The 225,832-nt window shown below is 31.3% G+C and overlaps 17 protein-coding genes and 1 long non-coding RNA gene across 25 annotated transcripts; 9 read left to right on the top strand and 9 right to left on the bottom strand.

The window, feature by feature from the left end:
• The first annotated feature begins 231 nt into the window (after nt 1–231).
• Nucleotides 232–9,059, top strand: LOC129915651 (protein suppressor of hairy wing). The gene is made up of 10 exons (XM_055995299.1): nt 232–563; nt 4,458–4,872; nt 4,945–5,103; nt 5,165–5,595; nt 5,691–5,823; nt 7,475–7,665; nt 7,733–7,917; nt 7,979–8,084; nt 8,149–8,527; nt 8,595–9,059. Coding segments are annotated over exons 1-10 (2,217 nt in total). The 5' UTR covers nt 232–561; the 3' UTR covers nt 8,811–9,059.
• Nucleotides 9,060–10,665: 1,606 nt separating this feature from the next.
• Nucleotides 10,666–16,544, bottom strand: LOC129916365 (TRAF3-interacting protein 1). Its single transcript, XM_055996251.1, has 5 exons — nt 16,109–16,544; nt 13,093–13,210; nt 11,395–12,791; nt 11,124–11,335; nt 10,666–11,071 (listed from the first exon to the last, which is right to left on the bottom strand). The coding sequence occupies exons 1-5, from the start codon at nt 16,238–16,240 to the stop codon at nt 10,924–10,926; spliced, it is 2,007 nt and encodes a 668-aa protein (XP_055852226.1). The 5' UTR covers nt 16,241–16,544; the 3' UTR covers nt 10,666–10,923.
• A 2,053-nt stretch (nt 16,545–18,597) lies between these two features.
• On the bottom strand, nt 18,598–54,505 carry LOC129913536 (lysM and putative peptidoglycan-binding domain-containing protein 2). Its single transcript, XM_055992268.1, has 4 exons — nt 53,900–54,505; nt 33,275–33,466; nt 21,723–22,075; nt 18,598–19,315 (listed from the first exon to the last, which is right to left on the bottom strand). The coding sequence occupies exons 1-4, from the start codon at nt 53,945–53,947 to the stop codon at nt 19,072–19,074; spliced, it is 837 nt and encodes a 278-aa protein (XP_055848243.1). The 5' UTR covers nt 53,948–54,505; the 3' UTR covers nt 18,598–19,071.
• Nucleotides 54,506–61,839: 7,334 nt separating this feature from the next.
• Nucleotides 61,840–62,695, top strand: LOC129914617 (transcription initiation factor IIA subunit 2). The gene is made up of 2 exons (XM_055993951.1): nt 61,840–62,075; nt 62,182–62,695. Exons 1-2 carry the CDS (start codon nt 62,004–62,006, stop codon nt 62,428–62,430), a joined length of 321 nt encoding a protein of 106 aa, XP_055849926.1. The 5' UTR covers nt 61,840–62,003; the 3' UTR covers nt 62,431–62,695.
• Nucleotides 62,696–66,055: 3,360 nt separating this feature from the next.
• LOC129914074 (splicing factor U2af 38 kDa subunit) lies at nt 66,056–67,278 on the bottom strand. The gene is made up of 4 exons (XM_055993125.1): nt 67,070–67,278; nt 66,844–66,998; nt 66,408–66,762; nt 66,056–66,354 (listed from the first exon to the last, which is right to left on the bottom strand). Exons 1-4 carry the CDS (start codon nt 67,111–67,113, stop codon nt 66,210–66,212), a joined length of 699 nt encoding a protein of 232 aa, XP_055849100.1. The 5' UTR covers nt 67,114–67,278; the 3' UTR covers nt 66,056–66,209.
• A 3,051-nt stretch (nt 67,279–70,329) lies between these two features.
• On the top strand, nt 70,330–136,761 carry LOC129913015 (protein pellino). Of its 3 annotated transcripts, XM_055991338.1 has the most exons (10): nt 70,330–71,449; nt 106,802–106,831; nt 116,782–116,874; nt 126,496–126,727; nt 133,181–133,372; nt 134,034–134,222; nt 134,302–134,400; nt 134,506–134,659; nt 134,727–134,904; nt 136,574–136,761. In XM_055991338.1, exons 1-10 carry the CDS (start codon nt 71,439–71,441, stop codon nt 136,698–136,700), a joined length of 1,305 nt encoding a protein of 434 aa, XP_055847313.1. In that variant the 5' UTR covers nt 70,330–71,438; the 3' UTR covers nt 136,701–136,761. The 3 variants fall into 3 exon arrangements, with proteins under 3 accessions (XP_055847313.1, XP_055847314.1, XP_055847315.1); XM_055991339.1 differs by lacking the exon at nt 106,802–106,831; XM_055991340.1 differs by lacking the exons at nt 70,330–71,449; nt 106,802–106,831 and adding an exon at nt 116,234–116,485.
• Nucleotides 105,935–106,819, bottom strand: LOC129913016 (uncharacterized). The gene is made up of 3 exons (XR_008771962.1): nt 106,607–106,819; nt 106,428–106,505; nt 105,935–106,280 (listed from the first exon to the last, which is right to left on the bottom strand). It is a non-coding gene; the product is annotated as an uncharacterized LOC129913016 (long non-coding RNA).
• Nucleotides 136,762–139,288: 2,527 nt separating the features above from the next.
• LOC129915450 (DNA replication licensing factor Mcm5) lies at nt 139,289–143,179 on the bottom strand. Its single transcript, XM_055994993.1, has 4 exons — nt 142,884–143,179; nt 141,717–142,827; nt 139,547–140,362; nt 139,289–139,472 (listed from the first exon to the last, which is right to left on the bottom strand). Exons 1-4 carry the CDS (start codon nt 143,033–143,035, stop codon nt 139,356–139,358), a joined length of 2,196 nt encoding a protein of 731 aa, XP_055850968.1. The 5' UTR covers nt 143,036–143,179; the 3' UTR covers nt 139,289–139,355.
• Nucleotides 143,180–143,976: 797 nt separating this feature from the next.
• LOC129914827 (protein CTLA-2-beta-like) lies at nt 143,977–144,617 on the top strand. The gene is made up of 2 exons (XM_055994243.1): nt 143,977–144,203; nt 144,272–144,617. Exons 1-2 carry the CDS (start codon nt 144,165–144,167, stop codon nt 144,470–144,472), a joined length of 240 nt encoding a protein of 79 aa, XP_055850218.1. The 5' UTR covers nt 143,977–144,164; the 3' UTR covers nt 144,473–144,617.
• Nucleotides 144,618–146,725: 2,108 nt separating this feature from the next.
• On the bottom strand, nt 146,726–154,937 carry LOC129914547 (protein arginine N-methyltransferase 1-A). The gene is made up of 4 exons (XM_055993860.1): nt 154,640–154,937; nt 154,133–154,345; nt 153,828–154,057; nt 146,726–147,986 (listed from the first exon to the last, which is right to left on the bottom strand). Exons 1-4 carry the CDS (start codon nt 154,640–154,642, stop codon nt 147,365–147,367), a joined length of 1,068 nt encoding a protein of 355 aa, XP_055849835.1. The 5' UTR covers nt 154,643–154,937; the 3' UTR covers nt 146,726–147,364.
• A 2,289-nt stretch (nt 154,938–157,226) lies between these two features.
• On the top strand, nt 157,227–172,789 carry LOC129913820 (uncharacterized). 2 transcript variants are annotated; one of them, XM_055992696.1, is made up of 8 exons: nt 157,227–157,379; nt 160,352–160,437; nt 160,501–161,438; nt 163,642–170,683; nt 170,750–170,833; nt 171,960–172,126; nt 172,187–172,385; nt 172,456–172,789. In XM_055992696.1, the coding sequence occupies exons 1-8, from the start codon at nt 157,350–157,352 to the stop codon at nt 172,685–172,687; spliced, it is 8,778 nt and encodes a 2,925-aa protein (XP_055848671.1). In that variant the 5' UTR covers nt 157,227–157,349; the 3' UTR covers nt 172,688–172,789. The 2 variants fall into 2 exon arrangements, with proteins under 2 accessions (XP_055848671.1, XP_055848673.1); XM_055992698.1 differs by lacking the exons at nt 160,352–160,437; nt 160,501–161,438 and having other exon boundaries at nt 157,264–157,379.
• LOC129913822 (uncharacterized) lies at nt 172,737–175,027 on the bottom strand. 2 transcript variants are annotated; one of them, XM_055992700.1, is made up of 4 exons: nt 174,776–175,027; nt 174,227–174,361; nt 173,732–173,898; nt 172,737–173,673 (listed from the first exon to the last, which is right to left on the bottom strand). In XM_055992700.1, the coding sequence occupies exons 1-4, from the start codon at nt 174,874–174,876 to the stop codon at nt 172,862–172,864; spliced, it is 1,215 nt and encodes a 404-aa protein (XP_055848675.1). In that variant the 5' UTR covers nt 174,877–175,027; the 3' UTR covers nt 172,737–172,861. The 2 variants fall into 2 exon arrangements, with proteins under 2 accessions (XP_055848675.1, XP_055848676.1); XM_055992701.1 differs by having other exon boundaries at nt 174,461–174,887.
• A 181-nt stretch (nt 175,028–175,208) lies between these two features.
• LOC129913821 (uncharacterized) lies at nt 175,209–183,831 on the top strand. The gene is made up of 7 exons (XM_055992699.1): nt 175,209–175,544; nt 175,601–176,028; nt 181,563–181,665; nt 181,742–181,816; nt 181,874–182,006; nt 182,069–182,677; nt 182,736–183,831. Exons 1-7 carry the CDS (start codon nt 175,286–175,288, stop codon nt 183,760–183,762), a joined length of 2,634 nt encoding a protein of 877 aa, XP_055848674.1. The 5' UTR covers nt 175,209–175,285; the 3' UTR covers nt 183,763–183,831.
• Nucleotides 183,832–185,256: 1,425 nt separating this feature from the next.
• Nucleotides 185,257–188,295, bottom strand: LOC129916145 (uncharacterized). Of its 2 annotated transcripts, none has more exons than XM_055995942.1 (3): nt 188,028–188,295; nt 187,687–187,894; nt 185,257–186,032 (listed from the first exon to the last, which is right to left on the bottom strand). In XM_055995942.1, exons 1-3 carry the CDS (start codon nt 188,043–188,045, stop codon nt 185,344–185,346), a joined length of 915 nt encoding a protein of 304 aa, XP_055851917.1. In that variant the 5' UTR covers nt 188,046–188,295; the 3' UTR covers nt 185,257–185,343. The 2 variants fall into 2 exon arrangements, with proteins under 2 accessions (XP_055851917.1, XP_055851919.1); XM_055995944.1 differs by having other exon boundaries at nt 188,054–188,295.
• Nucleotides 188,296–191,110: 2,815 nt separating this feature from the next.
• LOC129916004 (39S ribosomal protein L37, mitochondrial) lies at nt 191,111–195,630 on the top strand. The gene is made up of 5 exons (XM_055995760.1): nt 191,111–191,380; nt 191,443–191,799; nt 194,774–195,054; nt 195,121–195,290; nt 195,345–195,630. The coding sequence occupies exons 1-5, from the start codon at nt 191,205–191,207 to the stop codon at nt 195,594–195,596; spliced, it is 1,236 nt and encodes a 411-aa protein (XP_055851735.1). The 5' UTR covers nt 191,111–191,204; the 3' UTR covers nt 195,597–195,630.
• Nucleotides 195,631–200,001: 4,371 nt separating this feature from the next.
• LOC129916528 (uncharacterized) lies at nt 200,002–208,606 on the top strand. Its single transcript, XM_055996529.1, has 4 exons — nt 200,002–200,692; nt 200,760–200,961; nt 208,104–208,275; nt 208,340–208,606. The coding sequence occupies exons 1-4, from the start codon at nt 200,354–200,356 to the stop codon at nt 208,524–208,526; spliced, it is 900 nt and encodes a 299-aa protein (XP_055852504.1). The 5' UTR covers nt 200,002–200,353; the 3' UTR covers nt 208,527–208,606.
• A 3,966-nt stretch (nt 208,607–212,572) lies between these two features.
• On the bottom strand, nt 212,573–220,755 carry LOC129915274 (uncharacterized). The gene is made up of 5 exons (XM_055994760.1): nt 220,546–220,755; nt 213,787–213,919; nt 213,569–213,719; nt 213,306–213,495; nt 212,573–212,885 (listed from the first exon to the last, which is right to left on the bottom strand). Exons 1-5 carry the CDS (start codon nt 220,632–220,634, stop codon nt 212,714–212,716), a joined length of 735 nt encoding a protein of 244 aa, XP_055850735.1. The 5' UTR covers nt 220,635–220,755; the 3' UTR covers nt 212,573–212,713.
• Nucleotides 220,756–221,733: 978 nt separating this feature from the next.
• On the top strand, nt 221,734–225,586 carry LOC129916395 (uncharacterized). 3 transcript variants are annotated; one of them, XM_055996298.1, is made up of 4 exons: nt 221,734–221,901; nt 221,969–222,189; nt 223,895–224,194; nt 225,568–225,586. In XM_055996298.1, exons 1-3 carry the CDS (start codon nt 221,864–221,866, stop codon nt 224,185–224,187), a joined length of 552 nt encoding a protein of 183 aa, XP_055852273.1. In that variant the 5' UTR covers nt 221,734–221,863; the 3' UTR covers nt 224,188–224,194; nt 225,568–225,586. The 3 variants fall into 3 exon arrangements, with proteins under 3 accessions (XP_055852273.1, XP_055852274.1, XP_055852272.1); XM_055996299.1 differs by lacking the exon at nt 225,568–225,586 and adding an exon at nt 224,614–224,740; XM_055996297.1 differs by lacking the exon at nt 225,568–225,586 and having other exon boundaries at nt 223,895–224,559.
• Nucleotides 225,587–225,832: the final 246 nt, after the last annotated feature.

Raw genomic sequence — 225,832 nt, 5'->3', positions numbered from 1 at the left:
AAATGTGCTACCTGCCCAACAAATTCCCAAAGCAACGAATAGGTCTAATGAAAACATACCCTAAATTTATAAACACAAATCTACTCCTTTTTTTGTTAGTTTTTGTTTTAAATATTCTACTACAAGTGTCAAAAACTTTTTTCATTTTTCTTTTTATTTTTCTATTTCTTGATTTCTTGATTTTTCCTTTTTTTTATGGAATTTAGGTTTTTCCGTCTGTCCGCTTTTATTTTTTTTTAGTGCATAGCGTTAGGTAAAATTCCAAAAAAAAAGTGCAATAATTACAAAATCAATTAAAAAAATTGTATAAAACTACAATTAATTAAAATTACTTTAAAACATAAATTTCTTTTTACCGAAAAAATTGCATTCGTGTCGTGATTCTTCATCTTTTGGTGGAAAGATTTTATTTTGTCAATAAACCAAGCCTATGTAGAACACTTTTAGGCATTCATCGAAAATCTCTAAAAATTATAAGTTTTTTTGAGAAGATTTTGGCGTATTTTTTTAATCACGAGTTTTTTTTTTAAGAAAACCAAAGGAAAACAAAATTTCAACAAAATGTAAGTAAAAATTGATAAATTTCCTATTATTTCGCTTGCTTCCACGTAATAATTTGCTTGCCCTTCTTTTTTATCTAATCATCCGGCCATCATTTTAGTCTCTCGTGTTTCATGAGACAAAGTCTAACTAACTTTCTCTAAAAATTGCAAATTCAACTAAAAAATATGTAAACTAATTTCATAAAATTATACATTAGCTTTGCAGGATGTGAAAAAATAAGCAACAAGTTTTTTATTTTGTTTGCTCACCAAAGGGCGTTAATTTGATGATGCTGCTGAATGCATACACTTGATCAAAAAATCATTCATAAAAGTGAAAAGTGAATTTCACCCCTGCTCGCCTTTATCTCTCACTTTTATTGCTTGCATTTAGGGACAAAAAGGAGAGAACAAACACATTCATACAAATAGACTCATTTTGTAGAATGTAATATCCAATTCCAATAAGATTATTGTACCTTTGTACAAAGATAGGTATTTTGTTGAATAAAAAGAACTACAAAAGAAGATGTAAAAAAGCTATCAAAACATGGGACAGAGCAAATTAGCTGTGTTTCTTGTTAATTAGATTTTTTTGGAAACAAGAACAACATGCAAAATTATATCTATGCTATTGAGAAAATACTCTTACATACATTTGAGCTCAAAAGTCCGCAACAGGTTTTTTGGGTTGTCTGAAAGGAAACTTGCAGTAGGCTAGTTGCGCCTCTGTTTGCATAAACCAGCAACGAGTAAAGTTATGAAGAAAAATTGTGTTGTTTCCTAAATGCTTTTCATTCTTTTCAGTTAGATTCCTTTTGTAGTTTATTTGTATTAAAGGTATATTTTTTTTATTTCTAAAATCTAAATTGCCGGAGTGGCAATGACGAAACCATCTCCCCCCAAAGGCAGATTGTACCATTTAACGTTCACGATGAAAGTCAACTTTTCCGTCTACCCCTCTGGACGAAGTGAAGGAAGTCATATTAAAACTTAATCCCAATAATTTATATTAATGTAATCACTACAGCATGCATGTCAAACTTGCGGCCCTCGACATTTTTTTTGAGCTTAAAGCCTGGTACACAGATCCGATAAATTTTAGTCCGGCTAAATTGTTTCGACAATTTGAATAGGAGCTAAAATGTATCTTATTATGAGTTTGTTTTGACCAATTAAAATTCGAAATATGCTAAAATTTATCTCGATTCTATTTTCTGTTCAACGCACATTCACCTTTTTTTTTTTAATGAACATATGTATAAATATGGAATGTACCTGAAAAATTAATTATAAATTTAAAAGATCTCGTGAATTAGGAAGCGAATGTTCTGATTTAACCCAACGGAACGTTAAATCATGAATGCCCTAGGTATGGCATTCTTTGTTTTCATAAAAATAGAATAAATGTCGATTTTTAGTTTGACTCCGAAGTAAGTTCCAAATTTTCTTTTTCAGTCAGATTTGGCACAATTTAAAATGTCATATACAATCTTTTGCAAATTTCACACAACCTGTCCGATGCGAGCAGATATTTTTATTATTAAGAGCCAATTTTTCAATCTTCTAATAAACAGTCAGTTAACTGTTCGACGAATAAAGTTATTAGGCTCATAAAGAATCAGATAAAAACATTGAATTTTTCAATCAAGAATAATTTATTCTCCAGAAAACAAAAAAAAATTGTCAATTTCAAAAATATTTAAAATCAAACGTCATTTTTATTCATGATTGTTTTTGTTTTCTTGTGTTCCACTGTATTTTTTTTCAAAATTCTTTCAAAACAGCTTTGACAACTGACACAATATTTTTATTGAGATTATTCCTTAGAATAATTCTTATTCGTCTCTGAAAGAAGCAGATAGTTTTATTCTTAGGAATAAGCTATATCTGCCTGTTGAAAAATTGATTTTCTCTCTATCCTTAGGAATAAGTACTAACTGACTGTTTAACTGACTATTGAAAAATTGGCCCTAAGAGAAATAAGATCCAGCCTAACTTACGGTATGGACTGGTGCAAAAAATGGTAGTAAAGAAGAGATTCAAGGTATCAGGAAGAAAACATTAATGTTTCAATTCTCCTCATTTTTATAAATTTGTTTTGAAAAAATTCTAGTTTTACTTTTTTTGCGGCCCATAAAAATTTAGATCTCGCTGTTTTGGTGGCCCCTACCGAATATGGTTGGAATGGGTCCTTAGAATTGTATGCCCGATCCTTACGACAGGAGAACCTCTGACCTAACTACAGAGTAATCAGTATCCCCAACATCGCCTTTACCCTATAAGAACCCCTCTCCCGTATTGTTATGTAAACGTCTGAAGCCATTTTTATACCAAAAAAGTACATATGAATTTTTGTCACATAACGACAAATCTTGGAAAAAACCCACGACCTATTAATCGATTGAAAAGACGAGTATGACAGTATCTACAAAGACGATCTGCCAAACTCTTCAGTGTGTACAGGATGTGGAAAGGGGATGTACGTTGCTTCGGCAAAGTCATTTTAGGCTCCATCTTTCAAAGTCCATCCAGGTGCTTGCATATTCTGAAGATATTGGCGTAATCGGAAGAACACAGCATGGTGTCGTTTTAGTAAGCATCGAATCAAAAGCGGCAAAAAAGGGTTTACGGTCAATAAGAGCAAAGTATTTGCTGTCCTCTAAAAAGGATATATACAACATCGACGTGTCAATGTGAAACAATTTTAGCTCCGCTAAATTTTGGAGAGAATTTTGTTTGCGATCTAAAATTTTGGTCGATCTGCATATTATGCACTATAATAAAGACCTGATATTTTAGAAAAGTTTTACTACAAAATACTTTGCATGGTGCCGCCAGTGCTTTTGCAGACCACAACTCTCCTAATTTCTCGAAGGGCCCAATGCCAAGACTACAGTGGAAACACTGCTAAAAGGCCATAATAAGAATTGATAAATCGACCCCTTACCGCCAAATAATCGTAAGCGCCAAATTAAATTTTGAATTATGGACAACATTTAAAGTTATTTTTTCAACACTAAACGAATATGATATAACTTTTTTTGTGTTAATGTAATCAACTAAGCGCCATGTCGGTTACGATAATTTGGCGGGAAGGGCTCGATATGTGTGTAGTTTTAGAGTGATAAAGGACATTCTAAAAGTTAAACTCGACTTCCGCCGCAGTTCTTCCCCTAACCTGATAGATTATTCATAGCCTCAAAACCATAACAATAATTTAAAGATAAAAGAAACATTTCTTTCACTGGCCACATATGAACCTTTCATTTGGCGTGTTTTATTGGTAACTTTTGCACTGTAAACAACAACAAATGATTGCTAAGAATATTATTTTTCTAAACCTATACATTTTGGACCCTTCAACAACAAAGAATTACTAATAATAAATAAGAGCAATCGTTTGTTGTTGTTCACAATACAAAATTTTTAGTAGACGGAGTACTGAGTTACCAATAAAACACGGTATGTATTATAATTTAAACAAAATATTTCACCGCAGTATAATTTAAGGATTTGAAAAAAAAAAAAAAATCGAATTCGAGATTAAAATCAGGGGTCGAATTACAGCATACGATTAGGATTATTCGTTAACGTTTTTACTATTTGTGTCTCTATTTATTTAGTAGAAACAGATAGGGACACATAGCAACCATACGTTAACGAACGTATGCCGTAATTCGACCCCAGACTATCATGTCTCGATGAGAAAAAAATTATATTAGCTGTGTTTTATTTTCCTCGTGGTCCGGATCAGATCATAGTTTTTATTAGCTTTACAACAAAAGCAGGATTTTGTTATGTTATTGTTTCGCAAATAAATAAATGATCTGATGCGGATCATGAGGAAAGTAAAACACATAAAAAAGTTTTAATATTCTTAGCAACTGTTCTTGACACTTTTTTACTTTCCAGGTCTACGAGGTCAACTCGAAGTAGTATTAATAAAATCTCCAAAGAACAACCATCTAAAACTCAAACATCAATAAAAAAATTTCTTCTAAATACCAAAAAACCAATTAGAACAGCCGAATTAGATGAAGAAGTAGAATTTGTAATTCGCTCAGAAGCAGAAGCACCAACTGAACATTATGTCTTGACTGAATTCAAAAATGACGAAGAAGAAGAAAACGAAATCAACTTTATACTATCTGATAATTTTAATAACGACCAACCAGTACCAGTGGCTCAATGCCGCGAAGAAATTCAAATTGAAGAAGAAGGAGACGACGATTTAGATGAAGAAGATGTAGATGCATTGGTTGTTAGAACTCAAGAAATTGTCGAACATGTATGTGGAAAATGTTTTAAAACATTTCGAACAGTAAAGGTTAATTTTTTGTTGGAAAGCAATAATTTTAAATAACTATAAACTGAACTTTTATGTTTCTTTTAATAACAGGCTCTTAAGAGACATATTTCATTTTGTGTCTTCAGCGCTGACTTGGTAGTTCGAAGAGATGAAATGCTCAAGAATATTGAGAAAATTGAAAAAGAGGCCTTGCATATGCATAAAAAGGATATCTGCTTTTGTTGTGGTGAAAGCTATGAGACGTGTCATGTAGGAATTATTTCTATTTAAAGTCTTTATTTATTAAAAATATATTATTACCTTTCTTCAGGGTGGTCACATCAATTGCGCAGATTGTCCAAAAACTTTCAAAACTCAATTAAGTCTTGAACGTCACATGTTTCTTATTCATTCGGAAAATGACGATTTTCCTTGTCAAATATGTAATGGCCGAATTCGAACGGCAGCTTTATTGGAACTTCATATTGACCAGCATATGACACGTGGCAAACCGTTTGCATGCAGAAAGTGTGGTAAAGATTTTACTCGGGCATATCATTTAAAAAGGCATATGAAATATTCGGCGTGCGGTGGGAAGGCAGCCGATACAATGGCCTGTAAAGTTTGTGGCAAAGATTTTGTCCGGATGGATAATTTACGTTCGCATTTGAAAACCCATTTGGGTCAAGGATCATCGGGAAAGAAATCAGATTATAGGTGTCCATTTTGTAAGAAATGTTTTTACAGTCTTTCGACATTGAAGTAAGTTATCAATGTGATTTTTATTATTATTTATCATTTTTTCTTTCATTTTTAAAAGGTTGGAAAGTATTAAATTATTTTAATTTTTTTTATAGCATTCACATTCGAACTCATACCGGAGAGAGGCCTTTTGATTGTGATCTTTGTGATAAAAATTTCCCATCATTAGTTGCTTTGAAGAAGCATAGGAGATTTCATACAGGCGAGAAACCTTACACTTGTTCGGTGGTGAGTAATCTATATAAATGAATCTTCTTTTTACTTGCGATATAGGTACTATATATCAAGTTATGCATTCGTACAAAAAAAAAAGTTGAGATAACATTTTTCCATGACATTACGATGGTAGACAATGCCAAAAAAGTGGGTCCCGGAAGTCCGTCTGTCTGTCTGTCTGTCTGTCAGTCTGTCTGTCTGTCTGTCTGTCTGTCTGTATAAGGAGCTACAGCCTCAACGGATGGACCGATTAATGTCAAACTTGGTATGTAGCGTTATTTGGCGACTCTCCAGAGGGGTTTTTGGAATTAATTTTTTTGGACCAAAAATAACGGTACTTGTCATATACCGACTTTAGTAAAATTGAAATATCTCAAAAACGGCTCCAACGATTTTCTTTAAAAAATTCAAATGTTAGTTTTGAGCTAAGGTCTATATTTCAATGAAAATTTTTTTTTCAAAAATCATTATTAACGGTACCTGCCATAGAACCGTTTTTTTTAAATTCGAATATCTCCGAAACTTCTTATTCGATTTCAACGAAACTTTTTGTGAAGAAGCATTTATATAATTTAAATATAAACCAAAAATAAAATTTCCAAAAAAATAATTTTTGGATTTTTAAAAAAATTTTGAAAATTTTTTTTTGAAAAATCAATTTTTCGAAAACGGGACATTGAATTTTTTTGAAATTTTGTTTTTAAATGTTGATTAGTGATTTCTACAAAATGGCATACCAATTTTATTTTAAAACTTTTTTTCCCAAAAATTATTTATAAAAAATTGTTTTTTTAAAAAACGGCTCTAACGATTTTGAAAATTTTATTTCTAAAAATGCACGTTAATATATCAATCAAAACTGCATACTTGTTTTGGAGGGCAATTCAATTTCAGATTTTATTTTATTTTTTTTTAAACGAATTTTATTTTTTTTTTCTAAATTTCTATATAAAAAGTCTTAAAAATTTAAGCAACTTTAACTCCAAGAGCAAGTTCGTGCGACCCAGTCGTGCATTTTATTTATTCTCTGTTATGATCTCGATGTCGAGAGGATCATAACTCTTTCACGTATCTGCTAATAGTGATCCACCTGTTGACCTCAGAAATCGGTGCCAAGGCTCCCGTTTTTGTATTATTCTATTTCTGAAGTTTTTGCATTTGCTTGTACCAGGAGGGTTCAGATCTACCTTTCTTCTTAAATAATGATTAAATACAGAAAAAAAGGAAAACTCAAACAGATAGAATTTTGAATAACAATTATAGTATAACTTAAATAGCCATTAATAAAAATGTAACTCTCATGAAACTTGGCAAAAAGTTTCCATAAAGATGAAGGATCAAAAGGGGAAAGGGTGTATGTGTTTTTTCGCGGAATCACAACCGATCACTGAATTAAAGAAAATGCCCTTCTTGTCTATAACCTGGATTATACTATGTATTTTATAACCAATTTATGCCCGAATACCAATTTACTTGAACCTCCCTACCTTCTTTATTTTAAGAATGAAAAATTGGCATACGATGTTCTAGGTTTGATCTCAGCGCTGCGTGGATTAACCGTAAACTTTGTTGTGTTAAAAACATCTAAACTCCTATTATAAACCATGAAGTTACTTGACGTCTTTTAAACAACACCTTGAATGTATTTATTTTTTGATTTTAGTGCAAAGCAAACTTTGCTGTGAAAGAAGTTCTTAACCGACATATGAAACGTCACACCGGAGAAAAGCCACATTCCTGTGATGAATGCGGTAAACGTTTCATACAAGCCACCCAATTAAGAAATCATCTTAAAACTCATTTAAGACCTTATGAATGTCCAGAGTGTCCTGAGAAATTTAAAACTGCAAAACAGTAAGTTTTCCAAAACAAAACAAAAAATCCTTTGATAGAACAAAAAGTAATTTAAAATCTTCTCTAGATTGGAAAAACATTCCAGAGAACATGTAATGAAAAAGAAGCGGAATGAATTTATCGCTGCCCAATCGATTGAATCGGATAAAACTAAAAGAAGAGTACCCAAACAATACAAATGCGAAGATTGTAATGTCACATTTCGGACAGTGGCGTCATTTTTGCGCCATGAGTCATCTGAGGAGCATATGGGTATTTTTTTTTTTTTTTTAATTTAAATTTTTGTACATCACTTATTTCGTATCAATTTTAGAAAACGCCAAAAAACATTGCCAAATATGCGGCTTGGAGTTCAAGAATACAAAGGCCCTTCAATTTCATGTACTCAAATATCATGAATCATCAATGGACAACAATTCGTGAGTTTGGATATACTACAGCAATTCTTTGAATATATTATTCAATTTTTGTTTAAAATTCTAGATCAACAAGTAATATTGATACAGTTAAGACAGAAAATGAAGATGTTATTATTCAAGAATATGTTCTTGAGGCACTTCCTGAACACCCAGAAGAAGAACTTCCAGATAAGCCAAAAGTACAGAGCTACACTATCCTTGCAAATAGCAATGAAGTTTCTCCAGAATGTATGAAACCTTTACAAGCTAAATCAAGACTTAGATCTGAACTAAGAAAATCTATGGCGGAATGTTTACGTGAAGCACCAAGTGCTAAGCCAATTGAGATAGCAGTGTCCGAGGAAGAGGTACAACTAACTGTTAACGTTGGCAAGTTGCTGGATATGTTGGTGGACACTGAGACACTTACTAAATTTGGCTGGCCTTCAGAATCTGTTGAAAAGGTAAAAATACTTTTCATTTTTGAAATTTTGATTTAATGCTCATTTTTCTCGATTTTTTCGATTAAAGGTCCTTTGTAAAGTAATTGAGAATTGTGGACATAATATGAGTCAAACAGTATTTACTGATGATTATTGTACAAGAATGAGGGAATATGTAAAATTACTCTTCACTGTTGTTATACAGAATGATACAATTAAGGAGCTTTTGAATAATTATCCAATCGATGAGGTTATTGAGTTTGTTTTGTCAAATGAGGACGAGAATGATGATGTTGATGATTAGATATTGAAAGATTGTTTAAATTTTATTTTACTTTAAGAAAAGGTGTTTTTTTTTTGTAAATATTTATAAACAAAAATATTGAAAAAGTGTGTTAAGTTTAAAAGAAATAAAATATGTACGAGTACTTGTATTTTACGGTTATGTTTAAGAATTATTTGATATATATACAGTTTTATAAATATTTTTATATACATACATGTGTAAGTTGAGGAAAATAAAGATATTTTATTCTATTCGATACAAAATGAATTTAGCTCTTTTTGATTCTGATGTTATGTTGTCAACTGGATATTTTAAGCTTCCTCTAGAGTCTAGACTAGGAGATATAATTGTTGTGCTATCCCCAATAAGTGCAATATCTGTACAGAGATGATTTAAAGCTTGCATATTTCACAATCTGCTTACAATTTGCGACTGAAATTTATGTCAAACAAAATTACTTGTGATGACATATGTATATGTAGATACCAAGTTAAGGATTCGTAATAAATCGAACTTGAAATAACAATAAGGCATTAGATTACGATTGTGGAGAGTGCCAAAAATAATGTTTTCGTTGATACGCTAGAGGGGAAAATAAAATTTTTTAGGATCAAAATTAACGGTACTTTTTATATGACCAAAATTAATTACTTTTAAAACAAAACAACATTTTTTGTACCATTATTAACGGTACATGCCCGTATAGTGGATTTTTGTCTTTCTGGTAAACAACATACATAATATAGAAATTAAATTTTTTCTAGTTTTTAATATGATATTACTTTTAAGCTTTTAAGTTATCTCAATTTGAAAACTAGAAAAAATAAAAAAAAACAAAACACTTGCCCAGATTAGTGGAGTTGATGAAACATACCGATATCGCCAATGGACTTTGTTCTAAAGCTGGCACACAAGGCAAAAAGAAATTGCAGCTGAATAGCAGAAAAATGGCAACAGAGTATGAATCAATTTTAAGTTTAAAACTAAAAAGAAGAAAACTCAACTTTTAACTACCATGTGCACAAAATCTTAACACTGGCGCTAGTTTTAAAATAATCAAATCCTTTATAGGACCTCAATTCGTTGTCGATTTCTTGCAACAGGTTCAAATTTGATTTTACTCTCTCAATCGATAATAATTGATTGATCTTCGCAGTAAGGGTATCTTCCTACATAATTGTAAAATATGAATTCGTTTGTAACTTAAGGCAATCCATTAATCTTAAACATTTTCTTTCTCAGATGTTTGTAACGATCTTTTTGAAAAATGTCACACTTATAAAAGACGATTTTGTCCAGCATATAGCTCGTTGGCTGAAAGTTACAAGGTCCAATGTAGTCCAGTCAAATAAGAATTCAACCTCAGAATGAATGCTATGAATGCTAATAAAAATGTTTTTAAATATTTTTATACGAGGTTTACATTTCGCGCTAAAATTGAAATGCAAACAGGCTGATAGATAGTTATAATCGCTATCGGTGTAAAGCAAGAAAAATGGAATCTACCACGAGCTTTTTCAACTTGAAAGTGATATCGATCTGATCAAAAAACGACCTAATCCAAGTTTGTTAACATAACTTGAAACAGCTTTTTGAGGACCTTACTGGATGGCAATGTTTTTTCGTTTAGAAATTAAACCCATGAAGTAAAGCAAATCTAGAATATCGTTATCAACTCCCTTTGATGATTGATTCCAAATATTTGTATAATTTATGTTGGAATTTTGGAGTTGCCCACAACTACCGGAAACAATTCAAAGTATCCTACAAACATTATTCCATTCATTATACATTGATTCATGTGATCCGCTTACCTTTGCACATTGATCAATTGCAAAACAAAACTTAAAAAACATCCAATATAACATGATCATTGGGTGAGATAAATAAACAACTTTATTAAATATAATTAACACGTGATTCATTTTTAATGAATAGAAAATGAGGTTCTCTTCCCAATTGACCCACAATGCTAACAAAGAAATTATTAAGAACACAAAAGTATTCCAAAACCCCTCATCATAAGGTAAGTGATAATTGTGTTAAATGGTTAAATAAATATTTAAAATTCAACAGAAGCCATATAACATTATGACGCATATGAATCAAAAATTATAAAAAATAATATTTCTCATTGAGTTGTTAATAGTCGTTGGATTTTGTCAGCGTTTTGTAATATTTTTGCTCGACAGCCATCAATCATGTCACGATATTCCTTAATATTGGCTTCAATCGTGACAAGTTGATTTTTCATTGGTTCTGTTACTGATTCAGTTAAACTGAAAAAATATTTGTAAGAATATTGTAAGAACAACAAAAAATAGTGTTTACCTTCTTTCTTTTTTTAACTCAATCGAAGATTGGTTATAGGTGTCCCTCCACATGGTCAATTCCAATTGCATTGCATCAATATCTTCTGGAATAAAATCCATTAGTTTACCCAATGGATTTACAGATTTTGTCAAATTTTGTATAACATCTCTCAAGCTGTTCATTTGACGAGCAGAACTTTGACGGGAATTCAGTTTTGAAATATCGTTTTCCTGTAAACGATTTGAAAATACAAAATTTTTCAAAAGTCAGTACCAGGTTACTTTATTACCTTATCTCTTTTCTGTTCGGTATCTGGAGAAGATGCTTGTACAAGTTCCTTTTGGGTCTCAAGAATCTGCTGAACCAAATGACCCTGATGAAGTGATTCATCTTCGACAGCATTATTATCCTTATTCATGATTCCCTGCAATTGATCCTCGGTATTGGGATTCTCTATTATCACCAAATTTTCTCCATCGTCTTCCAGCTCTGAATTAAAAGTCTCCAATCTGACACTGATCCCGGAGAGTTTTATTTGATCATTTGGTTGAAGGACTATTTCAATGTTTTTATCTCTTCGACGTGGAGCTCCCGGGCGGGCTGATGCCGGTCGAGCGCTTGGAGGCCTCAAAGAAGTCCGGGGTCGTGCAGGAATTTGAGTTGATTCTTTTGAATCTTCCCTTACAAATGTGGATTCTCTTTTTACTTCTGAATTTGTATTTGAAGTTGGTCTTGATTCTGGCTTTTGAAAAGGTTTAGGCACGATTTCTGTTGGAGGCTCTTCTGCAACTGTTTTGAGGGTGTCATTGAGGTCTGAAGGAATTTGGGTGTCGTCAGGTTTTGGTTTTCTAGACTTTTCACCACTTGATCTTCGACTTCTACCGGATGATCGTTTACTACCGGATGATCGTCGGCTTACATTCCCATCGTTATTATCTTCTGCTGCAGCCGTGAGTAGGATTTCTTCAGCACGTTTACTGGCACGATGTTCATCCCTTTTGAATTCTGTCGAAGGAGATGCTAGTGTTTCTGGTGGAGTAACGATTTTTTCTTCCTCTCTTGTGGTTACTGTCGGTAATTGTACTTGTTCCAAGTTTTCAGCTATTTTTGTTATTTCAACTTTATTGGGTGTATCGACTTTTTCAACTTTTTCTAGACTTTTCTTGATTTCTGTTTGAGATTCTGGTTTTGGTTTGAGGTCAAGTTTGGTGTCTGCTTTGATAGGACTTTCAATTGTCGCTTTTTTTGACGAAACCTTTTTCGATGGTTCTTTGGTCAAAAGTTTAGTTTTAAGTTTTTTCTCATCCTTCTTTTCAGTTTCGGTTACTTTTGATGATTTTCTTGAAGATTTTTCTTTAACATCTTTCGATTTGATCTTTTCTTTAACTTCTACTTTCGGTTTCTCTTTGATGGGGTCTGATTTTTTAGTTGCACCAACTTTTGGTGATCTATCTGTAGATTTCTTTTCTTTCGAATCTTTTTCTTTGTCCTTTTCTTTTTCTTTGGGTTTTTGTTTTTTACTCAAGGGACTTTCTACATCATTGATCTGTGCTATAGCTTGTTTCCAATCAAGTTTCTTATCTATAACAATTCCCATCATTTGTAATAGTTCGTTGGTTTTTTCTGGCTCATGACCAGCAACAATTTTTGAAGTTCTTACTGTTAGTTTTTCATTTGTAATGATTTCTTGAAGAAAATAAAGTAAATAGTTGAGCTTTACATCCATATTGCGACTTACAACTAACTATCAATCGATAGTTGATAAATACTGAAATTTGGGATTTTAAAACCTAATTTGTAGGAACCCGGTTAACTTTTTAATGGAATTTTCAATTAGATTTCTATTAATAACGGTTGGCACCAATCTCTGTTTTCAAAACTTTTGTTAATTAAGTATTAATATATCGAATTTAATTTTTATCAACTATCAATTGATAGTTGTAAATCGCAACAAGGGTGTTAATCTTATTTTATTTTGTGATCTTACTTATTGCATCGATCATTTTTTGTAAAAAATTCATCTTTGCATCACGATCACTAATGTTTTCGTAATTCAATTCGTCAGCAGTGTAAAGGCCATCAAAGTATCCAGTTTCTCTGATTACCTGCGAAGTAGAGTTTTTTAATTCCAGGTTGTTTCTGCAATAGGATTTTGTTAAAACGTTTTAAATTTACAAAAATGGACAAAACTTGAATCTGTCTTTTTAAAATCTAAAAGATCATATCAAAAACCAAGCAGATCTGGCCTAGGCTAGATCCAAAACGTTCAAAAAATTTGTTGTCTCTAAGCAGATTGCATATCAGCTCTGTAATAGGTGTCTTAACAGGACACTGTCTCATAGGTAGACACACCATAAGACTTGGCGTAATCTCTAACGACTTCTGTAGAAGTTGCCTTGATGAGGAAGAAGAAGAAACAATCCAACATCTTCTCTGCTCATGTCCTGCCCTTTCCAGTAGACGTAAAAAATACCTGGAAAAATATTTCTTAGAAGATACCAGTGAACTAATCAATACTGACATCTTCAACCTTCACCGCTTTATTAAAAGCTCCAACTGGTTTAATTAGTGAGGAATTTCCTCACAAAATCATGGTATCACAACGGACCAATAAATGGTCTAAGTGTGTCAGTTGTTTTCCTGACAGCCATTTCTACCTAACCTAACCTAACCTATCAAAAATCAATTCTTCTGAAGATCTTTGAACTAAAAGTTGGGTTGTTTTGATTGTTTTGATTTTATGATCATAAATTTTCTTAAATAATGAAAACAAGGGTTTTGTTGCCGAAACAAAAATATACTTTTCTGAAGGTTTTCGGTGTGCTGAACTCGAATCCGAAGTCAGAAGCAACTAATCAGCTCCCGTTTTTAAGTTCTTCGGACATTATTCTTTTGTATAAAGAAAATTGTTAGAGCATATTTAAGTAACGATTTCTATAAAAACTATTTTCCATCTTTCGATACCTGTTTAAATCTTTGCAATATCGTTTGTATTGCCCGAGATATATTTAAATGAAGTAAGTGGGTTTTTGGCTTCATATATCATAAAGGAGATAATGCCGTTATAAAATATGCCAAACAACTGAGGATATCTCGGGCAGTAAAAAATATATTGGAAAGATTTAAACAGAAGGTGGAAAATAGTTCTTATAAAAAATATGCTCAAACAATTTTCCTTATATAAAAGAATAAGGCCCAAAGTACTGCATTTTCTAATGGTAATATTTCAAACACGGGAGCTGATTAATTTTTTTTGACTTCGGATTCGAGTTCAGCACACCGAAAACCTTCAGAAAAGTAAGTTTTTGTGTCGGCAACAAAAACAAATTAATTTTGTTAACCAGTGTAATCAGTCCTATCGTGAGCTTCACGTGAACAAAATTCCACCTGGAAAAATTGTATTTCACTTGGGTCCTATGGTGAGTTCCGGGCGAAAAGTTGTTCACCTTCGGAAAACTCCCCGTATTTTGAACTTTTTTTTAGGTAATATGTTAGGTAGTCGACATCACTTTTCTCACTTAAATTTTTGTGGCGAACAGAAAACTAGTTTCAGGAAAATGTAAATTCCCTTCGGGTGAAAAACACTATAGCTTTTCAAATTCCGGGCGAATAAAAATATTTTAGACGGAAAAATTTCCGCGTGAAACTCAGGATATGGCTGAATAAGAGGGATTCTTCTCAACAAAAAATTCCCAGTCTACAAATGTATATTGTAAAATAACAGTGGACACAAAAGAGACCAGGAGCCTATTTCACCATCTTGCAAATTACAATTTACAAGTACTTTTTTTACAAAAAATGTAAGATAATTGACAAATTCTATTCCACCAATTTTTTAATACATACAAAAAGTTACAAATTTGTTAAAAAAAAGTACAAATACAAATTTGTGATTGTGAATTGTATTTGGTGAAATAGACCACAGGGGTCGAATGACGGCACACGGACACGATTACGATCATACGTTAATGTTTTGACTATGTCTGTCTCTATTTCAGTATTAGAAAAATTTTTGTTTTTGAACCTTTGAATTGTTGTGGACCTTGTATATAAAAAACAAGTACGAAAATTAGGGATTTTCAGAATATAAAAGGCGTTTTCAACGTTTTGGTAAAAAGCCATTTACTCACGACCTGTCAATTTCTATCAACGAACTCGAAAAGCCACAAAGCAGTATAACAAAATATACATAAATAAATTTACAACTTAATTTAAATGCTCAGAAAATGGTCAACAAAGATCGAGTGACTGCTTAAACAAAATTTAGAACAACAAAAAATATTCCACATACGCCACAGTGACCTTTTTTCAAACTACTACCTACTCACCCCAAGTTGCCGATCTGTTGTTATCTCATGGATCGATACGAGTTTATTTAAAAAAATTACCCACCTGACCATTCATTTTGATGGAGTTATGCAAACAATGGATTTTTTTTTAATTTCAAATAATCAACATTTTGAGGATCGTATTTTGATTTAAAATTTTCGAATCGATCATAAAGCAAAAAAAGACCCATCAGGTCGTCCTTGGTTGTTAATCTTTGGTTGGTGCCCTTGGAAAACAGACAACCGAAAGTTTCTTGGTTTTTAGAAACGAAGGGTCCAGGGCAAAAATCAGCACAAGTCTATTTCAACATATAAGTACTAAAAGCACTTCAGTTATTTATTTTCTTAGCAAGGCTTAAATATGTTTTCTAAAAGTAAGGATGCCACCAGACAGTGCTCAGTAAATACAACAAGACCTAACCATTACCGACAAAAATATCTCTCAAAATTCCCACAATCGATTTCCACAACATCAGAGCTTCAATGGACTAACTTTGTTTTGTAACCAGCTTAATTTCTATACGTCTCTTTATCCAAAATAACTTACAACTTTGCAAAAACATATATTTCAACTCTTTGTATGTTATTTTTGATAAAATTTGAGAAATAAAAATACTAAATAAATAAATAATATACATAAATAAATTGAAAAAAAAAAATGAATCAAATATTCACCGCATTGAAAACATCATGTAAAAAACGAAAAGGGGGTTTCTTTAACAATTTTTCACTCAGCACTGGTTTCTTCACATATTTTCCAAGCGTCTCTTGTGTTCTTTTAATATCAGCAGCATCAATCTCTGCCATGGTTAAATTATTCAACAAATAAATTTAAAAACATTGTTCAAAAAATAAATTGTTCAAATTGACAATTTTTTATTTATTCCCAAAAATAAAATAAAATTTTAATTTATTTGTTTGACGGATTTTACTGCATGGCAACGGATGATTCGGCGCATAAGAATCATTCCTGATTTACTTTTACCATAATTGTAAAGAAGAACCCACTTGTTGGTGTTGTCTTTTTGATGCCAAACAACACAGTCACGAATTTCGAATGTCAACATCGTAAAGTCTTGAAACTTGGTGAAATAGTAGACCTGATGATTTATACAAGGGAAAATTTTTAAAATTTTTAAATTCATACTCAGGAGGCGTAGTAACCGCCCATTTTAACTCAACTATTATTTCTGGTTATCGTACATTCTTTAAACTTGGTAGAATGGTAGAGTTGGTAGTTTGTTCAGAGGAACAATTTTGAAATTTGAGGTTTTCTTCTCAGGGGGCGTGGCAATTGACCATTTTATCCGATTTTATATAAAATATTATAGAGCACTTCTGATTTATCGTAGAGTCTTGAAACTTAATAGAATTACATATATCTCTGGTAGTTTATAGAAAGAAAAAATGTAAAAACTTATGAATATCAAATTCTGCAGCAAAGCCTTGCAAAAAAAATAGTGAAATCTTAACAAAACCATTATGTACTGTTAATATAGGAGCAAAGTTCTCTTATGTAGAAATTAAGTCTGACAAAAAAAGGACTGAGAAATAAAAGGACACCAAGCTCTTAAATTTGGTTAAAAATTTTATGAGCACTGAGCGCGTAAAATTAAAAAAAAGGTTCCACATACGCCGCAGTGAACGTTTTTTTTTATCACAACTCATTTCTTGATTTCATTTACTAAACAAAACAAATACTTATTTAATTTGTTTTATGTACGCGTTTAAAATTAAAAATGAGTAACTAATAAGTTGTAGAAAAAACACGGCTTTTATTATTATCAAAATTTAATCAGGCTATGTGCCGTTCCTTTTGAAATATGTATATAAAATAGCGTTCCTAAGTAAGTTTAAACAAAATCCTTTGTCAGCGGAAAACATTATTTTCTGACTAAAAAGGTTTTGATTAAGAACAATTTTGCCTTCCATCGATAAAATAGATTAGTTTTTTGTCTAAGGGGCCGGTAATAACGATTAGGAAATGCATCAGGGAGAAAGAAAAAGTATGAAGTTGAATATTCTTCAGATGATCGTTTAAAGCGATAAGGAAAACATACGTTAGTTGATGAACTAGAAAATCTACCTAAAATTTCCTGATCCCTATAACCAGCCCCTTAGGCTACGAGATTTAGCTTTAATTGGTTTAAAAATTCTGGATTCTTGGTCAAAGCATGCATTTATTCACGGATTATTTTTGGTATTTATTTTCACCATTTTTTTGGTGTTTCTTTACTACAGAAAAAGAAAATCATACTAAAACAAATATTTTAACTCTTATTAATGTTGCATCACTTCACAAAAAAAGAAGAAAATCCGAAGTATATTCTTCGTGGTCATATTAGTATACAGCTTAATACGTATATACCTATATTGTGTATCGCAATTCGCAAATAAAAATACAACCTGTTATCAGCCAATGACATATTTTTTTTTTTTTTTTTTTTTTTTTTTTTTGATTTATGTGCGAAAAATATTTGATAAGCTTTATTTCAAACTATATAAATATTAATATAACAAATAAAATTTTATTTTTATTATTAATTATTATACATACAGTAACATACATTATACCTTTTTCTTAAATGACCTAACAACGACTTAAAAGTGCTTGTGTTTTTGTTTTTTAAATCCAAAAATCATTAAACATTTCAATAAATTAATTTAAATTTATTTACACTTAAATAATTTACCTAATAATTTTAAAGCTGGCATTTTATATTTTCTGTAAATATATAATAATTGTTCTTTATTAACTAAGCAGTGAAATTTTTTTTATTTTCTGTTTTGCAAAACGCAACAACACGCACACAACATAAAACATAAGAATTTATCATTATTTTATTTATTGTACGTATAAATGTTAAATATTACAAAAAACTATCTTTTTAATATGAAACATGTTATACAACAAATTATTTTTTGTTTGTTTTAATTGTTATAGTTTAAGATAGATGAATGAGAGAAACAAATAATTTAAAAAGAAAAGCAACTCGAATAAAGAAGGAGAAAAAAAAAACAAAATAAAACAAATGATTAAATAAAACACAAATTAGCTTTCTTTTAAAATAAAATCAATTCTTTAATACTTCTTCTTATTTTTGCTATAAATTTTAAAGATGCTAGTTTTTTTTTTTTTTTTTCTTAAAAATAAAAATACATTTATAAACGTGTATAATATTTCCTATTTTATGTATTTTTTTTTTCTATAATACAACAAACTTAAGTAGAAAATATAATAAACAAAAAATAGATAACAGCCGAAAAATCATAGAATCATAGAAAATTGATAGTACAAAATTTCGTAGTTTCTCACACCGCACTTCGAACATTACGTATGTAATAAATTAATTTATAAATTTTAAATAAATTTTGTTAAAAAAGGGAACAAAAATTCAAACTTTAATAAATTTTTGCTTTAAGAATCGAGAAAAAATGTGTAATAGAATGTGAATATTTTTTTTTTTTTGTTAGTTTGGTTGTATATTTTGTATAGTTGCTTTGTTGTATTTTTTTTTTATTTATTTATTTTTTTTGTTTTGTATTTTTTTTATAACACAGTTTAGGAATTAATTGCAATTTAATTGTAAATAATTTGTAAAGTAATGGTAAGTTGATTTGATGTTATTTGCCTTATGCTACAATTCGAAGAATTCATCTTGTTGTTTTTCGAGGCGCTGCAGGGAGGTTTGCACTCGCCGACCTTGGGTTATATTGAGGAGCTGCGCTGTGTCGGAGGTGCTTCCTGAAGAACTGTGACGTGTATGACTTGTCTGGTTATTTTGCTGATAGTGTTGTTTGTATGAGCTGGAATTGGGGCTTATTGTTCGGCGTACTCCGCCGGTTGTAAATAGATCGTCATCACTTTGACTCGTTAACAGGCTAGAAGAAAAAAAAAATGTTTTAAATTAGTTTTAATTGTATAAAAATTAGGATTTTTTTAAAAAGTGCACAATACAAACAAACGTTTAGAAATACTTAACGTGGTCTATCCGGAGTAGATTCAGTGAATCGTAGCTTTGTGACTTGAAAGAATATATCAAGACAGACCACAACTGTTTCGACCGCGACAGTTTGAAATAAAAATACACATTATGCAGGGTATATCTAATGTAATGGTCCAAACGGAATATGCTGACAGACCAACTTAAATGCTTTCAGAATTTGGTTTATCTCAATTCTTTACGATTTTCTATTAAACGCAGTTGTGTGACATTTCTAGAAATTCGTTTTCTAAAACTCACTAAGCACATAAACATTCAGCAAACTTAGAGATTTTAACCTTTGAACAAGAGAAATGATTCACGATGGATGATTTTATTATTCAATGAACAAGAGAAACATTTTGTTTTACAAACAAAACAAAAAATATTATACATACGCCACAGTGACCATTTAAATAAAAAAATTATGAACTATATAGAGAATTGATAGAATTTTGAACCCATTGCGATTTTTTTTATTGTTCTTCGCTCTTTTAAATGATAGAATAAGGACTTTTGTAAGGAAAAACCTCAAAGCAATAACTGGAATTTCAAATTTGCTTTTCATTAAACCAAGATGAAAAAAGTGAGGTCTCGAACTGATAACTTTGGCACAAAAAAAAAATAATATTCAACTCTTAAACGACTATAGTAATCAATGAAACAGTGCTGTAACTCTAGCCATAAACACTTGGTAGTACCACCTTCAAGATGTTGTTGTTCTAAGATTATAATGACTATAGTAATATCTGTCCTATATGGCGTATCGAGTTTATAGAGAGCTGAAACTTATTGACTTACATTTTCAACCAATCATTTTCGCGGAATAAAAAGAATTTACAATTTTCTGCCAAATCTCAGTGGTACAAACCTTCATCCATTGCATTAAATACACTACATTAACTTTTTTTTGACTTAGTTACTAATTTTATTTTTCAAGCTAAGTTGTCACAGTGGGTCAAAATGACCCAAGACGAAATTTGATCTTGACTTATCGATTAAAGCGATAAGTTGATTATTATCAAATTGGTTGATTCGAATTTACTTCGTGAAGAAGCATAGAAAATGGTTAATTGAACACAACAACAACACATGCATACATTATACAAATTCTTGACGAGATACATTTAGATGGGTTTGAAAATCGTAGAATTAGTAGAAAATTTTAGAGGAGAGTTACCTTTAATATGTAACTTAACTTCGTGAACGATAGTTTGCTAGATAAATTTTATCAGAACCAAGTTGTTTTGGACGGAGGAAAAAAATGTTGTTACTACTGCAATTATTACAAACTGTACATTCCTTAGAATGATAAATTTACATCCCTAAAAACTATGGTCCGTAGGCGATTAATAGTCAAAAAACCAGGTAAAAAACAAGTTGACCTTATAACGAATGGACTTTGTGATGAGGCTAAGAATAAGATGACAATGAGCCCTATTGTGAGTTTCACAAGGAAATTTTTAAAACCGTAATATTTTTGTTAGCCCGGAATTTAAAAAGTTATTGAGAGTTTCACCAGAAGAGAATAAGCATTTTCCTCTTAACTGTTCTTAACCAATTTCGAATAAAAGATAACGATGTATTAACTTTGGGTAAACAGTACAGAAAATTGTTCTTAAATGTACTTCACGTACTACCCGATTGTAAAAGATCCTTAGGTCTATTTTCTTCACTCGGAGTTGAACAAAACTTGAGAATTTTTATATTAAAAATTCTCAAGTTATGTTCAACTCCGAGTGAAGAAAATGGACCTTAATCTACCACTAACTCTGTACAAATGTTACTTTTTTTTGGTCTCTACGATTTTTCTCTTAAGAAAAAAAGTTGCATTTTGAACGAGCTATGTCTTTCACTCTTTGGCTCTTTGACCGTCAAAAAATTCATACAAATTAATGTTTTTTGAAAAAAACAAAAATATATATTTTTTCTATCTTCTAGAAAGACACTTTACAATCTCTGTAAGAATTCAGAGCAAATAATCTTCAATAACCCACTATAGATTTAAAATTGTATAACAACTAGGTTATGGTTCAATTGACATTTTTTTTTTGTGATATCTTTTAGAACATTTAAGAAACAACTTTCAACGGAGACTTCGTACTGCATTAAATTCCAACAAATCTAAAACTTGTTAAAGCAAAGGTTCCATGAACTTTTCATAGTTCAAATTCATCATTAAAAAAAAAAAAAAAAATATCAAAGAACTCCACTCATCCACCTCATCAACTCCATACCACATAAAATTCAAATACATATAATACAAAATAGAAAATAAAAATAAACTAAGTATAATCAATACTCACTCTGTTCTGTTGCATTGTGACTTTTCTACATATTTCTTGGACTCGGCTATTGTCGAATCAATTTTGCCCAGAAATTCATCGATGCATTTTCTATTCTCTTCCTCCGGACTCATTGTAACCGAATCCATTGATTTGCTGCCATTTTTGCTTGTGTGATTTTGTTGTGGTGAAGATTGTTCTGTGCTAGCTAGCATTTCGCTACCCGCAATCGAATATGGTCTTGTGGGTAGTGTTTGAGGTCGATCATCTTTCGGATAATAGGGTGATGACTTATCGACGGGTATTAGTAAATATTGACGCAGAAATAAACTATCTGATGCAAATAGACGATTTGCACGACGTATTTGTTCTGTCTGAAAATTAAACAAAAAATATATGAATATAAATTTTAGTTTGAATGCATAACACTCTGCTGCTCAGGTAAATAGATACAATTTTTATTGTTTAATTTGATGATTTAGTTACTAAGCTGTGGAAAAAAAAATGTTGACCTGACCATTTTGTTTTATATTTGGTTTGCGGGCTGTAGGTCCGTATTAAGAAGTGTTTTCAAAAATGCAAGGTATGTATGGCGGGAAAATTGAAATGCTAGTGGAAGTTCGAAGGTATTGTGGAAATTAGTTAAGGTATGATTTTACTTCAACAGGGTACCTCAATCTTTTTAGGAAGTTTATTTACTTTTTATTTCGAACAATTGTACCTATTTAGTTGAAGTAGAGTGTATCAATTACGTATATCAACGTCGATTGACAGGAGATTGAAAATTGTTCTTATCGATGTAATAGTTGTAGTCGTATTAATTTTTTTTTACATTTTATTAGGAATCAATTTCATGAATTATTCAATGTGGCTTAATCTATTACAGCAAATGATTGATATAATATGGTCACGAATATAGCCAGGAAACAAACAAAAAACTAAAATTCACAATTCTGAGTCGCAGGTTCTTGCTTTCATAGTGATTACAGTTGCTCATAAGATTTGTGTCGAAAATGTTGTCATTCAATTATGTCAAACGAAAAAAACATTGGTAATTCTAAAATTTGCCGATAAAATTTTTTAGAATTTCTACATATATATGTATAAACATATTTTCTTTGGAAGGCCTCAGGTTAGATCCTTTACTTTAGCACTTTTGGGTGATTTATTAAAGATGCAAAATCCAAATGGGTTAGGCTATATTTGAAGCCAGAATCTCTTGGGCAGTGTCACTTGTGCTCTATTTACGAGTCTATTATTACTTTTTTTTTAGGATTAACTTAAATTTAATTTAGAAATTACTTTTGGGCCTCTACTAGCGATTTTATAAATACCCCATTTTTATACTTAAGAGACTGGCACATCCCGAAATTGAGAAGGTACTCATCAATACGCAACTTTTGATACCTGTTTATATAAAATATACGTAGAAGCAAAAGTGACAGAACACTCTTTCTTCCCGGAAACTTTTCGTTCACTGCTGCATTTCTGAAAAAATCACTCCCCAGAGAAAGTACTCTCTTCTAAGCAGGGGCAGGAAATCGGTTTTAAATGCATAGGGACAGTTCTATGGTAACTCACGTTACATTCACAAAAATTTCAAATACATTTGCTTGGGAAAATAAAATAAAAGGCTGTTGGTAACTCACGTTACAATAATCGGGCACGATTTTTAAGAGTCCGACAGTATGAAGTTTTTCTCTGAAAGATTTCATATATAAAAAATTACAAGCTTTTTAAATTAGTAACAAAACCAAACATTTGTTCAATATTTCGAGGAAAAATTTGAAAATATTTGAATAACTCACGTTATATTAATTTAGTAACTCATGTTACCTACCATTTACAGTTGCGAAAACAATAAAATGCACGACTGGGTCGCACGAACTTGCTCTTAGAGTTCAAGTTGCTTAAATATTTAAGACTTTTTATATAGAAACTTGGGAAATGTACAGCTGTGTTCAAAATAATAGTAGTGCCTGCATCAAAATAACATTTTTTATAATTACGGTGCTTCTACGGTTAAAAATTTAGTTTCTTTGATGTCAAAGTTTGTAACGGTCAATTACTAATAAATGTATCATAGTTTTAAAATGAAAAAGAAGGTTCCAAATAATTTTTCATTGACTTTTGGTTGTTCTTTCTAATTTGACCTGTTCAAAATAATAGTAGTTAAAGTTATTTTTGAAGAATTTAAAAGCGGTTTATAACATAGAATATTTATTTTTGGTTTAAAAGTAAGTACTCATATAATATGAACAATTTTTCAACAAAAAACGATTTGTTTCGGTTTTAATCTATTTAAAGTTCGAAGAGCAAAACACTGCAGTTCGGATAGCGGAAACTTTTACGAAAGCTGCTTGAAGAAGGGAAAACCTACTTGGAAATTCAAGGTTTTATGAGGATGCTCCCCTGCAATGGTAGCCAATGCAATAAACTCAACGAAAAACCCCAAACGCGCGGTAGAAAAAGAAAAAAGACCGTCGTAGATGACAGGCGTACTGTCCAGATGAGCAAAGTTGAGCCTTCAGCATCGTCGTTTCGAATCCAGAAGGCTTTAAGCCTGGATTGCAGTGCAGTGAACATTCGGAGGCGACTGTTAGAGATTAATTTGTACGCTTGAAGTCCACGAAAAGTTCTGTGAAACATGTTAAAAAGCGTATCCAGTTTGTAAAAGATTACATAAACTGGCCAGCGAAGTAATAGCGTAACATATTGTTTACTGATGCGAGCAAATTTGTCCTCTTTGGTGGTACTGGATCTCCAGAATACGTCCGATGTTCCAAAGTATACGACGGAAAAAGTTAAACATGGAGGGTCGAAAATTTTAGTATTTTAACATATTTCTTTGTTAACAACGGTACTTTATGTGAACTTCAAGCGTACAAATTAGTCTCTAACAGTCGCCTCCGAATGTTCACTGCACTGCAATCCAGGCTTAAAGCCTTCTGGATTTGAAACGACGATGCAGAAGGCTCAACTTTGCTCATCTGGACAATACGCCTGTCATCTACGACGTTCTTTTTTCTTTTTCTACCGCACGTTTCGGGTTTTTCGTTGAGTTTATTGCATTGGCTACCATTGTAGGGGAGCATCCTTATATAACCTTGAATTTCCAAGTAGGTTTTCCCTTCTTCAAGCAGCTTTCGTATAAGTTTCCGTTATCCGAACTGCAGTGTTTTGCTCTTCGAACTATAAATAGATTAAAACCGAAACAAATCGTTTTTTGTTGAAAAATTGTTCATATTATATGAGTACTTACTTTTAAACCAAAAATAAATATTCTATGTTATAAACCGCTTTTAAATTCTTCAGAAATAACTTTAACTACTATTATTTTGAACAGGTCAAATTAGAAAGAACAACCAAGAGTCAATGAAAAATTATTTGGAACCTTTTTTTTCATTTTGAAACTATGATACATTTATCAGTAATTGACCGTTACAAACTTTGACATCAAAGAAACTAAATTTTTAGCCGTAGAAGCACCGTAATTATAATAAATGTTTTTTTGATGCAGCCACTACTATTATTTTGAACACAACTGTAGGTATATAAAAACAAAAACAAAAAAAAAAAAAAAAAAAATTCATTTTTCAAAAAAATAAAACAATATCTGAAATCAAATCGCCCCACAAAACAAGTATGCAGTTTTATTTAATATATTAAGGTGCATTTTTAGAAAAAAAATTTTCAAAATCGTTAGAGCCGTTTTTTAAAAAACTAATTTTTTATAAATAATTTTTTGAAAAAAAAGTTTAAAAATAAAACTGGTATGCCATTTTGTAGAAATAACTAATCAACATCTAAAAACAAAATTTCAAAAAAATTCAATGTCCCGTTTTCGAAAATTTGATTTTTCAAAAAAAAATTTTCAAATTTTTTTTAAAAATCCAAAAATTATTTTTTTCAAAATTTTATTTTTGGCTTATATTTAAATTGTATAAATGCTTTTGTATAAAAAATTTCGTTGAAATACAATAAGTAGTTTTGCAGAAAATCCGATTTGAAAAAAGCGGTCCTATGGCAGGTACCGTTAATAATGATTTTCAAAAAAAAATTTTTTCTTCAAAAGATAGATCTTGTTTAAAAACTAACATTTGAATTTTTTTAACAAAATCGTTGGAGCCGTTTTCGTGAAATTAAACTTTTCCGAAATGTTTGTATGACAGGTACCGTTATTTTTGGTCCAAAAAAATTAATTCCAAAAACCCCTCTGGAGAGTCTCCAAAAACTGCTACATAGCAATTTTGAAGTCAATCGGTCCATCCGTTTAGGCTCTAGTTCCTTATACAGACAGACAGACAGACTGACAGACTGACAGACTGACAGACTGACAGACTGACAGACTGACAGACTGACAGACTGACAGACTGACAGACAGACGGACTTCCGGGACCCACTTTTTTCGCATTGTCTATCATCGTAATGTCATGGAAAAATGTTATCTCAACTTTTTTTTTTTTGTACGAATGCATAACTTGATATATAGTACCTATATCGCAAGTAAAAAATAGATGCATTTTCATTAAAGTAGTTTTAAAATCGAACACTGTGTCACTATTAGATGCATCTTGTGGGCTTGTTTTTCCATCACGTTGATGTGAAATTCTTCTGTAGTTGACAAGCTTATGCTTTAAAATTATTTATACAAATAATCTTTTCTAGCAACTTGCATAAAGAGTTGCAGTTTGTAAATAGTAATTTGCTATTGGAAAATAAAAAAAAGGCTGCATATTTTGTTCAAAATTCGTGTCCACTTTTTCATGCCTATAGATTCCTAAACGGATTAAATATATTCGGGGTGATTTAAATCTCTCGTAGAGCTATCGTCGGATAACTGAAACCTTTCTGATATTTTTCATAAGTTTTTTTGGACATTGCCCATAAGTTTGCAAAGAAATTTAAGGCCGAAATTTTTGCAGGTCATTTTATAATTTAAAAAATATTGATTTACGTGTCATTCTTATTGGAAAAGAACATTATGAGAGATAGCTCTCCACTGAATAAAGATATCCTCGAACGGTTTACTTAATAGCAAAATAAAGTTAAACAAGCTTCAGTCAAAGAGTAACGGAACATTAATTTTATTTCGTTACTTCTCCCCCTCTCATTTCTGCCATGAGTTGATAAACCTGTAGACAATATTATCGCTTATAAAAACATATTTGCACATCCAAATCTAATTGTTGATATTGATATCAAAGAATAAAAACTAAAATATAAATATTCCAACATAAAAGGAAATTTATACTGAAACCAATCAATTTATTTTCATATTTTAATCGTTATGCAAGCCACCAAAGACTACGTAAAGAAAAATATTTGTTTTAATAAATCAAAAAAACTTTTGTCACGCAACAAAGATTTTGACCTTGTGTGTGGTGTGTGAAGTCATGCAACCTAGTCATTTCCACTTAAAAAATAATAAAAAAAGAAGAAACAATTTTTGCAAGCAATCCCGAAATAGATTGTTCATACTATGAAAATTGTGCAATTTTTAACAATGACCAAATATAATGTGATTCACATTCGCATTTTCTTTTTAGATCAAAAGTGTGTCAATCTTAAAAGCTTTTCTTTCTTCAATTTATAACACATAAAAAAAAAACTAGCTATTTAGATAACAACTATACATCTCTATAGTTTCTTTGATATGTCCAAGTAAAGTGATTTTAATTACCTTACCTATATTCCATCAATAAGAATTATACTTTTCTTTAACATTCTTAGCCACTCAGTTTTTTTTTTTTTACTTCCAACATGTACGTAGGTACTACATAAAGGCAATTTAAGGATTCGTAAATAAATCGGACTCGTTATTACAATCAAACATGATATTCTCATGTGAATGTTTAAGTGTTCCATTCCTTTTCTCAAGCTACGATATTAAAATTGTTCTGCGTGATTTTAATGCCAAGCTAGGAAGAGAATTCATCGTTGGAATCATATTTGGAAAACAGTATGCACGACAGTACATCCGATAACGGACATGAAAATCTCCATATCGATCAACCGTCAACCAGATTGACCATATTGCAATCGACGCTAGACATTCCTCCAGTGTTATGGACGTCCGAACGTTTCCATTAGCCAACATTGATGCTGATTACTACCTGGTAGTGGCCAATGTACGAATGTTATTATTCTGACCATCAAGGAAATAATGTGAGGAGTTTTAACGTCGGAAGACTACAATCGCAAAAGAATGCCAGCTAATTTTTTGATCGCGTCTCGAATTACGCGTCTCAAGAAACCATCAGAGATTCAGCTTCCGAAGTGCTCTATTACACTAGGCAACCACAACGAAACCTCTGGTTGGTGATGAAATCGGCGCGCCGCGGCGCTGCAGAAAAGGACTTTGAGATCTACAAAGTAAAGAACGAAGGAGCATCCCTCCGACCTGTCCGAAGTGAAAAAAGTCATATCTAAGGTTGTCCAATAAAGATTCTAGAGCTGAAGGTATTGCTGCCGAGTTATTTAAAGCAGCAGGAGATGACCTGGATGGGAGTATGCACCAACTCATCTGCCGAATATCGTAGTCGTAGGAAACGGGATCTCAGCATTTTATGCCTGATCATCCGCTATAAGATCCTCTCTGCCGTAAGTATATGAACGTCTGAAACTTTTCGTCAACAATCTTATTGATCATTATTTATCAATGTGGCATTAGAACATCTACCAAAAATATTTACACTACGTCAGATCATGGAAAAACCCCATCATCAAATTGATACCCACCGCGTATAACAATATGTATTTATAGAGACAAGGACACTCAACATCGACGTCGTCTAAGGTGGCGCACACAAGTGCAATGGGACCTAAATCAATTTGCCGTGCCAAACTGGAAGCAGGTAGCTAACTACTAGCTTAGGATTGTTGGGTGAAGCTCGAATCCACAATTGATTGAAACGCCGCCTTAAGGCGCTATGGAGCATCCGCAAACAAGTTCGCTTTTGAGGGATTGCCATTCAAGAATCTCACTGTTCTAAAAAGTTCGTCCAGAATTGAGGTAAGACGATGTGCTATCATGAAATTTATTTTTATTGTTTTTGTTTATGCTAAGAACGTTTACATAATAATATGATATACATATGTATGTATATGCCATCACCGAGTATAGAAGTCGTCATCGACTCGAAAAAAACGTCATTATAGACACACATAGAAGACATTTAAGCAGTAAATTGAAGAAACAGAAAAGACTAACTCCCATCATCATTATTTTTTATGAAAAACTTTTAGTATATAAAACACCAAGTTATACAAATTTTTGGATACAGAAACAAAAGTAAATGAAAACAATCTCTCAATTGCTGTTTTATATCAGCATTATTTAAATTAGATGAACCTTCATCTGTATGTGTTTATGTACTTCCACAACACACATTCTAAAATTTATTTGTTTATGACTTCACATACACCCAACAGCGCCGCGATTAAAATAATTCTCATTGCGGCTTAAATTTATTAATTCTCCATCAACTTGATGTGATGAGAAATAAAAAAAATATACATAGTTTAGGTATAGAAAGAGTACCTTTGTGTTTGTTGATCAAACAAGTGTTTTTATCTCTTCATAGTGCATACCTCGTGACTTGCAGTCATTTACTTAAAAAAAAAAAAAACGAACTCCACCTACAGCTACAGCATCAGATAAAAAATCATTTCAACTCACAACACAAACACATTGGAATGGAATTCAGTTTCATTTAAACTTATATAAAAAAATTGTTTGCCTCTCGGAGTATTTACTTCATGAGTTGACCTCATTTTAATCGATAAAGTCGATCATTCCCCCCAAAAATTACAAAAAAAAAAAAGAATCGAAAAAACCAATTCGCAAACAAGATACCCAGTTCCTTGTCCCGAACAAGAGTAAGAGACGTCGACTTTTCAAGAAATGGGTACCTCAAACCTTCAGGTCCGCCGCCCAAAGGAAAGCCTGCCTCATTTTCATTTTTCATTAACTAATAACAGAATTTCTACTCGCAACAACACGAACTTCTTTCCTTGTGCCAGTGGCGTAGATACGGGAGAATCAGGGGGATATATGTATTCCCCCCATTGGAATCGATAATTGTTCAACATAAACAGTTATGAACCAAATAAGTTAAAGAAACGCACTCTGAAATTTCGTTTCTACATCTGTAGGGATCAACTAAAAATTAAATGGACAGAAGTCCTTGACATTGACATTAAACATAAGAGAATAGTGAAGCGACAAAAGAATCGTTCGAACCCTTCCGTTCAAAGTACCGAAAAGAATATTTTCGTGTTACTGTTTTCAATCCTTTTCTCGATTTCTATGTAATGGAGCTTGGAGAAAAATTTACAAACCATGAAAACATACTAAAAAGGTTTTCCGTTGTTTTCAAGGATTCTTCGAAAAAAGTCTATAAGAAAAAATTGAGTGGAAGGGTGTTTTTTTGTGGAAAAGAGAGAGGGGGTGAAGGTCAAATATATAGTGAAAAAAATTGTTTGTGGAATATCATATTATGACACATGTTTTAAAGGCATTTTTTGATGCTGAATCTAATGACATAAAAATAATATCCATACAATTGCTCTAAGAAAAATTATTGGCGATTAAAAACAAAGGTGCTTGTTTTCTGACTTCAACAGGTAAATATTATCCAAACCCATATGAAAAACAAAATTCATTGATGAAATTCGGGATGAAGGCTTTAGATAAAGCTGGGACAAGGGATTAATAAAATTTCTAAAAATATTTTTGGTAAAAGGTTTTTTTTTTATGGGTGAGAAAGTTATCGTAACAGCTGACATACTTTTTATTAATTTTTTAAAAGTGTTGAAAAAGTTTCGTTTCTTAGAAGAGCTAAGAATCTAAAAAAGTCTACAAAATTATCTTGAGTGAAAGGGTTTTTTTTTTTTAAAGAAAAGATGAAATTCTGAATTAATACCAAACACTGGGACAAAAATGTTACACCAACAAAAATTGGTACACATGTTTCATTTATAATAGAAATCAAGAATCTAACAAGTCTATACAAATATTTTAGGTGAAAGGGTGTTTTTTTTGGGAAGTAAGTAAAATCCGCGATAAGTCCTATAAAATCAATGGTATAAAAGTTACCCTTACGAAATTTATTAAAAATGTTGTCTTTCCCATGGGAATTACAAATAAAATAAGTTTATACATTTTTTCATGTGAAAGGGTGTTTTTTTTTTTTTTGAAATTAGGTTTAAATAAATCAAATATAACTTTATTTCTTGGTTCAGAAATCGATTTCTACAAAAAATGCTTTTATGCACATCCGAAACACTTAGGCCAGAAGTAATTTTTGCTTTTGTTTTTTTTTTTGTAATTTTTTTGATATATTACAGCCATAGCATACTGATTGAAAACACCCAAAAAATGCAGAATTATGTGTGTAAGACCACATTATTTATTCAGATTATTCGAAGAGCGTTCTCGGAAATGGCGTTTTGACCTTAATTTATTTTTATTTTTACTTGCGATATAGGTACTATAGGGCAAGTTTAGGATTCGTAAAAAAAATCGAACTCGAGATAACAATTTTACATGACATTACGATGATGGAGAATGCTTAAAAAGTGGGTCCGGCAATTCTGTCTGTCTGTCTGTGTGTCTGTCTCTATCTAGAGCTGCAGCCTAAACGAGTGAAGTGATTTTCTTCAAACTTGTTAGTTAGCAGTTTTTGGTGATTCCCTAGAGGGGAAATTGAAATTTTTTTTTTATGACCAAAACTAACGGTACTTGCCATATAACGGAAATAGAAATGTTAATTTTTTTCAAAAACGGCTCTAACGATTTTGATTTAAATTTTTGTGTGTAGTACTACACATAAGAGCCAACTTTTAAAATAAAAAAAATATTTTTTGTACCGTTATTAATGGTACCTGTCATAGAACGGTTTTTTTCGTTTCTGAATATCTCGTACAACATTAACCCGATTTAAATGAAAATTTTGATACAAACGTGTGTAAGTAAAGATAATATTAAGAATTTAGAAAATTTTCAAAAAACGCATTTTTGGATTTTTAAAAAATATTTCAAAATTTTTTTTTGAAAAATCAATTTTTTGAAACAGATCAATGAAAAATTTTGAAATTTAGTTTTTATGTGTAAATTAATTATTTCTTCAAAATGGCATACCAACTATTTTTTTGAAAAATGTTAAAAAATTATTTTTTTAAAAAACGGCTCCTACAATTTTCGAAAATTTTTTTCTAAAAATACCTTTTTATACAAGAAATAAAATGGCATATTTGTTTTTTTTTTTTTTAAGATAATTTAAAATGGAGTTTAATTAATTATAAAAACAGATTTAATTTTTTTATGCTACTTATGAAATTTCTTCAAAATATCAAATTTTAAATTTCTTGAATAAAAAGCTTTAACATTATAATTACTTTAAGCATAAGAGCAAGTACGTGCGACCCCAGTCGTGCAATTTATTTATGTCACAAAGTAAAACATTTTTTAGATTATATTGTAGTGGGCTCGTTTTTTGATCATATCAGCAAAAAAATAAAATTTTAATCTAAATTTCCCCCTAAACAAGCGTTCCCGTAATGACGGTTAATTGGTGTACGCTACTTTTAAATGAAACTAAAACTAACTTTTAACATACATTTAATATATTTATCTATAAAAATAGGTGTGGAATAATAAATCTACTTAATATAAACTTAAAAAACAGCTTGCAGTACGATTTGTACTTTAGATGATTAAAATATTGACGCTTTAAGAAAACTTTTATTAATGTATAAATAATAATAGAATTTAATTTTTTTGTTAGAGATGTACAAATTTTTTAAAGAATTTTGTGTATAAGTGTTGTGAAGGAAATAAATAAAATAATTGAATTTCAGTTTTTGAGTTATGGACATGTCCGGGAACGTTTTTTTTTTTGGGTATACTAGATTAAATAAAAAAAGAAATGGAAACATTTCTAACGGAAACATATATATTCATAGGTATGTGGCTTGTATTTGAATTGGTTAATAAGAAAAAAATTCCTTGACATTTAATTTTCCACCGCCATGATTTTGACCCATATTCAAATTAATGCGTTATATTATCTTTAAAAAATGTAATTTTTTTATGGCATACATAATAAATTCAATGAAATTTTGTTATTTTATTATTTTTTTTTTTTTTATTACTATTAAACTTTAAAAAAAAGTGAGCAAACTAAATCTATCTTCCCATAGCGAAAACCTATCTACGCCACTGCCTTGCTATGCTCGCTATTGCTCGATTCGCGTCAGCTTGAGCCATAAAAAGAGAAATAACAAATTGCTAAGCGGAACGGAGTATGTCTACGAGTCTAGGCAAAGGCATGAAGTAAAAAAATACAAAAAAAAAAAAAAAATGTGAAAACAAAATAAATCAATGGTCTCCATGCAAACACCTCGGCAGAGTTTGGGAGAGTTAGGAGGAAGAAGAAAAGTAATGTGGTTGATGATTGAATGGAATGGATGATGATGATGGTCAAGTCAACATTGTTTCAACTTTATCCATTTAATTATAACAAAAGCTTACAAATGCAACTAAAAAGAGTGATGAAATGGGAACTTACCGTGCATCCATATTTAAGGGCAATTCCTTGGAGTGTATCAGTTTTCTCGATGTCATGCTTAACCAATGTGTCGTTGTTTCTCATGTGATTACAGGTACTGCCGTATTTTTTCAGAGATCTCGCTGACTCACGAATTGATTGTTTTTCATTAAACATGTAGTCTTCGTCCATGTCTTGTACGATCTCTGTGAACTACAAATAAAACAAAAACACACAAAATAGAAATCAGTTTCACTCGTAATTCCAATGCAAAAAGTAGATAAAAAAAATAATATGTAAAAAAATGAATATTTTATTGTATACAGTTAGTTTTAGATATATTGCGTTTTTGTGTGTTTCTAGTAAAATTGATTTTATTTGTTTTTGTGATGTAAGATTTAAAATAGCTCTTACCTTCAATTCTTAAAGTAGAACAAGATGTGCAAGTTTGATTAATTAAGAAAAAAAAAACTCTAGTGCTAGTATAAATTGCGATGAAGACTATTATAAATTTGTTTGGCGTAATCAGAAGAATGAAAAAAATAAATTGTAGAAAGTGTATCACACCGCAACAACAACGAGAGAAGGAGGTTGACAGTTTAGTGACTGGTGCTAAAATCATCTATCTACTACTACCTGAAGCAAAAAAACGAAAGCAAAATAAAAATTTCCCTACTACTTTTTTCAGGCAGGTATGTCAACTGTCAAATGTGTGACAAATGTCAGATGTAGGGAAATTCATTTTGTATAGTTCATTTTTGTAGGATGAATTTTGTTGTGGGGCATTGTTTGATGGAGCACTGCCAGATGAAAGAGAAAATATTATTTTAATTGTTAAACAGAATGCAATTTTTAATGAAGTGTATATTCATGTAACATTGTAAGCTGTTAACAAATGCGGTAAAATAATGCGAGTCAAAATAACGAAACACTTAAGTATTACCAATGAAAAGTAAATACGTGGATAATATTGCGATACTTTTGATTTTGAATATTTATTTCAACAAATTTTGAACAATTTTGATCTTCATTATGGCTCTCATTGTAAAAAAAAACACATATTTCAAATGAATTTGTTTTCGAGGATTTTGGTATTTCATCGCTCGATGCAGTTAAGCATTAAACACAAATGCATATGGTGCTATAGAAAATATAAAAAAATGCTTCGTGACAACTTCACCCTCATTTGAAATGATAAGTTAATTTATCAGAAAAATTCACCAATGAATGTTATAATAGGGGTATTCATGAAACGGTTGTAAACTTAGTAAACCTGGTAAAGTGGTAAATGTGTCAAAATGTTATATGGGTTAGACCTAGGTGTTTGTATATCATATTTACCTTTTCATCAGGTTTACCAAGAGTTTACACCGTTGCATAAATACCCCCCCCCCCCCTATTATCTGTTGTTTTCACTAGAGCCCAAATGATACAAAAAATTAAAATTTCCAATGTCAAATGAAATAATTTCGTTGGTGCGAAAAATGCAACATAATAAAAATTTCGTTTAATAGTGATGCAAATATTAAGTCATTCAAAAACTACTTTAGCCCTGTTCCTTTGGGAGGTGTCAAAGTACTACTAGAAGTTTACTAGCGATTATCAATTAAACGCACTTCCAACCAATTTAATACAAATCGTATCTACTCGGAAAGAAGAGCATGAGTAGATGATATCTAGTACTAGATTAACCAAAACATCTATTAGTAGTAAACTACCACCTCCAATGGAACAGGGCTTTTAAAACAACTCCTAGGCTCAATTTATTCATTCCCCATTATATTTAAAGTCGCCATTAAAAGTTGTAAATCTGTCAAATCGCATTCGAATTTGAAAATTTTTCGATTTTTAATAGCGACTTTAATTTTAATGGAGATTCAATAAATTGGGGTATAGTGAATTTTAGAATGAAAGTCGACTCTTTTATAGTTTGAACCTATCTGGGGCGTACTTAAAAGGCACCACACCCAGGTAAAGAATGATAGGAATAATTTGGTAGTTTCACTACGCACCCTGTTTTGAGCTTAAAAACGAGAAATACGCTATCATCTTGTTATTATTTTATTATATATATTGGTGAACGAGTTAAGGAATTGGTAGCCCAACTAACAATTTTGCTTTTATAAAGTTTTATAGATGCTACCGTTGCTTCTATAAAGCTTTATAGAAGCAAAATTGTTTGTAGGGAGGTTCAGAATAAATTAAGGGATTAACTAACTTTTTAGTTCATTTTCGGGTGTCGAATGCCGTGAATGTGAGCAAACATTAAAATGACCTCTGGGTATATTAAAGATAAAAGTGTAACATTTTAAAAGATTTATGGCCGTAAGTCAAAAGCAGACTGATTTTTAACTTAGTAAATTACTAAAATGCCTTTAACATTTTACTAAATCGTTTAAAATTTTGCACCATACAGACTATATGCATACAGAGAATTGCCGATAGTTTATTCGAGTTGGACTGGTAGTTTTTAACACAACAAACGTTTTTTTTCCAACTTTTGATCGGCCTATATTGTGCGCACTTTCATACATTTTCATACTGATAAAGAGACCTTTCTCATGTCGCTATGGCTATAACTTTTTTCGGTTTCAATATCTGTGGCAACAAGGAAAAACAACATAAGTCAGTTTTTACAACTTTTCAGGAGAGCGTTTTGAAAGTTTGGCTTCCCATAAGAAGTCAATGCTAGAGTCATTTTTCTTTTACCTGTAATTCATAAACCGCTTAAGATAAAAATACGAAAAAAATATGGTAGATAGAATCGCTTATTGTGCATCAGATTTTGTGAAAATCTCAATTTCGACATAAGTTGACTTATGTTGTTATTCCTTGTTGCCACAGATATTTTATAGGGAATATACACATATGTACCTACATATTAATAATGTATTCGCGATTCTTAAAAAATATATTGTCACCATTATAATGATAATGTTTTGCGAGTCCCTTTTTTAATTTTAAAATTTTGTCCATCCAAAGGGTTAAGTATGACAATTCTTTACTTTAATTCAAAATAACTGATTACCCAGCAATTATGACACTAAAATCAAGAACACTCTGTTAGTACATTAAATCTTAATTTTAAAGTGATTGCGAATAAATTTGTTTCAATTCACAAACGGAAAGTGTCAAGATAATGAATGAAAAACTGACAAATTAAGCTTTCGAGATAAGTGGATAAGTGAAGTAGATAGATAGTTAGCTCTAGAACATGAAAGTGCAGATGTATTATCATTAAATATTATTAATATATTCGTTTATTCAAAAGAAATATCAAATAAGTTATTCAATAAAAGTTATAGCAAACTTAGCTACTTTTCAGAGTTTTTTTAATTCATCAGAAATGACGTAGAAAACAAAAAATAAACTGTGCATAGACAAATACAATACCGACCCAAACACACAGAAAATGATAAGAGGCCTCTTATCAATACAAAAAACCGCTTTGTTTTTATTTACCCTTGACTTGTTGTTTTAATAATCGGGCATATTTATTGCTTAATCTTCCTTTTTAATCTTACAATTTCTGGACTTTATTATAGGGCACTGTTATAAATCATCAAATTGTTTTAATTCTTTTTTTATTATTAGTATAAAGATTTTTAGGTATATACTTCTAACATCAATTTGTTTTAAACCCTATACATTACATATAGAAGTTGCAGTTTTTTTCCCCTAAATTGTGAATATCTGATTTCAAAAATGTAGTTTAATTCTTGTGTGGTAATATATGTAAGACTAAATTATTATTATTAAAAGTTCCATGTGGTGGGTTTAGTCATTTTAGAAGTTCCTTATCAAGGAAATGACATTTACAAATGACACTTGTTATCTACAAATAGATAGTTACGACATATTTACGATTACTTATGTTTTTTTTTTAATATAATTTTTTTTTAATAATATTTTCAATCACTACCGCAATTTATGAGTCTCTTCAAGTACTGTAATGTTATCAAATAAATCAATTTCTCTATTAATACATTTGCCCTTCGCAATAAATCACTTTAATAACTTTGTTTAAGTTTACAACCTTTTTTACTACTCTACATTACGAAAATGTAACTAATGAGCCTCTTTAACTATGAGCGTTTGTAGAATACCAGCCTAAGATTCTTAGGCTTCAGTTCATTAACATATACGATCTATATCATGTATTTCAGACATTTAGGCCCAATTTATTGACTCTCCATTAAACTTAAATCGCCATTAAGGCCCAATTTATTGAGCCTCCATTAAATTTTGAAATTTATCGCTTTAGTTAACGGCCTCGTTAAACTATTGTCGCCTTTAAGTATACATCATTAAAAATTCATTTAATTCACTCTTCTTTAGTTAAAGTCCTTACTTTTAATGGAAACTTTAAATTTAAAACTCTGTTAAAAATATCCTAGGGATTTTTTATTTTGTTTGAAAAATAATCTGTCAAAAGCTACAATTTTGTCAAATCAAATAGATTTGAATTGGAAGAAAAACCAAAAAACTATGACCCGTAAGTATTTTGCAGCTGAAAACGCCAGAAAATGCAAGAGATTAACGATATACCAGTGGTAACCAAAGAATGCTACAACCTACAATTGAAACCATGAGAAGAAGAAGGAGTTAAGTGAAATTTTTAATTTTTTCCATCGGTGTCAAATAACAACTTAAATTTAAGTGTTATCGGCATTCATCTCGTGTCATTGGTTTAGAAGTAAGCTTTATATCTCTTCTTCTCATGGCTTCAATTGCAATGTTATGTAGGGGAGAGTGGGGCAGTTTTGAACACTTTTTGCTTTCGCAACTGCTAGAAAGATATTTATTCGATTTATTGATCTGTTAAGTTTATTTATATGAAGCAGTGATATTGAACTTCGATTTTAAATTATATCTGGTTATTTTAGCATATTATTTATATTTAATTTTAATTTTTAACCAATATTAGATCTTATGTTCAAAAGTGCCCCATGTATGGGGCAGTTTTGAACATCAGTATTAATTTCTTTGTAATGAATAAATAATACTTAACTTTTTATTAGTTTTTTAATAAGAACATACAAAAACTCCAAATTGATTATTATATCATATTCAATTAACCAACAAATAATAAAAACTCAGAAAAAATAACATTAAAATTTAAACTATAGTTATCAGTTTATCACATTTATAAGTTCAAAAGAAAAACAAAAACCAAAAAAAATTCATTTAAAATATATCTTAGAAAAATGGTATTCATACCATTTATGCTTCTCAGAGTAAAATAGATTTATTTTCAATATACATGTATAGATATATTTCTAGACATTAAATCCAAATGTTAACAAAGCGGATGTTCTTCATGTACCAGGAGCATTAATTGGTGTAGGTAGCTTGACTTTAATTTCTATAACGCTTAAGCGGTATATAATCGAGTTCTCATCGAGAACAGTCTAGCAGAACTTGAAGAATTCAGGCATTTTTTTAAATCTTCAATTATGTTGTACATATTCCCATTTTTTCTTTAATTTTGCCCACAAATGCTAGTTTCATTATTTTTTTTTATAAGAACATAACGATTTATTAAATAAAACACATCAAGTGTCCTTAAAATGTCTGATACAAACTGCTCGGGGCGGTTTTGAACATGTTCAAAAGTGCCCCACCATACTTGTTCAAAACTGCCCCCACTGTGTCAACGACATAAAATGTTGAATAAATATTTAACATTAATATATTCATTCAAAAATTCACCGTCAATTAGTTTAAAATTCATTAACCATTAACAAAAACTGTATTGCGTTTTGAAATCACGTACCAATTTTTTTTTAAACTCTTACAACTAAAAAACTGAAATAATGCAAAACCACTATAAAAATCACCTTCCACCTATAAATCTGAAAGTCAGCCGAGATAACGATGGAAAGTCTATGACATTTATGGATATCGTGTTGACGTGTTCAAATATCGAAATACTTCTAAAAAAGATTGATATACTAAAATTGTATATGCAGTGTTCAAATGTGCCCCGTGTTCAAAACTGCCCCACTCTCCCCTATGTTATGTATGTATTATGCAGCATCTCAAAAATGATTAGTTTTGAAGTGGAGAATATAATCTAGTATTATCTGTGCGAAGTAGACAAGAAATGCATTAATTTCTTTGAAATTTGTTCTTTTTTATGGTACAAATGCATGTGTGTATACCTACAAAAAATTCTAGTCTGGACTTTTTTCATAATTGTGATGTTTTTTTAATAATTCTTTAGCTCATTTGACATTTTTCAAATAAAATAATAATTCAAATAAAAAATAAATGAAATGACATTTGACACTAATGGAGAGTGAATAAATAGAAATTCTGTTTAAAACCTCCATTAGCTCTAAAAATCCCTCTTAAAAGGTCGAATTTGGTGTTTTAACTAAAACTACTTTTAAATTTAATGCTCAATTAGTTAATGATGCCAAACTTCAAAAAAATCCTTAAAAGAGACTGAATTAAACGAAATTGGTTTTTAATTTTAAAATTCCCTTTTTTAGGCCCAATTTATTGACTCTCCATTAAACTTAAATCGCCATTAAAAAAGGGAATTTTAAAATTAAAAACCAATTTCGTTTAATTCAGTCTCTTTTAAGGATTTTTTTGAAGTTTGGCATCATTAACTAATTGAGCATTAAATTTAAAAGTAGTTTTAGTTAAAACACCAAATTCGACCTTTTAAGAGGGATTTTTAGAGCTAATGGAGGTTTTAAACAGAATTTCTATTTATTCACTCTCCATTAGTGTCAAATGTCATTTCATTTATTTTTTATTTGAATTATTATTTTATTTGAAAAATGTCAAATGAGCTAAAGAATTATTAAAAAAACATCACAATTATGAAAAAAGTCCAGACTAGAATTTTTTGTAGGTATACACACATGCATTTGTACCATAAAAAAGAACAAATTTCAAAGAAATTAATGCATTTCTTGTCTACTTCGCACAGATAATACTAGATTATATTCTCCACTTCAAAACTAATCATTTTTGAGATGCTGCATAATACATACATAACATAGGGGAGAGTGGGGCAGTTTTGAACACGGGGCACATTTGAACACTGCATATACAATTTTAGTATATCAATCTTTTTTAGAAGTATTTCGATATTTGAACACGTCAACACGATATCCATAAATGTCATAGACTTTCCATCGTTATCTCGGCTGACTTTCAGATTTATAGGTGGAAGGTGATTTTTATAGTGGTTTTGCATTATTTCAGTTTTTTAGTTGTAAGAGTTTAAAAAAAAATTGGTACGTGATTTCAAAACGCAATACAGTTTTTGTTAATGGTTAATGAATTTTAAACTAATTGACGGTGAATTTTTGAATGAATATATTAATGTTAAATATTTATTCAACATTTTATGTCGTTGACACAGTGGGGGCAGTTTTGAACAAGTATGGTGGGGCACTTTTGAACATGTTCAAAACCGCCCCGAGCAGTTTGTATCAGACATTTTAAGGACACTTGATGTGTTTTATTTAATAAATCGTTATGTTCTTATAAAAAAAAATAATGAAACTAGCATTTGTGGGCAAAATTAAAGAAAAAATGGGAATATGTACAACATAATTGAAGATTTAAAAAAATGCCTGAATTCTTCAAGTTCTGCTAGACTGTTCTCGATGAGAACTCGATTATATACCGCTTAAGCGTTATAGAAATTAAAGTCAAGCTACCTACACCAATTAATGCTCCTGGTACATGAAGAACATCCGCTTTGTTAACATTTGGATTTAATGTCTAGAAATATATCTATACATATACATGTATATTGAAAATAAATCTATTTTACTCTGAGAAGCATAAATGGTATGAATACCATTTTTCTAAGATATATTTTAAATGAATTTTTTTTGGTTTTTGTTTTTCTTTTGAACTTATAAATGTGATAAACTGATAACTATAGTTTAAATTTTAATGTTATTTTTTCTGAGTTTTTATTATTTGTTGGTTAATTGAATATGATATAATAATCAATTTGGAGTTTTTGTATGTTCTTATTAAAAAACTAATAAAAAGTTAAGTATTATTTATTCATTACAAAGAAATTAATACTGATGTTCAAAACTGCCCCTTTCATGTTCAAAACTGCCCCATACATGGGGCACTTTTGAACATAAGATCTAATATTGGTTAAAAATTAAAATTAAATATAAATAATATGCTAAAATAACCAGATATAATTTAAAATCGAAGTTCAATATCACTGCTTCATATAAATAAACTTAACAGATCAATAAATCGAATAAATATCTTTCTAGCAGTTGCGAAAGCAAAAAGTGTTCAAAACTGCCCCACTCTCCCCTACATAACATTGCAATTGAAGCCATGAGAAGAAGAGATATAAAGCTTACTTCTAAACCAATGACACGAGATGAATGCCGATAACACTTAAATTTAAGTTGTTATTTGACACCGATGGAAAAAATTAAAATTTCACTTAACTCCTTCTTCTTCTCATGGTTTCAATTGTAGGTTGTAGCATTCTTTGGTTACCACTGGTATATCGTTAATCTCTTGCATTTTCTGGCGTTTTCAGCTGCAAAATACTTACGGGTCATAGTTTTTTGGTTTTTCTTCCAATTCAAATCTATTTGATTTGACAAAATTGTAGCTTTTGACAGATTATTTTTCAAACAAAATAAAAAATCCCTAGGATATTTTTAACAGAGTTTTAAATTTAAAGTTTCCATTAAAAGTAAGGACTTTAACTAAAGAAGAGTGAATTAAATGAATTTTTAATGATGTATACTTAAAGGCGACAATAGTTTAACGAGGCCGTTAACTAAAGCGATAAATTTCAAAATTTAATGGAGGCTCAATAAATTGGGCCTTAATTACCTTTGATGTCTTTATAGGTAGGTACAGTTTATTTTTAGATTTCCAGTTTTTTTTTCGATTTTATTTTTACTCTTATAAATAAAACAACAAGTTTTTTTTAAGTTTTGGATTTGCATTGCTAAAGGTCAAAAAGTTCTTCAATTTCTGCATTATTATAATAAATTTTTCCTTAAAAACAAAATAAAACAATAGTTCTTTTTCTGTCACAACATAAATATTTGTGTATTTGAAGAATTTAATTTTAATTCAAGGTTATCTTCAAATGTATTCTTTTTTGAAAAACCCACAACATAGCGAAAGCTCCTACTTTGGTATTCGTAATAGAAACATGCCGTAGCTTTCAATAATGGTTTCTTTAGACTTCAAAGATCATTGAACCAAATTCATTTATATACACAACATGAAGGTACAAATCATGTGATGTGAGAAAAATAAAATAAAATGACTAATTGAGTCATCTCTTATGGTTTCTTTAAATTAAATCGAAGAAAACGTTTAATTTAATTTGTGAATTTTTTGTTAACAAATCAATTTCCGGCTTAAAAGTGCAAATTGAACCTGTTTCGAATCGAATAAATTAGACACGAGCTTCAGAAGTTATTAATTTATTTATCAAGAACAAGTAAAAGAATATAATTTTATTTGATACATCGTTATCCAAATATTATCATATGAGGCATATAATACAGGGTGTCTCACTATCACCAATGTAGATGAAAATCATAAGTTACTGAGGTGATTTTAAGACAAAAATCCTTTTTAAATAATTTTATCGTTTTCGATTTAAAACGATTTTTAAGCTTTTGGTTTCCGCTTCCTTTAAATAGCTCTTCCTTAGTAATAATACAACCGATTATAATAATTGTTAACTGTTTAAACTTGTCTGTATCTTTTTCGTCTCGGTATATGCATAGTCTTTTATCAAGATTTTGAATACTTTTTTTTTACAAATGAATGAGAGGGCAATAACCAAAAATTTACAAAAATTGAAACTCCATCTCCTTCTAATGAGGCTCCACCAAAATTTCTCTCTAATAAATCAAGCACTGACTGAAGTAGACATTTGTATCATCATTAAAACAGAAGGTTCCTTCAAGTGCATATCCATTAGGGGAGTCCTTATTTTAGTCTTTTGCGAAAATTAAGTGCATCGCCCCCTAGATTGGTTCCAAATCAGGAAAAAAAATACCCTATTTTTTTCCTAATTTTATCTCTAACCCTTCTTGGCCCTATTTTGATAACAAGTTACTAGAGCAGGGCCGATATTCTGTGTCCAGTGTTGGGCAAATGGCGGATGTTTGTTCATTTATACGTATAAACTTTTTAATGAAACAGGGCCAGGAAGGGCTAGGAATAGAAATTTGAAAAAAAAATAGGGCATTTCTTTTTCTGATTTGGAACCAATCTAGGGGGTGCTGGCGTTCCAATTTTTTTTTCCTAAGGACAACCCCAAATATCCATATATCAATTTAACTCCTATAAAGCTTTACAGAGATACTGTTGTTACTTTTGTAAAGCTTTTTAGAAAGAAAATTGTTGAGAGTTGAGAAATTAATATTATGATTACGTAAATATCGTTAAAGAGAACTTTACGATACGTTTAGGAGCGATGACGAATTTTTTTTCAAAATGAAAACTGCTAAATGAAAAACGTACAATTTGGCATTCGTTTTTAGAGAAAATGTTTCCTAATTAAAATACTATTTTCAAATGCCAGTATTTTCAAATAAGATTTATGTACGTTAGTTTTTATTAAGAATACCTGTACAAAATAAACTAACATTTTTTTTAAACAATTTTTTTCTACACAGCAATTAAAATTAGGTAAGTCTTTCTTGTTTCTCAAAATTAATTAAAATAAGTGTTGAAAAATAATTGGTTTTCTATAATTGATTATAATTTTTTTTTTTCATAAATTATGTATGAAAATAATTATTTGAGCAATTACTTTCGCAACTTATTAACCAAAAGAAACAAAAAAACAAAAATATTTTTGTGTTTAAAACAAAATAATAACTCATTTGGGACATGACGTGATTGTGAATGATTGGTAGTCACGTAGTAATCTCTTATTGAGTTGTTTTATACTTATAAACTTACAAAAATGCACATTTCTACAACCAAACCTTATTAAAAAGACAAATCATTTATATTTTTTTCGGTCACATGTCAAATAAATTGATATATCAACGATGAATTTAAAAGAAGACGCATCTTCAAATAACTTAACTATATTGACATTATAGATACGATACGAGTAGGTATGTATGAATAGAGATGACTTATCAATCAAAATTATTTTGACGACAACGATGACGGGACGTCAAATACTACTTAGAATTATCATATAATATTATAGATACACACTTGACATTAACAAGTTTAAATTGTTTAAACATCAATATATAATTTGACATTTGTAACATCGGGGTTATGTATGATACATTGTCCCAATAATAACCAAGGTTGTATAAGGCTTGTATAAACACATTGTTATAATCTGTTGAAAGAGACTTCAAAAAAGCTCTCTTTTGTTTTAAAGAAAAAAAGATCACATATTCTACAACGTAGACAATGTAACAATTGAATTGTTTATTTTTATTCAATAGCTACATATATGAGATTTCAGTAAATCTTTAAAAAAAATTTGCAATAAAATAATTTTATCTTAAAGTTGATATAGCTGCTTGCTTAAGCTTTCAGATTTCAAAATCTGAGTGTCTTTTTTTTTAACACACAATCGAGTAAAATATAATGTACATTATATTCAATTGATTGTTTTTTTTAAATTCTGAATAATTTGTTTTGTTATTTTGTTTTGATTTATCATCGACAAAACAACCGTGACTGGTTAAAGAATTTATCATTGTTTGTTATATTTTTACAAAGGTGCACCGCCAAAGTCTGTATATCTTAAGGTGATTGGTATTATAGATTCTTAAAAATGACAAAAATGTTAACATGTTGAGCTTTTAAAGACACTTCAAGGATAGACCAACATGTTTATATTGACTTCTTTGACAGTAAGTTTAAGCTTATTTATTGGGAACAGATAAGAATATTTTTATTTCGAAAATTTTTATCAAAATATACATAAATATATCAACAAATATAAAAATATCAACAATTTTAATCAATTTGAGAAAAAACAGTTATTAAAATATCAATTTGTAGTGATTTATTTGGTAAAATGCACAAATATTTGTATTTTGGTTAGTACTTCGTGGCGCAATGGAGTATGACGCCATATATGTCTGATTTTGTATCCCATGCCTTCACTACTTAAAAGCATTTTTTCAAGGATACTTTTTTTTCGAGGAATTGATAATGCCTCCAGTTGCCCAATTCCGCAAGAGTGAATTCCTTTGTGTATACAAAAAAAAACGTGTAAATTAAGGCAGAGAAAAACTCACTCTTGCGGAATTGGGCCCCAGGAGTATCATAGTCATGAAAAAGTGCATTTCTGCTAATCCATTCGGACTTGGCAATAAATTGTAGGTCCCTTTCATTCTTGCAAATTAATAACAAACACTTAAAAATGCTTGATAGTTGTTATTGTTAGTCACCTTGCTTCTTCATGGGATGTCTTGTCACAAAATATTATTGAAGACAATTGATGAGGCTATTCCTAAATCTAAGAAAAATGTACAATAATTATCTATAAGGTTCTTGAGCGTTATATTATTCTGCTATTTATGATAATTTCGTTGGACCTTATGTCCCTACACCTTGGTGTATGAGCTTCTCAAAAATCTTAAGAAAGTAAATCGTTCTCAAGTCACAACTTTCACGGATAAAGTTTAATGGCATGTTTTAAATCTGAATCCAAAGACTTGATTCGATTTTATAATAACACTGGTCAACAAGGTTTTTGCAACAAAAACAAAAAGTATATTTTTCTAGAGGTTTTTGATGTGCTGAACTGGAATCTGAAAATTTTAATTGGCCTCCGTTTTTGAAATATTTCCGTTAGAAAATGCAAAAAAAAACGTCATTTTGGCTATTTTCGAGGCTCTGGTTTTATGTGGGATAATTCATTATAAACAAAATTGTAACCGATATTCTTCTTTCAAAAACAGTTTAAAATTTCCCGATATCTCTTTTATTGCTCGAGATATCTTAAGTTTCAGTTAATAATCAAATAAAATTTCAAAATAATATGAACCATTGATTCATTCAACTCTTTTTAACTTTTCCATTTCTCGGGAATTCCATATTACTATAAAACGTAAAAAACTGAACAGAGTCACCTGTTTTTATTTCACGTTTATCCCCGTACCAGTCAACAGGTGATAATAAAAAGCATCATTTCCGCATAAATTTCATAATTTCCATCGTCGTTGTCGATGTCGTTGAAAATCCCCTAACTAAAAGTACAAAACTGGTTTTTATTGTGTTTCTGTTATTTTTTTATTTAACCAAACCAGCCACCAGTGCATTCGACGCCTTTCATAACGATGGTAGTTTCCTCATACAAAAAAAAAAATACCCACTCACCTATAAGTATAAACTTAATTCATCACGATCTTGACCCAAGCACGTTGTATTAATTTGCACACAAAACCTTAGAAACCTTGCATTTTTTCCATAACAAAAGAACAAGAAATAAAAATTGTATTTATCTAACTCTGCAGAAAATCCATTCTATTTATTAATCATTGTCTGCTAGTTTCAGGGTTTTTTTTTCAACAAGAAAGTCTTTGGAGCGTTACAATTAATATATTATAATGAGAACAACCAACATAGTTTTTTTTTTTGTAAGAAAACAAACCTACAATCATTCTCAAGACATTTTATTTTATTTCATTCTGTTTTAACAACTGCAGCACTCACTGTTTTGTTGTTGTTGTAAATGTTAATTCACGTACCTATCAAAATATAATTCCAAATGGAAAATTGTCACATCAACTTAAAAACTTAAATAAATAAAAATCATACCCACAGTATTTAGATACGAGAGACGATAAGTATGATGGTAGGTATAATTGCGATAATGGTAAATGTAACTATAATTATGTATGTTTTTTTTTTTTTTTGTTTATTTTTTTATTATTTGCACCTGCATTCGAATTCAAAATAATGATATGTTAATAAGTTCAAATACAAAAAGTCGAACGACAAACAAATGGACAGACGGTCGAACGTGTCGATGTGGTGACAATGATAGACGCCATCATCGTCGACGGCGGCGGCCGTGAATAGGTTATTTCAACAATTTGCACTGTTCCGATAGAGACTCTGCTAAGAGTAACTATAGGAATGGAATTCGTGCAATGCTTTGGGAGTTTGTTGTGTATGGTTTTATCTCTTGACTCGTATAAATAATAAATGAACAAATTGATATCAATGAACAATTTATATTACTTTCGATATTTGCAATGTTCATTTGCATTACAAACGTGTAAGTGAAAAATAAAACATATATTTTCTAAACGAGAAGTAGTATACAACTAATATTATAAGCAATAGAAAAGTTTAGCTTGTTGTTGTTATAGGAGATAGAAATCGGGTCAACTAGACACATGTTTGATGTGTATCAGTCCAATTTTATCAGTGAGTGAATTTTTTTTTTCAAATTTGTTTAATTTTTTTTAGGTATACCTACAAATATTGTTGAGAAAATAAACATTAATTTTTGTTATTTGATGTTATCAGTGAGAATCTATGAGTTTTGTTATCAAAATTTTATTCATAAATAGGTAAACAAAACATAATACATATTTCGGTAAGATACGAACACATTTTTGGCAGTGGTATTCACTTTTCGAGTCTTAGTTAAGTGTCAATCAAGATTTTATAACAGTATTATTGAATTGATATGAAAAAGGTATGTCAACCCTTTTTCAACCCGGTTTATATGATTGTAACTTCAGGACAACATGGTGTATGAGTATTATGTATTTATTTGTATGTGACGTTAATAGTTGTTTTTTTTTTTTCTTTATTTAATTTTCGGCCACAAAATTTGGTTTTTGTTTGTTTTAAATTAATATAAAATTAACTCTTTTCTTTTAAAGTAATTCGTAAGTAACCTATCCATCGCAAAACTGTTCTCACTAAATTTAAATTGAATTGGATTTCTATTGATATGATTTTTTGTAAGAAATAAAGGGATACAAAAATGTAATAAATTCGCACAGTTTCTACTCGCATATGTAGCTTGAAAATCAGTTCTTTTATTTTTTCCTTCAGACAGTAACAAAAAAAACTAATCTATTTTATCCATAGTTTAATAGTGATCTGCCATGTAAAACCAAATTATCTTGCTTATTGAGTAAGAACATCGAGTTCATTTTCAAAGCAGTCTTCACACCGAGAAAAAGGAATTTAAATAATCTTTTTTATCAAAAACAAAACCGACTTCCATGGATCAAAACAGGGTTTTATGATTTTTCTAATAGTTCCCATGGCTTAAACTGAACAAAATTAAAATGGGACCACACTGCAGCCACCAGCTTTCCAATACAACAAGAATTATCAAAATTGGTTCACTTAGTCCAAAGTTATGAGGTAACAAACATAAAAAAAAAAAACAAAAAAAAAAAAAACAAAAAAAAAAACAATAATCATTTTTAGAAAAAAACAAAACCGACTTCCATGGATCAAAACTGGGTTTTTTTGTTTTTAAAATAGTTCCTATGGCTAAAAGTGAACGAAATTGAAATGGGACCACACTGCAGCCACCAGCTTTCCAATACAAAAAGAATTATCAAAATTGATTCACTCAGCCCAAAGTTATGCGGTAACAAACATAAAAAAAAAAAAAAAATACAGACGAATTGAATACCTCCTCCTTTTTGGAAGTCGGTAAAAATACACACGAATTGAATACCTCCTCCTTTTTGGAAGTCGGTAAAAAAGAAAGATAATGTGTAACTAAAAAAATCATCATGTGCCACATGTAGCTTGGGACTACAGGGTGTATGAGTAATCTTTATTTTGAAGTAAAGTTTTATTCACGTGAATATATGTTTTCTATTGACATCATTCTATAGAATGTTGGAATGAAAAGTTACTTTTTTTCAAATCGGCATTGGTATTATTCAAATCAAAAACTGTGGTCGCTTCTGGAGATCGCTTTTGAAATTCGATCAATTATAGATCAAATCCACATTCATGAGTCAGAACAGAACCATTATTTTTACTCAAATTTATATGGCCAAGATTTCTGGGGGCAAAAACAGTTTTGCAATGACTTTTAATTTTTTTCAGCTTTTATTACTACTGATAACTTTTTTTTTACTTTAATGAAAGATAATACTTCTTTGATATGAATTCATATCATACATTTTACCACACTTCTTCTTCAAATTGGCTAGAAATGTCAAATTATTCACCATTTTTCAACACAATTATTAAAAAAGTACACTTTTACGTTGATAATAACTTAAAGTTGATCAAATGTGAAAAAGATCGTTATAGTAGAAATAACGTATATTATTAGCTAATCATGCAACTGCATTACATACCTATATATGTCACACGTATCCCAATGCCAATGTATGAATGGTAGGTTAGTTTGAAACTGTCGTTGCAAATTATACAAATTTTATTTAATTCTTATTTATTGATTTTCAATTCCCAGTCCAGAGTTTCAACAGACGATTTTCAGCTAGTTTTTATGTGTTTTAGTTAATACCTGCAAACAATCTTGTGGCGTACTCAAGGCCAAGATTGAAAGCATCATCTGCATAAATGTCATCAGTCAATTTAAAGAGAAAATATATGATTTTTTATATTTGTAATAAATTGAATAGTCAAGGAGTTAAACAAACGTCAACAAAATAATAAAATATTAATAGGTTTGCTTTAAGGCTTGACCACACCGGAAGGTATGCGGTAAAAGTACGGGTAACGGTACTCGTATGAAAAAAAATCCAAACTGACACATCAACGTTCAGATGTGGAATTTTTTTAATACAAGTACCGTTACAGCTACCCATACCGCTACCGCATACCACCTTTAAAGGCTTGGCCATACCGGAGGGTACGCGGTAGAGGTACAGGTAACGGTACGGGTATTTGTATGGAAAAAATTCCAAACTGACACATCAACGTTCGGGTGTGGAATTTTTTTAATACAAATATCGTTGCCGCTACCCGTACCGCTACCGCGTACCCTCCGGTGTGGCCAAGCCTTAAGGCTTGGCCACACTGGAGGGTATGCGGTAGCGGTACGGGTAGCGGTGAGGGTACTTGTATGAAAAAAATTCCAAACTGACACATCAACGTTCAGGTGTGGAATTTTTTTAGTACAAATATTGTTACCGCTATACCGCATACCCTCCGGTGTGGCCAAGCCTTAAAGGCTTGGCCACACCGGAGGGTATGCGGTAGCGGTATGGGTAGAGGTAACGGTACTTGTATGAACAAAATTTCAAACTGACATATCAACGTTCAGTTGTGGAATTTTTTTCATACAAATACCGTTACCGCTACCCGTACCGCTACAGCATACCCTCCGGTGTGGCCAAGCCTTTAAACTTTAAAACTAAGATTGACATTTTATGGAGTGTGGGGTAAAGTAGTCAAGATCTATGTCCATTGCATTGCTCAGACTTTTAGTTCTTAACGTCTCTGAACCTGCCAATTACTTTTAGAGCTGATCTTCAATCATATTTTAGACTATTAGACAAAGAATGAATAACTGGCTTTTGACAAATTGGTCGTTTATTCTTTTACAACAAAGTATCTAAAAAGGACAACATAATATCAATTTCATCAGAGTAAAATACAATTTTTTTATTCAAAACAAACAAACAAACAAAAATTAGTTTAACAAAATAACGTACAATGTACATTATTATACTTGTCTGACTTTGGTTTCATTGAACGTAAATTTAATAATAAATTTTCAATGAAAAACTTTCTCAAGGATTTCAACAGAAAAGAAGCTGATTTTATTAACTCTTAACTTTACTTAACAATGCTTAAAATTATGTTTATTACTACCAGGAACAACAATAATTATCTTTAACATTGTTTATTACCAATTTATTAATATCTTTATTTTGTTTTGCCACCACGGATATAAATAGAAATGACGATAAATAATGCAAGATCAAGATAAAAGTTAACCAGTTAAACTTGTTATTTGTTTTGAGTTGCATTCATTTCTTTTTGTTTACCTTTGATATTTGATTTTGTTTAAATATATTTTATTAAGTACTTTCTCTTAATTTATGCAAACAAACGTTGAAAATCCATAAATTATGGAGTTTTTACACTCGTAACAAAATCGAAAACATTTAGTAAAAAAGCTAATTGACGGGCAAACTAAGGTTGTTTTAGTTTAAATTAATCAAAACTTTGATTACAGACAAGTTGCAAAAAGTGTTTTTCTATCTTTTGGCGTTAATATGTTTCTCTTTTTAAGCCTAAAGATAAGATAAAGTTACTTTAAATTTGGCGCTAACGATTTTTTTTTTAAATTAATTCGTCATCGAAAAGAATTCGTTACAATCGACAATTATTATGATAAATCATATCTGTTTATGAGTTGATTCATGAGGAGCTGCACCGAACCTTAATGAACAAGAACATGCCAGGCCTGCGTTAAAATCTATGTAATAGCTTAAAAAAAACCTATACGAAAAAATTTATAGAGTAAGATATTGTGTCCATTTGACACAAATGGGCAATAATAGTAACTAAATATTAGAAAGATTTGATCCATTTTGTTGGCAAAATAATGAGTTTCCAAATTGCTATGAATGATGTGCAGTTTTTACTGCGAAATTCTGCTTCTAAAATCAGGTTAATTCGTACTATGACAACTCAGTAATAAGTTAATACTGAACTCAAAAATTGCCTCTCAGGTAACCCTGAGTTGTTTGATTTGACAAACTGGCCCTTAAGTCAAAAATATTAAGGCTGAACAATAACAAATTTGGTTGCAATTAGAGTGTCAAAAATTACAGGGAGATGTTGAAATTGAATTAAGAAAATCGAATATGTGGCTCTGGGACTACAGGGTGTATGAGTAACTTTTATTCTGAGGTAAAAATTTATTTGTATGAATGGGATAATCATTTTATAAAATTATAAAATGAAGTTACTTATTAAGAAAACGGCATTTATTATTCAAATCAAAAACTGTTCGGCAATGACTTTAATTTTTTGGATTCGGCTTTAATTAAACATTTTCAAAAATTAGGCTGAATTTGAGCTACTGCACGGTATTTGTTTCCTTGATGAAATCGATGATTTGTGGCTCTCCATTTTTTAATTTTAAGCCCCTTACAATGCATGTGGTTACCTGGGTATTTTGAATTTTAACTCATAAAACGCAAATCTACTTAATTTGTAAGAAAAGAAAATTAAACTTTTTCTTAGTTTTTCTGATCATCGATTTCCATTATAATCGAACTTCCTTATCATTAATTTCCTTATCTCTTTACAAATAAACAGAATACAAAAGTCATCTAATGTGTAACCACTTTCTACTATGCAGAGCTTCATTTCCCGTTTAGACTAATAAAAATGAATTTCCTCGACAAAAAAAAGGCACCTGTAACTTTTTTTCCAAAACATTTCTAATTCCTTTTATAAATATCAAATATTTTGTCCAACAAAGAAGAAATAAATAAACAAATCAAATCTAGATGATACTACAAGAACCCCCCCAAAAAGAATTTAGTACACGTGATTAAAGAAAAATGTATCAACTTCATTAGGAAGCCTTTTGTGTATAAGAAGAGAGAATTAAAGGCCTGGCGTCATATTTTCATACAGTATTATTTTTTATAATAGTTCCAATGATCGCATGATTGTCAAGTTTTTGTCTTTTATTTGTACAATAAATAAAAGATCCACCACCTGACTCAATAATAAACAACTCAAACATATCTACAATAATTCTACAAAAGAAGGCATAATAAATATATCGTAATGTTAATGATCATTTTTTTAGCATTATTCTCAGAGATGTCATTTTAATTTTTTTCTAAACAAAAACAATATAACCAATTCAATTGCATCAATAAAAAAATAAAAATATTTAAAAAAAAAATATATTTGATCATTAACAAAAAAAAAAAAAACGACAAAAAACAAACGAAATCACGTCATTCATTTATAACTTTTAATTTGCACTCACTGGGGCACTATCAATCAGGTATTCCCAGGCTACAAGTATAGCTTTTTTATATACATACAAGTTCCCTGCAGGGTGCCACATATTTATAAAAAACATAAGACGTGTTTTGTTTCTATTTCTACAGCCTGTAGAAATATATTGAAATGGATGCAAAAGTATTTCCACATAGTGACAGTTGACAGTCAATATTTAGTGAAATCTTTTAATTTAAGTCTATTGAGAGTATGACAAGATTAATGAGTATTTAAAATTTTACATTAAAATAAAATTTCTCTTCAGGACACAAACAGAACTGCTGTCAAAATTTAATGAATGGACCAATTTGTTTTAAACCTAAGGTTAACTGTCAAAGTTCAATACATAAACAAATTTAAGTAAAATTTAAACCCTACACACAATGGTCCATAATGACAACAACTATCATTCCATTTGACTATTCCAAGTATTTGAATGTTTATATTTATAGGCTAGGCCAGCATAGGCCATAGATTGTTCATTTCTTTTGTTTCTGTCAAAGACAAAGAATGGGTATAAATAGACATAAAGCTTGATTTCATTGGGCCTGTTTGAGCTACTTTTCAGTACTTCTGACTTAATTCCACTACTGTTTCTCTTAAGAAAAGAGGGCGTTGAATGACTTAAAAAGTACTTCACATTATACTAGACTACACGTTATAAATAATGACAAAATAGCTTACTTGTGAATGCAATTTCCAATCCTTGTAAGCTCTGACAATGTAATCCATGGTTATTGGGTATGTTTGATATGTTTCGTTTTTTATTTCACAATAAAAATAAATTAAAACAGATCACTTGCCACTCAGATTCTTAAGAGATCACACTATAAAAAGCACTTTAGATAGATTTCTTTCTTGGACAAATTTGGACAAAAATGCAGACAAACTTTGACACAATTAACAAAAAAGACACATGTGCTCTATCTGTGTATACTCTAATTCTTGTACACCTTTTAACCTTGTTTTTTTAATTCCACTTAACCGCGATAAGTTACCACCGCGACTATATCAAGTATATTAACTTCAAAGCGCGCTTGATTATGGTAAAATCAAAAAAACCGATAGTTAAGGGAAACAAAAAAAAAAAACGGAGACAAAAAAAGGGGCAAGATAGATAGCGAGAGAGAGGTAGGAAGTGAGACAGAGAGAGTGAACTTAAAAAGTAAAAATACAAAATCTTTCCTCTAGAGCCAGCAAGCAAGCAAAAAAACCCACAGACAACGACGACGACGAAGTCCAACTGGCTTCTAGCTATGATTAATGTCGACTGAGAGCGGTGTCGCTAGTTGGCGTTTGTAGAGTTCCATATTATATTTGACAGAATAAGTGGTACGTGCGTCTGAAGCTGACTGGCATACAACACAACTAAACTATAAAACAAGCACACTCTCACAATATTATAGCTCTGATGGCAGTGCTAGCAGAATGCCAGCCAAGCCAGCCAGTAAAGTTCAACAGCAGCGTCAGCGCCCTCGTCTGCCCGTCTTGTATCTATCTCTAAGCCCTACCCCACACGTAGAGCCCCCTCAATAAACTCGAGATTCAAACCAACATTCGTTCGTGATACAAAAACCAGATTGAGAGGAGACAAAGACGTTTGGCTGGCAATCTGGGCACTGATGATGGCATACGTAACAATTTAACTCATATACTAGTTACAGATATACGATACTTGTTTATTCTCTCTCTCTCCCTAACTTTAAGACTTAAAATTCTAAGTGAGAGATATAGCTTTGGTACAGCAACAGCCAGCCAGCCAGCAGCCGTTTGTCGACGTCGCGTCACCGCGTCAGCCGGCCAAGTTGTTTCGGAAGACAACAAAAAAAAAAAAAAAAACCTAATTCGCGCACACAGCTGTTCTGTAATTTATAAGCAAACCAAGCATTCGAATGTTTATGCAACGTTTGCGCATTTTCATCATGGATTGCGGCAGCGACAGCGAGCTAGGTCTTGAGATTGATACTGAAAAAAAAAAACACTCAAGTCTTTCGTTTGTATGTTTTTTTTTTGCTATAATTTGTAATTTATCAGTCATTTTATGGTATACCTACATATAAGCGAATACTTCTTCATTAATTGTTATGTAGGGGGAATAATTAATAATAAATAATTCCTTATCTGGTTGATTGGTTTTTCTATTATTAGGAAAGTTAATAGTGGGCACGCTTTTTTTTAAGTATTTGTGACAAAGATAAGAATTTTGCGATTCACTTTAAATATTTTTATTTAAAATTTTCTTTTAACCTACTTTTAATTTATCGCTTAAGCAAAGCTTTAACAAAGGAAGTCTCCAAATGTGGGTAACATTTCCTTTTTTATAGGAAAAGCCTTGACGAGGCGAAGAGGCCAAATGGTGACTATTTTTATCAATATTATAGTTATGCGATCGCAGAACTCACTTTCAGAGAAGGGTTGAAATGGAATAATTTCCTGCTATATCAACGAAATTGGTCATGTCGTTTCAAAAGTAAGGGAAAGACCTAAACATACATATCTCTTTAAAGCCACACGTCTAAAATCGGATATTATTATGTTTCGTAGTCGATTAGCTTTTATTGCAAGAGGCCGTCAGAACTTTTGTTATCAGCGAATCATTGAGTTGAAATTGCTATTTGCATATTTTGTTGAAAATGCTTTGGCCAGGGGTGATGTTCGAGAGATCTATAAAAAGCTAAAACTTTATGCCTACCTAAGCAAGAAAAGTCAAACAAAATTTTGGGGCTCTTTTTCTCTTAAATTTTCTATTTAAGAAAAATATGTACATGCATTTTTTTCACTTTCGTTTTGGTATTTGTTAAAGGTTGGAGTACCCAACTAAAAATTTTGCTTTCGATTTTTGAAGCCAAACTGCTATTGCTACATAAAAAGTTCCTATAAAACCTACTAACAGTGAGAAACCAGCGCAAATATAATTCTTCTTTGCGGGTGCAGTAAAAATATACTATGCGGGAGCGGGAGGAGATCCAAAAAGATTCTTACTCAATTAACAATTTTTTTTTCCATTAAGTTTTATTAATGCTAACAACTGTAGCTTTTTGTATAAAATAGTGTACAAAAATAAAATATCAAAAATGGTTGAATCTTGGTTATAGTAAAGCCAATTTTTACAACAAAAAAAAAACATCAAAAAAGGACCAAAAGGTTTCGCCGGATTTATTAAAATTGCATTACTTTTTCTCCTGCAGTTTTTAGGCATCTGCGTACACGCGATTTTGTTGCAGGTATTGGAATGTAAAAGAACTCCTTTAGGTCTTCAGTAAGTATTATTTATTCTCTGGTACAATTAAAATTGATAAGAATATTTATGTATCAAGTGTACTTCTTTTAAGTGCCATCCCTATAATAAATATACCTGTTTGTCTCAAAAAAAATTGTATTTATATTTTGGGGCCCCTGATTTTAAAAGCCCTCAAAAGATCGCTTGTACCTACTGTTTTGTAGTGCAGTTTTAAAACTAATTTATACTTCGCATTTAAACAATCCATTTAATTTTTCTGGAGCCCAACAATGCAATGAAATCAAACGTTACTACAAAACATTAATATTTTTTCCAATCAAATACCTTTTTAACTATGATATTTTTATAGACACTTAAATTCTTTCTTCCAATCTCAAATGTAACCTAATTCTAAATTTCAATAGGGTACCATTATTACTACTTAGATTTTGAAATTGACCCACATTTGTTCTACACCTCAAAATAAAACCCTTTTACATATTTTATTCGTAGTTCCCATGGCAAAAACAACATTTTTAATACCATTTCAAGGGTACTATACCATTGATTGAACGGACTTATCGCAGAATTCCTTTATTTCCCAAAAATACACTCTTAAATATTTTTATAGACTGCTTAGATTCAGTTTTTGCCGAAAATAAAACATTTCTACCAATTTTTATTGAAATGTCATTTTTGTCACAGTTTTTATGGTACAAATTCTGAGTTTCATCTTTTCTCTAAAAGAAAAATACCCTTTGACTGAAGATTTGTTTGTATACTTTTAAGATTTTTCAGTCTTATAACAAAAGAAACTTTTTCACCAAGTTTAAAAATAAACAAAAATTATGTCAGTTGTTATGGAGCCTTTCTCGCAAATAATTTAACCCCTCGAAGAAACTTAGACCAAAAATATGTTTAAGAATTTTATGCATTGCTGTCTGTTTCATCTTTGCCTATTTCACCTGTACATAAAGCAGGAATCTCATCCTTTAAAGCAGCTACCTAGGAACTTCAGGGAATTTTCCGTAGAGAACCAAACTACGAAAAATTTCACACGAAAAAATAGTAATCAAAAAAATCTGTGTAGTTTGTGATGTTTTTAATTGATAGATAATAATTTATGTACAAAACAACCTACTCGTGTCTGGCTGATATATTGACAAAAAATGAGGTGTGTTGCGATTTATCACTCAATTCTTTTGTTGGTTTCTTTGTAATAAAACAAATCAAGATTATTCAGAACACGGTGTGGTGGTAAAACTTATATTGTTTCTTTCATAACAATAAAAATCGTGTCACGTTAATCAGCACACACTCTCTTTTTTTGGTTGAACCAAAAAAAGTCAGAGATTTAAAATAGTTGAATCTGGGATCCACACTTTCTTTGGGTATTTATGCAATGACTCAATATAAGGGAAATTTGTATTTACCAAAACAATCATAAACAAAATAAAAGTAAAAAATGAAGTTCATTGTATATATTGTTACAGCGAGTTCAGGGCTTTGATTATAAGATTCACACAATCTCACAAACCTTTGGTAAATAGGTATCATCGGACTCAAAGCAGGTCAACTGTTTGCCGGCGTGAGTAATAATCAGGCGTTAACAAAGGAAATTATATACCATTAAGTTTAAGTACTTGAATGCTGCATTACGCTGGCTGCAAGGTAAGAAATAAGAAGGTGATGGTCGTAGAAGCTAATGAGTTTTATAAATGATTGATTAATATCGTTGAGAATTATGATTCATTTAACAGTTTAAGTCAAGCATAACTGAGACTATTATTAAAAAATCAGTACAAATCTGAAGTAAATTAAAGGATTGAAGGTTTTGATTTTGAATTGAATCGCATCCGAAAAAGTTCGACTAGCTTTAAATTTGTTAGTTAAGCTTGTTTTCAGTGAATCCCTAGAAGGAAAATTGAATTTTTTTTATGATCAGTATTAGCATTAGCAATATGGAAAACCATATGGAAAAGCTGACAAACTTAAAAACGGATCTAATTAAAAATGCAGTTTAGTTATAATTACTCATTACGCTACACTAAATTTAATCGAAATTGTTGCAATCTTCGAAAAAAATTTCAGTTTAGTTTCAGAAAGCGTTGTATTGGAGATATACATACTATATTAAAATTCAGATATTAAAACAAAACAAAAAAAGACAGCGAGTCTTAGAAATAACTCAAAAATTATCTGTACGACTTAACGATAACCACTTTTTTTCAATTTCATAATCGCAATTGTTTGTTGATTTTTATCAAAACCTCGATTTTTTTACTTGTTATAGAACAAGTTAAAATGAAAGTAAAAGATAATTTTTGTGCAACACTGTTGTGTATGAAGAAAATTCATTCCGGGACTACAGGGCGTATGCGTACTTTTTATTTTGAAGTAAGAATTATTTGTATGAATGTGTTTTCTGTGAAAATCATTTTGTTAAATGATGAAATGAAGTTACTTTTTTAAAGTACGATTGGTACTGTTCAAATAAAAATACTGTGATCCCTTTTGGAGATCATTATTGAAATTCGATCACATTTTCATAAGCTAAACAGAATCATTTTTTTTTTTCTCAAATTTGTATGGCTTCGATTTCAGAGGGAAAAAATGTTTGGCAATCACAAGTAACAATTTAACTTGCATAAAAGGTTCAATGCAAACTATTTTTTGGCTTGTGTAAGAAGAAGGCGCACATTACATAATTTCCTCAAGACCTTCCTCCACACGTAATCCACAAGCTAATAGCTTGTGACGAACAGCGTAAAACGACCTCATGCAGGCCTTTTTACAAAACAACAAAACATTTTAGCGAGGCTATAGCTTTGCTAAGGAAACTATCATTTGCATAGGATGCTATAATAAGAAGGCCTTATACAGGTTGTTATAAGATGTTGAATTTATGAATAAAAAAAAAAGATTTTATTGAATTTTCTTTTTTTTTCTTTTAATTTTTTTTTATTTTGTTTTTTTCTTCTTTTTTTTGCCATTGCAATTGCTTTTTCTGTTGTTCTGGGAAATATTTTATTTTAAACTAAACCTTTATAAACTATAGCTTGTCCAATCGAAAAAATTAGACCTTATGCAAGCCAAATTGTTACTTGGGATGAGTGGTATTTTTTTCAGCTTAAATTTTTTACTCTAATGATAAATAATAATACTTCTTTTATATAAATCAAGGGCACATTAGTGCCCAGCCAAATTCTCTAGCAACTCTGACACTGTACCAAGCAATCAAGCATGCACTTATGCATGCATTTTTAAAGATCGGTGGTTATTAATAAAATTGGTAGAAAATGGAAAAAAATGACAACAATAATTTAAAATCATTTGAAGGGTCCAGGGGAAAAATGGCATAAGTCCATTCCAACTCATTTCGTGAAAAACGCATTTTAAAATTTTCTTCTCCATACAACTTAGTACCAAAAGCTCACAATTTATTTATTTTTTCAGCAAGGCTTAAATTTGTTTTATAGAAGTAAGGTTGCTATCAGATAGTGCTCAGTAAATACTACAAGACCTCATCATTAGTTTATTTTTGACATAAAGTGGATATGTGCCGTTTTTGCCCTGGATTCTTTATTTCCTAAAACACGGGTCACCATCAGTGGATGGCAAAATTAATCATATTTGCTCTAATTTTTCGCTCTACATTAAAAGTCACCATTTAAAACAGATAATTTTTAATTCTGTATGAGATTTGACAGATTTCCTGTTTTTTGATAAGTGGCTTTGAAAATAAAAGATGGTAAATAAATTCCGGGTTATAGCCTGTTTTCACTAGAGCCCAATTGAACATCCTTTGGACTCAAGTATATATTTACTTCGAAGTACTTCTGGATGCATTTTTTAAAATAGAAGACATGGACGAGCATTTCTTCTATTTAAAAAAAAGTGTGTTTGAATGCATTGAAAAGTACTAAAAAGTAATTTTCAGTAGATACCTACTGGAGTCCAAAGAAAGACAGCTTATCTCATTTCATGTGTCAAATCGTAAAGGAAATTACATTTGAAATGAGATTATTTGCAATTCACTTTTGTAGTATTAGCCCAAAAGTTTTTTTTTATAAAATGTTATTAGAAGTACAATAATGCTTTTTTTCTTCTGAAGTGCAATCATATGCATTAAACTTTGTCTTCGGAAACAAAGAGTAAAACAAAATTTTGTATTTCTATAGGTATTTAAACCAAATCCTTTTGCAATCAATACCTACTAAATGTAAAAATTAAATTCAACTCACTGTGTCTACAAAAATAAATTCTTTCAGCACTTACAAACTAACGGGACGTTGCGGAGTTAAAATGGTTGTGTACCTACCTACCTACACTGGGGCCCAGTTGTACAAATATTTAATTATTGGTTCATCACCTTTTATTTTCTGAAATCGGTGGTAAAGCTAAGGTTAAATACTGTATCGAGTTCCATATAATGTTAAAACAGCCTAATTCATGCTTGAATCAAAGTTTAACCACAGCTAATCCACTAAGTTAAACTCCTGAACCAATGCTGAACCACGTTTGTACAACTGGCCCAGAAAATAGTAAGCTTAACCAATTAAATTGTTAAATAACATTTGATGTAGGTACATACATCATCTGACAGGGAAACCGACGAAGTTACGAATACCAGAGATACGGGCGACAGAGCTACGAGCGTCAAAGTTACGCGAAACCGAAGTTACGAAAAACTAGAGTTACGAATTCTAAAGTTATGTTAAGCTATGACATGTGATTTTTGGGTTGGCAACAATTGCGAGGAACGATATGGAATTATGGAAATACAAACAAGAGATTAACATTTTTCTCATTGGTCAGAACTAAATGAGTAAAGCGAAAATGGGTGTTATTTAATCTTGTAAAATTTTGATTGAATAGGTATAGATATACATGTATGGTTTTGTTATTGTGAGAAGATCGCAAAAACTTTGAAATAGAAAAAAAAACATAAGTATACTTATGTAAGTTTGGGGGACATAATTGAAATTAACTTCTTATTTGTCCAACTAATATTGCACCTACGTATCGATATTCTCTTATTTATGTCTCCATAATTCCAAATCGTTCCTCGCAATTGTTGCCAACCCAAAAATCACATGTCATAGCTTAACATAACTTTAAAACTCGTAACTCTAGTTTTTCGTAACTTCAGTTTCGCGTAACTTTGACGGCCGTAACTCTGTCGCGCGTAACTCTGTTATTCGTAACTCCGTTACCATTTCCATCTGACAATCAGATTTTGTTAAAACTCGTGGACTTAAAATTCAGATTTAAAAAAATATATCAAAATTCTTTTGACTTGAAACACCCTTTAAAAAACATCAGGGAAATTATTTTGTGGGGCGTTAATAGTTGACATTTCCCTCGCTTTCAATCCATCAACCCCAACCAACTTCACTTCAAGTAAAATTTTCTTTCTGTTTCTGACAATTTCGTTTGCTTGCAATTATTCTCAGAAGTCAGAAGTTCTTTCATTAATTTTTGTAAACAATTTGTAACTTCGTTCAATTAAATAAAAACAAATTCTACTTATCTCAATTAAATAATTTATAAAAACTTAAACTCAAAATGTCTTATCAACTCTACAGAAATACCACTCTTGGAAATACACTCCAAGAAAGCCTCGATGAACTTATTCAGGTAAGAATTAAAAAAAAAATCATTTTTATTTCTACTTGATTTGTTGCATTCTTCCTTTTGTCTTTAATTTATTAAAATAAAAAATTAATTTAAAACCTACCCGCAGTTTGGACAAATCACACCCGCATTAGCATTTAAAGTTCTACTACAATTCGACAAATGCATTAACACTGCACTCAATCAACGGGTTAAGGCTCGTGTCACATTCAAGGCAAACAAATTGAATACGTATCGATTCTGTGACAACGTCTGGACACTTATGTTGAACGACGTTGAATTCCGAGAGGTCCATGAGTTTGCCAAGGTCGACAAAGTTAAAATAGTCGCCTGCGATGGAAAGAGTGAATTTAACTAAAAAAAAAACGACTTATTTTTATATAAAAAAAAGCAAGAAAAAAAGAACTCCGTTCCATATTGTTTGGACGTATTTTTTAATTTATTTTAATTGTGTTTTCCTGATAATAATTATTTTTTCCCTTTTGCACTACTTGGTCTATTGTATTGATAGTTTCTATAAAACGTACTTTTAGTACTAAATCTATAATTTTAAGATTTAAGCGATATGAAATATATTGAAGATTGTATAACTTTTTCTAATTAATAAATTGTTATGCCATGTCTATGATTTGTTTTATTCATTTTTTTTTTTTAGCTAACTCCCTGAATGCAGTGGTGTAGCTTGTAGCGCAAGTTGAAGAATTTTCAACTTTTATCTCAGCTGCAGTCTATTTTTGTAGGGTATTCAGCCAGTAAGATTGGATATAAAACATTAAGCTGCAAATGAACAAACTGTCTGTTTTGTTTTTGTTGACTCCTTACAATGTAGACAGTGCAAATATGCAAAAAGAATGAGCTTAAGCTCTATCTCAATTTTCAAAGCACCTTCACTGTAATGACGAAGAAAATTACAGCAACTCCTCGTGCTCAGATGAATGACACCTTGATCTGTCGTTTTAGTACAAACGACAACCGAAATAGGGGTCAATATCAGTTTTCTGGGGCCCTTTTTTGTAGAACGATATTTTTTTCTGGCTAGCGCAATTTTTTTGTGAAAAAGAGTATAGAAATTGTTTTTTAAACCAAAGAATAAGCTTTCTGCATCATTTGTTTTAATTTTCCAGCCCGAAAAACTATATAAAAATGCGTTTGAAAATGTTCACTTTTGTACTTTTGCACTTTCAGAGCCAATGTAGTTCAGACTTAACAATCATTTTGTAAGCCATAACTCCATACCTGAAGTCCGTTTATATGAAATTAACCTTAAAGGCATATGTAGTTATGCACTTTTAGCTAAAAGTGAACATTTTCAAATTCATTTTGTGAGAGTTTTCAGACCGAAAAATGAAAACCAAGTAGGTATGCCGAAAACTTATTTTTTGGTTCCAAACACAATTTTGGTAGTTTTTTTTTTAGAATCACTGCGCTAGGAAGAAACAATTTTTTTTTACTTATGTAAATTTCCCACTTTTTACAAAAAGTGCTCGTTTTAGTTATACCTTAATGAGTACAAATTATGGACTTATTTATGTTTTATTCCTGCCTTCTTTGTGATTTAAAAATAATAAATAAATATTCGAAATTAATTGTTTAGTTCCTCGCTCGTTTCGATGTGGTTGTACAATTTTTTACCTCTTCTGTATTTTTATAAATCATGTTTTTTGAACTCAAATAATGTTTTTTATCATGTTTTTTTTAAATTTCGAAATGACAGCTCTGTAATCGACTTGATATACAATAATCAAACACACACAAAATACAAACTACAATTTTAAATCTTTTTAAAAGAAGATACAAGGGTCTAACTATAAAATAAAAGAGGTGTGCCTCAATTTTGAGCAGGAGTGTATAGTTCTTGATTCAATACACATCGCTAAAAAGCATGATGATTTGTTTTTCTTTTTCATATAGTAATAATTAACATCAAATAGTTTTGTTAGGCGTAAGGTCATAAAGCATTCAACTCGGTTTATTGAAGAGCTAAATTAATCAGACAATTAAATTAATTTAAAATCGAGATTGTAAAAACTGGACATAAATGAAAAAGAAATACAAAAAAATAACTCAAATTTCGCAAAAACAAAGAACGACAAAACCATGTTTCAGTTACGAGTTTATTGAGGAAAACCATTTATTCAGTTTTATTTAAATCGTTTTCATGTTTATATCCACAAAATTTAATAAAAGTTGTTAGAAGCGTTGTGAAGACAATTTCTTACTTGAAACCGTTATATGAGAAGAAGACGCAATTTTCCCTTTATACCATTCTCACTTTTCATGTATTTTAAAATTATTGATACTCAATGTTCACTGGGAATTCATTACAAATTGGCAATCTATTTTTCAGGGGAATATGGCTGTTATACCTACATGATTTTTTGTTTCCCCAAAATTAATTTTGCTTCTGAAGTGATGAAACAAAAAAAAAAAATTAAATAGCAGTATCAGTAAGAGCTAAGAGATACCAGTATTTCCCAGTATTTTTGCTACGAAATAAAAAAAAATGATAACTTGTGGCAAATGATAGCGGGTGGCAATGGTGCAGTGGATGTAGTACTTGACTGCTAACCTGAAGGTTGTGGGTTCGAGCCCTACCTCAGGCAGCATTCTTTTCTTAATCCCCCAGCTTGGAAACCACCCGTGGGACTATATGAGTTAATAATCATCTTATTCTCAATTCACTGTACCAACAAAAAATCTTTCCTATCTTTCTATTCCTTCTAACTAGTGCCGTGCAGTTGCATTTAAAAGACCTTAGGTCTTACAGGCATATAGTTAAATTATTATTATTATTATTATAAATGGAAATAACATAAAAGTCTGGAGTGAATCCGGAGGAATCCTTAAATCTAAAATTACTTCAGAGTGAAAATTTGTTTAACCTTTTGTGGCGAGAAGGAAAACAAAACCTTTAAAAGTGCAAACAAAAAAAAAAAACAACCTCAGGAAAACAGAATGAATTTTAACCAAAAAACTAATTTCTATTATAATTGACTCGTATTTGCCTATCGTTTGCTTTCGTTTTTGTTTAACTCTCATAATCAGTACATTTTCGGTTTCACGTGAAATAGATTCCACTCGAAAAAAAATTAATTTCACTTTTCCCTCATAGTGAGTTTTGGAACAAAAAAAAAAGGAATTCAACCCTAATCTCTCATGGAGCGACAGGAGCCCCAGGACATTAACCAATAGTCGTCTACTCTTACTGCTCGATTGTATAGGGTCAAGTGATTGTACAAAGTTACATGCAGACACCCCAAGTTGAAGGTAGTCTCCGTATTGAAGTACAAAAATTATAGACGGCTAGCTAGAGATCCAGCTGTCAAAGTCTATTAAATGCGGCTTTGCACAGACGATTGCAAGTCGCGCCCAGCCCCAAACAAAACTTCCACTTTCTAAAGTATTAAAAGAAATTGATTCATAGGTTTACATTCTCAGGATTTGATTATAACACCACTTCCTAAATTTTCCGACAGCGCGTCATCGCCTCTAAGACTATTCAAGCAAAAAAAAATATTTTGGATGAAATATTTACTTAGTATGCAGATGGAACGAAATTTTAGATTCCATACTAAATCTATATAGTTGATTTAAAATTTTTTGAGATAATTATGTAAGGTTATAAACTGGATCAATAGGGCTAAATTATAAAATTTTTATAAATTATTAAAAGCAAATATATCAGTAATTCTTAAGTCACAAGCTTTCGAACGAAAATTAAAATAAGCTTTAGATTTATTAAACAAGCGATCTGACCGACTGAATCTAACTTCTATTAAAAAAAAAAAAAAACTCTGGCGATAGTATTTTATTCATAGAGAGAAGCTTCTGTATTGAATTTGGTTTGATCCATATTAATATGATCTTCCCAAGAACAGATTAAATCCATCAAACTTTTGCTTCCACACGCAAATCGATATACATTTATATTATTTTACAAACAAATAAATTTATACATTTATGTTCTGTAATAATAAACTATGTTTCTAAGGATTTGCATGAATTTATTGGAAAAAGAAAACACAACTCTGTTAGTCTATAAAGGGTAAAGGGATACATGGTAAGTTTTTTTTGTTGTAGTTGTATAGCTTTTATGCCGTTAAATTTGTTTAAAAGTAAAAGTACATAATTGGAGTTTCAGTAGCGACCTTTCCGTCCGTCATTTCGATTGTTATTCTCCCGACTGCGAGAACGACGACGATCACGAGACCTGGATCGACGTCTCCTTGGCGACCTAGACTTTGAGCGGGATCCTCGTCCTCTGCGACGTGAATACAAATATCTAAAATAAAAATAAGAGTTAATCAAGTAGTCAATCCAAGTTATTTATTGTACCTTCTAAGTTCCCTTGATATTGGTTTGAGATGCATAAAATTACAAAAACCCGATCGCGTACATTCACCCATTTCATATTGACGACAACAGGCTTCTCGAAAATCAGTCACCGGCGATAATTCGGAATAAACTGGTCGGCCACCAAACCAGCGATTATTTAAATCAGTGGCTGCCTTCTCGGCGTCCACTTCATTGCGGAACTTTATGTATACATTGCCGACTAAATGGTCACCCAAATTGTCGCAAACATTCAATTCTTCAATTTCGCCGTATTTGTCTTCGCATTCGACAAATACGTCTTCAAAGAAATTGTCATAATGCTCTTGCATTTCTTCGTCCGAAACATTAGCAACCACTTAAAAAAAGTAAAGAATATAAAACAAATGCTAGGCTCAGTCTCGAGAGGACCGGCAAATGAACTTGATTTTGTACTCACAATGGCTACCATCAGCAGATTTAGCAGAGTTTTGTGGATTTACGTACAAATTTTGTAGGACCACAGTTTGAGAGAATGTTGGTTTGTTATGGATGCGCGAGCATCTGTCCCCATGTCGACATGCTCCTATTTTGAAGTAAAATGAACAATTAACCCTAAAAAAAATGGAAATAATGTTTAACGAAAGGAAGCACTGAAATTCTAGATTATTATAAAACTAGCTTACTTGTCCTTTTCGGTACCAAAAATAGATGCCAAATATTCGGCCATGTTTTAGCTTAGACAATTCAATAGTGTTTTTTTGTTTTTAATTTGTTCTTTCTTTGATTTTTGTTCTATATTATATTTGTTTTCTAAAAAATGAAATAAAATTTTACGCACAAAATCACAACTATACACGAAAAAAACTAGTGTGACAAATAAATGGCGATTTTTTAATTTTTTTTTGTGATAATGAGTGCATTCAGTAAGTTAAAGCGGTTGACTGGTTTGTGAGATGGTAGAATTCAGAGGATGTGTGGAAAAGAATAGAAATTTAAGGAAGAGGGCACATCTATTATAAAAATAAAATAAAATAAAATAAAATAAAATAAAATAAAATAAAATAAAATAAAATAAAATAAAATAAAATAAAATAAAATAAAATGAAATAAAATAAAATAAAATAAAATAAAATAAAATAAAATAAAATAAAATAAAATAAAATAAAATAAAATTAAATAAAATAAAATAAAATAAAATAAAATAAAATAAAATAAAATAAAATAAAATAAAATAAAATAAAATAAAATAAAATAAAATAAAATAAAATAAAATAAAATAAAATAAAATAAAATAAAATAAAATAAAATAAAATAAAATAAAATAAAATAAAATAAAATAAAATAAAATAAAATAAAATAAAGGCTTGGCCACACTGGAGGGTATGCGGTAGCGGTACGGGTAGCGGTGAGGGTACTTGTATGAAAAAAATTCCAAACTGACACATCAACGTTCAGGTGTGGAATTTTTTTAGTACAAATATCGTTACCGCTATACCGCATACCCTCCGGTGTGGCCAAGCCTTAAATTAAAGTAAAATGGAATCAAGTCGTGAGGTCGTTGAAATCGCTTTTGTGCAGAAGAAGAAAAAAAGAGTTAAGCCTTAAGCTTGGTACGCTGCTCGCGCTAAATTTTAGCTGAGATAAAATTCCCATACAAGTTATCGATAACTTGTATGGGATCCATTTTATCTCGGCTAAAAATTTTCGATAATTTGTATGGAAGCTAAAATTTAGCGCGAGCAGCGTACCAGGCTTTAACTACAATGACCTAAAAAGTTAAAAAGTGGAAAATTTACAAAAGTAACATTTTTTTAATTTCTTTCTAGCGCTATTTGTTTTTGGAAAAAACTGCAAAAATTGCTTTTTTAAACCGAAAAATAAGCTTTCTGAATCATTATTTTAAATTTTGTGGTGGGAAAAACTGTCACAAAATGAGTTTGAAAATTTTGACTTTTTGCAAAAAGTGGCCGTTACTGTTTATGTGCTATTAAATGTTTTCTATTTACTTGTTTAATAAAAAACAATAGAACATCCCTACAAACAATTTTGCTCCTACACAAGCTTTACACAAGCAACTACTGCACATGTAAAGCTTTATACAAGCAAAATTGTTAGTCGGGATACCGTTCAAAAGAGTGCTTTTTTTTCTTTGTTTGCCAATAATTTGGAGGGGTCTGGGGTGTTGCAGGATTAAAATAATTAAGTAAAGCCTTAACTACAATGACCTAAAAAGTGAAAAAGTGGGAAATTAACAAAAGTAAAAATTTCTTATTTCTTTGGAAAAAAAAAACTATAAAAATTGTTTTTTAAACCAAAAAATAAGCTTTCTGCATCATTATTTTTAATTTTGTGCTAGGAAAAACTGTCACGAAATGAGTTTGAAAATTTTCACTTTTTGACTTTTTGCAAAAAGTGGCCGTTGTAGTTAAGGCTTAACTACAAACACCACTTTTTCAAAAAGTACAAAAGTGAAAATATTTTTTTTCTAGCAAGCGCAATTTTTGTTTGTGAAAAAGAGTATACAAATTGTTTACTAGACAAAAAAATAAGCTTTCTGCATCATTTGCTGTAATTTATCAGGTCGAAAAATTATACAAATATGCCTTTGAAAATGTTCACTTTTGTACTTTTTAACTTTTTGAGCCTTAAGCCTGGTACGCTGCTCGCGCTAAATTTTAGCTCCCATACAAATTATCGAAAATTTTTAGCCGAGATAAAATGGATCCCATACAAATTATCGATAACTTGTATAGAAATTTTATCTTGGCTAAAATTTAGCGCGAGCAGCGTACTAGGCTTTACTAATAATCAAATTTAAAGCTCGCTTTAATTTTTACCTTAATTCTAAATATTTCACAGTACCAAAAACCAATTAAATAGTCAGGTTAAAGGCTAACTCTTGGTTAAATTTTATAGTTAAGTTTCCGAACTATAAATTTTAATCGAGCATTAGCCTTTAACTTGACTATTAAGGCTTAACTACATACACCACATTTTGAAAAAGTACAAAAGTGAAAATATTTTTTTTTTGGTTAGCGCAATTGTATTGTGAAAAAGAGCATACAAATTATTTATTAGACCAAAAAATAAGCTTTTTGCATTATTTGTTTTAATTTTTCAGGCCGAAAAGCTATTCAAAATTGCTTTTGAAAATTTTCACTTTTGTACTTTTTCACTTTTTGAGCCAATGTAGTTAAGGCTTTAAATTGGTTTTTGGTATTGTGAACAATGTAGAATTAAGGTACAAATTAAAGTCAGCTTTAAATTTGATTATTGGTAGGGCCCAATGTAGTTAAGGCTTAATACCTTAAAACGTCAAACGAAAACCTAAAAAAAATTTCCGGTGGGAACACATTTCAAGTTTTCAAAAAATTTTTGTCGAAAACCGCGTTTTGGATCTGGTGGGAAAAGGCTATTAAGGCCGTGTGTGAATTGCGTTAGATAGTTAACACCGTGTAAAATTTTTGACACTATTGAATAAAAAATGTTCAGCTGTTAAAAATTTAATGGGCTCTGGGGCCTTGTTAAATTAGGTTAAATTTTGTTTGCAGATGGTTTTGTTTTTTTTTTTTTTTTATTAAAAAGGAGTTTCATGGCAGAAAAGAGGCAGAGAAAAATATTAAACAATAAGCCATACAGCTGAAATTTTTTTATTCACCTCAATAGTGTCAAAAATTTTACACGGGGTTAACATAACGCAATTCACACACGGCCTAAGACATATCGTGTAGCCTCCACCTGAAACATTCTCAAACATTTTCATACCACTGAACGTATTCATTTTTCTAAGAAACTCCCACCACCAAAGTCTCTGCAATCGACAAGAAGATATATATTTTCTTCTCACCTTCAACAAACTCTTCATCTCTCTTACTCATTCTATTTTTCTTTTCACATCTACATTTTTATTTCGTCTTTTATCGGCGATTCTCCTTCTTTAAAAAATCCAAAAATTTTCTTCATTCAGTTGCGGAGTTCGAGTGAGAGAGTGGTATTTTATCGGAAAATTCTTTACAGCATAAAACAAAAAAATAAAAAAAGAAATTTATTTTATTTTGGTTTTTTTGTTCAATCACCAATTGTTTAAAAATTCAATTCAATTTCAACTCAAATTGATAAAAAAGTATATTTTGACGACAAACAAGAAAAAAGAAATGAATCCAAGTTAAGAACTTGAATCAGTCAAAAGCTTGTAAAAAAGGAGAAATAGAAAAAACGTAAAAAAAATTCTAACAGAATCTTGGGAATCTGAAAATTCTTTAAATAAGTTTTTTTTTCTCATTTTTAGTGAATGTAAAAAAAAAGTTAAAAGTGATTCCAACCAACAGAATAAAAGAATACAAAAAAAAAAAAAAGAAGGAAGCCAAAAAAATTCTTTCAAGAAAAAAGTGCTTTGTGTTATTTTGTTTCCCCATTTTTCTTCGTGTGTTCACTTTACTTCTTCAACAACCTCCTACCAAGCCAATTGGGGAAAAAAAAAGTATATTCATTTCATTACATTTACAAAAAAAAATTGTACTAAATTATAAATTTGTATAAAAATTGTTTAAATCAAAACAAAAAAAGTGCAACTGTATTTGTTTGAAAAAGAAAAATAAACGAATTTTCTTCTTTGTTCTTTTAAAACAAAACGAGAAAGAAAAAAAAAATTGTAATAGAAAAAAAGTTTTGTTTGTTTTACATGGAAGTGCGTGGGCGTTGGTCATCTCTTTTACCCCCATCAGTGCAATAGGTTAAAACTAATAGAGTTGTTCGTTTCACTCTCATACAAAAATCGAAGCCGCGAGCTCTACATTTTTTTGTGTTTGTTTGATTCTCTATTTTTTTCACTCTCAGTGCAATCAAAAAAAAAATTCTCTCGGTGTTATTTTTTTTTTGTCCTCATCAATTTCATGTTTTGATGGTTTTTCTGGAATAAAATTGCTTGCATTTTGAGAAAATTGAAATCTTGTGTAGTAGATCGAAAGATTGCAACACTACCCAAAGCTGGATTATTTTAAATCGGAAGACATTGGATCTCTGCAGGAAAACAATTCCGGAGTGACCAACAAAATGGTCAAACGGTAAGTTCTGTTCTATTCCATTCATGGTTCTGTCAGGTTTTTCTTTAAAAAAAAAAGTATTAGAATTTGACGCCATTTTTAATTGAAAACCAAAAAAAAAAACAGGACAATCAGGGAATAAAAAAAAGCTTTGCATTGTTTACATCGTGTTGGCTGGTTCCTGTACACTATCTCTCTCTCTCTCTCTCTCTCTCTGTTTCTCCTCTTCATTCGTGGGTGGCCATTTGTTGGTTTTGAGATCTGTTCGGCTCGGCTTTGGTCGTCGCCGGAACGGAAGGGGTTTTTGGTATTTAATTTTACAGTAAAATTCTATCAGACTCCATCTGGTGGTGAATCACTTGCTTGCTTTGCTAGCTACTGCTATTGTCGTTTCGTCTGCAAGGATTTTCTGCTGCATTCAGTGACTTTTCAAGGATTTTTGATGATTTGTTGTTGTTTTTTTTTATGTTGTGTTGTTGGCCCTTTGGCCGGCTCCTCCGAATTTAAAAAAAAAAATATTGGAATATGTATGACTTCATCTGCGCAAAATTTTGTGTCTGTTGCTGAGGCAGGCAAAGGCACTGGAGGGTGTTTTTTTTTTCTTTCTTTCTTTTTTTACTTGGTTAACGAGTGGGTATTGTGGCAAAAAAAGTGTCACTAAGGGATTTTGTATGAATGGTATGGAATGATGATGATGATTTAGCAGGTTATGACGTTGTTGGTGGAGCTATCACGCAGAAACAGAGGCATAACGGATATTGTAGGTATATGAAAAAGAAGGCATTTGCATTTGTTCCATATTTAAGATGATAAAAGTAAGTATAAGTTGTTATTTAAATTATATTTTTTAGGAAAGATGGTCTTGGATCTAAGTTTCAATGTTAGAAACTTTCCAAACAGGCGAATAAACTTATTTCGCAGAAGTACTCGAGGCTAGCAAATTAATGCAGCAGATTAGACAAAATCTGAAAGTTGCGATTTGGAACGTTGGAAGTATGATATGTCGAGCTTGAAGAGATGATGAAAACAAGGCGAGTAGACATTTTGAGTGTCCAAAAGAATGAAATGGCAAAACACTAAAAACAAAGCCCGTTTTGTTGGACCTGAAGACAAGAGAATACAAGATGTTTTACTACAGGACAGAGTAAGGTAGAAACGGAATCGGTGTTATCGTTGCAGAAAAGCTACTTGGAAACGTTTTGGCTATTTCGAAATCCAGTTACCGTTTGATGTCTCTAAAACTGGTGATGGAAGGAAAGGTGTGGAATATAGTCAGTCATTTGGTCCCTAAATTGGATGTAAGCAGGTGGAAAAAGATGCATTTTAGCTAGATTTTAACAACCTCATTAAAAGTATCCCAAAGGATGACCTTTTGTCTGTGGATGGAGATTTAAATGGATATGTTGGAACGGTAACAAAGACTATGAGGACTGTCACGAAGGGTCTTGGATACGAAACTAAAAATTTTTCTGATGAAGAAAATCTAAGCATGTGGCCACAATAAATACTGCGCTCATAAGACATAGCCGACACCTTATCACTTATAGCAGCGATAGAAATAAAACTCAGATCGACTTCCATCTGGTATTTATGTATAATTTCATAAAGCCGCTAGTGAAAGATTGCAAAGTGATATTAGGAGAAACGATCATACAGTAACACCATTTCGTACTGAAAAACTTTTTTTTATGTAACGAAGGTGACTATCGGGAAAATATGAAATTATGAAAAATTCTAAATGAAACTCCAATCACGACAAAGAAACATGGTGATGGAGCGATGAAGTCAAAGCAGTGATATCTAAGAAAAAGTCCGCTTTCAAATCTTGGTTAAAATGCATTCTCATAATAGAGACGAAAAAGCACGACCCGAAAAAACTGCAAACGTTGCAAGAAAAAAGCAAAGAAGAAACGTGCCCAGCACAAAGCAGAGAGCACCAAAATCATATGTATTTTCAAAAGTGCCGCTCAAAGAAGAAGGAATGCTCAGGAAAATTGCTCACCAAAGTTTATTAACGATGCTCAAAGCCTACACTTTGTTTATGACAGCAAAATTCTTCACAGATGGCGTTGGCAACAGTATTGTGACAGGCTTCTAGATGAGCAACTTCCCAGTTCTCATCAGCGGTGATCAAGTGCCTAATCATTGGAGAGAAACCTACTTTCTACAAAAAATAGAGGGCACACCAAACAGCTATAAAACCGTTTGATTAAGCTGATGAACGGGTTTTAGTGGGCCAACTACTAAAAATAATACAGCTCTTTATCACAGTCCTTAACTTTCTGCTTGAAGGCCCCTTAACCGAAAACCAATCTCTGCACTGCTGTTGTTAGTCCAGCCTGGCCACATTAATGGAAATTGTATAGCTAATAAACTCGCTAAAAGTGGAACAACCTAGCCAATCCTCTTTCTTTAAGGGAGGAAGTTGGCATACGTATAGATTCTTTTATAGTCATACCAAGGCAGGATGCTATTTAATATCCAAACCATAGGTGGAACAAAATTTCGCACTTGTTAGGCAACAAAAAATATAAATATGAAGATAAGATCAGGAAAGTACATTTGTACTTTTTGCAGAAATTGGGTAGTCACAATTCCTTAAACAATAAAAGTCACGAACAAATTCTTAACTGAATAACGAAATGAAACCTTTTGGGTTGCTTTGAAAGAATGGTTTTTCGACTATGTTGCTGTACCAGATATACAGGCTTAACAGTGACATTTCTCGATGATCAGAAAGTTGAATAATACGAATTGAATAGAGTGGCTAAGATGGATGTAAGACATGGAGCGTATGAAGACTAGCGCCGCAGTCAAGTCTTAGTATTCAACCACGAACACTTGACATCGTGGTTTCAATCACGTAGGCCTTCTGATTGCTTTGAATATCAGCGATTAACCACCGCATGGGTATTTCTTATAATTTAAGGATTCGCAGTTTTCGGAAAAACTAATTTCCCACTTTAAAAACGGCATTGACAAGTCCAATCTCTAAACATAATATATTTTTGTTTGTTATACAAATCTTAAAATCTTTTAGCTATTGCGTCTTCAGTGCATTATGCACTTACTTCCTGATTCAATGGTCATCATATTTAATCTTTTGACCTTGTTTCTTTCTTTTATATTGTATTGACTGAAATGGATTAAATGTATTTTTTCAATAAATTTCTTCGCACAAAATAAAAACAAATCATATTGCACCACAAAATGAAATGAAATCACAATAACAGTAAACACACATTCCGATTAACCTCCCTCTTAAAAAGCTTTCACATGCAACACATCGCATATATTTAAGTAAATACACCAGAATGCTAACTGCTTTGTGCATTCCCACTTAACAAAGATGAATTAAATCAACAAAACACTTGACACATTCGCCACCTCTTAGCAAATTAAGGCCAACAGCGAGAGAGAGAAATGATGACTACTGTCTCGACTACTGCCTGCCTTCGTGTGGTGTCATCTTCCTCCCCCATCTTCATCCCTATCCCCATAGCTATTGCTTGCCATTGCCCTCGCAATCTCACCCCAGCTTTTGAGATTGAAGTAATTTTAATTCAAACCGAAATTCATTTAGCCACAATTAGCTTATTGTTGTGACTATTCTCTGACAAACAGATCATAGTTTGTAGTGAGCATTCCAATGCCCAGCATAATCTCTATCTCGAGAAAGAAAAAAAACTTAACTTAAAGCCGTCGTCAGCAGCTTTTTATCAATCATCATGGAAAGTATGACAAGTGGTTCCTTGGAGATTATATGCAGCCGCTTTTGTATGCAATTCATACGAATTAACACGATTCTACATTATTCAAGAATTAATAGCGAGCTGTTTCTATGTGCGTGCATAGTCAGTTATGATTCCAGAGTCTCTCCTTTATCTGTCATCAATTGTTGTGTCGAATAATGACTTTGAGAGCAGCAGCATCGTCATACTCAACACAAAGTAATTTTGCAACAAATATTTAATTCAATAACTGGCAAGGCTGAAATGTCATTGAACGGCATCGAAAAAATGCTGCTGCGCCATACCGATACCAGTCACTGGCACTGGCACTGGCCTGGCACTTAAATTGACAAGAAAATAATATGCATTTCTGTTGATTCCAACAATAAAATTTTGTCTAGTATAAACAATTCCAATCGGAATGACGCAGTCTCGGGGGAAAAAAAGGTGATAGGACAGACGCGGTCTTATCAAGTTTTTTTTTTTGTATTTCTTCTCTTTATACAATACTCGTATAATGTAAATATATACATATATTATCAGCGGATGATTAAAGTAAAAACAACGAGAATCTTGTTTACATTGATTGTTTGATTTTGAAATGAGGAGCGCTCCAGTGTCGAGTGCAGCAAAGAACATTAATACAAGCTTTACGCTTTGCTATATAAAGTTTTTCATCTCTCATTAAATATTTATTTTTTTTATATTTTTTTTCTTGTTGTTTTTGTTGTTGATTATTTCGTTAAGTACGAAGTTTAATTATAATTACCAACAAAAAAAATTCAAGTATTTTGGTTGCAAAACGTTAAGTTAAGTAGGTTCTCGTATATTTTTAAGAGTTTTTTCAATGTCGTTTTGGTTTAAGATAAGGAAAATAATATAAACATAAAAAAATGTAGAATGTGAAACAATTTTTGTTGTTATTAAATTGTTTATTTTTTGTATCTTTTTGCATTGTTTCTATATTTGCAGCAGATCAAAGTCATCGTATCTTTCTTACTTAACTTTTGATGGCGCTCAAATTCCAGGGTTAAACGATCTTAATCGTCAAATCTGTGCAATTAGACCGGTTCTAGCTATCTGCCTCGATCGACGCAGAAGAAGTTAGTAGAAGTCATTCTCCACGATCATTCTATCTCAAATTCTCCAAGGTGTTTGGTTCGAAGAGTTTTGAACGTTTTGACCAAATAAGGGCCGCTGTAAAGCCCGTTAAATGTTTGTCTCTCTTTTCAACTGATTCATACTATTCATAGATGGCTCGAATAATTCTTTCTTTCAAAGCAAATCCACAAATTATCAACCGATCTCGAGAATATCCACGTCTCTGTCCCATACAGTTAGCACCAAAATTATGATGGTTTTATACAGAGTCTATTCGGTTAATAAAAGATTTCGTTGCAAGCCAGTAAATAAAATCTTTGTAGACTATTAACATAAATAACCTGTCTATTGAGATGTTCTGTTGAAATCGATGGTGTTGAATCTCTCATTCTAGCCGCCTTCGTTTCTACACTACAAAATGCACTATTGCCATACTCAATGATAAGCATGGTTCGGTTAATTAAAGGTGGTGAAAAATGGCTGACATACGAAAGTCACAAAAATTCAATTCACTAAAAATGTTGGGGGTGTCTGTACTGGCAAAACTGACTACAGGTCCGGTCAAAAATACTGACAACATTTTTTTTCATTTGTGGGCCGGTGTAATTGATCGGTTTTAATTCGACATATTGCGAGAAATCTTGTCAATTTTTTAAATAAGACCATTGGTGGCCATGAAGTTTCAGCAAGCCGCAGTGGAATATTAAGAACTAAGTAAGATAAGTAGCTTATTTCTTGTTTTTTAAACGCTGTAGTAATGCCCCGTGCAACTAAAAATTGGAAAGTATTTAAGTTTACTCGTAATCAAACAGCTTATGGAATTCGAGTATCCAAATCTAATTACTGTTCATCTAAACTAATACCTTGTTTCCACCAAAAAAGTTATGAAGCAAAAAAAGTTCTCGATACTCTCTTCAGCCTGATGAACTCAATGATTTTCTTCATACTGGATCTACTCCTGTTAATGATTTTGAAATGAACATTCATCTCAGCTCTTGAATTTCTGTTGCCAGGCCAGGTTGTATTTTGTGTTTTCAGTGTGCAATTACACGATGACTCAAAAATCATCACTCATTTCAAATAAAAGAGACACATGTTGATGTTTATCATTCGCAATCATTGATTTTAGAAAAAAGTCATAATTTTTGAGTCACCGCGTTAAAACGGACTTAGGGAGGAAAAAAAAAACTTTTAAAATCAAACATTTTTCTCTCTTCATTCATCGGTTCTTACAAAAATGTTTGTATCGTATATTATAGCTTAAAATTTGCATTTTAAAATATAAACAAAACAAAATATTTACTAACCTCATCCATTTCGTTGTTATTGGATTAGAAGCATAAGTTGACACTCGTTGTTAAAAATATTCAACTTAAGTTTTTTTGAATCGACTTCATACTTTCACTTTTTATTGTCGGCGTATATTAAATCACCTAATTTGTATGAAATATCTTTCGTGAGAAATGAAGATGAAAAAAAAAATGTATTTTCAACCTACCTTACACTTTTGAGGGCTTGGTATATTAGGTAATTAGTAACAAAAAAGTGGCATTATAATATTCTATCGCTTCTGGGAGAATAAATTATTAGAAAGCTTGTTAAAGAAATTTTGACGGTAGGTGTAGGTTTATTATTATGTTCTTCATTAAAGAGGTAGACATTTAATCTTTTTTGGAGGTTTTAACTCACTTACACAATTAAGTTGTAAATGGCTTTGATGAAAGGAATAATGGAATTTCGTTTTTATATAATCATGAGAACAAATGAAAACGACAGAACAATTCATATTTAATTTAAGTTATTTAAAAAAAAAATTAAAAACTGTATTTTAGGAACTGAACCAATTCGTTTTCAGCAAACTACTGACTTAAAAGTATCTGCTAATTATTACTAAAACAACATTGGTAACAAATGAGGTACACCGTTTATGGAATACTAAAATATGTATTTATTTTTCTAAACTGAACATATCAGTTTTTAGTATAAGGAGCATATAACTTTACAATTCATACACTTCGTTTGGTTAAATCGAGTTTTTACTCAAAGCTAATAACCTAATAGTAAACAAAAAATGAATTCAGTATTAATGCTAATTTATCTAATTTTATTAACAATGCTCAAGGCCAACTACTTGTGGAAAACGAAGAAATCCTCCACAGGTGGCGACAGTATTGTGACGAACTTCTAAATGAACAATTTCCAAGGCTACACTTTGCAATAACTTCACCTAACTTAAGCGAAGTATCCGATGTCACAGTCGAAGAAGTTAGTGAGGCTGTAAAATACTCCAAAAAGGGAAAAGCTGTTGGGCCAGACGAAATACCCTCAGAGTTTTGCAAAAAGATGGGAGACATCGGGTCTAGATGGCTCATGGTTCTTGTTTCCAAGCTTATACGAGGTGATCGAATGCCTAATCAATGGAGGGAAAGTTATCTTCTTCCAATATACAAAGGGAAGGGTGATACTCGAAGCTGTGATAATTACCGTTCGATTAAGCTGATGTCACACACCATGAAGATCGTTGAGCGAGTCTTGGGTAGCCGACTGCGAAAAATAATAAGGCTATCTGATGACCAGTGCGGGTTTGTTGCGGGTAAATCAACCACAGATGCAATCCAGAGTATCAGAATCATTATGGAAAAACATCGAGATTCCTTGGAGGATTTGCATGTGGTATTGGTTGATTTTGAAAAAGCATTCGATCGACAACGACGAGATCTGATATGGGTGGCCCTCAAACTATATCAATCATCGCGTAAGCGTAGGGTGGATGAAGTGGCGGGAAAATTCTGCTATCTTCTGTGATCGAAAAATGCCCCCTAAGCTGAAAGGAAGGCTCTACACCGCAGTTGTGCGTCCAGCACTCACATACGGTTCACAATGTTGGACAATGTACAAAAAGTATGAGAGTAAGTTAACGGCAGCTGAGATGAAGATGCTTCGCATGACAGCAGGAGTAACAAAGCTTGATAGAATTAGAAGTACAAAGATCCGAGGAAGCCTTCATGTTAAAAATACCATCTCCCAAAAAATTGAACACGACCGACTCAGTTGGTATTGCCATGTTCAAAGGAGAGATCCTGAGAACCCCGTCAAAAAAGCAATATCATATAACGTTCCAACACGAAATAAAAAGAAAGGTAGGCCTAAAAACTCCTGGTACAAGCAAATGCAAAAACACCAGCATTCAGTTGGCCTCAGAAACGGAACAATACAAAACCGGGAGGCTTGCCGCCGATTTCTGAGGTCAACCCGGCGAACCCCACAGGCGGATCACTAGTGTGAAGCAGTAACGTATGAAGGTTATGATCCCCTCGACATCGAGATCATAACAGCGCCGAGAAAAAGGAAGAAGAAGAAGAAGATTAATGCTAATTTATCTGCCTATCAATACATCAAGATATAAATTCATACATATATACATTTGATATAAATTCTAGAACAGGTGATTTTCATATTAAAATTTCAATTTTTTTTCAAATTTTCTCATAAAATCTGTAAAGACTTTGATTGCAAGTGATATTATGGAATTGATTCCAAATTTCAAATTTTCGACCTGAATTCTTGATTCGAAATACTGTCGAGTACATGCAAACCAGGGGCCCTTACATGTATTTCGTAAAGAAAGTGAATCCTATTCGAAAGTGGTAGAAACAATTTTTCTGTTTTCGAATGTTTTTGCCATTTGAAAACGAGTTATGGGCTACAAAAGTTCGACTCTCCCAATTCTCATTTGGAAAATGGTGAATTTTTTCTGATTTTGTTACTTGTTGTTCGCGATGAGTGTAAATAAGTGAAACGAAAAAATGAAAGCTTTTTTGACAAAAACCTTAAAAATTAATAAAAATAAACCTAATTGGCCTAATATGGCAAGGCACTGTAGTAACGTAACTGTGATTGCAAGAATACAAAATTTGTATTCACCTGCAAGAAATCTTATCAGTATTGTTAACCATTAAATTAATATAGAGTAAGTGTAGCAAATGTGGCCCACGTGGGTAATATGGCCCACCACTGTATTAACCAAACAATGACCCACAAGCAAATAAAAAAATTGTTTATTGAAAACATGTTTAACTAGGTAGTTTATTAAAAAAAAAAAATAGTTTATGAAGCATGTTTAAAATTAAAATGAGTGAATAATCCAAAGTATGGCCTACCCCAATTGTCGATTAAATTGATCAGTAGGCCATTTGGGGCACGTTTTCTCAATTGTATTTATTTCTCGTCCAAACCTCGGAAGACTGAGCAAAAAGAGGATATGATGAAATATTTTATATGGGAATTTTACTTACATTTAAATAAGACTCCCCTCTTTTTCCTGGCTCTTGTGACGTTTGAACTCTGAAGGCCTTGTATTTCGCAGAGAGTTTCTGCATTAATGCGTAAAGATATTTGCTTTCTGATCAAATCCCCTGTTTAAAAAATAAACTAATAAAAAATTCGATTATAACAACTGAACTTAACAGTATTTTATTTCAGTATAGTTTATAAAAGACCAAAATCCCCCCTTCTTTCAACAAAAAAAAAGCATTAAATTCAATCACTCTGAAACCATCCAAGACCTCTTTTTTTACCTTCCTACAATTGATTAACTTAATAAAAAGAATAAATAAAGAAAAAATGCATACAAACAAAATCGTAGGTAGGTAGTCATTTTCTTCTATAAAAATTAAATGCAAAACCTCTGTTTCATGACATGTGCATCGTCGCCGATAACGAATATGCATCAGCACACGTATAGCAGCTGCACAAAAAAAAATGAAAAAATATTGTAATAAATTACAAAAAACTGAACTCCCAGGAAAGGAAATTACATCCATTTCATGAGCTACTTCGTGCTGACACTCTCTACTACCACTGACAAAACAAACCCACTTCCCCTTATTTTTCTCAACATCTGCACTCCACCACTCTCCACTCCCTATCACGGTTTTTGTTTGCTGGGCATTTTACTTCACTTCCCATCACATCGCCATCATACAATCTATCCACTCGCTCAGTTGCATGTTGAATTGTGATTAAAGTTATACATAATTCAAACTGAATCAACGGTCACAAGAGTTTCCAACATGACATCATATAAAATATTCAAAGTAAAATATATTTTTTTTTTAAAGACTAAAGCCCATAACACCAAATTCTCCCTTTCTCTTCTCTTGCAACACCTCATTTAGAGACCAGAGACCACCAAAGTAAATTTAAAAAACATAGAATTGTATATTTTTTTATAAGACACGCTGCTGTGCCCCGTCCAATATTGCACGCGGGTATTTAATGCGGCGCGGCGTCCTTGCCATCATCAGCGTAATAAAATTGCAGACTCATCATAACTCTCATGTCGCTGTCGTCGTCGTCAGTTGTTGTCAGTCGCCTCGCCGGTTTCATTTCCCAGTTCAGACACTTCACCAGAGTGAAAAACACAAACAACACTAGTCAGCGTGAGTGTCAGCAGTCAGCACTCTTACAGTCTACCACCAGTTCGTCGTCTGTCGGTGTGGTGCCCCCTCCAAGCCCCGTCAATGGACGGTGGTGGGTCATTGCTGCTTGCTCAGCCGGTTGTTATTGTTGTTGTTCACTTCACAATTCACATATGGTTTAATGTCGCCTCGAATTACTGGGAATTAACGTGAATGCAAAGCAAAGCACTGCTGAGTCCGTCATCTGTTTTGTGTGTCAACATTTTTATCATTCATGTTCTCTTCTAGTCTAATCCCTTTGGAGGGTTATTTAACACGAACAGAGTTCTGAATTCGTCATAGAAACAAACAGTAATGACACTAACAATGGTCAATTTCTATTTTATTCCCGTGTAAAGTAGTTGAGAAGTTTTGAGATTTAATTTCGGAGACTAACAGCGCAGCGACGAGTCTTCTGCGAATTCTCTAGGTTATGATTACGTTTGCAAATTTAAATTAGATATCTTTGAAAAATGAATGACTTTTGGGACAACTTTGCTGAAAGTTGATAGTTTTACTTGGTGATGTTGTTGATGATGAATGTATGATATTTCAGCAGATGAACATTTTGTAAGTAGATTTGAAGAATTCCGCTTCCCCTATTGAATTCATGGCTTCAACTTTCCCAGTTGAGTCGGAGGAAAAACTGAATCAAAATTTCGTGAGCTCCGTGAAGCCAGTACTGCGACCTCAAAATTTTTAACCTAATTCCTTTGTCCACCGTTTGTCCACCCAAATTTTTCGTTTTTCTACCCTACCCAACATAATTTTGAGCAAATTCTTTTTTTTTTTTTTATAGGAAATCTGAAAAATAAAAAATCGTCTAAAACGCTCAAATTCTGAGATAGACGTATAAAACCAACTGCAATTTTTCCACCTCGAGTTCTTTACGTATACCAAAAATCATCGTTTGTCCATCCTCCTTCTAAAACGCTCAAATTCTGAGATAGACGTATAAAACCAAGTCCCCTTAAATCCCCAAAAATTATTCTTTTTCAAAAAGAAAAATGTTGTGCTTTGGGAAAAGAACAAAAAGAACAAGTATTTCTCTGTTTAGAACGTACTTCTTAAAGCAGGCATATTTCCAAGAGAAGCTATTTTGGAAGACCTACTTAGGGTTGAAATTACGCAAAGGAAAGTAGAAAGGCTAAAGACCTTGTAAGATTTGTAACAAACAACATTTGTAGCATTCTTGAATTATTTAAAACTCAGCTTTTTAAATGTATGCTTATTTGCAAACATAGCTAAATCTCCTTTCATATTAAATTTGAAATCTATGACTTTTCATTGAGAAAATTAGAATAAAGCTTCTAAAATTCTTTTTTTCTTACGTCACGCCCGTTACACCTAATCTTAGAGATTGTGACTTTACAAGACAGTTAAACAAAATGTAATGTTTAAAGGGTTAAATGTTAAATTAAATACATTAAGTGTAAGCTATTTATTACCTTAATTAGTAAATAGTAAACAGGAACAAAAACTAAGTAACCGTGTAACACCCGTTACAATAGAAACGCCTTGGTAATACTATTAATTTGGTTTTGATGACATAAGATTCAGCATTAAAAAATACATTTAAAAAAAAAACCAATATACATATTTCTATAAACTGTTCTTCCTAAATTAAAAATTTTTTAATGGAGGAAAAAAAAATATTTAATAATTTGGAATGATGCATTTTTAAACAAAAAAAAAATATTTATTTTTTTATGCATTCAAACTAAATAAAAATAAAAAAAAAATACCAAAATACTATCTGAAAAAATACTAGATATCATACAAGAGCAGGTAAAAATTTATGAAACTTTTGCGAGTGAGATAATCTTCGTTGCAAACCAAATAAACAGATGAATAGTTTGAACAGATGTTTTACATTCATAACAAAGATAAAATAATTCCCACAAAATTGCTATCAAAAAATTGTTTACTTAGTCAACAAATGTACGTCATATCTTATTGCGATGTTTGATAGGAAAAATTTATTCACTAAGTAAACTGGAAGTTGAATAAAAATATTTGTTTTATTTAGGTGCCTAAGTAAATTCGAGTGTTTTTAATGAAAATGAATCCATTATGAATATAATTGTGGACTTATTATATCAATCTTAAAACTAAAACTCTCATGAGTAAACATTTGAGTTGACAATTAAACTATTACAACAATCACTTTTTCCAAGAGCAGATATGATTTTTGTTTGTTCAAAAATGTGATTTATTTGCCAAACTTGATAAAGGGCACTCACAATTTAGATTCGTTATACAAACATTCGATTGTTTAATGTAAATATTGGACTCAAGTTATGAAATACAAAAACTGTTGACCAAGACTGCCTCTATCTTTTTTACAAAGACAGTTGATTGTATTTTTGTTTTCTTTTTTCACATACAAAAGCCTGACCCATCTAATTTTATGGCAAGTGGGAAAGTTTCGCACAAAGAAATAATTAACAACGCCATTAGCTTTGTATTCTCATTAGAAAAAAAAATTATTCAAATTACTTTTTCATAATCTAAAGAACATCTAAAAGCAAATTACTTCAACATACATTTTCTTTTGGTTTCATTCCAAATTGTTCTGTGAGCTTAATAATTTATTTAATATGAGGTCAATAAACCAGCTAATTAACGGTTGAGCGGGCATTTGAAAATCGTGAATCAGATTCATTCACATTTGGGTGTTGAGTAATTTTTGTGTTTTTTTTTTTTTTTGTTATGAGTTATGACGCACTTGAATCCATCATTTTGGGAGACAGGTAATTTTGGTTTTTGAACTAAAAAAAATTTGCTTTCAGAATTGAACTTTTATTTACATTCCTTTCATTTCGTGTTATGAATCTTAATTTAAAAAAAATGAAAACCGAATAGAGTTTGGTTAAATCGTGAATTTAATTTGAGCAAAATTAATTAGTTTACTAATTCAAGCTCAAGAAATTACATTCCAAGAATGTGATCAGCAAAAAGTCGTGCACATTTTTTTTTTTCATTTCTAACCTCAATGTCAAAAATCCATAAAAAAATATCCATGGAACCACAAAGCTAAAAGTCTTAAAAATAATTTGAGTAAAATTTGTATAATACTATTATTTCGACAACTTTTATCAACAATAGAAATCAAACGTGCATATTGAGATATTTGGCCTTATCACTATTTCCATTCGTATCAGAAATATGCATCGATTCCCAAAAAACAGACACAGAATCAGATTTTGTGATTGTTTTTTTTTTTTCAGATTGCGCAGGCAATGGTGGCTCTAAGTATCAGATTGGGAGGAACGTCGGAAAGCTGCTGGCATTGTGTCTTTCCTAATAGCCCAGTCGAGATAAACATTTCAAATGGAAAAAATTAAATCTTGAAATTTTTTTACGTTAAAGCTGAGTAAGGGAGTAGTTTTTTTTTTTCAAATTAACACGAAATATATGGGTCATATAGAAAACAAATAAAATTTTCTACAAGTTTTACCCATATCATTTTTGTCAAAAATCAAAAATGACCGAATTATTTACTTAAAACTGTTTTTCCTAAAATCGAAGATGGAGGCTTTGGCTCAAGCTCAATTTTCCCGAAAGAAGTGACTGTGAAGTGCTTCAGAATATATGTAGTTAAATATTTTTATCGGGAACTGAATCATTTTGAAACCTCCAAAGTTGCCATCGAAGTGAATGGCACAACAAATGTTGGATGCCTTTCGTTTTTAAACCTCTCATTAGAGTTTAAATTTCTTAAAAATGAAAGTTTACTTTGACAACAATTGAATATACAAAAGTTGAACTTTTCATCATTTGAAATGTCATCTTAACATTAATTTAAAATTTCCAAATAATTTATTTGTTGCTCCCACGATTGCTTTTGTACATAAATTTTAAACATTCAAGTTCAACACCCACGAAAGGTTTTATTTTATTTTAATTAGTTTAAATTCATCTTTTGTCATCCGTCATCATCCTACACGGAAGATGTTACATTTTTTTCATTACAAAAATACTCTCCATTCAATAATAAATTTTGTAGTCAACTTAAAAAAAACTATAACCATTGTAAGTGTTGTTTTCTGTGCATCAATCTAAGACAACACAACATTCATTTTTATTTAATGTCTATCTGAGTTAAGGAAATGTATGAGAAAATGTTAACAAGTAACAACTTCCACTTGTTGCTACCGTTTTTTTGCAGACCATTTCTCAAACTCTCAAGATTATTATATAAACAAACAACCCCTTATAGGTAAGTTAACTTGTGATTAAATCAGGGATGTTATATTAAAAAAAAAAAAAAAAAATACAAAAACTAGAATAAAAAAAATTAAATAATTTAGCTTCTTACTAAAAAGTAATAGATTTCTCAAGTTCATGGAAACATTTTTTTAAATCCTTTGATACCAAAATGTCAAAAATTGACACGTACAAGTTCAGCAAAAGAATAAGACAGTTCATCCCACAAATTCTGACAATTTCGTTCTATCGATACAAATTAAATACAAGACGCGTGGAAGCAAATACTACAAATATGACAGCAGTTAAGGTCAGACCACAAGAATTTTTTTTAAATAAATTGAAAACAACATATAACATCCCTGGTGATATGTTAGCCATTTACAGTCGCGACGTTAGCGAACTTGAAGAAATACTGTGAAATTAAATAAATTGCACTTTGTTCGTATTATTCATTCAATCATGACTGGTTTGACTATAGATTGAAAATTTATATATATGTTTTTCTCTCAAGATGATGATGGCTATGATGGCTTTCAGCTCATTAGCCAGAGCACAGATACTTAATTTGGATTGATTTTTTTCTTTTAAACTTAATATAAGTTTGTTGTTGTTCATCTTTCTTTCTTCTGTGATCGAACCTTTGAGAGGATAGATTCAAACATAGGCTTTGAGGTGAAAGTCTTATCTGCTTAAGTGGCCTTGAAAAGAAAGTTGAAGATGAAGGTAGAAAAAAATGAGACAACAGAAAAAAACACTTTGATTCTCAATTAATTCCTCAATTACTCCTCGTACTTGTTTATGATAAAAATAATAATAGACTTGTTAGAAATGAGCTTGACTATGGCGGTAGGTTGTGCGGTGGTAATTGTTGCAATTATTTGCCACAAGGAGTTTTCTTCATAGTTGAAAGAACTGTTATTAACATGATGTTTCATCTTTTAAATTGCGCTCTTCTAATACCGACCGCGCCTCTAATATTTTTAAGTGGGAAGTGATTGGAGCAAAAGCATTAAACCACTCTAATCAACAATGCCCATTCTAGCGAAACAATTAGCAGTCTAAAAATTCAAGAGTTTGTTTGAGTGTTTGCCACTTTTTTCCCCATTTTGCTGTGCAACAAAAAAAAAAAAATGTTGTTTTCACTGCATTGATTAAGTCATAGATTAGATCAGTCGATTGGATTGATGGCTTTCAATGTTGGCAGCAAGCAGGCCAACAACAGCAAAAGAACCAACTTGGTGGTCGTTGTTGTTTCGCTTGAATTGAAATGCAGTCTGTTGGTGCATGTCTGACATTCAGCAAACCAATTTCGAAGCCATATACGAATGTGAGGGAAAACATAGAATATCTGGTCTGACGAATAAAAATAAAATCGAATGTGGAAATTGAAATGTAATTATTTTTATAAAAAAATAAAATAAAATGTACCGAGTAAAGTTAGAATGCAACACAGACTTGATTTATTTGAAGTTTATTCATAGTCATTGAAAGTGAAAAAGTATTGATTGATATAATACAGTTTAATTGAATAATCCATGAATTTCTTTTTATTATAAGAAACTGACTTCCTTATTCAATTTAATAAAATTTGTTTTTCTTTCTTTTCAGGTAAGTTCGTCAAATTTTCGTCACTTACAAAATCTAGTGTTCTGACTCTTAAAGCTGTAAGTATTACTCAGGGAATAGAAAAAGGAGCGCCTTCTTGTTTGGAGGAAAATTCTCTTCCCTCTTCGAAAGTAAAAACGAGAACCCCTTTGTTCTTGGGATACTCTCGAATAGGTGAATAAAAAAAAGTAAATTGAATTGAAATAAAGTGTGTTTATTTAAACGGAGAGAAAAGGTGGGAATTAAATTAGACGAAATAAGTTTTATTGGGAACCTTTATAAAACGTTACAATATAAAGATGTCAAAAGGGTCAGTATACCAGCAAAGGCCATATTTACACTTTCTCCTTTTTTGTTTGATTTAAAACAAATAAACGAAATAAATATTTCCATTGCAAAACTAGTATTGAGTATTGTGGAACACCCTAAAGAGTAGAAGGATTTTGTTAAAAAAAAAGAAATAAAAAAAAAAGAAAAAATTCTTTTAAGACTTGTAAATACTTATAAGGTAATGTAAATCCTTTACAGGTTTTGGAAAAGAACAAAAGAACTTTTCACTTGAAATACATAATTTTTGTTTTTGCACCTAATGATCTTCCTCTCTTAAAAAAGAGCATACAAACACAATGGGCAAGTGAATAACAAAATATTGCAAAATATAATATAATATTGAAAAAGCTAAAAATTAACTCTCTTAATTAGTTACTCAGGTATTGTTATTTAAAACTTAATGATGTTAATATTACCTATACGCCACAGGGACCAACATTTTATGCACACTTAATATCACCATTTTCAGTGAATTCTGTCAAACATTAACAGCACTTCTTATTATGGTAGAATCTTGAAACATGGTAGAATGGTACGACTGGTAGTTTGTACAGATAAAAATTTTAATATTTAAGATTTTCTAATCAGAGGGCGTGGTATCATTTGACATACGTGTAACACATTAGACACCATTTCATCGTTTAACAATTAAACTTTACAACCTCACAACTGTCTTAAAAAGCATATCATCAAAATAAACCTACAAAAATGAGATTTTAACGAATGTAAGAATGACAAAAAGTGTTATGAAATAAAAATTTACAGGATCGCAGTAGCCTTCCAAAAAGTAGTGAAATCTCAACAAAAGTATAATTAAAATAATCATTTTAAGCAAAAAAACAAAACCGACTTCCATGGATCAAAACTAGGTTTTATGGTTTTTAAAATAGTTCCTATGGCAAAAAGTGAACGAAATTGAAATGGGACCACACTGCAGCCACCAGCTATCCAATACAAAAAGAATTATCAAAATTGGTTCACGCAGTCCAAAGTTATGCGGTAACAAACATAAAAAAAAAAAAAAAAAAAAAAAAAAAATACAGACGAATTGAATACCTCCTCCTTTTTGGAAGTCGGTAAAAAGAAAGGACAAAATCTCCTATGTTGGAATAAATACTATCACAAAAAGCAATGAGGTTTTAAAGAGCACCAAGTTCTAAGATTTGGTTTTAAATTTTAATCGATTAAATTTTTGTTGTTTTGCTTGGCAATTTTTAGTTTAATGACAATTGCCAAGAAAAACAATAAAATTACTCACAAGTAGAATGATTTTATCGATTGAATTAAATTTGAAGTAAATAGTTCATAGTAAATATGTATATTGTATATAGATAAGAAAACGCAATCGTTAAAATGAGGGAAATACTCGTCGTTTTATTATAAAATTTAAACACAAAATATATTTAATGCATTAAATCTAACATGCCTGTGAGTGAGAGTTTATACATAGGTGGGCTAGGAAATTTTTCTAAACACATAAAACTCATTAACAAAAAAGAAACCAAAAACATAAAACTCTATCTTGCCGGCTTCCAACATAGCTAAAACCCTTTTTGTGGTACCTGTTTCTATGAATTTTATGATGAAGGTAACTCATCTAAAGTAGAAATAATCTAAGCATCATGGTTTCGTTGGTGAAAGCACCTTTATTGTGGTTAATTATTTTGATAGAAGTTGATATTAAGGTTTGTTCACTGAAAATATATTCGTTGCGTGCTCAGTTCAGTTACTAGTTCTCTTCTCATTTTCATCAATGAATTGTTGAATGAAAATTTTGATTAAGCTCTACATAATTGCTTTAATATCTAATAACAAGTTTTTTTTTACATTCGCTTTTTTAAATTTGAGTCAGAAAAGTTCAAATTTAATGATTAAAGCATGTTTCAGAAAATACCAATTGGAACAGAAACAACAATGATAATATCTAGTCACTATATTTGAATTCCTAGTAGAATTTAATGTGTCAAAGTGGTCCAGTAGGATATTCATTCAATACTTTAAATGAATCATGTGTAATAATTTTTCACAATACAGTTGCATTTTCATCCAAAAAATCAACGAGAACATATTTGCGCACTTATAATACATTTTATATTTTACAACTCTGTAGGTACTTTACCACTGCAGTTTCATAGTTTGTGGTTAAACCGTAAATGATGAAAATATATTTTTATACCAGTTAACACAAAAAAAAGATACAATTTATAACGAATTCCCTTTGGTTGAAACTACGAGAGGTTGAAATTTAACTTACATTTCAACGCAATTGATTGCACGTTGGTATTTTTTCTGAGTGGCAATAAAATGATCAAAAAAGAGTCACACAAGTAGGTTAATGATACTTGGGCAAGAAGAATTTTTACTTTGCATTCTGATGGCAGTGTCATAAAAAAGGACGACACATTACCACAAACTAAAGCGCCCACTTTTTCTGAAGTCTCGTCTGCTTTTCGCATCTCTTCAACTTTTGTCGTTGACTCTTTTTTTCACAACTTCGAACTTTGAATTCCAGAATGGCCAATTTTAAAAAAAGGTTCACTGTGTGTCCGTCTACACGGATGTGAGTGTGGTTATGTATACATTTTTTCATCACAAACCATCATTGTCATTATGATAAATATTTATACGCTGGCGATGGTTAAACCAACCTACACCGGTATCTTTTTGTATCCATCTCTGGGACTGGATCTGGGTTGTATTGTGTTTTCTCAAAAAATTCAGCTGTTAAAAATTTTAAAACGTTTTCTTTCGTTCACATGCACTCAGCCAACCTAACCAGCCAGTCATCGTCATCTTCTTCTTCTCTTCCGACCTGATTCTGGTTTCGCTTCTTGAATTTTTTTTTCGTTTCTGTTTCCCTTTTTAACCTTTCTGTATATATGGAGGTTGTAGGTATTTATTTGCAAAAGAAAAGCAAAATTTTTTTTTTAAGATGCACCTGCTCTTGGGATGTTTCGGTTAATGGTCATGGCGGCAACAAGAATGACGACTATGACGATGATCTTGTCCCACCACAATGCATTGTGTGAACACTTCTTGAAATCGTATTTTTTTTTTTCTTCTTCAAACTTTTGGCTGCCGAGGGGATAGCAGCTTTTGTTTATTGTTAGTTCTACGTCAACAGACAGAAAAGTAAACAATTAAATTGACGGTCACAGCGGAAGATATTGAAATTTAATTTTTCATTTTATGCTTGGTCTCTCAACAAGGTGTTGTGTTGTGTAATTTTCCTCTGTCTTCACGTCTTTGTTCTTTTTTTTAATTTTTAATAAGTTGTCTGTCTTTGATCCAAAAATGCTTTCAAATAAACTATTTTTCGTGCGTCAACATCCGATTGGATTCGTCTTTGTTTCTAAGAAAAAAAAAATAAATCATTAGAAGCTTATTTAGATTGGTTTGGATAAATTCATTGGATTTGTGGATTTTCAAGTCTAATCAAGTCACATGCTGGTGGTGATTTTTTTTTTGTTTGGATAAGGATATAGATTTTTGATATTCCGTAAAATATACATCATTTGGAATTCTTCGTTTAAATTAAACAGGAAATACATCATTTTAGGGCTTCGGGGAATAACACAGAAAAAAACAAGAAATGCCGTCAAAAGATTTTAAAATTATTGTGCATGGTGTACAAAGAAATTAGAATTTCATTTCTTATTGATAAGTTCGATGGGCTCTTTGGAATTGCAAAAATTTGAAATGTTTCACACGAGAAAAGCCCTGAGCTTTGAATAATTGCGGAACCAAACAAGACATTTTGTTAGCGTTCAGTCCTAATTGTAATTAAAATTAAATCGAGCGTTTTATTTTTCAAAGTAAGGACGCGACAGCCTTAAACTTAACTTAATTATTTATTTAGTTATAAAGTTCAATATTTTCAAAAGGTGTTTATTTAAACAAACATTTGGAAGCCTTATGGCCTGTTTTGACCTGGACAATTGAGGTAATTACGAACGCACCGTAGGTATTGGTGCGTTACGGTGAATGCTTCATAGACTTCACTTTAAAATGAAGTGCAAATTATCTCATAAAAATTTTAAAATTTTTGTGGTTAATTAACTCATTTCTCCCAGTCGAAGGCCCTACAAAAAAACAATCTTTTTTGCAGTTATCATGGTAATGCTTTGCAAATATTTAAAAAAAGAACGCACTTTCAAAATCAAAAAGCATTTATAACGTACTGTTGTGTGAAAAACAAAATAGTTGAAGAACTAAATTCATTATTATTATTGAATTTTTATTTATTACTTTTTTCCCACAATAAACAGTGCCCATGTTCTGTAACTTTTATCACTGGCGATAAAATATTTGAATGACTTGAAAATCCATTTTATCTCATCGAAATAAAAGAAATTTCATTCAAAATCGTAATTTCTTAATTCGAAAACTCTGAATTTGAAAGAAATTTTGCTTTTTATATGGGAGAAAATGTATTTTAGAGACGTTGAAAAACGCTTATCGCCAGTGATAAAGTTACAGAACAGGGGCCCAGGATATCAAAATAAATATCTATCACTATAAACATTAACACTCTCATCTTTATAATCTTATCACAATATAATCCATTTATCGCAATGAATTAACTTATAAAATTATCTTTATTGTTATAATTCATCAGCGATAGTCATCATTTATTCTAATCCAATAACTTTTGTTTTATTTTTTACGCTCCCTGTAACAATCAACTGTCCGCTTATACTCTACCATTTTTTGGCTCTTCACATGAACTCTTTCAATCAAACTCTTAGATAAAAAAGAAATATTGTTGGCATGCAAATAAAAGCATTAATTAAAATCGTTGCGAGTATTCTTTAACATACTCAAAAAATAAATACTTCCAACATTTATGGTTATTATTTTCTACACGAAAATTCTTTATTTTTCCAGTGGGTTAGGATCTACAATCTAAATGCATTAAACCCTGTTAAATGCTTTTCAAAAGTTATTGAAGTATGTAGGTACTCGTTAATTTTGTTGCCTTGGGGATGTTTTCAAAATTCATTTTCTAATTGATCAAAGAATTCCTGACAAATTTTCGCATCGCTTTTCGAAAATTGTTGCTGATAAATCTAACAAAGTATTTCAATGAAAAGCTCCTTAAAATACTTAGGTACGTGACCGTGAAGAACATAAACATAATGTAAAGTAAAGCAAAAAAAAAAAACTCTGTACAGCGGTTGTTTGATTGAATCTATAAAATTAAAGCGTTCAATAAAGAACAATTGATTTTTTTTTAAAGTTCTCATTGGTTAGCTGTCATTAAAAGATAGAAGCCATCTTTATTTTTTATGACAGCGGACCCATTAAAGCCTTTGAAAAATTCTCTACTTTTGGACAAAATTTCAAATCCGATTATAATTATTGTTCAAAACGATAAAACAGCGTTAACTTGAGTCTATCTCAGGGTCGGCACGTGGAAGATGTACCCATATATTCAACTCGAATAAAAAAACATTACAATCAGTTGGCATTTGGGATATATATTTCTGTATTGGAAAACTATCGTGTGTCCCAAAAGCAAAATAAATATTTGCATAAAGATAAAAACAAAAAACAGCATATGCATGCATCCGTGATTTGCATATGGATAAGAGTATAGTCGTCGTCGTCACGTCACGTATATTATGGTTGTTTTGTTTCGGATTTGTCGTATAAAAACAGTGCAGTTCTCTTACTTGTATGCACTTCAAAATCTTAACGGTACTTGAAAAATGAGAAATTCTATTACATTTGGGTTTGTTTGAGGAGTGTATTCTATCAAGTGAACCGTAGTGTATGGAATGGATTATTGGAAGCAGTTGGAACACAAACTTCTTGCTCATATAGAAAAAGCAAAAAATGAATATACGTAAAGGAGAGAGTGTGCATTTTAGACAATATTCAGAATTTGTTTATCGATTTTTCGATTCACCCTGCTTATAAATGAATAATAAATGATTTAGCTGGTGCGCCATGCCATATAACATTACTGGGGATGGGGCAACATGCGTGCCTGACATGTTTTTTTTTTTCTGTTTTTTTTTTTTTTTTTATCCAGCAACAATAATAGCGGAACACTTAAGTTTTAGTTTTGTAGTACTCATAGTCGTATATCAGTTTCAGCAGTATAACAATTGCACGAGAATAATTCTATTGATTTTCTTCACAAATATAGTTTTTCCACTACTCATTGCTTTTTTTGCATTCAAGAGTATTTTGTTTTGGTTTTTCAGTATGATATATCTACATAGTTGAGGTACACATATAATATTTTATTGGAAAAAACAAGAGATGGGGAGGGGGTTTAACCTTGAACGCATGAATTATTATTCGGATTTTCTTTCAACTGCATAAAAAGCACAAGCACATTGTTACACAGGTCGATGGATTGTATGTTTATGTTTATTTTTGAAAATAAAAAAAAAAATAATAACGAGAAAAAGAGTAGGGGAAATATTGTGTTACAACATACAATCAATATGTTACTATGGTGAGATGTAAAATATAATAATGTAGGGCAAGTGATTTCAAGAAATATACTTTATTCAAATGAAGATTGTTATGTAGGAAGAATTTTATTATTATAATAAAAGAACAATTTATCTTATTTTCGTGACCTTTTATCAATCAAAATTATGATCCTAAGTGGGCTGTAGGTCTGTCTTGGTAATTTAACCCTCTGTAGGCACACCTCTTTTTTAAGAATTTGGTTTATACTTTTTCATGGCGCTAGAACTTTTTTCGGTCTCACTATTTTATGGAGAATCACATATAATATTGATGTAGAATTTTCCGAGATATTCGAATACTGTATTCACAATTCCAAAAAACTGTATTTTCACCCTTATAAAGACACTTTTCTGTGACCACTTTTCATTTTTGTCCTGCCAAATTCGCACCCGTGTGCCGACAGAGGGTTAATATTTCGTAGACGTTTCAGGCGTGATTACACCCTTCTTCAGGACTAATATTTTAAAATAATAAATTTCAAGATGTTTCTTAAAATTTGTTTTGGTAAATTTTCTGGTACCTCTTTTTTATTTTTTATATTTTTGCAAATATTTCAAAATTCAAAAATTGAAGCCTTGAAAGAGACGTTTCAATTAATTTTTGAAATTCGATCAATTGAAATGTCTTTTTCAAGGCTTCAATTTTTGAATTTTGAATTCGCGCCTGTCGCAATTGTTTTAGGGTTTGAGTACCCACGATTGTCGATTTGTATGGGTGTGTGTGCAAAGAATTAGGTGAGGTGGATATAAGAATTTTCTTCTGTCAAATTACATTTCAAATTTTCAAATCGTCTCATTTTTTTCTTTTGCGTTTTTTTTTTTAATTTTTTCCAATTGAGAATTTTTACAGTGAACGACAAAAGTCGTGAGCGATAATTCGTGTGATCATGACATATGAAATGATAGTTCACTTCTAAATACATTTGACAGCTATAAATTGGAGCTGGCAACCCTATCACGCTGGCAAATTCGATCACCAAATAACAAAACCTCAGGAAATTTGCTAAAAATTTCTTAAAACCTTAATAAAACTTTCTAGAATTTAATCACTATTAAAGGAGTGATTAAATAGCAGCTATTAGTAGCTGCTCTTTTTATAAACTGCTCACTGCTATCACTGCTTTTTAGAAATTGCTCTATAACACACCTCAAATGTGCCATCAATGTTTTGAAAAAAATTCAAATAGTTTTTTCGCCACAAATATCTGTACAATCACTTCTGACACTCACTGTTATTATTGTTTTGTTCGATTTGCGGATGAGTGTTCGCCTCCAAAACAAAAAAAAAACATTAAACAAAGTCTGAATTGTTGTGAGAGACGATTGTGTATAGAAATTGAAGCTATATGCAATACCTTGTGGGTGCACCATAAAGAAGTATCATTGTAACTCTTGTGTGTTACTTTGGAATGGAATATTTGGGTCAGTATTTTTAGTATTTTTTTCATTTTTCAATTTTGCTAAGGCTAACTACTACACTCTTTTGTATATGTCTACTCTATACCGTTAGTGCTTTCATTTTGAAAAATAAAATAATACTCGTAAGTGGGAGTCTTTGTTCTTTGGAACTTGGATGGAGTATAGGTAATTTAATTTTCGTGGTGAGAATGCTTAAGACTCGACTCCTACGGTAAGTATTCGAAATGGCTTCCCTCTGATGATGATGGTTGATTTTATCAAGCGTAATTAGTATTAACTGATGTAATTGCAATTTAATTGAGAGACTTAAAGTTTTACACACACACACACACACACACACACACATGCGGAACCTTTTCTTTGAAAAGAGAATTAATACATTCGATTTTTTTCGTTTCACTGTGGGACTTTTATTTATGGGCATACAAGAAATGTGTCAAGGGGAAACTTTCGATTGGTTTTAATTTATGATGCGTAATGGACTTAATAAAGAAGGGTTTAAGATTGCTTTTGAAGGGCAAACGAGGAATTGAAAGCCAAAGAAAGTATCTGTTTTATAACATTTGAAGCTTGAAAATGTGCCTTTAGCGGGTTGTATGTATGTACTTGTACCTATCTGATATTTGAAGAAAACATTTTGTAGGAGGAAAAATATATAAATGCTTATTTTTGATATTTTCATAGGGTATAGTAGTAAAATTATGAATGGGCAACTGTATAATTTTGGATTTGCTTAAATCATATAAGGGTCACTGTGGTGTATGTGTAACTTTTTTTTAACTGTTATTAGCCCTGTTCCTTTGGAAGGTGGCAAACTACTACTAGTAGTTTACTAGCGATTTTCAATGGAACACCATATTTCAGCGAATCAATGCAATTCCCATTCTCTCGGCAAAAAAGCATGAGTAGTTCTAGTAGTAAATATACTAGATTATCTACTCATGAGTAAACTACCATTATAACTATTCAAAATTTGCAAAACAAAAATAAAAAGCGATATCTGCCTTAAACAAAAATTTTATTTTCCAATTTTCTCAGTTATGGTTCAACGGATTATTCTGAAATTTAGATTGTAAACTTAATGTTATTTTCCATAAACCACTTCTGGAGCTCTTTTCTTTTTTAATTTTCTCAAAAAAAGACTGCAATAATCTGATACAAAAAAATCGAGTATTATTTTCATGCTGAAAACAAAAATTTTAGAAAATCATCACCGATCTCCAAAAATATCTCGTACACCATTTTGCTACAAATTAACAAACAATAATTCATAGTTTTAATAAAACTTAATTACCAATTTTAATTTTGAAACGGCAGCCTTAAAAAAAATCGAATAATTTTGAAAAGGACCCCGCACATTTTGCATGGGAATTGGCCCTCGGTGAAATTGTCTGAAATTTTAGTATGTTGTTCTCTAGAAGCTCTTGATCAAAAGTTGATATGGACAAAAAGTCGAAAAATGGACAGTTTTTAAAATAATGGGTTTTTTTGGATGACTATCTCAAACCTTTTAAAAGGGATCGTAACTCTCTATATTGTGTTTTGGGCTATTTTTTTTTAGTGGAATCCATAGGTTTTTAGGGTCGCTGAAACCCAATCCGAAGTCCATTTCGGCCTATCACGTCAGGTTTTCAATATAACCTCAAAAAATGTTTGTCCATATCAACTTTTGATTAAGAGCTTCAAGAGAACAACATACTAAAATTTCAGACAATTTCACCGAGGGCCACTTCCCATAAAAAATGTGCGGGGTCCTTTGTCTGCTATTGCTGTTTTCAAAAAAGTATAAAAGATTCCAAAGTTCAAATTAGAATGAAATATATTGCAATTCGAATTTAACGAAGCAGGGATTTTCAGATCCAAAAAAAAAAAAAACAAACGAAATAGTGATGTTTATTACAAAAAAAAAAAAAAATATTCAAACAGAAAAATATTTTTTCTTTGAGCAAATGTGTTAATTTTTGTTTGTTTTTTCCATTCCAATTGGACACATACAAAATTGGTTTTATTTTTTAGCCGTTTTTGTCATGTATTTAATTCTTTTTAACTTAAACTTAAAAAGATTAAAATGATGTTTTTCGAACACATAAATCGTTTTGTATCAAAAAGTCAATTCAATTGTTATTCTTGATCGAAAAAGTTTCAACTGTCAATTCAAAATCTGAAGAAGCATTTTGCAATAATTTCCATTAACTTCTTCTTCGATTTCTTTATTTTTAGATTGTGTGGTTTACTTTCCTGTAAGTAAAACTAATTGAATCTTGATAAACATATTATATCTGCCATATAACTTTGCATCTCAACACTTTTGGCTCACACGGCATCATTATGGTTTGGTGTCAGTTTCATATCCTTTTTCTTTTTTTTTTTTTTCTTTTTATATATGAACCTCAGACTGCGGTCAACCCTCTCTCGCTGCGCTATCAAATTCTATATGAATGTGATTCTATTGAATTTCATGTGCACTTCCTTCCAACAACATGTTGGGTGGCATATAATTTTGAAAAGTACAAACAACAGCTACAACTACAACAACAACAAGACTTTATGTTGACGGAGCGACGAATAAGTTTTTGTGGTTAAACCATCATCAGAGATGAAATAAACACAAACAGAGACGCATGGAAGGAAATTTTCCACAAGAACATTATACATGTTTAGAAGAGAAGCTGCTGAAGCTGATGTAGAATAGGAACGTTATTTCAATTGGTTTGTTGGTTGTTGCTGCTCATGATTCTGATGCCTCTGCTGCTTGCTACATGGCAAATGGATCTGTTGTTGTGACTGAAAGCAACGCGCACTTGAGGTTTCCGCAATTATGCAATACAACCCGCAGCTATATAGTCGATTTTTTTTTCCATCCATGGGATATCTAGATTTTTATACGAAACAGAATTTTGCCCAGAATCCAAGTTGATATGCCTTCTGCTGGTGCACAAAAACACTCCCCATGTTCGTTTTGCCTTTCTATCCCATCATTTATCAGATTTTTCTCTTCCTCAAAGACGAAGAAGACTTAGTTGTCGTCGTCATCATCGTAGGTAGTGTTTTATGTTTATTTCCACATACAACATCCTTCTGCACTCGAGGTTCCATCTTCGTCATGCATCAGTTTTGCCTTTGTCAGTTCTAATGATCTGCTTTTTTCTTGAAAAATGCCTTCAAGCTGAAAAATACTCAAAAGAGATGCGTACGGCAAAAACCGCACGAATACCAGTGGCAATTTTGAATAACAAAAAAAAACACAAGAAGAAATATGCATGCAAAATGTGGCGTTTGTGGGGTTAAGACCTCTTCACACGAACACCGACACATGTGCACATGCTACAAGCTACGAGATGGTAAACATGAGGGCATGAAGAATTTTTTTTTCATGAATGAAATGACTTCACATGACTTTGACGAGGGGGTAAGATTAGTTTTTTTTCTTGTTTTAGCTGAAAACAATGAATAAATCTTAGTAGGTAAGTTCTAATTCGGAGTAAGAGCTATACATATAGAAATGAATCTAAATACCTTGACTTCTATATAAAATTTTAAGTTTGAGTATTTGCAACTTTTTAGATAAATAAGATACTTTCCGATATATTGAACTCGGTTAAGAGACTTATACATAAAAACCTTTCAGGAAGTAACTCACATGAAGAGATACAACGCTAATCTAATCAAGAAGTCGAATCCTTAGTTTCGATAAAGATGTGTTTTAAGGGATTGATTTTTACAGTTGAAAAAAGTGAAAATAAGATTTTTGATGTTATTTAAGATGATTTATTTAGAAAAATACATCCCTTTAATATATTTTTTTTTGTTAAGCTATCCGTATTCGCAGTATATACAGCTGCTGATAACAATAAAACTCAAATCCAGAATCCAGATAGAATTTTGACAAAGTAATTAATTTTCTTTTTTTTTTTCATTTATCTTGTTGCGTGCATTTAACTCTTCGACCAATTTTTATGATTGGGAAATCCTTCTGCAGATAGCTTTGTCAAAAAACACACCCAACGTGTCTCCTCTATAATGCCTCAAGTGGTTTTCCCTTTTCAAACCCAAATATCTCGGAAAACATTCACGCTATAAACTTAAGCTCATAAATACTTTTCAGCAAGTTCATTATTACAAAATACTAAAATTTAATCAAATTTGACTGAAACTTTTCCCAAACTGCAGGTCAGGGTCCCTCAGGATCTGTGTAAATTGTGTAAACGCATTTTTTTTTTCATTTCCTCCAAAGCGTTTTTTATATGTTTTTCAGAAACTAATGTCTATTCTCTTGCTTTGTAGAACTCGCTTGAGTTCCTCGAATTAAGTTTGAACTCCAGAATATAAGAACTGACTAGACGAAGCACAGTAACCATTGGGATAGATAAAAATTGTCCATTCTATTGGCTTGCAAGATATTCCATTTTGACAATAACTGTATCTTTCTTGTCTTACAAAGTCAGTAATCTGATGTGACTACCCTCTTTGGAAAGGAGTTAAGATATCTTATAATCGTTATAATTATTTGCAACAAAATACAAAATATAGGAATTTTTATAAGGAAATTTGAATGCAGAAATGAAACCTAACTTTAGCTTTATTAAATGCTCGGTTCGAAAAAGTTCTTACAGTACAGATGAAAATGACTTCAAAGCTATTATTTTTCAATGAGTTGACGTCACAGATTTTTTCTGACTTCGGTTTGTATATCAAAATCTGTTAGAAAAGTATAATTTTGCTAACCGAAAAATTAAATGAAGCATTCCATTGTCACGGGTGAGACACTTGTACACTTAATTTACTGTTTCCCTTTCTAATACTACCCGTAATTAGACAAAACTGATTTTTATTTTGTGTGTTTCTACGATTTTGCACATTTTGCAGCATATTGTGATTTGTATTAAAAAAATTGTAAATTGCTTTAGAACAGTACATTACATATAAATAGGAACTAATAAAGAAAACTCTATTAAAGTGCTTATTATGTCCGCCATTTTGAATAAAAAGAAGTTGGCATTTGGTACATATTTTTCCAATTCATAGCCTTTAGGTGTACCAAATTTCATCATTTTTCGTCGAAAAGTAATGATTTTTGACACCGAAAAATATAGAAGGCACCACTGTGTAACATTGACAATTAAACACCCTGTATTATACCTATGTATATTTACAGTGATTAAGTAACATAATGATTCAGAAAAATCATACATTGGTTGAAGATTACATCTATGATTTGTGTTTGCTATATTTTTTGTAAATAATCATCATCTCATCTTGACAAATTTATCATTAATTCTCATTACATAAAATGTCTTAAGCTTTATTGAAACCAAAAATCAATTTGTTGGAAAGCACTAAATCAAGCCGATGTAATTTAAGTTGATGTTGTCTTTCATTTCAATCCAAAAATCTATAAAGCCATACACAAAGCCTCATTTCACTCTAATTCATTTTAATCAAACAAGAAAATCTTTTTGCAAACCTTAAGGGCACATTGCCAGGTCAACAAATTGTCATAGAAACAGATTCATCTTCGTCAATTTCATATAATTGAGAATAAAACTCTCTTCATCGCACAGATTTTCAAGGATTTTGTCTGGAGATATCTATAAAACAAAAAAATAATAATAAAAAAAAAAAACAACAACAACAAAAATATAAAACTCTCGTACGCGCATGCCAAACTTATTGATTTATTATAATGTCATTTTCAACTCTTAAAGAATGAAAAAAAAAAAAAACATAATTCGAGGGGCTAATACAGATCAATATACACAATTTTCAAAGTTAAAAAGTCTGAAAAGGTTTTTCTTTTTGTTGTCTTATACCAGCCCCCCATTTAGCCTCATCCTCTCTGAACAATCTTTAGTTTAAAAAAAAAGGTGGGTATTATCGATTTAAATAAAATTTTAATGTGAATTCAAAGAATAATACTGAAGAAGCCTATCAAGTGTCATCAGAGAAGGGTATACTCTTGTTTGTCTAAGTCTGACATGCTAAATGTCATTTACAGAGAAAGTGTGACTTATTCAAGGACTGAACGACACAAATCCAATTTAATATTAATACAGCTTGCCATTGCTCTGTCTCTGTCCATGTCTGTCACTGATTAAGGGAATTTAGAAAAAAAAGAGGTTAATAAACTAAGGCCAACTTGAAATTGGATTGAAATGATTTTTATTTTTTTTTTTCGATTTTTTATTTGCAAGGATTTATTAATGGTAATTTAGTTGTGTTTCAAAAACATGTTTGTCAAAAGTTTTTTTTTTTTTTAATCATGTTGTTTTTTAGTCCTGTTTACGGTTAAATGAATTTCATTTAAATCATAAATCGGACTTTAGAATTCAAAAACACAAACAGTCCACATCTACTCCTTAGAATAAATAAAATAAATTCAAAAAAAAACTTTAATTGCAAAACTTTTTCATTGGAAATCCCGAGGAAAAACTTACTGCTAAATATTTATTTATTATTTATTCTACAATTTGCATTTTTAGTATTTTTTTTTTGCTTTTATATGACTGCGTTTTAATGAGAAGCAAGTCAGTTTCTGGGCGAAAAGAAATTGATGTTATTATCTGGGGGTCTTAGAACGATTTATGAAATTTTTAAACCAAACCATTCTGATTTTTGAGGGACTCCAGCTAGATTATTTTTCTTGTGAACTCATTTTGTAAGCATTGTACATAAAAGAATAAATGGATTTTGAAATTTTCGATGATTGTTATTTGGAAGTCCAAATTCTGAAAGTTTAAATGTACAATAGTAAGTGGTTTTAGCCAAATTCTATCAAAAACTTTTTCAATATCCAGCAAAAATGATTTGATCGTATTAATATTGATGATATTTGTGTTGTTGAATTTTTTCCTCGAAAACCGTACCAACTGTGATGTAATTTTCCCATTCTGAGCAGATATTTTTAAGCAGTAAGGACCTTTTTGTCATACACTAGGGAATGCTCCTCGGATTCAGGGTTTAACTGAAGAAGCAACAAACTTAAGTCTTTAAAGTTCTCCTTATTCATTTCCCTTTTAAATGGTCAATAAAATTAAAACTAGGTATACTAAGATAGCAGTGTCCACTACAAATCACACTCTGAGATGATGATTCTAAACTCACGTCTTGTAGAAAATAGGTTGATCGGATATTCGTGTTATCCTCGTTGAAAGTGGTGATTCTGTTGATGTTGATATTGGTATCTGGTTCCAAAATCTCCGCTGAAATAAGGAAGATGGAAGAGCGGCCCTTCAAGTTTTTTTTTTTTCAAATTTATATGCTTCAACTTTTTCAGCTGCGATAGTTGCTAGGTCCCTCGTTTGTGTTGAAAGATTTCCGACAGTGAACTGTTCCCTTCTACAAGTGATTTGAATTTCTTGAAGGAATCTGGTCCAGGTTTGATAAATCTTCTAGAATATTTCTGAATTTGTTCTTCTGGCCTGGAGACACTTTATCTGTTGTTTCGAAGAACTTATAAAATGTAGATTTTTAGCGGATTAAATTCTTGTGAAGAAAAAAGTTAACGCACTTAAATGTTATGATTTTTTAGTGTTACTTCAAAAACATTAAAAAAAAACTTCATCCATTCATCTAGTTCACAACAAACAGTTTAACTCTTTTTGCAATTGACCTTTTCATCTTTACAAGATAACAAAGGACTTTACTTTACACTTACTTAGAGACACTCCAACTGTGTAAATATTTAGGAAGAAGAAAATATTCCCGGCACTTGAACCTTATATCAGACTTTCACACCAAAAACCTGGCTAAAATCCAAAATAACCTTCAACCAATAGAACATTTGTCATGGAATTGACTGATGTGTTGTTTGCTAAACTCGTCCTCGTAGTCAGTTTTATGTGTTCGAAAATTGATTACCCTTTTCTCTCGTCGTTGTCATCATTGGGAACAATACCCGTATTTGAGAAAATAGAAGAAGAAAAAACTTCATACTCACAAAGCCTGGAAAAGTAAAAGGAAGTATTGAAGTAGGTACTGCTACGCGGTTACATAAACACAAAAGTACCCAATATACATATAAATTTTCTATGTGCGATAGTTAAAGTGAAAAACAAATAAATCGTTTGCTCTGACACATAAATCGCTATTGAATTTCGGTTAACCCGAAAATGTATGTAATATTTTTTTTTCTTCTATGTTGGTATATCTCCCACCCAATTTGTTTGGAACACGTTCGGCACGGACGAATACTTTGGATTTATCTTTGAGTAGATTTTCATTTTTGCTAGCTGCACCACGATGTGTTTTTTTTTTTTTTCTTTGTTGCAGTGCAGAATAATTACATTCGGACTCATTGGATTAGGGCCTGAAAAAAAAAGAAAAAATCCTAGGAAGTCATTATTTCAGTTTTAAGAAGAAACTTTAGCTGAATGTACAAAGTTTTTGTGAGAAAACGGAAGAAGTTTAAAATTGTTTTGCAAAAATTTAAAGCAAGAGGTCTGGGAGGACTTAAAATTCAACCAAAGTAAGCATGCTATCAGGTCAATATAAATTGTAAAAACCATCTCTAATCATGTGGTTTAGAGTGTTTAATGTTACTCACTCAGAGGATACACTACTTGGCGCTGAAGGGAACAAAAAAATATCTAAAAACACGAATATACATTTATTTATTTATCGTTTTGAGATCCCGCAACTATATTACTGTTAATACAGTCAAATAAGGAGAAAAAAGGGGTAAATCTCGGAATGAATGTTAGTAGAAATTTTTTTTGCTCAATATCTTCCTTTTGCCATTCTATAACATATCTCAAAAGTCTAGAAAAATCTCATGTCCGCTTGTCGCGATTTCAAGGTCAAATCGCGAAATGGAGATTTTCAAAATTAGCAAAAATAGGCTATGGTATTATATACACATATGATACATGATTTCAAGGTATTTTTTAATGCTGATTCCAAAAAATCTAAAATCGAGACAATCTGACGTCTCTGGAAAAAGTTATACCTGTTTTTCATCTGTCAACTCATATTATTATAACAGCTGCAAACTTACTGCCGAAAAACCCTTAAAAGTTATGGTAGATGAACCAAATTTTGCATGAAGATTTTAGAATCCATCATTATTAAAAATCAAAACAATCCATTACAAAAAATATATATACCTACGAAATAATGGTATTTTTTGATGGAATGGCAAATTTTAGGATATGCACTAAAGAAGATTCTTGTTCATCTTAGGAATAAGTGCTAATAGGCTAATTTTTTCATTTTAATCTTTGTTTGGATATTCTTTAACTACCCTCAAAAATCTAAAAAAATCTCATGTTCGCAAGTCCTAATTTTCTTGGTTTGAAAATAAGGTGCAGATTTTAAAAAAATTGAAAAACTACACTTTAGATATTTGTGTCAGATCAACATGAATAAGGTGCATTACTTTTCAGGGATGGTCAAGTTGACTTGTTTGTGAGTTTTGTTGGAATAAGTGTTAAAAAATACCTTTAAATCATGTCGCTTATGTTGGTATACATATAAAAATTTAAACTTTTCTTATTAATTTTTTAAAATCTGCACCTTATTTTCAAACCAAGAAAATTAGGACTTGCGGACATGAGATTTTTTTAGATTTTTGAGGGTAGTTAAAGAATATCCAAACAAAGATTAAAATGAAAAAATTAGCCTATTAGCACTTATTCCTAAGATGAACAAGAATCTTCTTTAGTGCATATCCTAAAATTTGCCCCTCCATCAAAAAATACCATTATTTCGTAGGTTTATATATTTTTTGTAATGGATTGTTTTGATTTTTAATAATGATGGATTCTAAAATCTTCATGCAAAATTTGGTTCATCTACCATAACTTTTAAGGGTTTTTCGGCAGTAAGTTTGCAACTGTTATAATAATATGAGTTGACAGATGAAAAACAGGTATAACTTTTTTTAGAGACGTCAGATTGTCTTGATTTTAGATTTTTTGTAATCAGCTTAAAAAAATACCTTGAAATCATGTATCATATGTGTATATAATACCATAGCCTATTTTTGCTAATTTTGAAAATCTCCATTTCACGATTTGACCTTGAAATCGCGACAAGCGGACATGAGATTTTTCTAGACTTTTGAGATATGTTATAGAATGGCAAAAGGAAGATATTGAGCAAAAAAAATTTCTACTAACATTCATTCCGAGGTTAAATCCTTATTTGACTGGATTATGTGGTAATTTCATCAAATATACAAACAAACATTTTTATTTTTTGTATACCTATTACGAAAAAAAAAATAGAGGTGGGGATCGATGAACTCACCTTTCACCTTTAATGAACAATACCCAAGTTGTTATTAGTCAGGGAACAGAGTTTAATAAATGTATGCCATGGTAGTTTTTTTTTTTTTTTTCTGTGTGTCATTTTTGTCTGGTTTAATGGGGAACTGCTGCGAGGACTGTCGACAGAATATAACCGGGATGACAGTTGTTGATAAATTTATTGTCTCTTATATTTTTATTTTAGTTTTGAAGCCAGTATGATGTCATCGTCTGATTTTGGATCCATTGCTTTCGAAACTTTACTACAAATGAAGTTATTTAGAATGCACTTAGATTGATATTGATAAAATATAAAAATCATCGAATAATAGGTTGTCAAAAGCAATTTTATTTGTAATAGATACAAATGGAAAATAATTAGATAATTTATTCTTATTATGTGTTTATACTTATTAAAAGAACTAAGGTTGTATGTCACTGATGACATGCAAGGATGTGTAAACGAAATAATTAGAACAAGGTTAAATCTAGAAAGATAGAAAAATATAAATATTTTAATTAAAATTTAAGATATCATTTGCATGGAGAAAAGTCAAACGATGATGGAAAATAAAATTGTTTTATTAACCTTGTACTTGCCATTATTTTTGCAACAATAGAAAAACCGTAATTTTCAACTATGTAATTAATTTTTAGGAATACATTTTTGCAAATTCCAACGAAAATGCTATTTTTTTTTATATAAATTTAGCTATAAAATTTATTTTTAAACATAAAATTCAAAAAGTTCTAACATTTTTTTTTTTTTGTTTTTATTTTGCAGGTACGTAAAAATACCAGGACAATTGATGGGGTAATTATGAGCTTTTATTTTTGTTTATTTTATACATTTTAATTTTAAAAATATTATTAATTTAAATTTTTATTTGTTTATTTTGTTTACCTTTTACTTAATGGTAAAAGGTCACACAACAAAAAGTGGAATAGGAAATTTATCTTGTTTTATAGGCAGTAAGGGCTTTGATTTTAAGGGTTCCACAATTCTAATACATCGTCTGTCTGTTTGAAGAATGACTAAACGGGTGTTGATTTATTTTAAATGTAGTATAAAGTGTTTTTGAAAGACACGGCAGAAGGGTTTTTGATACACCCAAAACGTATTAGTGCAAGCGGTGACCTTCGAGTTTTTTTAGCTTATAAGGTTAGAGGTCAAATGAGAAATAGAGTTCTTACTTTCAAAATGGGAACTTCTATGTGGAAACCCTATTTTAAAAGAAAAATTTTCAGATAACTAATTTTGTCATATCTTTGTTGTTTGTTTCAAAAACAAATATTACTCATTCGCCACATTGATCCTTTAATTTAAAAAAAAATTGAGCATTGATACAAAATTTAGTACCGGTACAAAAAAAAAGTTATTAAGTAGTGACTATGTTTATAATAGAAAACAAATAACTTCTTTAAAACAGACAAGAAAAGAGTTAAGAGTCGAATGACAAAAAATATTTTATACCTTTCAGAAAAAAGAAAAATTCGACCAGAAAATTGCTAAAAACATTCAGGATAATTTTTGTTTTAAACACATAAACCAACCATGAATAATAGTTTTGCTAAAATTTGAATTTCTTAAATAATAATTGATAATCAAGGGGCACGGTAGTGCCCAGCCAAGTTCTCTGGCAACTTTGGCACTACACCCTTATTTACAGGAAACAACTCAGGCCATTTTTGACCCCCCTCTAACTTCCACACCAAAGATGCTAGAAATTTCAAACTCGCTACATTTGTTGAGCTGGTCAGCCTCGCAAAATTTCAGCCTCCTACGATGAGTAGTTTCTGAGATATAGGGCTTTAAAAATCGCAAAAACCGTAACTGACTCACTGATTCACTGACTCACTGAAAAAAAATTAAAATATAAGAATTTCAGCCAGGGGGCGGGCGTGGCAACCGCCCATTTTCGCTGAATTTTCATCAAATAATATAGAGCACTTCTGATTATCGTAGAATCTTGAAATTTGGTAGAATGGTAGAGCTGGTAGTTTATACAAAGGAAAAAATTTTTAATCTGAGAATTTTAGCCAGGGGGGGCGTGGCAACTGCCTATTTCCGGTGAATTTTTATCAAATATTATAGATACGGTGACCATCCGTCCCGGTTTTCCCGGGACTGTCCCGTATTTCTACGGCTTGTCCCGGGTTTTTATTTAAGAAACCCGGGACGTATAATTGTCCCGTATTTTGTAACTTGTCCCGTGATTGTCCCGTATTTGCACATTCTCTGATTTTTGTATTCAATATTTTAAACACTTTGTACGGAAAACAAGAAAACAGTGGTTGGAAATTAAATTTTTCTAATTTTTCGGATAAAGCATTAAGCCTAGTACGCTGCTCCAAAGTCAAAAATCTGTTGCTGCAAGAAAAATTGCTTGGATAAATAAACAGGAGTGAAAAACGATTGAAAGCTCTACATATATTCTAGCACAAGTAAGAATTTCGTTACCTTAGCTGCGTATTGTGCAAAGAAAAGCAAAATTTGCGTTTACGATTTCGTTGTGCTGGTTTTGTATGAACATTTTCGTTTCGCCTCTAGACTAGGCTTTAGATCTTTTTTAAATGTTCGTCAATAATTTAGTTCCAGCTTCTGTTTGTCAGGTTGCTACACCAGGTAAAATGTTAGCGAATAAAGAACAACATAAATGGAAGAGTAAAGAACCCAGATTAGTTTCAAAACTTTTAAGGACATGTTGTGTTAAAGATCATACAATTTCAAAATCATTTAAAATAAAATTAAAATGTTAAAAAACAGCTCTCCCGATTTTGATTAAAAAAATATTTTTTTAGAAGTTATTAACAGACATTATTATAAAACCATTTTCTGGATTTCTGATTTCGTAAACGACTTAAATGATTTCAACAAAAACGCTTCCATAAAATCGTTTAGGATATCTTGATATCAAAATAAAGAAAAATCATGAAAACTCATAAAAATTTAAATTTTTTTTTGAACATTTTTTATCTGTCCCGGGTTTCGCTTCAAGAAATATGGTCACCGTAATTATAGAGCATTTCTAACTTTCGTAGAATCTTGAAATTTGGTAGAATGGTAGAGCTGGTAGTTTATACAAAAGAAAAAAATTAAAATTTGACAATTTTAGACAAGGGTCGTGGTAACCGCTCATTTTCTCTAAGCAATACCTTGCAAAGAGTAGTGAAATCACAACAAAAACATTACTGTTAACAAAAGAGCCAAGCTCTCCTATGTTAAAGTTATGCTAGCACAAAAAGTACTGAAATGTAAAAGTGTACCAAGTTCTAAAGCTTGGCTTTAAATTTGTATACATAAAATGTAGATTGTTTACTTGGCAATTTTTCAAATAGCTTTAAAAATCTGTAATTTAAAGAAAAATTGTCAAGAGAACAATCTACATTTTATGTACCTATACAAATTTAAAGCCAAGCTTTAGAACTTGGTACACTTTTACATTTCAGTACTTTTTGTGCTAGCATAACTTTAACATAGGAGAGCTTGGCTCTTTTTTTTAAAGTAATGTTTTTGTTGTGATATTAGTTCACATGATCTTCTGTATCTTATGGCTTGCCTTTATTTTAACCATCAAGTAATATTTAATGTTTTTCCTAATCTCTTAATCAGTCATAAACTTCTTCCACCTGCTATATTTTCGAGAAAACCACCCCTATTACGTAAGTCGTCTGTACTAAAGCGACACAAAAACGACGAAATTGATTTTTTTCGAAAATCATATTAGTGTCATAGGGAAGAAGGGAGAAGAGCGGAGGGAACTGCGAATTTAAATTTTAAATTTCACACTGCGCTTGTTGAGTATGTCGTTTTCTTGTCGTTTTAGTACAAACGACTTACGTAATAGGGGTGATCGTAATTGTTTTCACGTTTTCAAATAAAACAACAGCCAAAAAGCAAACAAATGTCCAGAAAGATGGTAACGTCTTCGTTGTTACCTTGTTCTGTTGAGAACAAGAATATCTGCAGTACCTATGAGTTTTTAAACATATGAAATGCTCCTTCGCCAATTTATTTTTTGACTATTCTGTAATATTAATTTGCTCGAAAATGTTCAACAATTTTTTTTTCAAAATTTTTCGAAAGCTCCTGTTTTTTTTTTTTTGTTTTATATTCTTTTTTATACATTTATCGTATTATTCGCAAAGAGGAACTCACTGCTGGGATATTTTTAACCATTCCCAGCATGGGCTGTATAAAAAAAAAACTAATATTTTCAAAAATTTAAGTTTTTAACTAAATCAAAATTACTTTATATTGGTAATTTTATTCCACGTAAAGGACTTGGTAAATTCTTTAAACAATCAAGAATTTTTTCAAAAATGTTGATGCTCCCTACTTCGATGATCTTTTTGTAAATATTCTTCATATAAAATGCTCTCAACCCAACTTTAAAAGAACCTTGATTCAACATCACGAATTTATGACCGCATCCAATAAATCAGACCATTTATTATTTAAAATTCGAATAAAACAAACAAACTAACAAAGTTAGAAACTTCTCAACCAAAAACACAACTCAGAAACTAAAATCTATAATTATTCCACTATCTTCTATACCAACAACACATTTTATATTTATATCAAGTTGGTTAAATAGAAAAAAAAAAGTTATCGCCTCTATAATTCACTTTTTAAGTTAATGATATGGCATCAGAGACAGCAGCCGCCAACCTTACGTACATCATTCTCTCAAAATTGCAACCTTGATACACATATGCATTGAACTATACACAGTACAGCAAAGTGTATAATGTACATATGTTTCAACAACTTAGCAATAAATTTTATCTCGACCAGTATAATGAGGGGCTAGTGTCGGACGTGGTGGACTGGTGGACGCGGCCGTTTCGTTTCGGATTGTGATGGATCTGTCAGTTAAATGAGTTTAAAAGTCCGGGAAATATCATCATACCCTCATAGCAGCAACCAACATGTGTATGTCTGTCTATTTCCAATTTATTGATCCCACACCACACACATGTTTAGTTTTAGATATATATCGAATAATTTAATTGAAAATTTTCATTTAATTAGCTGTGCAATCTCTGTTCCCCCAGAGTAGTATTAGTCGACCATATTATACACGAAATAATTTGTTTTGCACGAAACGCCCTTCATTGAATGTGCTCCGATTTTATTGATCAGATATATCAAATTGGTTTCGGTTCAATGCAATATCTAGCACGATTTTGAAATTCAGATAAAAATGAACCCTTTTATTGTGAAAAGAACCAAACCACACACGCTTCTAATGAAATATCGATTGTGGGAGTTTTTTGGTGTAAAAGTAAACACAAATGTAGATAAATGCATTTGTTTTTCCATAAAACAAAATCAATTAATAGCTCTACTGCATTTGAAATTTGACTGCAATTTATATAACGTTTGTTTTTTACTGATTTTTCGATATAGAATTTATATGGCAGCCATTTATCTCACAAAGTATAGGCCGATTTAAAAAAAAAGACAAAATTAATTTTAATTGTGAAAGTTCCTCCCACAAAACCTTTAGGCTCATATTACTCAATTTGAGAGTTTATTCCACATGATTTGAAAATAATTGTAAATGTGACGGTAGGTGTCTCCATTAAGGAATGCAAGAGTTTTTCCAACAATTTGATTGATGTGGTCATTCCAGTTTAGGATTCTGCTAAGCTAGATTTAAAGACTTTTATCTGTATCCACGAAAACCACTGTCTAATAGTCCTCTCTAAATGCATCAACACAATCATCAACCATACCAAGATAACAACTTTTTATTAGCTGAAGGCCATCACTCATCAGCAAAAAATGTTAGTCGAAGAGCTGTACAAATTTTAGTCTTTTATTCGAAAAAACCAAACTCTTATCCATACGCTGCACGAAATCTCTTTGTGTGAAGGTTGAAATAGAATTTAAAGGTGGTTGAAGAATTGATGTAGCATAATGATTTTTATCTAAAAACTGGGTTTTATGGTTTTTCTCATAGTTTCTATAGACAGAACTAAACAAAATGGGACCACACTACAGACACCAGCTTTCCAATACAAAAAGAATTATCAAAATTGGTTCATTCAGTCCAATGTTATGAGGTTACAAACATGAAAAAAAAAATACGGACAAATTGAATACCTCCTCCTTTTTGGAAGTCGGTAAAAATAGTTGTTAATTTTTCTTACATTGCAATCCAATTTTTCAGCTGTGAAATAATCTTTTTATCCCTATTTTACCTCGTTTTCGTTGAGTGATCGGGTTATTTCAACCGTTATGGTCCAAGTAATATGAGTTGTTTTCCCTTGCACCAGATGGCTGTGCTTTTTAGAAATTGGGAAATACCTATGTTCTGTCCATATCCTCAGCTTCTATTCTGGGCTTCAATTATATTCCTTACTCACAGGGCGATCTCTCATCAGTATTGGCTTTATAAGGTTCATGCTTGGCTCCATGCACTCACTTAAATTATTCATCGGACCATTGGCATCGCTTCCGTTTTCGTAGGCTACTAAAAACCAGCTCATCACAGGTGACACTCCTTATATCCCCTTGACAGTGTTTCTCCTAGTAATCTACATTTGATCTTTGTAGTCCTGAGAGATTCAAAACTAAGCAAAAGTTACGGGCTTTATTGAGTTACAACAGATCCGTATACAGAGTTAAGCAATAACAGCGTAGTGATCGGAGTCAATGTAGGTTCCTATCGACGGATTGATTTGGTAGACTACTTGACGATTAAGAGACCGCCAAGTCTCCTTGTTAATATTGAGGTGTGAGAATGGAGAGCTTGACATGATGAAATTTAGGCCCGCAGAAAAATGACTTGCAAACAAAAACTGCATTCCTCTGGTAGCTATAAAGTTTGGTAATTGATCTATTTTTTTTATTATATCTTTCATATTTCTAGCGGTTTAGCTAACCAAAAAGCTATCTAAATTGGTTTCTAAGTGAATACAAACAAGAACATAATATTCTTCCACCTTTCGAAGAGAGAAATCATAAAAATTCTAAAATTGGAAAAATCCATCCACACCCAATCAAAAGACAACAACCCAATAAGCCTTTATCATTTTTCCTTTTTAAGACCTTATAAAGACTTATGCTTAAAACACATGGTTAATGTTTTGAGTTATAACTCATCACAATCACTGCCATGAACTACCACCACAAACTATAAACAATTGCACATTTTGAGCAATTTAGTTTTGCTCAGCTGAAGATAAACAAAAACAAAACAGCAAAAAAGAAAAAAATGCCAGAATTAAGCTGTCAACCTATAAGCTCACCTATTATATTCATGAAGTCATTCATTGTCGTCGTTGCTGTCATTGCTGTCGCAATCGCATATACGACAGAGAGTACAAATGTCGGTCGTCGTCGTTTGGTTATTTTTTTTTGTTCTTAGTTTTTTTCGTTCACAACGAAATTCAAAGCTTCTGAAAAGTATCGCATGTCTGTCTGAGGATTATAGTATATTTATAGCTCTTAACAGGAGGAACGCAGGGTTATAGTTGCTGTTATATTTTTCTCAAGAAACATACTATATGTATACAGTAAAATAGCCCTTGCCCCCAAAATGAAAAGCCTATGCTATGCTTCTTTTTTACTGTTTTTTAATTCACTATTTTGCAGGTGTGTGTACTTGAGAAATAATCTTATTGTTGTTATTGTTTTTTCAGGGCAATTCCAAGAATAGATTTATTTATATTCTCATGGTCTTATGTAATGTCTTGTATCTCGTGTTAGTTAGACCTACTATTTTTGGTTAACCAACTATGAATACCATGTTAAGTCACGCAAATAATATTATTAAATACCAAAATAGTTAAAGAAGCCTTGCCTTGCATCTAGGCTTGAAACACGAAAGAAAAGATATTTTTGGTATCATAGCTTGTCTTATCTTTATTTTATTGTTAATTCTTTGTAGTTGATAGTAAACTTGAAAGTTTAAGCGGCACTTGAAGTTAATCGTATAGTGCGTACACGATATACTTCATTTGTCTCTTAGAGTGGTCTTTTTTTTGTGTTTTGTTAATGTGAAAGGCATATTCCCGTGTCGTTGATGTTTGCTATCTTAGGTATATTTTGTTGCATTTCAATTATTACACCAAATAAAATATATTTACTCATAATGATACATGATTTCGAGGTATGTATTTTTTTTTTAACAGCGGAGCCCTATTCACTTTGCACTTCGCAACTTTTGACTTTGCAAATTTCGTTTCACCAAAAGCCAATCTGGAAAAAGGAAATTATTTTTTTGAAAAGTAAAATAAAATTTCCTTCTTTGCAAATTGTGTTTCGCCAATCACAAATCAGAAAAATAATCCAGTCAAATAAGGGTTTACCTTCGTTTTGGCATTCTATAATATACCTCAAAAGTCTAGAAAAATCTCATGTCCGCAAGTCGCGATTTTATAGGTTAAAGCGCGAAATGGAGATTTTCAAAATTAGCAATAATAGACAATGGTATTATATACACATATGATAGATGGTTTTAAGGTATTTTTTAATGCTGATTCCAAAAAATCTAAAATCGAGGCAATCTGACGTCTCTGAAAAACGTTATACCTGTATTAAAATACTTTTCTGAAAAGTAGCAGTTTTGGCAATTTGCAAAGAATTGTTTGATTTCGTTTCACCAAAAAAAAATTTTTTTGCAATTTATAATGTGAGGCCAGACCATATGTTCTCATGGTTTCTAGTTTCTGAAAAAAATAGAAAACTACACCTTTTATAGTAAAAAAGTATTGTATTGAAAGCCCAAAAAAATTGGGCGAAACTTTCAAAAGATATCGATATTTAAGTAAAAAAAACAAGACCTCAATTATTGTATTATTTAATGGCAACCAAAGAAGTTGAAACCCTTTAATTTCTTTCACTTCGTAACTATTCAATTTACGACTGAAAATAAAAAGTTACTTTTCAATTTGGAAAAAAAAAACAACAAAAATTGCATAGTGTAAATTTGGGCACTTTTAATTTTGATGACAAATTTTGCACTTTTTCTTTGAAGGAATTTTGAAAAGTTGCAAACTGCAAAGTCGTTGGTGCAACAGGTCCCTGATCTAATTAGACTTAAATCAAAATAATTTGACTATATGAATAGTAATTGGCCTTTTTATGAACAATCTTTTAATTCACGAAAAATAGTCAGAATATTTAGTACAATGTCAGTTTGCCTATTGTTATTGCAGGGCATTCACTATTTTGGAAAACGCGTTAATCTCAATATCTTGAGTTACTCGTTTTTCAAAATGGCGGCAAACGTTTTCAATACTGCATCCAAACTTTTCTGACGTCAAAACTTTTTTCAGATCTTCCTTTTCGACTAATGAAAGAATTATCTAGCTCTTAGACTTTAGTGTCGTTTTTTTGTATTTCTGAGAAATATACGCTGCACTCTCAAAAATGTCAAATTTACACAAAAACAGATAAGCCTAGAACATCTCAAGGCTTAAAAATGAGTTTCTACATTTTTTTGTGCACACTTTTATATTTTTATTTGCCAGTGTGTTTTAACTTACCTAGGTTTGGCGTTTCAAAAAAATATCAAGTTGCTAACAAGTATTATAAACAGAGCCTTGGTCCCCAAAGCTTTATATGTTTTCATATTCAAATGCTTCCTGGCATAATTTCTATTTAATTTCCCGACTTTTTTTCGTCAAAAGTAATCTAGAAGTTTAAATGAAAGCGTTTTGGCTTTCGAGATATGGTAAATTAATACTTACCTCTTAGTTGCCACAAACAATACACAACATTAAAACAAAATACCAACACAAAAAACAATAAAGAATTTAAAAAGAAAACATACAAAGAAAGAAAGAAAAAAAAAATTATAATAATAGAACAGCCTGGTGGAACGATTTTCTAAATGTGGCATTAAGCATTTTGAACTTTTAACGCAACGCAAAAATACATCTTCTTACAAAATAAAATAGTAACCGCAGCAGCGCAGCATACACCTATGCACAATAAACAAGAATAAAAGCAAAGGATTTCCCTCATTATTATAAAAACAAATACACCCAAAACAAAAAAAAAACTAAAGAAAAGTAAACCTCCTACTTTGGTATTTAGTTTCCTGTTCGCTGCTGTATTCTTCAACAACTCAGCAATTTTCCAATTAAAAAAAAAATCAACTTACTCGTAAATGTCTTTCATTTGCTTTACCTAGGGCTGACATTTTAGTGGCGAAAAATTTTTCTAAGACTTCTGGTGACGGTGTCGAATGTTTTCGTCAATTTTTTTTTTTTCGTTTTTGTTGTTATGTTTATAATCCGTTCCGCACTCATAAGTTGTTCCTTCTTCTTTTTCTTCTATATGCCTTACAACGTTATTGTCGTTGCCTTGACGTAGCCGTCTTCGTTTTTCGTCATCGTCGTGGTTTTTCCTTTAGATTCACAGTAAACAAAATGTATAGAGATAATTGCGAAAATGCGAAAGCAGAACATTATAAGCGCTAACAGGCCTGGTTGGCACTATGACTTGGTACTTATTATTAATTTCACCAGATAGAAGAAGGGGGGACGACAAAATATAAAAATAAAAAATTGCAAAAAGAGGAGAAGAAGAAACCCTCCTTTTGTTTGCATAAGTGTCTGATGTCGTCTATGACGGAAGAAGAGGGTCAAATACCTATGCCAAGTTTATACACACTGACTTGACACTGTGTGTGCGGTCACTTGAACTAATGTTTTCTTCTTTAATTGTTTTGTTTTAATATTTTTTTTTTTTTTGCAATTTTGTGTTAAATATAGAAAATGTGTTTTTTTTTGTTATTGCAGTACTGACGGAACAGAATCACCCATTCTAGCTGAACCTGATGCAGATGGACATGACAAACCCAGAGTTATATATGGCGAGTTAGTTATTTTAGGGTAAGTATTTGAGAAAAAATAAAATACTGCAGGGAAATCTTAACCTTGAAACATAACTTTGGATAGGTTTTTTTTTTTTTTTTTTTTTTTAAACTCACTTACATTAAAACTAAACCTTGAAAAATTTGTGGCATTATTGGCCTTCTTGTCGAAGACAGACTTTAATTTTTATGGATTGTATAAGATTTAAGCAATACTAATAATAAGAAGAAATTAATTGTGAGGATTAAATTTTAACATTTTTTAAGAACATCGGATTATGAGTTAGTTGCTCTATGCAAACATTTTGATAATTCTTAAGACCCTTAATTTTGTATATAATTTGACTGCTGATCTTTGAACAGCCACCAACACGAATTAACGAATTTGCATAAATAAAAATGATGCACACACACCACAGTGACCCATAAATCGGTCGTTTTGTAAACTTTGCAAATCGATTAAAAAATCTTAAGAAATTAATTAAAAGTAAAAGAAGCGATTTATGTCCATTCCAAATCAAAATATAAGTCAGCTTGTACTTTGTAGATTGAGCTTCATCTTTTTCGTTACTCAGCGGTATATTGATCTCGATATCGAAGGAATCAGAATTTTCTTTCAATCATACTCAAGGACAATAAAGAAATCGAAAGGGCTTTTTTTATGTTTAGGGAAATTGTTTCAAATTAAATGCAAAAATGAGCCGCACGTACTTCTTCTTATGTAAAAGTTGCTTTAAATTAAATATACGTAAAATAATTTTAATATTCATAAAATTAAATAAAAGATGTATTGATTTTATTTATTAATGAGCTGCCATGTCATCTGCCTTGTAACAAAATCAACGCTTTATATATGATTGTAGCATACATACAATGCAGAAGTACCTTTCGCAATTCAATAAAAGTCCCTGAAAGCTAATGAATTGAACCTTCTTACAAATCACAAGTCGAAAAGAGTTTATGAATTAAACTTTTGTCTAATTTCCAATTGCAAAAAATCTTGTGAATTGAATTATTGTTGAATGCATAATTCAAAGCTAGCTTATGAATACAATTTTTGTTTTCTTCAAAATTCAAAACTAGCTTGCGAAATAGATTTTTCGTTCCAATCATTAATTTCTAAGATTTTATTTTTTTAATTCTCAAGACCATTATTGACTCTTGTATTGAACCAGCTAAGACATAACTTAAGCTTTTGCAATGAGTATGATAGGGCTGATGATTCGATCTGGGTATTATGCTACCCGGGTACTCTGTTATCCGGGAAGTAAATTACCCCGGTAAGCGAAATTACCCGGGTGCCCGGGTATATTACAATTATATTACTATCTTTATCACTTTTTCAAAAGCATTTTACTAGTCGTGGAAAAATAATTGGTAAAAGTTGGTAGCAATACCGATGAATTCAGTGTCAAATCATACCCGGATAATCCGGTAGTCGGGTAATCGGGTAGTTGGGTACCCGGGTAAGCGCCTAGTTTCGGGTACCCGGATAGTACCCGGGTACCTAGGCATTACCCGAATTACTCGGGTACCCGGGTACCACCCGGGTAACCGGTTATCCGAGTATCATCAGCTATAAGTATGACACGAGCACAGTAATCAAAATGGTACGACACAATCGAATTTAAAATTATAATCGCATTTTATAAGCTCAGTCTACTTCGGATTCTTCGTTAGAAGAATCTTACTTACTTCTTACTTAAGCCTAGCAGCGTCAATTCAAGACTGAAAATGTGTGCAAAAAAATCCCTATTTGTGTGGATTTTGACCTCGATAGGGACAAAGAAAGATAAAACCGATCGGTTTTGTGGAAATTCAGCGATTTTAAAATTTTAATGCGAAGCAAATCAAATAAAATTAGGAAATATGTTAGTAAAAGTTTATTAAAATGTTTCAAAAATAAAGTCAAAGACATACCTACTTTAGTTAGTAGTTTATTTTTATATGGCTTTCTATTTCGTTCTCAATTCCAAATTGATATTATCCTTTTAGGGTATTGTTTATACATTTGCATAGTTCTGTATCGCACTAAACGGTCTAGAACTCGAAATTAAGACCTAAAGCAATTTTTTTATTATTCTTCTTTCAAATACAAATTGAAATAAAAATGCACGACTGGGTCGCACGAACTTGCTCTAAGAGTTAAAGTTGCTTACATTTTTAAGACTTTTTATATAGAAATTTGGAAAAAAAATAAAATTCGTTTAAAAAAAAAAATAAAATAAAATCTGAAATTAAATTGCCCTCCAAAACAAGTAGGTATGCAGTTTTGATTGATATATTAACATGCATTTTTAGAAAAAAAATTTTGAAAATCGTTAGCGCCGTTTTAAAATAAAATTGGTATGCCATTTTGTAGAAATCACTAATCAGCATCTAAAAACGAAATTTCAAAAAAAAATGCAATGTCCTGTTTTCGAAAATTTGATTTTTCCAAAAAAAATTTTCAAATTTTTTTTAAAAGTCCAAAAATTATTTTTTTTTAAATTTTATTTTTGGTTTATATTTAAATTATATAAATGCTTCTTCACAAAAAGTTTCGTTGAAATCGAATGAGCAGTTTCGGAGATTAGCTTAAAACTAACATTTGAATTTTTTAAACAAAATCGTTGGAGCCGTTTTCGAGATATTTCAATTTTACTAAAATCGGTATATGACAAGTACCGTTATTTTTGGTCCAAAAAAATTAATTCCAAAAACCCCTCTGGAGAGTCACCAAATAACGCTACATACCAAGTTTGACATTAATCGATCCATCCGTATAGGCTGTAGCTCCTTATACAGAACGACAGACTGACAGACAGACGGACTTCCGGGACCCACTTTTTTGGCATTGTCTACCATCGTAATGTCATGGAAAAATGTTATCTCAACTTTTTTTTTTTGTACGAATGCATAACTTGATACCTATACGTACCTATATCGCAAGTAAAAATAGGTTTTTTTTGTACTCCTACGAATAAAACCTACTGAAAATTCCTCTACAAAATCTCGAAAAGTAAATTTTATTTTTTTTTAATTAATTTTTGTCCATAAAATGGTTCGTAAACGAAGCTTTTAACTTAAATTCGGGAGAATATTTTCCATCAGTCAAAACTCAAGATGTAAAACGAAATGCTATTGTGGTTCATTTAATCATTTTTAAATGGAAACAATAAAAAGGGCTCCATATAATAAAATAAACGCCTCATGATCTAGATTCAACATACTGACACATCGTAAGGGTCGTAAAAATTGAAGTGTTTATTGGATTGTAACAAATTTAAAGTTGTTGCTTGAAAATTAAAAAAAAAAAAATGCTTTCGAACACAAAAAAAAACTGATCTTCTTGTGCAAGCAGACAACATTTTTAATATAAAAATTCAATTGGAGCCAATAGTTTACGCAGTAAAGTTGAAAATCATAAAAATAATTTTCCCACAAAATCGATTTTTTTTAAAGCGAATAAGTCTCAAGTTTCTAAATTTAAAAAAAATTTAAAATAAGAGAGTAGTAGTCATGTTTGTTTAATAGTTCTTTTGAAAAATATGGTTAAAAAAAATAAGAGTTCTCCGCGTTTGAAGACGCAATAGGTTTCCATCTTATACGAATGTTGGTCCTTCCGAATGAAGGATGATCAAAAATGAATTTTAGGAAAATTCTCTCGTAAATGAAAATATTTTCCAAACCAACTATTTTTATTTTCCGGCAAAATGCAACCCATTCTTCGTAGACTACAAATGCCATCTGGAAGTCTATTTGGGAATTTCGAAATAGACAAACAATTCTATATCAATCCCGAGGGCACACTAACACTACCATACAACTTATAGCCACAATATATACGGAATCCAAAAAACTGACAGCAATTAATGCAGCTGCTTGCAATTGATTTGTAGGGCGCTTTGCATCGTTTTGCTGGCGATGGATGTTTTTAAAAATAGACAGATCCAACCTCAAAGTTTATTCACTTTCCAGAGCCCGCAAGCAGAGAGTATATCAACACGTTTTTGTTGTGTGTGAGTGTGGATGTGATAAGAATCCCCCCTTTTACCCTATTTTACCGAAGTTGCATTCTATATAGTCTTCTCATCATCATACATGGAATCTGTCTAGATAGAGTCTCGAATATATAAAACGAAAATAAAAAAAAAAAAAACTAACAAAAGTGATGCGTTAACAAAAGCATTCTCATGGAAAATACGGGCCAGAGGAACTTTGTAGTTAAACAGGAAGCTGGAGAGATACATATATACGATATTTGCTTACATTTACACATACACAACACACATGCAAAAGAATGTGTATATTTTTTCAATACCGGACGATGAAATTTGTTGTTGTTGTTGTTTTTTTTTTTGTGTTTTTGAATTTTAGATCGCTTATTATAGAAGAAGAAAAACATTTAGTTACACATACACAACATGGTGGCTGGCTTGTTTAGCTTTAAATAAAAATAAACATCTATTGGGCTGCAAAATTATTGGTAGAATATATGTTTGTAGTATGCACACATAAAATATGGAATCTATCTTTTTATAATGAACGCACGAAAGGTTTTCATAAATTAATCGGTTGTGGTAAAAAATAGAAGATGACCTTTATGTGTCTTATTTTAGACAAGTATTCACCTAGATAAAATAAAGCTTTAAGGATTTTAATTTTCAAGAATTTAAATAAAATGGAATGACCCTTTTTAGATTTATTATAAGCAATCATCACCAAATTTCATAGTGTGTTGAGTTCAGATAAAATCTGCATAAGGACCCACAGCCCAAATGGCATGGGACTGATAGATTTAATTTTAGTATAAGATTTAATTTTTTTTGTTTGCATTTTTTTATATTATGAACATTTTTCCCACAGCTCAAAGTCGTTTTCAAATTCGGCGCCCCTTATAACGCATTGTAAAATGCTTTTCGCAATGACTACTCCAAGAAACCAAATTTAACACTCTACACCAGCTTTTTTTCTCCTCAAACCCATAGAGTATGTCCTAGTACCTAGTACATGCTTAAGTAAAGGTAACATCACACAAATTCATCCTTTAACACATGGGGGAATGCATGAAACAAAATACTCCGTTATTAGAACTGTAGAGTAAATTCAAGTACGCGAAAGACACAAGTCGTACATAAATGGTCCAAATTTTGACAGGGCCTTTAGGTAAAATTGAAACTAAACAATTTAATAAAAGACAGTATATTCAAAACAAAATTCACTTTCTTTTCCTTTATGATTTTTCTCCCGAGAAAAAAAAAAAGTTTCAGAGTTAAATTTGTATTTAAATTCAAAAAATCCAGTTAAATTGATAAAAACACAAAATAAATCTACTAAGAGATAAATGCGAGGGATTTTTTTATTTGGTAATTTAAGTAGATAAGTTACTAAGTAGATAAGAAGTGTAAAAAATAAAATAACACTGCACAACAAAATTAAAGTTTTTGTATGATGAATAAACCAAACAAGACTTTTCCAAAGGTTTTTGATGTGCTGAGCTCGAATCAGAATTCAGAAATATTCTATCAGCTCCCGTTTTTTAAATATTACCACTAGAAAATGCAAAAACACCTGTTTCTGAAGTTATGCTGCAATGTGAGGGAATTTTTTTCAACACGCTTTTTGAATTGCTTTTCTTCTTTAAAATCTTTTTAAATCTTTGCGATATCTTTTTAGTAATCCGAGATATTTTAATTTGAAGTTACTGCAGTTTGAAATAACGTTATTGATAAAATAAGCCAAAATACACGGACTTAAACTTAAGATATCTCGGATAATAAAATAGATATCGGAAAGATTTAAACAGATTTTTAAAGAAGAAAAACAGTTCTTATAGAACCCGTTAAAAACTATGTTGAAATAAGGTACCCCACATCATAGCATAACCTAAAAAAAAAAAAACAAAACACTTTTTTTTTTTTGCAAATTCTAACGGCAATATTTCAAGAACTAAGATTGATAGAATATTTCTGGCTCAATATTCGAGTTAAGCACACCAAAAACTATTGCAAAAGTATAGTTTGGTTTATTCATAATAAAAATAGTCAAATTTTGTTGACCAGAGCTATCAGCCAAAAAACGTGTTTTTGCATTTTCTAATGGCAATATTTCAAAAACTAGAGCTGATAGAATATTTCTGAAACCGGATTCGAGTTCAGCACACCAAAAACCCTTGGAAAAGTATTGTATAGTGTATTCATCCAAAACCTTGTTGTGCAGTGTAATTAATTAATGATCTTTTACACAAAGTCAAGTATGCCATTTGATTTCTTGCATAAAATTAGAAAAAAAATTAGAAAATCGTTAAAGTCGTTTTTTTTTTTAAATATGTACATATGTATTTTTTTATATGTATATAAAAATATTCTAACATTTTTCAAAAAAAAAAAAAGTTGGTATGCAATTTTTAAGAAAATATTATTACCTCATCTCGTTTTCAAAAAATTAATTTTTCAAAAAAAAAAAAAACATTTGAAATATTTTTTAAAAATCCAAAGATGTGTTTTTTTGAAAAATTTGAAAAATTTTTATATAATGATTATTTTAACGTTTCTGTCGAAATCTGCCTTGTCGCTTACGAGAAATTCATAAATAAAAGAAAAAACGTTCTATGACAGGTACCGTTAATAACGGTACAAAAAATATTTTTTTATTTCCAAATTAAGCTTTTATGTGTTACACTGCACACAAAAATTTTAATCAGTCGTTTGAGCCGTTTTTGAAAAAATGCAATTTTCTTAGGAATTGTTTTAAAATAGTTAAACAAATATTCTTATCACGAATTTTATTCGTATTGGAATTTTTTTTACGAATCACGAAAAAAAAATAATCACAAAATCCGACCAATTTGTATGAAATTTTCCATTACGAACGGATTCGGTGATTGTTTTTTTTCGGAATTAGTAGCAAACTTTCTATACGAATAGAATTTGTGATAAGGCCGAATAAAAATTATTAGCAACAATTACTGGTTCAGTTTGTCTTTTTTTAAGCTAGAGATTCATTTTTTAATGGAAATCGTAAATTGGGGTGTATACTTCTATAAAATATGGTCCAATCTCCCGGGAAAAATCAGAAGAAGTACAGATTCACTTATTTACTGTTGATTTTGTATTTTATTCACCCGCTTTGTCCTCTGAAAACAATTTTATTATTTCTGTAGATTAAAATATCAACAAGCGACCCAAATTGAAAAGGAAATAATTCCATAATTTTTTCCACAGGTGAATGGCCCAAAATGTGTGCCGAAATATAATTAAAACAAAAGTTCGTATATTCTGACTGATAAATTTTTGTTTATAAATAATAAAAATGATTATTTTTGTAGACCAAGAAATCGTTATCTTATTGGTGTCCCCTTATCGCATATAAAAAATAATATACTTGAGACAAATATTTAACTGTGCGCATTGTTTTAAATTTAATTAAAAGTTCACTGACTCATATGTACTTGTACTCGTATACCTACCTAACAAATGCAATCATCCATTGTTCGCATCCGTTCATCTAGATAAAAGCAATTTCTCAAGAGTATGTTGTTACCTACATTTTTGTTGTTTTTTTGAAAAGTTCAATTACTTTGAAGCAAACAAAAAAAAATGTTTTGTTGCACTTCCTTACCTTTGTCACATAACATCGTTATAGGAGACATAGACACTGGTTGATATGGTTGCTGAATTTATTTTTTCTTTATTCTCTCTCTCTCTCTTTTCGATTATTAAATTTGATTGTGAACACAATTTGTTATCTTTGCAGCAAGAGCAAATAGATGTCATATAACCTCACACAAAAGAGCACCTTTTGTCCCTTTGTTTAGGTATGGGGTTACTTAAAGAAACAAAAAAAAAAAAAAAACTTCTTTGTTGTTCAATTTTGTATTGTTTTTTTTTCTGTACATAACCTATTAGAGCTAGGCAAACACACGTGTTGACCTAGTTATTTTTTTTGCTTCTCACTCATATGTAGAGGGGGCTTTAGGGGTGACACTTCAACTAAAGCGGATGTGGTGGCTTCAAAATAACCTTACTCCTTCAAAACAAAAAAATGGGGGAAATTGCATATAATTTTCAAACTTGTAGTAGATGGCGCTGGAGAAGGGGTTAGTATGCACGTGGTCACGCTATAACATCCGGTCGGAATCGGAAGATTCATGATACACGGTAATTTAGTTTTTTTGTATGCAAAATTACCTTTGTGCTGCAACTATATGTTGTGTGTTTGGACACACTGGACAGGGATTTGCTTTTGTTTTATAAAAACAACTCCGAACTTTTTTCTTTGTTTTGCTCGACCTTGGTGACATTTTATCGTAGTTGATGTCATTTATTACTTTAGCAAAAACTATCGATTTCACGTTAGGTAAATTTACATGTAACACAACGGCAATATTAGAGTTGTAAAGTAATAAAGCTGTAAAATGCTACTTATGTTCTTTCTACTCTCCAAGGTTACATGCATTTTTTCATCCATAGTCTGCTAAAAATTTGCTTATTTAATCTATTAATGCTTAATTAATTTACAGGATTAACTAGCTCTCAGTTGACTCAGCACTTAACAACCGGTCCTTAGAAGATCATTGTTAACGGCACTAAGCTATAAAACGTTTAGTCAAACCAAAAGTCTAAACGGCGACCGTCGAGTTACTAAGCTCATAAGGTTAGAGGTTACAATAACAATTAGTGTCAATTGAAAGAAAAGAAAAATAGGGTTGCCACTTTTAAAATTAGAACTTTTATGTGGCAACCCTATCTTTAAAAATTTTTTTTCACATTTCTAATTTGTAATTAGTAATTTGATCAAATAACAAAATTTTTAATATGTCAAAACAAAAGCTCAAAAAAATGAACAAAATTAATAATAATTAATACTATGAGGAATGTAGGCCTACAAATATGGCAACCCTATTCAAATAAAAAAAAATGCTACAACCCTACAAAACCAAAGATCATAGGGTAAAATATACACTAAACTTTAGCTGACAACCTCTTTTATTTAAAAACAATGGATGCCATCTCTAAAATAGGGTTGCCACACAGAAGTTCTCATTGGCAACCCTATTTTTTTTTTTCATGTAAACATTTTAAGCTTTAATTTTATGAGTTTAAACTTTATGGTCGCCTCTCGGACTAAAAATATTAACTGAGATTTAAGATAGGTACAAACTTACGTAACGCAATTGTTTATATTATAACGCTGACAAAACTTCGACTTTAATGCCGACTTTTCACGAGTCGATTTTAGACGCACGATATGTTGGTCGACTAGGATTATTCTATGGGGAATGTCACTTTAGTCGCCTGCGACTTACGTTCACACGAGTCGAAAAGCTTCGCAAGACAAAAATCGACTCGTGAAAAGTCCCCAAAAATCTTCTCTGCCAGTAAAAAGGCACTCACATTTTAAAGGAGAATCCCTTGAAGTTGACAGTTTTAAGGAGTGATCCGTGATTTTTATTTGAAAACTACCTGCGATTTTACTGAGGTGACTCTTGAATAAATCACATCTACTGAGGCAATTTCTTATTACAATTACGATCGTGAATTTACCGGAGAAACATATTGTTTTCCAAGAACATTTATTATGTCTATTTAAAAGATTTACTATCTTTTTTATCGTATACGTTTTTAAGTTTTTAATAATTTTTTTATTTTATTTTCAGATACAATGGATACCTACCACAAGGTGATCGAGGACGAAGACGTTCAAAATTTATATTATACAAACGCACAGAAGCCAATGGTGTTAAACGATCTAAACACTACATAGTCCAATCGCCACAAACGTCAAAAGCCATCCTGGATGCAAATCAACATTCGATATCGTATACGTTATCACGAAATCAGGCTGTTATTGTAGAATATAAAGAAGACTCCGAAACGGATATGTTTCAGGTAAGTTTTGAATGCAACAAAATTAATTTAAAAAAAAAGTATATAATTCTAAAGTTATAAATTAACCTTTTTTCAAAATCCAAAATCTTACACTTAATTTTAATTTTTTAAACCAAGTTATCAATCAATTGTTTTTGAAATAATCGATTTCAAAGTCAAAATCTGGGAAAAAAAAATTTTAAAAAACTAACACACTAAGGCCAAATTTATTCACACTCCATTAAATTTAAAGTCTCCATTAAAAAAGGGAAATTTTAAAATGTGTATGCGATTTGACAGTTTTATAATTTTTAATGGAGCCTTTAAATATAATGGAGAGTGAATAAATTGGGCCTAAGCGCTAACGCCCAATTTTTATTCACTCTCCAGTATATTTAACTTCCCCATTAAAATTGAGAAATCTGTCAAATCGCACACAAGCTTTAAAATTTCCTCTTATTAATGGCAACTTTAAACTTATTGGACTGTGAATAAATGAGGCCTAAGCCCCAATTTATTCACTCTCCATTATATTTAAAGTCTCCATTAAATATGAGAAATTCAAATCGCATAGAAATTTAAAAATTTCCGTTTTAAAATGGCGACTTTAAATTTAATGGAGTCTAAATAAATTGGGTATAAATACTATTTTTGTCAAGCAAATATTTAATGCATATAAATTTAGTTGAGAGTTTTGTCCGTCTTCAAACAAAAAAAAATTATAGATAGCCCTTGTCCGCTTACCGTAGGGGAGCCTTTCTGGTGCAGGAAAATAAAGTCTCCAGAAGCTTAAGGCTATATCGATGATTTTATACCTTTGTTATTGCACCTACCTACACTTAAATTAAAAGAAATAAGAAAAAAGAAAGAATATCATTTACTGTGCTAAAGTGGGTAATGTTCTCAAACCTCCTCTTCTTGGCACGTTTAAATCTACACGTGTCTTATAGACTAGTTACATAATAAACTGAAAGAGAGACATAGAAATGTTGTAACACCGAGACACGTGAACTCCTTTTTTTAAGCTGGAAATATTACAATTTTCACTCATTCCATTATACACTTTGACTTTATACTCGTACCCGTAAATAAATCATTTTGTCTCATTTAGTGTTCGTGTATGTACACAATTCCCCCAACAGTTCCCAGTTCCATAAATAAAATACAACGTGTGTTCTAGAGAGAAAGAGAACTCAGAAAAGTTAATCAATACTAGCAATCATGACGTTTAAGGCAACAATCACAGCTGAACTAGTTTCCTACCAACTACCAACAACATTTTTTCATTTGATTACCACTTTGATTTCCCACGAAATGACATAATCCTTTTTCTCTTAACCAGCCGGAAAATGATAATTAAAAAAAGCATGAAATCTAAAGAATTCTACTCGTATTGAAGAATCAATATTAGCTTAGGCTTTTTTTTTTTGTTTCTATACTTTCACTACTGCACGAGTTTTGTTTGAATACATATTTGATAGAAATCAATATCCACTCTGAATGGATGGTAATTTGACTTGAATGTGGCCGCTGGTGGTCATGCTTTTCGATTATTCAACCTAGTCCAGTGCCCGTGGTGTCATTTGAGAAGAAGAGAACTCTTCTCTTCTAATTGATTCCGAAAAATTGAGACTGACCTTTTTTCATATAAACTGAGATTCGAAAGAACAGAAACAAAAAAAATAATAAACAAAAGATACAATTTCAAGTTACCAAAGAAATGAAATGAACGAGTTGTTGTCATCGCAATTTTTTTGTATTTTTTTCTTCTCTTAAATGAAAGGGAAAATCGATTTCTGCACTCCCTGCAGGGAGATGAAGATATTCGTTGAATGTGCAACCAGTTGACAAAAAATTAAGTCAAAAACAGACGATGAGTTCACTGATTTTTTTGTTATCTTTTCTTTCGACTTCGTTTTGAAGCTTTTTTTGGTTAAAAGTAGAAAAGAAAAAAATGAAATTGCTTTTTATAAAACAGAGTTTGAGATAATTGATTTGATTCATGCTTAAAGAGACCAAAGGACATAGTATGTCTTTCATCTCTATATTTGAGAAAATTTTAAAATTCCCAAAAATTATTATGTTATTTAAATTCTCATCTACTAACATGCCCTTGTCCATGTATGGAACATGGAAAATTGAAACTCAAATCATAACTTGTATCTAGAATTAATTTGCAAGAATGGAAGGGACCTACAATTTGCCGCCGAGTTCGAACGGCTTAGGAGAGATGCACTTTTTTATGACAATGATAATCTTGGAGGTTTTGTCGATTCCTCGCATTGGAGTCGACAAACTAACCCTTGCGCCATGGCGTACCTACTATTGTTTCTAATGTGTTAAACAACCAATTAGGTTAATTAAGGATTGTCCGATAAAGACCAAATAATTTAATATTAATTCAATAAATCAAACTAAACTGATCGTTCTACAAATAGTTTCATGTTCCACAAACATTCGTTACATTTGTTATATTAACAAATAACCCGTATGTAAAACTAAAATTAAGTTAAAAAGGTACCCTACAACCCTACCCAAGTACCTTTACACCTGCTTTTCATTTGGTGGAATGCAATATCCTATCCAATTCTTATCCATATTTGTTTTCTATGGCCATCAACTTAGGTTCCGGAAGTTAGTTCTATTCTTAACGTGAATTTAAAAAAAAATGGATTTTTTTTTTCAGAAAGCAAGATGATGAATTTATTCAATTAAACAATAAATAAGCGTTTATTTGTCTTTATACTCTTTTAGAAAAGTTTATAGTCACATTTTCTGGCTGTTTAACTCATGCGACTTTAAGCTGAAACTGAAAAAACTGCTTCTTTAGGTTTTTGAAGTTATTACAAAATTTACTGAAAAACAAACCCCACGTCTTTCCTGTAGATCTAGTTTGTGATCTACACTACATCACCTCCACCCCCAAATCTTTTGAAACTTTTTCGTTACATACATTTTTAATGTTCATTTCCCTTCATTGCAAAAGTTAACATTTGTTTGTGTCAAGTAATTCTTTGATTTATTGTCTTTCAGGTGGTATTATTTTTTCCCAATTTAAAATATAGATCATCATCATTATTCATTTATTTTCTGAGATCGTCAAAGACTTTCCCGTTTTCCACAAATTATTTTAAAGTACTTTATGGATTCTTTATTCCTTTTCAAAAAATTATTTTCAATGTTTCTAATAGCCCAGGGAAATTAGTAATTTAAATCGCATTTTTCGCGGGACAAAATTTTTTTCATGGAATGTGTTCGGGTGGTTGTCCTTATCATAAAAGTCAATTTGTTGGGAAAATTGGAGGTTGGGAACAGCCGCCATCTTGGAAAAGAGATTGGTAGCGTTTTTATTGAATAGCTCCATTGTTATTCATTTTAACAGAAAATGACAAAGGTAGGACTTATTAACAATAAAATTATCTAAACAATGATATACAAAACAATTCCGTGAGTTGATTAAATAAAATTTTATAGTTGGTCAAAGTGCGGGTTTGTTTCGCAAGGTTGGGACAAAATGACATTTTTTCATATATCTGACGAACTTTTGATTTGTTTGGATAATTCTTCAAGAATGAATTATAGTACTTATAATTACCTATAAAATGAGCCCACAATCGTTATTGTAACCATCGTATTGTAGAAGTAATCTAACTCCGAAACTCTCCATGTACTAGTCAAAAGTGAGAAAAAAGCTAGTTTTTTGCTAGTAGGCCGAGAAAATTTTGGGAGTAGAGGTATAACCAAAATATAAGTACGCAGTTTTGTTGCCATACTCGTGTTAATGTCGATTTCAAAGGTCAGACAACTCTAATTTTGGGCTTTATACGGTTTTTGGGGGGTTAAATAACGTAAGGTTTCTAGTTAACGTGAATGGGCTAAATTTATACTATTTGAAATTATAAATATACAAGCTGATTCCCTATTATTTTTCCTAAATCTAGACACCCCAATCTTGAGGATGTGACCAATAGAACTCAAGATATAAGCCGTTTATACGATTATGTTTTAGAGGCTTTTTTGTTTCGATTTTTGTTTGTTTATTTGAATTGAAAAGCCTGATATGGTTAGTTAAAAAACCTTACATCGTGAGTTCTATTAACCCCATAGCCGAGATTAAGGTGTCCAGATTTAGGAAAAATAATAGAGCATCAGCTTGTATATTTATAATTTCAAATAGTATAAATTTAGCCCATTCACGTTAACTGGAAAACTTACGTTATTTAACCCCCCAAAAACCGTATAAAGCCCAAAATTAGAGTTGTCAGACCTTTGAAATCGACATTAACACGAGTATGGCAGCAAAACTGCGTACTTATATTTTGGTTATACCTCTACTCCTAAAATTTTCTCGGCCTACTAGCAAAAAACTAGCTTTTTTCTCACTTTTGACTAGTACATGGAGAGTTTCGGAGTTAGATTACTTCTACAATACGATGGTTACAATAACGATTGTGGGCTCATTTTATAGGTAATTATAAGTAATATAATTCATTCTTGAAGAATTATCCAAACAAATCAAAAGTTCGTCAGATATATGAAAAAATGTCATTTTGTCCCAACCTTGCGAAACAAACCCGCACTTTGACCAACTATAAAATTTTATTTAATCAACTCACGGAATTGTTTTGTATATCATTGTTTAGATAATTTTATTGTTAATAAGTCCTACCTTTGTCATTTTCTGTTAAAATGAATAACAATGGAGCTATTCAATAAAAACGCTACCAATCTCTTTTCCAAGATGGCGGCTGTTCCCAACCTCCAATTTTCCCAACAAATTGACTTTTATGATAAGGACAACCACCCGAACACATTCCATGAAAAAAATTTTGTCCCGCGAAAAATGCGATTTCATGCCCATATTTTGACTAATTGCCCTGAGCTATAACCCTAATCGTGTTTGAATTTTGATATCATTAGATTTAGAATTAAAAAATAACTCAGAATCATATTTATTAACTTAAGAAGATATATTGCACGGAGATTTCCTTTATAAACCTTTACTTCCTTGAAGGAACTTAGAGTTCCTTCACCTCTCTTCCAAGAAACACCCTTTAACCTTATAAATTTTATGTACTCTTAATATTCTCCATAAGAAATGTTCTGTGTATCAAAACTGAGTAATTAATTTTTTTGGTAATTATATGTATCGATGTGGTGTGTGTCACATATTTAGAGTACACGTGGCACCATTAAAGCTATCGTTAATAAAAACAAAACCGTGACATTAACTTATCTATTTCATCGATAATGTCACCAGCTGCTGTTAACCATCTGACATAACACACTATAATACCATTATTTAAAGTAGGGGACACGAAAACTTGTTTGTAAAATATAAAATACAGAATAAACGGTAATGATAACAGAGAGCTAAATAACTTTTATTTCCAAAAAAGGATCTAACTTTGCTCATAAGTTATATCAAAGACATTGCACTTTGATAATTTAGACTTCTTTTCGACAATTTAGACTTCTTTTCGATGTGATCATCGAATCGTTCCCACGTATCTGCTTTAAAATAGCGATCCGCTTGAGGGGTTCGTCTGTTTGAACTCATAAATCGGCGGCAATCCTCCCGGTTTTGTATTGTTCCATTTTTGAGACTGAATGCTGGTGTTTTTGTATTTGCTTTTACCAAGAGTTTTTGGGCCTATATATTTCTAACTTCGCGTTGGAACGTTGCATGATATTCAGCTTTATTCTGCTAGTAACGTGAATCTCAGATCCGATTCGCGCATTCTTTAACTCTACCTTGCCATTCTGATATCCATCGGGTTTTGAGTGAATTGCACTATCATACCCATATTTGACTTCCATATGATCGTCAACTTAAAAAAAAAAAAAATAAAAGGTAACCATATGTACATTCGGTACGGCGTCCTTTATTTTGAAAAGGGCTGAGTGCACGAAAAAATAATTTTTAATTTTTCTAAACAAAGTTTACCCAGTTGAAAAAAATCGATATTTTCATTGTTTTCATGATATTGACGGTTATTTTTAATGGCTAAAAAATTAAAAATAATTTTTGTGCTTCAATTTCAAGAGCGAGTGGACTCATCTTCGCTTAGTTTTTGCAAAGTATTGGCAAGTTCATTGACAACACTCAAATAACAGCTAACTTTTGCCCACACTTTGTTTTTCCCATTTCCAAGACTCCTGGCACTTTGCTAAAGGTACCTTACTAAACATCTGCTTACAATTAATTTATCAAATTATTTTTGATTCAAACCTTTTTCGCATTGCCCTACTATACTCGCGCTTCTCCTTGCACACAAGAAATTTGACGACAAAATTGGAAGGTTTTGTGCGATTTTGTGGTTGAAATTTTTCTTAACGTATCGAAGTTTTTCGATTTTCTGTTGAAAAACTTACTCAATTTTATCTAAAATGTCTCCCACGTATACGAAATATCCTCTCCCCCGTTAGAAAATTTTTTTTATAACAGTCATTAAACTCCATTATTTTTTTCAGGTTGGTCGCTCATCAGAATCCCCTATCGATTTTGTCGTTATGGATACCCTGCCCGGTGATAAAAAAGATGCTAAAGTAATGCAAAGTACAATTTCACGTTTTGCATGCAGAATTCTTGTCAACAGATGTGAAGCATCAAAAGCGCGAATATTTGCAGCTGGCTTTGATTCTAGTAGAAATATATTTTTGGGTGTAAGTATATTAAAATCATCTTCAGTATATACAATTAAGTGTTAAGTACTACAAAAAACTACAAAACAAAACCCTTAAACTACTCCTTGTCCTTGATGAGAGTATAGGTATACCTTAAAATGACTATCGAAGAGATTCTATCTAATAGGTACACAATTTATTGCACAAGCAATGATCCTTCTTTATATACAAGATTATCTTGAAGCTTTGTCCAAACAACAAAGAAAGCAAATAACCTTTTTATAATGAAGAAGATGCTGCAGACATTTTCTACAGCAGCGATGATGATGATGGCTTGACTGTGTGTATGTTGAATCGGTAACACTTTAAAACAATTACTTTTGTTCCACATTTTGTGTCTGCTCATCATAACCAACAGCAGAGGCAGAAGCAACGTCATCAAAAGACACTTCCTTTTGACCTACATAATCAAATGAACCCATCTGTTCACAGTGCAATGCCATGCGGGTGGGATAGACATCCTTATAATAAAGGCAAACCGTTGAGTCATCATTGTTGTATCCTTTTTTCAATACCTTCATCATTTTATAGAAACATAAATTCGTTTACACATTCGCCTGTGTTGTCCCTTTTAAAGGCCATGCGACGATATATTCTTATTAGACTAAATTTAATATTATTTTATTATCCTTTTTTTAAGGAAAAAGCAACCAAATGGCAGGATAACGTTGAAATTGATGGCCTCACAACAAACGGTGTCCTCATAATGCATCCGAAAGGTCAGTTCTGTGGTGGCAATGCTAAATGCGGTCTATGGCGAGAATGTTCAGTTGGCGGTGATGTATTTAGCCTAAGAGAATCTAGGTCTGCCCAACAAAAAGGACAACCGGTAAGGACAATAATGTCAACTTAATTATAAAATCAACCAAAAAAAAAAAACTATATTCATTTTGTTTTTATTTTTTTAGATCTACGAAGAATCAAATGTCCTGCAAGACGGCACACTTATCGATTTATGCGGTGCTACACTACTTTGGAGGTCAGCCGATGGTCTGCAGCATTCACCGGTAAAAAAACTAAAAGAGTGCTTTATATTTATTTATATGTTCCACTTGACCTGGTTGTTAACATTTTGACTTTCCTTTTTGTATATTTTTTTTTGTTGTCTGCAGACAAAAAGAGATCTAGAAAAGCTAATCGATGAAATCAATGCCGGACGACCACAATGTCCAGTTGGTTTAAACACTTTAGTTATTCCTAGAAAAGTGAATTTAGGAGAACAGTGTAACCAGCCTTATGTTTATCTAAATTGTGGTCATGTTCAAGGTTAGTATAAAGAGATTTTGTATATTATCATTCATCAAATGTCTCAATTGATTACTTTGTATAATAGGTCAACATGAATGGGGACAAGATAAATCAACTGGAGCAAGAAGGTGTCCCATGTGCTTAGAGTTAGGACCTGTAGTTACGTTATGTATGGGCTTGGAACCGGCATTTTATGTGGATTCTGGACCACCAACATATGCGTTTAATCCATGTGGTCATATGGCTACAGAAAAAACAGTCAAGTAAGTTCTTCTTCTTCATACTTTATTTGGTGTCGTTATGATTTCCATATCGAAGGGATTAAAGTCGTTTGAGTTTTTTTTCAATGCTTATATCTATTAGTTGTTAGTAAAAGCTTAACCCCTTGTAGCTCCTTGTGAATTTCTGTAACAAACCCTAAAAAAACTAAATTAATCTTCTTTTGATTCTCATTTCATTTTTAAATACTGTTTTATCGAAATTGTACAACTTATTACACATATGTACATAGCGCTATTATAACTATGTTATTGATTCTTGAAAATTTGGATTTATTGAAAAAAGTAACCGTGAGTTTGTCTCCCTAAACTTACAAGGTTTTCTTTTCAGATGGCGAAAATTGCTTAAAAATAAATATTTGATTGTTTGTTGCAGAGTTGTAAAGTACTTAAGTATTTCGGTACTTAAGTACTTTCAAGTACTAGTTTTTGGTTAAGTTCTTCAGGTAATGGTACTTGAAAATAAGGTACTGGTACTTGAAAATGCTGTTTTAAGTACTTCGGTACTTAAGTACCTAGTTGGTACTTAAGTACCGGTACTTGAAGTATTTTTCAAGTACCAGTACCAAGTACTTAAGTACCAGTACCAGTACCGGTACTTGTACTGGTACTGGTACTTGAAATTTTACAGCTCTGGTTTGTTGTATGAATTTGTGCATTAATATAAAAAATATTCCACCTTGGATTCATTAAAATGAATAAATACAAATATTGATTTTTTGTGCAATTAAGGAGCCAAGGGCAACAATATAAGACTAATTTCAAGTTGTTACACAAATCCCTTGCGTTCGCGAAAAAAAATCGCGGTTTGGGTTTGTCTGTTGGGTGCTTGGGTGCAGGTAAAACGTCTTTCATGGGTATTTTTGCAATCAGGAGAGTAGGGCGTTAGGATCCAACTAATTTCAAGTGATTATCTGAATAAATCAATTTTCAGCAACATGTTGCTGGCAAACTATCGTTTTCGTCATCAGCATGACTGGGACTAATTTTGAACCGCTGCTTTAAAGTTGAAATAGAAAATGACTGAGTGGAGCTACAAAATTAATTTTTGCGCAACAAATTTTGTTTTTCAAAGCTAAATTTTGATAAAATAAAAAAAAATACAAAATGCAACTTTTTTGAAAATTTTGACCGTTACATTATTAGGTTTCGTCTTATTTTAGCGTAATCTTGAATAACAAGAAAACTAATGGAGCTACAAAATCGAGGTTTTCGCGTTTGATCTGAGTCTAGGTTACTTCAAATTTCTGCAAAAAAAAAAAATTGTATTTGTTTGGATTTCGAAAACTTAGATACTTTTGACCTAAGTTTTTTAAACAAAACCTTGAATATTATTAAAAGTGTTGGAACTACAAAATTGTGGTTTGCATCAAAAGTTTTATTTTGAAAAGTTACAGTTGCTAGCAAAAAATAATTTTAAAAGTTATTCTTTAAAAATGTCTCCACTGGCCTGATTAAACCGGAAGTGCACTTCTGAAACTTAAAGTTGAAGTAAAAAATGACTGGGTGGAGCTACAAATAAGCATTTGATTAGCCACAATTTTGGACATCAAAAAATTATAATTTTCCTATTCTCGCCAGCTAACTTCAGCATATTGAAAAAAAAAACATTTGATACAAATCATTAAACAATTTTTGTATTCTATCATTTCAGATACTGGGCAAACGTAGATATACCACATGGAACAAATGGCTTTCAAGCAGTATGTCCATTCTGCGCGACGCCTCTTGATGGTTCACCTGGTTATATTAAATTAATTTTCCAGGATAACTTAGACTAAATTAAATAAAATTACCTATTTAAATAATGTATCTTAAACAAAAACAAAAAAAAAAAAACAATACAACAAAAACAAAAACTGATTTAAGTCTAAAAAAATTATAAATAAGAAAAATTTATCAAGTTCTGCAAAAAATAACATTGTACATCCAAATTGTATTCATTTATATTTTTCTTCTCGCAATTCGCCATCAAAAAACAAAAAAAAATCAATCACATTATAGTCACATTGTTTGTTTTTTTTTTATTTCGAAAATAGAATTTACCTCGAACCATCTTGCAAATTCATACGAAAACACACACCACTAGCTTTAAGTTTTCTTCTGATTTTGTAGTCAATCAGTTAGTAAAACGACATTAATAAGAGGATAAACAAACAACAAAAATAGAAAAACAAATGAAAAATTAATAAAAATCAATAAACAAAACAATGGAAAGAAAAAATATATTATTTTTTATACAACAAAGCTTAAAGCAAAGCTTCAATATGAAGGAAGAAAAGAAACAAAAAAAAATATATAACAAAAAATCAACACCATTTTTTTTTTTTTTTTTTGTCATTTAACATTTTCTTTATTTAAAATTTAATTTAAATTTAAAAATTAAAACAAAACAAAAATATTGACTACCCTTTGTTGCCTTTTTGCATTTTGTGCTTTTGTATATCGAAGATATTTTTTATTTTTTTTTTTTACATTTTTGTTGTTATCATCATTTATCTTGCTCTTAAAAATGTAGTAATTATTATAAATTTATGAATTGTATAAGCTTAAGAATTAATTGTGTTTAATTTTTAAATTAATTTTCATTCATTTTCAATCTTGAAAACAAAACACACAATAAACACGTCATCTATCTAAAATTGAAAAACACCGGGCGATAAATAATAATTAATTTGTAATTGTAATACAAAAAATACAAACAAAAAAATCGTTATAGTTATTATTATTATTATATTAATTATATATTATTCGTACCTATTAATTATTATTTAGCAGCTGTGCGTTTAGCTATAGAAAATATGTTTAGAAAATAAGCCATAAATATAAAATTAAGTTAAAAAAAAAAAAAAAAAAAAAAAAAAAAAAACAATTGAACCCATATAAATTGATAATGAATTGTAGATTAAATAATATAAATAAAATTAATTGTAATTGATAAAAATATAAAAAATAAAAACAAAAATAATAAACAAATTATCTTATAAGGAATGCGGATTTATATAAACAAACAAGTAATTGTGCATGTGTACTACACACACAAACACGGTGGGGTGTAACTTATTTCATTTTGAAAATTAACATCTTAGTAAAAAGAAAAGGAATGAGATAATAAAAAATGAATTTAATAAACAAAAAATATAATATTATTTGTGTTGATTTCTTATAATGAAAATCTTCTATCTACAGATATTTATATGAATGTATACAGAAAACAAAAAACAAAAAAAAACAAAAGTAATAATACAAATAAACAAACGTGAATTAATGTTTTATGAAATTATTTGAATGTAACCAAAAATACAAACAAAACAAAAAAATCATTTAAACGCATTTAATATATAAGAAGATAAAATCAAGTTGAAGCTGTTTTAATTTATATACAGAAATTCAGGACGATAGCTGTTGCACTTTTTATTTTTACATCAGGATAATTTTTTCTCATCAAACTTGTGACAAATCCCACAATGCCCACTAATTGCAATTGTTTCACAAAAATGTATTTTGTTTTTCTATACAATTCTGGGTTTTGAGTAAGTCTGACAGCTGCAGAATTATCTACATAAAGAGTTGGCGTTTGCTTCAACTACATTATTCCTTTGAATTACATATCTAGATATGTACATACATATCCAAATTAATTCCTTCGCTGTTTCATTTGAAATTGTTACCATTACTTGCCTTTGACTTACATAACTAAGAAATAGAATTCCATAATTCCCCCTTTTGTAGTTTTTCTGTATTCAATACCTAATTCCACAGTACCTACCTACAATGTATCGGAATAACCTTTTGACTCGAGTGACATCTTCTACAGTTGGATTTTTAACGTTAGGTACATCATTGCACCAACCACTTCATGTTGTCAGAAACAGGACGAAACAGTTCGTTCGATTTTGACATAAGCCCATGCAAACTCATGCCTATTATTGTTGGGCCTTTATTCATTAACGTTTTTTCTAAAAAAAATTATATTATTAGGTACACAAAATTAAACTTTTTGTTGCCATAAGAACCAAAACTCAAACCGGTCTGAAATATTCTATTAGATTTCGTTTTTGAAATATTATCATTATAAAAGCGTTTTTTGACAGTTTTTGAGTTATGCTTTAATGTGAGGTAATTTCTATAAGAACTTTTTTTTTGGTTCCAAAAACGGTTTAAACTTTAGATATATCGTACGATCCGTAAACGTCCCTGGGAACAAAAAATCTTCAGCCCTATTCTGAATAAAAGCCATAGATTTTGCTCCCTTTTCCCTTTTTCATCGTTATTAACAACAAGGGCACATATGTAGGACCAATTTAATTGACTGCTAGGTCACAGAATAATTGCAATAAATACATCTTTATAAACATTATTAAAAAGATTAAAAATGGAATAACACATTTATTACTTGAAACAATATTACAAATTAATAAAAAGAAAAAAATAACTTAAGAAATACGATACAACATTTTGCGTTGCATACGATGTTGAACTTCCTCTCGTCGTATCATGGTATTGATTACTTTCATTACTGCTCTTTCATCATACTTCTGACGCACAAAGTCCTAGATAAAAAAAAAAAAAACAAATTATTTAGTTGAACAGTTGCTCTATTGAAAATATTTCTCCTTTTTATTACCTGAACAATACTCAATTGAGAAACTTGAGTTCCAATAGCAAAACGTTTCTTCAACTGTCTTTCAATTCGATTCAATGTATCTTGATCCTCTTCGGTGGTAAAACCTTCAGCACCCGACAAACTACCAGTCATAGCAGCATCAAGTGTAGAAACTTGAAACAATCTCAACGCTTCATTGACATGTGCATCAGAAACAAAAGGTTGCAATTGCATTTTAGCCAATGACTCCGAAATCCTAATAATAGCTTCCAACTGACGAACAGTAATTGGAATACTCATCCGTTTGTCAGCTGATTTCTCCTGTGCTCCAGCACCACTTCTCATCAAAACATAACGACTTTTTAATTTCTCTCCAGCCGCCTCACTCAATCTTGGTCCACAATGAGTTCGGCAATAGTGAACGTATTTCTTAAAAACTGACAAAGGAATTTCTCCCTCCACCTCGTTACCACCTTTGTTCGATGACAAATGCACGTTAATAATATGCTTGGCCATGGTTATGTCTCTAGCCTCATCATGAATATCTTTGACAATGAAAATCATATCGAAACGCGACAAAATAGTTGGCATAAAGTCAATATTCTCCTCGCCTTTTGTATCATCCCAGCGTCCAAAGATAGAATTGGCAGCAGCCAATACTGAACAACGTGAGTTTAGAGTTGTGGTAATGCCTGCTTTAGCCAACGAGATTGTTTGTTGTTCCATTGCCTCGTGAATGGCCACACGATCGTCTTCTCGCATTTTATCAAATTCATCAATGCACACGACACCACCATCAGCCAGGACCATTGCTCCGCCTTCCATAACAAAGTTGCGCTGTAAATTGATTAAGTGATTTGTTTAGTGGAGTAACTAAAGCTAAAAAAAAATAGTAATATTAGGGATTTTGATGATCTTTTTTTTCAAATTTTAAATTATAGTCAAAAAACCGTTTTTCCATGTCTTCCAGATTTCTTAATTTTTTTTTTTTACTATTATTCGGTCAATTTGAGAAGTTTATACAATTTTATAGAGGAAGAAATTTCAATTTATTGGGACAATTGAAGAAATCAAAAACTAACTTCTGTTGATACTGTAGAAAATTTTGTATGGTCTTAATTAAAAAAAAAATGTTATTCTTTGTAACTACGTTTGAAAAATTTTGATATCTTTTTTGGCTGCTCAGATATAAATTTTTAAATACTGTTCATTTTTCTTGCTCATGATAACAAAGGCCCACAAAAAAGAGTGCCAATCCTTTTGACCGGAACTACCTATTTTTATGTATTTTGAGGTGATAAATTCGAATGTGAAGTCAGTTTTTTTAATGCGGTTTTCATTGTTTTTACAATTTACTAATAAAATTTGCTTTAGGGTAATTTCACGCAAGTTCATCACCAATAGGAAACAAATGAAAGTGAAAATATAAGAAATTTAATGTTATGATTTAAATACTTTTGCATTTTATTTCAATAATTCATATTAGTTTAATTTTTTTTATATTCCTCAATCTAAAAATAAAAAAAAAAAAAAAATGAGAAATTTTTTAGTAAAAAATGGGAAAAATTAACATAATAAAAGTTTCCAAGGCCGGCACTATTTTAAAAAAGCCTAGAATAAACTAAATTGACGGTTAACGCGCTTTTTTATCCAAAATAGAAATAATTTGCTCAAAAAAATCTCAAGTCAATTATTTATTCTAATGAATACTGAGATACTGACTGTACAAAATTATATATTGTGTAAATAGTGCTCAAATAGTTGAAACATGAATTTATTGATTTTTTCTTTAAAAATACATTTTTTTTTACAGTTTCACGTTACATTTTTGAATTATTATAAAACCATATCGTTTTTATTAATTCTTACTGCCAACGTAATTAAAACTCCTTTCATATTGAATACGAATACTTTTCATTCAAAAATCTACAAAATTTAAAGTCACCGAAGTAGACTGAATCGATTTCCTAACGTCACACCCGTTACATCTTTTCTTAAGAGTTTGAGACGTTGAAACAAAATATAATTTTAAACATATGATAATAATTAAATGTTCAAGCTATTAAATACTTTATTGAGTGAATAGTAAACTAGCCAGGAACAAAAAATTAAGTAACTCTGTCACACCCGTTACAATGGCATTGCCCTTTTGTTACATTACTAATTGGTAAATATTTAAAATTCTACTTACCGTTGCTGGATCTCTCATCACCGAAGCAGTCAAACCAGCTGCACTTGAACCTTTTCCCGAAGTATAAACTCCAATTGGCGCAACTTTCTCAACGAATTTCAACAATTGTGACTTTGCTGTACCAGGATCACCCAGTAACAATACGTTTATGTCTCCTCTCCGGTTAAGACCATCTGGCAAACGTTTACGAGCTCCTCCAAAGAGCAAACAAGTAATGGCTTTTTTTATCTCCGCCGATCCAAATATACTTGGAGCAAGTGACTTGGATAAACGTTCGTATATATCCTCACTAGCTGCCATCCTCTTAAAGTGATCTTCTTCGTCAGATGTAATATGACTATACCGAGAGATGGCACCAACACCTTCTGTATCAACTGTTATACCCACAACACGCATATAAGGAGACCTAACTCCAATGACAGCCTTCTCACGACCATCTTGTCGACTTGGCTTGCCAACCTTACGAATCGAGTATATTCCCTGAATAAGAACTCTATTCCCGGGTACAACTCTCTCGCAAAGAGAACGATCACAAAACAATTGCAAATGTCGTGGAATTTCACCCTGAGGTACAAAATCAGGTAATTCCTGAAGTTTCAGAATTTGAAAGTCAACACATTTGCATTTGTCTGGCATAATAAAGAATGGATCTAGTGGACACTTTGGTCTGCCAGCTTGTTCAGTGTTGCATTTCCTGGGCATTGCGTATCCCTCCAAGCCGGGATTGACTTTCAAATTGGGAACAACATTGCCACAGGAACGACATTGAATTGACATGCTAGTAGCTTTGGCTTTAATACCAGAAGCTGATATGATTATGCCAGCGATTTTAATTAATCGTGAAACACAATCAGATTTAAGTTCTCTTATGTTTGTGGGATTTGCTGTGGAAGAGAGTAAAATTTGAATATCGTGGACATGTTCTTCATGTTCTGGTCTTGGAGCAGTAATTTCATCGGCAACTTCTTTAGCTGCTTCTTCGAATATTTGTAAATGTTCTGTAGGTTGTTTGTATAGTTTGTCGGCGAGTGTTTCATCGAAACCAGCTAAATCATCGATTTCGACTTCGAGAAAGTATCGACCATTTAGATAGTTTCTTTTTAATGTATCTCTGAGAGGGAATTTGGTAATAATGATTGATTCTACAAATAAAATTAAATGTCTTACCTGTATTTATAAAAGAAATTATCTTCATTAAATGTACGTATGAAATCTTTGTATTTTTTCTTCAACGATTGTAAATTGATTTGATTTCCATCTTGTTGTTCACCGCCGAAATTGTCGGAAAAGAAAACACCAGCTTCATCAAAGCCTTCCATTGTTTACGAATTGATAAATGAATCGTTATTAAATTGTATAAAATATTGTTAAAAAGAATAGTTTCTTTTAACAAATCGAGAGTCTTTTTAATTTTTAACAACACGAGAAATTTGTTTGATGTGAGAGCATTGAATGAAATTTCCCGCCAAAACAATTTAATTTTTTGACAGAACTCTGTTTGGCATTACAAATGTTATCGATTTTTAGAGTGAAAATAGGGTGACCATCCGTGTAGGAAAAATAGATGATAGTTGTTTTGTTTTTTTTTTTTTTTTTTTTTTCAACCCAAAAATAGGAAAATTTTTAAAGATCTCCCAAACCAATATATACAGGGTGTCCCACAGTCACCGCCCCAAATGAAAACCATCTATTCCTGAGGTCATTTTAAGTCGAAAAGCCTGGTACGCAGCTCGCGCTAAATTTTAGCTCCCATACAAATTATCGAAAAATTTTATCTGAAGCCTGGTACGCTGCTCGCGCTAAATTTTAGCCAAGATAAAATTCCCATACAAGTTATCGATAATTTGTATGGGACTCATTTTAGCTCGGCTAAAATTTTTCGATAATTTGTATGGGAGCTAAAATTTAGCGCGAGCTGCGTACCAGGCTTTAAGCCTGGTGTACAGCTCGCCCTAAACAGCGTACCAGGCTTCATAGTTAAAATCGGGATAACTATTAAAAATATTCACTATCACACAGAGAGAAAAATAGTCATTTTTAACTATTTTCATAGTTAAAATTGGGATAACTATTAAACTCATCGATAATACTGACGCTTTCAAATAATTTATCGATAACTAAAAAAATGTATTTGCAGCACAATTCTAAACTCAGTCACTTTCAGGCACCACTGTTTAATTTTATCAGCTGATTTCTAAACAATTTGACATTTGAGAAATGAGATAGATATATTTGAGTTCAAAAACAAACCAACTTCTTATCAAAACATGACTCAGTTTCCTTTGTTTTCGGATTGAAATTGAATTATTAAAGTATTTTTCCATTATAAGGTGGTATTCTTTATTAAATTTTAGTATACTTAGTTGTTTTTAACAATCCGCCCATCATCATTTATAATCTTATACTCAATAACCAGTGAAACTTCTTTTAATTACCAAACAAATAAAAATGTCTCTCGAACTTGATCAAGAATGGGAAGAATACAAAGTAATAAAAAAAAAAATTAAATCCTTGTTTATTATTAACTCAATAATTATGGTAATTTTTATTTTAAGATAAAATTCAACAAAGAATACAAAGACGATGAAGAAGAGCAAATGCGTCGAAAGTTGTACATGGAGAATAAAGTAAAAATTGAAGAACACAATAAGCGTTTTGCAGCTGGAGAAGTAACATTCTCAATGGGCATTAATGCTTTTGCTGACAAAGCTCCTGGCGAGCATCCTTGTGGTGGTCGTTTGGCACCTAAAAAATAAATTATGACAAAAATGAAATCTCTTCTTCTTATTTTACTTTGATACTTGACAAAATTAATTTGATATTCCAAATAAATGTATTTTTATATGTATCTGTTCTATTGCAATTAAATATTTTATTATATAAAACATACATACAAAGTTACTTGTTATTTTGATTTTCTGGAATTGATTTAAAAATAAAGGATTCTTCTATCCCTCGAATGTTAACGTACCTACCAGCATTCTACAAATCATCGGCGTCATAAGCAGAAATCTTTTAGACTTACTTACATACTTAATTAGGGTGACCAGAGCTTTAAAGCAGTGCTACAATTCACTGTGGATTCGGGCCAACATGTTTCTGCAGCTTTATTCAGCTGCTTCCACTTTCGAACGCCAAGTTGGTTGATGCTCCCTCCACTTTCTAAGAGCTCTATCTAAGACGAGGTGTTTCTCTACTGCACCGTCCCTCTGGATTGGATTCAAAAACTTTCCGGGTCGGAGATTTGTTGTCCATGCACTACACTTCTACATGGACCTAGCCATTTCCGGTCGCTGCACCTTTTATTCGCTAAGTGCCCTTGTAAAAACCGTACATTTCGTTGTTGTATCTCCTCTGATCACTCGGCCTTATCATTTATTTTATTCGTATTGGAAGTTTTCTACGATTCCCGAAAAAACAATCACAAAATCTGATCGTAGTGACGATTTGTATGAAAATTTCCATTACGAACGGATTCAGTGATTGTTTTTTCGGGAATCGTAGCAAATTTCTGTCCATGAGTCGGGGCCAAATATCCCTCAAATAATTTTTTTCTCGAAACATTGCTCGGGCGATGGCTTTGCTGTCTCTTCAAAGCATAATAACAGCGGTTGGCAAGAGTAAATCTTCGTTTGATTTCAGCACTGGTGTTGTTGTCTGTGTTTATAGCGGAGCCTAGGTAGACGAATTCCTTTACTACCTCCAAGTTATAGCTGCCCATGGTGAGGTCTTGTCCAATAAGTCGGTTTTGAATGTCTTTTTTTTGACGACAGAATATACACGGCTGTTTTGATTTCCATTCGATTTCTATTCCCTCTTGTTTTCGAATTTTAGCTGCTCCCAATTCCGTATTCGAATACATTTTGCGGATTCATAGGTATTTGGGAAAAAGATCGGATCTACAACCCGACACATTTTAGACGTTTTCAATCCGAGTAGCAATTTGCTACCGGAAAACAATATTCATCAACAATAAAGTCGAATGGAAATCAAATCAATCTGTACGGATTCAATTTTCGTTTCCGTTTTCAAATTCGAACGAATAATAGAACAGCCGTGATACCTGTTTTTTTGTTTGCCCTCTTCCGCTTCGAAGCTAAAAAAAAAGTCATTGATATCACGCTATGTTCTTCCGATTATGCTAATTTCGTCGTCATATACAAGCAGCTCGACGGACTTTTAAAAGTGTTGACGTTAGAGTTCTGTATTATTTTTTCAAGGATGATGTCAAAAAAATCACGCTTTAACATCAATGGTATTCGCGAGGTCTTTGCCACCACTGCCCAGCAGCGTACATTCTCTATAGTCATCCTACACTTTTGGAAAGGACAAGACCTGTCTATTATAACTCGCCTCTATAGATACTGTCATTATGCGGCCTTAAAATCGATGAACGGGTGGTGGGTATCGATTTGATATCCCTGGGTATTTTCAAGATCTACCGTAGTATGAATATTTGGTCGACGGTGAACTTGACAACTTGATTGTTGACAAAAGGCTTCAGACCTTCACATATTACGATAGAGAAGATCTTATAGGCTATGTTAAGGAGGCTGATTACTCTGTAGTTGGCGCAGTTCACAGTACTTCTTTCTAAAGAATCGGACATACAATGTTGAGATTCCATTCTGTGGGCATGCTTTCCTCCGAAAATATTCGATAGATGAGTTGGTACATACTCCCAACCAGGTCTCCTGAAGATTTATTGAATTTAAATTTGGATATGACTTCGCCTGGGTCGGGCGAATGAAAGTTTTGGCCTTCATCGTCGACATTGAATGGTACCTACAGCCTGCCTTTGGCGGAGTTGGTTTCGTCATCGCCGAAGTAGAGATTGCAGAAGTGATTTCACCAAATTCTCAGCATCGCTTGCGACTCTACTACGATGTTTCCTTGTTAGCCTTTGCAGGCTTCAGTTTTACTTTTACTTTTTACCTTGTGGTTAAACTTCAAAATCTCATTCCTGCATTTTTTGAATGGCAAAACAAAAAATACACATTTTGTAGAAATTATTGTTGTTGCGTACGAACTACAGTTTATTCTTTATTGTTTATTAAATGTAAATTTCTCTCATTCATTGATATATATAAAATATCTAATACAAAGCATCATTTTCTTAGCTAACACACTTGTCACCCTGATGATGATGTCTCTTCCCCATCAATTTCTTGTTATTTTTTTATTAAAAATTATATAGTTCTATGGATTTATTTATTTTTGTTTTTTTGTTATATTCTGAGATAATAAGGTCCTTTATATAAATGGAGAAAACAAACAATATGATTTTACATAGTTTGTCACAGTAATATTGGAACACATACAAATATTTCTAATAAAAAAAAAAAAAATAATGAAGTCTTGTTCGATAAATGTAATTTAGATGTATTTTTAGCTGAATTTCGTTCATTCGTTTTATTTTTTATTTTTTTTGTTTTTTTAATTAAACGAAAGCTGAAATATCCAGCGGTTTTATTTTTCTGTTTATATTCGGTTTGTTTCATTTATTTTTTTAAACAATTATTATAGATTGGCAAATAAGTATTTGTTTAAACCGCTGGTTTATTTTTTTTATTTCAATTTCGCTGCAGTGGTATTTATATTTAATATCTTGTATAAATTTACTTGGTGCTTGTACTACAACGTTTTTTTTAGCGCATCCGATAGGTATTATTTTCATGCACATCGGATAGTTCACCTTTGAAATTAACATCGATGGTAAAATCTAAATCACGATTATTTCTTTCGTTTGGCTTCATTTTGAAAGTTCCGTGAATCTCTTCGCCCTTCTTGACTGTCAAATAATCATCGAGGTAGAAAACGGTTTGTTTCCAATGTGTGTATGTTGCTTCGGGAGATGTACTGAATCCTAGGCGCTTGTGGCATTTTGTAAACTCAATGTTAAAGTATGTGACTAATGCCTGAACGAAGTCGTTTCGTTTGATAATTAGATTAAAGGGCGAAGAGAATTCAAGATCTGTTTTCTTGACTGTGTATAGATCGACTTCCTTGACCATGTAGGATGTGGAAACAACTTGTTTGGGATCTACAACATCGACAAGCGGTTCAGTGACTGCTACTTTACGAATACAACTCATATCGAAACCATAGACATCATCCCACCAGTTAATTTTCTCATCTTTATACTGACGATCTTCGATGGCAGTAATGTAGAGTGTACCACGGTCGGGGAACATCATACCGTCAGACTTAAGCCATTTATCGCGCGCATACAGTACTGTGTCCAACATAGACTCATAAAAGAGACAATATCTGAAAAGATTAATTTGAACGTTAAATTGTGATTGTGTTAAGTAAACACGTGAATAGAGTAAATAGAAATTCGTGTGACAGCAGGATTGCTATAGAATCAAGAACTTAAATGGAATCTTTTTAACATGTATGATTGTGTATTGTTTAATTTAAATCAGAAAACAGGAGAGAGTAGTATGGAACATTTTGCATTAAAAAAAATATTGCAATACGAGAAGCATTTTTTTATGCGACCGCCTTACAGTCTGGATATAGACGTCGCAGTGGCCATAATTGGTTCGATGATATGAAAGGTAAAATAACGGGGGTTTAATCGATATTCAAAGCAGTAATAAGTGCTCATACAAGTGTAAGCTCTACATTAAATTGATTGAAAAAAAAACAAATGTTGGATGGGCCCTATTTTATTTTGAGTAGTTTATATCCTCGGCTAATATTGAAAACCTGCTTACTGCCATCTGCTAACAACACATACAAATGTTTTCAAACATTGATTAAAAAAGCTTAGAAATTAATCAATTCTTAAACGTTTCGTAGTATGGAGTATGAAGAATAAATTTATATTATTATAGCTCAGGGCAATTAGTCAAAATATGGGCATGAAATCGCATTTTTCGCGGGACAAAATTTTTTTCATGGAATGTGTTCGGGTGGTTGTCCTTATCATAAAAGTCAATTTGTTGGGAAAATTGGAGGTTGGGAACAGCCGCCATCTTGGAAAAGAGATTGGTAGCGTTTTTATTGAATAGCTCCATTGTTATTCATTTTAACAGAAAATGACAAAGGTAGGACTTATTAACAATAAAATTATCTAAACAATGATATACAAAACAATTCCGTGAGTTGATTAAATAAAATTTTATAGTTAGTCAAAGTGCGGGTTTGTATCGCAAGGTTGGGACAAAATGACATTTTTTCATATATCTGACGAACTTTTGATTTGTTTGGATAATTCTTCAAGAATGTATTATAGTACTTATAATTACCTATAAAATGAGCCCACAATCGTTATTGTAACCATCGTATTGTAGAAGTAATCTAACTCCGAAACTCTCCATGTACTAGTCAAAAGTGAGAAAAAAGCTAGTTTTTTGCTAGTAGGCCGAGAAAATTTTGGGAGTAGAGGTATAACCAAAATATAAGTACGCAGTTTTGCTGCCATACTCGTGTTAATGTCGATTTCAAAGGTCTGACAACTCTAATTTTGGGCTTTATACGGTTTTTGGGGGGTTTAATAACGTAAGTTTTCCAGTTAACGTGAATGGGCTAAATTTATACTATTTGAAATTATAAATATACAAGCTGATTCCCTATTATTTTTCCTAAATCTAGACACCCCAATCTTGAGGATGTGACCAATAGAACTCAAGATATAAGCCGTTTATACGATTATGTTTTAGAGGCTTTTTTGTTTCGATTTTTGTTTGTTTATTTGAATTGAAAAGCCTGATATGGTTAGTTAAAAAAGCTTATATCGTGAGTTCTATTAACCCCATAGCCGAGATTAAGGTGTCCAGATTTAGGAAAAATAATAGAGCATCAGCTTGTATATTTATAATTTCAAATAGTACAAATTTAGCCCATTCACGTTAACTGGAAAATTTAAGTTATTTAACCCCCCAAAAACCGTATAAAGCCCAAAATTAGAGTTGTCAGACCTTTGAAATCGACATTAACACGAGTATGGCAGCAAAACTGCGTACTTATATTTTGGTTATACCTCTACTCCCAAAATTTTCTCGGCCTACTAGCAAAAAACTAGCTTTTTTCTCACTTTTGACTAGTACATGGAGAGTTTCGGAGTTAGATTACTTCTACAATACGATGGTTACAATAACGATTGTGGGCTCATTTTATAGGTAATTATAAGTACTATAATACATTCTTGAAGAATTATCCAAACAAATCAAAAGTTCGTCAGATATATGAAAAAATGTCATTTTGTCCCAACCTTGCGATACAAACCCGCACTTTGACCAACTATAAAATTTTATTTAATCAACTCACGGAATTGTTTTGTATATCATTGTTTAGATAATTTTATTGTTAATAAGTCCTACCTTTGTCATTTTCTGTTAAAATGAATAACAATGGAGCTATTCAATAAAAACGCTACCAATCTCTTTTCCAAGATGGCGGCTGTTCCCAACCTCCAATTTTCCCAACAAATTGACTTTTATGATAAGGACAACCACCCGAACACATTCCATGAAAAAAATTTTGTCCCGCGAAAAATGCGATTTAAATTACTAATTTCCCTGGGCTATTAGGCTTATTCAAAAATTTACAAATCCTTTAGTGGGGTTAGTTGTTTTGCACTAAAAAAAAGAAGTATAAGGAGCAAAAATGATAAAATCCGATTCAACGATCGTTTAACAATTTTGTTTGGGTAATAATGTTAAAATAATAAATTGCAAAAACTTCAAAGTAGGGCAAGGAGAATTACTTTGATATCCAATAGGTAAACACCAAAAAGAGAAATGTTAACGAAACCGACCTGGATCAGTGTTAATCAAAGAATTATGTTTAATGTTTTCATATTTAAGTAAATTAAAATATTATATTGTCGGAACAAAGCCAAAACCACGAATCGGCAAAATTGTATTTTTGAAAAAAGCGGCTTCAAAGTTTTGGAATCTCATGGAAACTGATGCAACAGACATTGATAGACAGACAGATGGAGGATTGGGGTCGAAGCAGTGAATAGAGGGACCGATAACAAGATAAATGACACATTAAAGTGAATATGTCCAAAAAATGCAGATTCGTGGTTTTGGCGAGATATTATGGATTTAAGAATGCTGCAGATTTTAGATTGCCTATTTTTAAAAACTTTCACACAGACATGGTCTTACATTCATATATATACATGTAGATTGGTTTAAATATTTTTAACAGTCTACCATAGGACATATGAAATGACAAAATTTTACAAATATATATTTAAAAACATTAGTTAGTTTTTTATGTAAAAAGTAGATTCATTTAATTTATGATATTTAAAAATTTATTTTCACGATGTTACAAATGACAAAGGCGACTCGGCTGGTATTTGACCGTATGCATAAACAATAGTAAATACTAGCAATATGAAATTAATAAGTATAAACTAGATTTGATATGCACAAAACGTGGATAAAAAAGTTCATACTTTACAATTTTTCAAGTAAAAGCATTTACTACATATTTTTTATGCATAGCACCCATTGACATGTTCAAAAAGGTGACCCTTACAAATCCTTGAAAAAGTCAGTATCATACAGCCCCCCGATGCGGCCGATAGGAAAGAAGGCAGAAAAGTTGAAATCGAGATCACAAAAGCACCGTATAGAATCCCGATGTTTTTACATAATGATCTAAATAAATAGTTTGATTTGCATATGTGGTTGATTTACATGGGACAATATTTGATCAGCAGTCGGCTACCCAAGATTCACACAACGACATTTATGGTTTGTGACAGGCAACAGCTGAATCGAAGAATAATAATTATCACCGCTTCGTATATCACCCTTCTCTTATTTGATAGGAAGAAGGTAACTTTCCCTTCATTTAATGGGAATTTAATCACCTCCTATAGGCTTGGGGACAAGAATCATGAGCCGTCCGATGGGTCCCTACTTTTTTTCAAAACTCGAACGATATTTCTTTATGGTATTCTGGTATGTCTGGTTAGGTGAAGCTATAAGAAAATATTTATTTAAAAGTTCCTCAAAATAATGCCGCCATCTTTAAGGAACTTCGTCGACTTCCACATGAAGTTGGCCTTGAGCATTATCTATCAACAGGTAACGCAACAGAGATGTATAATAAACAATAAAGGCTCCAATACAGTTCACCTGAAGTGCGTTCTTTTATTCGCCGATGTTAACTATTGTTAACAATAGTTAACTTTCATAGTTCCTAAATGAGAAATATAACATTGTGGCGTCACAACATCATTCCTGAATGCAATGTTAAAGTGTCAAATAGTTACATTTTGTAACTTTTTCCAACTTACCTTCTGGACTTGAGTTTCTATCAAACACAACTAAATGGCATAGAGAGGAGAAGATGTGAGAAGAGAATTTTTTGTTTGTTTTCATATTTGAAATTATTTAATGCATATTATTTCTGTTTCAATTTGCTTAGAATGCAATCTGAAAGAAATATTTCAGTACCAAATTCATTCTTTCTTGTTTATTCATTCATAAAATTTATCTCATTTTTTAGTCGTTCGTAACAACATCTAACAAAAACAACAACAATGATTTCTAACACAACAACCGAAGTAAACTCTATTTTAGGCTAGGCGCACACATGCGATTTTGATGCGATTATGCAGTCGCAAATTAGATGACAACAATTTTAATGACTGTAGACACAATTTTCAAATTTTTAATCGCGGGAAGCATGTGTGTTCACCGGCATTGAAATCCGTGTGATCCATTTTTGCGACTAAATAATCGCGCGACTAAACTCGCATGTGTGCGCCTAGCCTTAATAAAAGAACGGGCCACTGGGATTTACAGTTGTGAACACGAAAATAGCAGTGCTTACACAATTTTCATAAAATGTTAAATATTTTTAAAGTGCTGCTTTGCAAAAAAGTTTAAAATTATATTTTGTATTCGGCTGGACCTCAGTTATCATATCCAAGGTTTTCAACTTTTTAAATATGCTTATCACTGTATAAACGATTGGCCCAAGATGCAAGTTAGGAACTTTCTATGCACTAATGATACAAAACTAGTTATTTTTGGGCGTAAGCACCATAAGGAGAATATCAAAAGACCCTTGAACACAAAAAGAATTATTTTGGTATCATTGGTGCATAGAAAGTTCCTCACTTGTATCTTGGGCCAATCGTTTACGAACTTAATCTTTTTTCCTATATGATTTTTCGTCAGTGATGGTGCTTTTAGCAGATTTTTAGGCTAGTAGTTTAGCTTCCAGCACATGTTCTGTTTATGCCATAGCGCTAACAGAAACTTGTAGTTAATTTTTTGGTTATTGGAGCCTATTAAAGAATGATACTTTGCCAATAGCTAATTTGTCTATCACTTCGCTAAGACCTGATTCCTTTTAGATTACGTGTTTTGAGCTAATGTTACTATTTTGGATGTTGCTGTATGGCTTACTATTTCAACAGGGTATTCTACGATATCTCGGATGCACTGGTAAGTTTTTTCCTCTTAGTAAAGTTTGTTTAATTGAACTTCATGAACTTTTCGGAACAATCCTTTCTGTGGGCCATTTTGACAACTTTTGACAATGCCAATTTAGGCTTAAAGAAGAAATAACTTTAAAAAAACGTTTACCTACTGAAAACATGAAAAAAGTTACATTGGGAAGCTTGAAAGAGAAAAAACAAAGACACTGCTATTTCAATGTTCGGGCATAAACTAGTGTTTCAATAAATGCCTTATACAAGACAGTGATAAGCATATTCAAAAAGTTGAAAACCTTGGATATGATAACTGAGGTCCCGCCGAATACAAAATATAATTTTAAACTTTTTTGCAAAGCAGCACTTTAAAAATATTTAACATTTTATGAAAATTGTGTAAGCACTGCTAACAGCTGTAAATGTATTTACTTGGTAAAAAACAGAAACGTGAGAGCGGACCAACTTCCCGGCTTAAATTGAAATTTTATACTAACTGAAAATCCAGCAAAACAAAACATGAGTTTATGTCAAAGCTATCTGTCTAACACATCACATATTCTTATTGGAAAATCTTTATAATTTTAACAAACAAAGAGATTTCTTATTTACATGATATCTGAATCGGACAAGGGATGACCTTCAGTGACTATTCTGTAATAATATTTTTTTATATACAATATATGCCAACTTACCCCATCCACTCGGATATAATGATGTCAACTTTCTCAATGCCATTGGGTAATTCGATTTCTTCAATTTTTCCCTTAACAACTTTAACCACATCTGTTAGATTATTATCAATCACAACTTGGCGGGCATACTCAACAATATTTGAGCAATCAACAGCAATTACTTTGGCTGCTCCAGCTTTAGCGGCAAACATTGACAAAATGCCAGTACCACATCCAACATCGAGTACCACCTGCGTGTTTTAAATTTAAGGTTGGAATTGATTACAACAAAAAAAAAAAACACTCATTTTAGAAGAATGATTTACCTTTCCACGGAATAAATGCTTATTATGATACATTGCATTACGATAGGTAATGGTTCGCACCTCATCCTTTAACATCTCCTCGTGAATACCAAAATGGGCATATGAATCAAAGTAATAATCCCGCGACGTCATTTCATCGGCGGACGCTGTCGTCGTTGTGGCATTGATCTTTTTAACCGGTGTCGTATTGTTTTCCATTGCAATATCTTCTGACTGGAATAAGGATTAACGTTTTAACATTATTTTCTAATAGGAATGGCCGTTTGTTCCGCCCGCTTTTGGTCAGAAACAAGCGAACATGAAGCCGGCAAATTCGATTAATGAAAATAATTGATTTTATAGAGAAAAATTAAAAGCATGGAAATGGTTTTATAGTTTTCATCCCGAAAGGTTCAACATTTTGCGCCACATTGTTCCATTCAAATGATAAAACAATTTTTTATAAATCGAAAAACAACGCTGCTATCGAAATTCACGAGGCAACCAAATTTTTTTATGCAAACTTACCATTTTTTTTATTTCAATTTCGGGCGGAGCGCCTTGTTTCTGTTGAATTTTTAGATTAATTTTGTATAGTTTTGGAGGAGCTTTGCTGGGTTTTATAGCTTAGCAAATATTTTAGTCCTGAACTTAAAAAAATGTTGTAATTAGAAAGAAAATGTGGTGCAGTTTTGCATATAAAAAAAAATTAACAAAAAATTCTCCGGGGATTTTGCAAATGAAATTCACACTTTTAACCGCACACGCACGATTTGACGGTCTTCTTGTCACGGTTGATCATCAGAAAGAGAGAGGGGATATTTTTTAAACACACGCATACTTCGACAAACAAGCAAATATGGCGGTTTGTAGATTTTTTTTGTTGTTGTTTTTGGTGTAGATAAAAAATGTAGTAGTTTTTTTTTGCGGTTTAAATTAAGACTGCGATTACATTTTGTAGGTTTTAAGGGGGCTACACAATAGTTATTTTATTTTGGAGTGGGTAGAATGAAATGTTATTTTATTTAGCCTGGTTAGCCTGTGCCTACGTTCTGTAACTTAGTCGAGAACTTCTCGCATCGAAAAATTGTGAAACAAAAATTCCATACGTTTCTCTATTTGAAAAATAACCTGTGTCTGTATCTCGATGTGAGAAGCAACCCTATAAATTTTTTATTCTATTGGAATTATTGGAAACTGTCAAAAAAAGGGAAAATATTTTTACCTTTGGCCATCAAAGGTCATACACATAGTTTTACAAAAAAATATCCCAAGGCTCGGTAGTCCGAAGGTAGGGCAGTCGGTCAGCGAGTGGAAGGTACCGAGTTCAAGTCACGGTTAGGGCATGAAATTTTTTCTTTTTTTTTTCTTTAATATTCTTTTTTTTATTTTAAAAATTTAAGTTATACAAAAATAAATAACCGTGAACACTTTTTCAGAACTAACATCTCACATTTAATACAAGATTATCAATTTTTTTTTCAAATATCTTACTTTCTCGCATCCTTTTTGCTTGTGAGTAATTTTGGCAGTTCAATCGAGAAATTATTTCGATAATTTTCTTACAGACACAGTTTTATTCACATTTTTCCAGTCTTTCAAGCATTTTTATTCCGAAATGTTTCAAGTCGAGAAAATTTTGTTTATAGAAACAAGCCAATGTGAGAAAATGATTTTTGTGTCGATTCACATTATTTTTGTTCCGATTTGCATGTTTCATGCGAGAAATTTCTCGATGCGAGAGTTACAGAACGTAGGCACTGGTATGGATAATTTGTATGGGATCCATTTTAGAATGGAACGCACTTTCAACGAATTCAATACAAATCGTATCTACTCGGGAAGAAGAGCATGAGTAGATGATAGTACTAGATTAACCAAAACATCTACTAGTAGTAAACTACCACCTCCAATGGAACAGGGCTATTTTTTCAGCAAACCAAACAAATACGAATATTTTCAGGCAAAATGGTCGGTGTGTTTTTTTTTTCGTACAAAAAATGAATCAGTTTATATAATAGCCTTGTTCCATTGGAGGTGGTAGTTTACTCGTGAGTAGAAATCTACTACAACAACTACACTTTCGTATCTCCTCGAGTAGAAGATTGTGTGTTATTTGTAGTACTAGATCTACTCATGAGTAAACTACCACCTCCAATGGAACATGGCTAATAGAATACCAAATAAATAAAATATAAATATGATCAAGAAGCGATTTTTTTAGAAATAAAAAGTGGCTGACTGTTTCAATTTTTTAAATTTTTGTATTTTTTGAGAGGATTTCTGCCTCGAGCCTGCTACGATAATTGAGATAAAATTCCCATACAAGTTATCGATAATTTGTATGGGATCATTTTTAGCTTGGCTAAAATTTTTCGATAATTTGTATATGAACTAAAATATCTCGATCTGCGTACTAGGCTTCAATCTAAAAAAATTGAATTGTTTTCATATTTTAGCCCAGGAAGTATCCAAACGGACTTAATGTCATTACCTACTTTTTATTTATATTTCAAAACAAGTGACTTTTTGATTACAATTCCATTGGCCAATTGTAGAAACGGTGTTCAACATTGGTTCAAGAATTTAACTTCTCCATTTCGATGAGTTAGCTGTGGTCCAACTTTGGTTCAAGCATAGATTTGGCTATGGACCTTGAACCAGTGCTTAACTTCAGTTTTACCATCGATTTCCGAATATAAAAGTTGCTGATACATGGATTAAATATTTGTACAACGTGGTTCAGACTCGGATCAGGAATTTAACCCACCCATTTCGGCGGATTAGCTGCGGGTCAACCACGGTTTAAGCACGGATGTGGCTATTTTTACATATGTGGACCTTGCACCAGTGGTAGCCCGGCACCTTTCCACCGATTTCAGAAAATAAATGTTGCTGAACCACGGATTAAATATTTGTACAACTGGCCTTTAAAAAAAACTAAAGAAAATTAATTAGTGTGAGCTATCCCCAAAACTATTAATCTACTACAATGAAAAATATTCGATAACAACCACAATTTATCGATAACTACAACTTTGACATTTTCCCAGTTTATCCAACTCTACGGCACAAAAAATATTCAAAAAAAAACAGTTTCAAAACCAAAGCAAAAAAAATTCTAGTTTTGAATTAAAAATAATGCCAATTGGCTTGGATAAAAATATTTTTCTAACAAAAAACATACATAAATAGTTTTAAAATATAATTAATTTAATGCTTCGACGAATCACAAATTATGGAACCTATTAAAAAGAGAAGAAATTCAGTAAGTAAAGTTTAATTTGCTTTGTCAAAACAAATAAAGGAAATTTCTTTCAGTACATCATGAATGTAAAAGAATGTACAGTTCCCTATTTTTCTTTTGGAAATCTCACTATTTCCATGTTATTTATTATGATCTGCAGCAGGAAAACATCGATCTTATTTTTATTTTACAGCTTAAGTGTCTAAACAGGAAAAAATATTAAAATCTTTTTGCTTGAAATAAGTTATTCACTCATTTGTTTGTTTGGTGATAAGCTTTGTTTTATAAAATGGGCCTCTTTTCTGTTAAGCTAAACTCTGATTGTATTTTTGTGGAAAACCAACACCTTTAATATTCTCATACGCCAATCAAAAAATTATTTCCATATTCAAGGTGAATTGCTTATTTTCCTTTATTTTTCCTTTCTATGGCTAAGGGCCATAGCTTCCTTGTTTGCGGCTCTTTTATGACAATTTGTCAACTTGCAAGCCCTCTTAAGGTACATCCAAATAAGTATACTCTTTGCTATCGATACCTACTTGTCGTTGTGGTGGTCTTTAGATTCAATGCCTTTGTGAGTTCACATTCTCACCCGCTTCACTGATCTCAACAACAACCTCTATTCTTCTAATGATGAATGCCATGATCTCGAATGTTTCAGTTTTCTGCTTCAACTTGGTGCTTGCCAATCTCAAAAAACTACCTGGTGTCTTATCGCATCTAGGCCCATTAGAGCATTCTCATATCTGTTTATTTCTGGTGCACAATAAATCGAAATCTAGAAAGAGCAGTTACCAGAACTGTATGTCAATACGAGCCAACTGGGTTGGTCTCAATGATTTATTTATGAACTTTAACTGGGTACTACCTCGACAATGATGTAGACTCCAGCGTAGATAATATGATTACAAATTTAATTTTTCCGCGAATTAAATTTAATTGAAAATCCTTTCGACTACCAAACTTTGCCAGTGTATTCCAAGCGAAACTGCTGGCAATTAAAGAAGCTTGCAAATTACTTAGGCCATGACATCTTCCAAATTCGTTCAGCAGTGCAGAGAGAAACTCTCAATGCTGAGTGGATGTCTCACAATCACTCTTATCTGGTTCCCAGGTCACAGTAGTTTTGAAAGCAATTAAAAGGCGGATGAACTGGCCAGCCAAGGATCGACCCTTCATGAGTCACTAGCATAAATAGTTAACATTCCTATAGGTGTCATGAAGGGAAATATCTTTTCAAATTACTTAACAAAAGCAAACAATAGTTGGCACAGCATGACTAGGTGCGCCATATCTAGAAAAATCTGGCCCACCTATACTGCCCATAATCTCGTAAAGGCCCTACATTTTTTTTCTTACTTCTGAGTTATAGAGGGAAACACTAAATCTAATATCGCAATTTGCATATAAAAATGAAAAAAATCAAAAGTACATTTTGAATTTTCTGACTTATTTAAAGACCTAGGCTAAAAAAATAAATGAGAATAAATCAGAGACAATGCCCTAACTCCAAATATGCAAAAAAATCAAAATCGAAAATTTTGTAGTTAGGGCCTATACGAGATTATGGGCACTATAGGTGGGCCAGATTTTTCTAGATATGGCGCACCTAGTCATGCTGTGGCAACTATTGTTAGCAGGATCTTTGCGGTATGCACCGGATATTGGCCGATAAGAGAACATGCAGCAAAGCTAGGTATACCAAAACCAAACAATACTTATTGTGGCAGTTGTTTGGATCAGCAAAAAAAAGAAACGGTCTTCCACTTTCTATGCCAATGTCCTGCCCTTGGTAGGAGTAGAGCACTCAATGTCAGAATCAAAGACCAGAGACTTGATCTCCTAAATGCAACGAAGTGGTTTTAGGACAGCCTAAACACTCGTTTTTCTTAGAAACAAATTAGTAAAATAAATTTTATAACTCATAGGTTTTACAAGTTTTGGGATCGAAACGGCGCATTCTGCGCTAATTGGGTCATCAAGCCAGGTTGCTTGTGATTAATAGACATCTGATAGTTTATCTCGCCGAACAATGCAAAAAAATGTTACATCATTTAGGAGAAAGTAAGATTATTGCACTTGATATTTCAAAAATATTGATTAAGTTTTGCATCAACTACTTTTGTAGTCGATATGACTAGAAACTACTACTAATAACAAAAATAAGTTCATTAAATTCGGATCTTGATAGCATTGTCCAATGAAAAATTAGATATCCCGTAGACTTTATTGCTTCAAATACATAATGCTGTCATTAAAGCGGAAGCCTTCTCCCATGCCACTATAAATAAGCGGCACTTGCATCGGAGAAACCAATTAGCTTTCCATTGTCGGAATGTGCATTACAAATCACCTTCTGTAAAATGACCACTTAAGGGCCCAACCCATAGAATCCGTCGCATCCATTACGTCAACGGATTTAACTGAAAGCTTGATAAAATACACACGTTCTTATGAAAACCAACTCATAAAAGCATCCGTCGAGTCGTCATGTATGGGTCGGTTCTCATAATAACGTGTGTAACGTCGAAGTAACGCACGCGATGGATTCTATTGGTTGGCCCCTTTATTTGATACCGCCCAAACTGCTGCAAAGTGTTAAGGTTTTCCTCCGAAGGAAACAAAACGACCTCCGTTTTTCCATCCTATTTTAAGAACTTCAAAAGTAATGTTCAACGGTGTCTCCTTTCAAATACTTCCCTATTAACATAAAGCTCGTGCTGTGTTCATAATGTTAAGGGTATATTGATCCCTTGAGTTCGCGGTTATTATACAAAAAATGGATTCAATATCCAGTTTATGTTCTAAACATCTGAAAGAGTGTGAGACTTAATTAAGATAAATACCTATCCCGGAAAAGTGCCTTGCCTATATAAGAATACTTTAATAAGCTTTGATCAATTGTTGTTTGAAGTGCAGTCCAATATCAGTGCATAATACTTAAGGTAGGATGAAACATTTAATTAAAGGTTTTATCAATCTTTTGTTTTCAGATTTTAAAAAAGAAACCCTTGGATGAAGACACCACAACTGAAATCAAAGCCCGACGAATAAGTTTCAGTGGAAAGAAATCTGTAAAGTTAGTTAACTTAGAAATACCTGAAATAAAAAAGATTCCACTAAAACTATATATAATTTTTAGAGAATTTATTGCAGGGGAAGAAGCTGAAACAATCTGGGGAACTTCTTATGAGGAATCAGCCGATGATTTGAAACTAAGCTCAAACGAAAGCGGCCTAGTCAATGTTCACATCAAACGTATACAATTGCGAAATAGGCGTGTAATTTGTGAACCGCAACAACAACAACAACAACCAAAACGTCGTTCTTCATCCAAGAAAAAAGTTCTCATTGCTGAAAATGACAAAGAAAATTTGTGTGTAAAGTCAAACCAACTGCCAGTGGTAAGTGTGCAGGAGGTTAACCTGTTACCTCCTCCTCCTCCACCCCCTTCTGCTACTACACCTTCTTCAGTTGAAGAACAACTCCCATCGGAAACTCCAATTGAAAAAACAGAATTTGCCATGATAAAATGTCAAGAAAATGTCGTTTCAAACAACAACAATTTAAAGGAAATAATGCCACCACCGAAAAGGCCTATAGTTGATTGTCCCTCCAACTTTTTCTCAAGTACTTTTGATTTTATTAATTTTTCGGGACAAATAAATAAAACAATTACCATCGAACAAAGTGTGGATGTGTCATTGAATGAATCAGAACTTCAAATGTTTAAATTTCGAGTTCCAGTCACAACACATACAGAAATTAGTCCAAATACGTCGAACGTGTTTTGTCGGAGCATTTTAATGACAGAAGACGATGTGAATGTTTTGAAAATGGTTCGAAAAAACAAAGTTCCGATGAATGTTGTCAAGGAAGATATCATAAGAGATGAACAAATGCAACTAGTTAAGTTAAAGAAGGATGATGCAGGAGTTATTGATGGCACGTCCAAGGTCATAATTGAAGAGGTTATCGTTAATAATGCTCAATCTACAAACAATACCAGTGATGTAATGCAAATAACTCAGATTCATGATGGCAAAGGATCGAAAAGAAAGTCAGAAAGGACACCACTGGGTAAGTAGATTATGCTATGTTTTTTTTTTTTTTTTTTAAGATCAGTAATAAAATTGCTTTTCTTTTTGTACATAATTAAAAATATGATTGCCAAAAATAGTTAGCATGATGTTTGTTTCGCCTACTTGTTTTGAATTTGTTTTGTTAATTTTTAATTTAAATGAAATGGAAATAAAATATTCCCAGAAGTAGTTTTTAATGTTCTATGTCTGCAGGGGTTTCAATAAAACATAGAACCTTATAGTTTTCAGCCAGCTGTTATAAAGCTGTTTTGCCCCGTAATAAGGGGCTTTGTTCCATTTATATTCACTCGTGGTTTCCAAAATGTATGGGTTATGGCCAGGGCCAAAAAGGGAGAGCAACACTCTACTTATTATTATTATATTTAATCAACGCCTAAAAATCAAATAGTACCTAATACCCAGCTGTGACATAAGTGTTAACTGTCGTATTTGAATTTTGCCGTCTCCGGGAATATGCAATAGAAGCAGAAGGGAAGTAAATTATGTATTATGTTTTGAATAATTAAATTGAATAAATACCCCTCAAGAAGTAAGAAACACTTACGAAACGTTGGGACAAATAAAGGCATTTTCTTTATGTAGATCAAAACAGCCTAATAACAGTGGAATATTTACACTAAAAAATTGGTCAATTTCAACAAATAATATAAAATTATCAATTGTTTTTATGTTCCACAAAATTAAGGCCACCAAGTTTAAGAGTCAAATTGACATATAATATTGTCCAACATTGTGAACCGAGCTTTCATTTCAGGTTAGGGAGGCATTTTCCGGTCACAAACAGAAGATGGCAGAGTTTTTTCGCCACTTCTTTTATCCATCCCTTTTTCTTCAAGTAGAAAGTCAAGGACTGTGATAAAGAGCAAATGACTCAAGACGCTTCCTGTGTGCACACCAAGGGAACTCTTTGGTGACTCATGCTGGGAAATATAATAAAAAACGAAGGAAATACATTTTGTATTATATCATCCGCACGTAGATTTTTGGAAACCCTCGCTGCCTCAGAGAAACCCATATCAGGTGAAGTGCTTGTCAATCGAATACCTTTTCAAAATTAACCAGCACAATATGAAAATTAGTGTCCGACCGAAGGTCGATTTAAAGCCGAAGCCTAAGCCGAATTATTAAGCTGAAAGAAAATCTTCGGTCGATGTCGAAGCCTAACTTTGAAAAAACTCAAGAATTCTCCTTACCAAATGGATAAAAATATTATTTTTATTTATTTATTTATGATGACACACATGTGTTTTAAAATTTTTGAATACCTACCGAAGAAAAGATTGCAATTCTTTCTTCGGTATTCAAAAATTTCAAAAATTGAAATTTTTTCCGGCGCCTAGTACGATGCTCCATATAATAAACAGATTCTTCGGCTTTGGCCAAAACTTCGGCCTAAAATGGCCGAAGCCGAAGATTTGGCCGAATGTTGTTTTTTGGCCGAATCCGGCCGAAGCCGAAGCTTCGGTCGGATACTAATGAAAATCCTTTGAGGAATCACAATGTTTTTCCATTTTGATTCTCTGTATGGGATCTGTGGTTGATTTACCCGACACAAACCCGCACTAGTCATCGCACTCGACTATCGCAGTCAGCCTACCAAAATCCGTTCAACGATCGTCCTGGTGTGTGACATTAGCTTAATCGAACTGTATTTGTAGCAATTTCCCCTTGTAAATTGGAAGAAGGTAACTTTCTCTCGGCTGTTTAGGCATTTAGTCACCATTGATAAGCCTGGAGATGAGAATCATGAGTCATTTAGGTAAATTACGTTCGGCTGTTAGAAAATATATCCTGGAAACTGCTCATTTAAAAGACCTTTAAAGTACTGTCATCTGTGAAGAATTTTGTCGTCGTCCACAAATAGAAGCCTTCATCATCGTTAATACGTGAGCGAATTTCCTGAGCATTCTTCTTTTAGCGGCAATTTTAAGAATAGCTGCATTCTGGAAAGCCTGTCTTCCATCAGTTTGCGATACATGCTTTCTGCAAGTTCTTTGTAGAGATTAATAGAATTGCATTATAGCCTTTATCCCTGTGTTAAAATTGGAAATAAAAAATGTTCAAAGACAGAAATAGCTGGTATTTAGGGTCCTTAAAAAGTCCATGATAAATAATATCGTAACGTCTGCATTTTTATATTGGAGCTAACAAAAATCAAATATTCTTTAAATTTCTTTCAGCTTTTGTTTTTGACTCTTCTTTAGCTGAAATGAATTCTCCATTGCGCAAAAAACCAATGAACACCCTATACTGCAGTTCAATGGATATTACAGATAATGACCTGGCCAAATCTTCTCATATGGACCCAAAGGAAAGGCCTACAATCTATGAATCAATAGCAGTTGATGAATCAATTGCCGGTCATAAAACTCAACCTATTCAAAACAGGCCAACTATTCATTTTGATTCAGTTGCAATTGACGAATCAGCAATCGGAATGCATGCAAACACCTTAAGTCATACAATTTACGATAGTAAAACAATTAATGAAAGCTCAAGCTTTCCAAATACAACTGCTTCATGTCTAGCTATGGGACATCAAATGGGTGATATTTCAATGGAATTATCAATTTGTGCAAATTCACATATTCAACAAAATTCACAAAAAAATAGTCAAACAATACATCTTCCTCATAATGGTCAAATGGAATACTCACTGGTTGAAGATAAAGAAAATCATTTTAAACAATCTGAGATTGAAGAAATGAATGTATCTACAAATATTGAAACCAAAAATACTAAAAAACAAAGGGAATCAATTTATACTCCCACTGATATGATTGAAGAAGAATCTCCAAAGTCATCTACACAAACTTCCAAAGTTGATAAAACAAAAGGTCTTAAATTAAGAAACACAATTCTTACAACAGAAGAAATAGTTGAAGATACTCTCAAAGACATAAATTCTAAAGGTGATCTACAAAAAACTATCACAACACCAATCAATATATTCGAAGATTCTATCCAAATCGAACCCAGAATTGAAAAAGTTAAAAATAATCGCCAAACTATCTGTCAACCGGTTAGTATCGAAGAAGATGCCATTTTAACTCAGAAGAATACTCAAAAAAAATCAAGGGAATCCATTTACACACCATCTGATATGGTTGAAGAATCTCCAAAACCAAGTGAAACTAAAAAATCTTCAACAATTGGTCTGAAGTTGCGACAAACTATTTTCACACCCGAAAATATAGAAGAAGATATTCTGCAACCGAAAATTGTATCCAAGGAAATGACAATTAACGATACAATGGAAATTGAAGGGCCAAAAGTTTCAAATGCACACGAAATGGTCCCAAAAAGTACTAAGTCAAGGCATTCTGTATATGAACCTTGCGATATGCTTGAGGAATATCCAAATCCTTCTCAATCTCATGGAGTACAAATTTCTCAGACACAGAGTACTTCGAAATGTCTCAAAACACGACAAACAATTTGTAATCCAGAAGATATCATAGAGGTTTCTATTAGACAAAATGATGCTCAAAAAATGTTTCACGAAACAAATAAAATACCAATTAATATTTTTAAAGATTCTCATCAACCAGACCCAATTTCCCATTCTTCCATTAAGAATCGTCAAACAAACTTTGAACTTGCTAACGTTGAACTGACTTCAGTAGCTCCTCAAAGCACCACTAACCTTTCTAAAGGAAATAAGTCCAGAGAATCCATTTATACGCCAAGCGATATGATTGAAGATTCACCCAAAATCACACGATCTACAAATGTAAAAGCTGATCTTAAAGTTCGTCAAACTATCTTCACCACAGAAGATATAATTGAAAATCCACCACATAAATCTGAGATTCAAAAATCAATGTCTCATAATAATCGCAAAACTATTTACGATGCTGTTGATATTGAAGAAACTACAAATGTCATTCAACCTGGGATCATTTCGAATAAAAATTATAGATCAAGGGAATCAGTATATACACCAATTGATATGCTTGAAGATGAACCAAAATCATCTTCGCAAATTTCCAAAGTTTATAAAACTAAAGGTTTTGAATTAAGACAGGCAATTCTTACAAAGAAAGCGGTATTTGCAGATGAAGATCCTAAAAGTGATCTTCAAAAAACTATCACAACACCAATAAATATATTTGAAGATTCTATACAAACTGAAACCAAAACTGAAGAAGTTAAAAATGATCGCCAAACTTACTACCAACCAGTTGATATAAAAGAAGATACAATTGCAACTCAAAAGAAGTCAAGAGAATCCATTTACACACCATCTGATATGGATGAAGAATCTCCAAAGCCAAGTGAAATTAAAAAGTCTTCAACAATTGTTGGTCTTAAACTGCGACAAACCATCTTCACTCCAGAAGACATAGATGAAGATCTCCCCAAAAACGACAGAAATGCGTTTCATAAGAATGAAGAATATCCAAAGCCCTCTCAATCTCAAATTTCTCAGACACTTAGCACTTCAAAACGACAAACAATTTGCCACCCAGAAGACGTCATAGACGATTCGATCAAAGAAATTGATTCACAAAAAGTGTTTGAGGAAACAAATAAAATACCAATTAATATATTTGAAGATTCTTATCAATCAAAACCGGTTTCCAATTCTTACCAATCAAAGTTGGTTTCGAAATCTTCAATCCAGAATCGTCAAACAATCTTCGAGCCTGCTAACATTGAACTAACTTCAATACACCCTCAAAGTATCGCTAACTCTTTTAAAACAAATCATTCAAGAGAATCAATTTATACACCAAGTGATATGATTGAAGATTCACCCAAATTCACACGAACTACGAATGTAAAAGATGAATCAGCTGATCTTAAAATGCGGCAGACCATTTTTACATCAGAAAACATCGTTGAAGATGTCTCTAAAAATGACAGATTTGGGTCTCATAAAACTATTATTCCATCTAATAATAAGGTCGAAGATTCTTCGAAAGTGGTATCCAACCAAATGAAAATTAATCATACGATGGAAATTGAGGATCCAATAGAATTTAATACCAACGAAAATGTCCCGAAAAGTACTAACTCAAGGCATTCTGTGTATGGTCCTCGTGATATGGTTGAGGAATATCCAAAACCTTCTCAGTCTCATGAAGTAAACATTTCAAAAAGTCTCAAAACACGACAAACAATTTGCAATCCAGAAAACATCATAGAAGATTCTATTAAAGAAAATGATTCAAAAAAAGTGTTTGAAGATTCCTACCGATCCGAACCGGTTTCTAGGTCTTTTATCAAGAATTGCCAAACAATCTTTGACCCTGCTAACATTGAATTAACTTCAGTATCTCCTCAAAGTACCGCTAAAATAAATAAGTCAAGGGAATCCATTTATACACCAAGTGATATGATTGAAGATTCACCCAAGCTCACACGACCTACAAACGAAAAAGCTGAATCAGTTAATCTTAAAGTTCGTCAAACTATCTTCCCAAAAGAAGATATTGTTGAAGATTTAGAACATAAACCTCAAAAATCAATCTCCTTTCCTCCCAATCATCGCAAAACTATTTACGATGCAATTGATATTGAAGAAACTACAAATCTCAATCAACCTGGGATTATTTCGACGGATAATAATAGGTTTAGGAAGTCAGTATATATTCCAATTGATATGCTTGAAGAATCATCAAAGGTCAAAAGAGAGGCAATCATACAAAAATCTATCTATCAAACTGAAAAGAAGACAAGAGAATCTATTTACACTCCATCTGATATGGTCGAAGAATCTCCAAAGCCAAGTGAAACTAAAAAATCTTTAACAGTTGTGGGTTCTAAATTGCGTCAAACCATCTACAACACAGAAGACATAGTTGAAGATGTCGCCGAATACAACAGGTTTGGGTTTCATAGGTCGACTATCACATCTAATAAAAAAGTCGAAGACCCTCTGAAAAAGGTATCTCCCCAAATGGCTATTAATGATACCATGGAAGTTGAGGACCCAGTAGTATCTAATCTCAACGGAAACGTCCCAAAAAGTACTAACTCAAGGCAATCGGTATATATTCTTTGTGATATGCTTGAGGAATATCCAGAGCCTTCTCAATCAAATAGATCACAAATTCCTCAGACACATATCACCACGAAAAGTCATAAAATACGACAAACAATTTGCCAACCAGAAGACATCATCGACGACTCGATTAAAGAAATTGATTCTAAACCAATCTTTGATGAAACAAATAAAATTCCAAATAAAATATTTAAAGATTGCTATCAATCAGAGCCCGTTTCCAATTCTTCCATCAAGAACCGTCAAACAATTTTAGAACCAGCTAACATTGAACTAACCTCAGTATCTCCTCAAAATAACGCAAACCTTTATAAAACAAATAAGTCCAGGGAATCTATTTATGCACCAAGTGATATGGTTGTAGATTCACCGAAGTTCACAAAACCTACAAATGAAAAAGTTGACCTTAAAGTGCGTCAAACTATATTCACAAAAGAAGATATAGTTGAAGATCTTCCACCTGAACCTGAGATAAAAAAATCAATCTCTTATTCTCACAATAATCGAAAAACTATTTACGATGCAGTTGATATTGAAGAAACTACAAATCTCATTAAACCTGGAATTATTTCAAACAACAACAATAATATGCCAAGGAAATCAATATATACTCCAATTGATATGCTTGAAGAATCACTAGACTCCAAAAAAGAAGAAACTATGTCCAAACCAACTATTTTAAAATCAAATGATGAAGAAGAACAACCTGTAAAGGTTGTAACTAGACCACGACGTGTAACAATATGTGAAGAACAACAGCTAGTCGATATGGATGAATCATTATTACCAAAATCTACAGCACGTAAATCAAGTTTTAGTAGAACACTTAATTTTAATGAAGTTTCAACAGCAACAACAACAACATCTTTTAGCAAATCAAAATTTACCAGCGAAGCAACATCTCAAGATGATGTATCTCCAATTTACAATCCTAAATTAAGACCAAAAGTTCCAATGACACCTTCAAGTGTTGATAGATCTTTAGCTGAATATCTTAAAGTTGAAGCTGCAATTGAAGAACAAGAAGAAGATATATTCTATGATGCTGAAGATGGGTTAGAAGCTGAGAAACAAATTAACGGTCGTCAAACATGTCATGTGCCAGTAAGCATTTTCGAAGAATCAGGGATGCAACCACTTCCTCAATCTCAATCATTGAGACGGCAAACTACATTTTCTCCAAAAGAAATGACTAATCAATCATTTGATCATGGACAATCTAGAGAAGTGAATGAAGATATGAAAAGTCTCGTTCAAAAACCAACTTTGGACAGTCCACTTAAATGCTCGTTTCAAAAGAAGCCTTTTGAATCAATTGTTTCCATGGAAGTGACTCAAGCAAACAATGCAAATAATAATAGCAAACAAATTCTTATGAAATCCCGACTAGAGGAAGGAAGAGGAGTTGAATTTGGTGAAAATCCATCGAAGACAAGTATTCAAAAAAATCGTCAAACTCTACACTTTGACGAAACTATGAATACAAGTGTTGTGTTAATGTCTGGAACCAGCAAGCAAGGAGGAGTTGAATTTGGTGAAATATCATCAAAGAAAAATCGTCAAACCCTACATTTCAATGAACCTATAAATGCAGGTGACATGTCAATAGCATGGAGCAAACAAGGAGGAGCAATTGATTTTGGGGGAAATCCATCTAACACAAGTGTTAAAAAAAATCGCCAAACTCTACATTTCAATGAAACTATGAATACAAGTAACATGTCGATGGCAATTAACAAGCCCAGTGCTGCTGGTCAAAGCATTAAGGAATTGCTTGCTGAAAGCTCTCGATTATTTTCACAATCGAATCTAATGAAGCCAAGTATTTTTGAGACGCAAAAAAGATCGACAATGTTTTTTGCCGGCGGCAAAGATGATTCAATGGATGTTAGTTGTAATGATGATGCAGGACATACAACAGATCCAGAAAGTACTCCAACAAAAAATAAATCCTCACGAATTCCACAATTAATTGGCAGTGCCAAAAAATTGCAATCTCTGAAAAAGAGTATTGATTTTATTCAACAAGAAATACCAAATATTGGTTGTCATTTTAGAAACAATATGGAAGAGGAGGAAACTCCAAGAAGATTTTCAACAACAATTCCAAAGAAACTACAAGAATTTAAAGAAGAATTATCCGATGCGAATGAGATGTCGTCTCCAGATGTCGTAATAACTAAGACAGTCACCAAATCACCTCGCAAAGAAGTTCAGCAATTGCAACAGTCTTTCGATACAATTGAGATTCCACGAAAAGTCTTGTCATCTGTTAGGAAGACTATCGAAGAGCCCAAACCACAATTGAAAAAGCCTCATGATTCTAATGAAGATTATCGAAGGACAGTTTATGTAGATCCACCACCAGCGGCAATGCAAGAAGAATCTTTTGAAACTGTAGAGATACCTAGACGTGGGACGACATTTCAACGAAATGATACTTTGTATATTTGTCCGAATGAGATGGAAACGACAACAAATGCATCTCACAAGTCTTTGTTTCAATTTGAGGAGGATGTACCCATTACAATTTCTGATGTGTCAACATTCTTCAGTAAGAAGTTGCAACTTAATGCCAATCAAGTAAATTCCCCCAATACCACAGATGCATTATGTAAAATGCAAGTAAATGAATTTCATGGACTTGTAAGGTCTCCAGATGCAGGTGATACAACACACAATTTGGCTGATTTTAAAAAACGCTATGTAGAGTTAACATGTGATAGTCTTGAGTTGTCTGATATAAATGATGCTATAGAAAAGACACATTTAAGTTTAGTAAATACATTGGATGATGAATCTGAAATGGTTTATTGTCCATCAGGAATTCAAGTAGTGGATGAAATAACTGCTCCTAGTCTTCCCGTTTTTCTTCCACCTGCTGTGAAAGAGCCACCGCAACGATCTAAACCAAATTCATCAGTTTGTAGAAAATGTAAATGTCAACGTTTAAGTACAACACAACAAATAAATGATACGACTATTGGAAGTTTTATGTTGGAACCGTTACCAATTTATGAAATAGATTTGAGTGAACTGAAACAATTGAAAAAGAAACCAAATATTTCGGATGTTGGGAAAATTGTGCGACAAAAATTGCGCGAAAGTGATAGTTTTAATGTTTCGGATGGAAGTCGTAGTATGGCAATGGATGAAGAGGATTCTGAATCGATACAAATATTGTTGGCGGAATTGGCCGCGGAGAGATTAGAGTAAGTTTGAAAGAGAAATTCTATTTAAAATTGTATTTAAATGTAATTTTTGTTTTTGTTTTACAGGAATACACAAAAAATACAACAAAACAAAAAAGAGATCAAGGTTGAAAATAGTTTTGTCTATAAGGTTCGAAGGAAAATGGAAAGGTATGTATTATTTCTATTATCAAATATTTGTATTTTTAAATAATTTTCAAACTTATTGTGTGTTTCGCTCGAATGATTTGGTTAAGTTAGAAAAATCAAGTGCCAAAGTCGTAGAAAGTTTCCGACGAGATATCATTTTAGTGAAGACTTATATTTAGATGTGCATTTAAAATCTTGAAAATCAAACAGGCATTTGGAATATGCTTCAGTTGCTTGGGATCCACATTATATCAAAAATCATTTACTAGGTTTATAATTAGACAATTAAATTGGAATTTACCTGTAACCCCGTAGTACTCTGTAAGATGCGCTTTAATTGGTTTAAATTCTCTGAATAATCGTCGACTCGTAAATTGTGTTAAGATAAGCAATCTGTAAGAGGAAACTCGATAGATGAATGAAATAAATAAATTTCAAAAAATTCCTACTTTGCAACAACAGTATATTGCTTCCTCCGCCTATAAATGATTTTTTTTAAATTTTTGTTTACAATTCTCTCACTAAAACATTGTCTAATAATTAAGAACAAATTTTTTTTCGCGGTGTTGCTCTCAAATAAAAGTAAGAAATTGAGTTTTTATAAATCTTGGAACTGAAAGATTTTTAATATTTACCAAAAACACGAGAAATGGCAAATGCTGTCCCTGAACAAGAAGAACGGACATATTAATACTTCTCCGTAAAAATTTCGTGTTTGTTAGATGCTTAAATAGTGAAAATCAACGCGAGAGACATCTATCTTCGAACTTCCAGCACAAAATGCTGGAAACCATGTACAAGTAAAGTTACACCTGGAGTTCAAAAAAGCAGTATTGCAAATTCTGACTAATTTACTACTCGATCTTAGAAAAAAGACCACTAGTTCTTAGAAGTCGGATAAATTTTCTAACAGAAAATACTTGACTGAATAAATGGGAGCTCTATTTTGTAGTACTGCTGCAGGTTTGCTAATTATATAGTCCTCATTCCTTAATATTCTCTATTGTCTCGATTTGGCGTTACATAAGTGTATACTTTTTTTTTATAAACTACGAGTAATTTAAAAAAAGGAAACGTATATTCAATATTATTTGTAGTGTAGTTGGCGATACAAAAAGTGATTAACCAATTTTTTCTTTGTTTGCAGCGAATCCAACTGGATTATCAACGAACTTCTACTATTTAACAACATAATTGTTTTAACTCACACTCGCATACGAACATTTGCAATAGTAATTAATTTTACACCAAAAGATCCAAGGGGAGTTGAAGTGATCTTTAATGATATTCAATTCAAACCAAATAAGCTACATAGTAAGTGTTTAAATTTTAACATAAATAAACTTCCTCTTCTATTATATCCTTTTTTATCAGCTCGGCAAAAGAAACCATATGAATACGCCTTGCATTACCAACTCCTGGTAGAGTTACCTTTTGATCTCAAAACAATATGCCCTTCGAGTGATCATTTCTTTGTATTCCTCGACCATGTTGAAAAAGTTATACAAGAAGTGCTCCGAACTGGCAAGGAAATGCTTTCCATCATCTTACCATCTCCTGCTTCCTTAATAAGGTAAATTTGAATTCAAAATAAAAATTATTCACATGAAATTTTATAATTTTTTTTTTGTTTTCAAATGTAGAGAACCATCTGGACGAATTTATATTAGAAAATACATTCGAACAAAAACTCCACAAAATGATGTCAAAAGAACAGAAGTTCATATCGAAGTTCGCAATATTAAGAAATTGTCATACGAATCAATAACAATGCCACCTTTGTATGAGTTCGATGAAAATATACAGTTGTTACCAGTGGGTAATAATTTTTTGAGAACATTCTTAAATGATCCAATGAAGTTTTTAAAGGCATGAAATCAATGTTTTAGATTTTTAGTTTATTTTTGTATTTAAATTATTTATAATTATAATTCTTGTTAAGGCACATTATTATTAAAAAAAAATTACATTTTAAGTGTTTAATTGATTTTATTTTTATTTTGCATGTTATTAAGCGTTTTTAATATTTGTATCCCTTCTCTATCGACCCTAAACAGCTGTCTTGGGATGCAAAATTCTATCTAAATCGGCCATTACAATAGGTTTGGCTTTTCTTATTTTGGGATGTTTAAGTTCACTCGTCAGCTTTTTGACATTTGCTTCATGTTTTTCCACTATTGGAACCCAATAGTCGGAAAGGCTATTTATCTTAAAGCTTTCTATGGGCGGCTTAACTTTTAAATCCTCTTTAATCAAAACCGAAGATAAACGACTAAATGTTTCAACCAAACTATTTGATTCAACAACAAGTTCTTGGACAGCATCATAAAGATCTGCATTCAAAGCACATTCTTGAATGTCAGTATTTGGAGCTTTTTGTTTATCAGCTAGAATTGGTTGTAATTTCATATTTGAGAGTCTATCTTCTATTTCAGTGTTAGAAAAGCTACTCCATGGTATTGCTTTGGTTGTATAAGGTTTCCAATGAGTCTCCTCCTCGACAGGATATTCAAAATGCCAACTCGACAATGTTGGCTTTAGTAAAGAGCCAGTGGATTTTGAAATTTTCTTAAAATGTTTAATTAAAGATGTTTTATCGCCATTGCCGGTTATCGAATCATCAGACATTTCTTCGTAACTCTTTGATCTTTGAGAAATTTGTTTGTTAATTTTTCGAATTTCACGTATTTGAGTTTGAAGATTTTGTTCGATTGGTGTAAATGAAGAATCTTTACATTGTGGGTCATTAGATAAATAAGCTTCCCAAAAGCGAGTTGTTGAGCGTGGTAAGAGAGTTTGTGTTGAAGAGTCGATTCCCACAATAGCCTCTGTCATTTGAGATGCCGAATGGGTAAGAATGACTTGAAAATTAAGAAAAATTAAATTTAAATACCAATTATTTGAAAGGAATTCACTTACATTCTCCAGGTCCTTCTTTTTTTAATGTAATTGATCCATCGGTAAGGATGCTTACGTCATGCTTAAGTATAAGATCATTTTGAATAGGAATTCCAATCGTATTACTTGGTTTGTATATCGGTAAATCAACTTGAATAGCAATGGATAACTTGGATAATCGAAGACGCCTGGCATAGTTAAAAAAAAAAAATGGTAAGAAAAAGATTTAAATTATTGACAGAAAAAATTAAAAAAAAGGTAATTTTTTAAAATTTCTCCACTGACCAAGCCAACCAAAGTGAGCCTTTTCAACATAAAATTGAAATAAAAAATAACCCATAGGACCAAACAAAGCTTATTTTTGCGGAACAAATTAGCAGTTAATTAGTTAAAATTTTGGACAATAATTTTCTTATTTTCGTGCGCTAACTTCAGTCATATGTTATCAGAATATTTAATCATTTTTCCGCTAACTTCCATGCAAGCTAAATTACAATTCAAATAACTCTTACACACCTTGATGCATCCAGTAATTTCGCTCGAAGTAATGCATTTTTATCAGCCTTTGGAAGTGTAGAAACACTCACAGATTTCCATGGTGGTCTTTTCTTATCGCCTTCATCTTTCATGCGCTTCCAGCTTTTTACAGCCCTATTGATAAATAAATAAAACAAAATAGGAAGAATTATAATTTAAAAAAAAATACTCATACGCCCGAGTGAACATGAAATATTAATATATTTTTGTTACTTCTTCCATTTAAGTTTATAAAGTGCATTTTCATCTTCTTTACTTAAATCCTCAGCAGGTGTTTCAATTTCCATAAATGATATTTGTTTTGAAGAACGTTATTATTCAGCCGACAAGTTTTTCAAACTGATTGTTGTAATGAAAGTCAAATTTCGTGCTATTCTTTTGGTAACACTCTTTGATTAACTTTATACTTTAGCGTGTGAATGATTGAATTAATATATTCACATAATAAAGCTTTATTAGCATTCCCATTTTTGATTGTCTTTCAACACGAAACGATATGTTTATATAGCGAACTTATGTATAGCCTACCTGTTATTGTTTCCTGGAGAATTATCATCAATACTTTGTGTTTCACTTGTTTCAGATGATGTTGCGCTATTATTGGAACTTGGTGAATTAATTTTACTCATTTTCTAGATTTTTTTTTCACTGAGCAATATTCTTCGTTTTTGAAGATAAATTATACCTTTATTATACCTTTTAATAATTGAAGTAAGAATCGATAATAACAAAGGTATCCAAGGAGTTTTTGTGGCTGTTAACTTAACTTAGTGTAGGTGTTTTATAGCCTTTTTGTATGATAAGTTTAGCATTAGCATATTGGTATTTGTAGAAAGTCTATTTTTTGCAATAATAACACCCCAAGTAAATTGATGCATGGATAGAGAAATTATTTAATTTTCAGTAACTTTGATCATCTCAAATATTTATTTGCTAAAAATAAGCTAAGTTTTTCTTATCAATTTTAACGTTCGATAAGTAAATCAATCAACATTTTAAATCATTTAAGATATTTTTTTCCTCAATAATAAATTCAAAATGGACTGTAAAAGTTTTATGTTCGATTTGGTCATTTTGAATGTTTGGATAAATGATTTCGATTATGAAAATAATACACTTACCATTGAAGTTAAATTCAATAATACTGAATTTACTATTGAATCTAATCCAGAAAAACCAGGCGAATTCAAACAGGGACGAACTTGTGAATTTAAGGCTGATCCTGAAGATTTGGTACTTGATTTGATGGATCATCCATTAAAACTTAAAATTTTAGCTAATGGAGAAGAAATTCAAGGTTATCTTTTAAGATATTACAAATGTTAAAAAAATAAGATCCTTTTTTTATACCAGGTGAATCTGAATTCATTTGGCCCAAAGAAATGTTGGAAAAACTTGAAAGACCAAATTTTATTCAATACAGTCATTTTGATGAATGTGATCTTACATTCGATCGTATTTCTAACGGAAAAGTTTCGATTCAATATCGAATGAGAGTCAAATGTGAATTTTCGGAGTCTGATGACAATGATGGTGAAGATAATGTTGAAAAACATTGTGATATACAAAATGAACTCAAAAGAATAGTCGATCCAAATGAGTTGTTCTTTTTAATACAAAGTGATTCAGATATGTGTCATACATTGAATGAAGGCAATAAAACAAATCAATCTCGCCCAACTGCTCTGGATCTTTCGAGATTTAAGAGTTTTCATGGTAAGGTTGTAAAAGATCCAGGACTTATTGATTGTGTTTATGCACCGGATTGTTGTCATACAAAGGTAATTTTACTAAAATAATTTACATGGTAAAAACTGATTTCTTGAAAGTGACAAAGAAATCTTTTGGTCACTATATTATTTTCATAGTTCAAAATCATCAAACCAAGAAACTTTCACGATAACTCTGATGAAATTTTTGAAACGCATTTTTTCCTTATGACAATATATTATACCTAATACCGCCTTTACACTTTCATACTTGCTTAGTTCCTCAAACCTGTCAAGTCAAATGTATATCCTTAAGTGTTAAGTGGCTAAATAGAATAGGGCAAATGTAGCTTTAGCTTGTTGTACTGTAAAAATTTGAAAAAATGAAAACAATACAAAAGTAATGAGAATATAGCCTGAAGTGTTTTAAGGCAGGTAAAAACATCTGTCTTAGGTATTTTTGTAATCATTGGGAAAATGCACCAGGATGCGACTAGTTTAAAGTGCTTATGCTCAAAAAATCAAATTTGAGATAAATAATATACCTACTTTGTATACACTTTCCTGTCAGCTCTTTCTCAACATCAAGAATTTCTTTAAGATTTATATACAGGCAGGTCTTATAATTTACATAAAAGGACTTTCAAATGCTGCAAGAGCAAGTACGTGCGGCCTAGTCGTGCATTTAATTTATTTTTTTTTTCATTTCAAGTAAATAATTCAGACTCTTTATTTGAAATCAATAACAGACACTTCATCATGTCCCTTACTTTGGCGGACACTTTGTGGCGGAATCAAAAAAAAATTTATCTCATTAATTGTAGCTAATTAAATGCTAATTTGTTGCGCAAACCAAAAATTTGTAGCTCGCATAGTTTTTGAATTATTGAATTTTCCGCTAGAATAAGTCTGAAGTTAGCGGACAAAATCTGAAATGATCGAAATTAATGAGTTTAGTTGACCTCCAAATTTGTAGCTTTTTAAATGCTTTTCAATTACATTAACTTGGTTTTTGTAGCTTGAACAGTTTTTTTGTTATTCAAAATTCCGCTAAAATAAGACTGAAGTTAGCGGACGAAAGTAGGAAAATTAATATTTTTTTGATGCCCAAAATTGTAGCTAATTAAATGCTAATTTGTTGCTCAAAAATAAATTTTGTAGCTTCACCCAGTCATTTTTTATTGCAACTTAAAGTTTCAGAAGTGCACTTCCGGTTTGACGAGTCAGTGGAGACTTTTTTAAAAAATCACTTTTTTAAGTTTTTTATTTTTCCATTAATTGTAGCTTTTGAATACATTATTTTTGATACAAACCCCAATTTTGTAGCTCAAACCGTTTTTGAAATATTCAAGATTTTGTTTTAAAAACAATTTCTAGAAAAGAAAAAAATTAAAAAAATTCAACTTTTTTGAAAATTTTGACCGTTACATATGAAATTGAGTCTTATTTTAACGGAATATTGAATAACAAAAAAACTAAAGGAGCTACAAAATCGAGGTTTTTGGATTTCGTCTTAGTCTAGGTTACTTCAAATTTGTGCAAAAAAAAATTTTTGAATTTCGCATTTTTTTGGATTTTGAAAGGTTACTTTTAAGCTATGTTTTTAAAACAAAATCTTGAATATTTCAAAAACGGTTTGAGCTACAAAATTGGGGTTTGTATCAAAAATAATGTATTCAAAAGCTACAATTAATGAAAAAAGAAAAAACTTAAAAAAGTGATTGTTTAAAAAAGTCTCCACTGACTCGTCAAACCGGAAGTGCACTTCTGAAACTTTAAGTTGCAATAAAAAATGACTGGGTGAAGCTACAAAATTAATTTTTGAGCAACAAATTAGCATTTAATTAGCTACAATTTTGGGCATCAAAAAAATATTAATTTTCTTACTTTCGTCCGCTAACTTCAGTCTTATTTTAGCGGAATTTTGAATAACAAAAAAACTGTTCAAGCTACAAAAATCAAGTTAATGTGATTGAAAAGCATTTAAAAAGCTACAAATTTGGAGGTCAACTAAACTCATTAATTTCAATCATTTCAGATTTTGTCCGCTAACTTCAGACTTATTTTAGCGGAAAATTCAATAATTCAAAAACTATGCGAGCTACAAATTTTTGGTTTGCGCAACAAATTAGCATTTAATTAGCTACAATTAATGAGATAAATTTTTTTTTATTCCGCCACAAAGTGTCCGCCAAAGTAAGGGACGTCACTTCATCCCCTGCTGAGCAACAAAATTTTGCTGAATTAATGAAAACACTGGTTTACAACGATTTTGTTGCCGAAACAAAAATATAAGGCGTATTCACGATTCGATGCAAATGGTCTTGTATCGTTGTAAAAGTGCAAAAGTGTAGCATTTTCTTAAAATCAAACAACCAAATATACAGACTACAATTTTTTTACACTTTTGCTATACCCCAACCCTATTGCAAAAATAAAATACAATGGTGAAAAATTTGTCTATTGTAGTTGTAGTAGTATAAAACAAAATTTTGCATTTTTACACCTTTTTGTTACACCGGATCGTGAATACCCCTATACTTTTCTAAAGGTTTTAGTTGTCTTGAACTCGAATCCGAAGTCAGAAAAAAATATTCAGGTCCTGTTTTTGAAATATTGCCGTTGGAAAAAGCAAAAAACATTTTTTTTTAGTACTTGGGACCTTATTCTTTTATAAAAGAAAAATTGTTTGAGCATAACGGTTTCTATAAGAACTGTTTACCATCTTTTAATGCGTGTTTAAATCTTTCTGATATCATTTTTATTACATTTTCTAAAGGTAATATTTAAAAAACGGGAGCTGATTAATTTTTTCTGACCTTCAGAAAAGTATATATAGCAACAAAAAAAGTTTAATTTAGTTAACCAGTATAATTTGACCAGTTATTTGAACTATTAATGTTTATGTTTTGCTTCTGTGAAGATTTACAGGTGCTTCTATCGCTTTTGTAAAGCTTTATAGAAGCTAAATGATTAGTTGGGGATATGTTGCTTAACTAAATTGTACAAAAAATTGTTATGTTTTGGTCTTTTCAAGTATCTTCAGTGTCTAATGCCTGATTTACAATATTGCGAGAGGACGAGACGAGAGCGAGACGAGATTGGTCATTTAAATCGTAAGCCATTTGGTAATGTTAAGATTTTTTTAAGTAATTGTCTATTTTTGACAGGAAATAGAAGAATGTGTGTAAAAATAAGGAAATTATTTGGCCAAACATCGAAAACTAGATATAGTGAGGCGGCTTAGCATCTAAATCGTGCAGTTTGTGATAAAAGCATGAAATTTATATCATGGGTATTACTCAATATTAGAGTTATTTTGAGATATTGGGCCACTTTGTATTTCATCCAGGAGCGTAGATACAAGAGATTTTCTGTGTTGCACCCGCATTGTTGCATATCATAGTATAGCTGATGAAACCTTTTTATTAATATAATACATGATTTCGAGGTAATTTTTAACGCCCGATGGAATAAAACCAATTGCAATATGCCTGGACCGTCATGTAAAAAGTTATTGCACTTTTTATATATTGTCTTTTACTCAAACAGCAAGATTCAGAATATTACCAAGTACTCCTTGAAAAAAAGTGGTAGGTTGATAAAATTTAGTGTGGACTTTTCTAATACCATAGAAAAAAATAATAAAATATGTCCATCAAAAAATTTCAGGTCAAAGGGTGTTTTTTTTTTAGCGAGAAAGAACACTTTTGAAATGGTACCATTGCAACACATGGAAAATTTATGAATTTTTTTGAACCGCATATATATTTTATACATCGTATGAGAATCAAAAATAATCAAAAAATGAATTATATTTAATATGGAATGTTGAATTTTCATGCAAAACTTAAATAGCTTGCTTTTATTTTTTATTAAATTTTCATACAAATTAATATTTTAAAGGAGTGAGGTGCAAAAGTAAACGTATGAAAAATAATTGTGCAGTTTGTGATAAAAGGATCAAATTAATAGGATTGTTAGTACAATATATAACCCTCATTTAAAGATATTGGGCCACTTAATATTTTACCTTTAAAGATGTTTATAACGATGCACAGAAAGCAATTTAAATGAAGTTTTGTGAAATTTGTGATTATTAGATGGCTCATGTACATCCTCATAGGTGAAATATTAAAAGGCTCAATATCTTAAAATGAGGGTTACATATTGTACTAACAATCCTATTAATTTGATCCTTTTATCACAAACTGCACAATTATTTTTCATACTTTTACTTTTGCACCTCACTCCTTTAAAATATTAATTTGTATGAAAATTTAATAAAAAATAAAAGCAAGCTATTTAAGTTTTGCATGAAAATTCAACATTCCATGGTAAATATAATTCATTTTTTGATTATTTTTGATTCTCATACGATGTATAAAATATATATGCGGTTCAAAAAAATTCATAAATTTTCCATGTGTTGCAATGGTACCATTTCAAAAGTGTTCTTTCTCGCTAAAAAAAAACACCCTTTGCCCTGAAATTTTTTGATGGACATATTTTATTATTTTTTTCTATGGTATTAGAAAAGTCCACACTAAATTTTATCAACCTACCACTTTTTTTCAAGGAGTACTTGGTAATATTCTGAATCTTGCTGTTTGAGTAAAAGACAATTCATAAAGAGTCCAATAACTTTTTACATGATGGTCGAGACATTTTGGTATTGATTTTATTCGATCGGACGTTAGAAAATACCTCGAAATCATGTATCATATTAATACAATATTTCATTGCCTATACTACGATATGCAACAAATCGAGTGCAACACAGAAAAAGTCTTGTATCTACCCTTCCGAACGGAATACAAGGTGGCCCAATATCTCAAAATAACTCTTAAATTGAGTACTACCAACGATGTTAATTTCATGCTTTTATCACAAAGTGCACGATTGAACTCTTTTTTAATGCTAGGCCGCCTCACTAATATCAATTTTACTCTCGCAACGCTCTCGTCTCGTCGTCTCGCATTATTGTGAATCAGGCATAATAAGGCTTTCGTACGGAAGGTTCTGCTATTAAGTATTTACCCCTTGTCCTTGTTCACTTTTGGTTGTCCAGTGAAGGTTGAGTCAGTTCAGGCAATCTATAGCTTCTTCAATTACATAGTTCAACAGCTGGAAAATCAATATATTTCGTAAAAACAAAATTATCGAATGGTTTTTTCCCCCAAATCCAAAGCTTTTTAACCGGCCGGCATCCAAAAATCCGAGAAAGTTATCAATTCGTCTGTACATTTTTTTTATGTTTGTTACCACATAAGTCATAACTTTGGACTGGGTTAACCAATTTTAATAATTATTTTTGTATTCGAAAGCTGCCCTACTAACTATTTTGCTTCTATAATGCTTTACAGAAGCAACAATTGCATCTGTAAAGCTTTATAGAACCAAAATTGTTTGTCAGGTGGTGCCTGCAGTGTGGTCCCATTTCATTTTGTATACTTCTGACAATAGTATCCATGAGAAAATCATAAACATTTCTTCGATCCATAGAAGTCAGTTTTGTTTTTTTGATAAATATGATTATAAATTCTATTCATAAAAAGTTTTGCACTCCTCCACCAAGAAAATTATATTACCAAACCTCCTTGCAGAAATATTCGGCTTATAATTTGAAGCAAAAAGGTGGACTTGCTAAGCCCCGTTATGAAAACTCTACAAAAAAGGCTAAGAAATGTTCAGTGTCAAATTCAAGCAGTAAGTATATCGACACGCCTTTAGATACAAAAGAAATACAAAAAAAAAAACTAAAATCCTTTGAATACAATTTTAGTGGAATGGGCATGCAAGGCCACACAACATATCGAAGAATGTCCTCATAGCAATAAATTTTCAGAAGAAACAATAGGTAAATGAAATTAAAAAATATAAAATTATGTAAAGAAACTAAACAATTTTATGTTAGCTACTTGTTCTTATGGTTCTTCTGAATTCAGTGTTGAAACCGATTCAGAAAGTTGTATGACAAAAACACCCAGTCCTTGCAAGTACCCTCAATCTCCACCTGTCCTTAAAGATACAGCTTACATTCGTCCAAGGTAGACCAATAAACTTTGAAAAACATACAAAAAAAGATACAAACTCAAATTTATATTTTAAGGTTCTGTCCAATTTGTAAGAGTGATGTATCATGGTTACCCAAATTGGCAGCTTGTCCAAAATGTGGTCATAAACCTACCCCCTACACAATAGAGAAACCATACAATGAAAATCTAACAGCTGACCAAATCTTAGCAGATTGGGCTGTCGATAGTCCAAAGCAAACTGAAAAAACCGTTCCTAAACGAATCAATCGCTGTACCTGCAAGAATGGCAAAGTTTGTGCATATTGTCGAATTCGAAAGATTTGCAAGGATGTTCTGAGACCAAAAACTGCAAAGTGTCATGGACCAAATACCAAATGCTCGACAGAAACTGGAACATTTCATAAGGACAAATCTACAAGTAGAATATGTAAATCATCTAGCGAAAGTGATTCTCGAAATCATTTGGCAAAAGTGTTTTCGGAACTGCAAGATCTGTACAACCTAAAGCCAGTTGTACAGAAGCGAGAGTTCGTTTCAAATAAGAAATGTGAAAAATTATTTGCTCTTTCAAGACCCTCAAAGGCTAAAAAGAAGAAGGAACAATCTGGTGCCCAAAAGAAAAAAGAACCTTTCGATAAAACTTCTCTTGCTCAAGCCAAGAAAAAATTATGTAGAAAGAAATTGTAAGATCTTGTTGAAACCTTAACCAAGACTTCAACCGCTTTAATATTTTTTTTTCAGGTATAATTATAAAAGCGTTAGAAAGTATCCTGGAACATTAGTTGGTCACAAAGCATGTGTTTCTTCTGGCAAAGTAGTACCAGGCAATATGGGATGGTTATGGACCGCTAATACAATTGGTATTCGTAATGGCTGGAAACCAGGGGCTATACGTAAACCCATCAAAGAAATTATGAACTATTTTCTCAAAGACTATCCCGTTGATAGTTTAAATGTTTCACGACATGGTAGGAAGAAAATTTCCAAGAGAGTATCTGAAGAGTTAATACAAAAACCAACGCTACACATTTGCAAAAAGAATGGTGCCTACGTCATAACTATGCGTCCCATCAAAGAAGCCACTTTACTCAAAAGCTGTGCAGATCCATATGTACCTATGAAACCGATACAATTCAAGATTGTTAAGAATCCTCTAAAAGCTTGTGCAAATGAGATCAAAAGTTTACTCAAAAAGAAATTTGATAAGTGCTCTTGTCATAAGCCAATTGCTGAATGTTTCTGTCGAACTTTTTTGCAGAAAAAACGCCTTGAATTTGAATTGAACAAAGCTTGTCGGCAAAAAGGCATACCAAACCTTAAGAATTCTCTTATACTATCAGATACATCTGAATCGGAAACGGAATTTGATTTTGGTGTAACTCCACCGGCCGGAGTTATCAAGCCTCAATTGAAAAACAAGCCTGATTTAGCATGTCATGAAACACAGTACAATGAAAAAGATTGGATCATTAAACCAACAATTCCTAAGCCATTGAATAAATATATGAAACCATTTGATGCAACAGGTGGCAGGGCTTTACCTCCAGTCAAAGCGTGTGCTCCTGTCGTTGATACAACACGTCCTGCAAAAACACGTAAGCTTCCTGTCAGTGGTATTGTAGGTGGCTGGGGTGGTATTGGTGGTAATAAAGGTGCTGGACGAATAATTGGAGGTGGACCAACGAATACAAAACCATTATTTTGTAATCTTGCACGAAGAGGCAAAGCAGATAACTGTTATACAACACCATGCATTCCTATTTGCTAAGCTGGTTTTAGTTTAAATTTTACATTTTAAAAATCTTATGATAGTAAAGAAGCTTTTCAAAACATAAAATGACGTCAGAGAAACTGGAATATTTATTTTCGAATGGAGAAGAAAATTTAAAAAAAATGGTGGATCCCGTAACAAATTCGAGATTTCTTACTAGTTACTATATTTCGAATTTACAATGATGAATAATTACTATTATTTAAAGACATTCCGCCAAAAAAAGAATAATTCGCAGGAAGCTCGGGGAAGACAATTTTGGATGTAAGATTTTGATTTTCTTAAATCTGGAAGTTTTCTTTTGAACCTAAGCACTAAATTTCATAATTAGTAAGGCCCATTGAATTTGAATATAAATTATGAAACACAAGTGTGGTAGGTAATGTTATTTCATGAACATTGACATAGGGTTGCCAAGACAATATTTAAATCTTCATGGGGCTGCCACTGTTTTAAAATATGCCTTTATTTTTATTTAATGTTAGAAAAGACGAGTGTGTTTTTTTACTAAAAATTTCTTTATTGTAGAAATACGAAAATATTACGTATACACCAGGGTGACATATATTTAGTTCAAGACCCAACAATAGTTCCATCTTTCCTCATCGAGTACCATGGTATAAGACAAATTGCTGAGTTAAAAAAAAATTTGAGGGAGTTGCCACATCCATATCCCAACAGGAGCTAGAGTTACCATGTGTTAAGAATTAACTTTTTTACTTACATATATCGATTTTAAAGTAATTTATGTTATTATACATGAACATTGTTTCCTTATCAGAATTGAACACTTCATTTCATAATATTTTTCCTGCTAACATAAAATGTGCCAGAAGGCTTCAAACATTAAATTTTGAAAAATTCAGTTTTTTTTTAATAAAATTAAATAAAAATGGTTATGCCTCCGGTATATTGGGTGACAACTTTATGACGTTTTGTCTATCTTCATCATAAAATGCGTGTAGCACGAACTCAGATTATTTACCTAAATTATAATTCAATTTTAAAGTTATTAAATTATATTAATTCACTCCGCTTAAAATTAAAATAATTTTCATTTTTTCTTCCTTTGTTTATCTAAAGAATTAAATGTAAAAAATTATTATTATTATCATTGAACAAAATAGTTTTGTGAGTTAATATAATTTTATAATTCGTATGAAATCGCAGATTTTCCGCTCCGACAGAAACCTGCTAATGCAGACATATATTTTTTCTCAGAATAAACACTTCTTCAAAACTGTCGTCAAACATTTCGGATTAACAATTACATTTTTTTCAGATTTTTCCCCATTGACTGAACTAATTTTGATGTATGACTCCTGCTCTCACAAATTCTTTACCTTTTCTACAATATCCATACTCTCAACCCTTTTATAGTATGGGTTTGGTTTTGTTGTTACTTTTTAACAACATCTGGCAATCCTATGTCAACATTTTGATGTCCGGCAATGGGGATTTATCTTAGCTAGAAGTAGGGTTGCCAACTTATTCATTATAAAATATATTAAAACAAAAATTTAAAAAACAAATAAATAATATTTTTATTTTAATGGTGTTAAGTGAGATCATTATTAGCTATGTCTTATGTCGCTTGGCCCTTATTTGGCTAATTTTTTGTAATACAGCTATGCGAAATTCAAGTTTTTCGTCAACACTCATGTCTTGCACTGAAGATAATATTGATGCCAAAAAAGCTTCATCTTCGTCAGTTCGCAAAATGGTTACATTTTCTAATTTTTTGTTTCTGATACTGAGTTGAATTTGTTTTTTATTTTCAGTTATCTGATGCTGATGAGCATGATCATTTTCAACATCTACGGTTTGATTTTCTGAACAACTCGTTCCCTCAAATTCATCATCAAAAACTGCATAATGGTTTGGCTTTGAACTCGAACTTGCTTCATTTTCTATATTATTTGTAATTTCTTCGTCATTTTCATAATCAGGTTCTGATTTGATACTGAGTGATTCTTCTTCACCAGAATATGAAGATTTTGGTTTTTCAACTAATGAACATTCTGGGACTTTATCAAATGTAATACTTCGTGTTGCTCTCTTATCATTGTAAGGCTCTAAATAGGTAGTAAAGGTTTTGTCATATTCTACTGGACTTTCGGGTCTTAAATAAGACTTGTAAAGTTTAAGCATGAACGATAGCCGATCGTGATACATGTATTTTCTCATTTTCGTATCTGTTGCTCTTTTTTTAATTGATCTTATAAAAACATCGCGGATATTTCTCCATTTTGTTGTTATTTTTATGGCTAAAAAGAAAATACGCAATAATTATGAAAAAAATTTTAAAATATTTGTGGTTGTTTATCACTTTTAAGCTTTTAAAAAAATTGCATTATTTCAGAACTGGTTCGAACAGCTGGGACGACTAAAAGTCGGTATTAAACAAAAAAACTTAACACCTATGGATTCAAAATTGTCGCTATCGCCTTATTGTTTTTCTTCAGGAATAAAAAAAAAATCTTATGGTAATCGAGGACAATTTTTCATGGTCTACCCTAATTTCAAAGAGTCAGCACATTTCAATTATTGCTGAATTTCACTTTGATTGCCACAAAACATTATCCAAATGGACAATTAAAGTGAACACGATATTTGAGTGATTTTGAAGATGATTTCCTCTGCTAGGTATGGAAGGACCAAAAATACAAACAAACACAAAATAAGCTTTGTTTTGGCATCACCCTAAGAACTTCCATTACTATCGTCTAATTTGCAATCGATTGTGTACCTATGCAAAATGCTAACATTTTTCTCCTTCAATCAAATCTTAGTTCTAAGAGGTACAATGTTTTTTTAGTTGTTACTTCTTACCCCTACTAAAAAAAATCATCTTTTTATTAAAATGACGAATTTGTTTTAGAGTAGTCGCTTCGGATCTCATTCCATTAAGCATTGTAAAATATGTAGTTGAAAACAATGTTCATGTGTAATATGACTAGATAAGGATCTTCTCCTTTCCTACACATCAAGCGATTCAAAAAATATAATACAAAAATTCAAAATAGAGTACGTATACGCCACCGTGCATGTGGCGTATACGTACTTTATAATTTATAAATTAATTGTCAAAACTAGGTTAACTATTTATTTTGTCCCAAGAAAGCTTATCATATTTTTTAGTACGTTCAAGCTAAACTTTCGACTAAACGACAAAGAATTAAAATGCTCTGTTAAGAATAGGTTATTTAGTACATATTTACTAATTTCTGTGATGTTAAATAATTCATGTTTAATAGTTATTTAAAATAAGCTGCTTTTTCCGAGAAAACTTTGTTTGAAAAATCGAATTTCCGAAAACGGGACATTGAATTTTTTTTTAAATTTTGGTTTTAGGTCTTTATTAATAACTTCTACTAAATGGTATATTACCAACATTATTTTAAAACTTTTTTTTCAAAAATAATATTTATACAAAATTAACAAACGGCTCAAACGATGAATTTTTTTCTAAAACACATCTTTATAAAAGAAAATAAGCTGCATACCTACTTTTTTTTTAACTCAATTTCTTTTAAAGAGTTATTTTTTTCATTTGAAGAACGAATTTTTTGTTTTTTATTTTCATATAAATTTACCAAATTTGTATAAAAAAGTCTAAAAATTTTAGCAATTTGAATTCCAAGTACGTGTGACCCAGTCGTGCATTTTTTAATAAATTAAAACCCGTTAAATAACCATCAATAATAAATAATCATCAATATCGAAGCTACGACACAAAAAAAAAAACCTCGGCAACACTGCTTAGGTAAACAAGTAGGTACTTAATCAAAACAAAAACGGCCGATATGCGTCTTTAATATCACATACAAATACCTGTATCTATGTATAATGCTACCTTATAAAACAACACACAATCTACCCCTAATCCTATAAATAAAATGATTGATAAAAACAACTCACCAATAACCGATTGCTCTTTTTCACTCAGAAGACGATAATTATCGTCCAACTCTGCGAACACGTCTTGCCATACATTGTCTTTATTTTTATAACTTCGAAATTCAGCACGTGAACTATCCCATAATTCTGGTCGAACTCTAACTGCTTCAATAAGTTTTAGAACTGAATATTTATATTCACGACAATCCATTATAAATGAAAAATAAATCTTAAAAAAAAACGAAAAACAAAGTTAGTGAACGACTTTTCTGCAGTTGTTGTTAAGATAACAAATTATAATCTACAGCAATAATAACAAAGATTATTATCTATAGAGATGCGAAGCCTTCCTTCATACGTACCTCTCCCTCAAAATCCATTTACTTACTATGATAAATGAAACTAATGTACGTACGATATTTTGTGAAATCAAACGACAAACGTCACGACAACGAGTGAAGAACAAGCACACCGTTGTCTTTTACACATACTTTTGGAATATTTTTGTAATTTTGTTCACACTCTTTTCTCTGATAGCTAGGCAATGGCTCAGTTGATTTTTACCTTGCCAAACAATATTTTTATCGTTTTTATATAAAATATCTTTTTACCGAGTATCTTTGTCGGTCTACCTACCTACAGTTGCCGTCGTTGCAGATTAGTGTCGTGTCGTGTCGTTTCCATTTGTTGCCAGTGTTCATATGGGTAGTATTAGATTCAATACAAAAATTTCTTTATTTTTCCCATGAACTATTTCTTTTGTTAAATGCATTGCTTGTACCCATTTTAATATTACAACGGTTTATTGTAATTTATTAACAGCAAAGCAAAACAAAAATTAAAGGATAAAAAGGAATGAAATTTTAAATTGAAAGAGGAGTATAATTTTCGTTACATATTAAAAACCAAACTTTTTTTTCAAATTATTGAAAATTGGATTTTTTTTTTTTAAATATTGAAAATATGAAATCAAATTTTGAAAATTTGAATTTTGAATTTCGAGTATAAGCAAACCTGGCAGAAATTGTTTTCCCTTAATATTTGCAATTATTGGGTTTAAAAATTTAAAAATTTTGTTTTCTTTGTTGATGGTTCTTAAAATAAAAGTGTAGTTTGTTTACTATTATGTGATTAATTAATTTTAACCATCAGTCATCAAATTGATTATCTAATGTCTGTATATGCTTTAAATGTATTCGATAAACATGGCCTATTTTTTTAAAGGTCAAAATATTTCTGTACGTAGTTAATTTTCGACATATAAAAACAATCAGTTCACTGAGGCGTATGAGGTCACTTGAACTTTAAAATTGAACTATTTCTCTTCGTTATTTATATTGGTAATCTGCAAACAAAATAAAACAATGCTTTTTTTTAATCTCACCTCTAATTTTGATATTGACTGCAAATTAAGAAAATTATTTTATATAAAAATCGTAAAGTTTTCACTTTTTAAAACTTTTTAAACATACCTCCCAATATCGTCTTATTTTTCTTTTCCGTGATGCGGTTTTGCCTCCACTTCCCCTACATCCAACCCGGTGTAAATGGGTAAGTTCACGTACGCATAGATAAGCTATACAAGATACCTAAGTATCCGATACGTTTGTGAACACGAATCAGCTGTTCTACAAATCTCCTATTAGATACATGAGTATTGAGTATCCAGAAATTTTCTAGGATACCTTTAGATTTTTTTTCTTGTCAACACCATGTTCACGATCAGCAGTGATTTTACATGGGATTACAACAACACAAAGGTATCCAGGTACCTTAAGACGAGTGAACGCACCCAATATTTGTAGAATATGGTGTATAGAATAAAATTTCGCAATTTCTTCGCGATTTTTTTTATTTTGAAATCGGGGATATATTTGAGGTTCAGTTTTGTATAAAGGTTCATAAAATAACAAATTACATGATCGGTTAGTTAAAAACTTGAACTTTCATACTGAAGGTTGTCCCACAACAACGACGACTGATGTTTTGAAACGGCAGCATGTCCAAGTAACAATTTAGCTTTCATAAGGGTCAATGCAAGCTATTTTTTGGCTTTCATAACAAGAAGGACAGGTCTTATACAAATCATTTTGGCGCATTTTACCGAAATTGCATGACTTTCCTTCACAGGTAATTCACAAGCTAATAGCTTGTGACAAACAGCTTAAAATGGCCTAACGGAGGTCTTCCTGCAGAGGGTTTATCTAATGCACAAACCGGATTACTTGCGTAGGATGTTATAATAAGGCCTTATAGAAGTTGTTGAAGGTGTTGAAGAAGATGTTGAATTTATGCATTAAAAAAAGAATTTATTGAATTTTATTTAATTTTTTTTATTTTCTTTTGTTTTTTTCTGTATTTGTACATACTATTTATTTTATTTTTTTCCTATTTTGTTTCTTTTCGTTTTTCTGTTGTTCTGAAATGATGAGAATATTATTTTAATTGAAAAAGAACACATTTTTTTTATTTTCATGGCCCGGCCAGGAATAGATCCCACGTACCTCTGCATACTAAGCCAGCACCTTACCAGTAGACCATGCTCGAATATTAAAGATGAGTGGAAAATTGGGAGCTAATTGAAACCTCACATTGAAATGCAATGTTTTTTTCTAATGCGTTACAAACATTGCATATCTGCAGGATAAAAACTTAGCATACCCCTACTAACAATTTTGCTTCTATAATGCTTTACAGAAGCAACAATTGCATCTGTAAAGATTTATAGAACCAAAATAGTTTGTCGGGACTTATAGGTGAAAACATTGCATACTTACAAGAACCTCTTGGAACAGGTCTTATAGAGGCCTTCTGTCACTTGAAAATACAAGGCTTCTTCAGAACGGTTCAAACAGGTTTTACAAAGGTCTTCTTTAACTGATAACTCTGTTCCTTTGGGAGTTGGCAAAGTACTACTAGTACTTTACTAGGGATTTTCAATGGAACGCACTTTTAACGTATTCAATACAAATCGTATCTACTCGGGAAGAAAAGCATGAGTAGATGATAGTACTTGATTAACCAAAACCTCCAATGGAACAGGGCTGATATTTACAAGGCTTCTTCTTAACACTTCTAGATAGCCTTAAGGAGACCTACTTTCTTTCCAAAATGGATGACTTGCTTAAGTAAGCCTTAAACTAAACCTATACAAACTATAGCTTGTAGAATCGAACAAAATGGACCTTATGCAAGTAAAATTGTTACTTGGGTGTTTTATACACGCTGCCCTTTCAAAATTATTTAAAAGTTTGATGACTAATCGCAATTTACAAGTTTTCACATTTCGATTGGCAGCTATGCTCAACTTAAATCGCCCTAAACATAATGTGACTGATGGAAACGTAACATAAACATACATCTTATTTTTGGCACATGTAGAACTTTTATTAGTTTTTAATCTATTACGTTCCTTATCTACTACATTTCCTAGTTTGACAGCTAAAAAAAAGTCACCGCATGTGTCAACGGCTGATGTTAAATAACATCGGTTTTTCACAGTATTTTATTTTTCTCCCTTGAATTTGTTTAAATAAAAAATGCGTTTTACCAACAAATTATGTGCTCAACATTTAGGATGGATGTTCAAAAAGCATTGGCAAATTCAGGGTAAACGTGTTGCACGTGACACAGGTGCAGCATCAGAATTAGCCAAGCTAGGAATCGAAGTTAAAAATCCCAAAGATGTACTCAAAGAACCACGATCAAAACAAAAGTTGGTCTTAATTTTATTTGCAAAAAATGAATGAAATTCATCTTCATTCTTATATTTTACAGCTTTGAAAGATTAGTCTTTGCTGAACCATTAATAACTCAAACAGCTGAAGATGCTTTCCATCCGAATTGGCATGCAAAACCATGTCACGTTTATGGTGATTCAAATGTGCTTCTGGAAGGTGTTGCACAAGCACAAATTCTAACCAAAACAATTGAAATTAATGGTTTTCCAAAAAACATTGAGGAAACTATCAGCAAAATGCAATTGAATAGCAATGTTGACAAGAACATTCAGAATTCGATTATGGCTTCGCATGTTCTTGATGCTGAGCAAGTTAAATTGCCAAAGATCAAAATTCCCGAACGTCCTGCTTTCACTTTGCCCAGAGAGTATGGAATTTCACACAACAGGAGGAGGTATGAATTAGTAATTAAATTGGAAAAAATGTATTGGCACGAATACGATAATTGTGGCACTGAGATTTGATAACGTAAGATTGTAGGGGGGTTCAATACAAGTATTTTTTACTATGGGAAGGGGTCTATCTCCTTCCCGTTTAGGCGGGAGGGGCAATTTTCTAAAAAAACTACCTAAAATAAAACAAAAATTATTAACAAACAAATTATTAAGGCTGAATTTATTCACTCTCCATTATATTTAAAGACCCCATCAAAAATAAAAATTCTGTCAAATCACATACAAATTTTAAAATTTCCCGTTTTTAATGGAAACTTAAAATTTAATCGAGTGTAAAAAAATTGGGCCTAAATAACAACAATTATTAATAAACAACATGAACCCTTACAGTTATGATACCCTTTTTAAAAGCCACAATTGTACTAGTGGATTCAAATTAGCTTTATACCTCGGAATCCAGGGAAAGTCGATGCATCTGTAATGTGAGTATAGGGCTGCATTATTAAAGGGTCAAATAAGAAAGTTAAAAAAAAAATTTCACCGCTCTCCATTACAACAGTTTTTATGGACCGTTTACTGTCGTTCCGTATGCAAGCGTCAATCGGAAATGCTGTCTCATTTTAGATTTTGCTCAAACTTTGTAGGGATGTTCTCTAGGACTGTAAGGAAGCAAATCCATGATAATTTAATTATAAGTTGGGTGGTTTCCCCGCTACCCGCATTCGAACTTTTTCAAAAGGTCATTTTTATGTTATTATAGCTTTGCGTCTACTTAAGATATTTTTTTGTTTGAGACCCCATTTTAAAGCTTAAGAATAGTAATTTTTGAATATATATTAAAAAATTACGTAATAATTATCCCTGAATTAAAAATAATTTTTGAAAAAAACTGGTAATTTTGCTGAGTTTTCATGGAACCTTAGATATTATATGTACGAGGCTTATACTTACCACATATTAAAACCAGATATTTTTCAACAAAATAAATCTTAATTCAATTCTATAGCTATACTCCTAATGCAAAAATTTTAAGCTCAAAGTTTTGAGTTTTTTGAAAAAATATTTTTTTTTTGCTACTATTTTTTACGATTTGACTAAAGATAGGAACATGAAACTTACAGTGTGTTAAGTTGAAACTTTGAACTTTAAGTTCTGAAAAAAAATTGTGTTATTTTCACATCTTCTTAGTGTACCGCTTGTTTGAAAATTCGCAAAAATGCTAAAAAGCCAAAATAACCCCTACTTAAGGCTATGATTGCATTATCTTTGACATAAGATAGAAGCATGAAATTTATAGCATATTTAGTTCGTACTCTTAACTTGACACACTGTAAGTTTCACATTTCTTCGTTTAGTCAAATCGTGGAAAATGACAGTATAAAAATTAGCTTTTTTAAAAAAACTCAATACTTTGAACTTAAAATTTTTGCATAAGGAGTACAGCTATCGAGTTCATTTTAGATTTATTTTTTTGAAAAATATCTGTTTTTAATATTTGGTAAGTATAAGCCTCGTACATATAATATCCAAGGTTCTGGAGCCAGTCAAAAACCATGAAAAATCAGCAATATAACCAGTTTCTCAAAAATTATTTTTAATTCAGGGATAATTATTACGTAATTTTTTAATATATATTCAAAAATTACTATTCTTAAGCTTTAAAATTGCGTTTCAAACAAAAAAATATCTTTAGTAGACGCAAAGCTATAATAACATAAATATGACCTTCTGAAAAAGTTCGAATGCGGATAGCGGGGAAACCACCCAACTTAAAATTAAATCATCATGGATTTGCTTCCTTACAGTCCTAGAGAACATCCCTACAAAGTTTGAGCAAAATCTAAAATGAGACAGCAATTCCGATTGACGCTTGCATACGGAATGACAGTAAACGGTTCATAAAAACTGTTGTAATGGAGAGCGGTGAAATTTTTTTTTTAACTTTCTTATTTGACCCTTTAATAATGCAGCCCTATACTCACATTACAGATGCATCGTCTTTCCCTGGATTCCGAGACTTTACAAATTTTATGTTTAATTTGACTCGACTATACGCTTTATTAAAATTTTTAAATTAATCAATAATTTTTGAAATAATCGTTCTCAAAGTTTAAATTAGGGAAAACAATTTTTAAACGCAAATTGAATACTATTTTTGTCATGGCCGTTAATTTCAATACAAAATGTACTTATACAGAAAACTGCCTCAATTTCCTATCAAACACTGAAAATCATAAATGTTTTTTCTTTTAGTTTTTGAGAAAATGGAAAAATAAAAAAAAAACAAATTTTTTATCAGACTTTTATTTTTTTTTTGCTGATAACTTTGGTATTAACAGTTCCATAAACCAAAAAGATCTTCCATATTTATTACATAGAGTTAGTTGAGAGCAAGATACTTTTAAGTTAAAAAACTGTTGACATTAGCGCCTGCCTGGCGACTTAACATACCCTAAGCGGAGCACATGCTGCCAACTAATCTACATAATGTATTAAATATCGAAGATCTTTTTTTTTGATGGCCAAAGTTATCAAAACAGAAAAAAAAAAAATTGTTATAAAAGTAGTTTTTTTTTTTTTACAATTTTATCAAAAACTAGAAAGCCATAGAAACATAATGGTTTTCAGTGTTTAATAGAAAATCAATTGAAACAGTTTTTTGTATCAGTAAATTTTGTATTGAAATTAACGGTCCTGACAAAAATAGTATTAAATGTGTTTTTTAAAACTATTGTATTCAGCCAGTAAAGCGTACAATTGTGACTTTTGAAAAAGATATCATTCATAACTGTAAGTGTTGCCGTTGTTTTTTTTAGAAAATTGCCCCTCCCGTCTAGACGAGGGGAGATAGACCCCCCCTCCCATAGTAGACAAATACTTGTATTGAACCCCTCTACAAAATACCGTTATCAAATCTCGGTGCCACAGTTATCGTACTCTCACCAATTTGTTGATAACTGTGGTTTCCTTCAGGCGACTCTTGATTAACAAACTCATTTTCGAATGTGAAAAGCTGTCGGGAAGTTCTGTGACTTCTCGCAGGCAAATCTTTGATAATGCTGCCTTTAATGTGAGTCTGACGAAAGACGGAGACTTGCTGCAGTTTGAACTTTCGGCTGACACTTTTATGACGTCGGCAAAACCAATTGAAGCAGTCAAAGGGAAGTACGAAACCGAATTACCCGATTTGTATCCAATCAAACACACAATCACGATCCCAAAAAAGAACATTTACACCACAAAGAATAGTTATCGTGAGTTTGTCTTGAATCTTCTGTTGCCAATTCGATTTCAATTTGATTTCTCTTCTTTTTATTAAGCTCTTCGAAGTGCTTTGCCATGCAGTCATCCTCACACAATCTTTGTGCACTTTGATAAGGAAAATGTCAAGAATTTACATCAAACACCTGTGACAACGTCTCAGTTCCAAGCGAGAAATTTACTTAAAGCATTTACCGTGGCATCTGCTAGAGCTAAGCAACTTTATGGGGTATTAACTTGTAGGCAAATATTTTTGAAAATCTGATGTATTGTGTATTTTCAGGAATCTGTTGAGCAACTACCAAAACCAATTGTTGTACAGAGTATTCAAACCGATGGACAAACTTTTCATTTTGGAGTCTATCAACTTAATACTTTGCAATTGAGTGGTCTAGATGGCATAAAGAATTATTGGTTCCATTTGCCAAATGTTGATTTGTTTGCCGAATGTGGATATAAAGTTGGTCGACCAGTTCTTGAAGGTTATAATAAGGATTGCTTCCGATATTTGAAAGCTTTTTATAGTAATTGTTAGATGAATGTTTAAATTTTAATTGAAAGAAAAATTAAAATTGTTAAAACGAAAAAATGGTATTGTCTTATTTATTCTTGTTAAGTTATGTTTTTTGCAGTTAAAGTCGAAAGAGAAGATGGTTTGTATTCATTTTGGACTTCTATCTATTTTTTACTTGCGACAAAAAGGACTAGACAGAGATTCCCACAGTCAAAGTCACAGGCAAAAACCATAGGTTCTTGGGGTAATTCTAAGTTCAAAAGCAATGAGGTAATTTTCTTGTTTTCGCTTCGTTCTCGAGTTATAACAGTTTTTCTAAAATATGTCTTTTTATGCCAAACTTAATCTAGTCGAACGATTCCGATTAGAAAACTACGACGTTTATCCCGCAATGCAGTCAAACTAAATAGCAATTCGCAAGTCATAATTTTAAAAATTTCAATTTTGTTCGAACAAGAATTAATTACGATTTAATCTGCTCAACGAGGAAATAGTTACATAGATCATAACAGAACAGAAAACATCTGAACGCAAATTTTAACGCAATCTTGACATGAATGAATTCTATTCTTAAAATCGATGAAAGTTTGCAAAAATGAAACTTGTTAAAGAAACCAACGACGTAAAACGTTTAGAATTACCTCAGGACAGGAAACCATTGTTTTCGGTTGTGCGACACCTTGTATATGAAGTTAAGCGTACGTAAACGATTTGAGATAAAAAAATACTTGATATAACGATCATGGAGAATCCAATATAAGTTCAAGTGTAGAGCTGTAGCAAACCGTATGTATTCGTTACTTAAATGCGGGTATTCACTTCAGTAACGAGTAACGAAACGTTACTGCCCAAATAATTTCGTTACTCGTATGTTTCGTTACTAGTACTGAACAAGTAACGAAACATGCGAAACATACGAAACGTGCGAAACGTGCGAAACATACGAAAAATACGGAACATACGAGTAACGACGATACTCCAATTCCAATACCAATTTGGATTGGATATACGAAATGCGAAACGAAAACAAAATGGTACACTGCATTTGTCGTGTGCGCATTATTTCGCATCTCGTATCGGTTCGGTATCATCATTTATGTATTTTACGATTTTGTTGTTCTGTTTTTGTGTATGTTTATCAAAAGGGGTAAATAAGAATTCTGTTTCTTTCTCTTTCGTACCTGTTTTTTATGGACATGTGCGTGTGGAGTGAATTATGTGAGTGTTTTTGAGTGTAGTGTAGATACATTCCAATTAGAATACCAATTTGGATAGGTATACGAAATGTGAAACAAAAACAAAATGGTACACTGCATCTGTTGGGGCGTAGCCGTACTTGTATTATGTTTTCTCCTTTTTTCCTTTTGTAATTAATAAAAAGAATTTTTCTTTTCCTTTGTTTGATTTGTTTAATTTATTTTATTCTTTAGTTTGATTCAAACAAATAATTACAATTTTGGTTTTATTCGTGGTTTAAAGTTTTTGTTTTTTTTTTTTCTTTTGATTTCAAGTAGGTACTACTTTCTTGCTTGTGTGTGGTGAGGTGGTGTCTGACATGAGTGACGACAACTTTGAATGAGAATATGGAATGAATGTGATTGAATGAAATGATTGAATGGTTTTTTATTTTAGGTTGGCTGCAATGACAATTTTTAAGTTTGGACCGGGAGGAAACGAAACATGGGCGTGTTCGTATATTCTTATTTGAATCTTGAATTGTTTGGTTTCTTAATTATGTTAGTTATGATTCTATTTAACTATTTCTGGTAAAAACTTTATTCAGCACAGGCACATTCATATCTTAAAAAAAAATTACTTTTAGGTACATCGAAAATCTGATATTGAAAGCAGATTCTTGAAAACTTTACTCTTTGCTAAGCTAGTTGAGCTAGAGAATATTTGTATACCATTTTAAAAAAGATTTCTTGTCATTCAAAATCTTGCATTATTAAATTTTTAATGTCGTTTTTACTTTTAATATATATTAAAAAAAAAAAAAAACCAACCAAAATAATAAGTTCTTAACGTAAATCGTGAGACATAACAAAAATACCAAATGTAGGAAATATACGAAATATACGAAACATACGAAATATACGAAATATACGAAGCATACGAAGCATACGAAACATACGAAACATACGAAACATGCGAAACATGCGAAACATACGAAATATACCTAAAGTAACGAAAGTAACGAGTAACGATATCGTTGATGCGGGTACTAGAACCAAAAGTAACGTATACATGCGGGTATTCATTTTGTCGTTACTTTTACAGCCCTATTCAAGTGACCTCAACTCCAAAAATTTATAAAGCGTTTCGCCCAGGTACGACAGATCTAACTGATGAGCCCACTGTCGTACCTGGGCGAAACGCTTTATAAATTTTTGGAGTTGAGGTCACTTGAACTTATATTGGATTATATTCAATCACTCCACTTAAAATAAAAATAATTTTAATAATTTTTTATTATTTTTGTTATTTTTTTCTTCGTGATCATGGAGAATGTGAGTTTGATTTTTGCTCTGAAAAACCCTTTTTTGTTGAATTAAAATTGAAATATTTTTCGATCTAACTTCTACTTTGGAAACTTTTATACCTTTTTGAAAACTGCAATATCGGGATAAGTTTTTAAAATAATAAACCAGTTTCACAACATACAAATTTTTTTCGGTGTGTTGCTTTGAAATAAATGTTAGAAATTGAGTTTTGATCCATTACTTTTGGGACACCCTGTATACCTACCAATTTTAGAATTTTTTATTTTTTTTTTGAAAACGGTTCCTGTGAATTCCAATAAAAATAAAATGCACGACTGGGTCGCACCTACTTTTTCTCATATGGTAAAAGTAGCTCTTATCTTAAAGCTTTTATAAAAAGAAATAAGGGAAAAAATTATAATTTGGTTTTATTAATAATAATGTAAAAAATACATACTACATAAAATCTGCTTTTTGAAATCATTTTCATTACAAAACAACGTGTGCCATATGATTTCTTGCATGAAAAAAAAAAATTAAAATCGTAAGAGTCGTTTTTTTTTATTAATAAAATTTTTTGTATTCAAAAAAATGAATTGGTGATTTTTCAAAAAAAAAAAAAAAAAATGAATGGTTCAAACAAAATGTACTGAAAAGCAAACTTAAGGGTTTTCAAAATCTGGTAACTTATTTATCCGAGACAAACAGTTACGATTAACGTTAAATCTCTTGGATCTGTAGATCTATACAAAAATCCTTTTTTTTTTTTAAACCAAATTGTACCAAAGTACATTTTTGGATTTAAAATTAATTTTTAATTATTTTTTTTTTATCTAATACCTACATTCCTAGATGCTTTATATACAATAGAATTCATGTCGGCATTATCCCATCAGATTTTTCATGTACCTAGCATACGAAATCTGGGTTTTAAATGTGATAATCAAAGCGTTAAAATTGCTGTTACACCTTCTATTGTTTCTATTATTTTTTAATGTTTTTATTCATAACCACTTAATTTAAAAAAGAAATGGTTCACCGATCATAGTAGATAGTTTGTTTAGTTAACATGAGCCACTTTACTTTACCAGATTGCGAAAAAGTTAAGACACTTAAATCATAACGTGTGAAGGTCATAAAATTTATGATTAAAGGTATTCATATGTTTTCAATTTCTATATCAAATGAAAATTTAAGTGGATTTCATGCAAAGTTACAATCGAATTCGAGATTTGGTAGGACCTACCTAGTAACACTAACAACGTGCAAACTCTGATGGAAAATTACACTTATTATTCTTATTTTTGCAATTTTGAAAACCATTTATAAGTAAAATCCTTTTTATTAAAAAAAAATTTAAATTATACAGATCTTATAGATCTGAAATGTACTTAGTTTTGGGTTGCATCTTGTAATGAATGAAATCATTATTAGCTTTGTCAACACTTTTGCTTTCTACTAAAACAGATGTAATTCATTTCAATTTACAAAAGCCACTGTTCCGAGAATTTCGCAAATAGAAGATGGAAACTACATGCAAAAGTTGACGATTTATTTTTCTGCAATATTTCATCAACTTTAGGTTAAATCTAAGTTCAAAATCTCAAAAACTAAATTATATTTAAAAACAGTATGTGCAACAAGTAAATGTGAAAAATTTGTTAAGAATGCTAATACACTGTCCCCCATTCGCTTGGGGGACACGAATTGTGTTTGGCTCATAATTTTACTTCTTTAATAGATTGAAGAACCATTTGTTTGCTACTGGCGCCCAACGCGAGGACATAATAATGCTTATTGAAATTTTAAATTCTTTGGAAAAAAGATGACACAAACCCAAAAATCCTCTCAATTGAAACCTACTTTCATAAAAGACTGTACAGCATTAAATAAATCATAATTCTTGATACAGATGCCTTAATTATAAAAAGCTTAGTGTCTAACAAATGACAAATGTGACATCTCCATACACTGCTTTGCTTATAGACCAATTCATTTAGTTATTTGTTATTTAATTTTCCTTATAAGATACCAGCAAACTGTAACTATCGTCTTGAGTGAATCTTCAATCTGGTGTTGAGTTATTGCTTTCGAGTCGAGAAAAACTCATCCATCAGAGCGAAACATTGAGAAAAAAAAACAACTCCTTTTATATACAAATTGGTCTATACCACCCAGGCGCAAAAATGTCATCGCTTTGTAACAATAATATTCCATCACACAAAATCTTGGCTTAAATAATGAACTAATCTTGAAATAGGTTTCAGATATTTTTTGCAACTCAAAACAAGCAGTATGTTGCGCGAGACAAGTGTTGTGTGTTTATTAGTTTTTCTTGTGATTGTTAATTGTGATTTTGTATTAAGTAGCCCCTATGACTTGAATCTAACAGAAAATAGTTCTAGTGAAAGAAATTCTCGAAAAATCCATCATCGACATCGTCATAGAAAACCAACAACAATCATTATGCCTACGGAAGCTCCTTTAGAGGGTGAAAATATGGAATCAAGGATACCGAAACTGTTTTCATTTCATGCCTTGGATGAGGATTTGACAATTGATTTGGAATTCGCGGTACCGTTTATTCATGTTCCAGTAAAAAAGAGTATGCAGAAAACTGGTCAAGCTGTTAAAGTAAATCTATAAAGCCTAATTCTATAATATTATGGATTAAAGAAAAAACACTTATATTTTATTACAGAGCTTAGTGAATTTAAATACACCTGCAATTGTGTTAGCAGGATTGCTACTTGGTGGAAGTGCAGTGTTTGGATTGTTATTTCATTCACTAGTTGGAAAAACAACAACCGATGGGATAAGAAGACATTCTAGGATAACTGACGTTAGCAGCATGCTGGATCCTTTCAAATTAATACAAAGAAGTTCTGATGGAAAGAAAATTGGTAAGATAGTGTTATTAGGTGAAACCAGAAAAAAAGAAAAAACTATGGCATCCGGTTTTAAATGCTTATATTAGAACTAATCAAAAGTATGAAAGTGATAAGAGCTATCAGACTAAAACTAAAAAAAATAAGGTTTTTAAACATGACTTCAAAAAGCATGATTAATGATTTCAGTTCATTAGAGAAATTTTATCAGGGTTAACCTGCAGTTTGTAACAAGTTCTAATTCCTAAACTGCTGATTTTTTGAAATTAACATTTGGGCCGTAATCTTGTCTTGTGTCTCAGTTTCTGTTGATCCTAAAAAAAAAGACACAAGAAAGTAAGTATAGTACATAAATTAAATTTCCTATATTTTATTTGCATTTCGACATTTGTCATGGTAAATTTGTTTGTTAATAATGTTCTGGGGGAAAAATACTGGCCTTGATTTTTGTTTGTAAACAATTGGTATGGTGTTGAGTGTTTTTTCATTAGAAAATATTCATAATTTTTCTATTTGTTGTAATCTTAACTGTTTTAAACGCATGATACACATTTTATGAGATTACGAATCAAAGTAATTAACAAAATTTTTATTACAACACAAAATTTATTTAATAAACCTGGTTGAGAGCAAAAACGTTGGGACTGTTAAGCAACATGAAAAGACTGTTACGTTAATTACGTTAAATGTGTCATCTTAGTTAGGTTTAGTTAAAACTTTGAATGATTGGTCTTTTGGAGAGGTCTGGGGTCGAATCCAAAGATAGACGATTTATTTTTACTTGCGATATAGGTACTATAGGGCAAGTTTAGGATTCGTAAAAAAAATCGAGCTCGAGATAACAATTTTACATGACATAAGGATGATGGAGAATGCCAAAAAAGTGGGTCCGGCAATTCTGTCTGTCTGTCTGTCTGTCTGTAAGAACCTTGAGCTACAGCCTAAACTACTGAAGCGATTTTCTTCAAACTTGGTAGTTAACAGTTTTGGGTGATTCCCTAGAGGAGAAATTGAAGTTTTTTTTTTAGGACGAAAACTAACGGTACTTGTCATATAACGGAAACAGAAAAGTTGATTTATTTCAAAAACGGCTCTAACGATTTTGATTAAAATTTTTCTGCTTACTGTTACAGATAAGAGCCTCCTTTGATAATAAAAAAAATATTTTTTGTACAGTTATTAACGGTACCTGCCATAGAACTGTTTTTTGGATTTATGAATTTCTCAAAAACGACAAAACAGATTTCGACCAAATTTTTAATACAGAAACATTTAAACAATCATTATTTAAAAAAAATTTTAATTTTTCAAAAAACACATTTTTGGATTTTTGAAAAATATTTCAAAATTTATTTTTGAAAAATCAATTTTTTGGAAACGAGTTGGTGAAAAATTTTGAAATTTTGTTTTTATGTGTAAATTAATTATTTATTCAAAATTGAATATCAATTTTTTTTTTGAAAAATGTTAGAAAATTTTTATATATAAAAAATTATTTTTAAAAAAAAACGGCTCTAACGATTTTCGAAAATTTTTTTTCTGAAAATTCCTTTTTATACTAGAACTAAAATGGCATACTTAGTTTTTTGTAAAAGATCATTTAAAACGGCATTTAATTATTTATAAAAACAGATTTTATTTTTTTTTGCACCACTAACGAAATTCCGTGAAAATATCAAATTTTAAACTTTAACATTAGAGTAACTTTTTTTACCATAAGAGCAAGTACGTGCGACCCCAGTCGTGCAATTTATTTTTGCTTACAAATATTTTTTTAATTCTCTTAAGATTTTCTTATCGTCCTTAAACCGACCTTACAGACAACCAATTTTTTTTATAACAAATCTTACTATCATAAGTTTGAAAACGAGATCAAAAATGCTATAAGAAGTTACCTGTTTTTGGAAAAATCTAATGATTAATCTCATCTCTAAAAAATTCCAAGTCGTGTCTGAGATACGTACGTTTCGTAGTAGGTAACCTGAATTTTGTGAATTTACCAAAAGAGACAATTTTTAAATAAAAAAGGGCCGGGAAGATATATACAGGGTGTCCCAAAAGTAATGGATCAAACGAAGTATGCTGATAGGCCAACTTAAGGGTTCTCAGAATTTGGTAACTTGTTCATCCCAAATCCTTACGGTTTTCGATTTAATGCAGTTTTTGTGAAATTTCGAAAAATGCCGACTTTGCATCAGTATTTTGCTTATTCCGCTCATAATTGATTTTTTGTTTTTTACAATTCTTCCACTAAAACGTTGCCTAATAATAGGAAATAATTAATTAATCAAAATATTTTCTTTATTTCATACGCCATTTTGCTGCAAATTAATTAACAGTTTCATGTTTTATAAAAACTCAATTTCTTACTTTTATTTCAGAGCAGCACCCCGAAAAAAAATTGTAGGGTGTGATACTGGTTTATTATTTTAAAAACTTGCCGTGTTATTGCAGTTTTCAAAAATGTATAAAAATTTTCAAAGTTGAAATTAGAACGAAAGATATTACAATTTAAATGCAACAAAACAGGGCTTTCCAGAGAAAAATAACAAAGAAAAATAAACACATTTTCTCGACTGTTGTTTGTTTATTTTTTTTTTGAATAAAAGTCTCGACTTTTGTTTGTTATTTTTCCCTGAAAAACCCTGTTTTGTTACATTTAAATTGTAATATCTTTCGTTCTAATTTCACTTTTGGAAATTTTTATACATTTTTGAAAACTGCAATAACACGGCAAGTTTTTAAAATAATAAACCAGTATCACACCCTACAATTTTTTTTCGGGGTGCTGCTCTGAAATAAAAGTAAGAAATTGAGTTTTTATAAAACATGAAACTGTTAATTAATTTGCAGCAAAATGGCGTATGAAATAAAGAAAATATTTTGATTAATTAATTATTTCCTATTATTAGGCAACGTTTTAGTGGAAGAATTGTAAAAAACAAAAAATCAATTATGAGCGGAATAAGCAAAATACTGATGCAAAGTCGGCATTTTTCGAAATTTCACAAAAACTGCATTAAATCGAAAACCGTAAGGATTTGGGATGAACAAGTTACCAAATTCTGAGAGCCCTTAAGTTGGCCTATCAGCATATTTCGTTTGATCCATTACTTTTGGGACACCCTGTATGTTAAAAACAAAAAAATTTTTGCTTTTTGAGTTTTTTTTTTGTAGTTTGTGTATCTTTTGAGAGCGTTATTTCAGGCCTTCTCTAAAGAATTGATAGTTTCATGTTTTGGCCCAAAAAGTACCCAAACACAGAACTATAAACAATTGTCAAGGCTAGACTTGGGCGATATTGCAAAAATATCGATGAAAAATTCGATACTTTTTGGCTATTCAGTAGCGATCCGTTTTTTATATACAGGGTGTCCCAAAAGTAATGGATCAAACGAAATATGCTGATAGGCCAACTTAAGGGCTCTCAGAATTAGGTAACTTGTTCATCCCAAATCCTTACGGTTTTCGATTAAATGCATTATTTGTGAAATTTCGAAAAATCCCTACTTTGCAACAGTATTTTGCTTCCTCCGCCCACAATTGATTTTTGTTTTTTATTATTCTTTCACCAAAACATTGTCCAATAATAAGAAACAAATAATTGATCAAAATATTTTTTATTTCGTACACCATTTTGCTGCAAACTAATTAACAGTTCCAAATTTTTTCAAAACTCAATTTTTTACATTTATTTCAGAGCAACACACCGAACAAATTTTATAGGGTGTGACACTGGTTTATTATTTTAAAAACTTGTCCCGATATTGCAGTTTTCAAAAAGGTATAAAAGTTTCCAAAGTTGAAGTTAGATAGAAAAATATTTCAATTTTAATTCAACAAAACAGGGTTTTTCAGAGCAAAAATACAAACAAAAATAGAGGCTTTTGTTCAAAGAAAAATAAACAAACAACAGCTCGAGATAATGTGTTTATTTTTGTTTGATTTTTGCTTTGAAAAACCCTGTTTTGTTGAATTAAAATTGAAATATTTTTCGATCTAACTTCAACTTTGGAAACTTTTATACCTTTTTGAAAACTGCAATATCGGGACAAGTTTTTAAAATAATAAACCAGTGTCACACCCTATAAAATTTGTTCGGTGGTTTGCTCCGAAATAAATGTAAAAAATTGAGTTTTGAAAAAATTTGGAACTGTTAATTAGTTTGCAGCAAAATGGTGTACGAAATAAAAAATATTTTGATCAATTATTTGTTTCTTATTATTGGACAATGTTTTGGTGAAAGAATAATAAAAAACAAAAATCAATTGTGGGCGGAGGAAGCAAAATACTGTTGCAAAGTAGGGATTTTTCGAAATTTCACAAATAATGCATTTAATCGAAAACCGTAAGGATTTGGGATGAACAAGTTACCTAATTTTGAGAGCCCCTAAGTTGGCCTATCAGCATATTTCGTTTGATCCATTACTTTTGGGACACCCTGTATATATACTATATAATAGTCTTGTCATGATACATTTTTAAAAATCTATTTCCGAGGTTAGAAGTCCTTATCGACTTACCGTTCTTGATTACCTGCTTGAAGGCAAAGTGACGGACCCAAAAGTGCATCAGTTATTCTTTGCTGACGATGGAGCCATCATAAGTGAAGACCCGATATCCCTGCAACGAGCACTTGATGTATGGGTGGATGTTCTAGAAGGTAGTGGGTACCGCATAAGCGCGAAAAAGACAGAATACCTATGCTGCCCATTTTCTGATCCACACAGGCCTATTCCTGACATTTATTTGAATGGTGTAGTGCTTCCCAAGTGTGAAAAGTTTAAATATCTGGGGTCTATGATAAATAACGAAGGTACTTGTGATGACGATATCAATCATCGCGTAAGCGTAGGGTGGATGAAGTGGCGGGAAAATTCTGCTATCTTCTGTGATCGAAAAATTCCCCCTAAGCTGAAAGGAAGACTCTACACCGTAGTTGTGCGTCCAGCACTCACATACGGTTCACAATGTTGGACAATGTACAAAAAGTATGAGAGTAAGTTAACGGCAGCTGAGATGAAGATGCTTCGTATGACAGCAGAAGTAACAAAGCTTGATAGAATTAGAAGTACGAAGATCCGAGGAAGCCTTCATGTTAAAAACACCATCTCCCAAAAAATTGAACACGACCGACTCAGTTGGTATTGTCATGTTCAAAGGAGAGATCCTGAGAACCCCGTCAAAAAAGCAATATCATACAACGTTCCAACACGAAATAGAAAGAAAGGTAGGCCTAAAAACTCCTGGTACAAGCAAATGCAAAACCACCAGCATTCAGTTGGCCTTAGAAATGGAACAATACAAAACCGGGAGGCTTGCCGCCGATTTCTGAGGTCAACCCGGCGAACCCCACAGGCGGATCACTAGTGTGAAGCAGTTACGTGGGATAGTTATGATCCCCTCGACATCGAGATCATAACAGCGCCGAGAAAAAGGAAGAAGAAGTCTTTATCGACGAATTGACGAGAAAAGGAAAACTCTGAGGATATATGTACATACATACATTCAGTGATTATATAAATAACCTTTTTTAGTCCGTTAGCGATTGGTAGAGCTCGAAAAAATATGTTCAAATGAAAAAGTAAGATCATATTTTTTATAAGCTACTATCGTATAAAACCTACACTAATTTTGATAAGAAAAAATGCTTGTATTATTTTGTTTAACTTTCAATCATACTTAACTTGTATTTTTTATTTGTTTGGGGGTGGTGAACACGAATCTGAATTTGTTCATGAAATTTTTCACGACTATAAAAAAATTCTCGAAAAAAAACATTTCTTTTTGTATTTGGCGTAGGTACCTATTATTTGAAAAATGGGAGCTTTTCGCAAAAACAAATTTTATATTTAAAAAGAGAGCTAAATAACTAACACTTTTTGTCTTACACTCTTTAAAATACAAATTAGGCCAAATTTTTGTAAACAAAAAATTGGGACTAACCTATTTTAAGCTCGTACATAGATAAGACATACCGTCGGCTCAAAGCCTAAAACGCCGAATCTGCATTTTTAGACATTTTTAGTTTAATGCGTAATTTAATACCAATCCTCCATCTGTTGCCTTGCATCCTAAACTATCAATGTCCATTGCACGAGTTCCCATAAGCTTGCATGAGTTTTCAATACTTTGATAGACCTTAAGGAGTAGTTTTTGACGAAAAGTAAGTATAACGGCCTATAAGTTAGTAAAATTTTCTATAAAATTAGAGTTTAAAATTAAACTGCAAACTTAATCTAAAGAAAATGCTTTTCGAAATGCTTCAAACTTTGTTGAAAAACTGTTTTTCTATACCTATCTTAACTTTTTGACAGTATTTTATACGGCAAAAGCAAAGATAAACTAAAGACTTAGTTAGTACTTTGTTTAAAATCGAGTTACAGTCATCAAAAGCGGAATTCATAGTCGATGCTCAATTTGTAAGCATTCTTTCAAGTAATGTCATTATTCGCAGCAAAAATAGAGCGATCCACTTGAGTAAAGTAAAATCTCGACTTGAGGAAAATATGTTCTCAATCCAGCTGTCAACTGAAAATATGTATATTTTTTTAAAAATTCTTCATTAATTTGATTTTATTTTTGTTACGATAGATGTTAAGCATTAAAGAAATAAACGAATAGGAAATTACCTATTAAAAAAATGTATTTTCTTAGATGATAGTTTCCTCAAATCAGTCAAATTTCATTGTGAGTTTGATTGAAAAAAAATATTCTGTCAAGTCAACATTTTATTCTACTGAAGTGAATGCTTAAGTTGAGAAAAATCTTAACTTGAGTAAAGACTATGAGTTTCGCCCTTAACGTACGGATTCGTCTTTGAATTTTTGCAAACTTTCAATGCATTCCACTAAACATCAAGTTGTATTAATATGTCTTAACTTCCTTGATTCGGCTTTCTCATCTTCTATTTAATAAAGTATAAAGAAAAATAAACCAAGGAATCTTTTCTTACAACTTGCATAATATGTTGTCTTTTGTAACTAATGATATGCTATTGAAAAAAAAAATTAAAAATGCATAATTTGTTCCCACTTCATGTCTACTTTAACTTAATTTTAACTTATAGACTGGAGTTTAAAAACATTAACTTTGATTACGAAAAAGGCTTTTAAAACATTGATATCCATAATGTTGTAAATTTTTTTCAATTTTAGAAACAGCCTTTGGTAGCATCATGCAAACAGTGGAAGAAAATTTTAACAAAAATAACATTGACATAACAGCTTGCATACAAAAATCAATTTGTGCGTATGTTAAAAAATCAGCAGAGCATGTTCGCAACGGTCGTGCAACAGGAACAAATAAGATAATTGATGGTTTGGTTAGGTAAGCATAATTATGAGTTTTATTTACTGTCATAGTTAAAAAAAAATTATGTTTATATTTTTAGTTCTGAATGGCTTTTGCAATATTTGGAAGGTACTGCAGTTAAAGATGCTATAGATTCAGGAACTGGAAATACAAATTGTGGTTACAAATATCCAACTTGTCAATGGTCGAATCCGGAGACAGATCTAATGAGTTTTATGTTTGGATTTGTAAAAAATATACCAGCTGTTAAAGACATTTGGTCTTAAATTGTAAATTAAAATAGTATTTAAGTGCTAAGCTTTTAGTGATATTATGACTTGTATTTATTTTTGTATACCAATTTTGTACTTTTATATCCAGTAGAAATAAAAAACACAATTTTTTAATTTTTGTTTCTTGTTCGACATTGCAAAATTCTGAAATGAATTAAGAAATTTCATATACCACCAGGACAACTGAAGAAAAGATTCCCACAAACTTTATCCTGATATACAAAAGAAAAAACACAAAAATGATATCCTAGGTCTCCAACCGCTCCAACCAACTTAAAAACTAAGCAGACAATTTTCGCATAAAAAAAAAAGTATGGAGATTTTTTCAAAATTATTTAAAGCTTACTTTAAATAATAACCATTGAACATGGTTAAAAAAAAATATGTTATGGCAACCCTAATTTTATTTGGTGATTAAATATTTTAATTGAATTATTGTATTAGGTTTCGAGCATGTGCAGCGCCTGGGTCCAATAAAACAAATTAAAAGTAGATTCTTTTAGAATACATTAAATGTTAAATTTAGTTTAAATGTTTGTTTTGTTAAATAAATTGAACTTTGCAATGCTAATTATGCAATAGTTTCATTATTTGAATTCGAATTAAGAATAATTATTATTTACCTTCATGAAGAATTTGGAACTTTTTTTTTTGTATAAATAAGTTCATTAAATAGAAACACTCGTATTTGCAACTAGTTTTGAAATTTGCAACATGAAATTCGTTTACCGTATTGCTGCTTTTGTTCTATTTGCACTGCAACTTGTCAGTGTAACAGGCGAGTGTGGTGATGTAATTTGCCGTGATAATTCACAAAATTACGTTTGTGCTCAACAAGCTGGAACCGGTAGGATAAGCAAGTTTACAAATGCATGTATTATGGAATCTATTAATGAGTGCCAACCACAGGGGCAAAGTAAGTTTTTTTATATCACCGTGTTAAAGCTTATTTTAAAATTATACTTTCTTCTATTTTCAGAGTTCAGAAAGATACAAACTAGAAAATGTTAAAATTTATGATGGAGTGCTTGTGTTGTTAATTATTAAAATAATATACAATTTTTAACATTAATTTTTTCTCACTACAATAAGTTTCGTGGATTCTACCAACCAAAAAATAAAAACTGTATAAACAATTTGGTAACTGTGGCGTATACGTAATGTTCTGTTTTTCTCATTGAATTGATTTGCGAGCAGGGTTTTATATTACGATTTTCTAAATAGACAATGTTCTTTCCTCTAAGCCTGATTTTTATTGTGGAAAAATATTTAATCCGACAAGCTTATTTAACTAAAGTTAATAAGAAAATTTTGACCTTTAACCAAATTTAAAAGCAAACATTTTAAAAAAGAAAATTGTTTCGTAAAAACAAATTAAATGGGTTTATTCAAAAATAATTTTTATTAAAATATTCATTAAAATAAACAGCAAAAACAATTGGAAGTTAGGGTACCTTAGTTGTAGTAAAAAAATTGAAAGAAGTAGGGCTTAAATAAGGGCGCCTTTATAATGAAATTTCGAAATAAATTGCGCTAAATAAGAGCATGTTTGCCTAGTTCAAAATAAATTAAAAAACCGGAGCTTTTGAAGAAGTAAAAAGAGTGTGACTACAACGTTGCGAACGCATTTGGACAGAAGTTTCCGAGACAACCATGCTAAAAAATGTGGTTTCGAGATATTTTGTTGGTACAAATTTTGCAATATATTGAAAAAACCTTGTTGAAACTACTACATTTCTTGGTTTGATGAATTTTTATAATTTACATACAAATTTTAGAACCTTAGCTTGATTCAATAAATAAATTATTGCTGCTTAAAATCGACAAAAAAGGGTAAAGTTTCTTTCCGTTATCTAAAATAAGCTTAAGCTTTGCTTGTTACATTAAGATGTTTTCCACAGATTGATACGCCTTACGAAGGCCGATTTGGAATTTACTAGGAAGCAGTTTATCTATTATGCTGTTTGTGAGGAATTTGAGCAGTATTGCAGAGAAGATATTTATTACTGTGTTAAAAAAAATTTCTTCGATAGTTGCTTAGTGACTTCTGTTCTCTTATTTGAATCATTGGCAAGGTAATACTTTTCCTACGACTCTAAGGGCCAGTTTGTTCACAGTCGATTATCTTTTAACCAAGGATTATTCCATAGAAAAAGCCTTGATTGAAAGATAATCAAGTGTGAACAAACCGGCACTAAATGTTTTTGAACGATCAAGGATTAAGGCAAAAAGTTCCGAAAGGTATACTAAAATGTTTGGTCATTTGTAAAAAAAATATTCGCAACACTACTTTATCTTCGGTTCCAACACTCGTCTTTAATGAAACTCTTTTAGTAAGTTCTGTTGGGAAAGCTTATTTTCTTTCAAGGTGTTCTTCTTCTTTTATTAGTGTTATTTTTGCTAGTGATGGGAACTATCGAATAAAAACTATGAAACTATCGATAGTTGTAAAATATTCATTCATTCGATAGTTTTTCATTTATTAAGATACTATTTTCATTAGAATAGTTTTCTCATTCGATAGTTTTTTCATTCTAATAGTTTTTTTTATTCGATAGTTCTTTTATTCGAATAGTTTTTTTTATTCGATATTTTTTTCACTCAAATAGTTTTTTTATACGATAGTTTCTCAATCGAATAGTTTTCATAACGATAGTTTTTTCATTCGAATAGTTTTATTAAACGATAGTTTTCTCATTCGAATAATTTTCTTAAACGTTAATTTTTTCATTCAAATAGTCTTTTTTACACGATAGTTTTTTCATCAAAATAGTTTTTTTATACGATAGTTTTCTCATTCGAATAGTTTTCTTAAACGATAGTTTTTTTAAAGATAGTTTTATAAGATAGTTTTTTCATTCGAATAGTTTTTTTTTATTCGATAGATTATTCGATAGTTAATTCGATAGTTTTTATCCGATAGTTTATTCGATAGTTTATTCGATAGTTTATTCGATAGTTTATGCGATAGTTTATTCTATAGTTTTATTCGAATGATTAAAGTAATGAATGAATGAACTATTCGATAGTGCAAATCATTCAGTTACTAACTATCGATAGTTCAAATCATTCGATAGTTCCCATTTATATTTTTGATACTAACAATGGTGTTGGCAATTTTTTGTTGTTGTAAAATTTAGACATTTTTCAGCGAAGCTATTGATGTAGAAATATGCAATCAAGTTCATCTAGCAGGAAAACGCCGAAATCTCAAAAACTACAATTTGCGAGGTACTTCTCTTCGTGAGAAAGGGGACGATATATCTTTCAGCCTGCTTGTTATTGTTAGACAAATGTGTCACAAATTAAAAAAGTGTCGCTTTTAAATTAGATTTATATTCGAGTTCGAAAGGTCAAGATCTACATTCGTATTAGATTCATCTTTATTATATGAATATTTAGTTTTATGATTTTCTTATTTTACTTCACCTTAAAAATTGTGTTTTGTGAGTTCTGACACTATCCGTCTCAACTTGCGATGCGTATGTGGCTTTTAGTAGCTATCCAATACATCGCAGTAATTTAGATATAAAAACTATTCTACGAACATTTATCTTTAAAAACGGCAATAACAAAATTTTGTATCAAGCTAACAATTTGCCAAAGTTAAAACACTTAAAAAATATTCTAAATGACAAATTTCAGCGCTTTTTAATTTCACGAAAAGTGATTTCGAATAAAAATCGCAATTGAGAAATCGAGTATACAGAAAAATGAATTCAATTGATTTGTAATTTCGATATCCATTCGATTTCACTGCTCTTCTCTTCAAAATTCAATTCAATTTTCGATTCTTGATTCAAAGACGATTTTTGATTCTTAGAAGTAAATATGGTGCATTCTAATAGAGAGGATGCAACTGCACTGGTCGGTCACTGTGGCGTATACGTACTTTCTTCTCTTTATGTGTAAATGTTTGTTCGTAAAATTTGTACGTATAAGAAAAAAAAAACGTAAATTTAAGTTTTAACATTTTGTTTAAATTAAAAAATCTAAAATCATAAAAGCCTTTTAATTAATTAACTGTGCTTTCACTTTATTTTCAACCCAAACGAAAATTAACAAAAAATAAAATGTCACAAATTAATTACAAATCTGTTGAATGACACATCCCCCATTGAAACACCTCAGTAAAATAAAAAAAAAAAAAACAAATTTGTTGTTATTGTTGTTGATTCTAATTAATTTTTAGGTGTTTTTGGCAAAAGTGTTGTAACAACATTCATCGCTGTTTTACTGTCCACCGGGCATGATGAGTAAATCACTTCACATTCCTTCCCATTGAGCTTTTTACCATTTTCAAGGGCTTCCTTAATAGCAGTGCCATCCAATAAGTAATCCACCAAAGAGTTTCTAAAAATAGAAAATTAAAGACGTGTTAATGTTTATTAATAGTAGACAAAAGAAAAAAACAATGACGAAAACTATTTTTATCTGAAAATTCTAATCCGTGGCGGAAAAGTTGGCGTACTCCACACATGATAAAGCAAACAAAACAAATCTGCCCCAATCAGTCGATTCCCGATAGTTGAACAAGTCCCAAAATAGCATTATGATCAATTAATTGGAAATGTGTTCTGTTTGTGTAGAATGCTCTGGTATTTTTATTACCGACTGAACTCGCTCAGGTAAACAAAAGGTGATTCTGTGCTCTGAGTCTGCATAGCTATTTTTGATCTTGTCGAACACAGGAAATGACCGATCATTTAATCGAGTTGCCAACAAGTTGCTTGATTTTATTTTGAAGACATTTTTAAGAAAAAGTCAACTTACTCTGACAAAGTGTGAATTATATGATCGATTTGATCATCGGATCCAGCTTTCATACTTGATTCTGTTGAACGGACATAGGAGCAAACAGCTCGCTGCATACAACTTGTCGAATCGATGTTATTCTGTCCGAGTATGTCATCAATCTTATTCATCATGTTGGCAAGGCCTGAAAGATCACCCTCAGCGTCACCTAAAAATGAAAACATTTCCATCATTAGCATTTCATGATGATGTTATTGAGATTGATAAATTTGTTCTTATACTTCTGGCATAGCTTCCGTAGCCTCCGTGGAATGCTGATATTATTTTTGGAATAATAAGAATAGCTCCGATGCCAACTAGAGTTCCAAGGACAACCCCGCCAAGATCAAGTTTAATTGGATTGTAGGCAGATATACCAGTCCCAGAATAACCCTTGATGATTTTTTGAATTAATAAAAAGGGAAAACGGAAATCGTATATTTATTGATGTTTTTCTTACATTGAGATGACCATATCCGGTTGTATAACCGAGTCTTTCAAGTCTTTCCTTGTTGGCTGTGTTTTCAGCTAATGAATCGTTTTTCTTTTCATTGAAGTATTGTCGTCGCCATTGAGTGTTGTCGTTGTAGGAGCTGTTTGAAAAATACATACAAAATTTGAGAAAAACGTCTAAAGTGTTTAGTTTTTGAAAATTAAAATGCAAGTTTCCAAACGACAAATCAATTTGAAAAAAAAACACTTAAAGTCTGCTGTTTTTTAAATCTAAAAAATGTTTTCGACAATTTTTTTTTATTTTGGGGAAAAAACATTTGGAACAATGATTTGAGATTATTTTTCTATTTAAATTAATTTATCTTATATTTCATGTTTTTAGATGATTTTTAAAATTGTGGAAGAAATTTAACAATTTAATAATAGCTATTTGAAAGCTTCAAAAATCTATTGTTCGAATATCTTCAAAAAAATTAAAGAAGATTAATTGGTTCAAGTGAAACGACAACAAAAAATAGAAATATTTATCAATGTTTGAAAATGAGATTTTTAAAAGTTAAAGTAGCTCAATTATTTATAATATTATGGATGTACTTGAGTTTGACATTGATCTATTGGAAGTTGCTCAAGAAATGTAGTTCTCTTCTTATTCAATTAAGTTTTATGGTAGTCAATACTTTACACTCTACTTAAGTTTGAAAAAAATGTGTTTCCATACAATACAGACTTTCTGGCGGCCGATAATATGAAAATATGTATATTTGTATATGAAAGTGCGCAAACTATAACGATTTGGTATTTGCTCTAAAAATAACTTTGATGTGCACACATAAAACTATAGTATTTACTACGTTCGCGATAATTTTGTCGGCCCAGTGTACAGTGGTTCCGTAGTCAGAGCCGGTTTTAGGGGGTGGGGCAGCCTGGGCCGTCGCCCAGGGGCGCAAGAATTGAGGGGCCCCGCCCCGAACTTTTACAAATGTTATATACATAACGAAGTCTTTCCAATCGATGTTTTATTTTTTTTTTTACATTCACAAAGGCGCCCCAATTTGTTTCTATTTTACATTTTCAACGGCGCTCGTATTGTTTTTCCTAAACTTTTTGAAGAATGAAGGCGCCCCCCAATTTTGGGTTAATTTATTTGGCTTCTGGAAGGACAATGGTGTCCAAAATCTTCGTTCATCTTTGAAGAACAAGGTGCCCCAATTTCTTTTGAAAGACTAAAGCAATCCTAATATTCCTCCTACCAATTTAATTTTTGCAAAGGTGCCCCTATAATAATCAATAAGGAAAGAGAAGGGAGACGGACAGAATCCCGAAATTAAAAATCCAGAAAGCCCAAAATATAGAAAACCCTCTCCCCCCTTCAGAGGGCACTCTAAGTCATTTCAATTAACTGTGAAAAAAATCAGAGTTTCTCGGGTTTTCATTTTACATCGAACACCTCAGAGCTTTAGTTTCATCAGCGAACATCGAACACAGAGGAAATAACTCTGGTTGAAAAAGGAGCTACAAAAAACGCTTGACAACGAATTCGGAGCGACCCAGAGTGCCCTAGAGCTCACAACGAACAAACCTTATACTTATAAAGGTATGTTGTTTTCGATTGGCAGTCCGGAAGCGCCTGGAATCATTAAGAAGCGTGTTGCAAGTTTTTTATTCTCCTAGTGAAAAAACAAAAACAAAATATTTGATTTTTCACCAATACAGATATTAAATTTTAGAATTGGGTGGAAGCGATTCAAAGTTTTTTATTGGATTTCAGAATGAGTGAATCATTGAGTGATTCCAATCGAAAACGACATTAATGTACCTAGTTGAAAAAGTTTTTGAAAAAATATTGTTCAAATAAAACCAACTGTACCTAATCTTTAAATGTGTTTAAACAAAAAAGTCAGAGATAAATGTAGTCTTGTCAATTGAGCCTAAATGACATGAATAATTAATTTTTTTTTAAGTTAACCTTTTTAAGTTAATACACTGCACATTTTTAATAAATGCATTAACAAGTATATGAGAGGTAAGACATAATCTGCTATTGCTTTTTTTCGTGATTTTAAAAAATTGTTTTTAGATGAATTTTTTTTTAGAGGCGCCACTTGCAATCTTGCCCAGGGGCGCCGGTAGTACTTAAACCGGCACTGTCCGTAGTAGTCCATAGAGTAAATATTATCTGATTTCTGATGATATCAAACAAATTTTAAATATCTTCACTTTTGGCATTAGAATAGAAGGTGTCACATGAATTGCTTTTAGTTTTTTAGCTACGCTCAAGTAAGAGTAAGATTTTTTTTCTATGCAGAATAAAGTTGAAAGTATGAACTCTTGTTTATAACATTATATTTTAATTTTAATTACTTTTTACCTACGAACTAGTCCTTACAAGATTGGTTTCTCATTTGTTTTCTCAATTCATTTTTTGTGTAGTTTCCGAACTAGTGTCTAATGTGATACATTTCAATAATTGATTGATTAACAAAATGCTAGCTTCAAAATGGGAACCAGAATAACAGTTTTTATTTTGTTCATTAAATGTTTAAATTAGAAATTTAGTTTTTGCCAAAAAGGTTTTAAAAGATGCGATTTTATATAAAAGATGCATATTTTATATAAAAAAATAAAAATAAAATGAAAAGCAAGTATGTATAATCTAAACCAAAATGTACCTACAACTAGTTTAAAATACACCTTAGCATCTATAAGGGTGCTTTTTTTTTTAAATAAATTTATATTATTTTGGCTTGACATAATCCAAAATATCCACAGTAGAATTTGAGTTACTTATGGCGTTTTCGATTGGCAGTCCGGAAGCGTCCGGAATCATTCTGAAAAAATTTTATTCACACAAAACTGTCAGTTTTGTACGAATAAAACGCTTTCAGAATGATTCCGGACGCTTCCGGACTGCCAATCGAAAACGCCATTATAATACAAAATTGAAACATTATAAAATCAAAAAATTCAACAAAATTATTATTTTTCTGTGCACAAAATTATATTTTGTAAAAGATAATTTAAATATGATGAACTTGAGCCTAAAAAAGAAAAGATAAATGATTTAACTTTTTTGAGATACATAATATCAATCTCGAAACGAAGATAGAAAAGCTCCTTTAAAAATGTATTAAAGAACTATGCAGAATTTTACTAACTGAAATATTAAATATTCATTTCAATGGGTGGGATGTTGCTAGTGATTAAAAATTAAATGTGATGATTTTTTAAATGAAGTAAAATTTATAAAAATAAAAAAAAAATGAATTTACAACAATTTATTTTCATTTACAGTATAAGTACTTAAGGACTCTTGCACACCATTAATTAAAGTAATTAACATAATATTAATTAGAATTTTTAATGTAACATTATTTTTGACGGTAAGTGAATGATCAACACAGGTCAACTGTATGAAGTAAGAATTATTATTATTAAGAGGGTCACTGGGGTGTATGCGTAACCTTTTTTTTTAAATTAAAAGCCATAGATTTAGATTCTTATATTTTTCTACTCACTAGTAAGCTCAACTGATTTCATTTTGTTCTTTTTAGAGATAAGCTTTTAGGAAGTCCTATGCCTGAATTTTAGAAATTTAAACGAAATAAGCTTAGTTTCGAGATAAACGTTTTGATTGTATGGTGTCATGATTTAGCTTTTTTGTTATGAAGAACTTCTTGAAATATCCACGAGGAATTCTAATATGGAACAAAATTGTGATTTTTGAAAATGCAAATTAATGAAAACAAAGGTTAAAATTAAGGATATTGTTTAATTTAGAAATAAAAGACTTTGTTTCCGAAAAATAAACGTGACACTCGATGAGGTTAGGTTTGTGTTAATTTCTATTCCCCTTTGTTAAAAAATACAAGCGGTACTAACATCAAAGTAATTTATATAAATATTTTTCATATAAATATTTATAAAATATAGTGAGTAAATAATTTTTGGATTCATTTTAAGAATTTTAAAAATAGAAACTATATGATTTACCTTTTTTAATGAACCGATTTTTTAAGTAAAAACAACAACTTTTAAATGTTAATATGTACTTGTACATTGCTCAATAAATTTAATTACATTTCAAAAGAAATGTCCTTTAATGTAAAAAAAAAGACATTCAAGTTTTCATAAAACTGATATTAAAAAAAAAAAAACTTTTTTTAAAATGCAAAAAGATTTTTCAAAAACTTTTCTTTATTTTATTAAGGTAGGTACCTAAAACAATTTTCGTTGAAACCGTTGAATCAGTATACGAGAAAGTTGAAAATCAAGAAAACAGTTATATTGCAGGTAGTGAATAGCGATTCAAAATATGCAAAAATCACTCAAAACCCGTAACTTCCAACCCCGAAGCAAATTGATTATCTTATGCTTATGGTTTGGGCTGGTGCTCGAGAAAGGGACAGACATTCCCTGTCATCGTATGTTATGTGCAGTGTTGCCAAAAGGTCGCAAAAAAAGGGGTCACCAGACAAAAAAAAAGTCGCATATAGAAATTTTTGAAAAAATACACTCCTAATCATCAGGTTAGCACACCTGTTATAAGTTTTATATATTGGATTGTGTTTTTATTCTTGTAAAAGTGTAGCTTATTTTATGAAAGCTATTTTTCTCATCTTTGTATACACTATCACTGGACAAAAGAACTTGCACCGGAAAGATCTCTTTGAACTATTTTTAACCCCTTTTTTAAATTTCTTACTTAAAAGTATACTTTTTTTTTAATCATCAGGTTAGCACATGCCAATTGTTTTTGGTTTATCTTCAAAATTTGAAGGCGAATGACAGTTTAAATTGATTTATTTGTTCATACGGTCTTTAAAAATCAATATGGGCAAAGGAAAATCCTTATCCGTGGTAGAAAAATCAAAAAATGAGGCTTTTCGCGAATTAAGTCTTTCTATAAGTGCAATATCGAAAAAAATCGTTAGAAGTCGAAAAGTAATATCCGCGTTTTTGGCCAATAAGTCGGGGTATGGTAAAAATTATAAAGGCGGAAACAACAAAGTTATTTCGAGTGCCGACAGAAGAGCAATACTAAGAGAAGCATCAAATTCGCATCAGTCGGCTGCAAAAATAAGGGATAATGTTGGTCTACAGGCGAGTTTACCCACAATTAGAAGAGTAATTAAAAGTGCCGCACATTTAAAAAGATTAAAATTGAAGAAAAAACCTCCCCTCAACGAAGTTCGTAAAGAAAAACGCTTGAGTTTTGCGCGAGAGCACATGACATGGAACTCTGAGTAGCGATACGTGGTCTTTTCGGATGAAAAGAAATTTAATTTGGAAGGCCCAGACGGAACTTGCGAGTTACAGTTTTAAACAACAACAATGAACGCAAATACTTACAAAAATGTACTGGAAACTGCATTTCCCCATTTTCAAAATTTGTTCGGTAACTTACCATGGCATTTTCAACATGACAATGCTCCGATCCACACTGCGAGGGTGGTAAAATCATGGATTGAAGGCCAAAATATAGACTTAATACAGTGGCCGCCCTACTCACCTGACATCAACATAATAGAAAATGTGTGGGGATGGCTGGTTCGTAAGGTCTACGAGTCTGGGAAGCAATATTCTACCAAAGAGGAACTGATTGAAGCCATCAAATGCGCCTGGTCTACCATTTCCTTGGATTATATTGGAAAACTATACGCATCACTTCCAAATCGAATTTTTGAGGTCATTCTTAAAAAGGGTGGGCCGACACATTATTAAATTATTTTCAATAATGAATAAACTTCTTGGTTTCCAAGATTTTATATGTATTTTTTGACTATAAAGGTTAAAAAACTTTAAAAAACGAAATGTGCTAACCTGATGATTCATTTTTTGTGTATGCTTTTAGTAAATTAATTAATAAAACAAATAAAAAAGAATGGTAAAAAAAATTTTTTCTTTTATTTTACCTAGAATTGCATCAGATATTTAAATCATTTATTTAAAAACCTGTAGCTCATTTAGTTTTGCAGAAATAACGCACTCTAGGGGGTGTGCTAACCTGATGATTGGCAGTGTATCTAAATCTGATGAAATTCGTATAGAATTGCCAAAAAATAAGGTATTGAGAAGCATTTCAAGTTTTTTGCTCCCTTTTTCATAAATTTTATCAATTTTTTTTTTTAACTTTTCGTTCAATTTTAAGCAATTCTTTCTAGAAACGTGTGTAAACTCTGATTTTGGCTCAAACATGTTTTTTTTTTCTTTACACCCAGAGAATATGCAGAACATAAGAATATAAAGAAAAAGAACTTGTCCTCTGTTAAATATTTTTCTTCCGTGTTCCGCCTAATTTGACTCAAGTTGGATTACTTGATCGTTATAGTTGGTAATTTTAATAATTTGTACTGCATTACATAACTTATGTGTCATGTCTGATTTCGAGTACGATCTTTAAAAAAATTTAGCTGTCATTACAATTCTGTTTCATTAAATAAAGTGGAGTCTTGTAATTTTACAGTAAAAATAAGATTCGATTTTTATAGCATTCTGGGTTTTTAAATAGGATTAATTAATTTTTTTTTTAACAAGTCATTAAACTATATCAAAAATTAAAATTTTGTTATCATTTTTGTATTTTTAACTTTCAAAATATCAACAGCGCTGCTCATTTGAGAAAATTTAGTTGGTTAATCACAAAACAATCGAAAAGTGATGATAAACATTATTGAGTATTAAATTAAAAACACTTTTAAGTTCAGCTTTGTTGTACAAATTTTTTCACTTTTATATTACGATAATTAAAATTTTTAACATAACTCACTTAGGACTTTCATATTTGGCTCCAGCCTGGCTTAGTCCACTCATAGCTAATATCACAACTATCACACATGTAATCCTTTTTGTATCCATTTTCTGAAGTAGGCTATGTCCTTTTCGATTGGGTTATCCTTAGGTTGGGTTAGGTTATTCTTAATATTTTATTATTAATTCAAATTAGCTCTTTAGTGGAACTTAATATCAACAAATCCTATCACAACTTTCAACTGATAGCTTTTTTCGACAAAATGTTAGTTTTATAGTCTCAATCAGTTTGCATTTTCAAATCACTGTACCGTGGTTTATTTATTTTTTTTTTTCTTTCATTTCTTCCATAAACCGATTATTTAAGTAAATTACTGGTAAATCAACAAACGATGCACGCAATTACTTAACATCTTCGTTCAGGATTTTTGTCGTCATATTGTAAAGACTTACACTTATGGTTTTTGATAAGCAAGAGATGGCACTAAAAAAGTGCGCTTAAGGTAACCAAGCAAGTGTAACCCCCCTGACAGAAATATATGGTACTACAAACTACATACTAATATGTGGAAATGGAAGCAAAGAAATAAGTACTTTCAAAACATACCGATTATTATGACGGATGACAAAAATTTAAATTTACTTATACGTCTTCTTCGTCATTGCTTTTTGTTGACGATGACGACCGACTCGACGAAGAAGTAGACAAAAGTCAGCCATCCGAGTAATTCACTCGGTTGCGTCTTATGGTTTTGTTGTAGAAAATTATTTATTTCTTTTTCTTTTTTGTAAAATACCTACGCATTTTATAGTACGCTAGTGGCTGTCGAAATTAAAAGTGACAAATTTACTTTCAATTTGACATTTTGTTGTGGCACTTCATTTTCTTTCGTTTTTCTTTCGAGACACTCATTTCGAACATCATTATTTGTTATTATCTATATTTTTGTATCAATTTTGTGTTGTAAGAATGAGGGTTGTTGGCTTGGTTTTTAGGCTTAAATTATGTAATTTTCAACATAATATCTGAAGTGAAATATTTTTTTTTTTAATGGGAAATGATGTTTGAATTATGTGTTTAATTGGCATTAATAGTTGCTTAAATTGTTGATGGAAGATACAAAAAATATGAAAACATTTTTTTTTTAATTTAATTTGAAGATTGTAAAGTAAGAAGATTGTTGTGTTTTTAGAAACACCTTTCGGTTTTGAAAAATTTTGAACACTGTCACTATTACAAAATCAGTAAGAAACTTTATTGAAATAAACAAAAATTAGTCATCTTCTGAATAAAAATAAATTGAAAATGAAGGGAAATATTTTTCCTTCAGGATAAAATGTCAGGATCACCCTGTCATCATAGTTCTCCAACAACGTAAGTAGCTGGTATTTATTTTACATCAAACAATGAAGTTAACAGGTTGAGGCCTCTGAATTTCCAGTGAAAATAATGGAAAGAATTCATCTGATACTTCAACGTGTAATGGTGGAGTACACGTTTGTCCGTTTCAACTAGTACCACCACCTATAAACCAATTTACGTATTGCGCATTGAAACGTATTTGTCGTCAAATTTTAAAGGAGATCCTTCTTGAAGAACAAGATGAGCATTTTTTAGTTAATGGTGATTTGAAAATACCACAAGATGAAGATATAAAAAGGGGTGAGTATTCTGTTAACGAAATACCTATTTATTGGCTATCTTTAAGGAAACTGCCAAATTAAATTTTTAATCTATATTTCTTATAGATTTCTTTAAAGCCCTATTAGCACTTTCGAATCAGTAGAAAAATCTAGTAAATTGGCAAACTGTATGTGTGACGGCAGATTCATCGTTCAAGGTCCCTAATATGATTCCTTCAGTCACTGTAGCTTGTTTTTTAAACAAAATTCCGGGATTCCTTGCCTTCTTTTACCCGGAGGTTAAGATTTTAACTTCCTAGCTAATTTTAGGTAAAGAAGTTTTTTATCTTTATAATTAGTCCTGTGTGTTCTAGTTTTTTTTTTTTTTATTAGAAGTCTTTGTTACAACTCATATCTCTTTATCCGTAGTACAGTAGTACAAATAGGATTATGTAGACCAAGCACTTAAAAGCAGGTTATTGAGAAATCTCAAAACCAGTTTTATATTAAAATTATTTTAGTGAATGTTTAGAGTTGTAAATTTTCCACAAATTGGGTCTTGCCTTTTCTTCTTTTTTCGGAACCCGTCTTGTATTTTTTTTCATGCCTTGTTCTCTTTCATGTGTTAGCTAAGTTATCCCAATGCAATGGCACAACCTCTTAACTTTTTTTTCGTATTTTTAATACGAAAAATCTGACGATTGTGCGAAGAAGGCAGAAGGTTTTTTTTTTACCGAAACAGATACCTACACTTTTTGAACTTTTACATTGTCACATTAAAAGTAATAAAAAAAAAACAAATTCTCAATTAAAGAAAAAAAAAAAATGATTGCTCCTTTAAAAAAATGTGGATTATTTTATTTTCTTTTTTCCAAAAAGACAACACGGTTTTTTCTAACGAAACAGATACACTCGGGCACTCTCAAATGTCAATTAAAAACAAGAAAAACAAAAGTCTTTCAAAGAAAGAAACATGTTTAATCTTATACAAAATGTATGTACAAAATATTTAAATTTATAACATTTAAAATTTTTTTAACACAAAATTAAACTAGGATTGTCTATTTTATAAACAAATCCAAATATTTTATACAAAATCAAATGACAAATATAAAACTTTTAGTTGATTTTTCAATTTTCAAGCCAAAAAAAACTGAAAAATGACTAAAAAAAGCAAACTTATTTTCTTTTTTAGAACATGTTTAGTGCTTTTCTTCTGACATTTTCGGCTTTTAACCGAGTTCCAAAAAAACGGAGGTATTCGATTCGTCTTTATTTTTTTTTTCTGTTTGTTGTTACCACATAACTTTGGACTGAGTGAACCAAATTTGATAAATATTTTTGTATTGGAAAGCTTTTGCCTGCAGTGTGGTCCCGTTTCAATTTCAGTCCTGTCCATAAAAATTATGTATTAGAAAAACCATAAAATCCAGTTTTGATCCATACAGGCTTTAACTATTTCTCAATCTTTTGTTTCTCAAAATTAAATTGAAAAGAAATTTTTAATTAAAAAAAAAACAGTATTTTCATAATTAAAAAAATTACATTTTCGAAAAATTAAAATGCCCAGCTGCTTTGTAAATAGGACATTTTAACCCTTCATTTGGTAAAGAAAAAAGTTAATTTGGAAGAGTGCATTTTTTAAGACATACATAGTAACGTGAGAAATCTACCAAGCTGTTTTCTAAATTCACTAACTTAATGCTTAATATGTTTCTTAGTTATTGTGTTTTTTGTTTGTTTAGAAAATGATGACAAAAGTTCTTCAGCATGTTCTACTTCTTCTATGAGTGCGAAAAATAATCACGAAAGATGTTCGGAACCTATAAACATTGTTCTGAAATCTAATAAATCAACACAAACAATGAAAATGGCTAATGGAGTTGAAAACAACACTTTTATAAAAAATCGAAAAACCAATAAAGAAGTGAAGAAAAAATATGTTCTTAAACCAGAAAGGAATAAAAATGGTCTCCCAATAATATTCAATTTACGTTCAAAAGTAAGAAATGGAGAAACGTTCAAAAATAATAGCTAGAATCAATGTAAGTTTTTGAATCTTTAAAACTACATATATATATCATAAATAAAATATCACAAGAGAAATGGTTGAGGCAAATGAAAACGTAGGTTATCCAAAATGGAAGGTTTCATAACTGTGGATATATTAAAAATTGTGTAAATGTTTGGAAATAAGTTTGAATACTTTATTGAAAGAAAGCATTAATATTAACATTTTAAAAAAGGCTTGTGCTGTTTACTAGACAAATTTTTATTTGAAATGAAATTTCCTTATTCAAACATGAATATCAACTAACAATATCTAATGTATCTGACTAATTATTTGGACATGTATGCCTTCGTACAATTTTCTTGTTAATAAAATCTATTTTCGCAATTTTAATTTTAACTTTATTTGTGTTTTTACTTTATTATATTGTTTTGTTTCATTTATTATTGTTAGGGGGCGTCCGTGGGCGATCAAACGACGAAGCCAAAAATGTTGTAGGCCAAACATTTAACATGACATTTTTTTATTTATCCAAAATTTCAATGTCTTAAATGAATAATATTGTTATTGGATCGTATAATAGTATAGTGTGTTTTTGTGTGTGTATCTTCAAGGCTTGCCATTTACCCTGAACAACTTGGTTATTGACTTTCTAGCTTTCAACACATAAATGCGAAAATTTTTCGTCAACTGTCGCTTAATCACAATCCTTGAAAATTAATGACACACACACGAACTTGGTGTGAAGGTTGTTTACTTTTTGATAATTTCCAATTTTACGCACAGCACCACCATCATCATCAACAATATATTATTATAAAAATGTTTGTTTTAATTTGACTTTGGAATAAAATTTAAATATTTTCTCCGAGTTTTGTTTTTTTTTTTAATTAAAGAATAAAGAAATAAAAATAAAATTAATTTTCGAGGTAAAGCATATTCGCCTGCATTAAAAAAAATTTAAATAGTTTATGATTGGAAACATTTTTTTATTAACCCTGACATTGAAATAATTTAATTTTATAATAAAAAATGAGATTATAAAAATCTATAAAGGGCAGTGACTTTATTTCAAGGCAATAGACAGTAATTTTAACATTTTTGTGTATAGGTACATCTTTAGGAGCTCAGTAAGATAATTTATTAGACCTTTTAAAAGCATTATCAAAAGAACTTTGACTAAAATGGGTTTTAAATTAGTTAGAAATGTTAAATTTTGAATTCATCGGATATGGACTTAAGATTTCTATTTGGAAAAAGTTTCTGAATTCATTATCTACTAAATAAATGTTTCTAATATGTCTATATTCTCTTGGAAGCTTTATTTCGCAAAACATAAGCTCATTATATTTTCCATTGGCTTTTCAAATCACAAAATCGTTTACTTGTACATTTGAACTATTTTAGAAATATACAATATCACGTTTTCCCTTAAATTTATGGATAAATATAAATTTAAATAAAATATTGAACTTGGACTTGAGATCACAGACGAAATCTATTACTGTGGAGAAGAATGTTTCACATACGCCCGAGTGAATGTTACCTTGAATAAAATAAACTCAGTCGTGTGTATTGTAGATATAGAATACTAAAAATAAATTATTGAAAATCACACAAAAAACGATCAAAATATAATATTTCAAAAATAAATACATATGTAAATCTATGT

Source organism: Episyrphus balteatus, chromosome 3 (genome assembly GCF_945859705.1).
Source record: "Episyrphus balteatus chromosome 3, idEpiBalt1.1, whole genome shotgun sequence".
NCBI lineage: Eukaryota > Metazoa > Arthropoda > Insecta > Diptera > Syrphidae > Episyrphus > Episyrphus balteatus.
The sequence above is the reverse complement of the archived record's forward strand: the minus strand, read 5'-3'. Positions and strand labels throughout refer to the sequence as shown.

Coding starts and splice junctions, on each gene's coding strand:
- LOC129915651 (XM_055995299.1), top strand. Junction 8,085..8,148: donor TCATCAATGGACAACAATTC/GTGAGTTTGGAT, acceptor TTAAAATTCTAG/ATCAACAAGTAATATTGATA. Junction 8,528..8,594: donor CTTCAGAATCTGTTGAAAAG/GTAAAAATACTT, acceptor TTTCGATTAAAG/GTCCTTTGTAAAGTAATTGA.
- LOC129916365 (XM_055996251.1), bottom strand. CDS start 16,240: ATGGCAGAGATTGATGCTGCTGATATTAAAAGAACACAAGAGACGCTT. Junction 13,211..16,108: donor TACATGATGTTTTCAATGCG/GTGAATATTTGA, acceptor TCTACTTCGCAG/GTAATCAGAGAAACTGGATA. Junction 12,792..13,092: donor AAAAATGATCGATGCAATAA/GTAAGATCACAA, acceptor ATTTTCTTCAAG/AAATCATTACAAATGAAAAA.
- LOC129913536 (XM_055992268.1), bottom strand. CDS start 53,947: ATGGATTACATTGTCAGAGCTTACAAGGATTGGAAATTGCATTCACAA. Junction 33,467..53,899: donor ATTGGAAATTGCATTCACAA/GTAAGCTATTTT, acceptor TTTTATTTGTAG/TTCACAGAGATCGTACAAGA. Junction 19,316..21,722: donor TCACAATGCAACAGAACAGA/GTGAGTATTGAT, acceptor TTTTTCTTCTAG/CCTGTTAACGAGTCAAAGTG.
- LOC129914617 (XM_055993951.1), top strand. CDS start 62,004: ATGTCTTATCAACTCTACAGAAATACCACTCTTGGAAATACACTCCAA. Junction 62,076..62,181: donor GCCTCGATGAACTTATTCAG/GTAAGAATTAAA, acceptor ACCTACCCGCAG/TTTGGACAAATCACACCCGC.
- LOC129914074 (XM_055993125.1), bottom strand. CDS start 67,113: ATGGCCGAATATTTGGCATCTATTTTTGGTACCGAAAAGGACAA. Junction 66,763..66,843: donor ATCTGCTGATGGTAGCCATT/GTGAGTACAAAA, acceptor ACTTTTTTTAAG/TGGTTGCTAATGTTTCGGAC. Junction 66,355..66,407: donor ATATCAAGGGAACTTAGAAG/GTACAATAAATA, acceptor TTTTTATTTTAG/ATATTTGTATTCACGTCGCA.
- LOC129913015 (XM_055991338.1), top strand. Junction 106,832..116,781: donor ATACCAGGACAATTGATGGG/GTAATTATGAGC, acceptor TTGTTATTGCAG/TACTGACGGAACAGAATCAC. Junction 134,223..134,301: donor CCCAACAAAAAGGACAACCG/GTAAGGACAATA, acceptor TTATTTTTTTAG/ATCTACGAAGAATCAAATGT.
- LOC129915450 (XM_055994993.1), bottom strand. CDS start 143,035: ATGGAAGGCTTTGATGAAGCTGGTGTTTTCTTTTCCGACAATTTCGGC. Junction 140,363..141,716: donor TGATGAGAGATCCAGCAACG/GTAAGTAGAATT, acceptor ATCAATTTACAG/CGCAACTTTGTTATGGAAGG. Junction 139,473..139,546: donor CTCAATTGAGTATTGTTCAG/GTAATAAAAAGG, acceptor TTTTTTATCTAG/GACTTTGTGCGTCAGAAGTA.
- LOC129914827 (XM_055994243.1), top strand. CDS start 144,165: ATGTCTCTCGAACTTGATCAAGAATGGGAAGAATACAAA. Junction 144,204..144,271: donor AAGAATGGGAAGAATACAAA/GTAATAAAAAAA, acceptor TTTTATTTTAAG/ATAAAATTCAACAAAGAATA.
- LOC129914547 (XM_055993860.1), bottom strand. Junction 154,058..154,132: donor AGCATTTATTCCGTGGAAAG/GTAAATCATTCT, acceptor TAAAACACGCAG/GTGGTACTCGATGTTGGATG. Junction 147,987..153,827: donor ATTATATCCGAGTGGATGGG/GTAAGTTGGCAT, acceptor TAATCTTTTCAG/ATATTGTCTCTTTTATGAGT.
- LOC129913820 (XM_055992696.1), top strand. CDS start 157,350: ATGGAACCTATTAAAAAGAGAAGAAATTCA. Junction 157,380..160,351: donor TTAAAAAGAGAAGAAATTCA/GTAAGTAAAGTT, acceptor TTTTGTTTTCAG/ATTTTAAAAAAGAAACCCTT. Junction 172,127..172,186: donor CAAACCAAATAAGCTACATA/GTAAGTGTTTAA, acceptor CTTTTTTATCAG/CTCGGCAAAAGAAACCATAT.
- LOC129913822 (XM_055992700.1), bottom strand. CDS start 174,876: ATGAGTAAAATTAATTCACCAAGTTCCAATAATAGCGCAACATCATCT. Junction 174,362..174,775: donor TCTCCAGGAAACAATAACAG/GTAGGCTATACA, acceptor ATTTATCAATAG/GGCTGTAAAAAGCTGGAAGC. Junction 173,899..174,226: donor AAATTACTGGATGCATCAAG/GTGTGTAAGAGT, acceptor TAACTATGCCAG/GCGTCTTCGATTATCCAAGT.
- LOC129913821 (XM_055992699.1), top strand. CDS start 175,286: ATGGACTGTAAAAGTTTTATGTTCGATTTGGTCATTTTGAATGTTTGG. Junction 176,029..181,562: donor CGGATTGTTGTCATACAAAG/GTAATTTTACTA, acceptor ACCTCCTTGCAG/AAATATTCGGCTTATAATTT. Junction 181,817..181,873: donor ATTTTCAGAAGAAACAATAG/GTAAATGAAATT, acceptor ATTTTATGTTAG/CTACTTGTTCTTATGGTTCT.
- LOC129916145 (XM_055995942.1), bottom strand. Junction 186,033..187,686: donor AAAAGAGCAATCGGTTATTG/GTGAGTTGTTTT, acceptor TTTTCTTTTTAG/CCATAAAAATAACAACAAAA.
- LOC129916004 (XM_055995760.1), top strand. CDS start 191,205: ATGCGTTTTACCAACAAATTATGTGCTCAACATTTAGGATGGATGTTC. Junction 191,381..191,442: donor GAACCACGATCAAAACAAAA/GTTGGTCTTAAT, acceptor TATATTTTACAG/CTTTGAAAGATTAGTCTTTG. Junction 195,291..195,344: donor GAGCTAAGCAACTTTATGGG/GTATTAACTTGT, acceptor GTGTATTTTCAG/GAATCTGTTGAGCAACTACC.
- LOC129916528 (XM_055996529.1), top strand. CDS start 200,354: ATGTTGCGCGAGACAAGTGTTGTGTGTTTATTAGTTTTTCTTGTGATT. Junction 200,693..200,759: donor AAACTGGTCAAGCTGTTAAA/GTAAATCTATAA, acceptor ATTTTATTACAG/AGCTTAGTGAATTTAAATAC. Junction 200,962..208,103: donor TTCTGATGGAAAGAAAATTG/GTAAGATAGTGT, acceptor TTTCAATTTTAG/AAACAGCCTTTGGTAGCATC.
- LOC129915274 (XM_055994760.1), bottom strand. CDS start 220,634: ATGGATACAAAAAGGATTACATGTGTGATAGTTGTGATATTAGCTATG. Junction 213,920..220,545: donor GCCAAATATGAAAGTCCTAA/GTGAGTTATGTT, acceptor TTTTTCAAACAG/CTCCTACAACGACAACACTC. Junction 213,720..213,786: donor CCGGATATGGTCATCTCAAT/GTAAGAAAAACA, acceptor AAAATCATCAAG/GGTTATTCTGGGACTGGTAT.
- LOC129916395 (XM_055996298.1), top strand. CDS start 221,864: ATGTCAGGATCACCCTGTCATCATAGTTCTCCAACAAC. Junction 221,902..221,968: donor CATCATAGTTCTCCAACAAC/GTAAGTAGCTGG, acceptor CTGAATTTCCAG/TGAAAATAATGGAAAGAATT. Junction 222,190..223,894: donor AGATGAAGATATAAAAAGGG/GTGAGTATTCTG, acceptor TTGTTTGTTTAG/AAAATGATGACAAAAGTTCT.